The sequence below is a fragment of the Rhinolophus sinicus genome, chromosome 4, assembly GCF_057876585.1.
Source record: "Rhinolophus sinicus isolate RSI-liver-muscle chromosome 4, RSI-T2T, whole genome shotgun sequence".
NCBI classification, from domain to species: Eukaryota; Metazoa; Chordata; class Mammalia; order Chiroptera; family Rhinolophidae; genus Rhinolophus; species Rhinolophus sinicus.
The window spans coordinates 51,575,951-51,864,308 of NC_142504.1; the positions used below are offsets into that span (position 1 = coordinate 51,575,951).

Here is a 288,358-nt window from a genome sequence, read left to right on the forward strand (position 1 = left end):
TCAAGTACAAATGGGAACAAGGAGTGAAAACTGGTGCACTACACAACTGGGTGGATCTTTTGTTAGAGAGTGAAAAGAGCTAAAGAAACAGGAACGGGACATGGGAACATCCTTAGGTGCCAGGCTATGTAGTTTAAGAAAGAAGCTATGGCCAGAGTACACTTATGTACTGCTATGCAAGAGGGAAATAATCAGCCAAGAAAAAACAAGGGACAGAGAGTTAACTTCAGCTATAAAACAGGTGAACTGGATCATGTTGGGACAAATGACCTTATTTTATGATAGACGCATATATGTAAAATGCATTAAATATTACTTTGTGTGTATGAAATTTGGTTTGTTACAAAGAATACCCAGAAATATTCTAATTTCTAATTATCTGTACTTTTCTTTCATTTACAAGTCTTTTTAGTTGCATATGAATATGCAGTATTGGTTATCTGAAAGGATTATTTTACATTATCTTTAGAAATCATTGGTAGCTTCGTATTTAATTATGCTGCATCTAAAAAATGTAATTTTGACGTTAAAATCAATGTTTTTAGTCGTCTTACTAGCACTGATACTTGTGAAACACTCAAAACTGTGACTAGAATTATTTTTAGAGCACAGCAGGTTAGGTTAAATTTTGAGCTTTGAACTCTAGGGTCCTAGCTATTTCAGTAATCAGCAGCTCTGTAAGTGAAAAGGGGAGGCAGCTGTCAGTAGCTGCTGAGCAGTGGGAAGGCTCAAAGGGCGCGCCTCCATCCTACCACCAAAACAAAGTTGTAAGATCCTTTCTGTCCCCTCAGACTGCAGGCTGACTTTTTGTGACTTTCTTCGTGCTCAGATTCCTTGGATATCTACTTTCTCCTGGATAAAATGTGGTGTGGGAAGGAAGAAATGCTCCGTGTAATTGTAACCCAGGATGGGCTCTCTCCACCCCCTAGGGGAAATCCTACTCAGCCCATATGCCTCTAGGGACAACTCTTTCTGGGACACTATTTTTAACAGAATAGTAGCTGCAGCAAGAACAGACTAGAATATCACCAGTATATCATTTATTATAGAAATAAGAATTTTGAGACATCCAAGAAGGCCTGAACATCAAAACAATTTTTATTCTTTATATTTCTTATATAATTGATGAGTTGGAGAGTTTATTTCATTTTATTTCTAAAATAGACTATTCTTCCGTTTTGCTTTTGAAAAGAACAGGTATTTTATTGGTGTAGGTCTGACAATTCATTTTCACATTTCTTCCTGTCTTTCACTTGTACATTCGCAGAATTTATGTTTTAGGTTGCCATAAAGAAGAGCAAATAAGATCTTAGAGCTAGCTCTCCTCATTTTACAAATGAAACATCTGAAGCACGGAGAAGTTGTCCACCTTCCTCAAGGTCACAAACAGAAGGACTCTGCATCAGCACTGAGATAGCACCCATCTCAGCCGCCCTCAGCACTCTGAACCATACCTCCCTGCCTCTGAATCAACACTGCGAGAAGCAGTATGACAATCCAGGCAACAGGGGTTAACTTTAGTTTATATGTAGGACGCAAAGGGCACTTACCTCTTTTCATTTTTCTTGACAAATCTGAACATGATGTAAGGATTTAAAAGGCAGACAGATAACACAACAAAGATGAATTTGGTTGGCATAAACAATGATTCGAGTTGGTGTATACGTTATTAACCTCCGTGAAATCCAGACAAGTTAAAGGAGTTAATAGGTAAAAGAAGCCTAATTATTTTTTTAAGCATATAGTTGACAGGTATATTCAAATGTTACAAAGAGATGGGCAGCTACATTATGAACAATAAATAATTTTAAAATGACAGCCTTTTAACAATAGATTATTTCAATAGTTTATTTTGTTAATTACAGGGATATAGTCTCAGTAAATTCAAGTAATTAATTTTATAACAGCGAATGATAAGCTAGAGCTCGACAAGTTAACATACAGCATTATCTTGAAATTTCAAGGGAAAAAGTGATTGGTTAAAATTTCACCTTTTTGAACGAAACAATGTTGAAATAAACAAAGTTTGAATAGAAAACTGTACCTGGTTCTTTCATATTTCAAATGTAAAAGTCCTCCGATAGAGAAAAATTCAACTTTTCTGCATTTGTTTAAATGATATTACAGAAAAAGGCAACACTTGAATTTCAAAATGTAGCTCTTGAAAACATGTGATGTAAATTTAAGAAGAAATTAGCTTTTCCATATGGAAGAAAATCAATGATCAAATAAATTCAACATGATTACAGTGACAAAGCAAAAACACCTAGTCTAATATGATATTTTCAGTTCTTGTTTGGCACATATATTAATAAATTTTCAAAAATCAAACAATATAACACCAATATCTACTAAAACCAACAAGCACAATAAGATTCCTAAAGCACACTTAATTATTAACATCATAAAAACCTATGAATTCCCGTAAGAATTCCGTTATGAATTCTGTAACCTAGCATACCCTCTGTGCTGTGAAAACTGGTCCAAGCATGGTCTTTTTCAGGATTCCTTAGAATGTGTAAGTATTTTAAAGTTAACTCATGCTGAACCCTACAATTCCTTATTGAATTCGGTGGGTCTTCTGAACAGGCCTTCATCTCTGAGAACGTATGTATATATACACACACACACACACACACACACACACACACTCATCACAGTTTTGAGAAGAATGGAAGGCCTTCATACATGTCAGTTTTCAGTTTAATCCAATCATTAATTTTCTGCAGAGTTGTTTTTTCTTGACTTAATATTTTTGCAAGTTTTTTCATTTTTTCTTCATTTCTTTCTATGTACTTCAACCCTTCCAACTGCAGCTGGTCCAGCTTTTCATTTCGACTTTCATCTAGAGGTATGTTTTCACACATTACAGGATTGAATCTAAAATAGGTGTCAGGAGGTAACAGGCCATCAAGCATTATATGGACTTCTGTTAAAACAAACAAAGAGAGGATAGGGTGGATAAGAAAACTGAATTTTTCTGCAATGATCTAATTTTATCTTTATTTAAAATTATCTTCTTTTAGGGCAAATTACAAAGCCTTGCTTATTTCATCACTCCAGCTAATTAACAGTAGAAAGTAAGATATCCATAATAATGAGTGTAACTATAAAATAAAATACATCTCCCAGAATACTTCATATAATTCTGCTAAATTAGAATACTTGCTCCAGTGCTCTGTTCTCTCTGTTTTTGGTGACACTGAAACGCCTTTCTAACCTTTTTTAATTTTTTGGGATCATCTTTATTGAGGCATAATTTACAAGGTGTGATAAAAAAAATATGGTGAATGTTTAAATAAATAAAAAATTATTAAAAGACACACGCCATTAATCCTCCTCAAAATACTCCCCCTTGCTTCGAACACACTTATCCCATCATTCTTGCCACTTTCTGAAGCAGTTCTGGAAGTCCTCTTTCGTGAGTGTCTTTAGTTGCGCTGTCATGGCTGCCTCAATGTCCTGAATCATTTTGACTTTGGGGAAGAGCCAGAAGTCACATGTGCCAGATGTAGTGAATAAGGTGGATGAGGAAACACCGTACTGTTTTTTGACAGAAATTGTCATATACCAGAAGTGATGTGTGACATGGAGTGTTCTCATGATGGAGGATGATTTATGGCACACTTTAAAACACCCCTTCTCTCAACCATAGCTCATGTCCAACTGACTGCATCGAACAAGTTGAAACTTGTCACACAAATTTGACATGCCACTTCCTGTATGGAAGATCCCTACCTTTCCATCACATGTCACTCAGCAGCAACATTCACTGTATTTTTTGATCACACCGCTTACATACAAAATTCACCAATTTTAATCTGACAAGATTTGATAAATGTATACACTTATGTAACCACCGCAAAAATCACGACAGAATATTTCCATTACTCCAGAAAGTTCCTTCATGGCTCTTTATAGTTGGTCCACCCTTACCCATTGCATTTTTTAGAATTTCACATAAACAGAATCATAAGGATATAGCCCTTATGTCTAACTTTTACTTAGCAAAATGCTTTTCAAATTCATCCAAGTTGTAGTAGCATGTATGAATAGTTCCATCTTTTTTTCTGCTGAGTAGTATTCCATTGTACAACACAGCACAATTTGTTCTCTCTCGCTCTGGTTCTCTTCAGTTTTTAGTTATTAGGAATAATGCTGTTATAAACATTTGCACCTAAGTCTTTGTGGATATATGATTCCATTTCTCTTGGGTTAATACCCAGGGATAAAATTGCTGGATCATAAGATAGAAGTATGTCTATCTTTTTAAGAACCGTAACACTGTTTTCCAAACGGCTATACCATTTTGCATTCTACCCATTAGAGTTCTCACTACTCCACATCTTCACCAAAACTTGGTATTGTCAGTCTTAATTTTTGCCATTCTGGAGGACGTGTAGTGGTATCTTGTTGTTTTAATTTTCATTTCCCTAATGACTAATGATGTTGAGAAGTGTTTCATGTGCTTATTAGTCATTTGTATATCTTCTTCAATGGAGTATCTACTCAATTGTTTTGTCCATTTCTTTCGCTGAATTTGTTTTCTCCTTTACATATTCTTTATGTATATAATGTAAGAATTCTCTATATATTTTGGATCTGATTATATATTTGGTTCTGATAATGGGTCAGATACATGTTTCACTAACATTTTTATTTCAGTCTATAGCTTGTCTTTTTATTAAAAATGTCTTTTGAAGAGCAAAATTTGTAATTTGATGAAGTCTAATTTACCCATTTTTTCTTTTTTTTGGCTTACGCTTTTTTGTGTCCTATCTAAAAAATCTTTACCTAGCCCAAGGCCAGTAAGATTTTCTCCAGGGTATTCTTCTCGAAGTTTTATTATAGCTTTAGCTCTTAAATTTAGGTCCATGATCCATTTCAAGTAAATTTTTGTATATGGTGTGAAGGGTCAAGAATGGTAAGGGGACAATTAGATAACTATATTCAAAAAATTGAATAAATTTTTTTTAGTCAATTTGAGCAACTGTCCCAGTACTATTCATTGAAAAGAGTATCTTTTCCATACTAAGTTACCTTTGTCAAAAATCTGCTGAGCTTCTACAGATTAATTTCTGTACTCTCCATTATGTACCCATTGATTTATATGTCTATCCTTATTACATAGTCCCTTGCTTACTGTAGTTTCATAGTCTTGAAATCAAAACTTGTAAATCCCCCAACTTTGTTATTTTTCAAAATTGTTTTGGCTAATATAGGTCCTTCGCATAGCCATATAAATTCTTCATTAACCTAACATGAAGACAGTATTTCACGTTTCTCGAAAATTTCAAATGAGCCCATCATAGGGCTTGCACAAGATATATGTATAAGTATTAGTAAACTGGATAATTAAAGCTCTCTTTTTTTCTCAGAAGAGTGATTACAGTAAGGGTATTTTATTGCTTTGACAACAAAATTTTACACAGTGAAAAATCCAGTATATCAACTTTTCTTGGGTTATCATTTAACAGATAAAAGTCCTTAGTGGGGAGTTTAAGATACTCACATAGGTTAATGAGGTAGCTAATAACATGATTATATGGAAAAAATGAGGTTCAGAAGCAATAGCACTGTTAGGCAGTAACAACTCTTTTTTTAAATTTAGTAACTGATCTCATATAGGATTAAAAATAAAATAGTAAAATGAGATCTAGATCTCTAGGTCAAAACTAGAAATTCAACAAATACTCACCTACAAAGTGCTAGGCATTGAAGTTACCATAGTCAAATAGGTAAGTTCCTGCCTTATACTCTTGTAGGATAAAGAGATAATAAATAATTAAACAAGCAAATATGTTATAAACATATATATATTAAATATATAATTATATATATCAAATATTTAATTATATATTACATATATTATAAATGTATATATTTACACATAAATATATTATATACATATAATATATATATATATATATATATATATATATATATATATATATATATATTAATGTGTATGTGTGTGTATCTACAATGAGATAAATGCTCCAAGAAAACAACAACAAAGAAAGACACAGGATAAGGGGTCAGAGATGGTGAGGGAGTTGGAAAGTGGTCAGGAAAGGTCTCTCTGAGGAAATCACACGTGAGCAGACCTGAATGAAATAAGGGAGTGAATCAAGCATATATCTGGGAACAGAATTACAGAGAGAGAATATAGCAAGTGCACAGGCCCAGAGGCAGGAGACTTCTTAGCAAGTTTGAGGAACAGCAAGAATTAAAGTGTAGCTAGACACACTTTATACAGGGGATACATTCTGAGAAGGGGAGAAGAGATATATTCAAAGGCTACGTCTTATAGAGGATCCAAGATGGCAGAGGAGATAAACACTGTGTTTGCCTTCTCCTGTGACCATATTAAAATTAAAACTGAATTATAGAGCAATCAACCTGGAGAAACATCTGAAATCTAGTTGAACAGAAGTCCTGTAGCTAAGAATATAAAGGAGCAGCCATGTTGAGACTGGCTGAAAAGGTGGAGACATGAAACGGGCCGGCCCCATACCTATGTGTGGCAGCTGAGAATCAGGAGGGATCTCGGCAACAGAGGTTCCCCTGAAAAAGCAAGGGACCCCAGGCCCACACCAGGCTCCCCAGCCAGGAGGACCAATGCCAGGAGGAGGAGCCCCCACTATATCTGGCTATGAAGAACAGTGGGGACACTGACCATCTGGGTGGGAAAGAAACCTGCGGGAAACCCAGACATCCCTTTAAAGGGCCTACACACAGACTCACTCTCAGGCACTCACCCTGGGCTCCAGGGGAGGGGTACAGTGACTTGGAAGGAGTCAGAGACACAGAGAAAGAGACTGAGTTGTGGGGCTTCACGGTAAGGACTGGAGGGACAGTCGCCATTTTCCCTTGTAGAATCCTCCTGCCATGCAGCTGGGAGGTGGGTGCTATCTTTCCAGTGTTGAGCCTTCCCCCACATGGCCAAATTTGAATCTGCATTGGCCTGGTGAGCTCCACTCACTTCAACCTGGTGACTGCCTAAGAACCCGCCTCACCCATCTCGCATACCACATGAGGCTCTATCAGCAGCTGAACCATCTGGGAGCTGGCAGGTGGCAGCAGGCCTCAGGGTGTCCTGGGGTTTTTGCGAAGCTACCCCAGGACCAGAACTGATGGCAGCCCTCCTGAATTAGCAGCATGGCTTCTTCCAAGTGCCTCTAGGTCCAGCACAGGGAAAGACCAACTGCAAATTGCTTTATAGCTCCTACCAGGTAGTCTCCAGCTAGCCACAGGCTGTGGCTGACCTATGCCTATACTGGAGCCCCTCTCAAGAGGCCCTGGAGCCAACATATCTGAAGGTTGGCTTTAGAGCAATGAAGCGCAGGCACACCCAAAGGGTGGTCTCAGCAGGCACCAGAGCCCACTGGTAAGGACCGCTGCACAGCAGCCCAAAGCAGTGGACGTGGGAAAAACCCCATAGCCAGTCAGCCTGAGGGTCAATCCCACCCACTGACATGCCAAAAACAATCAACACTCAACTACAATAGGAGGGCACACACAACCCACACAAGAGATACTCCTGGAGCAGCTGGCACAGGTGACCAGGGAGACTGGGCCCCACAAGGAACCAACTACATGAGGCCACCTGGCCAGACTGTGGAGATACAGATTTACCTAATACACAGAAACAAACACAGAGAGGCAGCCAAAATGAGGAAACAAAGACATACATCCCAAATGGAAGAACAGAAGAAAACTCCAGGAAAAAAACTAACCAAAATGGAGGAAAGCATCCTACCAGATACAGAGTTCAAAACAATGATTATAAAGATGCTCATTGAACTTAGAAAAATAGATGAACTCAGTGAAAACTTCAACAAAGAAATAGTAAACACAAAAAAGGATAAAAATTCGTAAACAAGAATCAGAAATGACAAATACAATAACTGAAATGAAGAATACAATAGAAGGAATCATCATCAGACTAGAAGAAGTAGAGGATTGAATCAAAGATTTGGAATACAGGTAGCAGAAAACACCCAATAGAAAAAGGAGAGAGAAAAAAAAATCAAGAAAAATGCAGGTAAGTTTAAGACATCTCTGGGACAACATCAAGTGTAAAACCATTCCCACCACAGGGGTACCAGAAGGAAAAGAGAGAAAGCAAGGGGATGAGAATCTATTTGAAGAAATAACGACTGAAAACTTTCCTAACCTGGTGAAGGATACATACATACAAATCCATGAAGCACAGAGAGTCCCAAACAAGATGAATTCAAACATGCCCACACCAACACATATAATTAAAATGGCAAAAAGTTTAAAGACAAAGAGAGAATCCTAAAAGCAGTAAGACAAAGGCAACTAGTAACTTACAAGTGAGATGCCATAAGACTGTCAATTGATTTCTCAACAGAAACTTGGCAGGAAGGAAGAGACTGCCACAAAACAGTCAAAGTGATGAAAAGCAAGGACCTACAGGACTAATCTACCTAGCAAAGCTATCATTTAAAATTGAAAAAGAGATAAAGATCTTTCCAGACAAGAAAAAGCTAAAGGAGTTCATCACCATCAAACTAGCATTACTAGAAATGTTAAAGGGATTTCTTTAAGAAGAAGAAGGGGGGGAAGAGAACAAAAATATGAATAGTAAAATGTCAATAAATATGTATCTACCAATAATCACTTTAAATGTAAATAGAATAAATGCTCCAAACAAAAGACATAGGGTAGCTCAATGGATAACAAAACACGAGCCATAAACATGCTGTCTACAAGCAACCCACTTCAGACAGAAAGACACACAGAGATTGAAAGTAAAGGGATGGAAAAAGATATTTCACTCAAATGAAAATGAAAAAAAAAATAAAAAAAGGCTGAGCTTTCAATACTTATACTAGACAAAATAGACTTTAAAACAAAGACTATAATAACAGACAAAGAAGGACATTACATAATGATAAAAGAATCAAACCAACAAGAGAACAGACGCTTTTAAACACTTATGCAACCAACATAAGAGCACTTAAATATATGAAGCAAATATTGACCGACATAAAGGGACAGCTCGACAGTAACACAGTCATAGGAGGGGCCTTTCACACCCCACTGACACCAATGGACAGATCTCCCAGAGAGAAAATCACTAAGGAAACAGCAGCCTTAAATGATACACTAGACCACATTGATTTAATTAATATTTTTCAAGCATTTCATCCCAAAGCAGCAGTAAATACATTTTTTTTCAAGTGCACATGAAACATTTTCCAAAATAGACTATATGTTAGGTCGTAAAACAAGTCTCAATAAATTCAAGAAGACTGAAATCATATCAAGTGTTTTCTCTGACCTCAATGGTATGAAACTAGAAATCAATTACAAAAATAAAACTGAAAAACACACAAACACATGGAGGCTACATAACATGTTACTAAATAATGAATGGGTCAACAATGAGATCAAGGAAGAAATCAAAAGATATCTTGAAATAAATGAGAAGGAAAACACAATGACCCAAAATCTATGGGACACAATGAAAGTAGTCCTAGGAAGGTAATTCATAGCAATGCAGGTCTACCTCAAGAAACAAGAAAAATCTCAAACAAATAATCTAACCTTACATTTAAAGGAACTAGAAAAAGAATAGCAAATAAAGCCCAAAGTGAGTAGAAGGAAGGAAATAATAAACATCAGAGTGGAAATAAATGAAATACAGGCTAAAAGAAGCAATACAAAAAGCAATGAAACCAAGAGTTGGTTCTTTGAAAAGATAAACAAAACTGATCAACCTTTAATCAGTTTTTCTCATCAAGAAAAAAAGACCAAAATAAATAAAATCAGGAATGAAAGAGAAGTGACAACGGACACCACAGAAATACAAAGGATTACAAGAAAATATTACGAACAATTATATGCCAACAATTAGACAATCTGGAAGAAATGGATAAATTCCTAGAAACATACAATCTTCTAAGACAAAATAAAAAATGCACAGAAAATCTGAACCGACCGACTACTACTAACGAAATCGAATCAGTAATCAATAAGCTCCCAAAAGACAGGTGAATTTTACCAAACGAAGAATTAACAGATCCTTCTCAAACTATTCTAAAACATTCAAGGGAGGGAAAGTGCCCAAATGAGGCCACCACTACCCTGATTCCAAAGCCAGAGAAACATATTACAAAAAACGAAAACTACAAGCCGATATCTGTGATGAACATACATGCAAAAATCCTCAACAAAATACTAGCAAACCGAATTCAGCAATACATTAAAAACATCATACAGCATGATCAAGTGGGATTTATTCCTGGGATACAAGGTTGATTCAATATCCACAAATCAATGACGGTGATACACCATTTAAACAAAACGAAAGATAAAACCTCTGTAATCTCATCAACAGATGCAAAAAAAGAATTTGATAAAATCCAGCATCCATTTATAATAAAAACTCTCAGCAAAGCGGGAATAGAGGGAACATACCTCAACATAATAAAGGTCATATATGACAAACCCACAGAAACATAATAATCCATGGAGGAAAGTGAAAAGCGTTCTCCCTAAGATCAGGAACTAGACAACAATCCCACTTTTACCACATTTATTCAACATAATATTGAAATTCCTAGCCAAAGCAATCAGACAAGAAAAAGAAATAAAAGGCACCCAAATTGGAAAGAAGTAAAACTGTCATTATTTGCAGTTGACATTATACTATATAGAGAGAACCCTAAAGATTCCACCCAAAAGCTTAGAACTGATCAATGAATTCAGTAAAGACCTGTACTTGGAAAACTATAAGACACTGAAGAAACAAACTGAAGAAGATACAAATAAATGGAAGCATATACTGTGCTCATGGATAGGAAGAATAAACATCTTAAAATGTCCATACTACCCAAAGCAATGTATAGATTCAATGCAATCCCTATCAAAATACTGATGGCATTTTTCACAGAAGTAGAATAAATAATCTTAAAATTTATATGGAACCATAAAAAACTCCAAATAGCCACAAAGATCTTGAGAAAGAAAAACAAAATTGGAGGTATCACGCTACCTGATCTCAAACTATACAGCAAGGCTATAGATGTCAAAACAGCATGGTACTGGTATAAAAACAGACACATCGATCAATGGGACAGAGAATAGAGAGCCCAGAAATAAACCCACACCTATATGGTCATTTAATCTATAATAAAGAAGGCAAGAATATACAATAAGGTAAAGACATTCTATTCAACAAATGGTGCTGGGAAAACTGAACAGACACAGGCAAAAAATGAAAACGGACCATCTTCTTACACTATATATACGAATAAACTCAAAATGGATTAAAGACTTAAATGTAAGCCCCAAATCCATAAAACTTCTAGAAAAAAATATAGGCAGAACATTGTTTTTAGTAATATTTTTTCTGATCTACCTCCTCGGGCAAGGAAAACAAAAGAGAGAATAAACAAATGGGACTACATCTAACTAAAAAGTTTTTGCACAGCAAAGGAAACCACCAACAAAACGAATAGAGAGCCTATTGAATGGGTGAAGATATTTGTCAATGATACATCTGATATACCCAAAATTTATGAGGAACTCATACAACACCAAAAAAATAAACAAATTATAAAGTGGGCAGAGGATGTGAATAGACATTTCTCCAAAGAGGACATAGAGATGGCCAATAGACATATGAAAAGATGCTCAACGTCACTAATCATCAGAAAAATGCCAATTAAAACTACAATGAGATATCACCTCACACATGTCAGAAGAGCTATTATCAAAAAAAAATCAACGAACAACAAATGTTGGTAAGGATGTGAAAAAAAGGGAACCCTTGTGTACTGTTGGTGGGAATTCAAACTGGTGCAGCCACTATGGAAGATGGTTTGGAGGTTCCTCAAAAAATTAAAAATAGAACTACCTTATGAACCAGCAATCCCACTTCTGAGTATTTACCTGTAGAAATTCAAAACATTAATTTGGAAAGATATATGCACCCCTATGTTCACTGTGGTATTACTTACAATAGCAAAGATATGGAAGAAACCCAAGTGCCTATCAATAGACAATTAGATAAAGAAGATGTGGTACATATATACAATGGAATATTACTCTGCCATAATAAAGAATGAAATCTCACCATTTATGACAACTTGGATGGATGGAGTGAATATTATGCTAAGTGAAATATGTCACACTGAGAAAGACAAATACCATATGATCTCACTTATATATGGAATCTAAAGAATAAACTAAATGAACAAACAAAACAGAAACAGACTCATAGATACACATAACAAATTAATGGTTGCCAGAGCGGACGGATTTTGGGGAACCGGGTTAAAAAGGTAAAGGGATTAATAAATACGAATTGGTAGTTACAAAACAGTCACAGAGATGTAAAGTGCAGCACAGAGATTATAGTCAATAATGCTGCAACAACTATGTATAGTGCCAGCTGGGTACTAGACTAATGGGGGGGGGGGGTTACTGTATAAATTATATACATGTCTAACCATGTGTTGCACACCTGAAACTAATACAAAATAATATTGACTGTCAACTGTAACAAGAAAGTTAAGAAATAAATTAAAAAATAAAGGTTATATAACAAATAAATAAACCAAAGGCTATGTCTTAACAGGACTAATAAATTTCAGTGAATGAGACTTTTGGATTTTGTTCTAGGCATTATGGGAAGCTTAGAGGGTTCTGAGCAGGGTAATAGACATGGTTTTTGTTTTTAAAAAAATCACTTTAGTCTTTATGTGAGGACTAGATTATAAGGGTAGCAAGAGTAAAAGGCCATATTCTAATTCCAGTTTGCCTCCACATTACTAAATAATCTAATTCCATAGTACTCTAATTCTCTCACCGTTATGTATATATTTGAACCAACCTGACTCCTTTTCTTTTCCCTGTTGCTTAACTGGCTTAAGAGTCTCCAACTAGGCTTCTGTGCTAATCCAGCTTTAGATACTTCTCCAATTGTAAGTAGGCAAAGGCAGCACTAACTTCCGAAAGGAGAACAGTCTCTGTTCTAGGGTTACTTAGAAAAAATGGGTGAGGAGAAATGGAAATAACAGAAAACTTGTGCCCAGGTGTTTCCTAAGCCTATTATACAGACATAACATATTCTTTTGCAGGTAGCGTTAGCATATTCTACCAAAAGCTGCATTTTAGGAGGTAAAGAGCTCGAAGGTAGCAAACAACTCACCTTCTGTATCTGTAGCACTGTTGATAACATTCGACAGTTTGGTTTTCAAGCTTGTGTATGTCATAGTGTTTTTCACATCACTCTCAAAACGTCCAGTGCCTAGGGACACGATGCACTCTAAAGGGACATCTGGCCAAAGGCATTTACACTCATGCATTGCTAATGCTGATGGGTTATTCAGAAGCAAGCCTCCATCCTGCAAAATATAAGTCAAGAAAATAGAATACAGAACTCTTAGAAGTGAAATTCTATTTTATGAATATGAAAACAATTATATTTTAAACAGTTTGAAATTTACTCACAGGAAAAGCTGAACTACATAATAATAATAAATTCAACAACAAATTATTTAAAAACGAACAGTTCCTTCAAAGTAAATTTATATACTACAGCTGCAAAAAAAGTTATGCAAAAACTGGCCTCACTGGCCTTATTAAGCTTTTCTTTCCTATTATGAACTTCTTTGAGCTTCTTGGATTGCTTTGCATATTTTGCTCAAAACTACTGAAATGAACTGAATTACTTTTAAAAGATATATTATCCTTGTTTAGTGGTTAATATAGATTCTATATAAAACCTAACAAAACAATTGCAGTTCTACCAAACAATTAAAACAAGTTCATTCACAAGTCAAATATAACCAAATTAACTAATTTAAGCTGAAATTTTATTAACAATACAATTTAAAAGTATATTCATTATAATACAGATATAATCTAAACAAAGTAGGGAAACTTTGTATTCCTAAGTATTTACAATAATCAATATTATTTTGAAGAATTCAAAAGGAAGGGTAAAATATGCTGATAGAGCACTACCAAAACACAGGAGAAAAAAAGTAGATAACCAGTCTCATATCCCTGGGATAAACCTCCCTTGGGATTAGTGTATCCATTCAATTTTGGAAAGCTATAAACTGTTAGAAAATTGTTCCTTCTAACAAGCCAAAGTCTCTCTCCTTGTAACTTTTACCTGTTAATTCTAGATTTTGTACTTTGAAGTTACACAGAATTGGGCATCTCCTAATCCCACAGTCTAACCAGGAATTATTCGTGGTTTTCTGAATGAGCCCCATTCTCTAGCCTCATGCCTTGCATGTGTTGGCTCAACTACCCCCCTTGGCCCACAGTCCAGGAGTCATTCATTCTAGCAAGAACCTAACTGAAACAATCAAACATACTGAGTAGAAAACAGTCCATTTCTACTGGTAGATAAGACACTGCTGAATTATATACCAGTACATTAAAAAAGAATTTTGAAATAGCACCTTCCACAATGATAGGAAGAAAACTACCTTAAATTGTCATGCAATAATACACTTTAAATGAAGGTACCATAATTATAGTAATTCAAACATTCTTGGGTAAAGATATATAATCATTTCTTTTTTTAATGTATTAGTATGGTAAAATTATGGCAATCTAGGATCTTTGGCAAATGAACTGCTTTGTATAGCAGTTTTTAGAGCAGTTTGTGTGTATGTATAGGTGTGCATATGTGTGTGTGTGTGTGTCTGTTTAAATAAAACTCTTTCTGCAATACGTTATATACTTTTTTTTTAACTTTTATTTAAGTGTGTTTGTCCAGGACACATCAGCTCCAAATCAAGTAGTTGTTTCAATCTAGTTGTGGAGGGCACAGCTCACAGTGGCCCATGTGGGGATTGAACTAGCAACCTTGTCAAGAGCACCGCGCTCTAACCAAATTAGTTAACCGGCTGCCTCCAGCCATACTTTTTAAAAAAGAGTAATAGTATTTAAATTTTTTCTTGAGGATTCAGGATTGTGGGGGAGTAACACAGATTAGGACTACTAATACTTCTAATTCTAATCTCAGCTCTTCTTATTATTAGCTGTTTGGTTAATGTATCATGACTTTTAAAATAAAATCTGACCAGGTAATTTCTAAAGTCCATTCCAGTTCCAAAATTTTATGATTAGGTATTGGATTGAGTATAGACACACAACAATTTTAAATGGGCTCAATGACAATTCATTTTAGTACTGGCCCCAGAACTTTAAAAAGTTTTTGTTGACAACTTCCTTTTGAATAATTTGCAAGTTTCTGATAAAGGTAAAAAGAACTCGCAGCAACCCAACCTCTAGCGAGGTAATAATATGCCTGCCTTTTTACAAAATTAGTGAATCAAAAGGGTCAAAGAAACTTCTCCCAAGTGGTTTTCTTTCCTTGTGGAAAATCATCGACTCCCCACCTCCACTATTATTAGTCAATAATCAATATTATTTTGATTACCCAATATTCTCTGGCTTCAAGGCCCCACTAAAAATAAGATGCAGGATTTTGTGTACTAATGAAGTATATGTATATTATTGCTACTAAAATTTCTCATGGAATGTGAAGGAGAAACACTCCTCACCTTTTTGTGAATTTATGTTCAGGTACTATAGGAAGGTTAGTATTTATTTCATAACTCATAACGGTAACTCTTTATTTTAAACATTACCAAAACAACTTTTTCAAAATCACGTATTTCAAATAACACTGATTCGATCAGTGAGTTTACACTAGAAGGCAGCAATATAGAAATGCTCCAAAATGCTAACCACACTTTCCAGAGAAAGTTAATTGGCTCTTGAGTTATGGAATAGCCAATATGAGGTGCATGGTCCTTTATCATGGCATATGTCATCCATCCCCAATATGCAGCTTTATGACACTTTTGAGGTAACAAGGACACACAGGGCTGTGTGGATTCTCAGAAAAGCTGTTTTGTCATGTCTTCATTGCTTGCTCTGTATTCCGTTTTAGGATGGGATGCTTGCTGCCATTTCCAATCCAATCTCTACCTTCCGAGTTGCCAACCTCCACCACTCTCTAGAGCTCTTCAAAAGAATGTGTCTTATGTTTCCATATTTGTGACTTCCATGAGAAAATGCTGCCTTTTAAAAGACATCTCTTGTCAATGGGGGCACATTTATTCATAGGACCACCATATTTCTCATCTTTGGCTCTTTTCATATATGTCCCTTTGTGGCTGAGATGTCCTTAAGTTGGGATTGTCTCTGAAACCTAAAGATTACAGAAAGCTCGTCTGTGAATGGCCACAGGTCTGGGATAGGAAACAAAGGTGGTGCGCGGGAGGGTTGGGCTCCCCTCATTTGCCGCCTGACTGGCAGTAGGTGTCCTATGAACAGGGAAGCCTCCCTCCCTTGTCTTGGCTCAGGAGCAATGAGCCGACAGCAGTACACATGTTAGCATTATACTTACCTGTATTATGGACTCAATACACTTAATTTTCAGTGTAAATCTTAGTAACATAGTTAAATGGTATAATAATATACTTAAATCATTCCTAAACACAAGGGGGCATGGCAGAGAATATATACAAAAGATCAGAATCCCATACTCAACTTCTGATACCAAGTAGACTGCGTCAGTTCATTCACTAAAACTTAAATGTCCATCTAATCTATCCCAGGCCAAAAAGCACGAAGTGACTACAGTTTTGGGGAATGCCCTCCTTGTGTGGCTGAGTTAGAAGCAGATGAACTGAGACTCTACATGCTGGAGAGTGGGACAAGTTTTTACAGCCACTAGACCTGCTTTCCTTAGAGGCTAAACCCACGTCATTCTAAAACACTGTACCTTCGTTCCTGTAAGGACATTCAATTCTCTGAACTTCCTTGCCACGGACACAGTCCTCCACTCTTCCCCCCACATCCTAAACCCTTCCACTGTGCTCTATGAAACTGTTCCAGGGTGAAAACTCCCAGCGTAATCTCACCTCCCTCTGAAAGTGCTCTTTCTTCCTTGCCTGAATGGAAATACGGCTCTTCCCTGATATCATTTCCCAGGTAGTTGTTGATTGTTTCATATCTCACGTACTTTAGCGGTAAAGAGGGATTGGTATCTTAAATTTGTTCTTCAGTGTTCCTTCTAGACTATTTGTTCCAACGCACTTGGAAAAGTCATGTTCTTTAAAGGCTCTGCTCTTCAGCTATGCCACCATTTCCTCACCACTGCTGTCACCCATCAACCTCTAATCACTCCTCATTCAACAAACTCGTCAGCACCTGGCTCACAGACCCCCTGTCTACCCACGTAGAAAGGGGCAGAAACTTCATATTACCCCTTGTGGCTTACCCTCGGACTCCCAGATCCTCAATCCTCTTACCTACACAAACTATTCGCCCATCTACTCTCCAAGATCACACATTAGCTCTTGTTACCAAAATAAATGGAATCACACAGAACATATACAGTCTTTTGCATCTGGTTTCTTTCACCTAGAATAATGCTTCTGAGATCTGTCCATATCTCTGTACGTGAGTAATTCATTCCTTCTGATTGTTGAGTAATATTTCATTATCAGTTTGTTCATTCAGTTTGTTTATTCATTCGCCAGCTGAAAGAAACTATTTTTAAATTTAGCTATCTTTATATATCTGTTGAAAGTCATAAATTAGCTAAATATTTGTGTTGTTTAACTTTGTACAAATCTACTTGGATTCCTTAAATGTAGACAGAAATAATTAGGTTATTGCCTAAAGGCTTTCTCAAGCACAAATTTTAATTTAATCCTTTCAACTTTTTCCTTTGTTTTCAATTAATGGTACATTAGACTGCTACCCATTCCATTAATAGAGGTAACATTATTTCATTTCTAATTCAGCTAAAGTTATATACTTTATTAAATTATTTTTATCTTAAATCCTATAGTTATACTCTGTGCAACTCCTTATCATCTGGGTATTTTAGATGAAATACTGCTTCGTTATTATAAACACCTACAAAGAAGGATCAGAAAAGACAAAAAGGGGGAGAAAAGTTAAGGGGCAAACAAGGTTTAGCAAGAACGGATAACAGTAAGACCAATCCCAAATCATAAAGCTGCCAGATTTCCAATAGTTTCAACAGCCATGCTTCCAAGTAAGTTCCAGTTCCTTAAACTTTATCTGCTTTTCATCAGAAAAGTGCCGAAGTTTAGCTCTTGGTATTCACTCAACTCCAGTGGTGAGGCATATCCATCTCTTAGGTTCTGTTTACAGTTAGCCTAGTTTTGTCAGATGCCTCTGCTATCACTAAGTCATTAGGCAAATGTTATGTCTATGGTATTTCCTGTAGCCTTTCCATTCACTTAACTAGTCATATTCGCATTTCCTTATTTTCTGACTACTTGGTATTTGCCAGGCACACTGCTGGTTGCTGGGTAAACAGACTTGAAAACGAATTGATTATACAATTTGCTACTGATCTCTTAGAGGTACACATAGGATTGTGTTTTAAACTGCAATCCGTCGCGCATGTACTGAACAGCCTAAATTTTAGGTACTCCGCATTACTTTTATTGTATATTTAATCATTTCAAATCATCAGAGTATCAATAAACAACATAAATGTCCCATAATCATCTCAGCTTCTTTTATAAAAAGGTTTTTAAAAATGTTTTTTATTATGGTAAAATATATAACAGAAAATTGTTCTTCTAAACTATTTTAAGGTTACAATTCAGTGGCGTTAAGAATATTTTACAACCATTACCACTATCTATTTCCAAAATGTTCCCCCCCCAAAGAGAAAGTCTGTAACCATTAAACAACCACTCCCCATTCTCCCCTCCTCATCTGGTTTTTATCCTAATCAACTATTCATTCCTATACCTCAACTCAGATGAAATGTCTTTGTAAAGCCAATCCTGACAGAATAAATCACATCTATACCAGCTCTTAACCTTGTACATATTTTTATGATTTAATTTATCATCTCATTCTGTAACTGTGTTTATATTCCTCTAGTTTGAGCTATTTGAGGGTGGAATCCAGAAAAAACAAACAAGCCAGCAACTCCTAAGAACCTTTATGTTCCTCATGCCAACAAGGTGCCTGGCTCTGAGCAAGCACTCCCTCCATTGCTGACTAGTCAGCATGAACATGAGTGATCGTGGCCTACCACAGGCACAATTTGGCAGGTGCTAGGCAGGCGCTTTCTGCTAAAAACCCTCGCTATCTGAACATTTATGTGAAATATCCTAATTATTTTTAGGTAATGTATTCTGAGTTCTGAACATAACCTACTAAAATGTAAATAAGGCCCAAGAGAAATAATATATTAGAATCTGTCATCAAAGCCTTTAGTCCAAACCAATTTATCAGGCTTTTTCTCCAAAGACAGGAAATGAATGATTTCATTTTGGAGGTAGAGGTGGGAAAAGATGAGAGAAGGGATATGTGTATGTCCAAACTCATCAAATTGTATACATCAAATATGTCCAGTTATTTTATGTCAATTATATCTCAAAAAAAAAACCCACCACAAAAAACAACAACTATGATGCGATGTGTGTGCGTATGTGAGAGACAGTGAGAGAGGATTTTGTGCAAAAAGCACTATTTCAAGACAAATACGATGCTACTTGGGCTGGGGGAGAAAAGTAATATATTGGAAGCTACTTAAAAATAATTCTTCCCATTTTATAATTTTCTAGCACATGCAATAAACCTTGTTAATACTGTAATCTGTTCTCTTCCTAGTCAAAGGCAAATGAAATCAATCCATCTACCTGTGCGGAACATATGTGACTGCATCCTAAAACTAAGCTGCCATCTTGACATCTAGGGGAACCGGGATCCTTGAGCCTGTCCCCTCCCCTCTGGTGAGGTCTGGAATATATACACAGACCTATGGGCTGATCACAGGATTTCCACTAGTGCTCTCTCCGGGGTGAATAGCCCTTGATGTTGTCTATCTCTCCACTCACTCTGGCACTAGAACCTTCTGGCATCTTATCCCTTTGGTCACGCATGTATTCTCATGGCTTAGGCGATCGAAGCACACTGTCTGTAGGTGGAAGGTATGGGGATCCCTTTTGTCCTATGGCCACCCAGGACTGTGTTTCTGTATGTAAGTTCCTTATTAAACTCATTAACCTACAAGCTGGACTTGTCTGCCTCATTCTTTGGTCTCTCAGCTCCTTCAGTGTTTGGGGGCCACTTCTGCACATACAGCCCTCTTTCGAAACATACCTACTAATACCACTTAATTTTACCAGTACGGTCAATAACTGTTCAAATAGAATACTAATCTATAGTTTACATTCTACCCCATTCCAAAAAGGATATGAAGTAACTTACATTAAAACATTGGTCAGACATGACAGTTAAAGGGGCTTTAAACATGAGACTGGAAATCACTGAATATTCAAAGAACTTATCAGATAAGAGGAGTCTAATAACTACCACATTTTAGTTTTAAACTTGGCAATTTCTGAAGGGTTGGAAAGGAACTTTGCTTGAATGTTTTCTTTAAGCAAGCAAAATCATTCACACCTTAGAATATTCTAATTTTGTCTTTTGAAGAGAAAGCCATCCCATTTCTTCCTCAAGTATTGGAGGAGAATATGCAATAAGGACAATATTTACTTAAATAAGGTGTGTTTAGATTACAGATTCCATTAGAATATTCTTGTGGGTTTTTTTAAATTGGGGAATATTAGGGAACAGTGTATTTCTCCAGGGCCCTTCAGCTCCAAGTCACAGTCTTTCAATCTAGTTGTGGAGGGCGCAGCTCAGCTCCAAGTCCCGTTGCTGTTTTCAATCTTTAGTTGCAGGAGGGCGCAGCCCACCATCCCATGCGGGAATTGAACCGGCAACCTTGTTGTTAAGAGCTCACGCTCTAACCAACTGAGCCATCCGGCCACTCCTCTGGCAGCTCAGCAGCAGCTCCATGTCTTCAATCTAGTTCTGGAGGGTGCAGCTCACTGGCCCATGTGAGAATCGAACCAGCAACCCTGTTGTTCAGAGCTCGCGTTCTAACCAACTGAGCCATCCAGCTGCCCCAGAATATTCTTATTAAATTTGATGTGCTCAACTTTCTGAAGTCAAGTTATTGATTTACATGAAAGCATAGTCTCTGTACATGTAGTTATATACTTTATATAAATTTATATAAGGAGGTATTTTAATCTGCAGCTCAGCCTAAATTCAAAGATTATGGTCATCAAAATAAAGATGGCTAAGGATAAGAAGAAATATCACTGGTCTATCTGAAATGGAAACAGAACCACTAAATTACTTTGGTTTGTTATATGTATTCTATAGGACTGAATTAAACTTAGAACTACTTCCTAGATAAAGAATAAAAAAACAAATGAGATTACTTCTTTTGAAGTTGGGGAACATATGGTCCTGAAATGCAGTAATTTATCATGAGACTTTCACTAACACTTGGCATAACCGCAATTTTGTAGCATGATTACCATTTAAAACTTTTAAGTTATAAAGCTTAACTATTATATTTTGAATATACCAAGTTACTTCTCCATTTATGACATGGTGAGACTACTATAAGAATATGGAGAAATTGTTGTTAAAAACAGCAAGCTACATATTAAAATAAAAATTTTACTTTGATCACTAAGACCTGAAATCAATGTCAGAAAGAAACTACAGCTAGTCCTTTCTGTCCTAAGGAGGTGGAAGAAAGAAGAGAAAGGCAAGAAGGACATAATTCGACGACTGACTTGACAAATAAATAGTCTGGAACTGACTCCAAAGAGAAAAGGAATCCTATTTTAATCTCTTAATTTAACAAAGATTATGACATTACTTCTAGAAAGATAGAAAGAAATAAAATGGGATAGCTGACTGTAACATTTTAAAATATATCTAAGCTACTATATAAAAATATAGGAAAAAATAAAATTGATAAAAATGTTTCTTAGTATAACATTTACACATTTAAATTAAAATTATATAGTTGATATGCAGTTTTTATACATAAGATATATATATGAGCTTTTGAATAACACCTGAAAAACCTTGTCAAAATGTTAGTTTTTCTCTCAACATATATCTGAATGTGAAATAAGGAGCACACATACTTCAGTGACTAGTGAGGAAAGTTAAAGCTATTGACTCCATCAGATGAGATTGCTTTTAAGTGGAATAGCATATAAAAAATTAAGCATACATAAGATACCTATATTTGGGACGTATCAGCTTAAAAGCTTTATTGACTTTATCACTTAGTATAAATTATGAGTTAAGATTTCTATAAATAGTGGAAAAACTTGACAGAGGAAAAATTTATGATTAGTAAATGAGTCTATATAACAGAAAAAAAATAAATTATCAGAAATAATATTCAACTTTCTCTATCACTTAGCCAGAAATGTTAAAACCGTATAATTACAGATTAACATCCTATCTCTGTCTCTTAATAGCTGTGATCCTAAAAGTCAAACTTTCTTAAGATTCTAGTGTTTCACTTGTAAAATGGAAATAAATCTATCTACCTCATAAGCAGTCATGACTAAATGGGATAATGCATGCAAAGGACTATATAAGTGTCTGGCACATAGCTAATTTAATAAGTGTTTACTATTATCGTATTATATCCTCCCGTTCAAAATATGACCACCAAAACTGTCAGATTGGGTTTTGCATTTTCTGGGACTGTGTTTCATTTTGAATTTTTATCATATTTGGAAAGCCAATCATACATAGTACTTCATTTTTCCATCAATAAAATTATAATTGGCTACAAATCACATTACATAAAATACAAAAAATCTTTCCTACACTATGCTCTCTAGCCAGAAGATTTAATCTAAGGAAAACAAACACCAAATAAAAATATCCTGTACCACACATCTTCTGCCACATGAAGACATGAAGAAGTAAATCATGGTTGATCCCTCTGTGAGTTCAGGGACATTTACTAAGTGCCGATTCTTTTTAGTCACATAAAGTTGTAAAGGATGAGCCCCTCAGTCCACTTACCTGGTGAAGGTCACTTCCCAGTGCGTACTCTGCGAAGTAGCCTGGAGCAGCAGAGGAGGCTCTGATGGCCTGCCACATTTTGTACTGGCAGCCTCCCAAATAGTGAGAGTTGACTCCAGGAAAATGACCATAGTTTCTGAACACAAAAGCTTTTGGTGTTATCCCTCTGTTTACCACGGTACTTACTGCAGCTACCTAGTGAATTAAAAAGTGAACAACACCCACTGTAAAGAGCAGTATTTGGGATCTGTAAATTAAATATTATTTAGTAATATGAATAAACAATGTATAATACCACCCATCAAGATAAATTTATAACATAACTATAATGTTAAGCAAAGGGAACCCAATCTTTTTAAAAAGGTATTTCTTTATGGGGAAGTAGATATAAAGATTGAGATAATTTTGAGAAATTGTAAGAGAACAATAATAAAAGGTATGTTTGACTACCTGACTTGATAGCTATTTAAAAAGACATTCAAGAATGCACAAATTTGCAGACCTTTATAAATAACTGAAACAGCAATAGTAATGAATAAAAACTACTTGAAGATAAATACACTGTTTTCATAATATAATTTACAAATTAGTCTTTGTTTCTGTGCTCTTTGAAAGCATTATGACTTTAATACCTGAAACTCTAAGACAACACAAACTATCAAGATTTTCTGATCAGTTAATAACTGGCCTCTGGGTATTTTTATTTATTTATTTTAAAAACCTAACATTGATCCCCCTGCTCTCAGATTTTATCGATGCCAGCTGAATGTATGTAAAATGTGCTATATTAATGATTTCAAATATAATCCTCAGAAGCTGAAAGGTTACTGAAGAGGCCAAAGTTGTCAGGCTCCTGTGCTAAGGGGCCTGTTTGCACAACTATTTTATAAACCAAGGCCATATCCCAAGTGTGAGTCTAAGGCCACTGTGGGTGGCCTCAGGTGTCTAAGGCCACTAAGGAGGCCATACACTACAACCCGAAGGGTCTTTCTAGTAACTGGTAAACAGACAGGCTGAATAAAGAAACATGGGTGGCTGTGCCATTTACCATGAGTGAGTCACTTTTTGAGGCAGGTCAAGCTCCCCCACACCCACTTTATCCTTTTACTTAAAACGGGCAACTCCCGTGATTTAAAAACAAACAAACAAACAAAAAACTCTGAAGATACAGGGGAACAAATGAGGTGTGCAGTGTCCCCTATGGTCCCCATCTCGGTATCATGGCCTCTCAGGGACTGCACGGTCTGATACACCTACCACTCCAGCCACATTTCACATGCTGCCCTTGGGTCCATGTGCTCTAGTCTTCCGGAACTCTTCCACTTCCTGCATTTCTCCAGAACTCCTCCTGCACAGGTCATTCCCTTTGCCAGGAAAACTCCTACTCACCGGCCTTCACACTGAGATCTCAAATCTCATTTCCTTAGAATAGCCTTCCTCATGTCCCTGTAAATATATGCGTTCAGAGAACTGCTTTTGTGCTCACAGCACTTACTTCAGGGAAACGATCTCACTGTGTGATTATCTGATGAATGCCTGTATTGCCCTCCATGTCTACATTTACTCACTAACTATTCCAAGTGCCTCGTAGCACAGTACTGGCACAGGGGGTGCATAACTAATAGCTAAAGAATGAATGAAAGTATATAGGCAAGAGTGAAAGAGCAAGAGAGAGAACTGCGTTTGATTTTTAATGGTTACAGTTTGTTATCCAAGAATAAACAGAAGCTTCATGGGATTCCTAGGAGCAGAAATCCGATTTGTTCATCAAATAACAAGTATTATCAAAGAACACAGAAGTGAAGCAATACTCAGATCATTATGTTTCAAGTAAGAGAGAGAAAAGCCACGCTGAGACATATCCTATTAACAGTAACATTTTTTAAATTTGGATTCTATTTGTACATTTATATCTAAGAAGCATATAAAATTTATTTAAAAAAATCTAGGGGAGGAAATGCCACAATTATTCGATTAACCCTTACGATAAAAGAATTCTCCCTTGTTTTCAGTCTTACTCTTTCATATTCTTAAATTTTTCTTGTACTTTTACCGGATTAGAAAGAGCTAATGATCACATCCTATGTCTTAGGATGACTCAATATATAAGGAATCAATATAATCTATTAAAAGAGGTTCCTAAGAAATTTTTCCTTTAATAAAGGGCCTTCAGAATAAGTGCTTTCACCTGACCTTCAATTCCATCTAGGTGATATATTTATGAGACTCTAAACTTACCTTAGGACACGTGGGGTTTCTTGCTGTTTCAATCATTAGTGAAGATCCCATTCTATCCCTTTATTAGAGGAGAAGAAATAAATTATATCAAAACAATTTTATCTCTTAACACCAGGGAACATACACTTTGCTCATACTGTTTGCTCAAGGCTTTGTCAAAGCACTATGAGGGAGAAAGAAGTATCAGAATCTCCTCTAGGAGGCTTATAATCCAATAAATGCACATGAAACAATATATAGTTATTAATCTGATTCAAACTGCAAGTGTCTACAGTTCTGAGGTGGGACAATTAGTACAGGTTGTGGTGTGTGGGAAAGACGCATGGAGGTATAGCTTGAGAAGGACCAAAAGATGTCAAGGGAACACATTCCAAGCCAGGACAGATATATACACAGTAAAGGTGAAGGCAGAAAAAAGGTGTTTTCAGCATCCCACTGATAGGATAAAAGCTGTGCTGCGATAAGGCTGCAGAAGTGTGGGTAGGCTAGTTCCAGAGCAATCTAAAAACCAGATCAGAAGATTTACTTTAAACTTGCTTTAGCAATACAAAGCCAATGAATGTCACCCCCCAAAAATGTTTTTTCAATCGTCTGAGTTGGCATTTGAATTACTGCAACATCACAGAAATTTTCCTTGGGCAGCAATTTTTAAAATTCCATTACAAGGGAATTTATTTCAGTGCAGATTTTTTCCAAACTTAAAAATTATGTTTTTTCCCTGTATTGAACATAAAGACTTTTTCACCAACATGCCTCAGTAAGAAAAAAACATTTTTCTAATGACAATATTTTTCAAACAATACTTATGTTTCTTAACTAGAATGTCAGTGCATTCATATCAGGGTAGTATGCACAAATTAGGAAGTGATCTACCCTTTACAATCCTTAAAAAATATCAATGTAAAATACTTTCTAAAACAGACAAGATCTTTGTCTTTCCCAATCTGATCTACATGTTTCTTCTGTATGAAGAGCAATTCAATTTTATTCTTCTGTGGGTCTCTCACTTTATCTTTTCATAGACATTTACTGTAAAATTGGGACAGACGTCTTGGGAACATGCTGGTTTCAGACTTTAAGCAAAGTTCACATTACATTTTGTTTCAACTTTGAGTTTATTAACAGAACCAAAATGCTTTAATGAATTAAGTTATGAATATAAATTCAAAGAGAGCAGGAATATTAACTGCTCATTTCAGAGAGAAGTCAAAATACGAAAAAATTTTCAACATTCCTAGCTTCTACTGATGCTATAATTAAAAATAGTGTACCTAAAATTACAGAAAATCATTATCACCGAAAAAAAATTCTCTCACTAAAACGATGGGGAAACAACAACAAAAACCACAACCAGACAAAAAGGCCAGAGAGCAGGTGTGGTAGATTATACCAATAAAGGCTCCGAATGAGTCACACTTTCTGATATCTACATCCTTGTATATAATCCCTCCCCGCACAGACTCCAGGTTTAAATGGTTTTGGTCAATGGGATGTCAGCAAAAATGCCATTAAACTGAGGCTTCTAGATAAGAACTTATGCAATGGGGCTTGCCCTCTTGGAACTCTGAGACCACCATGATTGGATGAAGTCCAGGATGACAATGACCTTGGGGAGAGAGAGACCAGCTGTCCAGGTCATCTCAGCTGAGCTGCGGCTGCCAGTAGGTATGTGAGTTTAGACAAGAACAGAAGAAACACCCAGTTATGCAGAATCATAAGACTAAATTGTTGTTTTCAACTACTTAGTTTTGGAGTGGTTCGTTTTGTAGCAAAGGATACAGGAAAAGCAGGGAAAGGAAAAAACAACTGACCACACTTAGAAAGTTTATCAATGCTGTGATTAGAAATAAAGAAGCCTTTGAAGGATTATCAGTGAAATAGCAACATGCAAATACCTGAAGATACTTTAATGAGTAGCAAAAGGAAAAAAACGTTTCATAGCAGAGAGACTGGTCTTACAGTAAATTTTCAAATCTTCATTAAAAACTTACTAGTATTACGATTTTACAATTTCACGAGAATTCATACACAGTATTTTTTTAACAGACACAAGAGAAAACCCCAAAATAAGCAACACACAGTAATGAATGGGAAGACTGCTCATTTGGGAAGATACTATTATTCAACAAAATAACTGTTACATTTCTATCAAAATAGCAGTGGGACATTTTTTTTTTTAATGTAATAAGAGTAACCTAAGATTCACTTTGGACATTAGATGAAAATACTGAACAGATTTTTGAAAAAGAGTAAGGAGAAAAGACTTGCTAATCAATATAAAAACATTATGTAAAGAATTTAGACAAAAAATTTAAAAATCAATAGAAAAAACAAAAACTTAGACATAGACTCTTAATGTACATAAAATTTTAAATGTGATAATGGTGGTATTTCAAATCAGTGAAAAAAAGGAAAAAGTACTTGGTAAAAGGTACAGGGACACTTGAATTACAGGGAACATGCTGCTTTCAGACTTTAAGCAAAGTTCACATTACGTTTTGTTTCAACTTTGAGATTATTAACAGAACCAAAATACTTTAATGAATTAAGTTATGAATATAAATTCAAAGAGAGCAGGAACATTAATTGCTCATTTCAGAGAGAAGTCAAAATACGAAAAAATTCTCAACATTCCTAGATTCTACTGATGCTGTAATTAAAAATAGTGTCCCTAAAATCACACAAAATCATTATCACCAAAAAAAACCTCTCTCAATAAAACGATGGGGGGATAAAAAATAACAGTAAAAAATAAAGTTTGATCCCCTTACAATATACATCAAAATAAATTTCAGATGACTTAAGAATTTAAAATAATTAAACCTTAGGACTAGAAAATAATATAAAAATGTACCTGATTGCAAGATAGAAAAGACTTTCTAAACATGAAAGCAAAATTAAAATTAATGATTTGACTAAAGATTTGAAACTCCTCTACATTTAAAAAATTATTAACTAAAAACACATTTTTAACATATAATAAATGGTCAATATATTTAGAATATAGTGAGGAATACCTTGATAGGAAAATGAGAAAATATTATGTCCTTGAAATTCGCACAAAAAAATGCAATAAAGAAACATAACCAATGTTCAAACTCATCAACAATCAAAGTGATGGAAACTGGGAACACTATTATAAAAATCTCTGAAGCTGACATATATACATACGTGTGTGTGTGTGTGTGTGTGTGTGTGTGTGTGTGTGTGTATCACGGAAATGGAAATACAAATTGTTGTTGGTGAGTGGGTAAATTGGGACAACTATTTTGAAGAACAATTCAGATACACACACACATACACACACACACTTCATGATTTTTAAAACACGTATACTTTCTAACCCAAACTTTCAATCTAGAAATACACCTTAAAGATATAAACAGAGATTTAAGTAGAGATGTATGATGCCTATTTAAACTTCATTTTGAACTGTAAAAATATTTAAATTAGCCTCCTTTTCCCATAGGAAATTTGTTAAATAAAAAATAGTACATTCATAAAACAGGATAGTGAACAGCCTTTAAAATATGCCTCAAAGATATTTAATGACATAGGAAATCATTCATGATAAAATACTATGTGAAAATGCAGGATACAAAACTAAATGTGCATGATCATCCCAATCTGTGAAGGGGATAAACACACACACACACTCACAACCTTACACACATACACTTATTTATCTGTAAGAAATTCTAGAGAAAAGTACATCCTATGTTAATAGTGCTTTTTTCTTAGTGGGGTTACAAATTATTTTCATTGTTTTCTTTACATGTTCTCTATTTCATATAATCATATAAAGATATGATTATTTTTAAAAGACATCAACATTGGCCCAATAATTACGCTTCTTGTAAACTGTCCTACGGATATATTCTGAAATGTGTGGAGAAATGTAAATTTTCCAACCACAGCATGTTCACAATCACAAAAAAAATTAGGAATAACCGTCCTAAATGTATATGGTTAAGAAAATGTGATACCACTATACTGTGGAATGTGGTGGTCTTTAAAATTTTCTCGAGATATTAATAAAGTTGAAAAAAAGGGAAAGGATAAAAAGTTACAAGTACAATATACTTTCTGCTAAAAAGTATACGAAAATATATGGAGTCTAAAAAAAACTAGACAAAAATATACTGTGAGGTCTACAGCTCTGAATAAGATTGTGGATGATTTTTAGTTTCTACTTTATGTTTCTATTTTTGGAAAGTGAGTACAATGGCTTTGTAGTAACTTGAAAAAATGTTTAGAAATTAATGTTTTAGGAGAATACGTTTATGTCTGAGGAAGAATAATATGTTAAATGAAAACAGCAGGATGCAAACATGGTCTATATACAACATGGTCTCAATTTTTAAAAAGGCAATTGCAACTTTTACATGCTAATCTTACACATATGAACCCAAGAAAATAGTAACTAGAATATGATTCACCAAAATATTAACAGTAGTTATCTATAATTAGTAAGATGAAAATTTAATATTCTTCTTTACATTTTTTGGCATTTTACTAATTATAATATGCACATATTATCTATATAATCAAGACATTTAAAAAAAGGATAATTATAACTTACTTAAGAATATTTTCCCATGTTTGACTGTCATAAAATGCATGGCTCCAACTCATTTTGACTGTTCCAACAATGACATTTTGTGAAAACACATCTGTTCCTAATTTTCGATAAAGTTCCTCACATTCGTCCAGGGGCATATGAAACAATCCCAACATGAATGCTAATATAGCACCTGAAAGAAAGAATCCTTAGTTTCTGCCAGTGTTGACATTACAGTACTTATACAATCTCTTTAGCCATAGAGGAGGTTAAAATTCTGGCTTTGATACTTTCTAACTGTGTCACCTGGGACAAACTACTTAACCTCTCAGAGCCTCAATTTTTTCATCTATAAAGTAATTACAGCAACTGAAATGTACAAGGTCCTTATACTGGGGTAACACATGTAAAGGGCTTTACTAGGCCTCAGTAAAGATAAATAAATGCTAACCAATTATGATGATAATAACTTAAAGATATATAAAAATATGTTGTTTTACATTAAATAGCATATAAGGTACTGTGGTAGGTAGGTAGTGTCCTTTCTAACCTTAATAAATTCCTTAGTTTTAGTCACAGAATACAGTATATCTGACAACTTACCAAATTCATTAAAATAATGACTCCTTCAGGTTCATCCTGGGAACCAATGTGATTAAAGAAATTAGGTCTCTGGGATGTCCTTTTAAATAGCTGATTACATAGCCTAGCAGCAACTGGCAGGACACACTGCCACCTAGTGTATCTAATTGGCCTAACCCTGAATTAACAAGGAAAAGAGGAGGAGAAAGCTTTGGAGGATGGGGAAAGGGAGGGGATGAGGCAAAAACCTGTATAGCATCACTGCTTACTTTGAGATTGCAGAAAAAAAACAGGAAATCACTATCATAATGTACTTTAAATATTTTATATATTTTATTATACTTGGCCTTATTCTAATAAAAGAGATTATATTTTTAAATACATTGTATGGCATTACCATAAAACAGGAATCATTATTTTCAACTTCTAGAAAAGTTGTAATTAACACAATAAATTAATTTCCAAAAAATTAAGTTCCTTTCCTTTTAAGCAGAGCTACTATAGAGATGAGCAGATATTAAAAAACTGAACCTTGCTGAACTGGTAAGGACATTAACTTTAGTTTAAATATATATTTATCATATTTATAGAAATTATAAGTGAAATAAAATTTCTATATTATAATACATAGAAAGTAAAAAGAAATGAAAATTATAAGCAGTGTATTTATTATAAGTTAAGGTAAACATAAGCTAGAAGACACAATGGAAAAGATATAGTGTGATACACAAATGTACATATTACATAAGAAGATATTCTACTCCGTGGATAAATTTCTGTGCTTTAAGATTCTCTTTATTAAGCATCCACCTACTAAAAACAGTGCCAAAGTAAGTAGTTAGCTTGTAGATGTTTAAATGTTTGAATTGCTAGGACCATTCTAAAATTCAACACAAATGGTCAGGGTAATAGCTCCAAAGAAGAACTGGGAAATGCCTCTTTAAGAAAAGTTTCCGTAGTTAAATCAATTTGGGATATATACATATTACTTTCATATCCTGAGAATCACAATGCATTTGTAACATACTAAAGGATCTCAGAAGTCCCTCTGTAATGAAACCTGTTTAACTTCCTTTAACCAAAATTTTCCAAATTTGCTAACATCTTGAGGAATTAGTAGAACATCATAGGAATCACTGATTCCTTATGCTTTTGAATCATCCCTGCAATGGCTCTCATTTAGTTTTTACAATTGACATCAACTGACCTACCCTTTGGGAATATTTGTGATACTTAACACATACAATGCAGAGAAATCATTTGATTTTGTTGCTAGTAGTCTTTAGAACTACTATTGTAATTCAAAAAATGAGAAAAAGAAATAGAAGTAAAAATCGATGAAGATAAACTAATGGAAAGTGAGAAATTATCAGGTCAAACAGTACAATACACAGCAAGGATTTGCAATCTTAATACTGTGTTTCCCCGAAAATAAGACCTAGCCAGACAATCAACTCTAATGCGTCTTTTGGAGCAAAAATTAATATAAGACCCGGAATATTGTATTATATTACATTACATTATATTAAATCGGTCTTATATTATAGCAAAATAAGACTGGGTCTTACATTAATTTTTGCTCCAAAAGACGCATTAGAGCTGATTGCCCATCTAGGTCTTATTTTCGGGGAAACACGGTACTCCTTGAGTGTTACTTGGGAAGTAAGCGATAAGTAATAGCTATGGGTATCCTGAGAGACTTCACGGGGGGTGGTGAGAGAGCTGGTGTAAGGAAACAGAAAAACAAAACAAACAGAAAACAAAACAAATAATCACCTGATAGTGTCAGTGAAAACTAAGAAATTATTCAATCACAATCGTATTCTAAGTTGCCAATTTCTTCTACACAAACATGAAACTGTAATTTTAAATGTATATCAACTAGCAATATTAAAAATAGCCTTTCAAAAACATAGATTCTCACATTTATCAATTTAAATTTTGACTTCAAACAACCAGATTTTTAAAAAAAGGACAGAAGAAGCAATTTCCTCACAGAGGGACACATCTCACAAAAAAAGTAAAATCTTATCCATCTTTAATAGTCTATTGGCTCAAGTACAATTTGAGTACCTAGGTTCCTTCCATTTCATCACTTTCCTTAAGGTGACTGTACCAGAAAGCAATTAATTCATAATTTGTGTTTGTCACTGTGGCTTATTTAAAATGTATTAGAAAAGCACTTTAAAAACTTTTTCTATATTTTGTGAGGGGTGTAAATGTCTATTAAGTTGCTTTGTACACCTAAAACTAATTAAAAAACAAAACCATTTTCTGAATGTTAACATTCCCAATATTTTTAAAAGTACATTAAATGAACCAAAGGATTATTCATTATCAAAACATGAAATTAATATCCATCATTTCAGAGAATGACCATGCTCTTGAACGTAAGTGCTTAATCTTCTTTTTCATAATGCACTTATGACCACTTCCACAAATAATGATTACCTGTGCTTACACCACAAATGTAATCAAAGAGCTGATGAACTGGCTTCTGAGTAAGTTCAACTAATTTTCGCAGTGTCTGAAGAGCAACCAAACCCCTATAGAAAAGATAAAGGTAAAATGAGAATTTTTCTTTCAAGAAAAGTTAAGTTATTGAATAAAACAATCCTACATTTTTTGCCTTTCTAGCTTACATTCCAACATGAAAGTTAATAATATAAATTAGCATCTGTAAAAGTTACTTAAGTTCTGGGCAGCAGGTTAGCTCAGTTGGTTAGAGCGCGGTGCTCTTAACAACAAGGTTGTGGGTTCGATCCCCAAATAGGTCACTGTGAGCTGCGCGCTCCACAACTAGATTGAAACAACTACTTGACTTGGAGCTGATGGGTCCTGGAAAAACACATTTAATTAATAAAAGTTTTTAAAAAAAAGTTTCTTAAGTTTCAAAGACCACTTCTGAAAATCCAGTATCTAAATAATGGTATGAAATCTGTGCTATAGCAGCATGTTTTTAAATTTATAATAATACCTCTTTAGACTACAAAGACATCCAATGAAAGATTTTTTGTTGTTGTTTAAACACCTCAACCATGGAAAATACTTAAAACCTCCAATCACCAGTTTTGGGATGCCATATATTGGTTTCTTCTCTTACCAACATAGTTGGTCACCTATGCTTCTATACGTTTTTGTTCTATGTATTTCACTTGTCATATTTTTAAGCTTTCTTTTATTCATTTTTTAAAACTCTCAACAACCTTAGGACAATGCTCTGCATTAAGGATGTATTAATTTATGCTGTATTATTCATTTCTGGATCCTTGTCAAAGGCCACAAATAGTTTCATGATGAATGTGAAAGATGAATTCAGGGTGTAACACATGGACAATTCTTTCCTTTTAAATGTTTTAAAATTTTTCAATTACAGTTGATATACAATATTATACTAGTTTCTGGTGTACAGATAATTTATGAAGTGATCACCCGATAAGTCTAGTACCCATCTGACACCATACATAGTGATTACAATATTATCGACTATATTCCCTATGCTGTACCTTACATTCCTGTGACTATTTTTATAACTGGCAATTTGTACTTCTTCACCCAACCCCCAACCATTCGCCCATCTGGTCTTCATCAGGTTGTTCTCTGTATCTGAGTTTGTTTTGTTTGTTCATTTTTTTGTTTTTTAGATTCCACATGTAAGTGAAATCATATGGTACTTGTCTTTCTTCATCTGAGTTATTTCACTTAGCATAATACTCTCTAGGACACAGACGACTCTTAATACTGGGAGAATATACAGAAATAATGAAACATTCTAATCCCAATACAAGGTATGGGGCAGAGAAGTTCTGAAACACAATGACAGTCAGATACCACAAAACAAAATTTAGAGTGCCAAATTGTGCTTTGATACTGCTAACAGGAAGTCACCAGAAAATATTGTAAGTTGAAAGCAGAAAACAAAAGATGCTCAGTTGTGTGTGTGTTGTTTTTTTTTAATTACAAGAAGTAATGTGGATTTGAAGAGTGGTAAGAGAACATAAGATGGCTTATAAGAGAGACACATTATGAATTCAAGGTAAGACATGAAGAATTAAAGAAAATGTTGGATAATCTATATTTAACAATGTGACCTCCGTTACTTATAAAAAGAAAATAAAACATGAACATATATTCACATAGAAAAACAAAGATTAGAAGAAATACATCAAAACATTAAACATAATTTTGGAATTGTGAGCTATGATTTGTTTTGTTTTTCTTCATATTTTTCTTTTTTGTCCCGTTTTACTTGTATAATGAGGAAATAAACTAAAAGTGCTGTATTTATAAATTAACTCAGGATGAATTTAAAAATAAATATATTTGCCAGGTTGATTTTATATGCCTTATACTGTACCAGCCTACCTTATACAAAAGAAATAAAAGATATGGATTTTCTCATAAGCCCCCATAGCTTACTCCTTTCAACACAAATTTCCCATTCTGGCTACTTTCCCATATTCCCCTAAACCAACGTTTCTCAACAGCAGCACTACTGACATTTCAGGCTGGATAGTTCTTTTTGTATTGGGCTATCCTATGCACTGTAGATACTTAGCAGCGACTGTCGTCTTCTCACTAGATGCAGCGGCAGTCCCCTGTTCTAACCACCAAAAATGTCTCCAGACACAAATGTTTCCTAGGGGGCAAAGTCTCCTCTAGTGGAGAATCACTGATGTAAACCTACCTTCATCCTAACCCACCTCTAGGTTTTCCCGAACATCTTCAATTTCCTCCCTATACGACCATCAAAACTACCATTCTCAGGTCAAATACTTGTAGGTCACAAACCTCTTTTCACCATACCTCCCTCACTCTAAATAGACATTTGAATGTCCTTTAATGTTCTTCTTTCAGATCTCTACTCAAATGTTACTTCTTCAAAAAGCAGTCAGTCATGATCGCTCTTTAAAATAGCACTGTTACTTTCTATCCCTTTGCTTTTATTTTCTTCATAGCAGCCACTGCTACTCAATTTTTTGTTTTTTTCCTATTTGTTTCCTCTTTCTTCCTCTAGAATACTAGCACCATGAAAACTTGGATTTTTGTCTGTTTTGTTTACTGACCTAAATCAGTATTTAGGACATGGTAGGCACTCCAGCTGACTCAATGAATGACACCATCCCTCCCAACTCCCCTGAACTTAGGGGCAGGGAGGACTTGGCTTCTTCCTATTCCTCAGTGAAAATTCCTTACTCACTTAACTGCCACTTTCCCTACTTCTCATCACTTGGAACCAATTCTATGAATTAGAATGATTCTCTCCAGTTCATTACCACTTTATTACATGAATGACGTTCACTTTCTTGGATTATTTCACTTCCCTAAGAAATAAACGATCTTCTAAGACTTTTCTCTTAGTCAATTCCATCTTCAATTGCCAAGTGAGCACTTCGAAATGGAGTGTAAAACTTTATACTCAACATGTGCAAAACAGAACTCCTGCTCAATACCAAACACCTCCTCCCCTATCTATGCAATTCTGTCCTACTCATCTACAGGAGGGACACTTAGAGTGGTCTCGACCTGTTTTTATTACATCCAGTCCTCTTTTTTCTTCACAATTTTTTTGCATACTGTTCCTTCCTCTTGCTTCCAGCTTGCTACCATCCAAAGTTAGTGTTTTACTGTCCCCGCCTAGATTATTAAATAGACTCCTTCTCTCATCACTCACTCCTTCATATTGGTATCAAAATTTAAAGGACTACAGAATTTAACAAAAGTATAAGGGTAGTATTTTAACATACAGAAGAGCTGACTGGCAAAGCAGATATACCAACAGTGAAGTTGGAGAGGTAAATTTGGAGTAAAAGGTCCATAAAACTATGACAAAGAATTTAACCAACAAGTAGGAAGGAACTAGAAAAACTAAGAATAAGAAGCATGGATGGATTGCCAGTAGTAAAAATGGGGCTTGACGGCAAAACTAGCTCCTTCTGGGCTAAGAATGCATTTACTATTTCTTATAGCATAAGAACTGACATCTGCAAGTGAAGACACAGGAAGTCAGGAAGTTATTGATACAGAGTCCTTTTAAAACCATCACTTTACTAAATGACTCGTTGACTGATACATATGGGTAATACAGTAAAAGAAAGCTAACATTATAAAATATTGCCAAGATTTTAAGAGAATCTTGGTTGATAAACTGTTTTAAACAACTAAAAAGATCTGAAAAGACCAAACTAAAATATAAATACTAGGTCAAATTAAAATAAAAGTAAATTCAGATACATATTAAAGAAGCTCTTAGATTGATAAAGAAGTAAATTATGGAAAACTATTTCATGTTTTATTTCAAAATTTTGAAATTACACCAAATTAATTTAAAAAATACCTCCTATGGCTTAATCAGAGGTACAGTCATTAAAAATCGTTATTTCTAGCCTTACCTTGTTCCTCCACCATCAATTGTGAGAATTCGAATTCCTCTTCCTTTCACTGGATCCACATAGCCAATTAAAGCCAAAATTTCTCTAACTGCAGCCTGAAGAGTTTCATCTTTAATTTGTCTCAATCGCAATAAATATGGAATAATTTTTTCCTATATTGAGAAAAGATATTTTGTTGCTTTTGTCAAATCAAAAGTGAAAATTTTTTATTGTTTTTAACAAACATGTTAACCATCATATGCAATCAAGGTACCAGTGTTTATTACTTTCTCTGTAATCTTAAATGATACATTAGTGCTTGACATAGTAATGTTAATATCTAGAATATATCTGTCCTTATATCTAGGTAAAAAATTAACCTCTATCCAAGCATTTCCTTTAAAAGGTGCAATGCTTAAAAATTAAAGAAAATATAATTTGCTTAACACAAATTTACAAAAGATTAGCATTATAAATTGTACAATATTTTGTCTAAATCCTCAAGTTAAGAAGATGAAACTGCTTCATATGTAGTAATGACTGGAAACTAAACTTGTTACTAAAAGAAAAAAAACACCTTCTGTACATTGCACATGGGATACAAGGGTAGCTCATAGTGAAATACGAACAAATGTTAATAAATAAAACTACAGTAGAAGGCAAAAGCTGATCATTACAATTAATTAGTTTAAACAAAACTGAAACTTCAAGTTTCTAAGCGTTCAACTTCATATTGTTGATCAGAGGCAAGAGCTTAAACTCTAGGGTTCTATGCTGAGTTTATGAAAGACTCCCTAGGTTCTATACACAGAAGCATCTTATCTGGTCAAGAGCCCAGGTTTAAGGCTTAAGGGAATAGCTGAGTGGCAGCTATACTTTTGCTGTGAAACCTTCAGTAAATCAAGTAACTTCCCAATGCATCACTCATTTTTTAGGATAAATCAAATCTGAAATACTACTGTTCTAAATTTTTTCTCTCACCTCGCCTCACCTCGCCTAGCCTCTCCTCTCCTCTCTTCTCTTACTCTGGCTTAGTGTTTAGCTCCAAGGCCCCACTAGAGGAACCTGAGCAATGGTGGATCACGGAAATGTGAATTTCCATTTTTTATTAGGATAGAATGGTAGCTTTCCAAGAACAACTATAAAAGCTTAATAAAATACAAAGTGCCATCTTTTGTTTAAAAGCATCAGAGAGCTGCTGAAGAAATGAGAAGGGGGGGTGCACTAAGAACCTGGAAAGGGGATTAATTGCTGGGAAATGAGTTCATAAACTATATCTTTTCCTCCCTTGAGTCATTTGCTGAGTGGGAGAAGAAACAAAGTATTAAAAACCTGGGCTTGGTTCAGACAGAAAGCTATAAAATCAGGGACAGAGGAAACAGTTGATCATTTAGAGTCTCATAGGTTGAAATCACAAAAATGAAGACTTGAGGGGACTCAATCACAAGACTGGTTTCACCTCAAGATATTGGTGGAGTCTTTAACTACGAGGTACGATCAAAAGACACGTTGAATGTTTACATAAAAAAAAAATTATTACAGTAAAAGACACGTTGCCATTTATCCCCCTCAGAATACTCCCCCTCTCCTCCAACACACTTATCCCATCGTTCTTGCCACTTTATGAAGCAGTTCTGGAAGTCCTCTTTTGTGAGTGTCTTTAGTTGCGCTGTCATGGCTGCCTCCATATCCTGAATCATTTTGACTTTGGGGAAGAGCTAGAAATCTCATGGTGCCAGATCCGGTGAACACAAAGGCAGTACTCCTCAGAACAGCGCAACTGGACGGGACAAGTAAGTTTTGAGTAGAAGAAACCTGTGGTATTTTCTGCTGAAATACTCTTACCCTGATATAGCAATGACAAAGGAAGCCTCGTCTAGAGATACAGGGAACAGGATCAAAGTAGCCACCACATGGAAGTACACGGTCTTGGAGTCACCCAAACCTACAGCACACTTTGCATGAGTGACAAATTTCTTTTGTATTAAGCTGCTAAAATTTTGGTACTGTTTTGTTATTATTAGAGCTTAACTCAGCCTAATCTAATACAAATAGATACAAACACATTACAGTGGTAATCTTGGGGTAGTAAAAACATGTTATTTTTATTTTCTAATTTTTTCTTTTCCTTTTTTCTAATTTTCTACAATATCAATGTGCTGCCCGTTTTAAAAATAATAAAAGTTATTTTTTTATTTAACAAATAGTGAAAGGAAACCACCTTCACCACCAACAATGAAAAAATGATCAAAGACAATTTCCTAGATATGGCTGCCATAAATTCAATACATAAAATATATTATATAGACACAAAAGGAGAAACTAGGTTTTTTTAGAGCAGTCAATATCAAAGACAATTGCCTAGATAAAACTCATGTAGATGATTTATAACAAATAATTCCACCCTTTTTAAAAAGCTCAATTCTTACAGATGTGAGGTGGTATCTCACTGTGGTTTTGATCTGCATTTTCCTAATACCATGTTTCCCCAAAAATAAGACCTAGCCAGACAATCAGCTCTAATGCGTCTTTTAGAGCAAAAATTAATAAAAGACCTGGTCTTATTTCGCCATAAGACCACGTCTTTAATATAATAATATAATATAATATAATATAATATAATATAATATAATATAATATAATATAATATAAAATACAATATATTACTGGGTCTTATGTTAATTTGCTCCAAAAGATGCATTAGAGCTCATTGTCCAGCTAGGCCTTATTTTCGCGGAAACAGGGTAGCTAGTGAAGTTGAGCATTTTTTCATGTATCTGTGGCCATTTGTATGTCTTCTGAGAAGTGTTGGTTCAGGTCCTCTGCCCATTTTTTAATCAGATTTTTTGTTGTTGTTGTTGAGTTGTATGAGTTCTCTATATATTCTGGATATTAGCCCCTTATCACCTCAATAAATTTAATTTTTTAAAAAGCTCAATTCTTAATAATAAAAAATTTAGTTGGGAAAGTTCACATGACAGCATATATGCTAACATGTCTTATGCAATTTATCAGGTTCACTGTTAGTAAGATGTTTATAATTTAGGGGAAGAGTGAGAACTTCTTTCAGACTCTCTACATTTGCATTCATAACTGACCTGAATATACATTCTTACATCACATTTCTCCTTAGAATTGAAGGGTCCTTAGATTTGGGACCAGTTATGCAAAATAAGAGTCCTCAAAATTTCTGTTAGCAAGACTATTCATTCATAATAGACTAAAGCTGAAAACTACTCAGAAATCTATCAATAGTACAATGAATAAATAGTGATACATTCAAACCATTAAATATAAAAGCAACAAGAACGAAAGATCTACAAATTCCCAGAACAGTGTGAATGATTCCTACCAACATGTTGAATGAAAGAAGCCTATTATAACATTTTATATAATACACAAAATCGGGTAAAACCAATCTATGATTACTTTTTGGGGGAGATTGTGACTGGGGACACGAGGGATGCTTCTGAAGTGCTGGTAAAGTCTGTTCTTCAACTGGGTGCTGGTTACATGGACGTGTCCAGTTTCTGAAAATTCACTGAATTTTATACTTATAATTGTGCGTGTATTATATTTCAATAAAATTTTTTAAGAGGTCTTTAAAATATGTAATTCTATTTTAGGTCTCTGATTTCAGTATATTACTGAAATGTTAAATGGAGTTAAATGCATGTATCTATTTTGAAAATTTATCTTTTAGGTAAGAGATTACATATATATGAAAGATAATCCCAAATTTTATGAACATGAAATTCTAAAGTTTAGCCATTATAATGTATGTATTATACAATATAAAACTACAGAAGGGTACATTATTTAAAGAGTTAATTTCTCAGCAAGATGGTCGTCAAAAATTGAAAAAATGTGAACTAAGTTAACTTACAGTTTTCTGAATAGCAAATTAAAAATAAGCACTAATAAAATGTTAACATTATTTATGTCATATGGTATTTTTAAATTGTTCATTAAATATTACAAATCCTAGAAGTATAGATATAAAGAGACTCAGCCATATCATTCATATTTTATAGCATTTCTCTGAAAACAGTCCATTTAAAATGGGTCTAAATTATCTTCACTAATTTATATTTGAAAGAATTGAGGCCAAGAAAAGCCAATATACTGAGATTTAGCTTCATTTTAAAATGTTTAATCTCAAAGTATAGATATTAGTACTAACAGCATATTTTATATCACAGAATAAAAGGGAACATTTACCATAATGTACATCAGAGAATAAACAGGGCAATTACTGAATATATTACACATCACACATATGACAAAAACCACAAAAATATTTAAATAAAAAAATGAAAGCACTGCCTTCTCCATTTCAGAAGGTTTATTATTATTTTTATTCCGAGACAAAACCAAATTAAATAAATTAAAATTACCTTGACAGCCACTCCTTTTCCTTCAGGAAATTCTAGAAGATGAAAAGTCAGTTCTTCAACTCTATTAATGCAGAGTTTTGGGTCAGTTGTTCTTCTTAATGCCTGAACTAATGCCCGGGTTCTGTTATCAATACTCACTCTTGCAATAATCTAAGACATATTAAAACACGTATGATTAGAATATGAAGCTGCTCTAGTAATACTAACAAATGGTTAAAGTTTCTAAGGTCCCATTAGGAAATGAAACATAAATATGAGAAAAATTAAAACTTAAACCCACCCTGAATAACACTTGCCTTTTCTCGCTGAAGAGATAAACGCTTTTTCTCCTCTGCATTTTTGTCTTTGCTGACAGCATGCTCAGCTTTAGTAGTTTCTTCCTGTTCTTCTGACTGACTCTTTGACTCATACTTTAATTTGGGGACAAGTCCACCAATATAACCACCTACTAAAGCTTGCATACCTTCAGTGGGCCGAGAAAGAAAGTTAGCAATACTTTGTTTAGTAGAAACTGGAAGAGCCTCAGATGTCCCATTTTTCGGCTTGTCCACAGTACATAGAGAAGATTCTGAGTCTTGCTTTTTATCATGCAGAACACCAGGATCTGGAGAACTGGATTTCTCTTCTTCAACCTTTTTATCTTCAAGTTCTGATTTGTCCTGGAACTGTTTATTTTCCTTTTTCTGAGACATTTTTTCCTCACGTTTGAAGTATGAATTAATATGATTGGATAAAAAGTAGAATGACTCTCCAAATTTTGTGGTTATACTATTTGTGTCATGAAAAAGGCTTTGTTTACTGGTATCCTCGTCTTTATCTATAACGTGACTTTGCTTTTCGGGAAAAGAGCTCTCTTCTGCTGATTTTTCACTATATTTTTTCAGAGATTTGATGGTTTGTTTAATGTTTTCCTGTTTTAACCAATCATTATCTGATACTTTTCTTAATATTCGAGGACTTGGCATAAATTGAGCTAAACGTGAGATCATTTCATTCTGATTTCCAAAAACAGCCTTTGAAACAGAATTCAAAGTACTTTTAATACGGGACATACGAATGCTCACTTTTGTCAGTCCCTTAGGAGCAGAAGTGCTAAGTTTCAAAATCCCAATATGCAAACCATCATTGCTTGGAGTGTAGCAGTGCTTACTGCAAGAATGTGCTTCACTTTTGGTCCATTTGCATCTTATTTTGCTTGGATGGAAACCTCTTTGTAGATTGACGTGGCTTATCCTCCAGTGATGTTTAGGTGAGCACAAGATATGTAGTTGCTTGCTCTTCTGCTTCCCACAAAGACTTCGCGCATTACTAAGGAGGTAAATATATATATCTATAGTCAAACTAATAGACATAACTTAAAAATCACTTATTTTCTATATGTTTTGACTTTCACTTCATTCCTGAACACTTCATTTAAGAAACGCCATAATTCATGGCTTACCTGAAATGGGAAGGAAAAAAAAAATTAGTATTCAAGGTAAAATTGAAATTGAGTATACAAATAAAATACACTACTACTTAAAACTAAACTTGTTAACTTGTCTGAAAAAAAGACAGAATAATATATTTCCATTGTGGTTGACAGATTTCACTTTTAAGCTAACAAAAATATTCATCTTTCAGTACAGATGTCAATGAAAAAAGAAAGCAAATAGCAGGATGTTTTATGAGCACTAATTCAGAGAAGTTGCCAACTTCTAAACTTATCTAAGTTTCCCTACAACACATAATGAAATATACAATTTAGACACTAAATTGTTTTTCTTCCTTATTGATAAAGTCTTAACAAGTTTCTGTGACAGTAGGCTTTAAGTTCTTTGAAGCCAAGAGTCGGGTCTTATATTTAATTCACTGTAAACCATTTATAACCATTAATCTATAGTAAACATGTTGCTAGATGCAGACCACAAAGACAAACAGGATACTAAGGAACTTTCAATCTAGAGCTAGAGACAGCTGCATAAAGAAGATTTTACTATCTAGGAATAAGTGCTTATTAAATTGAGGAATTCAGACTAGAAGAAGCTATGTGCAACACCTAACAGACAAGGGGTTCATAACTACAACATAAAAAGAACACATAAGAAAGATTAACACAATAGAAAAATGGGCAACATAAACAGGACAGTCACAGAAGAATAAATATATGAAAACATTCTTCACATCAAAGAAAAATGCCCAAGAGATATTTTGTTCTTTCAATTGGTAAAAATGTAAATGATTGATAATATCCAGTACTGATAATGGGCTGGAGAAATGGGACACAGAGGGCTACTTGACAGTATCTAATGAAATATTAAATGCTATCTATCAAATTTAAAGGCACATATTATTTGATCAGCAATTCCCATATTAAGAATCTATACTACAGAAATACTTGCATAATATTGCAAAGGTATATACACATAATCCCAGCAGCATTGCTTGAAATAAGAAAACACTGAAAAATAATCCTACTAGCAAGGGATGTCTTCTAGCAAGGGATGGTTGAATAAATTACGGTACATACATACAGTGGATTTACCATAGCAGTTAAAGAGAACCAGATGATCTGCATATACCGACATATCCTTCATACAGAGTACAGTGAAAAAGGCAAGCTACAATGCTATATGTACTAGTCACACATTAAGACAGACCAATATAGATATTATGTAATAAAACATAAACCTACATAAGCACTTTAAATCTGCGCGCGCGCGCACACACGCACACAGAATGAGAGAGATTGAGAAAAGGTAAGGACCAGTTTATTTATTCTTGTGAACTGAAATGTGGATCAAAAGAGAATGAGGTGAAGGGCTTTTATTACTTTTGTAATCTCTGAATTTTTTACAATGAGTAGGTATTACTTTTGTAATCAGAAAAATCAGAGAGTTTAAAGCACTTTAACAGATGGTACCTTGTAAGACACAAGATAAGAGTAGATATCCAGGTAAGTCCAAAAAAAGACACTAAAAACTGGGCAAAGTAAAGAAGAAATTCATCATATGGTAAAGATAAGAAGGGAAGGAGAGAATTATGGGTAACGGGAAAAAGCATTTAAGAAAGCATATACAATATGAGCAAAAACTGCCAAGTAGTCCAGTTTTGCTCCAGGACCAGGAGAGAATAATGAGGGAAAATAGAAGATGATGTTGCAAAGATAGTTTGGATGAGATTATGAAGGGTCCTATAAATCTTGCCAAGGACATTAAAGATTAACTGTCAATAAAGTATTTTAAGCAAAGGGATGACATAGAAAGATTCTAGCAGATCTGACAGAATGGAGTAATGGGACAAGACTGAGAAAGACAGAAACCAAGAACCTATTGTGACTGCTCAGAAGACGGTAGTCTGAATTTAGTTCTTTCTAAATTGCATGTGAGCATATTATTTTAAAATACGCAGTTTTACAGAGGGGAGGAGAAAAAAGAAGCAACCTACCTGCCCTCCTGACTCTTCTGAACTCCTCAGGACTTCCAGTCAATGTAATAAGCTGAATTAACGTAAAAGCTCTACAATCCCCAACACAGAAATACTTGATAAAACACAATTAAAGTACTTGTGGATAAAAAGCCATGCTCTAAACCGAAATCGGGCTCCTACAACTCAACAACAAAAAACAAATAATCCAATTAAAAATGGGCAAAGGACTTGAACAGACATTTCTCCAAAGATGATATACAAATTGCCAACTAGCATATGAAAAGATGCTCAACATCACTGATCATCAGAGAAATTCAAATCTAAATCAAATGACAGATCACCTCATATTCAATATGATGACTACTATAACAACCGAAAAACCCAGAAGATAACAGGTGCTAGGATGTAGAGAAGCCACGACACTTGAACGCTGTTGGTGGGACAAGAATGGGGCGTCCGCTACGGAAAGAGTCCGGTGGCTCCTCAGAAAATTAAATACACTATCAGCAATCCTGTTTCTGGGTATACAACCAAAGGAACAGAAAGCAGGGTCTCAAAGAGATATTTGCACACATATATTCATAGCGGCACTATTCACAAGAGCAGCGATGGAAACAATCCATATGTCCATGGACACATGAACAAACAAAATGTGGTATATAAATGCAATGGAATATTATGCAGCCTTGAAAAGGAAGGAAATCCTGTCACATGCTACAAGGACAAACCTTTAGGACATTATTTTAAGTAAAGTAAGCCAGTCACAAAAGGACAAATGCTGGTTCTGTTTACATGGGGTATCGAGAGTTGTCAAATTCCTTGACAGAGAAAGCAGAGTGGTGGTTACAAGGGGCTGGGGGAAGAGGGCAAAGGGGAGTTGCTGTTGAATGATCACAGAGTTTTGGTTCTGCAAGATGAAGTGTTTTACAACAATGTGCATGTACTTAACGCCACTGCACTATACACTTAAAAATAATTAAGATGGTAAATTTTATGATATGTGTTTTTTAACAATAAAAAAAGAGAACAACAGTGGGAAGTCCACTGCTGAAGCATCACAGACCTGGATGTGCAGCCACACCACCCTGACGGCGCAGAGGCCCTAAGCAAAGGAGGCCGAGTCAGAGCTGGTGAATCCCGTGGGGCTTGAGCCAAGGCAACAGAAACTACCACTTAAGCGCATTTCCAAAGCTCAGGGCAAATGGAACTCCCACACTAAGCCACCACCAGTGAAACTGAACTCACAAAGATTACAAAACTTGTAAGGAAATGACCCATCACCTTGACAGAGAGGATCAGCAAATTTAGCCAATAGCAAAATGTGTAACCATGATTTAGAAATAACAGAAAAAGTTAAGCAGATTTACAATGTCAATGATATAACAGAGGGAACATAAATTAGGAGGCAAAAAAGGGATTTGTACAAAGAGTGAACAAGAAGAGCAAAATTTTAGAAATGAAAACTCCCGTTACATGCTAGTTACTAGACACACCTATAATATAATGACAAAGGACAATTGAAAACAAAGAATGTGGAAAACGATACATCACATCTATATTAATAACACAAGGTAAAAAACACTTTAACACAAATTTAAGGTAAAAGCATTAAATAAGGATAAAAGAGGGGTAGTATACAACAGTAAAAGGAGTAATCCATTTACTTACTTGTATTAAACCTCGGGTAGTACTCTAGGCCTTGGAGAAGAAGACAATTCACTAACAAGTAAGTAACGTAATGTATAATATCAGGTAGAGAAGTGCCATGAGGAAAAGTAAAGCTGGAGGTTGGGGAGGAAGGGCACAGAGACTGCTCTTTTAGTTGATTTGGTCAGGAGAAGAATTGAGTTGACATTTTACCGGCCACCCGAATGAAGTGAGGAAGAAAATTATTAAAAGTAGCTGAGAAAAAAGCATTCAAGGCAAAGGAAAAAGCAACCAAGGCTTTGGAGACTGGAATGGGCTTTGTCTATTCAGGAATAGCAAGAACAACAATGTGGTTAAAAGGAAGTAAGAAATGGGAAAAATTGAAGAGATGGGCCCAAGAGTCAAGCAGAAGACAGAGCTATATAAGCCTGGACTAAGGAGTCTGTATTGTTTCTTTTCAATAAAATATAACCGTTATGACTAATTATGAATACACCTATCAACTTAGCATTGAAATACACTATATATAAAGAAAAAAAAAGGAACAATTACAGGAAGACTAGACATTTTCATGATTATATTTTAATACACCTCTCTAGAAACTGTAATTATCAAGCAAAAATTACTAAACATAGACAGCTGTCAACAAAATCAACAAGATTAATTTAGCTGCTCCCACATCACATCACCATTAAATGCAGATAAGTGTTTTGAGAGTAAATTCAGCTGAACAGACATTATGTTGCAAAAGTATAAACAGAAGAATGTAAAATGGGAGGTGCTATCAACTGAGAAAAGATCAGGGAAGACTAGACTACCTATTTATAGGATAGTATAAACACAGCGTTGGTATAAATAGAAGAGAGGCTTAGACCAACCTCTAGGAAATGGAACTGAGTTCTAACTAGAGGAAATAAGGCAAGTGCTAGGTGGAGGCTCAACTGAGGATGGAAAGAATGAATTCACAGAGGACTTCACTTAGTTATTACAATAATGTAGGCATAAAGTGACAAGGGTTGAAATTAAGATAATAGTACTGTAAAGGAGGTTACTCTAAGCCACACTTTGAAAGTGGGGAAACAAAACACAGGACTTGGTGACAAGGAAGTATGGGGTAAGGAGAGGGAGGTGTCAATCCAACTTCAGGGTTTTTGATCAGAAACACAAGGAGAATGCCTTTTGTGAATATGAAATAACTGGGAAGGGGGCCAATTTAATATGAAAGAAAAATCTTTTGCATTTACAGGACGAAGTAACAGTGGAACACTCAAATGGAGATGTACCTACAGGAACATAGGAGTTATCAGCACAGTGATAGGTGAAACCATAAGACTGGCTTTATCAAAGAAAGATGTGTAGTAATTCTTGAGAATCTGGGGTTCATAGAATCTGATAAAAGCTCCTCTTCCTTGAAAAATGCTTATTTGAATATATACACTGTATTTTCCATGACATTTAAGGATATTCATGGACCTACTAAAGTATCTTTTGGGTTTTAAATTTCAAAACTGTTTTAAAAAGAACAAGGGTAGAGCTTTGCCTGCTATCCAGTTAGAAAGAGCAAGTTACCAAGGAAACAAAAAAGCATAGGAGAAATAACAGTCTGAAAAAAATCAGGGCAATGGAAACCAATACAATAGCAAGTTCTAAAAACCTGCTGAATGATGAACAAAGTAAAATATATGGCTCCTGAGGGAAAGATTAGAACTAAGACATGAAAGGATAAAAAGGTGTCCGGAGCTAATAGTTCTCTCTCTGACCTTCTCATAAATATACATTCCACAAGTGAGGCAATATGTACCCTTCAGCACAATTCCTCTGTCATTACTAAACCAAAAAAAACAACTCAAAGTACAAGCTGTACTTCTATCAACTTTGCATGTGAAGCAAGTAAATACATAAAATAGTGAAACTGATCCTTTCATTCAACATCTCTCATTAAAAGGATACTATTTTCCAGATTTTAATTTAGATCTCATATAGAAATAGAACAAGACGTACATTAAGAAAAAATTTGACGAAGTTACGAAATCAGAACATTTTCTTACAATGAAAGTACAACTAATTTGCACAAGCAATTTTAACAAAATAACTGCAATGAACTTGAAACTGCTTCCTAAGAGGCATAAACTCTCAGTTCACAGTTTAATGTACTTTTTAAAAATTCTCGGATTTTAAATTCTTAATATTTCACGTTTTGAACAGCATTTTCTTCATACACTGAAATAGTTTTGTCACTTCTGAAATATTAACAATCAGGACTGTGAAATCGGGATGCAACTATTACAGGCAGTAAAAGCAATACTTTAAATAGGACTGTATGACGGTCCCTTATGACACATCTCTTTTTTCTTGGAGTCACCACTTTTCTTTAACGTTATCCTTGCATTAAACATAGAAACCAAGTTCCTCCCAACATGAGGATAGAAATGACCATGGCCTGAAGCACTGCAACACAACGATTCATAGTTTCACCTTTCAAAAAGCACACACCTGAATTCACTTTAGCAACAGCAGACAGGGATAGACTTAAATGTGGGTGGGGTTAAAAAGAAATCGCTGACAAATAAAAATATGAAGCAATGGAATCACCTGGTGCACTGACATTCGAGAATGATGTAGAATAGGGAAACCGTTTTGACAGTCACCGGCGAACTGTTGGAAAACCCTAGAGTCCGGGGGCAGGAAAACAGACTCTGGGTAACTAGGCTAGGAGTCGTGGGGGTGGGACAGGAAGCGTGGGGCGGGACCAGAGAAACCAAAACAATTTGCACGTCTGGGCCAGCAAAACCCACGGCGGAGGCCGAGGGCACCGCGCACCAACCAGCCCCAGGACCCCCGGGCTCCTGCCAGGTCACCTTTTGGAGCCTCGGTCCTCGGGCCTCCCGCAAGCCGGACGTCAACCCGCCCTCTCACGCTGGAAGCGCCCTCGGAGCAGAGATAAGGAGACCCGGCGACCGGGACAAGCGCTCGGGGCTACCAGGCTGCCAGCTTCCCCGTCCTACCATCCCACGTCGGTACCCAAGCAGCCACTCACCCGGATGCAGGCCGCAACTACTTCGGCGGCAGTGGCGACGCGACTCTTCCCAGCACTGACGTCCACTCGGGTGGACCCGCATCAGCTGAGCTTCCAAAGCAAACCGAAGAGCAGCAGCCGGGAACCACCTCCTCCCCAGCTCCGCCCCGTCCCAGCGGAAGTGACGCGCACGCTGTCCGCGTCTACCCGCCGGCCCACGGGAGCTCCTCCGCTTCCTTCGGGCTCTGCCTCCGGGTCAGTCACCGCTCCTGCCCTGTCCCCGGACATGCGCAATAGAGAGTGACTGAGCGCCAGGCGGAAGGCGTGCCTGGGGGCACGCGCCTGCTTGTGCCGGAGAGGCGCTGCCTGGAGGCGGGCCTGAGGAGTTCGTTTTGCGTTGTGCTCTTGTTTGCGGGCCTCTATCCTTTGCAGCTGAGCTAAGCCTCGATCTCCACGTCCTTGAAAGCCCTGTCCACTCTCTGTCCGGGCTTAGGAGCTCGGTTCTGCGTTACTAACCTCCTGGGGAGTAGTGAGCACCCTCCATTCTGTCACCATCCCTGGAAATGGCCACCTGGACTAAATAGCACTAGAACGGGCTTGCAAGTATATCACATTGGAAGTTAGACTGTAGAGTTAATACATACCGCCCCAGGAAGGTCCCGCACGTAACACTTAATATTTTTCTAATTCTGACATTTTATGCATACCAGGTTAGCAAACTAGGGGCAAATATGGCTTACCACCTGTTTTTTGTACATCAGTAAACTAAGAATGGATTTTACATTTTTTCAGTGGTTAAAAAAAAAGTTTTTGGGACATATGACAGTGACATGAAATTCAAATTTCAGTGTCCATAAAAAAAAGTTTTATTAGAACATAGCCATGCCCATTGTTTTATATATCAAGCAGCTTTCATGCTGCAGAAGCTAATTTGAGTAGTTAAAACAGCTTCCTTTACTCACTTGAATTGACCTTGCAAATAAGTTGAGGTTAGGAAATGTAGAAAAGTAGTCATCACTAGACCTCAAACTGATTAGACAAAGAGTTAACAGGAGTGGGCAGGATGGGACAGTCAAAGAGTTAACAGGCGCAAGTTTGTAAACTGGCAGGAATGAGCTTAAACATTAACTGCTTGGCTCTGAATCCCCTGGCTAGCACTGCACCTGCATTCATCATAGATGGGAACAGAACCATTCCCAATAGCAACAGCAAACTGACATCCGTCAAATGGGAACAGAACAGTTTCCAGGAGAAGACAATTGTAATGGCAGCCCCACTGCAAGCTGACAAGCATCCTGCTTAGAAAAATATAAAACCCAAGCACTCCTCATTGGGGCAGCTGTCCCTATCGGACTCTGTCCTGGCAAAACTTCCCTTTGCCAGATCTGTCTCTCTCTGACTTTCAGTAAATCTTTTCTCACTATTGTAGAGTCTCGTAAATTACATTCTGTGAATGACCTGGGGTTAATTCTACACCAAGACAATTATCAAGACTGTCACTCTCGCCCCCTAGACCTACTATGAGTATTAATATTTTGCCTCCTATAAGATTATTGTCGTCTTTTAGGGGGAATTGTATGAGCTACCAAACATAGTGCTAGACTGATTTATTATTATTATTATTATTATTATTATTATTATTATTTTAAGGTGAGGAGCCAGCTTGCTTGTCTTTGGGGGCACAAATGGCTGGATTGTGCACATCATAATGCCTGGTAAACCCCTGCAGTACATAATCCAGACATATTATTGAGCTATATACAATAGCTAAAATACGTATGCACAAATTAAACTTTAGAGGCATATAGAAGTATCTTTAGTTCTGGAGAGATGCTTCTCCTTATTGTTAAAGGAAAAATTAGTCTTACACTTGAATCTAGTTGTGGAGGGCGCAGCTCGGCTCCAAGTCCAATAGCCGTTTTCAATCTTGGTTGCAGGGGGTGCAGCCCACCATCCCATGCGGGAATTGAACCAGCAACCTTATTGTTGAGAGCTGAGGCTCTAACCAACTGAGCTATCTGGCCGCCCCGAGCTTCATTTCTTTAGAGTGCATTCTGTTTTGATCCAAGCTAGCTTTGTTTAGCCTGACAGAACTGTGACTCCCTTGCATTCTTTCCCCAGATCCTCCTGTCTTTACATATACAGTATGTCCACTCCTTTTAATCATTAAGCCCTTAGGACATGAGGTTCTGGTCAGCATTAGACTCACTTAAGAATAAAGCTTCCAGTCTATCAACCATAAGCAGGATGTAATAACTAAATCTCAAATTAGAATAAGACTTTCGTCAAACAAAGATAACACCTTGGCCTCAGTTATGTTTCCACTCCAGACTCATGAAGGCAGAACAGCCCCACAAACCACATCCCGTGGAAACCAGACCAAACAGTGCCATGACTGACACCAGGACCTGAGGCCGTGATCGACTGCTCCCTGCCTTAGCCCCAACCAATCAGTAGAGTCCCCGGCCCCAACTCCCATAGTAACCATCATTAATGATTTTTCCCTTATGTAACCGAGCCACTAGAGGCCACCAAGGAGCCAAGTTTTTGAGAGCACAGGCTCTCCTGTGTCTCTGGGCTTGGCACAAGCTTCTTAAATAGACTTTTACTTTCTTTGCTGCAATTTCCTGTTCTATCTTTTTGGCTTGGATGCCCACAGGCAAGCGGACCCTTTGAGTCTAAGGTAACAAATGTCCCCTTCTGGTAGGGGATGTTGATAATGGGGGAGGTTATGTATGGGGCAGAGGGTACCTGGGAAATCTCTGTAGTTTCCTCTCAATTTTGCTGTGAACCAAAAGCCTCTCTAAAAATTGTCTTTAAAAAGAAATTTTTTTTTTAAAAGATAGCCTTATCTTACTACTTCATACAGTAAGTTATTCCTTCCATTTGTTCTTACTTCTCTTAGTGCCCTGGATGCATGATATTGTAATTTATTTTTTTATATGGCTATGAGTTTTCTGTAGGCGGGGAACATAGTTACAGTTGTATTTCCTGGACCTAGCATAAATACCCAGCAAATAGTAGACTCTCTACAATTCTGTAATGTTCAATTGATTTTTAATCTTATTCAGATTACTGGTTCATAAGTTAAAGATGGAAAATAAAATCCATTCATGATTCATTTGATGTTGGAAAAAGGTTTAAAAGAAAAGAGAGTTTCAGTTAATTTCAAACAAAATAAATTCAGTAGTGTGTAAAACATTATCTTTTTAATAGCAGACCAATAATACTTAACATTTACAAAACATCATACTTGGAATGATGTTAAATATAGGAATTATTATTTAGACTGAGTCCAAATTGTTCCAAGATTTGTGCTTGAGAAGCCATAAGCCCAAAGACGCCGCCAGGTAGTTGAATGTGGGCCATAGGTTTATTGAGACTTACAGACCAGGAAAGTCTCCGGTGGCAACCTGGAGGGATAGCACTCGGCACACAGGCAGAGAAGAAGCAAAGTTATATGGATACAACAAATAGAGAACATTCTGTGAGAGAAACCATCTGGCAGGCCCTGATGGCCTGCTCTCCTGCACACAGTGTCCCAAGAAGCTGGGGGACCTTGACTGCCGCCCAGCTTATATGACTGTGGGCCAGGTCCTTACAATGTTCAACCCTATATTCTTTTGCTGCTAAACAAAATAGACATCCACGTTGCTCCTGTATCATTTCCTTGCTGTCCTCATGCCGTTTAAAGGTTTGCTAGCTATCTGTTTTAGATCTTTCCCTTCTCTAAATCCATATTCAACCTCTCTTGCTATTAACTATTAAAGTGTGTAGCATAATACCTTTTCAAAGAGTCTCGAGTCTCTTTATTGTTAAAAAACAAAACAACGCTGTAGCCAAAATAAATTTGGCCATATTGCTATAAGATATTCCTTTAAATCATCTGAGTGAGAACTATGCCAGGAAATAAATCCAGAAGAACTACTGTAGTAGGCAGAATAATTACCTCCTAAAAAAATGCCCATGCTCTAATCCCTTGAACTTATGAATATGTTATGTTACATGGCAAAAGGGAATTTGCAGATGTAATTAAGAGTACAGGTTTTTAAAAATGGCAATTATCCTGAGTTATCCAGGTAGGCCCAACCTAATTGCATGAGCCCTTAAAAATGGAGAACTTTCTCAGGCAGAAGGGAAGTTGGAGATTCTCGTGAGTCGTAGAGGTGGCAGGGAGAAGTGCGGACAATGTGACAAGGAATACAGGAGATTTAGTTGCTAAGAGATGCTTCTGGCTGACAGCCAGCAAGGAAATGGAGACCTTAGCTCTATAGCTGCAAGGACCTGAATTATGCCAACAGCCTAAATAAACTTTAAAAGCATTTCCTCCCCAGAGCTACCAGATAAAAGCTTCGATCAATTGACATCTGGATTTTGACGTTGTGAGACCGGGAGCAAAGGAACCAGTTGACCCTACCTGGACTTCTGACCTACAGAATTGTGACATAACAAATCCGAGTTGTTTTAAGTTACTAAATGTGTGATCTTTTGTTTCAGCAGCAATAGAAAGTTAATATAATTACCTTTATATAGTTTGAAGAAATGAAGGCAAGGACTTTATCAGTTTTGATCCTTAACATCTAGGCCTGGCAGTTGATAGGTACACAGTAAATATTTGTTGAGTACATCTTGAATGAATTAGAGTCATTGATTCAACAGTTATTTACTGAGTGCCTGTTATGTGCCTGGCACCAAGCTATTTGATAAGAAAGAAAAAATGAAGGGTATTCATACAACTCATGGTATGAGTTTAGGTAATTATACTGCTAATGTGGAAAGAGCTCTAATAGGTATATGCACACGTTTTTATAAGAACTCAGAGCAGGGATACCCAGTCCAGCCCATGGAGTTAGGAAAGTCTTACTTGGAAAGGGGATTTCTGAACTGAGTCTTAAAAGATGAAGTTGTTAGCAAGACAGATGGCAGTAGTGGAGATGGCAAAGGTGTGGAAGAAGGGCCATAACTTTATAGAGAGAATAGACATCATGATCAAAGGCAATGAGATAAGAAACAACACAGTTACTAAGTGCTCACCATTATGCGTGAAAGGAACTGTGGTCTTTTCCATATTGCTGGTCCTGGAAATGTGATATACGAGTTGGCTGAGAGCTGAGGTTGAACTTGGACTTGATCTTGATCTTCGAGGTAATCAGAGTCATTGTTAGATTTTAAGGCAAAAGAATACTATGGTCAAATTTAAGTAGATTGCTTTTGGCATCATGAGAGGTCAAGCTTTGAAGATGTGGAGCTCTGTTCCTCTTATCTTGTTTTCCTACTTAACCTATTCTTTCTTTACCTCTAAAATTGCCTTAAAGATTTTGCCCATCTACATCTGCAGTCCAGACATCTCTGTCAACCTTGAGCCAGTTTATCCAACTGGGACATCCCCAGAGGAACTAAATCAGTTAATATAATTTTCTGGGTGAAAAAACATAGTTTTATTAATAGACAGTTTAATTCTCAGGTTTTAGCATAAGAGTAACAACATAAAATTAAAATCTTAAAGACACAAATAATTATATTTTCTTTAACTTGCTTTTGAATCTAAGTTACATTCTACCTTTTACCTAATACTTTTGTAGGTTATTCCTTGCTTTGATACTCATTTATAGGCCACCTTATCCAGTTAAAAATTTAGCAAAAATCTAAAGATGCTCTAACATTGAACTTTATTGTCAATTTCTTATAGGTAAGTATCAATATTTGTGATACTTAACTTCTGAGTTGAGACAGGATTGAAGCCTTATCCTTAACATTTACTGGTTGTGATACCTTGAGCAAATAACTTCTGCAAGCCTCCCTTTTTTCATCAGTAAAAATTCTCAGAATCCCAATTCAATCACCTGAAGTCATTCTGATCCATGGCCAGGCAGTCAGGTATGGTGATTGGATAGCATGGTCAGGCTACCTCAGACTCCTCAAAAGTACCCTAAGATGTGGGGTCTTTTAAGAAAACAGCAGCTCCCAGAACCACAGACTTTGTCTTGGGACAAAACTTTTTCCCTGAAGGAGGAGAGGAATACAGAGCAGAAAAACAAAAACCAGGTTCAACACAGCGAGCAGATAAACACTGATTGAAAGAATGAATGAATCAGTACCCATTTGCTTTTTACAATCCCTGAATGCTTAGGGATTTGTAGGGACTGACTAACACTGTTTGGGAAGTATAGCACTTGTGAAAAGCATGAGCTTTGGAGTTTGGCAGACTTAGATTCCTGTTCTAGCTTTGCCACTTACTTGAACAAATTACCTAACCTTAAAGTCTCAGTTCCCAGACTTGAAAAATATATTCATCTGTTTACAAGGACTTTTTCAACAACATTTGTATCCAGTCTGAGATAAAATGTCAGTTTTTAAAAGGTAGCAATACTTGATTGTATCATATCATAAAATCTTTAAAAGTGTGGGGTTCAGAAACATACAAAACAAAGTTATTATTTTGTCTTTCCAAACATGATGGTGGGCAAGTCTTGTAACCTCTTTTCTCATCAAAGATACCCTGAAGAAGATACTTTGTGTCCTCCTTGACACAGTCATCAGATACACTGTCAACCATATCTTGACTGAAGTGCCTCTGGATATGGAAGTACTGAGATAGTTATCATTTTAAAAAGCAGTTAAGTTTAATCGATTTATTTGAATTACATCTCATTTTTCAGCCTAGCAAGTGTCATGTGTTAGTAAAACCGCCAGTTCCTTTCTTATGTTTTGGGGGAAAATTATCTTCCTTTCATAAAAGAACAGAATAAAGCAGAGGGAAAAAAATAAACCACATTACACAGTAATCTCCAAAGAGATTACCTGCTTACCTGCTTTTTCTATACTGAAATCAAATTGGTACCCTATGGCACAAGAGATGACTCACTCAAAGCATTTAGAGATCTGAATTCAAGAAGATTGTAGGACATGCTTATGCTGATCACAATGTTTCCTCATCGATTGATTGAATATCTCCATGCTCTGGGGTACTTCCAAACTGGTAAGAGACACAGTCACCTAAAAAGGGGAGAAAACTCTTGGAATATGGTGAAGACATCATTGTAGTGGCCTGGGAGACGGCCTCCCTCACGTGGCAGAACAGGTCAAGAAAGGCAGGACGGGGGTGGCTGGTTGGCTCAGTTGGTTAGAGCGCAGTGCTCATAACACCCAGGTCACAGGTTCCATTCCCACCTGGGCCAGTGAGCTGCGCCCTCCACAACTAGATTGAAAGCAACGACTTGACTTAGAGCTGATGGGTCCTGGAAGAACACACTGTTCCCCAATATCTTCCCCCCCCCAAAAAAAGGCAGGGCATATGTGTGCCCTCAGTTCTTTCTCCTGTAAAATGATGTATTTGGATCCAATAGAGCATCTTTTAGATCAATTCTAGCTCTTACATTCAACCCTGGTCCCAGAAAACTTGTAAAAATGAAGTTAAAATGATTAAATAATTATCTTCAAAAGAAGGATCATTCCCAGACACTAATAAAAAATCGTGTACAGTCATTCAACAAACATTGAATTCATTCAACATGTATATGCCAGGCACTGTTCTGGGCACTGGGAAGTAACCATAAACAATACAGCTAAGTTCTGGTGAAATACTTACTTAGAAAGTGGTAAATAAATGAGCAACGGCTAAATCTCAAACCTGTTTACACTATCAAGTCATTGACCAAGACTTTGAAACGTCAGACAGGGTGCCCTGCTTAATCTAAAATTCCCAAAGTGAAGTGTATTGAGATACTGGAGGCAGTAGATCTCAGTAGACAAGAAGGCAGACAAAAAAAACCTGTGATGAACAATGAAGCAATAAAAATTCCTGGTGGAAAAATTATATGCCAAGAATTCAAACCGGGCAAGGAGATAGTCCCTGAGCAGTTGCCTGCCACTGTGGCAGTCAGAGAGGGCCCTCAAGGAGTGATCTCAGCACTGAGAAGCGAATGGTAAGAGGCAGCTGACACGTGGAAGTGAGATAAGCACTGCAGGCAAAGAGACCCGCGGATGCAAAAGGCACCACGCACAAACACCAGTGTGGCCTTGCAGAGCAAAGAGAAATCGGAGGCCTGGAGCGTGGCGTGGTGTGAACCAAAGCTAAGATTGTTAACGGACGGCTTTGTGGGCAACAAAAATCCCTCTCTGCCTTCCTAAAAGTTGTTTTTTCTTGACATCTAATCTCAATTTCTCTTGCTCTACTTAAAATCATGTATCGTTTTATCAGCTGTAGAGAACACATTGACAGGATGAAGCATACATTTATATATGTGAAGACTAATATCTATGGACTCAAGCACCAACTTTGGTTTCATTGTTTGAGACTGTATCAACACCAGAAAATAAATGCCAGAGAATATTTATTTTTTTAAAGAAATATGGGTTTCTTGCAACATGCTTGTGTGATGCTCTTTAGTTTACTTGGCACCTAAGATGCTCAGCAGTGCTGCCCTAGGTCACCTTCTAGGGGGAGGAGAGAGAGGGACAAGTGGTATTCCTGGGCCTCCATCTCCTACCTGTGAAATGGAGGGGAGACATGGGACGCTCTGTCTGGACTTTTCTGGCTTCAAATCTCATGTGTTCATAGAAGAAGGTTATGCTGTACCTGGAAGAAAGTGAGACAGAGTGAGACATGCACATAAACACAGAGAGAGAGAGAGAGAGAGAGAGAGAGAGAGAGAGAGAGAGAGAGAGAGAGAGAGAGAGAGAGAGATGAAGGGAGGGGCTGAAAATGCAGGTGCTTAGGGTGAAGGTTCCAGGTGCCGCCTCCAGTATCTATGCGTAAGTGGGCTCAGCCTCTGGACACTTTATATCAAATAGGGCATCAAATCTAGCATCAAGATCTTGGTTAATAACTCATGGGTGTAAACATGTTTGAGAATTAGCAGTTGCAGATTTTGTTACCACTTTCCTAAGGATATTTCATAGTAGCAATTTAACAGCGCTAGACTGACAAGCAGCTTGAACCCATTTTTTCAGGAGCTGAGATTGCCCGCCACTGGCCACCTTGAATGGCATCTCCCATGGAAGGGAAGAAGTGGGCAGAATGGTGGCATCTCCAGCAGCATCTGCTTTGGAAGTGTTCCTGTGGAGGACAGATTGACTTCATCTTCCGAAAACTTTTAGGCTAATCGCCAATATTAATGCCTTATTCTAACAGGTGTTTGTTTGTTTGTTGGTTGGTTGGTTGGTTTTGGAGTGGGGAGGTTTGCCTGTAACTGCTGAGGACATACTGGTTTCCTGCATCTTTATGTGTCCTAAACCGTTCCTTAAAATTATGTTTTGAGTTCTTAGCGCAGCTAAAGATGACAATAAAGTTAAGACAGGAAGAGAAAAGGTTGATGTAAGAAAATGAAAGACTTGAGAAAAATGAAATGGACCCTCTTGTTGAAGTCACATCACCAGAGGGTTAAGCTTTCAAAGGAACCATGTCCCCACAAGACATTTAATAAAAGAAGGGAGTCTTTGGAAATTGAAAAACAGGGATATACTATTTTGAGCTTACTGCTGAGAAAATGAAAGCCTCACAGGAAGTACCTCTCTAGGTCATTCTTACCCTGAATGTGAAACATTTTGGGTAAAACATACAAGTATGATAAAAAACAACATTTGAAAAAAACTGTAAGCTTTTCACATTAATAAAAATTCCTGAAGATAAGTCAATTATAGTGAAAATGAAAGTCTTGACTTAAAAGAATCATTTTGAATCTGTTTAACCACTAGCTCTAAAAATAAACATCCGTTCATGGCCCACACAGTTTATCTGGGTCCTCCATCTTGACTGTTTAACTTCAGAAGTCTTCAGTCTAAAGCTTTAGCTATTCCCCAGTTTGTCACTTATCCATGATCTCTCCTGACTGTTGTTATTAGTGGAGCCTGATCCCAGCAAACTGCTCTTCTTGCCTCCCCTGGTGTAAACCACCAGCAAATGGCAGAGAGCCTGGAGTCCTCTACCGGAAGCAAATCATAAGAGGGAAAGACCAAGTAAGTAGTTTGGGTAGTAATTTTTTTCTGCGTAGAAAACACATATAGAAATTTCAGTACTTAGTGTTAATGAGCCAAGAAATACCGAGAAATAACATGCTGTTGAAGAACAATGTTGGGTGGCAGTGGTCGTAATGGTAAGGGCCTGAGGGAAAAGCAAAGTGGTGATTCACCTCCTCCCTGTCCTGGGAGTGTATCACTGCGCATTCAAATATTTGTAGGACAATTCTGAGAAGTAACTAAAAAAGAATGGGACCTTGTGTTTATCAAAGATCTTGTGTATGTTATAAGGGGGAAGTGGCGTTGACAGTTTGATGACCTAGTTTATGTCCCGGACTCTGTTAGGTTTTTCATAGACACAAGCTAACTTATTTCTCACAACAGTCTTGCAAAATAGATCTTCTTGTTTCCATATTTACAGTCGGAGAGACAACCTCACAGTTACGTATTCATCTCATGATTAGCCAGCTAGTAAGTGGCACTGCAACCTGTCTATTTCCAAATGTCACATAGTCTTATTAGAGATACGTCCATTCAAATTGTGGATTTGATCAATAATTTAGGTTCCCAAGGCTTTGAAATAATTTTAAACCTAAATCTTGTCTGCTCAGACTTGAGGACTGCCAAAATTTAAAAACTATATTAGTATCATTATTTGTTGTTCATAAGTCATATAAAACGATTCTATTTGACACAGAAAGCATATAAGCCTTATACGTCTTACATATGTACTTTGTTAAAATGCGTAGTTCAGTACATAAAATTTAGGTTTTTATACAAGTTGTAATTATGTTTTTAAGTCATAATAAAATCTTACTTGAGGGTATTAAACATGCCAGGTCCAATATAATTTTTCACACAAAAAAATTTTAGTTATTCTAAGAGGATTCTGTAGTAGCAGAAGAAAAATTCTAAAATATTTAGACGTTAACTGGGAATAACTTCTTCCTCAGATACAAATGCTCAAACTGTGCTTCTGGCCAGCTGGGCAGAAAATACATGAGGAAAACGGACATAGATCCTTTCAGAGAGGAAAGTCTGACCTGTTGTCCACTCAGACAACTCTCTAATCAAAGGTCTGAAAAAGTTGTCTTTATTTTTTTATTTTTAGATATTTATTAAACACTTATTGATGCAACAACAATTTTATGGAACATAACTGTGTATCTGCCCCTACGTAGAGTGAAGAAAAAGAGGTAAATAATGTCCTTTTGTCTGGTTGTGTCACCTTAAGAATCATAACTTTTCTATGGCTTTTTTTTTTTCAGTTATAAAGCTGTCTCAGACACACAAGCTCATTTAATTTTCCAGTAACCCGTCAAAGTAGTGTGAGCTTTCCCATTTCCCAGCTAGAGCTCCACAGCACCCCCCCCCACAGACACCAAACGGTACAGTTGGCACTTATTTGCAGGACAGTAGGTTGCCGGTGCTCTTTCTGCTACACAATCATTGCCCCCTATGCATCCATACCTGAAAAACTTCAGTAAAAACTAAATATAACCTACCCTCAAACCCAAACTCTTCACCAAAATGTAGCACATCAGTCTAGGAAAAAATTCAAGGTTAGGAAGAAGAATGTAGTCAATATTATATGTACGAGTATATTATATGCTGCTCCTTGTTTCAAAACTGTTCACAGAAAATATTTTTAAATGTTGTGTTATACGTCTTCTTACAATAATTATACATGATTTATGCAGTCTTCTCTAAATTCTCTCAAATTGGATTTCCTGAAAATGGGAGGGACAACTTTTATAGGTCTGACATGCCGGTGCAGTCTGTGGATGTATACTAACTCTGCCTTTATTTAAAATTTTGTTCATGGTGAATTTTTTTCATTAATTCTGATTTTAAAAAATATTGCCTTAAAATATTATTAATTTTGATTACTGAATTTTGGGGTCTTCCTTAAATTTCATGCTAGAGGCTAATATGTCTCACGCGAATCCCAGAGTTGTTAACTTTAACTTGAACTTGGACATATTTGCTAATAGAATGCCTGAGTGTGCAGTTACAAATTTTATATTCAAACTCATTTTTGTGGTTTTGTTTTACTCAACTCTGTCTTTTCAATATATCTGAGTAATCAAGTGGAGTCTCTGACAATATTTATTGGGTATACAATTTTAGGTTTGTAAATAATTGGCGAGGATTGCAAAACTCAATGCTGTTAATGTGCAGTTGCTGTAAATTTCGATATATTCATTATAATTTTGTAAAATGTTTGATTTAAGGATTTATGGTCTTCTAAGCATTTTGCGGTGAAACATGGAGCTGATCAATAAAACCACTCTGCCAAACGCTTCAAACACAGATGTGGGCCACTGCAACACACACTGCCGGATGGTTCTGATGACACTCTATGGCGTGGTTTTGCTTGGAGGCATTACTGGAACAGCATGGATGTTGTGTTTGATGTTCAAAAGGAATAATCAGTCAATGATTGCCACAATTGTTCTCAATATCATGGTGCTACACACAATCCTTCTGTTCAGTCTTCCGTTTCGCCTTAGCTATTATGTCTTAAACGTCTGGGAGTTTGGACCGTTTACCTGCCGATTGGTTAGCAGCATAATATACTTTCATATGTACTTCACCTTTGTTTTCTATGTGGCCATTGTTGTACTCCGATTGCTCCTCTATTTTAAGAAACTCCAAATGCAAAAGCTACAAAAGTGCCATGTGGTAGTTTTTAGCATTATTATTTGGACAGTGGGTGGCCTCATTTTTTTGCCTTTTTTTTTTTTGCAATATGGTGTAGATCCAAGTTATTTAGAACAAGCCCGATGCTTTGAGTTCCACAAAGATTTAAACCACAGGAAATTCATTATCTTGAACTATTCTATTATTGTTATTATGATCACAACGGTCATGACTCTCTTTCTGATCCAGATGGGTGTCATTGTTCAATTGACAAAGGCTCTTTGGCCTGACATGTGGGCCCATCAAGAGTATAGGGCTCAAATCAAGAGCTTCTTCTTCCTCCTAGTGATAGTTGTCTGTTTTATACCCCACCACGCATTCCGGGTCCACTTTATTCAAAATTATTCAGAGATAGAAAATTCTGAGTTAGTTCTTTATAATGAAATTTTTATTGCTTTAACTACTGTCTGTTGTCTGGATATGCTGTGTTTTATAGGTGGAGTTATCCATTAAATACTCCTATGTCACTTGCTTTACAATTTTTCCACCATTATGACAAAATAGTGCCAATTGAATGGGTTCTACAATGATTTCAAAATTTCTCAAATTCTCTGCTCTTAATTATCATCAAAATTATTTATCCATGAAAAATGTACCGTGTTTCCCCAAAAATAAGACCTAGCCAGACAATCAACTCTAATACGTCTTTTGGAGCAAAAATTATATAAGACCCGGTCTTATTTTACTATAAGGTATAATAATAATACTGGGCATAATATAATATAATATAATATAATATAATATAATATAATATAATATAATATAATATAATATAATAATACTGGGTCTAATATAATATAATACCCGGACTTATATGATATAAGACCAGGTCTTATATTAATTTTTGTTCCAAAAGATGCATTGGAGCTGATGGTCTGGCTAGGTCTTATTTTCGGGGAAACACGGTATGAGGATTTATTGTTCCCCTCTTCTCAGAGAACCGTTATCTCTTCTCCATTAACTATACAATATAGTTCTAATATAGGGAAGGGGCATGAGGACTATTTTTACAAAAGAAGGAACTACCGTGTTTCCCTCAAAATAAGACCTAGCCAGACAATCAGCTCTAATGCATCTTTTGGAGCAAAAATTAATATAATACCGAGTCTTATTTTACTATAAGACCCAGTCTATAATACAATACAATACAATACAATACAATACAATACAATACAATACAATACAATACAATACAATACAATACCGGGTCTTATATTAATTTTTTCTCCAAAAGACGCATTAGAGCTGATTGTCTGGCTAGGTCTTATTTTCGGGGAAACAGGGTAGGAGGTTGGATTCCAAGCCTGCTATGTGCCACCAGACACAGAACTCAGGCAGAGTTAATGAATCACACAGAATAGACCATGTGAGTCCTGTAGAGCAAAGAGATGCCATTGCAACGGCCATTCCTATAATTAAAACTATTACAATCTAACCACAGGCTGTACCTTACAGAAGTTAAAGATAAAGTTACTGCTGTTCTTTCTTCTTCCTTTCCCCCATACCAAGAAAATTTCCATAGAAACCAGAAAACACATATAAAGCCTAGCCCGGGGGATGGACGGGGGTCTCTCTTCCACTAGCGATTGGAGACTGCGACTCTGTCCTTGGGTGGCCTTTTCTCACTTACTCTCTGCTAAATAAACTTACTTTCACTTTAAACTCTGTATCAGTTCCTGTTTGAATTTGTTCCTATGTGAAGCCAAGAAGCTTCTTGGCCCAGGGCTTAAGTCCCTTTTGCCCCAACAGCATCAGTTCAATTTCCTTAGCTCTATATAAGTTGACCCCAAATATCACTTCCAGACTTAACCTCTATCTCTCTTTTCATGCAATAATTACGTCTAATCACAGCTACTAGCTTTCCTTATATACCATCCAGGTTGTTCTTTTTGCATTTACTCTCACTGAGCTTTAACCTTAGAATGTTCTTTCCCTCCATCTCCAAATAATCTATTCTTTGAAGTCCAGAGAACCTCAAGATGGGGGATCTATAGGAGCCTTAACTTATTCAACTCAAGCTTAACTTGAGATAGCTGCCTCTTGAAAATGACGATATCCAGAAAAATCTATAGCTGCTGGCTGTGGTATTTGAAGGAAAGGAGTAGTTCAGATAGTCAAGAGACTTAGAGGAAACTCTTTAGGATTGAAGGGGCATTGATGTGGTTTGATTCTTACTAAGACATTGTAGGTACTCAGAGAGCTGAGACTGCCTCCTAGATCTACCTGCCCAGACATGGACCCATGAGCAAGAAAAGACATTTTAAAAGGTGAAAGACATCTGGATGTAGTCTAATCATGCTGGAAGATTTATTAGAGCCCAAAACTTTGAGACTGTGGACTGTTCTTAAGATTGTTCAAGGCACCGTGCAGTGTTACGTGACTAAAATCAACACTGTAACAGTTGAACTACATAAAAACAACCAAGGAAACCAACGTGGATGCTACTTATCTGATATAGAAATTGACATGCTCTTATGCTTTGCTTCTAATAATGCTACATTTGAGACTAAATTCGATGAATCAAATAATGATGCCGTTACTGGTTAGCAAGGCAGCATAGTTTACACACAGTTTTGGAGACATCTGGAGATCTTGGATTCAAAACTGTTTCATAACTATGGAATCTTGGGTGAGCTACTTATATTGTTTGAGCCTGTTTCCTATGTTACAGGGTTTTGGTAAAGCTGAAAGGAGATAACAACATGTATTAAGTAGTGGCATAGTGGCTGGCATATGGTATTCAGAATAAGATTACAGTTGGCCCTTGAACAATACAGGTTTGAACTATGAGGTTCCACTTATAGGTAGATGTTTTTCAATAAATACGTACAGTGTATGTGTTTTCTGTTTTGTATGATTTTCTTAATAGCATTTTCTTTTATCTAGGTTATTTTATTGTAAGAATACAGTATACAATACAGATAACATACAAAATATGTGTTATCAACTGTTTATGTCATTGGTAAGGTTTTTGGTCTAAAGTCAGTTATTAGTAGTTAAGTTTGTGCAAAGTCAAAAGTCGTATGTGGATTTTTGACTATATGAGGAATCAGCACTCCTAACCTCCATGTTGTTCAAAGGTCAACTGTACTACTTTTCCTAATTCAGAGACACTTTTCTGCAAGAAAATTTTAATATAGGTCCAAATGTTGATTCATATACAAGGTGTGATAACAAAAATATGATGAATGTTTAAATGAAAACATATTTATACAGTAAAAGACAAATTGCCATTAATCCCCCTCAAAATACGATTCCCTCTCACTTTTAACACACTTATTTCATCATTTTTGCCACTTTCTGAAGCAGTCCTGGAAGTCTTCTTTTGTGAGGGTCTTTAATTGTGCTGTTGTAGCTGCCTTGATGTCCTGAATCATTTTGATTTTTGGGAAGAGCCAGAAGTTGCATGGTGCCAGATCCGATGAGTAAGGTGGATGAGGACACACCGTAATATTTTTATTGGACAGAAATTGCCCCACCAGAAGTGATGTGTGACATGGAGCCTTTCTGTTGTGATCACATAATACAGTGAATGCTGCTGCCGAGTGCCATCCAACGGAAAGGCTAGGATCTTCAATACAGGAAGCTGTGCATCGAACCTTAGTAATAGTGTGTAACAAGTTTCAACTTGTTTGGTACAGTCAGTCATGTGTGAGCTATGGTTAGGAAAAGGTGTGTTTTAAAATGTGCAGTAAATCATCCTCCATCATGACAATGCTCCATGTCACACATCGCTTCTGGTATACGGCAATTTCTTCTGTCAAATAAAAATATTAGGTGTGTCCTCACCCACCTTATTCACTGGATCTGGCACTGTGCGACTTCTGCCTTTTCCCCAAAGTCAAAATGATTCAGGACATCGAGGCAGCCATGACAGCACAACTGACACTCATGAAACTGGACTTCCAGAACCGCTTCAAGAAGTGGCAAGAATAATGGAAGAAGTGTGTTCAAAGTGAGGGGGAGTATTTTGAAGGGGATTAATGGCAATATGTCTTTTACTGTAATAATTTTTTTAAATTTAAACATTCACTGTATTGTTTGATCATAACTTGTAGAAATATATTTTAGAGGATTAGATACAATTGGTCACTGTTGATCTCATGCTTCATGTTTCTATTAAATCAATAAATAGATGCGTATTCCTATTTTTGCCTATATTTTTGTCATTATGATTATTATTAATTATACTTTAAAATACAATAGTAGAACCATTATATAATCTCGCTGTCACAGAAAGAGATAAGTAGCAGTATACTTATACTGCATGTAATCACTTTTTTAGGGGATAAAGGGAAACAGAGTTTGCTACCCCAAAATATTGCTCATTGAGACATTGGTTATTTTAGGCTGGTTAATTTCAGAAAACAGCAAGTATGACAGAAGCTCTGAAAACCAAGTAGAAATTACCCTTTTTAAGGATATTTACATTTGTAAAGGAAATCTCCATTTGTGTCTCCCTCACTGTACCAGGCCTGCCTTCACTATCAAGGGAGAAGGTACACACTTAAGTCTACATAACAATGTTACCCCTGTTTACTGTGCTTTTCTTGGTAACCTCCCATAACGGACTCTCCACCCCCAAGATCTTTGTTTGTTTTTACCTGAAAGTGATATTTAAGGTGATGACTTCTGCAATTTTGACAAGTTACTCCATTTTCCTGGGTCTCTCCCATGTGTACAGGAGGTATACATGTTATTAAACTTTAATTTGTTTTTCATCTGCTAATCTGGCTCATGTTAATTTGATTATTAGTCCAGCCAGAAAAACACAGAAAGGTGGGAAGAAGATCATTTTTCCACCCTGACAGTTTGGGCAGGTCAGCTAGGAGAACTCACTGGCTGGGACGCTGCTTGCTCCCTAGAAACTGCTGCAGTGGAGAAATCTGACATCTAACAAAAAGCTGGCAAGGGGTAAGCATTCTTACCCTGTCAGCCTCCCTGATCTCTGTCCACGGATTTCAGTGGAAGTTAGAAGCGGTGTCCTAAATTTAGATTGGCAGGAGAAAATATTTGTGAAGCTAGTGACTCAGAGTTTTTTTATTCTTTCCTCCGAGAGATGGTCGCTGTTTTTGTCTATGTCATTTGTCTTTGTCTTGTCTTATGTTTTGAGAACTTGGTTTTGACCTTCTCTTTGGTCTCTGCCATCAGAAAAGTGCACGTATTGGCATACATTTGGCAGCCAATCAAATAAACTGGGGATTCCAGGCTGATGTATCCAGTTGGACAAATGCACAGGAATACTTGGATAGTGCAACTGGGAAGCTGTAGCTAGTTGACCAGCATCCTTTTACCTTTTGGTCTCAGGGGAATTTGTCATCAGGGGTCCCAGTCCACAAAGGACATTGCTTTACTGCCTGTAGAAACAACATAGGCTTTTAATGTCTTAGACTACTTTGGGAGTGAACTTTTAGATCTTGTGAGGGTTTCATCTTTTGCACTCTCTTGTGGTCACTCTTGCTTACTTAGGTAAGCCATAAAAAATTTATTGGTTTAAGTTGTTACTGGAGTAATCGCTCGGTCCTTTTGCCGATGCAGTGAAGAATTACAGATCATCAAACATGAGTAAGGAAAGTTTATTAGGATACATTCTAAGGGAAGAATGGGCTAAGTCAAGAGAGACAATGGCTTTGAAGGGTTTGGGGCTTGAGTTCATATTGTTGGCTCTGGGCCAGCTCTGCATGTGACGTGCAGACTTGGGTCATTTGATTAATATATATAGGTTATATAACCCATTTCTTTCTGTGCATGACTTTACCCGTAAGGCACACAGAAAAACCCACTGGGGGCATTAAACCTGCAATGCTAATTTATTGTAACTGTATTATAATGAGGTTAAGGTTAGACCAACGGCAAGCTTTAACATTCTGCTCAGGCGTCAAAAACCAGATGATTCTGGTTGGCTTTTTACTTCCCTCTTAGCAGCATATTCTAACCACAAAAATAGTCCCCGGGGGTTGGACCTGGGTGGTTGCTGGGGAGTGGACCTGGGCGGCACAAAGTGCAGGTTACATCATGGCCCAGCCCTCCTGCAGCTCATGCCTGCCTTCTGCCCAACAGTTTCTGGGACAGGAGTGGATCTCATGCAGATGTAAAAACTTCTTTCAGGTCATTGAACCAGTTATGCATATGGTCTGAAGTAAACAGAACCCTAGAAACTGATACGCATAGTAAACAGAACCACTGAAACTGGTATGCATCGTAAATGTATGGTAAAGAGAGTCACTAAGGTTTGGAGGGAGGAAAGAGAAGCAAAGAAAAGAAAAACTTTGAAAAAGTCCCAAGCTAAACTACACTGTTAAATTGAATTACCTGAGAAGTTTAAGTCTGAAAATAGAAGATATAGTGTCACTGTTACAGAGTCACTCTAGATCCTACTGTCAATGAGCAGACAATAAATCCTTTAAACTGGAAAAACTTTTAAACTAGAAAATTTTTAGAGCTCTCATTGTAAATAACTGTTTTATTAATAACTGTAGAAAGACCAAACTAAAAAGTGGTTCCAAAGAAATAAAATAGCTAGCCTACTTTATTTGAGTAAATGAAACTACGTAAAGGAATTTAGTAAGAAAAGATAATGTGGTTAGATAAGTATATGAATCGATGATATCATCTAGGCAAATTATTTGAGAAATTCAAAACAGTTGTCTTATTTTTTAAATTCTAATCTTTACAGGACTAAGGATGTGACTGCAAAAACAATTCAACGCTTACCAATCCTTTTACCATCCCCAAACTGCCCCTATTCATCCCAAGAGGCTTGTAAATATTGGCCTTAGGAAACCAATGTCCTTCTAGGAGGAGCTTGTACATCTTTCCCTGTGACTTTGAGATGTACCATGTTTCCCAGAAAACAAGACCTAGCCGGACAATCAGCTCTAATGCGTCTTTTGGAGCAAAAATTAATATAGGACCCAGTATTATATGATATGATATGATATGATATTATGTTATATGTATTATATTATATTAGACCTGGTCTTATATTGTAGTAAAATAAGACCAGGTCTTATATTAATTTTTGCTCCAAAAGACTCATTGGAGCTGATTGTCCAGGTAGGTCTTATTTTCGGGGAAACACGGTAAATACCTGGTCATGTCCAGTAACTGTTATCTAGGCTATCTTTTTAAAATGCAAATTTCAGGAAGGTAATTTTTTTTTTTTTTTTTTTTTTTTACTATGACCAATTTGGTTATAACTTTAATGTTATATACAGGGAGAGGAAAGCACATTTATCTACTCTGCCATCCTGGATCCTTTCTCTCACATATTTTTTTTTTTTTTTTTTTTTAATTAGTTTCAGGTGCACAAGACAAAGCAAAACTTAGACGTTTATCATTTATATCCCTCACACTGTGTGAACCCCCCTCCCCCCATCTGCTATCCCTCTGTACGTTCCCAAAACCTCCCACCTTCCCCTTATCCCCACCCCCCCGCCCCTCTAGCAACCCTCTGTTTTTCCTCCATGTTTCCAAAACTGTTTCTGATTAGTTCATTCACTTATTCTTTTCTTTAGATTCCGCATATAAGTGAGATCATATGGTATTTGTCTTTCTCTTTCTGACTTATTTCACTTAACATAATGTTCTCTAGGTCCATCCATGTTGTTGCAAATGGTAAGATTTCTTTCTTCTTTATGGCTGCGTAATACTCCATTGTATAAATGTACCACAGTTTCTTAATCCAGTCATCTACTGATGGGCATTTCGGTTGTTTCCAGGTCTTGGCTATTGTATATAGTGCTGCAATAAACATAGGAGTGCATAAAGATTTTTGAATTGGAGTTTTGGATTTCTCCGGATAGATACCTAGGAGTGGGATTGCTGGATCATAAGGTAGTTCCATTTTCAGATTTTTGAGATATCTCCAAACTGTTTTCCATAGTGGCTGCACCAATCTGCATTCCCACCAACAGAGCACCAGCGTTCCCTTTTCTCCGCATCCACGCCAGCACTTGTTGTTTGTTGATTTATTGATGATAGCCATCCTGACTGGGGTGAGGTGGTATCTCATTGTGGTTTTTATTTGCATTTCTCTAATGGTTAGTGAGGTTGAACATTTCTTCATATGTCTGTTTGCCATCTGTGTGTCCTTTTTAGAAAAATGTCTCTTCATGTCCTCTGCCCATTTTTTAATTGGGTTGTTTGTTTTTTTGGAGTTGAGTTGAGTGAGTTTTTTATAAATTTGTGATATTAACCCCTTATCAGATATATCATTGGCAAATATCTTTTCCCAATCAGTAGGATCCCTTTTTGTTTTATTGATGGTTTCCTTTGCTGTGAAAAAGCTTTTTAGTTTGATGTAATCCCACATGTTTATTTTTCCTCTTACTTCCCTCGCGCGAGGGGATATATCAGTAAAAATCTTACTCCGGGTAATGTCTGTGAAGTTTCTTCCTATATTTTCTTCTAGGAATTTTATGGTTTCAGATCTTACATTTAAATCTTTAAGCCATTTTGAATTTATTTTTGTATATGGTGTAAGGAGGTGATCCAGCTTCATCTTTTTGCATGTGTCTGTCCAAGTTTCCCAGCACCATTTATTGAATAGACTGTCTTTACCCCACCGTACATTCTTGCTTCCATTGTCATAGATTAAATGGCCATATAGGCATGGATTTATTTCTGGACTCTCTATTCTGTTCCATTGATCTATGGGTCTGTTTTTATGCCAGTACCATGCTGTTTTGATTACTGTAGCCTTGTAGTATAATTTGAAGTCAGGTATTGTTATACCTCCCACTTTGTTCTTATTTCTCAAGATTGTTGAAGATATCCGGGGTCTTTTGTTATCCCATATAAATTTTAGGATTATATGTTCTATTTCTGTGAAAAATGTCGTTGGTAGTTTGATAGGAATTGCGTTGAATATATATATTGCCTTAGGCAGTATGGACATTTTAACTATATTAATTCTTCCTATCCATGAACATGGTATGTGTTTCCATCTATTTGTATCTTCTTTCATTTCTTTCTTCAGTGTCTTATAATTTTCTGAGTACAGATCTTTTACTTCTTTGGTTAAATTTATTCCCAGGTATTTTATAGTTTTTGGAGCAATTGTAAATGGAATTGCTTTTTTAATTTCTCCTTCTGATGTTTTATTATTGGTATATACAAATGCAACTGATTTCTGAATATTAATTTTGTATCCTGCTACTTTACTAAATTCATCTATCAGCTCTAATAGTTTCTTGGTGGAGTCTTTAGGGTTCTCTAAATATAGTATCATATCATCTGCATATAATGACAGTTTTACTTCCTCCTTACCGATTTGGATGCCTTTTATTTCTTTTTCTTGTCTGATTGCTGTGGCTAGAACTTCCAGCACTATGTTGAATAGAAGTGGAGAAAGTGGGCAGCCTTGCCTTGTTCCTGATTTTAAGGGGAATGGTTTTAGTTTTTCCCCATTGAGTATGATGTTAGCTGTGGGTCTATCATATATGGCCTTTATTATGTTGAGATATGATCCCTCTATTCCCACTTTCTTAAGGGTTTTTATCATGAATGGCTGCTGAATTTTATCAAATGCTTTTTCTGCGTCAATTGATATGATCATATGATTTTTACTTTTCATTTTGTTAATGTGGTGTATCACATTAATTGATTTGTGGATGTTGAACCACCCTTGCATACCAGGGATGAATCCCACTTGATCATGGTGTATAATCTTTTTAATATATTGCTGAATTCTGTTTGCTAGTATTTTGTTGAGGATTTTTGCATCTATGTTCATTAGCGAAATCGGCCTGTAGTTTTCTTTTTTTGTGGTGTCTTTGTCTGATTTTGGGATCAGGGTGATAGTGGCTTCGTAAAAAGTGTTTGGGAGTCTTCCCTCCCTCTGGATTTTTTGGAAGAGTTTGAGGAGAATAGGTGACAATTCTTTTTTGAACGTTCTGTAAAATTCACCTGTAAAGCCATCTGGTCCAGGGCTTTTGTTTGTTGGGAGATTGTTTATTACTGATTCAATTTCCTTGGTGGTAATCAGTCTATTCAGGTTTTCTGTCTCCTCTTGAGTTAGCCTTGGGAGGTTGCATGCATCTAGGAAATTGTCCATTTCTTCCAGGTTGTCAAATTTGTTGGCATACAGTTGCTCATAGTAATTTCTTAGGATTTTTTGTATCTCTGCGGTGTCTGTTGTCACTTCTCCTCTTTCATTACTGATTTTATTAATTTGGGTCCTCTCTCTCTTTTTTTTAATGAGTCTGGCTAAAGGTTTGTCAATTTTGTTTATCTTCTCTAAGAACCAACTCTTGGATTCATTGATCTTTTGTATTGTTTTTCTGGTTTCTATTTCATTTATTTCTGCTCTGATCTTTATTATCTCCTTCCTTGTACTCCCTTTGGGCTTATTTTGTTGTTCTTTTTCCAGATCCCTTAAGTGTGAAGATAAACTGTTGATTAGTGATGCTTCTTGTTTCTTTAGGTAGGCCTGCAGTGCTATGAACTTCCCTCTTAGGACTGCTTTCGCGGCATCCCATAGATTTTGGGTCGTTGTATTTTCATTTTTGTTTGTCTCGAGATATCTTTTGATTTCTTCCTTGATCTCCTGTTTGACCCATTCATTATTTAGTAACATATTATTCAGCCTCCATGAATTTGTGTGTCTTCCAGTCTTTTTCCTGTAGTTCATTTCTAATTTCATAGCACTGTGGTCAGAGAAGACAATTGGTATGATTTCAATTTTCTTAAATTTATCCAGACTTGCTTTGTGGCCTAACATATGGTCTATCTTGGAGAATGTTCCATGTGCGCTTGAGAAGAACGTGTATTCTGCAGCATTGGGGTGGAATGCTCTGAAAATATCGGTTAAATCCAAGTGGTCCAATGTGTCATTTAAGGCTGTTGTTTCCGTATTGATTTTCTGTCTGGAAGACCTGTCCCTTGTTGTCAGAGGTGTGTTGAAGTCCCCTACTATGATAGTGTTACTGTTGATCTCCATCTTTATGTCAGTCAATATCTGTTTCATATATTTAGGTGCTCCTATGTTGGGTGCATAGATGTTTACTAGGGTTATATCCTCTTGTCGAATTGATCCCTTTATTATTATATAGTGTCCATCTTTGTCTTTTAATATTTTCTTCATTTTAAAGTCTATTTTGTCAGAGATAAGTATTGCAACTCCAGCTTTTTTCTCATTTCCATTTGCATGGAATATCTTACTCCAACCCTTCACTTTTAGCCTGTGTGTGTCTTTTGATCTGAGGTGAGTCTCTTGTATACAGCATATACAAGGGTCTTGCTTTCTTATCCATTCAGCCACCCTATGTCTCTTGATTGGAGCATTTAAACCATTTACATTTAAAGTGATTATTGATAAGTACATAGTTATTGCCATTTTTAAATTTGTGGATAGATTGTTTTCGTCTTTCTTCTATTTACAGAAGTCCTTTTAGTATTTCTTGCAATGCTGGCCTGGTGGTAATGAATTCCTTTAGCTTATTCTTTTCTGGGAAGCTCTTTATCTCCCCGTCAATTTTAAATGATAGCCTTGCTGGATAAAGCAACCTAGGTTGTAGGCCTTTGTTTTCCATCACTTTGAGTATCTCCTGCCACTCCCTCCTGGCCTTCAATGTTTCTGCAGAAAAGTCATTTGATAGTCTTATGGGAGTTCCCTTGTATGTAACCCTCTGTCTTTCTCTTGCTGCTTTTAGGATTCTCTCTTTGTCTTTAATCTTTGCCATTTTAACTATAATGTGTCTTGGAGTGGACCTGTTCGGGTTTATCCTGATTGGAACTCTCTGCACTTCCTGGACTTGTATGTTGGTTTCCTTCATCAGGTTAGGGAAATTTTCAGACATTATTACTTCAAATATGTTCTCAATCCCTTGTTTCTTCTCTTCACCTTCTGGTATTCCTATGATGCGCATGTTGTTGCGCTTGATGTTATCCCATAGGTCTCTTAAACCATCTTCATTGCTTTTTATTCTTTTTTCTTTCTGTTGTTCTGTTTGGGTGATCTCTGCTAACTTGTCTTCTAAGTCGCTGATTCGATCCTCTGCTTCATCTAACCTGCTGTTAATTCCTTCAAGTGAGTTCTTTATTTCGGTAACTGTGTTCTTTAGTTCTAACTGGTTGTTCGTTATGATTTCTACATCCTTCTTGATGTCCTCTCTAAGTTCCTTAAACATTCTTATCATCAGTATTCTGAACTCTGTCTCTGACAGTTTGGTTACCTCTGCTTCATTTAGTTCCATTTCTGAAGGTTTCTTCTGTTCTTTTATTTGGAATATGTTTCTTTGTTTCCTCATTCTGGCTGACTCTCTGTGTTTGCTTTGATGTATTAGGTAGATGCCCTGGAGTTCTTAGTTCTTGCTGGATTAGTATATGATAAATGTCCTTTATATTTGACTTGCACTACTTCGTTCTTCTCCCCTGCATGTGCTCTAAAAGTGACTCTTGTGTTGTGTATATTGTCCTGTTAAAGAAGATCCTTAATTGCTTTTCACTTGTGCGTAGGTGGAGTTAGCTCCTAGGCTGACTAGTTGTGAGACTTGGCTTTGCCCACGCAGGGTATTCTGCTGCGTGAGGGTTGACCGCTTAGATGTGGTTTGCCCTTTGGCCTCTATGTGCCTGTAAAGAATCCCCTCTGAGTGTGTCACTTGTAGGTCAAACCCGGTAGTACTCTGTCTTGGTCTGGAGTTGGCCGCTGGGTATGTTGAATCTTGTGCCTCTTAAGCTGGGCACTGGTAGGGCAATTACAGAACAAAGCAAATCACCAAGCACAACAATAACAACAAGGAAAAAGTCAAATACATTCACATGTAAAAAAACAATCGACAACCCCCACTCGACACAAGCAAAGATGTCAGAAATATAAAGACAAATCAAAACAGAACAAAAACAAACAAACAAAACAAAAAAAAATAGCGCCAGTTGTAGCTTAAGCCCACCAAGTAATCTCCAGGTTGTTCTCTGCTATAGCACAGAGTCCCCACTTGACACAGGCAAAGATGTCAGAAATATAAAGACAAATCAAAACAGAACAAAAACAAACAAACAAAAACAAACAAACAAACAAAAAACAAACAAACAAACAAACAAAAACCACAGCGCCAGTTGTGGCTTAAGCCCACCAAGTAATCTCCAGGTTGTTCTCTGCTATAGCACAGAGTCCCCACTCGACACAGGCAAAGATGTCAAAAATATAAAGACAAATCAAAACAGAACAAAAACAAACAAACAAAAAACAAACAAACAAACAACAAACAAAAAAACAAAAAAACACAGCGCCAGTTGTGGCTTAAGCCCACCAAGTAATCTCCAGGTTGTTCTCTGCTGTAGCACAGAGTCCTCACTAGACACAGGCAAAGATGTCAAAAATATAAAGACAAATCAACACAGAACAAAAAAAAGACAGCGCCAGTTGTGGCTTAAGCCCACCAAATAATCTCCAGGTTGTTCTCTGCTATAGCACAGAGTCCCCACTCGACACAGGCAAAGATGTCAAAAATATAAAGACAAATCAAAACAGAACAAAAACAAACAAACAAACAAACAAAAAAACAAACAAACAAACAAAACAAAAAAACACAGCGCCAGTTGTGGCTTAAGCCCACCAAGTAATCTCCAGGTTGTTCTCTGCTGTAGTACAGAGTCCTCACTCGACACAGGCAAAGATGTCAAAAATATAAAGACAAATCAACACAGAACAAAAAAAAAACAGCGCCAGTTGTGGCTTAAGCCCACCAAGTAATCTCCAGGTTGTTCTCTGCTGTAGTACAGAGTCCTCACTCGACACAGGCAAAGATGTCAAAAATATAAAGACAAATCAAAACAGAACAAAAAAAAAAAAAAGACAGCGCCAGTTGTGGCTTAAGCCCACCAAGTAATCCCCTGCGTATTGTGCAGGTAGAGCCGGTCACCTGATGCCCAGAGTGACTCTGAGGCTGCAGCTTTAGATGCGTGGGGCTGAGGGGTCTGGACAGTAGGTTTTACAAAGTCAGTGCAGTTTCTGCCCTTGCCGGCACATATGCACACCGAGAATAGCACCACCAGCCCTGTGTCCAGCTCTCCTGAGTGTTAGGGCACCTCTTCCCTGTGTGTGTGTGTGGCCAGCAGGGAATTCCTCAGCTGCTGAAAGCTGAGTGCTGTATCTGCCACTTACTGCTGATCCCTGGGAGTGCCTCCGCCGATGTAATTGCCCCGCCCTAGGCAGGCCAGAAAGGGTGGGGGCTGGGGATGGAAAGAGGGGTCTTCTCTTTCCCAGCCCAGCTGTGTCACACCCCACCCACAGGCCAGAAACGGTGGTATCTGGGGGTGGATGAGTCTTCTGTCTCCTAGTCCAGGGCAAACCACACTCTTCTCAGCCTCTTCCCTGGGCTAGAGCCAGCGGCCAGTCTTCCCTTAGCCCAAACCCCAAGGCTCCTCTGTAATCTGACACTGCTCTTCAGCTCAGGAGCCAGTTCAAGTCTCTGGAAGGGTGGGGGTAGGATTGGAAGAGCGGGGGGAGGGGCCCAGGTATGGAGTTTAATAGCCTCAAATGCTAGATATCCTCCCTCTGCGGGGGGCGGAGAGGTCTGCTGTGGGACGCAAAGTAGAGTCCGCCACCTGGCTTTTGTGTTCTCTCTTTTGTCCTGGGAACCCCTGCGTCTCTGCAGCTGGGGATGTGTTTGCCCCGCTCTAGGCTGGCTAGAAAGGGTGGGGGCTGGGGATGGAAGGAGGGGTCTTCTCTTTCCCAGCCCCGCTGTCTTAACACTCTTCCCGCAGGCCAGAAAAGGTGGTGGCTGGGGGCGGAAGATTCCCAGCTCCTAGCCTCCTCCCTGGGCCCGCCTGTCTTCCCGGAGCCGGGGCTCCAAGGCGCCTCTGTAATCTGCCGCTGCTCCTTAGTGCAGGGGCTAGATCAAGTCTCTAGAAAGGCGGGGGTAGGGTCGGAAAAGCGGGGGAAGGTGCCCAGGCACGGAGTCTGTGTTCCTTGTCCGGCCCAAGGACCAACTGAGGTTATTAGCTGAAGTTAATGCTGGATACGCTGCCCCTGCAGCGGGAGAGGTCCGCTGTGGGACGCAGGGCAAAACGCCCACCTCCTGGCTTCCGGGCTCTCCTCCGTCCTGGGATAACCTGCGTATCTGTAGCCGTGGGTGTGGGCTGGAATTTCACAGGCACAGGTGCGGAGCAGATTTCCACAACCCAAGGTTGGGGGCCGAATTTCTACCGCCACAGGTGTGGACCGCGATTCCAACCCGCGTCCCCACCGCCGCCGCAGGTGCGGCGCGTCTCCGCTCTGCTCCCTTCCTTCTTCCCCTGCTCGCCCAATTTTTCCCCACCTGCAAGAAATCCCTGCGCGAGTCTCTTCGCTGTTCTGCGTGATGAGCAGAGAGTCCTTTGATGGGTTATAAGCTTCCCGTTTCTGATAAGATCCGACGGAGAACTCAAAAAGTGCAGGAAGGTAATTCTTATCAAAAGAAAAAAAGGGTGTCTTTGGGAGGAAGGTCATTTGAATGTACTCCACTTCTTTTATGAAAGCCATAATGTCTCTCTATCTGTTTGTATGTTCATGTGTGTATATGTGTTATAGACATATGGTATTTTTCTACCTATGGATGATATTACTAATTTGTAAAATATCTTCATTTAATTGCTTTAAAAACAAACAAGCACTTATATTAATTAAGGATTGGGTATTCTGAAATTCTGAAAAATATAGAAACTAACCCAAATATGTTTCAGGTTCATGTGATTTAGGAAAAATATTCAGAAATAGAGCTAGTTTAAGTTTTTTGGTTTAATTAAAACAGACATGTTTTTAAAGTTGTCAGTATTAAAATATTTTTATTTTATTTGGTTTACAAAAATAAGTTCATGTTATCTCTGTCACAAAATTTGTCAGCAAGCAAAATAGCTTGGGATAATAATTGACTTTGATGTGTCATGGAGTTTACCTGAGTGACCTAAACATAATTGTTAAGCATTAATAAACTAAATAGATACAAGTAAAATAGACATTTAGATGTAACTTTTTAGCAATAATTATGTTATATATACTTAAAATGGTTTCCTTAAATCTTTTGGTAACTTGAAAACTTAGAGTTTTACAAAGTTAATGATGAAAATTATTGACTATCTAGATCATTTCTGATGAGACAAGTAAAGAGTTAACAGGAGTGAGCTTGTGAGCTAGTCAGAAGAAGCTTAAAAATTAACCACTTGGCTCTGAATCCTCAGGCTAGCACTGCACCTGAAGCTGACAAGCACCTTACATCCATCATAGGTGGGAACAGAACAGTTCCCAATGACAACAGCAACCCCCTGCAAGCTGACATCCATCACAGATGGGAACAGGACAGTTCCCAGGAGAAGACAATTGTAACGGCAGCCCGCCTACAAGCTGACAATCACCCTACATCCTGCTTAGAAAAATATATAACTTGAGCTGAACAGAAACCCGCCACAGCTGTCCCTATCTGGCTTTGACCTTGCTAAACTCCCTTTGCCAGTATTTTTCTTCCAAATAGAATTCTGTATTTTTCTCTGCCAAACTGTCTTTTTTTTTTTTTTTTAATTTATTGGGGTGACAATTGTTAGTAAAATTACATAGATTTCAGGTGTACAATTCTGTATTACATCATCTATAAATCCCATTGTGTGTTCACCACCCATCTGCCAAACTTTCAATAAACCTTTACTTGCTCTCCCACTTTGTAGTCTTGTGAATGGTTTCATGTTCTGCGAATCACCAGGGGTTAATTCTATGCCAATACAATTTCCAAATAAGATAAAATACTGAAACATTAATTGCTAAATAAGTCTAAATTTGCCTACTTTTGGTTTCTGATTTCAGACAAACTAAAAGATAAATTTGGATATTTAAATAATTATTGGTTGTACTTTATTGAGGAAGCATATGTTTCCAAAAATTATGATGTATATTTGCCAGTAAAAGAATGTATGTTTCTAGAGGTTAATAAATGAAGTCATAAATTGCCAACCTAAAAGAGTACTTATTGCTTATCTTTCAGTTTTAACTAGAAGTTAAGGTTTCCAAGGGTTAAGAATTCTGATTAACATGCAAGTTTTCAGTAACAAACAAACAAAAAAAAGTATAAGGAATGGAATGGAAATACATTTTGTTGAAGTAAAAGAACGTAATTGTTCCCTAAAGTGAGGCAAAGTGAAAAAGGACAAATAGGACAAAATCTGAATTGTAAAAAAGTTGTAGAAGGTTTATGAAAAGGAATCTTGAGAAAGGAAATTTTATGTCTTGTCAAGCTAAATAAGATTTAAATAAATGACTTTAAATATCAAAAGTAAGCTGATGCAAAATTGAGAGTTTGGTTCTCTACCTCTCTTTTAAAAGGACAAAGTTTTCTTGTACTGGTAGTGTGCTTCTGATAAGACATTGTGCAAGTTTTCTGACTAGAAAACAAGGATTCTGTGTTTTATCAAAAATAATTTTGTATGTTTTAGTTGTCTTAATTAGCCCTTGATTACTTAAGAAAACTGAATCTTCTTGTTGCTGAAAAATGGGTTCTTGTATCGCCCCAGGAAGGAATTCAAGGACACACCAAATAAGCCAAGCAAACAAAGCCATGAAAGTAGAGGACTTATTGAAAGACAGGAAGAGAGCACATTCCCAAAACAGTGGAAGTGGGCAGGCTAAGGGAAAAACAACAACCCCCAAAAACAAAGAGGCTTAGCATATTATTAGAATGAGGGCATATTCAAGATTCAGGGGTGGCATTATGGGCATTCCCCAGGTGGATCCTTACTGACTACTCCTTCCCATCAGGAAGTGGGATTCCCTTGTCCTTATTTGGCCCGTGTCAAAACTGTGATGGTGACACAAGGCGTGGAGATTTTTTTCCTGCCCATAATGCTAATAGTATTATAATCTATAACAGTTAGCTGAAGTTCCCCTTGAGAGGCAAGATGGCGTCCGGAGTCACCAAAATCTAGTTCTGGCCTGTCTGGTAGCTGCACCTTTTTTAAAGAATGATTTCATCTTCTCCCTCCTTTGTTTTCCAGCACTTCCTCCTTCCTTTCCTCTCCTCTCCTTCCCTGTGGCCCTATTCTTTCTGCCTATGGTAACAGTCTCAAGAGTAAGAGCTAAAATTTCACTAACAATTACGTGACTTTCTGTATTTGTCTTTGAAATCTATTCTCTCTTTGGTTAAATGGATGATAATGAAGTATTGTTTCATAATTATCTGTGATCTAAACCTTTTGATTTGACAAACTTTCCAAAATCCAAATTTTAAATAGTATTTTGTAACCTGAAATAACTTTCAGAATTTCCAAAAAGTGCCCTTGGAATATTGCAAAGAGTCTTTCTCCTTATAAAAGAGATTAAACTGATTAGGAGTATTTGGTATGTTAAATTGCATGGGAAACACTGTCAAATAAGTGATGATAAATTTCTAGGGTATATTGTGTGGCTAAACAACAGCTGTAAATTGAATGAATAGTTGGAGCTGTCGGAAACCCAAGATGCCTTCTTGGTTCTTTCCAGTTCCCTGGTAAACTCCATTTTTAGTTTTCGCATTCCTTCATCTACCATAGTGCATTTAAGCTGGACGTCATTCCATTGCCACTTAGTATGGGTTATCAGTATGTTCTTGTTGTTGTACATGGTCTGACAATTAAGTTCGCAAACTCATCCTAGAAAAAGTGCTACATACCTCATTGCTGAATATCACTATGGTCACCTTTGAAGTACTCCTTTTGGGAAACTATGCACTGATGCCAGTGTCTAGTCCATTCTTCAAAGCAATTTTGGAACTCGTTTTCTGGATTGACCATCTGTCATGCAGGAGACCCTGCTCGTTGCGCCATGTGTCATGCAGGAGATCCTGCCGACTACGCCATGTGTCATGCGGGGCGTCCGGTGGGGTCTCTGCTCCCACTCCCTACATAAGAACGCAGGACATGGTGAGGCCAAAAAGGAACACCCACGGAGCCATAGGTAGGGGAGTCATACCACTATCCTCTCGCTGGCAGCTGGGTTGGAGAAACAGGAAACAGGAGCCACACAATTCTCAACCCTCACTGCGCCGCTTGCAGGCTCAGCCACCATCTTCTTACTAGCCCCCCATTTTTTTTTGCTAGAGTAGCCACGGCAGTTATATTAGTGGCCAATGGCTCACTGGTTACAGCTGACGGCCAACTAGCCACAGCTGATGGTCATCCAATCACAGTCGATAGCCATTTTACTACCTGAGCCAGCACCTTTCTATGTGAGGCCGAGAGCCTGGAAACTGCTCTCTGGGGCTCTGTCCCCACACCATCAGCACTGTCGTATTACCCTTGATGTCCTGAATGTCATCAAAATGTCTTCTTTTCAATATTTCCTTTATCTTCAGGTAAAGAAAGAAGTCACTGGGGGCCAGATAAGGTGAGCAGGGAGGGTGTTCCAATGCAGTTATTTGTTTACTGGCTGAAAACTCCCTCACAGACAGTGCCATGTGAGCTAGTACATTGTTGTGATGTAAGAGCCATGAATTGCTGGCAAAAAGTTCAGGTCGTCTAACTTTTTCATGCAGCCTTTTCAGCACTTCCAAATAGTAAACTTGGTTAACTGTTTGTCCAGTTGGTACAAATTCATAATGAATAATCCCTCTGATATCAAAAAAGTTAGCAACATCATTGCAACAAGTTTGTGAAGTTAATTGTCAGACCTCACTATGTTTCAAACCTCAACATTCAAACTTTTTGCAATCAGTAGTAATAATTTTAAAAAACCTAATGTCACCTATTGCCTTGATGTCTTGATTATTAGTAAATGTTTCTGCTCATTTGAGAATTGATTGAAACTTTTTTTGTATCAGTGATGTCTCCTCTTAAATAGCAAAAACATTCATTATATGAACAATTTGTGTGAAACATGTGCATGAACATTTGTGGCACCTGCTAAACTCTCCCTGTAGGTACCTGCACAATCATTTTGGGTTAACAAGAAAAGTCTTGTTTAAAAAAGATTTCCAGCTGCTGCACATAGGTTAGGATATAGGAAGCAACTATAGGATCCTTTGTAGACAGGATCCCCATCCCCAGAGTGGACCAAACAGATAAGCAGAATTACCTGCAGGAGGATTTCTGACAGGAGCTTACCCTATCAAGGACGTTATGCAGGGCACATATTAAGCCTATACTTTGCCACCTGGTATTTTGAAAGGAATGTCATATATTTCCTATAACTGCTGTTCCCCCAAACTTAGGCTGTCAGTATATTGACCCTCGGGTTCAACCCAATAGTTGGCATTGAGAAAGTCTCCTAAAGAGGAAAGTCTGTGGCACCTATGTTGTCAACATGAGCCCAAAAGAAACTTTAGGTTACCCAGATGTTTATCAGATGGTTTTCAGGGGTGGGGTGGTTATAGGGAGGGAAATGATCACAGGGGAAGCATGGCTAAAATGAAAAGTCAGCAGGTTAATTTGTAATCAAAATGTTTGACTAAGCTACAGCAGAAAGATGCCCAGTCTAGTGTAAACAGGTGGAAATAGCGAATAAAATAACTCATAGATTTTTATTTCAGCAATTTTTAATTTAGCTGAAAACTAAGAGAAATAACTATCTAGAAAAGGAAAGCAAAACAGGAAGTTGAGGTCCTAGGTGTGAGCATGACTAAAGCAGAAAGGATTCATTGGAGTATTAGAATGGAGAATAAGACGTCATAGGTGGCGTTGGGATTGTGACATCCGCATATGTCCACACACTATGGGGTTGAGAATCAAGGATTAAACTTCCATATTATAGTTAGCTGCAACTACTTGTATACTGCTGGAAATAAAGATGGCTTATCTGATTTCTGAAATGGGACTATAAACATTTCCCCCTGTCCGAGTGGATAGAGTCCCAGGGGTAAGGGGACTCTAAGCAGCTGGAAGAAGATACATGGAGCTGAAGGCAAAGTTGACATGTTTTATTCACAGGCTTTCTGGACACAGCCAGGGGTTTCTCACTGCTGAACACAGCTGGACATTCTCAGGTTACAACCCACAGCCAGTGGCAGCAGCCTCATTCCTCATCAGCCCCCTTCCTCAGCAGCCCACAGTAGCCGCCCCCATGTCTTAGCAGCCAGCGTCATAAAATAGCCAGACCTTTTTATACCATGCCAAGACAAAGGTGGCTCACAGCCAAGGTGCTTACATAAGAATAGTTACAGTAACATCTTCAGGATGGACGGTGCCTGTGCAACATTCCATCTTATTGGAGTGGCGAGTCGCCGGTCAGGGCCACCAGATGGCTGGGGGGGAAGCCTGACAAACTTTATTGTCCCTACACCCCCTCAACTGACTTAGTGATAGGAGCAAAGATGCTTGCCACCTGTAGGAAGTCTATGTGGACAAAAAGTCATTGGTGAGTGACTCAGGTCCCAGAATGGTGCTGTTCTTGATACGGATTTAGATTTTCAGCTGTCTAACTGAAAATAGGAAATCTAAGCTGAGAAGTTAACATACAACTTGTCTGGTACCCTAATAACAGTGGGGCCAAGCAAAGGCATGTAGGACATCACCATGCAGGTATGTTTCCACAGTCTTATTCCAGGGACTCACACAAAAAGCAATCCCTGCTAAGGATTAGCTCACAGTCAAAAGTTACAAATACCAACAGAACAAGAATCATCAGGAAGGACAGTCAGTGGATTCAATAAATTGGGTGAACTGGTATCTTAAGACTAAAAGAAAGAAAGTAGAGCAAGCTAAAAAGGATGTTAAGTATAAAGGACAGAATTCATACCCCAAGAAAAGTTTGTGTTTTAAAAGTTACTTTAAAAAATGCCACTGGTATGAACTCTACAAATGACATAATAAAATACAAAAGAAATACACATCAAGGTTGTAAAAAACAGAGATAAAGTCCAGATGGGGGGAGACTAGGGAGACATGAAAACTACATAAATGCCATGTGGGACTCTGGATTGGATCCTGGACCAAAAAAAGGACATTCACGGGAAACTGAAAAGATCTGTATGAGGTCTATAGAGTGGTTAAGCATGGTATCAGTGCTAGCTTCCTGATTGCCAGGATAATTGTACTATGGTTATGAAAGATGCTAACCTTGAGGGAAGTTAAGGGAAAGGGTGTATGGGAGAGCTTGTGTACTATTTTCAGAAACTTCTTTCTAAGTCTAAAATTATTTCTAAACAGGAAGGAAGGAAAGAAGGAAGGAAGGAAGGACGGAAGGAAGGAAGGTTGGAGGGAAGGAAGAGAAGGAGGGAGGGAGGAAGGAAAGAAGAAAGGAAGAGAAGAAAGAAGGAAGGAAGGTTGGAGGGAAGGGAGGGAGGGAGGGAGGAAAGAAAGAAAGGAAAGAAGGGAGGGAGGGAGGAAGAGAGGAAGGGGAGAAAGTAAGAAGGAAGGAAAGAAGGAAGGGAGGGAGGGAGGAAGGAAGGAAAGAAGGAAGGGGCATGCAGAAGTTGGAGGGACTTTCGAGAGCCTTCGGCTCTCATCTGTGGGGTGTACATTTCATACTGTAAATCATGAGGAGCCCTGGAAGGAGTCCCGCCTGGGAGAGAGCTGATGAAATCCGCACTTAGGCGAGCCTAAGTGTTTCCCCCTGCGGCTTGGGGGACTGAGACAGGGAGGAGACAGCTGAAGGAGGAGGGGAAACAGACCTGCATTGCCCCTTCAGCGTAGGGGCAGGACAGGGGACTGTTTTCCAGCTGACTGCTCTGGTAACCGCTGTTGTAACAGCTGCCAGGTCTGCGCGCTGGGGGCGGGGAGCCTGGAGGGGCGGTCCCCACGTGGGGAGGGCCTGGGGGCAGGACACGTTGGCTCCTCCCCGTTCGGTGGCCATAACGGCCCGGATCCCCTGTACTCTAGCATGACCTGCGCCGGCGGAAAGGGCAGCAGGAGTCCGCCGCCCTCCGCCTTGCCTGCGGGGTGCCCAGGTATTCGGACTTGGCGGAGCTCAACACATAAAGGCCATCGACCTCGGCAGGAGGGCTGATTTAGATCCTGGGGAGTTGTTTTCTCCTAGTCTTTAAAGATCCCAATCTAGTTTAGAGGAGTCTCTGTTTTGTGTAGCTTGTTGGAAAACCCACACTTTGCTTGCCTGGTTGTTCGGAGTCACCCTTTGTTTCACACGAGTGTCTGGAGTGTCTGCTGTCACACACGCAGACCACACTTTCAACGTCCCTGAGGCCGTGGAATAGGGCATTTGGTCCTCACTGATTTAACACCTGTGGAAAATTTATGATGTGCTACAGAACACACTCGCGGCCTTGTTCTAGAAATTAAATCTCCTTGGAGAGGGACCCAAGAAAGATCCATGAGCATGTTCATAGGCAGTTAACGTGTGCGATGCAAATAGCACACTCCACAATACTCCAGAAAACAATCACAACTATTTTTAAGAAAGTGTAACTCCTAACATTCTTACCTTGCTTCAGGATTCTTGGGAGAGTAAGAAGTTTGGCTGTAAGCCCTTAGCCAAGCCCCGCATGAAGAGTCCCTTTGGTGACATTGGTGCCTCTCCAGTATAGGGCACAGTGCATAATCCAGTACTGCTGAAGGAACATTTCTACGGTACAGTAAGATGCTGCTTGAATGCATAAACAGAAAAACATTATTAAAATTTCCTCTGAAATGTTTTCTATTTTTCTTCCCTTTTTCATGTGATAGTGGATAAATGGCAGGCAAAAAGCGAGAAATCCAGTTACAGGTGGGCATGACATAGCAACAGTTCTTTACATGGTGCATTGGCATTTGAACAGCTTTTACAGCACCTTCCTTTTTCAGGCAGTCATCAATAACCAAAGCCTGTGGGATGAGATGTTGCAGAACAAAGGCCTAACAGGTACTGGGGCTCCCCTGTTGTCCAGCCAGCTGCAGTTTGGCCCAGGACACTTCATAGCACCCCAAAGCAGAGCACAGCTCCCCACTTCTAGCGTAATACCCTGCTATATCTTTGCCCTTGTCCCTGCCCCAGCACTGGGTCAAGCTGCTATTCTAGAACCTTTGACACTGCTCTTTCACAATATCTTCTTCTAGTGATCGATGTTTACCAAGCCTGGTGTGGACCATGCAAAGCCATGCAAACTTTATTCAGAAAATTGAAAAATGAGCTGAACGAAGACGAAATTCTGCATTTTGTTGTAGTAAGGATTTCATTTCTATTAAACTGTTGCTTTAAGTGTTGAAGTATTCTCTTTAAGGATGGTTTTAATTTAAACAACCTGTCAACTCTTCTAAATGGACAATATTTACTTGGTAGTTTTACTACATATTTAGTTTTACCTGGTCTGAGAATGATTGTGATTTTTATCCCATTCCTATTACGTTGAGTTGAGCGACCATGGTTGTGAATGTTAGAAAAGTATAAAAATAGAATCTATTGACACATTTCTTTTCACCTGACAATATAGTCAGTGTGTGTCTCTTAGAATAAGGGCTGCAAGTACTGTTTACTGGTGAGCATTGAGAAAGACTCTGGACATTTACCCAGTTTTCCAGTGGTAGTGATTTCCCTCACTTATTTGCCATGCAAATGTGACAGGGATTAAAATGTTACAGCCAAGCTCATTGGACCCCACTGTATTGTTTATTCAATTTTTCTGCATTAAGCTGTCAACTAGTTAGAGCTTTGTTATCCAATATGGTGGCCGCTAGGTACAAGTAGTTTTTGAGCACTGAAATGTGGCTGGTATGACTGAGGAACTGAATTTTGATTTTTAATTAATTTAAATTTAAAAACTGATTCTCAATTCAGTTATTATAAATTTTCTAAAGTTGTTTGAGAAAACTTGGGTATGTGAATCTACTTTTTTTACTGTAAATATTATGAACTCAAATTAGAGATCAATTATTTATGATTAAAATTTAGCCCACAAATTGAGATGTACTCTAAGTATAAAATGCATACTGGATTTTGAAGGCTTAGTATGAAAAAAAGTGAACTATCTTAATAATGTTTTCATTAATCACATGTTGAAATGATCATATTTTGGATATACTGAATTAAGGAAAATATATTATTACATTATTTTCACCTGTTACTTTGTTTTCATTTTTAAATGTGGTTATTATAAAATTTAAAAGTATAAGTGTGGCTCACATTTTGTTTTGATTGGACAGAAACATGTCCAAACCAGCTAGACCTAAGATGCAGAAGCAGATAAGTGATTACATATCTTTACTCCTTACCCCTAACATGCAGAACACGTGATGCAAATATGAAGCCTCAAGCTACTGCACGCTCTCAGGCCTTCCAGGATGCCTTCCAACCCAGACCTTGGGATGAAATTGCTTAGTGACCTTAACTTGTGTTTGACTGTCCATCCTTTTCCACAGACACATTGTTTACAGGACTTCTTTTCCTTAGTTCAACGTTACAAATAAGTAGTCTAAAGCTTAGAAACTTACCTCTTATTATTTTTTCTCTTCAAGAGAGTAGGTGGTAAAGAAAAAAATACCCAAAAACTAAAGAACCAACAAAGAAAAAAGTTTTTTTAAAAAAGAGACAGAGAGTAAATGGCTATCCACAATTGTTAACCTAATTTCAGAGGACAGAGAATGGGGCTTAAAGGGGATTGCCACATGCAATAGACAATGGGTAGGTGTAAGAAGTTAAAGGACATCAAAAGGATCTAACAGCTGGCAAATGGATCACAGACAATCAAGGATCATCAGAAAATTCTTATGAACCCTAGTGGCCGTCTGGACGTGGTAGGAGTGCAAGTTCATGGGCTAGTGGTCATGAGGAAACTCCAGTGTCTAAAAGGAAATTGAGGGTCAATCGGGAGAGACTGACAACAAGGCAGACCCCCTGCTCACCTGTCAGGCTAGCTGGAGGGGAACTTGAGCAGAGGAAGCCAAAGCAAGAAGTCCTTAGGTGATGAGAAAGTGTAACTTGATGCTGTGTTTCCAGGTGGTCTAGAGTCATCATATTTCTCCTTGTTTACAGGGCCTGAGTAGGAACCAACGTGGGGTATGTGTGGAGTGGGCAGGTGGTGGAGGCTGACAAGTGGGTATGGAAGGGAACAGACTACATAACTGTTGGGCTCCTATCTCAGCACCGTGCAGAGCTGTGTGAGGATAGGGTCTCAACAGTGCTTCCTCCCCAAACCCAGAGGCCTCTGTCTGTGTCCTCCCAGCACTACCTGCGCCACACAAAATTCCTCAGCCTACTTCATGAGGTATCAGGTCCACGACTGTGTCTATCCCACTGGGATGTATTAGTATTCTTTCCAAAATATGTCCAATCTATAATAACTAGCATCTGTTGAATTTAACAAAAAAATTTGTGTGTTGTCTCTGAATGGTTTCTCTTCTGCTATGTTTGAATGCCCCCAACAATAGTACATTCACATAGACAGATACTGTTTTTATGATATGACTTATTTATAAATGGGAAGAACGTTTATACTATGTATAGTTTCCAACCCTTCATTGTGAGCAACGGGTGCGGGCCCTCTACTGGCTATTTTGCTTTCTGCAGTTAGCTTAGGAAAGGGACCCTTTCTGAACTTGTAAATTTAAATCCAAAATTAAAACCTGTAAGATTGATTACCTATTTAAATCATCCTAAGCTGAATGGTCAGTATAAAAGTTTTCCTGTTATGTGCTCTTTTGAAAGACTTGAAGACCTGTGCTAACATTGAAACTATACGTATAAAAATTCAGTAAATATAATTTATTGCAGTTCTTTTATATTATTAAACGTTTTACTTGTTAGTACTTTATTATGATATAGGCATTGTAATGATGATACCTAGACTACTTTTAAATTTAATCTTTGACTTCTGTCCATTAATATTATAGATTTGTTTCTTTCAGCCCCTTCCTTTTTTCTTTTCTGAAAGCTTTACAATCTTCGAAGGAAGGAAGGAAGGAAGGAAGGAAGGAAGGAAGGAAGGAAGGAAGGAAGGAAGGAAAAAAGGAAGGAAGGAAGGAAAGAAAGAAGGAAATGATCTCAACTTCAATATGCTTTAAAAAAAAAATTATAACATCGGACTGAGGGGCCCTTTCCCCTTACCATCCTTGGCAGTGATTGAGGAACTTGCAGAAATCCCAGTTTGAAAACAGTTGCCTTAGGTTGCGAAAAACAGCTCTTATAGAAGCCCCTACCAATGACCTCCTCCTGACAGCTGGCCCAAGGGATGCTCTGTTAATATGGAGGAACACATTATTTAATACACAGTTTTTGTTTGTTTGTTTGTTTTTAAAAATCAATTTAGGACAACTTGAAATTTGTGAGAAAACTCTAAGAAAATTACAAACATAAAAATTAAAGACTTTGAGATTTGACCAACCAGTGTTTGGAAGTATTTAGTAAGCTCCTTTTTATGTATAACCCTATCACTGATGCCGGGGAGGGTGACATGCAAAGGTGAATATGACCTATCTGTGCGCACGGGTGTCCTTCTAACAAAGGCGATGAGATAGGCCCATGTGACAGTCGTACAGTACTGAAAGGGGCCATAGGTGACCTGAGAGAGGTGCAGTAAGTTCTGTCTGGAGTGGAGGTGATTGGCAACAGAAGGAAGAAAGATGACTTCTTAGAGAAAGGACACTTGAGCTGGGTTGGAAAAGAAGCAGGTAAGGAGTGAGGAAAGCCTGCGTGGTGTCTAGCAAACCACGAGGAGATGAGTTCAGCTGCAGGTTGGGTTCACCTTTATAGGTGAACAGTCAGACATCAGGTTTCAGCCAAATGACGCAGGCCTGACTTGCCAGGGTACGCAATTTGAGCCTTAAAACATGACTTACTAAGAGAATGTTGTAGTAAACGTAAAAATATAAAATATATGTATCTCTGTGCTTTTTGTACATAGTGTATCTAATGACTTGGACATAGTTTCACTTATTATTCTTTGAAATTGTTTTTTTCAGGCAGAAGCCGACAGCGTTGTGACTTTGCAGTCATTTAGAGACAAATGTGAACCAATTTTTCTCTTTAGTGTTGTAAGTACAATATTTATCATCTCAAATGTATTATCAGATTCTAATTTACAGTTAGAGAAAAGTAGCATTGTAAAATTGCCATGGAACTCCTCTGATGATAGTAACTATAGATTTTTTGGCTTATCTAGTAATAGATTTCATAACCTGACCTCTAGCAGCTGATAATGGATTGAGAGATTAGACCACCACACACTGAGTTGATCAGGGAAAAGAAAAACAAGATGGGTTTACCTTTCTTAGGAAATAATCAGAGAATTTGTATGATGAATTATTATTTACAGGAGTGAAAAGCTGGAAATTTCTTAGATTCCCAGTAGGAGAGAATTGATAAGTATTCATGTATATCAATACAAGGAAATATCTGTATGATCACTATTTTGTAATAATTATTGTGTTTACTTTGTATTTATAAATGCATAGAACAAAGACAGAAAATATATTCAACAAAATGTCAGTAGCAGTTTTTCATGTTTGGGGGAAGGATGCATAGTTTAAGTTTTCTTCTTTATACTTTTCTATATTTTCCCAATATTCTGTAATGAACACACAGAAAAACATAGTAAGTGCTTTTTCTAAAAGGAGAATTACAGTTAAGTGCTAGTCACAGAGAGTAGCTGCTCCAGAGCTGGAGAACTGGGATAGTAGGGAGAGGCTTCACAGAGAGGGCTAGGACTGCTCCTCTGCTGCTGGATAATTCTTTGTCATTTTGATATTAGAAATAGTGACTTAAAAACACTTCTTGGGTATAACTCTTTGCTTCTGTTGAATAATACTCTTGCAACTATTTCAAAGACCTGAATTACTGGGTTAATTGAATAAAAAAATTGCATTGTAGACCTGGACATGTAGGATTTGATGTCTTAGATGAGGGGTCATCCAGCTTTTTGAGTAAAAGCCAGAGAGTAAGTATTTCAGCTTTGCCAAAATATTGGCTCCGTGTTAGGTCATAGTGTGCTGACCCCTAGCCTAGAGGTAATGTAGGGAACCAGAATGAGCAATGGCACATGGCAGAAATGGGTTGATGGGACACTGAGGAGGCTGGCAGCAGTGGCAGCAGTTAGGAGCATGGGACTGAGGAAGAAAGTCTGGGGAGGTAGAGTCGAGCTCTAGGATAGCCGTCACCCTGCCAAATCAGTCAGGTCTCATCAGTACACACCCACCCTCCTTAAATGGACCATCCCATCGTATTCTCTTATCTGCAATCAATTCTCAAAGTGTAAGTCCACCCTTCCTCCCAGCCATGCAGGCTTCATGCTTCTAACCCTCAGAATTTTCTTTTTCTGACCCAGTCCTCAGTTCTCCCCCATCTCTCAAAGCCTTTCACTGTGTGACATCTGGAATTGATGTAAGCGATTGGTCAGTTTCCTAAGATCTTTCTTTACCTGTGGCTCTGAGCTTTTGTTCCACTTCCTTACTTTCCTTAAATCTGGCTCCTTACGTAAGGCATTTTCTCTGCTCCCCAGAAGTGGTGACTCTTTTCTCAGATTGTTTCTCAAGGCCAGGAGTAGAATTGAACTGATGTTTCCTTTACTTCTTACTCCAAAAACTTTCTTTGCTTTGCTTACTGGAGGTCCACACTATTTGACAAAACCTCCTCTCCCCCACTTTACTCCTATTTTTACTGGCCTTTGAATGAATTCTGTAGATGATTGAAGACTTTGGCACATGGCTTGAAGTCTTCCTTTCAAACCCAAGTCCTGCCATTACCCTGGGACTTCAGTATCCATATCTGTAACCCACCCACTATCCTGGCCTGGCCTCTCAATTCTTTTTTTTTTTTTTTTGTCACATAATATTTTATTTACTGACCTCTCTGAAACTTGTCAAAATTCATATGATTAATGGAACTTTCCATATTAAAATGTTGCTCAACACGACAAATTCCTAACAAAAAATATTTCAATGTAGGAATCAACGTGTGAGCATTACATTTAGGTGGTAATATTCAGGTTACAAATATAAGATAAATATCAAATAATATCATACTTTAGGTTTAACAGAAAACCTAAGTTGTGACAGTCATGCTTAACACCTTGGTGAAGCAGAGAGAAATGGACAGGGAGGTCAAAGAGGTATGCAAAGATTTAACAGTTCACATAATTCTGAGAAACTGTAGCTGGGAAATATGTGGCAAATATTTTTGTAATATGTTGGTTTCAGTCCATCAGTGATCATTCTGTTCATGCATTTAAGGTCACTGCAGTTGTTTTGACTGAAAACTAGATTCAAAGTAAGTCTGCTCAAAAAGCTAATAATACTATGAATCCTTTATGTTTAAAATTATAGTTTAAATTTAGAAAGTTTAAGGTAAAGCATACTTGTTTTCCCAATTCCTTTTGGATACAATCTGGAACTACACTACTGAACATAATCAGCTATATTGCTGTGCAGTTAATTCTAGTTACTGTATTTTGTATTTGTTGGTCATCAACAGTACAAATTTTATGCTCTAAAAGAAATCCATTAATCCAGCACAAATGGCTGTATTGAATTTTCTTTTAAAGATGGATAAACTAAACTTAAGGAAGTAGTATAGGCTTTTCTTGACATCTCATTTTCAATTACTAATACAAATTTACCAAAAGAAATAACTATATATTTTGCCCAACATCAAATAATCTGCAAAGTTTCCAAGATAGATGCATTTCTTGTCCAATTTCCAAAGATAAATAAAGGTTTTCTAACTGAAAGCATTTACATTCCTAGCTCTCTAAAGTAAACATTAAAAAACAAAGTGCAAGAAATGATCTCAGGGCTTCTGAATAGCCCACTCAGTTACATAATGTATTTTCTGTCCCAACACTTTCTCAAATTCAAAAGATATTTACTACCTAAGAATATGGCAAGCAGTCTTCATTTCAAACCGTTCAGTCTATTTCCATGGTGACACTGCCATGAGATTCCTTGGCTACCATACCTCACCATAGTTGACTCTGGGATTTCTCAATCTTTGCATCTTCAGCTTGGTCTGTTCCATACACCAAACCAACTAAATCATCTGTTACTTTAATACACAAACTTCCACCAGCATGCCTATATATGAGAACCACACGTGCCCTCATAGGGTCGGCGAGGTAGAGTTTCTGGGCCATGTGACTGAACTCCCAGGCCTGGTACTGCGGCCTCGAGGACCAGGGCCGAATGGGAGAGGGATGCACCATGGGACCAAGGCAGCACATCCAGGCCCACCCACCTACCTACCTGCTACCCCTGGCCTCTCAATTATTTTATATATATATATAATTAGTTTCAGGTGTACAAAGCAATATAATAGACATTTATACCCCTCACAAAGTGATAACTCCACTACCCCAATCTGCTATCCCTCTGATATCATATGTAGCTGTTCCAGTTCCACTGACTCTATTGCCTATGCTGTACTCCACGTCCTGTAACTATATATATATATATAACTATATATATAAAACTATATATATATATACATATATATAATATTATAGTCGACATTCAGTATTATTCAGCTTCAGCTTCAGGTGTACAGTGCAGTGGTCAGATACTTGACCTCCTAACTTCCAATGAGCTTTTCTCCCAGTGCACCTCCTCCGACTATTCCTGCAGTTATGCCTCAGACTTTATCACTTACTGCTTCATATCCATTATCATTCATGTAAGAATGATCTGTAACCACAAAGCCACCATCAAGCCCATTGCTTGTTTTTTCAAATATTCCCACAGTGGCTCTGTGTATTGGTCAGCATTCTTAGCTGACAACAATTTCATCCAGCAAGTTTCAGACAGGAAGGGCTTTTTCAAGGGACATTAGAAAGCTCACAGAATCGTTGGAAAGTTCCTTTTAGTGGGAAGTGGTAGAGAGTGTCAGGTTTCGTTTAAACCTTTCTCAACTGGATCCTTCTCATTGACCTTTGAACATGACTAAGTTTTTCCAAATAAAAAATAATAGTGTTTGATATCATGTTCCTCACCAGCTACCAACCATCTCTCTCCTTTACTTCACAGCTAAATTTCTCAAAGGAGATTTTACATTTATTTTTACCCCATTTTTTCTCATCACATTAACTTCACATCCATTCAGTCTAACTTTTGTCTGATTATTCCACCAAATTTGCTGTTGCCAGTTATAAACAATTACTATCCTTGTTAAATAAAATGGATATTTTAGGTCTTCACATACTGTGACTCTGAAATGTACTGAATAGAGAGACCATATCTTCCTCCTTTTTGAAACATTTGCTTCATTTGGCTTTTGTGTTGTCATATAGCACCCTAACCGTTTGTCCCTACCATCCTTTCCTTAAGGAAAGAGGGTTGCGGGGTTGTCCCTCTTAGGGGTTGAGTTTTATAGGTTTCCTCTCTTGGTCCCAGTATGCTGGGTCTGCGGTCAAAGACGAGTAAGATTCCTCAAGGGAGGAACGACTTAAGCCAGACGGGACCCCAGGGACCCCCATGAGCTAATGTGAAACTAGGAGGGATGCCCCTCCTCCAATGCTTTCTGGAAGCTGCTGACGCATGCTTCCGATGTCCGGCACCCTATTGTGCTAAGGAACATTAACTGAGCGAACTTATCTTGCTTCCAGCTTAGCTCATGAGGTAATTGCTCTGAGAAACCTACTCCCCCAGGGGTTGTACACACCACACCTTGATCATGTGGGGACAGCATGCACAGGTTGCTTTGGGACAATATGATTGGGTATTGGAAATATACTAATTGTATCAGTGGTGTGAGAGTCTTGCAGACCCTGCCCAGAATCATGTGATGCCTATTGTAAAACAACAATAAATACCCACGACTACCCGATTCGGGGCTCCAGTCCCTTGAGGCTGTGAGTCCCTTGGTCCTCTGTGGTTTCTTTGCATTCAGTGTCTCTTGTCTCTTTATTTCTATAATAGAATTTAGCCCTTGCCGCCTCCCTCACTTTCCCCACTGCTTGTGTTGTGCAGGACGCAACACTTTTGTATCTTGGTTTTTCTTTCGCTGTCCTAGATGCAGGTTCATCGTTCTTTATGCAGCTAGTAAACACTGACTTTATCATGCCATATACTTTCCTTAGAACATTTCCTCCACATACAGTTTCAGTAGTCACCTTTTATGTATCAATAACTCGTTTATATCTTCAGCTAAATCCTACTCTTTGAGCTCCAGATTTGTGTATCCAGATGGTGTCTTGACATTTTCTCTTGGTTTTCTCAAGGGCATCTCACAATGAGCTGGTCTAACAGCAGACCCCCACCCCCTATCCAGGAGATTGATTTTCTAGTGTTGCCTCATTTGGTGGATAACATCTTAATTTATCCAGTTTCTCAAGCCAGAACAAAAAAGTCATCTTAGCAACTTCTGTTTACATCATACCCAATCCACAACAGACCTTGAACCTATCAATTTTTCCACTTAAGTCTTTCTCACACTCATCTGCTTCTTTACATTCTTTCCAACTACATCACTACTGCCATAGACGGAGCAACCATCTCTCTCATCTTTACTTCTACAATAGTATTTAATTTGTATACAGACATCTTCTCCTGCTCCCCTGCTAACCCTTTCTCCACATGGTAGGTGAAATGACCATTATAAACAATGGTTCTAATCATAGTGACTGCCTCTGTTTTAACATTGCAAAGGCTTCCCACTGCACTCAGGATAAAGGCATCCTTCATGACTACTGAGCTCTGCACTCCTGGTCCCCCCCCCCCCCCAGCTATGGGCTTTATCTCAGACCAAGAACCCACCCCTCACGTTCTTGGCTGGCTTTCTCATTTGCCATATTCCTGTCTGTCCATAGAACCCTTGCATCTCTATTCCTTTTGCCTCGCTAGAATGCTCTTTCTTCTCTTTTTTGCCTAGTTATCTTTTACCCATCCTTCATATTTTAAACCAAGAATCACTTCCTGATATTGATAAGTTCCTTCGCCAATCTCCTTGATCAGGACAAATTCTTACAGATGCTCCCAGTTCTTTATTCCTCTCTTGATGCACCTATCATGGTTGTTATTTCACAAGTATTTTTGTTATCGTTGTTGTTGTTTAGGTAATATAATTAGGTCAGGTATTAATATTCCATACCAGCATGCATGTGCAGTGCTAGTAAACAGGTGTTTAATAAATATGTGTTGAAATACAGTCAAAAGGTACATAATGTCAAAAATAATTAGGAGGGTGATGTTGGTAGGCCTCAACAGAAACATCAAAATGTCACATAGAGAAGGCCTGTCTTTAGTTCTAGGAGGATAGACAGATTGGAAGCAGGACTCAAAGAGCTAGGTTTACCAAATTGAGACATACTTTCACATCATGAGATTATTTTAAAATGGCTAATTACAATTGCTAAAAAAAGGAAGGGTGTGGGTGTGGATATGGGGAGTGGTGACTTAGTCCAGTTGAAAGTGTTAGCTCTTGACTTATCCTGAAAATAAAAGTCTCCATTATACTTTGTTTTCTCTTATAGAATGGCAAAATTATTGCAAAGATTAATGGTGCAAATGCACCACTTGTTAGTAAAAAAATTATTAATTTGATCAATGAGGAGAGGAAAATTGCAGCAGGTGAACTGGTTCGCCCTCAGGTAACACTTTGGATTACTGTCTTATTTTTAAAAAATGCATTACGTCTCTTTTGTTGTTTTCCTAAAACATTTTCACTAATTTTAGAACTATCTGTCTAAGTGGTGCAGAGTTTCTGGGAAGTATTTTGTCAATATGAATCAGAGGCCTTAACAAGCACATGTGTCCTTTGAGCAATTATACTCCCAATAATTTTCCCTAAGAAGATAATGAGACAAATATAGAAAGGGATGCTTATTTCAGTGTTGTCTATGTTATTAAAAATTTGGAATCAACCCAAATGCTAACAACAGTGAATATATTACATAAGATGTCTGTAATTTATGTCATAAATTATACAAATCCAAGAGCAGAATATTATTTAGGGTATTCTAGCTCTGTATTATTGATATGGAAAGAGGGATTGATGAAAAAAAAAGAGTACATTTTAATAAGATATTGAGAATAAGATCCTATGTATGTGAAATGTATTACCTATGTAATAAGAAATAAAATATTTTAAAATCAAGAAATAAATCACAAAGGATGTAGAGATATGAACATAATAACATGAGAAAGTAAGCAAGCCACATAACAAAGTGATCAGAAATATAGGCAGATAAATAGAAGCGACTGGTGTTATTGAAACACACACACACACACCAAACAACAACAAACAAGGGAAAGTATGAATCTAAGAAACAAAAAGTAGAGATGAGCCAGGAAATATTGAAAAATAGAAATAATGAGATGGTAGAGACCCAAACTTGACAAGAATTTGCTGTAAAAAGTGTCAGTTTAAATCAAGGAAGGATCAACACTTCAATAAATAGACTTAGGAATATTGGGTTAACTGTTTGTATAAGAAAGTTGTATCATTTCCTCATATTCTATACATAAATAAGTTATAGATGAATTAAAGAGCTGAATATGAAGAAACAAAATGTAAAAGTTAGAAGAAAATATTGGCAAACATTGATATTACCATCGGTTGAGGAAGGCTTTGTAAGCATAACACAAAACAGAGATATCAAAAAAGGAAATATTGATAGATTTGATGATTTAAAACTTTGGTGGGCATCCTAAAATGTAAAAAGAAGGCAATAGACAGGGTAGAATGCTTGCACTATGTGTCACTGTGCTAATATTCATAGTGTATACAAAGTACTTTATGAGCACTACAGAAAAAAATGAACATTTTGATAAAAAATTGACAAAGACAAATGTAGGGAATTTATATTGTGATATAAATTTATAGTAATAAATTATAAAAAATTATTTATCACTATTTATAATAGTGAGGCAAGGACATTTTCTTTTTCAAGTTTTCTTGTTTTTCAGGAAATCTCCCATTTTCTCTGTCTGTCTGTCTGTCTCTTCCTTTCTCTCTCTTAACATCCCCCCCACTTCTTTTTAAATATTTAATAACTAGGAATTATTGAGGACATACTGTTTGCTAAGATTTGTAAATATTAATAGATCTCATTTAATCCTTACAGAAATCTTTTCACCCCCAGTTGTATTGAGATATAATTGACAAATAACATTGTATTAGTTTAAGATGTACAACATAATGTTTTGATATATGTGTATATTGCAAAATCATTATTTTACTAAGTTTAGTTAACATGTCAGCTCACATAATCACAACTTTTTTCTTCTGATGGAAACTTTTAAGATCTACTCTCTTAGCAACTTTCAAATACATAATATAGTATTAGTAACTATAGTCATCATGCTGTATATTATATCCAGAACTTATTTGTCTTATAACTGGAAGTTTGTACCTTTTGACCATCTTCACCCAATTCCCCCACACTCTCGCCTCTGCCTCTGGCAGCCACATTCTGTTCTCTGTATCTATGACTTCAGATATTTTTAAGAGTCTACATGTAAGTGAGATCATACAGTATTTGTCTTTCTCTGTCTGACTTATCTCACTTAGTATAATGCCTTCAAGGTCTATCCATGTGGTCACAAATGGCAAGATTTCCTCCTTTTTAATGGATGAATAATATTTCATTTTATGTATATTCCACATTTTCTTTATCCATTCATCATTTGATGGACACTTAGCTTTTTGACCCTTGAACAACATGGGGGTTAGGGGCATCGACCCCCATGCAGTTGAAAAATCCCTGTATAATTTTTGATGCCCCTCAAACTCAATCATCCCTCAGTATTGGCAGGTGATTGGTTCTAGGGCTCCCTGTGGATATAAAAATCCGCAGATGCTCAAGTTACTTATATAAAATAGTATAGAGTCAGCCCTTTGCATCAGTGGATTCCCAACAGTGGATCAAAAACAAGCTCTTAGTTTCATTGATTTTTTTCTGTTGTCCTTTTAGTCTCTATTTTATTTATTTGTGCTCTGATCTTTGTTATTTCCTTCATCTACTAACTTTGGCTTCACTTATTCTTTTTCTATTCTTCATTTCTTGAAGTATAAAGCTAGGTTATTTATTCGAGACCTTTCTTTTTTCTTAATATAGGCATTTATTTCTGTGAACTTCCCTCTTAGAACTCTTATTGCATCCTTTAAGTTTTGGTATGTTGTATTCTCATTTTTATTTGTCTCAAGGTGGTTTTTGATTTGTCCTTTGTTTTGATTTCTTCTTTGACCCTTTGGTTCTTCAGTAGCATGTAGTTTAATCACCACATATTTGAATTTTCCAGTTTCTTCTTGTAGTGGATTTCTGGTTTCATACCAGAAAAGATGCTTGATATAATTTCAATCCACTTAAATTTACGGAGACTTGTTTTGTGCCTAACATATGATCTATCCTAGAGAATTTTGCACACATACTTGAGAAAAATGTGTATTCTGCTGCTTTTGGATGCAATGTTCTATACAGATCTGTTAAGTTCATTTGGTCTAATGTGCAGTTTAAAGTTTAAGTCCAATGTTTACTATTGATTTTCTGTTTGGACGGTTTATCCATTGCTGGTTCTACTGAACCAAAAAACACCAGCCCTGCTGGGTGCCAGAGCCAGGCTTTCAAAGGATGTGCCCTCTGGGGAGCAGCTATAAAAGCTGAGGTAACAGATGTGCACTCATGTTATCTTCATGTAAATACCAGTGACCTGGAACAGAGCAGAAGGGGAGAGCAAAGAAGGGACCTGCCAGCCTTCCTGGTTTCTGGGGAATATTGCAGTTAGGCCCTAGATGTGTGTCATACTAAAAGCCTGACCCTCAGGCTGCAGTCCCCAAGACATGCAAATAGGATCCCTCAGAGAAATATTGGGAGTTGGGTCCCTCTGACAGCTGCCTTTTTGCTGTGCCCTGGGGAATAGCTGGTCAAGAACTATTTATTGTTTGCTACATTCCTGTGGGACGTGCAAATGCAAGCTCTGCTGACCACTAGAACCAAGTGAACAAGGGGTTTGTTCCCTGGGTAACAGCTGCAAAAGCCAGGGCACCAGACATGTGCACAGGCTCCCTCCAGGAAGACACCAGCAACCTGGAGTAGGGCAGACAGAGAGCACAAAAATGGCTTCTGCTGGCGTCCCAGGTGTCTGGAGAGAATTGCAGTCAGACCCTAAACCTTGTTAAATTAAGAGACTGACCCTCAGGCTACAGCTTTTAAGATTTCCAAATAGGCCTCTCAGGAAAAAAAACTGGGTGTGTCAGTCTGCCATCTCTGCACCCAGCCCTGGGAGTACAGACACAGTGAGTCCTCAGGAGTCTGTTAAGAGCTATTTACTGTATCTCATGGATCCTGTGGATCCAAGCCCCAGGTGGTTTTCAGAGCTAGGCTTTTTGAGGGCCCGTCTCTCTGTTGGAAGTCTTAAGATTTGGGGCACTAGATGTTGAGTCTAAACCCTTCCTGAGGAAAATGCTGGGAGTTGTGAGTTCCATCCTGATTGTATGTTGTTGTGCCAGGGGTGGAGTTTATGGTGAGACTGTGTCTTAACCTCTCCTACCCTTTTCAACATGGTGGGGTTTTTTGCTTTTTGTTTTGTCTGTTTTTCCGCATTTGCCTGATGTGTAGGAGGCACTCAGTTAGTTTCTGGATTTCTTTCAGAGGGAATTGTGCAACATGTAGCTGAAGATTGGGTGTGTCCCTGGGGGGAGGTGAGTTCAGGGGCCTCCTATGTGCCATTATGAACTGGAACCTCAAGAAATCTTACGAGATATTTACAAATTATAAGACCGTGCTTAAAAACATTAAGTCATTTCCCCAGAAACAGGCAATTAGTAGGCGGTAAAACCAGAATTTGAAGTCAGACAGAATGACCACTAAACATATTCTCCTAATGCTATATTCTATCCACTTTCTCTATGTGGACTGTTTTATGATTCTATTGTTCTCATTGTTCTTGCTGTTCTTACAGAATGACATCTGGTTTTAATTAATAACAGTGGGTATACAAGAAATTTATTAACGTTATGTTTATTTTACATTATTCCATTCTGTTGACTGCATCTGTATTTAGCTTTCTTATCTAATTGCCTTGTCTAACACAGCCCTGTCTGATAGTAATGAAATATAAGCCACGATGTGAGCTACATACATAATTTAAAATATTCTACTAGTCACGTTAGAAACAAGAATCAGGTGAAACTAATTTTAAAAGCCTCTTTTATTTAATCCAGTATATTAAAAAGATTCCCATTTAAAGATACACTCAATATAAAAAGTAAAATATTCTACATTCATATTTTTCATATTATTTTTTAAATTTAATTTTATTATTAGTTTCAGGTGTACAAAATAACATAATGGTTAGACATTTCCATCCCTTACAAAGTGGTAAACCCACCAAGTCTACTACCCCTCTGACACTGTACATAGCTATATATTGTACATAGCTGTACATTGCCTATATTCCCTATGCCTGTACTTTCCATCCTTTGACTGTATATACAGAGGGTGCCAAAAAAATGTATACACATTTTAAGAAAGGAAAAAACTGTATTAAAATTGTAATACTCAATCTATACCAATAACAAAAGATGAATACAAGTCAAATGTGACTTCTGCAATTAATAGAGGTGCTCAAGGTGGTTACCATCAGCATCCAGACACTTCTGATTACAGCAAACTACTGCTTGAGCAGCGTTGACCAAAGTGTCCACTTGTATACATTTTTTGGCACCCTGGGGCACACACACACACACACACACACACACACACACACACACACACACACATATATATATATGAGATCAGATAATTAAGTTCGCAAACTCATCCTAGAACAAGTGCTACATACCTCATTGCTGAATATCACTATGGTCACTTTCGAAGTACTCCCCTTGGGAAGCTATGCACTGACACCAGTGCCTAGTCCAACCTTCAAAACAATTTTGGAACTCTTTATCTGGAATGGCCGTCACAGTTGTCATTATATTACCCTTGATGTCCTAAAATGTCATCAAAATGTCTTCCTGTCTTCCTTTCAATATTTCCTTTCTCTTCGTTCGGGTAAAGAAAGAAGTCATTGGGGGCCAGATCAGGTGAGTAGGGAGAGTGTTCCAATACAGTTCTTTGTTTACTGGCTAAAATCTCCCTCACAGGCAGTGCTGTGTGAGCTGGTGCATTGTCGTGATGCAGGAGCCATGAATTGTTGGTGTAAAGTTCAGGTCATCTAACTTTTTCATGCAGCCTTTTCAGCACTTCCAAATGGTAAACTTGGTTAACTGTCCAGTTGGTACAAATTCATAATGAATAATCCCTCTGATATCAAAAAAAGGTTAGCAACATCGTTGCAACAAGTTCGTGAACTTTAGTTGTCAGAGCTCACGTGTGCGTGTGTGTGTAATTATTGTTTATATTCAATATTATTTTATGTTAGCTTCATGTGTACAGCACAGTGGTTAGGCATTTATGTAATCTATGAAGTGATCCCTCCAAAAAGTTCAGTACCCATCTTATACCCCACATAGTCTTTACAACATTATTTCCACATCCCTGTGACAATTTTGTGACTACCAATTTGTATGTTCTAATCCCTTCACCTTCTCATTCATCCCCCAACCGCCTCCCATTTAGTAACCATCAGTTTTTTCTCTGTATCTATGATTCCATTTCTGTTTTGTTTGCTTGTTTATTCTGTTCTTTAGATTCCGCATATAGGTGAGATCATATGGTATCTGTCTTTCTCAGTCTCACTAATTTCACTAAACATAGTACCCTCTGGGTCCACCCATGTTGTTGCAAATGATAAGATTTCATTCTTTTTAATGCAGAGTAATACTAAATTGTATACAATTGTACCACAATTTCTTTATTCAATTATCTATTGATGGGTACTTTGGTTGTTTACAAATCTTGACTATTGTGCATGGAGCTGCAGTAAACATAGTGGTGCATATATTTTTTTGAATTAGTGTTTTGGATTTCTTTGGATAAATACCCAGGAGTGGAATTGCTAGGTCATAAGGTAGTTCTATTTTTTGAGGTACCTCCATACTGTTTTCCATAGTGGCTGCACCAATTTTCAATCCCACCAACAATGCACAAGGGTTCCCTTTTCTCCACATCCTCACCAGCACTTTTTGTTTGTTCATTTATTGATGATAGACATTCTGACAGGAGTGAGGTTGGTATCTCATTGTGGTTTTTGTTTCCCTGATAATTAGTGAACTTGGGCATCTTTTCATATGTCTATTGGCCATGTATATGTCCTCTTTGGAGAAATGTCTATTCATGCCCCTGCCAATTTTTTAATTGGGTTGCTTGTTTTTCTGGTGTTGAGTTGTATGAGGTTTTTTTTCTTGTATATGTAAATTTTGGATATTAATTCTTTATCAGATGTATCATTGGCAGATAACTTCTCCCATTCAGTAGGATGTCTTTTTATTTTGTTGATGGTTTCCTTTGGTGTGAAAAAACTTTTTACTTTGATGTAGTCCCATTTGTTTATTTTTTTCCTTTGGTTTCCATTGCCCGAGGAGATATATCAGTAAAAATATTACTAAAAGTAATGTCTGAGAGGTTACTTCCTGTATTTTCTTTTAGGAGTTTTATGGTTTCATCTTACATTTAAGTCTTTAATTCATTTTGAGTTTATTCTTGTACATGTATAAGAAGGTGGTCCAATTTCACTCTTTTGCATGTATCTGTCCAGTTTTCCAAGCAGCTTTTGTTAGATAGACTGTCTTTACCCCAATGTAAATTTTTGCTTTCTTTGTCATAGATTAAATGACCACATAGGCATTAATTTATTTCTGGGCTCTCTATTCTGTTCCATTTATCTATGTGTCTGTTTTTACGCCAGTGTCATGCTGTTTTGATTATTTATAGTTTAATTTGATATCAAGTAATGTGATACCTCCAGCTTTGTTCTTATTTCTCAGGATTGCTGTGGCTAATGGGGGTCTTTTATGGCTCCATATAAATTTTAGGATTGTTTGTTCCAGTGTGTGAAAAATGCCATTTTTAAAAAAATAGCTATTATGTTAATCTATAGATTGCTTTTGGTAGTATGGAAAGTTTAACTATATTAATTATTCTTATCCATGAGGATGGTATGTTTCCATTTATTTGTGTCTTCTTTAATTTCTCTCTTCAATGTCTTATACTTTTCTGAGTACAGGTCTTTTACTTCCTTGATTAAATTTATTCCTAAGTATTTTGTTTTTTGATGCAATTGTAAATGGGATTGTTTTCTTATTTTCCCTTTCTAATAGTCTGTTTTTGGTGTCTAAAAATGCCAGTGATTTCTGAATATTAATTCTGTATCCTGTTACTTTACTAAATTCATTTATCAGTTGTAATAGTTTTTTGTGTGGAATCTTTGCGGTTCTCTATACATAGTATATTGTCATCTGCAAATAACGACAATTTACTTCTTCCTTTTCCATTTGGATGCCTTTTATCTCTTTTTTCTCCTCTGATTGTTGTGGCTCTCATTTTTTTCATATTAAATCTTAGGAATATGTGTGTTTTTCACTTATAGCACATCTTAATTTGGACTAACCTCATTTCAAGTGCTCAAATAGACTTATGTGGTTTAACAATTACATATATATATAAATGTTATATAAATAATGTTATATATATGTATAAATGTTATATATATATATATATATATATATATATATATATATATATATATATGTATAAATAAATGTTAAGGTGGTATCTTTCTGTTTCTAATTTCCAAATAGTAATGGTCAGGAATGGATCTTAAAACTTATCAAATGCACTTTTGATCTTTAACATGATAATTATATATTTATTGCTTTCTTACTTGTTAATCTCTGTTTCTTTCTTATTTTATTCCTTGTGCTTTTCTTAAGTTTCTAGCTGGTTTTTTTTTGTTGTTGTTGTTTTTGCTTTTAACCATTTCCATAGAGCATATATCCATTATTTGCGATAGTTCCCCTACCCCAACTGTTTTAAATATTCCTTATTTTCTTTTAGTGGAAAGCTTAAGAAAAGTAGTGTAGATTAATGTGGGCACATATCCACTTTATTTTCTATCCCTTGAATTATAAATATTTATTAGAAACAAACTTTCTAAAAACTCTTTCGCTATCATATTAAAATATAACTATTTTATTTGCATTTCTCTTCTGTAGTATCATGAAATTGCATTTGTAGATACAGAAGATGTTGGGGAAGCATCCCACAAAAATAATGGTAAGTAGATTTAAAGTAATGGTAAGGGATTGGTATACATGGATGTTCATTACAGCATCACTTGAAGCAGCAAAGAGCTGGTAGTGACATCAATATTAGTTGATAGGATAAATGATGATTTATGCAATATTAGAGTCAGCTGTTAAAAAGCAACCTCTTTGGCTTCTCTTTCCTTCCATTTTTTGTCTCTGTGCCTGGAGCCTTTCAAAGGTTACCCAGCAGGATCAGGGAAAACTAATCTAGACAACAGCTTCCTCTTATGTCATCCTTCATCATCTTCCAAAAACTTATGAAGATAATCTCTTTCTTGATGACGCATACTTCCAGTTTCCTTCACAGTTACTAATTTCTTGCATTTACTGGATTGCCTGTGTGGCTGTATGAGTGTGTGTTCATCCTGCAGAGGGAGCAGAAGCAAACACATCTAAGAATGTGTAGATAAATGTGGATAAATCCATAATGTGTGTAATGTTTGCTTGCATTTAAACTCCATTTACCAGTGATAGTGAGCTGGATAGATCACATGTGTGATTCTTATGTATGTGAATTGCATTAAAATAACAAGTGCCCATCTATTCATTTTTGGAGGGGAAAGGGGATGTTGACTACAAACTCTTGTGACTGTTTCTCCTGCTTGCAAACGTAGGAACTGCACTTTGGTTCTAAGTAGAAACTCTTTGGTAGTTGAAATACCACAACAAGAGCAAAGTTGTCAATGGACAAAAGTCTCTGCATGTTAGTAGTTTACAGTTTTAATTGCCAAATCCTTCATTATCTAGAGTTGGTGCCAATAAAATGAAATTCTTCTATTTATTTTTTCCTAGACAAACTATACAATATTGTTATTATCAAACCTGAGGCTGTGCTTACTGGAAAAAGTATAGAAATTAAAGAAAAAGTAAGTAATGTTTTGCAATAATAGTTTAAATTAATTATAAAATAAAAACCCCTTAATTGTCAATTTAGAGACAAGCTTATCATGTAGAGTAAAATAGAACATAATGAACTTCTGGTTTAGAACATTTCATTTTTATAAAGGCTAGACCTACTCAAGCAAACTTATTTAAATAATTCTGCCCAACCAGCATGCAGTATAATTGATAAAAACTATAGTTCTCATATTGGATTGTAGCAGACGTTCTTCATGTTGAGTTATTAGCAATGCAAAGTTACTATAATCTCACAACAGCTTGCTTTATTATCTGTATGTTGTCACAAATTTATGGTCCTTTTTAGATATGTTATAGCTTAAGGAAGCATTTACTGTTTTGCTTTAGAGCCAAAATAAATTTTTTTAGAGTAAAATTGCATTGTAATGCAAAGGTCAGCAGACATTTTCTATAAAGGGCCAGGTGGGAACTGTTTTCAGGTTTGTGGGGCATATGATCTCTGTCACAACTGCTTAACTTTGCCATCATATGGAGAAGGCAGCCCCAGACACTATGTAAACAAATGGGCATGGCTATGTTCCAATAAAGTTTATTTCCAAAAATAGGTGGTGGGCCAGAGTTTGACTGTGGGCTATAGTTTACTGAGCCCTGAACAATGACTTTATGTTGAAACAATAAAATTACGTTGAAATTTGAAGGAATGTTTCATGTGCAATTGAGGAGATCACATGGGGAGCGATGTCAGGAAGGGTTGGGTATCTCTTGATGAATTTCCTGTCATGCATTCTTTCTTTAGCTGTAACAGCATTGATTAAACTACATCAAAGTAGATGGTTCATGGTTCATTGTACGTATATTCTCTCTTCCAATTATGATTTGATTTGATTAATGTGACTCTCTAAGTATAGCCCTCTCCCCCTCTCGATTCTGGTGTATATTTGAGAGGAGGGGACACCAGATTGTACCCTAGACCCTCATATTTTGCTTATACTTTATAAAATTTTCAAAAATAATATTGCATACACATTATTTACTTTCCTTATTTTAATATGTTTTAATAGCTACAATAGTGAAGATTTTCAAAATTATATAGTTCTTTAGTTGTGGCAATACTATTAATATCAGTTTAAGTCATTTGAATTTTTTGTTTTAACATACTGAACAACATTTCAAAAATGTGAATTATTCCTCAATACCTCACTTCTATGGAATACAGTAAAAGGCTTCAGAACAAACAGGAAAGAAAAAAAATTTTAAATGTTTTGAAAAAAAGGAAAATGAACACACTGCATTTTTCAACCTACTAAAGGAGAAGTTATCAAGTTTAAATGTTCGTTGGATTTTACTTTCTTTTGTCAGACACTAAGTAACTTCATAGACATGATTTGAGTATTTAGAAATTGTTCAAATTGGAATTTCAGTTAGGAGAGGGGTCACTGAGTTGTAAGTACAGTAAGTACAGCTCTGCTGTATCAACTGAGCGTACGGAACCAGAACAGGGCTCGCTTTCACAACAGAAGTAGAGGTACTTGGTGCTAGGTACTCCCAAACCAAATTGAGCTCAAATTATTGGTATTGTTTAATGTAATTAATGAGTTGCTCAGGACCCAGATTACCCTTATATTTAACTGTTTAGTACCTGATTGCACTTGCATATTTATCTCAAAACTTATCTTTGTTATATTTTATTATACTTGAGTGACATGCAAACCGAATTTGTCATTAAATTAAAATTAAATTTTCTTCAAGACAAAGCATGGCTAAATCTTAATTATTGCTAAAAGAGCAAGATATAATAGATTATGACTTATAGCCTTAACAAAGTAAACCCTTACAAAAAGTTAAAACTATTTTGAAAATAGATGGTTAAGAAGTGCTTGTAAATTTATGTCTTTTTGAATGATTGAGAGAGCTATGATAGCTTTCCTTGGAATTCAAAAGTCTTTTTTCACATTTTGGGACAGTTCAATTATATAATAGAACTATTGTGAGGTCTCTAGTTTGAGCCATGGAAACATAAATAGTAGGAGGCATGAAAGGGCCTTCTTTGTTTATATGTTTTTGAGCCTCTTCAAACCTAGTGCCCTACGGATTGTGCTGAGGTCTTTACATGAAATGCATTGAAATCTGGCTGGTTTGTTAAGCATAGGCACCAAATGTCCTTGACTTGTTTTACATGTGGTCCCACAACACATCTGGATCTGACCTTACTCTCTAATTGAAGATTATCGGTGCAGGATATGCCATAGAAGCAGAGGATAAGAGAATGCTCACTGAAGAGCAAGTAAGGGATTTCTATAGTGGAATAGCATACCAGGTAAGAAAGTTAAAAAACAAAATAGCCACTATATTTTCAGATGTAGTAGATTCCTATAACTTTTACACCCTCGTTATAGAAAAGGAAATGAATAAGTGTGACCAACCAAATAAGCTCCCAGTGTCCCTGTTGGTGTCCACATTGTGGCGATGCCAAAGCTGCGACTCGGGAGCGGTCTCCAGGACAAGCAGTGGCAGCCGAGCAGAAGTAGATGTTCTGATGTGTTCTTTTGAAGAGAAGACCACTTTATGTTATGTCCTCTAAGATTCCCGGGAATAGCCAGGCCTTTCTTAATCGAGTTTTATACCAGGCTGAAGGCTCTTTGTCATACACTTCACAGGAAAGCTTTAATTCTTTCTGTACCCAGAGGCCTTTCTCTCAAGCTATTTTTTTAAATTCTCTCATGCCTGGGGGAATAGGATAAAGGCAGTGCTGTACGCTGGCTTGGGGTCAAGAGACATAGCTCCTACAGATGCACTGTCCAATAGGGTAGCCATTAGATACATGTGGCCATTTGAATTTAAATTCATTGAAATTAAATAAAAATTCAATGTCTCAGTTGCATTAGCCGCATTTCAAGTGCTCAGCAGCTGCTTATGGCCACATATGTTGGATAGCACAGAACATGTTTGTCATTACACAAAGTGCTGTTGCACCACACAAACCATCTCTTTTGGCCATTAGGAAGGGGTTGGATCAACTGTACCAAGACCTCTCGGGAGCTTTTGAGAAAATCCAATTCCTGGGCTCTTCCCTAAACCTACTGAATCATAAACTCTGGAATTGGACTCCAGAAACCTGTTTTAATAAGCAATTCCAAATGATTTAGACACATCCTAAAGTTTGAGAATAGTTATTAGACCATCTTTAAGATCAATCCCTGCTATCGTGTTTCCCCGAAAATAAGACCTAGCCAGACCATCAGCTCTAGTGCGTCTTTTGGAGCAAAAATTAATATAAGACCCAGTCTTATTTTACTATAATATAAGACCCGGTCTTTAATATACTGTAAGACCGGGTCTTATATTAATTTTTGCTCCAAAAGACGCATTAGAGGTGATGGTCTGGCAAGGTCTTATTTTTGGGAAAACAATGATGTGTTTGTTAATAGGAGCTTTATTTATAAGGATACCATTCCCTTGCCCATTGATCATGAAAGGGAAGATGCCACCTGACTTGGGTAGTGGCCGCCATGTTAGTCTATCCATTTCAGGAGCCTGAACAGTTTATCATTTTATTTTGTAGCCTGACTTTGAAGATTTTGTTTCTTTAATGACAAGTGGCCTAAGCTATGTTCTAATTACATCTGAAAGAGATGAACAAGAGCCTTCCTGGGAAGGAACTGTACCTAATCCTGAGACCGAATCTAAAGAACTATCTGAGGACCAACATGAGATGGCCACACCTACAGTGAAGAAGAGGCAGGACAGGTAGCTTGAGACCAGGAATTTATCATTTATAATGTCTTAGTAGGTAATGAAGTGTAATGTCCAAATATCTCAAAATGTAAAGACAAATGTTTTTATGTTGAAGCCACAATTATTTCTTCTAGTCAATCTAAAATACTGTATATTCAGCAAAGCTGGTGTTGTCCTGATGTTTCCATCAAGAGGATTAGCAAGGGAAGCATTTTCCAGTTGTCTTCCTACAGCTGGGCACACCAGTCTGGCCTCAATGGCTGGGGCTCCAGGGGTAGATTGGGATCATGCCTAATCCCTCCCAACCCTGTCTCCTTTCCCATCTCTCCACATTCCACATTCCTTCCCCGTGTCCTACCGACATCAAGTGTACTCTGCCCTTTCACTTAAGGCAGTTAGTGGTTATACATTGCTAGGAATTAAGTAGTTGTATGATTTTATTAATGAATTTTTAAATATTTGAAAAGCAACATAAGTAATTTAGAGAATGTCGGTTTTATGCACTGCTATTTGTGCCTTTTATTCCTCTGAGGACTCAGAAAATCCAGAGTTTAACACAAAGGTTTTCTGAGCTGTGCCTGAAAGAAAAGTGGGTGAACAGCAACACAGTGAGAGTGGCTGAGTCTTGAGGCTTCGTGATGTGTGTCTACTCATGCTGGGAAGCCCATCTCCATTGCATTTTTTGGCTGGGACTCTCCAGAACTTTCCTTGTTGTTTTATTAATTGCATGAATTGCATGGCTTTTCTTAAGTAGCTACATTTGCTGGTTCCTAGCAATGTCATGCTTTTCAGGTAGCAAGGAGACCCTAATATCATTTATTCCAAATTTTAAGTGGGATAAAGGGACTCATAAAATAAGTCATCTGCTGCCAGAGGCTTTGTAAACAGTTGTACTTACTTTCAGAGGTTTAAGGGAAAATGATAATTAGTGGTCAGAGGGGAGGTTTGGGTGGGCAGAATTTGGCTCAAAAAGATACCAGATTTCATACCAGAATTTTTGAGCCATTAAAAAAAGTGTTCTGTGAAACACTCATTAATGCAAGTGACATAAAGAAGTCAGTATTGCCTTGGTGCTATTGTTCAGTTAAGTCTCCATTATATCCAACTTTGAGAAGTTGTTGTCTCCAGTTGTTCAATACCCTCGTAATAGGAGGAACAATTTTAGGCAACTGGCAGGGTGGGTGTGGGGTGAGAGGTGTTACTCTTGTTTGGGCAAAGTCTTCAGCATTTTCTTTCTAAACTCAGAGATTCCCTTAGCCTTTGGCCGGTGTTTATCGTGAGCACTGGTCACAGCAGGCAGCACAGAGTGGTGGGGAGCCTGTGTCTGGGAATCAGTTTGCACAGCACTGGTTCTGAAGGCGGGCATTAACGGTGCTGCGCATGTCCGCCTGCCATCTTTTAAGTAGATCCTGAACCTAAAGGATCAAGGACAAAAACTCTCATGAATAATTTACACATTTGTTCACTTTTATTCTTTACTACCGCCCTTCCCCCACCTCAGAGCCTCCTCAGCTTCTTCTCTTGGTGGTGGGGAATGGGCAGAAGGCAAGTTAAAAAGCAGAGCAATTATGTTCCCCAAACTGTTTTTCATATCCCCATGGCAATATTGTGCCTACCAATTTGTGCTTTCTAATCCCCTCACCTGCTCCCTCATCCCCTGAAACTGAAGCTGGATAATATTGAATGTCAACTAAAATTTAATATATATATATATATATATATATATATATATATATATATATATATATGTATATATATGTATATATACATATATATGGTCACAGGATGTGGAGTACAGCACAGGGAATAGTCAATGGAATTGTGACAGCTATATATGATGTCAGAGGGGTAGTAGTTTGGGGGAGGGTGTTATCACTTTGTGAGGGGTGTAAATGTCTAACTATTATATTGTTTTGTATACCTGAAACTAATTAAAAAAAAACAACGTTAAATAAAACAATGAAATGCAAAACAAACAAACAAAAAACTCAAACAAAACAAAACAAAACAAAACAAAAAATCAGAGCAATTAGACTGGGAGTGATGGCTGGCTCCTTCTATGAACATGAGCTACTCACAGGGCAGCACAGTCCCAAGTCTTTGTCAGGTTGGTTATCCTGGCAGAGAAAGACAACTTACAGTTTGTAAACCTACATGGCATAGGAAAACTTCCTTCATGCCCACAATGGCCCACTTGATCCAATGGCTGGCTGGGTACGAGTGAGAGAGAACCAGGAAAACAGGACACAGGCACCCATGTTTTTCGCCTAGATGCCAAATTCATTCATGATGGCTTTTTATCACATTACTTATATTAATCTGTTTATATGCCTGTCTCCTTGATCAGCCTGTCTGTGTACTAAGAACTCAAAGGACAATGTTGTCCATCTTTGTTTTCTAGTCATTCTACAGAAGAGGAAGATATGGTTCCTTAGCGACATTCATAAAAGTAGTTTTGTTACTAGAAAGCAGGCCCTCCTTGATGCAGTGTCCAGGTTCTTAGCATCTCAAGCAAATAATTGAATAAGACACAGAAATAAAGTGGTGAAAGAACAGTTTATTAGAAGAAAAAGTACACTCCAAAGAGATAGGACTGGGCCTGAGCAGAAGGCAGTGGCTCAAGGGCGTCAGTATTAGAAGACAAAATACACTCCAAAGGTATAGGAACGAGCCTGAGCAAAGGCATGGCTCAAAAGATGCTGGCTGGCGAGGACTTGGTGGTTTTTCATTTTTTTCTTTTCTAGGATGGGCTCTTCCTCTCCGGGACCACTTGATTGACACCTGTGACTGACAAGAGGCTATTACCTCATCTTTTTAGACTGTGCATGTTCCTTCCCAGAATTCAGTCTGTTATAATGATATTAATGAACTTTGGGCATATGTATGATATTCTAATGATGGTATAATGAGGTCCAGAAGAAATGAAAGTCTTTGTGGACTTTACGGTGCAGGTGCAAGTGACAGGTCTAATCTAGTTGGGTATTTTGTACCTATTTGTTTCCTCATAGGGGTAGATAATTATAATGAAAAGGGGAAGTTTTGGACGGGGAGGGGAGGTCTTTTGGGCAGTCATATTCTGCGGGTTGTATTGGACATGCAGGAATGCAGATACCCAATGCCTGTCTCTAACTGCCTGCCTTGGTTTCCCCTGAGAGACATGATCCCCATAAAATCTCTATGGGAATTTGAGGGACAGGAGGGTTGGGCAGGGCTGTAGAGCTGTCCCTACCTATTGACCCATCTGATCTTTGATGAGAGGAAGGGGTCTTGAGATCCTCCTGGAAGACTGTACTGGCTTCTTTGGTTTTGACTGGCAATCTTGCTGGGGTATCATCTGTATCCCCAAGGCCCCTGAACGAGGAAAAATAGATTTTAATTAATAAATTTCTTAAAGGGCAGAACTCAAAGCAATTCATGCGGGGTGGGTATGTGATGGAAAATCCGTGAGCTCTTATGGAGCCTGTGGCCATTCAACTGGTCACTCAGGTGGCATCAGTTCTCCAGGAGCTGGGCCCAGAACAGGTTGGAGAGAACATTAGGCTTCAATGACTACAATCAACAAGTATAAATCACAAGTTCCAGGGTAATTATCTAAAGCAGGAAGTAAAAACACTTCTTATGATTCAGGCTAAAAACAATCTGTTGCCTAAGATTAAGAAACTGGTTAGCAAAATAATTAAAGAGCAGGGAGGTAGGAGCTAAGAAACTGGGGGAAAAGAAACTTAAGGAAAAGGCAACTTAAAATCCCTACAGGAAAGAAAACTTAAAGTTTTTCACTGGGAGGGGCTACTTGTTTGGCCCGTATCAGTTTCTGGCAGTCTTCATTCATTCATTCAGCCTTCATTCATTCATTCATTCATTCATTCTGTTATGCATCTTTTCATTCATCTAATATTTATTAAAGTCCTACTATGTGCCAAGTCCTGGGGATACAAAGATTGGGGGGGGGGAAATTAGATGATCTCTAACGTCCCGTTCAGCTTTAAATCTTTATGACTGAGTGAAGATAACAATTCCTACCTCCTATAATATATTGTGTTTCTCTCTCCATAGAAAATGTCTGTTCTATCTTTGGTATTTATTTATTTTTAATTTTTATTAAATTTATTGGACATTGATTAGTAAAATTATGTAGGTTTCAATCTATATATCACATTGTGTGTTCACCACCTAGAGTCAATTCTCCTCCAATCACCATATATTTGATCCCTTTTACCCTGTTCTACCACCCCCCTGCCCCCCTTACCCTCGGTAACAACTAAACTGTTGTTTGTGTCTATGAGTTTTTGGTTGTTTGTTTGTCTTATTTGTTGCTTTCAGTTTTATATCCCACATATGAGTGAAGTCGTATGGTTCTCAACTTTTTCTGTCTGACTGATTTCGCCTAGCGTCATAATCTCAAGATCTATACATGTTGTTGCAAATGGCAGTATTTCATCTTTTCTTATGACCGAGTAATATTCCACTGTATATATGTACCACATCATCTTTATCCAGTCATCTATCAAAGTACACTTCAGTTGTTTCTATGTCTTGGCTACTGTGAGTAATCTTCAATGAACATAGGGGTACATATATCTTTATGGATAAATGTTTTCAGACTTTTGGGGTAGATACCCAGAAGAGGTATTGCTGGGTCATATGGTAATTCTATTCTTAATTTTTTGAGGCACCTCCATACTGTTTGCCATAGTGGTTCTATCAATCTCTCCAACATTTATTATTGCTTGTCTTACTGATAATAGCCATTCTAACAGGTGTGAAGTGGTATCTCGTTGTGGTTTTGCATTTCCCTAAGAGCTAGTGAAATCAAGCATTTTTTTACATATCTGTTGGCTGTGTGTTTGTCTTCTTGGGAGAAGTGTCTGTTCGGGTCCTCTGCCCATTTTTTAAATTGGATTGCACTTTTTTTGTTTTGTTGTTGAGTTGTATGAGTTCTTTATATATTTTAGATATTTGCCCCTTATCAGAGGTATTGTTTGCAAATATCTTCTCCCATTTGGTTGGCTGCCTCTTCGTTTCATTGATAGTTTCTTTTGCTGTGCACAAGCTTTTTAGTTTGATATAGTCCTATTCATTTATCTTTGCTTTTACTTCCCTTGCCTTTGAGGTCAAATTAATAAAATCCTCTATGAACCCAAGGTCCATAAGTTTAGTACCTATGCTTGCTTCTATGCAATTTATTGTTTCAGGTCTTATATTTAGGTGTCTGGTCCATTTTGAGTTAATTTTGGTGTATGGTGACAGATAGCAGTCTAGTTTCATTCTTTTGCACAGGGCTTTCCAGTTTTCCCAGCACCATTTATTAAAGAGGCTTTCTTTTCTCCATGGTATGTTTTTGGCTCCTTTGTCAAAAATTATCTGCCTAAATACATGTGGATTTATTTCTGGGTTCTCAATTTTGTTCCATTGGTCTGTGTGTTTTTCTGCCAATAACATGCTGTTTTGATTGTTGTTGCTTTGTGGTATAATTTGAAGTCGGGAGTGTGATACTTCTGGTCTTGTTCTTTTTTCTCAGGATTGCTTTGGCTATTCAGGATCTTCTGTGATTCCATACAAATATGATGATTTTTTTTGGTTCTATTTCTTTAAAATAATGTCATTGGGATTTTCTTGGGGATTGCATTAAATCTATATTTTGCTTTGGGTAATAATATGTCCATTTTAACTGTGTTGATTCTTCCACTCTGTGAACATGGAATATCTTTCCATTTCTTTGTGTCTTCTTCAACTTCTTTTAAGAACATCTTGTAGTTTTCAGTGTATAAGTCCTGCATTAAGTTTATTCCTCGGTATTTTGTTCTTTTTGTTGCAATTAGAAAAAGAATTGTTTTTTTTGTTTGTTTGTTTCTTTTTCTGAAATTTTATTGTTAGTATGTAGGAATGCAGTGGATTTTTGTACATCGATTTTGTATCCTGCAGCTTTACTGTATAGTTTTTTAATGGAGACTTTAGGGTTTTCTGTATAAAGAATCATGTCATCTGCAAAAAGGGATGTCTTTTATTTCTTTCTCTTGTCTGATTACTCCAGCTATGGTAGGACTTTCAATACTATATTGAATAACAGTGGGGCGAGGGGGCATCCCTGTGTTTTTCCTGATCATAGAGGAAAAGCTTTCATCTTTTCACCATTAAGCATTATATTAACTGAGGGTTTGTTGTATATAGCCTTTATTATGTTCAAGTACTTTCCTTCTGTACCCATTTTATTAGGTGTTTTAATCATAAATGGATATTGCATATTGTCAGATGCTTTTACTGCATCTATTGATATATGATTTTTATCTTTTATTTTATTGATCATATTGATCAATTTGCATTACGTTGAGTCATTCTTGTGCCCCTGTAATGAATGCTACTGGATTGTGATATATAACCTTTTTAATATATTGTGTTCTATTTGCTAGTATTTTGTTTTTGCATCTGTAGTCATCATAGATATTGGTCTGTAGTTTTCTTTTTTTGTGTTATCCTTACCAGGTTTTGGTATGAGAGTCATGTTGGCCTCATAAAATGAGTTAGGAAGTATTGCCTCTTCTTCAGTTTTTGGAAGAGTTTGAGGAGGACAGGTATTAAATCCTCTTTGGATGTTTAATACAATTCACTCGTGAAGCCATCTGGTCCTGGATTTTTGCTTTTGGAGAGGTTTTAGATGATTGTTTCAGTTTCTTTACTGTTGATCGGTCTATTTAGATTTTCCAGTTCTTTGTGATTCAGTCTAGGAAGGTTATGTATTTCTAAAAACTTGTACATTTCTTCTAGGTTATTAAATTTGGTGATATATAGTCCTTTATAGTATTCTTTGCATTTCTTTGGTATCCATCATAACTTCTCCTCTTTCTGATTTTGTTTGTGTCTTTCTCTTTTTTTCCTTAGTGAGTCTAGCCAGGCGTTTGTCAATTTTATAAATCTTTTCAAAGAATGAACTCTTTGTTGCAGTAATTTTTTTCTTGTCTACTTCCTTTAATTCTGGTCTAATTTTTATTATTTCCTTCTTTCTGTTGACTTTGGGTTCCATTTGTTCTTTTTCTAGTTTTTTAAGATGTAATGTTAGGTTGTGTATTTGTGATTTTTTTAAAAAACATTTTTATTAAAATATAGCTAACATACAATATTGTATTAGTTTCAGGTGTACATGATAGTTACTCAATAGTACCCACTGGGCACTATACATAGTTATTACCATATTGTTGATTATATTCCTTGTGCTTTATGTTACATCCCCATGACTATTTTGTAACTACCAATTTGTACTGCTTAATCCCTTCCCCTTTTTCACCCAACCCCAAACCCCTCCATCAAAATGTTTCCTGTTTCTATGAGTTTGTTTCTGTTTTGTTTATTTATTTTGTTCTTTAGATTCCACTTATAAGTGAAATCACATGACTTTTGTCTTTTGCTGTCTGACTTACTACACCCAGTACAATACCCTCTACATCCATCCAAGTTGTTGCAGATGGAAAGGTTTCATTCTTTCTTATGGCTAAGTAATAGTCCATTATTACTTGGCTAAGTAATAGTCCATTATTACTTGGCTAAGTAATAGTCCATATGTACTACCTCTTCTTTACCCATTGAGGGACACCCAGTTTGCCTTCATATTTGGATATTGTAAATACTGCAATGAACATATGGATGAGCACATCCCCTTGAATTGTCGTTTTTGGGTTTCTTCATATAAATACCCAAAAGTGGGATTACTGGGTCCTTCTTTGTCCATTGTTATAGTCTTTGTTTTTAAGTCTATTTTTTCTGGTATAACTATTGCTACTCCAGATTTTTTTGTTGTTGTTTTTGTTTGTTTGTTTCCATTTTCATGAAATAGCTTTTTCCATCATTTTACTTTCAGTCTGTGTGTCTTTCAATCTGAAAGTCTCTTGTAGATAGCATATGTAAGGGTTTTGTTTTCTTATCCATTCAGCCCTGCTACCTTTTGATTGGAGCATTTAATCCATTTACATTGAAAGTAATTGTTGATAGATATGTAGTTATATACATATATAAGCATATTATTGATATGTAATCAACCATATTATTGAATATATATATATATATATATATATATATATATATATATATATATATATACCTTAAAGAAGTCCCTCTAAGATTCCTTGTAATACTGGTTTCATGGTGATGAATTCCTTTAGCTTGTCTGGGAAGCTCTTTATCTGTCCTTTGATTCTAAGTGTGATAGCTTTGCTCCGTAGAGTAATCTTGGTTGTAGGTCCTTGGTTTTCATCACTTTGAATATTTCATGCCAATCCCTTCTGGCCTGCTTTTCTCTTTCTGCTTTTAGGAGTCTCTCTTTGTCTTTAACCTTTGGCATTTTGATTATGATGTTTCTTGGTGTGGGCCTGTTTGGGTTCATCTTATTTGGGACTGTCTGCGTTTCCTGGGCTTGTGTGTCTATTTGCTTTGCCAGGTTAGGGAAGTTTTCTGTCATTATTTCTTCAAAGAGGTTTTCAATTCATTGCTCTCACTCTCCTCCTTCTGGTACCCCTATGATGTGAATGTTGGTACACTTGACGTTGTCCCAGAGGCCCCTTAAACTGTCCTCATTTTTTTGGATCCCTTTTTTCTTTTTACTGTTCTGATTGGATGTTTTCTGCTACCTTGACTTCCAAATCACTGATTTGATCATCTGTTTCATCTAGACTGCTGGTGATTTCTTCTAGTGCATTCTTCATTTCGGTTATTGTGTTATTCATTTCTGACTGGGTTTTTTTATGGTTTCTATGTCTTTTTTATGCTTGCTATCTCTCTGTTGAAATTCTCACTAAGTTCCTTTAGCATCCTTATAACCGTTGTTTTGAACTCTGTATTTGGTAAATTGCTTGCCTCCATTTTGTTTAGCTCTTTTTCAGGAGTTTTCTCCTATTCTTTCATTTGGGACATATTTCTTTGTTTCTTCATTTTGGCTGCCTCTCTGTTTTTGTTTCTATGTATTAGGTAGGGCTGCTATGTTGCCCAGGCTTGTCGGGTGGCCTTGCATAGTAGGAATCTGGTGGGGTCCAGTGGCACAGTCGCCCTGGTTACCTAAACCAGCTGCTCTAGGAGTGTCCATTTTGTGGGTTGTGTGTATTCTCCTGTTATAGTTGAGCCTCAACTGCTTTTGGTGTATTAGTGGGTCGCATTGAGCCTCAGGCTTACTGGCTGTGGGGTTTGCCCACATCCACAGCTTATGGGCTGCTGTACAGGGGAGCTTACTCCATGGAGCAGGATTCACCCCAATGAGCTCTGGTGCCTGTTGGAGACTGCCCTTTGAGTGTGCTGTTTGTGAGGGTAATTAGATTGTTCTCTGCTGGGGTCTGAAGCCAACCTCTAAGTATGTTGGTTCTGGGGCCTCTTGGGAGGGGCTCCAGTGCAGGCCCAGGTCACCCAATGCCTGTGACTGGCCAGGGAGTACCTGGTAGGAGCTACAAAGTGATCCACAGTTGGTTGCTGCCTGTGCTGTACCTGGAGGCACATGGGAGAGGCCACGCTGCAAACTGTGGATGACTACCTCCATTACTGGGTCTGGGGTAGCTCTGCACAAAGCTAGGATACTACGAGGCTTGCTCCACCTGCCAGCTCTGGTAAGGTTCAGCTGCTGATAAAGCCTCTGGTAGTACACAAGTTGGTTGAGGCAGGATCTCAGTGAGTCATCAGGGTGGAGCAATGGAGCTCACCAGACCAATCAGATTCAGGTTTGGCCTGTGGGGGTGGCTCAACATAGGAAAGATGGCACCTGCCTGCTGGCTGCATGGAAGAAGGGCCCCACATAGGGAAAATGGGGACTATCTGCCAGTCCTCACCCTGTAGTTACACACCTCAGTCTTTCCTCATACATCTCCAATGCCCCCAGAGTCATCGTCCTTCTGCTGGAGCACAGGCTGAGTGCCTGTACATGCCCTTTAAGGGGATGTCTAGGTTTCCCTCAGCCTTCTGTCCCACCTGGACGGTTGGAATCCTCAATGTTTTGCACAGCTGAATATTGTGGGGTCTCCTCTTCGTGGCACCAGTACTCTGGGCTGGGGAAGCTTTTGTGGGGCTGGGGTCCCTTGCTCCTCCATGGGGAACCTCTGTGGCTGAGATATCCCTCCCAATTTTCATGTGCCACATGGAGGTTTGGGGCCAGCTCGTTTCGCGTCTCCACCCCACCTACCAGTCTCCATATGGCTTCTTCTTTATATCCTTAGTTATAAAACTTCTCTGCATCTAGACTTCAGATGGATCTCCATGTTGATTGCTCTATAATTCTGTTGTAATTTTGATGTACTCCTGGGATGAGGCAAGCACAACATTTATTTATTCTGCCATCTTGGATCTCCAAGTTTCTGTATTCTTCATTTCTAACTGGTTCTTTTTCAAGGTTTTAATGTCCTATTTTAGTGCTTACATCTTTTTGTTGAAGAACTCACTAAGTTCCTTGATCATCCTTATAACCATTGTTTTTACCTTTGTTTCTGGTAGATTGCTTGCCTCTATTTTGTTTAGTTGCTTTCTGGAGTTTTATCCTGTTCTTTCATTTGGTACATGTTTATTTGTCTTCCCTTCCCCCCTTTTTTATGTCTGTCTCCCTCTGTTTCTATGTATTAAGTAGATGTGCTACATCCTCTAGTCTTGGCCTTATGTAGTAGGTGTCTTGTGGGGCCCAGTGGCACATCTTCCTAATCACTTGAACTGGGTGCTCTAAGAGTGTTCCTTGTTTGTGTTGTGTGTATTCTCCTATCGTGGTTGAGCTTTGATTGCTGTTAGAACATCAGTGGGTGGGATTGACCCTCAGGCTAACTAGCAGTAAGGATTGGCCATGACCAAAGTAGATGAGCTGCTGTGTGGTTCTGACCTCACGGAGCGGGATTCACCCCAGTGGGCTCTGGTACCTACTTAGACCATCCTTTGAGTGTACTGCTTGTGAGGCTAATTGGGTGGAGCTCTGTTGTGGTCTGAAGCTGGCCACTGGGTGTATTGTTTTTGGACTATTTGGGAAGGTCTCCTGTGGAGGCCAAGATCAGCTGCTGATTATGACAAGACAGTGGCCACCTGGTAGGAGCTACAAAGCAATTGTGGTTGGTCATTGCTTTTGCTTGGCCTGAAGATGCATGGGGAGAGGGCATGCTGTGAATCAAAGCCAGTTGCCACCAGTATCAGGCCTGGAGCAGCTCAGCAAAAATCCCAGGGCACTCTGAGGCCTGCCGCCCCCTGCAGGCTCTTGTAAGGCTCAGATGCCTGAAAGAACCTTGGGCAGTATGCAAGCTGGGTGGGGTGGGGTCCCAAGGAGTCATCAGGGTGGAGGGAGCAGAGTTCACTAGGCCAATGCAGATTCAGATTTCAAGATACAGCTTATCTTCATGTATAATTAATTTTTAATTTATTTTAGTAAACCCCAAATTATTTGTGAATATATTATCAGTTTTATTTTTCTTGCATGGGTTATTAAACTTCACTTCTAATAATCTTAAGTTATATTTTGTATTTCAACAGCTTACAAGAATATATGGAAAGACAACATCTATCTGAGTTTTGTGATATTGAAGAGAATAAAGTTAATGTTGATAAGTTTATTGATATCTTCTTCCCTGATTTTAAAAGTATGAAAAACATAAAATTAGAAAGGATAATGGCATTACTTCGACCAGATCTCTTTCACAAAAGAAAAGGTAATAAATAAAGTTTAAATTGTTTAAGTATTTCATACATGGGATTTAAATAAACCCTAGTATAATTATATTAAAAATATTATTTTTAAATTTATCTTTGAAGACAAAGTACCTGAAGTAAGAAATTTTGTTAATTTTAATTTACTATTTTCTCATTAATAATGAATAAAACATTTTTGTAAAGAGTTTACAAAGTATTTTATAACATATGAATTTGTTAGAGTAGATTTTAACATGGCAGGAATTATTACATAAAGATTAGAAGCTTTCCTGTGTGAAATGCCTTAATTCAAAATTTGGGTCAACCCCTTATTAATCGTGTGATTTGAAAAATATATTTTACCAAGTCTATTTCTTCATGTGTAAAATTCAAAAGAGTAAAATGAGAAGCATAAAGTGCCCGGCACTTAAAAGGTTTTTAACTTCATCCCATACATAGCAGAGTGAATATGGCAGAGTAAGAACACAAACCATAAATTCACAGCATTCATTCTTTCTCATACTTAGTGTATGAAAATAAAATGATATTTGTGTATTGACCTTGTATTCTTTGACTTGCTGAACTCACTTAGTTCTGGAAGCTTTGATATAGCCTCCTTGGAAATTTTTATATAGACCAGGGTTTCTCAACCTCAGACTGAGTTACATTTGGGGCTAGATAATTCTTTTTTGAGGAAGGTTGTGTCATAGGCATTGTAAAACGTTTACAACACCTTTGGCCTCTACTCATTAAATGCCAAGAGCATCCCCCCTACTCCCAGTTGTGACAACCAAAATGTCTTCAGACATTGTCAAAGGCACCCTTGGGGACAAAATCTCTAGCCAAGAACCAATGATATAGACAAAATATCATTGACAAATCAAGAAAGTTTTATCTCTTCCTTTCCAATTTGTATACCATTTAATTAATTAATTAATTAATTTTTGCTTGCCTCATTTGACTGACTAGCTAGAACTTCTTGTATGATGTTGAATAGGAGAGGTAAGAGTAGACGCATTTGCCTGTTCCTGACTTTATAGAGAAAGCATTCAGTGTTTTACAATTAAGTACAATGTTAGCTCTATACATTCTTTATCAAATTAAGGAAATTTCCACCTATTCATAGTTTGGTGCAGTTTTTGAATGGATGTTATATTTTCTCAAGTATTTTTTCTGTATCTACTGATACGTTTATTTTTTTGGTACAATTTGATAATACAGCAATTACATTGATATTTGAATGTTGAACCAGCCTTGCATTCTCTAGATAAACCACACTTAATTGTATGTTGTCCAATTTACATATTTCTGGATTTAATTTTTAAATAATTTGTTGAGGACTTTTATGCTTATATTCATGAAGGCTATTTGTTTTCTTTTATTGTAAAGTCTTTATCTTGTCTTGGTGTCAGTGTAATGCAGGCCTCATAAAACGAGATGGGAAGTAGTTACTCCTCTTCTATTTTCTATAAGACATAGTGCATAATTGATATTACATCTTTCTTAAATGGTTACCGGAATTTATCGGCAAAACCATCTGGGCCTTGAGTTTTCTTTTATGGAATGTTCTGTTTGCCTTTTAAAATCTTTTTTTAATATGTACCTGTTTTTTTAACTCAATAGGCTTTATAATTTAGAACAGTTGTAGATTTACAGAAAAATAAATACCGTGTTTCCCTGAAAATAAGACCTATCCCAAAAATAATCCCCAGTTAAGATCGTCAGCCAGATGGATGCATTTAGTATGTTATGACGATGTTCCAGAAGAAGATGACATGACTGTATTTGAATAAATGTAGATTGTTGTACATGAAAAAATAAGACATCCTCTGAAAATAAGCCCTAATTCGTCTTTTGGAGCAAAAATTAATATAAGACCCGGTCTTATTTTCAGGGAAACACAGTAAAGATAGCACAGAGTTCCCCTGTGCCTGCCTAACAGTTTCTCCCATTAACATCTTATATTATTGTGGTATATTTTTACAATTAATGAATCAATATTAATACATTTTTATTAACTGAAGTCCATAGTTTACATTAAGTTTCACTCTTAGTTTTGTAATTATGGTTTTTAACCAGTGCATAATGTTACATATCCCTTTTGTATTACCCTACAGAATAGAATCACTGCCCTAAAATAGTCAAAATAGTTTTTTACTATTATGAATAAAGCAGCTACTATAGGCATTCATATACAATGTTTATTTTTTTCCATGTGTAGACATAAGTTTTTCAATTCAATTGGTAAATGCCCAGGAGCATGAGTACTGGATCATATGGTAAAACTACGTTTAGCTTTGTAAGAAACTATCAAAATGCTTTCCAAAGTGGCTGTACCGTTTTCCATTCCACACAGCAATTAATGAGAGTTCCTTTTGCTCTACATCCTTGCCAACAAGTGGTTATTTAGATTTTCCCCCTATTCTAATAAGGATATAATGGTATCTCTTAGTTGTCTTAATTTACAATTCCTTAATGACAGATGATGCTGAGCATTTTTTCACATGCTAACTTCTCTTTCTTTGGTGAGGTGTCTCTTCAGATTTTTTTGCCCATTTCTTAATTGAGTTATTTTTTTAACTTATTGTTGAGTTATAGGAGTTCTTTGTATATTGTGAATACAAGTCCTTTGGTTTGCAAATATTTTTCCAGGTTTTTGGCTCTGTGTTTTTTAAACAGTGTCTTTCACAAAAAAGTTTTCATTTTTAATATAGTCCAACTTAGTGGTTTTTTTTTGTTTTTTTTAAATTGTTCTCTTAGTGTTTAAACTGAAAAAAATCATTGCCAAACACAGGGTCACCTAGAATTTCTACTTTTATCTTTGAAAGTTTATAGTTTGATATTTTACAATTAGATCTGTAATCCATTTGAGTTATATTTTATGAAAGGTATTAGATCTGTGTCTAGATTATTTTCTTCCATGTGTATGTCCAGTTGTTCCAGCACCATTTGTGGAAAAGGCTAGCATTTTCCCACAGTATTACCTTCACTTATTTGTCAGAGACCAATTGTTTGTATTCATGTGGGTCTATTTCTGGGTTCTCTATTCTGTTGCATTGTTACATGTGTCTTTTCTTTGCCTATCCCACACTGTCTTGATTACTGTAGTTTTTTAGTAAGTCTTGAAATGGGTAGTGTCAGTCCTCCAACATTGTTTTTCTCTTTCAATATTGAGTTGGCTATTCTGGGTTTTGCCTTTCCATATAAACTTTAGAATCTGTTTGACAATATCCATATTCACAAAGTAACTTGCTGGGCTTTTGATTGGGAGTGCGTAGAACCTAGAGTTCAAGTTGGGAAGAATTGGTATCTTAACAATTTTGAGTCTTCCCATCCATGAACAATGAATATGTTCCCATTTATTTAGATCTTTGATTCCTTTCACTAGAATTTTATAGTATTCCTCTTTTAGGTTCTGTACATATTTTGTTTGATTTCTACTCATGTATTTCATTTTTTGTGTGCTAATGTAAATGCTATTGTTTTAAATTTCAAATTCCAATGTTAATTGTTGGTATATAGGAAAGTCATTGACTTTTGTATGTTAATAGTAACCTGCAAGTATGCTATAATAGTCTCTTATTAGTTCCAGGAGTTTTGTTGTTGTTTCTTTGGGATTTTCTACATAGACAATCATGTCATTTGTGAACAAAGACAATTTGATTTGCTCCTTCCCATCGATAGACTCTTTATTTCCTTTTCTTGCATTATTTCACTTTCTAGGTTTTCCAGTATGATGTAGAATAGAAGTGGTGAGAGGGAATAGCCTTGCCTTGATTCCAATCTTAGAGACAAAGTATATAGTATAGAAAATGTTTGCTAATGAGATACCGCTGTGTGTTTGTTTGTGTGTGTATGTATGTATCTGTATGATTCTTATGACATGAAAAATTGGAAATAGCATCATAATTTGATATCTTAAGAATATTGTTCACCTTAAGTTAAAATCTAATGAGCTATTTTTGCAAATTTTAAAATTTCATATTAGAGTAAAATACATTACATGCCCCTTTGATAATACATTCTATATTGTATGTGTAACCAATAATCTAGCAGTTTAAAGTGTATTATGTGACTTTTATTTAGAGGATGTTTTGAATATTATTCAAGATGAAGGCTTTAAAATACTGATGCAAAGACAAATAGTATTATCAAAAGAGGAAGCTCAAACACTATGCAAAGAACATAAAAATGAAGATTATTTTGAAAAGCTTATAGAAAACATGACCAGGTAAATTTACACCAGTAGATTTTAGGTGTAGAAAGCACAGTCTGATTTATTTTTGAATCATTTAAATCTTCTGTTAACCCTTCTTTCTGTTCAAATTGCCAGTTCTCTCAATTCTGTAAACATGTGCTGAGTCTGCTTCTTTGCCAATCTCTCACCTTTGTCAACTCTCTGCTCAACTATCTGTCTTCTCTGGTCCTCCTGAAATGTTATTGGAACAATGGAAAGGTCCCAGGTGAAGTTGCTATAGTTCAGTTGAGTGGAATGCCAGAAATCCAGGGTGTGCAACATCGTCCAGTCCAAGCAGAGAACTGATTGACTCTCAAGGGCTTTGGTTATCCTAAAGATCACTAGTTCAATGAAAGGAATGAGATGCAAGAAATCTATCAGGTTTCTAGAAGAGTGAGTGAAATAGCAGCTGGGACAGAAATCTTGCAAGGGTATATAAATCAGCAGGAGCATGGGAACAATATAGGAACAACTCTTTCAGAACCAAGGTCCTTCTTTTCCTTTCATTTCTGTGCTTCCATCTTTTAACAGATATGCTCTTAAGAATACACCAATGGGAATTTATTTCAGACTCTGGATAAAAGAATTATTTTGACTTTTTGTAGTCTATTTAACATAGGCACTTGTATTACATATATATAAATAGCTATTGAGCCATAATTTTATTATCTTTGTTTTTTTCTTTTCTAACAGTGGTCCATCTCTAGCCCTTGTTTTATTAAGAGATAATGCTTTACAACACTGGAAAGCGTTAATTGGACCAAGTACTGTTGAAGAAGCTAAAGAATATCTTCCAGAGAGGTAGGATTCATATCATAGGTCGCAAACTGTTTTCATGGGAGCCATTATCATTTCTTTTTGGGTATGGGGTACAGGAAACAGCTCTAGTCCTGGGTCAGGAGTGGACTACCCAGTATCAGCCTGAATACAGCTAAGGATTTTCAAGAGAAGATTGTGGGTTGCTTGGTTTGGAGCTGGGAAGAAAGTGGTGGATACCCAGCCAATAGGCCATCTCTTGGCAGAAATACCTGCCCTATCCACATTGCAGAGAAATTCTCTTGAAAAAGGTATGAAGATGGCTGCAGGTTCTTTAGTTGGTCATCATAAGCATTTTAAGACGATGACTAATTTAATATTTAGTCTATAATTTGGGGGGAGCCATTTCTAAGTTAGTTTACTGATGAATCTTAGATATCACCTAAACTTTGTAATCAGCTCAAAACATGGTATGTTACCTGGCACATAGAGGGCACTCTAAATAATTTTTTATTTTAACCATCGGGCTTGCTATCACCTGGAAGAAGGGATACTATCTCCATTCTTGGGATATAATTGATGGAAACTAACCGAATTGCATTTCTCTTGAATTCTTCATGCCAATTGCAGGATGGGATTCAACTCAGGGGAAGAAAGGCCTTCCTTTCAAGTGAGCAAGAATAGAGATGCTGTATCAGGCAGAGCAAACTTGACACAAGTTTACACAATGAACAATACTTACACAACATCACTCATATAAAAGTTGAAATGGTTTCTGTTCGGTGAGATACCTTGAATATGACTTATCCTGAATGGACACATTCTATCCCTTATTTAGCCAGAAAATAACTATCAAGGATAATGTTGATTGGACACTGTAAATGATGTCAGCCGAGTGCCACAGAGCCTCTTAATGAAATGTAGCATAGAATGGAAAGCATAGCATGCGAGAGAGATGAATGCCTATCAACACAAGGCCTATGCCTATAGGCACACTCTTCTAGAAATTGTGGCTCCAAGTATGCAGGTAGTGTACCTGCACAGAGCCATGTTCTCTAGGGGAAGACACTGAGTCCCCTCCACCCCACTGTGATAGAAAGGATTCGCCTCCAGAGCCCTTATGAGCTCTCTGTTTCCAAGTTCACGACTAATCCTGAATGTTACTTTTTACTGGTCCCCACTTTTCCAGTTTTCTTGGCCCCTCCTGGGTCTTTCAGGTTCTTTTAGAAAACTTTCAACAAATCTCTGTCCCTCTTCTGCACTTGGGTATGAGATTCTTCACTCTGCATTGCTTAATCTGAAATACAGGCACCTGCATAACAGATATATAGAAACTCCTCTGTCACACACACACACACACACACACACACACACACACGCATGGACACACAAATTTTTTCCAATAATCATGTCTAAAAGCATAACAGAGGGGCTGAATATAGTTCTCTGCATTGAATGCAGTAAGTGCTGTGGTTTAGGCTGTGTTCATCATTCGGTGTGCATATCCTCCATCCCTGGCAAGCACAGGTTCCAAGGGTTTAGGCTGCAAGTATGTCAAAATTACAGGTGTGAGAACAGCCAAGGCCTGAGTGGGAAGGTCGGGTTGGGTATGGTAAAAAGCAAATCTGAATGGATTACTTAAAGCAGAGAGGCAAGAAGGTGTTGAAGCTGAGGACAGAAGCCAAATTTCCAGTGATGTTGCTCTCTTAACAGGAAGGGACATTATTCACCATGGCTGGATTTTGGGAGTTGGGTGCTCAGGACTCTGTGTAATGGGCAGAAAATGCAATGAGCAGTGAGCATCTCCTCTATTAAAATATGCATAGATAGAAAAAAAGGAAACTAAAAAATTATTAAGGAACAATTTATATATATATATATATATATATATATATATATATATATATGCATACATATATAAATAGAATATAGAAATAGAACCAGAATACATTGTCTAACCTGACATGGATTGTCCAGCACCATCAACATCACTTCTGTCCCTTTAGTGTCCTGTAGGCTCCTCTTCTGTTGCTTCCCTGCTTATGGGGAGTGGGGGGTTGGTGGGGTTCTACTGTAGTGTCTCGTGGATTTAATGTTTATAGTTTGGTATAGAGTCAAGTGTCATTTCTAGTGCTTGATATTCAGTGGTGAAAGGAGGGACAAGAATATTTATTGAGAGCTTAATATGTACCATATATTTCAAATACATCAGCTGATTACATTCTCAACAGCACCTTCCAAAATGGGTTTTATTGTCTTATTCATATTTGCGACAACTAAAGCACAGATAAATTAAGTAATTGCTCAATGTCACATAGCTAGCAAGCAGTGCAGCCAGGATTCTATAGTCTGTGCTTTGTCTCTGCACGAGGCCATCCACTCCTTCATTCAGTTATCCTTCATTCAGGCAGCATCCAATATCAGAATTATTTAAATATTCCTAATGACTGTGATGTCCTTGGAAGGAAGCAGCATGCCCGGCGGCTGTGTAACAGCATCCTTTGCACAATGCCTAGATCAGGGTGACTTGCTGTTGCGTGATAACTTTTGAACACTTATATGGTGTTACATTGTGTTATGTTATATTATGTTACATTATGCTATAACAATTTTTAACTTGATTTCTTTTCCAAAGTTTATGTGTACAATTTGCAATGGAAAGTTTACCCATCAACCAGTTGTATGGAAGTGTTTCGTTAGAAGCTGCAGAAAAGGAAATAGAGTATTTCTTTCCACCTCAAAATGTTTTAGGACTGATTAAACCTCATGTAACACATGAACAAAGAGGTAAATATTTAAAAGTAAAACCCAATGTATACAGTTTCTCCTAATTTAATGAAAAATTTCAAATTACAGAAAAGTTGAAAGAATAATGCAATGAAAACCTTCAAATCCAGGATGTAGCCATCAATGTTTAGGCTGCTGGTGAGATTTTGACAAGATTTATTTTATTTAATTCCCTCAATGGTGCCCTGCTACTTCAGGAAGAAGAGTTCATATTGGCTCTCCCCATCAGTCCATATCTAGAATGATGTTCCTTGGCATTTGTAGCACAGAGATGAAAACATATCTTCACTTTTAGCATAGGAGCCACTTTTAAAGTCTAGTAGATGTTTCCAGTGGTTTCTGGAAAGATGGATCTCAGAGCTCGAACATCTACATTAACATATTAAAGTTCTTCTGAATGTCAGTCTGGTACTTTTTAAGTTCAGTTTACTTTAGCATGGTTTTGGTATTAAATCACAATATGCAAGTAAAACTATTACTTTCCTTCGTTATTTCAAGCTACTTGATAATGGAGCAAAAGTGAAGGCAATCTGTATGATTAGCAAATATCTGTTTTCTCTAGAGGAGATCTTCCACCTTATTAAAGAGAATGGATTTGAAATAACACAGATGAAAGAATTGCTGCTAAATAAAGAGCAAGCAGATGCAATCTATTTTAAAATAAAACAAAAACATTTTTACAAAGATATATTGGAAATGTTATCTGAGTAAGTTTCTCACATATAGTTCTTTGTATTATAAAGTAATAAATGTTCATTGTAGAAACTTTGAAAAATACAAAAATTAATTAAAACATTCCATGTAACTCCATTCATGAAGACACACCCTGTTCATATGTGGGGTTCATTTCTTTTCTACCTCCTTTCTCTCCTCCTTCCCTCCTTTCCTCGCTTCCTTCTCTCCTTCCTCTGTTTCTTTAGGTCTTCTCATTAGATATAGAGGTTATCTGGGTTTAAATCCCTGCTTACCAACATAGTTTATCTGTACGATAGTTTCCTTATCTGTAAAATGAGGATAATAATAGTACCTACCTCATAGGCTTGTTGTGAGGACTAAATACTTGAGACTTTGAAAGTACTGGGAACAGTGTTTGGCATATATCCCTACAATTACACTACAGCATTTTTCTAGCACAGAAAAGCCTGTTGGAAGAGGAGGAAATTAAGGGAAAAAAGCAAGCACAAAATCTCACTGATAAGGACAAAGAATAAAGACAAGCTCTCTGGTTCAAACTGTTGCATTCTTTAGCCATGTATGGAATGTGTACAGTTGTAAATAGCCCAAGTCTTCTGAAAACATTGTTATTTGCAGGGCTCCATCCTTGGTCATGGTTCTGACGAAGTGGAATGCTATTTCAGACTGGAGACGATTGATGGGTCCCACAGACCCAGATGAAGCAAAACTATTGTCCCCAGACTCTATCCGAGCCAGATTTGGACAAAGTATTTTGAAAAATGCTGTCCATGGATCATCTAATCTCTACGAGGCAACTGAGACCATTAATAGAATGTTTGTTCCTGAGAATCCTGAAGAAAACTAAAGGACAGTACCTTTTTAATTATTTCCTTTTCTGTAGTTGTTACAGTGACTGGGTTTAGGACATGTTTGTTCTGAAAAGACCAGAACTTTACCCATATTCCTGAATTAAACTTTATTTCCTGACAGACACACTATATTGTTCCATAGCAGCCTTGAAACGTCAAAGACAAGCCTTGCAGATACCAGAGACCTGGGAGACAGTGAGACAAGCCCGATGCCCTCTGGTTTGCAAGCATCGGTCTCATGCCGTTTGTGCCCTCTGCCATGACAGTCTCATGCAGTCCCTCTCCTTGACTCCCCTCCATTTCTCCACTTTGAATTGCCGAGGTGTCATTCAGCAGCCTTAACTATATTCGCTAAGTATTTGGAAACTTGGAACCTACTAACTACTGTGGGTTACATATGGTAATATAATATGATACTATCATGTTTCCCTGAAAATAAGACCTAGCCGGTCCATCAGCTCTAAGGTGTCTTTTGGAACAAAAATTAATATAAGACCCGGTATTATATTATAATATAATATAATATAATATTATATTATATTATATACCCGTTCTTATAATAAAATAAGACCGGTCTTATATAAATTTTTGCTCCACAAGAAACATTAGCGCTGATGGCCCAACTAGGTCTTATTTTCGAGGAAACACAGTACAAATCACAGAGCAAAAAGCATCATTTCTATTCCTTGGCAAAGAAGTACTTATTGGGGGAGAGGTAGCTACATAATATGTATGTGGATTTAGTGTGCTTAGTTGTTGATAGAAAGCTTGAAAATTTTTCTATCCTGGGCAATGTGGGAGATGGAGTGTAAGATATGTGACTTTTCCCATTAAATCTACATTCCTTCTTTCTTTTCTTTTTTTTTTTTAAATTAAAGTTTATTGGGGTGACAATTATTAATAAACTTACATAGATTTCAGGTATACAATTCTGTATTACATCATGTATAAATCCCACTGTGTGTTCACCACCCAGAATCAGTCCTCTTTCTAGCAACATATATTTGATCCCTTTACCCTCATCTACCACCCCTCTCCCCCCTTACCCTCTGGAGAGGCTGTAGAGAAAAAGGAACCCTCATACACTGTTGGTGAATGCAGATTGGTGCAGCCGCTATGGAAGGCAGTGTGGAGGTTCCTCAAAAAATTGCGAATAGAATTACCATATGACCCAGCAATCCCTCTCCTGGCTATCTACCCCCAAAATCTGAAAACATTTATACATAGACAAGTGTGCTCCAATGTTCATTCCTTGTTGATTTTCAAAGACCAGGTTCACAAATGTACACATGTGTGGCTCTGGATGCTGACTTGCATATGACTATACAGACTCTTCACATGTGGAGTGGTATCCTCAGCTGGATGCACCAAATTAAGAATCCATCTCCCAAGCATAATAAGAAAGCGATGTGAAATGGAAAAGCCCCTCCACACCCATCCAGGTTCCTCAGGGGGAGATGAGTACATTGCTCCCTTAATATTGTCACTTAGGCTACATTTCTCCAGGTATAATAACATTGTATTAAAACATTCAGTGCAAAAATAAAAGCAAATTCATAGTACAGCTCATCCCGTAAGTCTTAGTTATAGACCAAGGCATGGTAGCACAACCCATAAAAACATTTATGTTGGGAAAATATGTACTGCACGTCTGCTTGAACTGTGGGTTCTGGTTAATAAAAAAAAAAAAAACTGGTTGAATGAAGCTTGTTACCTTCAGCAAAATGTAGCTCTAATGGGTAGATAAAACTCACTAAAACAATATCTAATTATAACCACCATAAGATAATACGTTATTAAGCATGTGAGTGATGAATAACTGAGACTGGGGAGGTGAGTGGAACTACATTCGGTTTATAGCATCTGTAAGCAATATGGTATGTATCTACGCTCACATTTGCATATTCATCCCTTTTTGATGAGGGGAGCATTATGAGTTATACCAGATATTTCACATTAGAGTACAATTCAGTGCCAAATTGACAGGTATTTGATAGGTTGGAGCTGGAGATAGTAAGGATTGAAATAGATCTTTTTTTTTTTAATTAAAGTTTATTGGGGTGACAATTGTTAGTAAAGATACATAGATTTCAGGTGTACAATTCTGTAATACATCATCTATAAATCCCACTGTGTGTTCACCACCCAGAGTCAGTCCTCTTTCTATCAACATATATTTGATCCCCTTTACCCTCGTCTACCACCCTCCTCCCCCTTACACTCTGGTAACCACTAAACCATTGTCTGTGTCTATGAGTTTTTGTTTCTCATTTGTTTGTCTTGTTCTTTTGTTGTTTTTGGTTTATATATCACACATTAGTGAAATAATATGGTTCTCTGCTTTTTTGTCTGACTTATTTCGCTTAGCATTATAATCTCGAGATCCATCCATGTCCTATTTCATCTTTTCTTACCACTGAATAGTATTCCATTGTGTATAGATACCACAACTTCTTTATCCATTCATCTATCGAAGGACATTTCGTTTTTTTCCATGTCTTGGCCACCGTAAATAAAGCTGCAATGAACATTGGAGCACAGGTGTCTTTATGTATAAGTGTTCTCAGATTTTTTGTGTAGATACCCAGGAGAGGGATTGCTGGGTCATATGGTAATTCTATTCGTAATTTTTTGAGGGACCTCCACACTGCCTTCCATAGCGGCTGCACCAGTCTGCATTCCCACCAACAGTGTATGAGGGTTCCTTTTTCTCCACAGCCTCTCCAACACTTGTTACTATTTGTCTTGTTGATGATAGCCATTCTGACTGGGGTGAGGTGATATCTCATTGTGATTTTGATTTGCATTTCTCTGATGATTAGTGCTATTGAGCATTTTTTCATATGTCTATTTGCCATTTGTACGTCCTCTTTGGAGAAATGTCTCTTCAGGTCCTCTGCCCATTTTTTCAATTGGGTTGTTTGTTTTTTTGTTGTTGAGTTGCATGAGTTCCTTGTATATTTTGGATATTAGCCCCTCATCAGAGGCACTGTTTGCAAAAATCTTCTCCCATTCAGTTGGTTGCTTCTTTATTTTGTCAATGGTTTCTTTTGCTGTGCAGAAGCTTTAAAGTTTGATATAGTCCCATTCATTTATTTTAGCTTTCACTTCCCTTGCCTTTGGAGACTAATTCATGAAATGCTCTTTGAACCCAAGGTCCATAAGTTTAGTACCTATGTTTTCTTCTATGAAGTTTATTGTTTCAGGACTTATGCTTATGTCTTTGATCCATTTTGAATTAATTTTGGTACATGGTGACAGATAGCAGTCCAGTTTCATTCTTTTGCACATGGCTTTCCAATTCTGCCAGCACCATTTATTGAAGAGGCTGTCTTTTCTCCATTGTATGTTTTCTTCTTCTTTGTCAAAAATTATCTGTCCATGTTTATGTGGTTTTTTATCTGAGTTCTCAATTCTATTCCATGGGTCTACGTGTCTGTTTTTCTGCCAATACCATGCTGTTTTGATTATTGTTGCCTTGTACTACAAGCTAAAGTCAGGGAGTGTGATACCTCCAGTATTGTTCTTTTTTCTTAAGATTGCTTTGGCTATTTGGGGTCTTTTGTGGTTCCAAACAAATCTGATGATTTTTTGTTCTATTTCTTTAAAAAATGTCATTGGGATTTTGATAGGGATTACGTTAAATCTGTATATTGCTTTGGGTAATATAGCCATTTTAAATATTTTGGTTCTTCCAATCCAGTAGTTTTCTTTTTTTGTGTTGTCCTTACCAGGTTTTGGTATCAGGGTAATGGTGGCCTCGTAAAATGAGTTAGGGAGTACTGTCTCTTCTTCAATTTTTTGGAAGAGTTTGAGGAGGATTGGTATTAGATTCACTAGTGAAGCCATCTGGTCTCGGACTTTTGCTTTTGGGAAGGTTTTGGATGACTGATTCAATTTCATTACTGGTGATCAGTCTGTTTAGATTTTCCAGTTCTTCATGGTTTATCTTAGGAAGGCTATATGTTTCTAAAAACTTGTCCATTTCTTCTAGGTTATTGAATTTGGTGGCATATAGTCCTCCATAGTATTCTTGGATGATCTTTTGTATTTCTGTGGCATTTGTGATAACTTCCCCCTTTTCATTTCTAATTTTGTTTATTAGTGTCTTCTCTCTTTTTATCTTAGTGAGTCTAACCAAGGGTTTGTCAATTTTGTTAATCTTTTCAAAGAACCAGATCTTTGTCACATTAATATTTTCTATTGTCTTTTTGTTCTCTATTTCATTTAGTTCTGCTCCGATTTTTATTATTTCCTTTCTTCTGCTGACCTTAGGTTTCATTTGTTCTTCTTTTTCTAGTTCTTTAAGGTGTAATGTGAGGTTATTTATCTGGGATTTTTCTTGTTTCTTTAGATAGGCCTGTAATGATATAAATTTCCCTCTTAACACTGCTTTCGCTGCATCCCAAATATTTTGGTAGGATGTATTTTCATTGTCGTTTGTTTCTATGTATCTTTTGATCTCTCCTCTAATTTCTTCTTTGACCCCATCGTTCTTTAAAAGTATGTTGTTTCATCTCCATGTATTTGTGGTTTTCCCTGCTTTCTTTTAGCAGTTGATATCCAATTTCAAAGCTTTGTGATCAGAGAATATGCTTGGTATGATTTCAATCTTCTTAAATTTACTGAGGCTAGTTTTATGTCCCAATATATGTTCTATCCTTGAGAATGTTCCATGGACACTAGAAAAAAATGTATAGTCTGATGTTTTAGGATGAAGTGCTCTATAAATATCAATTATGTCCATTTCCTCTAATGTGTCATTTAGGGCTGCTATTTCGTTATTTATTTTCTGTTTGGATGATTTATCCATAGCTGTCAATGATGTATTTAGGTCCCCTAGTATAATTGTGTTTTGGTCAATTTCTCCCTTTAGTTCTGTTAGTAGTTACTTGGTATATTTCGGTGCTCCCTGGTTGGGGGCATAAATATTGATGACTGTTATGTCTTCTAGTTGTATAGTCCCCTTTACCATTATGAAATGTCCATCTTTGTCTCTTGTTACCTTTTTCACACTGAGGTCTGTTTCATCTGATATCAGTATGGCTACACCTGATTTTCTCTGGATACAGTTTGCTTGGAGTGTCAATTTGCACCCTTTCACTTTGAGTCTACACTTGTCCTTGTAGCTGAGATGTGTCTGTTGGAGACAGCATATGGTTGCGTTTAGTTATTGATCCAATCTGCTACTCTGTGCCTTTATATTCGTGAGTTCAGTCCATTTACATTTAGGGTGATTATGGACATGTGAGAGTTTCCTAGCATTCTATGTTCAGTTTTCTGGTAAGGCTGTGTCTCCATTGTTTCTTTGCCATTTTGTTGTTGTCTATTATTTCTGTGTGGTGGTATTCTATGATTTTCCCCTCTGTTTCTTCTTTTATTATAGTATATATTTCAGTTCTGCAATTTTTTTTTGAGTGGTTACCATTAAGTTTATGTAAAAGAATGTTTGATATTTAGAGCATTCCATTTTCTTCAGCATGCTTACTTTCTCCATTCCCGTATTCCGGTTCAGGCCTTTAGTCTCCCCCTTTTTATGTTTTGGTTGCCACTAATTGTCCCTGTTGATAGTGGTCGAATAGCCTCCTTTAGTATTTCTTGTAGTGCAGGTCGTGTATTAGAAAATTCCCTCAGCTTCTGTATGTCTGGAAAGGTCTTTATTCCTCCTTCATATCTAAAGGATATCTTTGCTGGGTATATTATTCTTGGCTCATAATTTCTCTCTTTCAATAGTTTGAATATTTGGTTCCACTCCCTCCTGGCTTGTAGAGTATCTGTTGAAAAATCTGATGATAATCTAATGGGTTCTCCTTTGTAGGTTACCGTCTTCTTTTCCCCGGCTGCCTTGAGGACTTTTTCTTTGTCGTTGATTTTAGACAGCTTCAATACAATGTGCCTTGGAGAAGGCCTGTTGTGATTGAGGTAATTAGGTGTTCTATTTGCTTCTTGGATTCAAGGATCCAGTTCTGTCCACAAGTTTGGGAAGTTCTCATCGACTATTTGTTTGAATATACTCTCTGTTCCCTTCTCTCTTTCTTCTCCTTCTGGTATGCCCATTATTTTTATATTGCTCTTTTTGATGGAGTGAGAAAGTTCTTGTAGAGTTCTTTCATTTCTTTTAAGTCTCAAGTCTCTTTCTTCTTTCGTCCGTGTCATTTCTAGGTTTCTATCTTCAATGTCACTGATTCTTTCCTCCATCTGGTCAACTCTACTACCTAAGCTGGCTATTTCATTCTTTATTTCTTCTACTGAGTTCTTAATCTCCAGGAATTCTATTTGGTTCTTTTTAAATTTCAATCTCTTTGGTAAAATGTTCATGTTGTTCTTTGATTGTGTTTCTGAGCTCATTAAACTGCCTTTCGATGTTTTCTTGAATCTCGTTGAGTTTTTTCAGAACTGCAATCTTGAATTCTCTGTCATTTAAGTCACATATTTCCATATCTTTAAGTTCATTTTCTGGAGGCTTTTCACTTTCTTCTGAGCTGTCTTGTTGCCTTGGTTATTCATGGCAATTAATGATTTATTATTTCTCTTCCTAGACATCTACAGGAGTGGGTTCTGAACAGGTTAAAGTGATAGGAAGGGGTCTTTCTTTTGTTTTCCAGTATGTGTTGGTAGAATGTTTTATTTTCTCTCCAACTGCAGCCTTGTTTTCTCTCGCACACTGTAGTGTTATGTTTTCTCTGCACTATTCCAGCTTCTCACACAATGGGGGAGTCCCTGGAAGATGGGCTTCTCCTCTGTTAACAGTTCGCCTGAGTCATAGGGTGCCGCATCTGTGTGGGGATGTGGAGAGCTTTTGATGTTCCAAATCTCTTCCTGCTTTGGAACAGAGACTGTGTTTTAGCAGCACTGTCTACTCCTGCAGGGATCCGCCCAGATAGGTGGATAGAGAGGCAGGGTGGGTTGTGAGACGTGGCCCAATGAAATGGTGGTGACCACCACAACAGCCAGTCCTGTTTCCACAGCTCCCTCCCCTTTGCCAGAACTAGTTGGTCTGCGAGTCCCTGTCTGTGGACCACAGTTCTCAGAACTGCAAATATTCTGTTCTTTTGATCTGACACTGCTACTGTTCCGCTTCTAGCACTGGGCAGGTGGGGGCGGGGTGAGCTCTGGGAGGGTGGAGAGGGGCCGGCTAGTCTCAGTGCCTAAGGCTTCCATTCTCTGCGGCAGTGAGGGCTTAAACCACCATTTTCAGCCTTCTTCTCCCAGCCTTGCTCCGAGGTCTCTGCCGTGAGCATTGGGTTCAGCCATGTTATATGTTGACCCCTCAGGAGGGACTGTGGTCCATAAGCAGAGCCCTAGCAGTCCGAGTTCTTCCCTCTCCTGCAGCTCGTTAGTTCCAGATGCAGCGAGCTAGAAGCACTGAGCTAAGTCTGTGTCCTGCACCTGGGCGGCTCCATTTCTGCACTTCTCCCTTCCCTTCTCCCCTGCTCACGTGATTCGCCCACCTTTACGTGAATTTTGCAGTGAGCCTCTTCGTCTTGCCTGTCTACTGTGCAGGGAGTCCTTTGTGGAGTTATGGTTGTTCGGTTTGTTGTAAATTCCAGGGGAGGTTTCCAGAGGCTCACCTCACGCCACCATTTTGATGACATCTCCTGAAATAGATCTTGAATAAAGGGTAGGATTTTCAAAATCAGAGGTAAGGAAGCAAGAAAGTGAATTCAGTTTTAAAAGTTTCTAAATAGTTATAACTATATAACTATATAACTCTATAGCTATATAACTCTATACAACTATATATAACTAGAACTATATATAAAACATATATATATATATATGATACATACCATGTTTTCCCCAAATAAGACATAGCCGGACAATCAGCTCTAATCAGTCTTTTGGAGCAAAAATTAATATAAGACCCAATCTTATTTTACTATAAAATAAGACCCGGTCCTATATACTATACTATACTATACTATACTATACTATACTATACTATACTATACTATATTTAATATATAATATTTATTCTTATATATAAGGATATTTTGCTTGTTGCTCTTACTTTGCCTATTATACTATATCATCATTCTGAGGGCTAGTATTGTGGGTCTGTTTCAGACATTCAAGAATTATTTGTTCATCTTTTGCTATATGTTGGACACTGTTGCAGGGCTAAATACACACAGTCCTTGCCCTAAAGGAGATTAGGCTCTAAAAGCAGGAGATAAATAATAAACCTATGTTCTAGGGTTCTTCAGGGTAAGCATAGGTTGCTTTGAGCAGATGCATATAGGAGATAGAGAGGGAAAATGAGATGCAAGCTATCCAGGCAGGAGACATTGCAATAATCAAAGTGGAAGATGATAGCAACCTTAACTAATGTAGAAATGGTGAGTTAGTGATAAAGGAATGATCAGAAAACTCTTAGAAGGCTGCATTGCATCCACAGGACTTGATGACTGACTACTACTCTAACAAATAAATGGGAAAGGGTAAAGCTTCCTGGCTTGAGTAACTGAAGAAATGGTCAAACCATTTCCAGACAGGGAACCCAGAAGAAAGAAGTTAGTTAGAAGGAAATATCTGAAATATATGGTGATGGAAGGAGAACTGACTCTGGGTGGTGAACACACAATGTGATATATAGATGATGTAATACAGAATTGTACACCTGAAACCTATGTAACTTTACTAACCATTGTCATCCCAGTAAAAAAGGTTATAGGCTGCTGTGCGGGGATCTTACCCCATGGAGCAGGATTCACCCCAGTAGGCTCTGGTGCCTGTTGAACCTGCCCTTTGGGTGTGCCATTTGTGGGGCTAATTGGGCTGTGCTCTGCTATGGTCTGAAACCAACCTCTAAGGATGTTAGTTCTGGGGCCTCTTGGAAGGGACTCTGGTGCAGCCCCAAGTCACCCACTGCCGGGGACTGCCTGGTAAAAACTACAAAGTGATCAATGGTTGTTTGCTGCCTGTGCTAACCCTGGAGGCATGTCGGAGAGGCCGCTTTGCTAACCAAGGATGTCTGCCACCAGTTCTTTGCCTGGGCTAGCTCTGCAAAATGCCATGACACCCTGAGCCTGCTCCCACCTGCCGGCTCCCTTAAGGTTCAGCCCCTGCTAAAGCCTTGTGCAGTATGCAAGTTGGATGAGGCAGGGTCTCAGGGAGTCAGTAGAGTGGGAAGAGTTGTGGTCACCAGGTTAAATGTAGACTCTGGTTTGGTGCCAGTGCTGATTCTGAAGCTACTCAGCAAAAGTCTCAGAGCACTTGGAGGCCAGTCACCACCCACCTGGGGTCTGTCAGACTCTGATAATTTTCCAGGAAAGAGTGTAATACCAGTGGGGCTAGCTGCTCTTGGAGAAAGTGCTTCTAGCATTGGGGGAGTTGGGTGGGGTGGGGTCTCAGTGAGTCAGCAGGGCAGAACTGCAGAGCTCACTAAAACAATCAGATTCAGATTTGGCCATAAGTGTAGGGGGAGGGCTCTACACAGGAAAGATGGCATCAGCCTGCTGCCTGCACAGGAGGAAGACCCCTTACAGGGAAAATGCCAAATGTCCTCCAGCCTTTGTCTCAAAGCCACACAACCCAGTCTGCCCCCTGTATGTTTCTGACACCCCCTGAGTTACTGTCCTTTTGCTAGAGCACAAGGTGAGTGAGTGCCTGGGAGTGAAAAAGTCAGTGCACAGGCCCTTTAAGAGGACACCTGGATTTGCTGCCGCCTTCCATCCCACTCAGATGGTCCGAATCCTCACTGATTTTCACAGACAGATATTGTGGGGGCTCCTCTTTTCAGCACCAGTACTCTGGGCTGGAGTGGCTGGTGTGGGGGTGGAGTCCCTTGCTCTTCTGGGGGGAATCTCCACAGCTGAGATATCCCTCCCAGTTCTCAACAGCCACACAGAGGTTTGGGGTTAGCAAGTTTCGTGTCTCTCTCCCTCCTACCAGTCCTAATGTGGCTTCTTTATATCCTTAGTCATAAAACTTCTGTTTAGCCAGACCTCAGATGGTTCTCCAGGTTGATTGTTCTATAATTTAGTTATAATTTTAATTTGTTCATGGAAGGAAGCAGGCACAGAGTTTATCTGCTCTGCCATCTTGGATCTCCCCCAGAATTTCATTCTTTTTAAAGGCTGAATTGTATTTCATTATATTTATATACTACATTTTCTTCATCCATTCATTACCACTGGACACTTAGGTTATTTCCACATTTTAGCTATTGCTGTAATAATTATTGCTGTAATGAACATGGGAATGTTAATATCTCTTTAAGATCCTGATTTTAATTCTATTGGATATATGACCAGACGTGGGATCCTTGGATAATATATGTTAAGTTCTACTGAAAGTGAAGTGTTGAAATCTATTATTATATTTCTATTTTTCCTTTCAGTTTTGTCAATGTATACTTTGTATATTTAAGTGCTCTGATGTGGGGTGCATATACATGGTTTCTGACTTAAAGTCTATTTTGTGTGATTAAAGTATAGCCACTTCTGCCCATTTTTAGTTAACATTTGCTTATAATATCTTCTTAAAATAATTTTTTATATTTTGAATACTGACATACAATATATTAACAATATTATATTAGCTGACATACAATAGTATATTGATTTCAAGTGTACAACATAATATTTAGAAATTTACAGAACTTACAAAGTGATCACCCCAATATGTCTAGTACTCATCTGACACTATACATAATTATTACAGTATTATTGACTATGAATATATTCCTTATGTTGTGCTTTACATCCCATGACTGTTTTTATAACTGGCAATTTGCACACTTTAAGTCCTTCCCCTTTTTTATTCTTTCCCCCAACGCTTCTCCGTCTGGAAACCATCGGAATGTTTTTTGTATCTGTGAGTTTATTTTTGTTTTATTCATTTATTTCAATTTTTTAGATTCCACATATAATAATATCATATGGTATTTGTCTTTCTCTGTCTGACTTATTTCATTTAGCATAATACCCTCGAGGTCCATCTATGTTGTTGCAAATGGCAAGATTTCATTCCTTTTTATGGCTGAGTAATATTCCATTGTATATATATACCACCTCTACTTTATCCATTCATCTATTGATGGACACTTAGATTGCTTACATATCTTGGCTATTGTAAACAATGCTGCAATGAACAAAAGGAAGCATATATCTTTTCAAATTAGTTTTTGGGTTTCTTCCCCCAAAATATCCAGGTGTGGAATTGCTGGGTCCTTCTTTGTGTCTTGTTGTAACCTTTCTTTTGAAGTCTATTTTGTCTGATATAAGTATTGCTATGCCAGCTTTCTTTTTTTTGTTTGCATTTTCACGAAATATCTTTACTTTCAGTCTGTTTGTGTTCTTAGATCTGAAGTGGGCCTCTTGTAGACAGCATATGTATGGGTTTTGTTTTCTTATCTATTTGGCCACCTTATCTTTTTGATTGGAACATTTTATTCTTTTATATTTAAAGTAATTATTGATAGATATGTAGTTATTACCATTTTATTATTCATATTTTTTTACCTTTTTTTCTTCTTCTTAAAGAAATCCGTTTAACATTTCTTGTAATACTGGTTTGGTATTGATGAACTCCTTTAGCTTTTTCTTGTTTTGGAAGCCTTTCATCTGTCCTTAGATTCTAAATGACAGCTTTGCTGGGTAGAGTAATCTTGGTTGTAGATTCTTGCTATTTATCACTTTGAATATTTTGTGCCAATCCCTTCTGGCCTGCAAAGTTTATGTTGAGAAATCAGCTGACAGTTTTATAGAGCTCCCTTGTAGGTAACTAATTGTTTTTCTCTTGCTGCTTTTAAGATTCTCTCTTTGTCTTTAACCTTTGGAATTTTAATTATGATATGTCTTGGTGTTGGCCTCTTTGGGTTCATTTTGTTTGGCTGAAATTTTATGTCTATTTCCTTGATCAGGTTAGGAAAGTTCCATCATTATTTCTTCAAATAGGTTTTCAAATCCTTGCTCTCTTTCTTCTCCTTGTGTTACCCATGTAATATGAATGTTTGTACAATTGATATTGTCCCAGAGCCCCCTTAAACTATTCTCATTTTTAAAATTCTATTTTATTTTTTCTCTTCTGTGTGGGTGTCTTCTGCTCCCTTGTCTTCCAAATCATCAATTCGATCCTCTGCTTCTTCTAATCTACTGTTTATGCCTGTTCATTTCAGTTGTTGTATTCTTCATTTCTGATTCTTTTTTATGGATTTTTGTCCTTTTTTATGCTTACTATGTTTTTATTGAAGTTCTAAGTTCTTGAGCATCCTTACAACTAGTGTTTTGAACTCTTCAATTGGTAGATTGCTTGCCTCCATTTCATTTAGTTCTTTTTCTGGACTTTCCTCCTATTCTTTCATTTGGAACATATTTCTTTGACTCCTTATTTTGGCTAATGCCCTGTGTTTGTTTCTATGTAATAGGTAGATCTGCTATGTCTCCCAGTTTTAGTAGAGTAGCCTTATGTAGTAGGTGTCCTGGGGGGCTGAGTAGTGCAGTCTTCCTGGTCACCAGAGCCAGGTGTTTCAAGGATGTCCTTTGTGTGGGTTGTGTGTGCCCTCCTGTTGTAGATGAGCCTTGATTGCTGTTGGCACTTTAATGGGAGGTTTTGACCCTCAGGCCGATTGGCTGTAAGGAATGTACATGAGTACAGCAGATATGCTATTGTGCAGGGGCTTACCCCACAGAGCAAAATTTGCTTTTGCAGGGCTCTGGTGCCAGCTGAGTCTACCCTTTGGGTGAGTCATTTGTGAAAGGACTTAGCATGTGCTCTGCTGTAGTCTGAAGCTGGCTACTTGGTGTGTTGGGTCTGGGGCCTCTTGGGAGAGGCTCTGGTGCACACTAAGCTCAGCCACTGCTTGTGCCGTGCTCAGGGCCACGTGGCCTGAGCTACAAAGTGATCTTTAGAAGGTTAGTACTTGTGCTAGGCTTGAAGGTGCCTGGGAGAGGCTAACCTGGGAACCGAGGCTGGCTGCCACTAGTGCTCGGCTTGGGGCTGCTTAGCAAGAGGTATGTGGTATACTGTTTGTTTGGGGCTTGTGAACCTTTGAGAGATTTTAGGAAAGTCTGCAGCATGAGCCAAGACAGGAAGTTTGTATGGAAAAGCCACTGGAAGCAGCTTGGGTAGGCCCAAAAGTTGGGTGAGGTGTGGTCTCAGGGAGTCACCAGAGCAGGGAGAACAGTGTCATCCAGGTTGATGGAGACTCAGCCTTGGCATCCATCTGTGCCTGTAGGCTGGGTGGCAGGAGGGCTCAACAAAGGAACAGTGGTTTCTGCCAGCATTTTTGTCTAGGAGAAAGCTGCCCCGCCAACCCTGGCCTTGAAGCTAGACAATTCTTTCCTTCCCCATGTGTCCCTGGTGCCTTTCGAGCTGCTGCCCCAGTGCTAGAGCTCAAAGTAAGTGAGTCCATCAGTAAATAAGTCCATATGCAAGTAAGGCCCTTTAAGAGTAGCATCTGGAACTTAATTAGCTGTCCATTTCACTCGGCACAATCTCTGCTGGTTTTCACAGCCAGGAGTTGTGGGGACTTCTCTCCCTGGCACTGGAAACCTTCTGGGGATCCTGGTGTGGGGCTGGGACTCCTTGTTCCTCACAGGACATCTCTTTGGCCAAGATATCCCTCCTGATTTTTCACCACTACACATGGGTGTGGGACCAACCCGTTTTGCATCTCCTCCCCTCTTACCAGTCTTGACATGGCTTCTTTTGCATATCCTCAGTTATAGGACTTTGGTTCAACTAAACTTTAGGAGATTCTCAATGATGGTTGTTCTGTAGTTTAGTTGTAATTTTGATGTGGTCATGAGAGGAGATAAGCACAGCATTACCCTACTCTGCCACCTTGACTGGAAAATCCCATTATTTTCTCTAATTAGCTATCTGGTCCATTTTTTCTCTCTTCTCCCTAGGATTCCTATAATTTTTTTGTTTTTATTCTACCATCTTTCCCTGAAAATAAGACCTAACCAGAAAATAAACTCTAGCATGATTTTTCAGGATAACATCCCCTGGACATAAGCCCTAATGCGTCTTTTGGAGCAAAAATTAATATAAGACCCGATCGTATTTTCAGGGAAACACAGTACATGATGGTATTTCATGAGTCTCTTACTCTTTCTGCACTTTTAAAATTCTTTTTTCTTTTTGTGAATCATTTTTAAAGACTTGTCTTCAAGTTTGCTTATACGTCGTATGTTATTCTGATGGTCTAGTCAGTTGTTAAACTCCTCTAGTGAACTGTTCTGTTCAATTACTGAATTATTCTGCTCCCTAATATTTGTTTGATATTTTCAAATGTTTTCTATGTCTCTGTTGAAATTCTCACTTTGTTCATGCGTTGTTCTCTTGACCTCAGTGCATATGACAGTTATTATGAATCCCGTCAGGTAAATATAAGTCCATTTCAGTAGGGTCAGTTTCTTGAGATTTATCTTCTTCCTTTATTTGGAAAATCTTTATCTAATTTTTAATTTTCCTTGACTGTCTGTGTCAATGTCTGTGAATTAGACAAAGCAGGCACCTCTCCTGGTCTTCATAGACTGGCCTCGTACAGGATGTGACCCCCAAATTAGCTTGGCCAGAGATTCAGGACTTCTACCAACTTTTTACTTCCTCAGGGAGAAGTATGCAGCTGTGTTTTTTGGCAGTTCACTCTGTGGTTAGCCAGAAGGGACAGTTATCATGGGTACAAATCAAACCTGCTATTTCCATTTTCCCGCAGGCTTCAAGTATGTGGTGGAGCCATCGAAGTTCTAAGATTGGCAAGACCAAGGTCAGTCATCTGTAAAGCCTCTTTGGAGAAGTTGGGGTGCTATACAAGCAGCTCTACTCTTTCCCTCCCCAAGAGGAAGCTGAGTACTCAACTTTTTCTTTTATTATGGCCATGCTGTCCATCTGGGAGGGATGCAGTCCTTCTCTTATAACCTAGCCTCTCATTTGCAGACTCCCTGGTATAGCTGGGCAGGCATGGCTTCTGAGATTCAACAAGATCTGCTTTCAGGGAAATAGGCTCCTTTGTTTTGGAATCGTCTGGTTCTTGGCAGAGTGGTGTGGCCCCCAGGTACACGCACCCATGACCCAGTCTCTGCCTAAACAGCCCAGACATGGAGATAGGCACATGTGTCCTCTGGGTGCTGAGGAATGCACAATGTGTCCATGTGCAGTTTGCAATCCGCACTCAGTCTTAGATATTCATGCCCTCTAGGCCAGTGTGGCCAGGGCCTGCCCCTGCCCATCTAGCCCCCTGCCTGAAAAAAAGTGGGTGTCCACATTGTGTTCCCGAAGCAGAGTCTGGATGCATTGTTAGAGCTAGACCCCATATGGCCCTGCTGCCTGTATGTGATGTGGGGCCTCTCTCCAGATCTCTGTTTTTTTTTCCATTTGCTTTATCTTTACTGGGAAAAAGAGGAAGCTATGGTGTTTGCCATTCCAAGCTGCCATCTCTGTTCTCCTCCAGGCTGTTAGGCTGTGGTGGATCCATCCAATTCTAAGACTGACAAGACAGAAGTTGGTCCTCTGAGATTCTCTCAGAAACTTGGGGCACTGGAGGTGTGAAGAAACTCCTTCACTCCCCCGGGAGGAGCCAAGAGTTAGGGGATCTTTTTCTGATTGTTTAGTGCTGTACTGGGGGCAGGGACTCCAGCCAGAAGATGTCCCAAATCTCCCTACCAGCTTCATTGAGTCCAGTTTCATGTTCATCTAGAGTGTAGGAACACGTCACTTAGTTTCTAGATTTCTCACGAAGAGAATTTGTTCATGAATTGTTTCTGAGTTCATGAGTTTGTGAGGGGAGGATGGTCCAACACTTCCTACTCTGCCATCTTGCTGACATCACCTCTTGATCATTTAGTATTAGTAACACATTACTCACGTCTAAACTCTACTATTCCAACACTATAAGAAGCACACCTGTGGACATTCATCTGAATTGTGAAATATACAAAAGCTAGTTACATGTGAATTATCAGTAAGGATGTCTTTCAATTTTTCTTCAGAATGAATTTTTAAATACTAAGGTAAATTAAATATTGGCTTTCTTTGGATTGTGTAGAGAAATAAGTATAGTGAAATCTTCACCATTCTAACTTCCTTCACATTCCCCATTCCTTCAAATCAAACTTTTATCTGCTGCTTTACATGCCTGGTAATATTTAGGTATACATATAATTGTGTTGAATGGTCCAGAACTTCAAAAGCATTAAAACAGCACTCTAAAAATTAATAACATACTTCACCAGCAGATGGCATGCTTCACTCAGTTGTCTATATATATGTGTATATATATATATATATGTGTGTGTGTGTGTGTGTGTGTGTGTGTGTGTGTACATATCTCTACAAAGATTTTATAAGCAAAATATAAAGAAAGGCTACTTCTTTCAGATTATAGAATTAGTCTTGAGGTTATTTGTCAGAAGTATAATAATCAATGTACAAAGAGATATAGTCAATTAAACTTTAGTTTGTGTTGAGGTTAGTTTTGAGAGAATGAAATTTAGTGAGTGTGACACTACAGCAAAAAGCAGGAATATGCGGCCTGGGGTTAGTAGTACTGGGAATATCTTCTTGCCCCTGGGAAGAAAGGTGAGAAAAGGCTAGAAGTTGTCAGGGCTCCAGCTAAATGGGCTGATGTTGAATCTCAGCTGGCCGTTAGGCAGAAAACACATGTTCTGGGCCGTTTTGGCCAAGGCAATTGAGGACTGCAAATCTCTGGGCTGAGATATGCAAGCATGATGAGAAGCACATGATGGTGAGGAGATGGGTCCAAATACAAGGACTGGCTCAGAAAGTAGGCAGTGGTATGCCTGTGAGGGAAGTGCCTCTATCCCAACAGCCAAACAGAGCTGGGATGAGGTCTGTTTCTTCATGAATTGCACCATACAGAATGGTCCCATTCTTTAGCACTGGCTTAGTAATGCACCTTGACGCCGAAGCCAGAGATCCTTTGATGGCCTTACTTAGCACCTGTAGCATCCTTTCAAGACAGGAGACCTGAAGCTCTTGATCAGAGCCTGATACTTTCCAACATCCCTTCCCTGGATCCTGTTTACTGTAAGCAGATGCTCTGTAGAAAATGGACAAATTTTCTAAAACATGCTCTGCTCTATTTTATGGTCCTCTCCTTGGACTCTCCTGATGCCCTTTCTTTTCAATGGAGTGCCCCACTGAGTCTGATGCTTGCACAAACTGTGTCTGAACTTGCTTACCCTTGGAGGCTACTTTGGATGACCTCCCAAGCCAGTTTTTCAAATGCTTTCAATAAAGGAAGAAAGTTTACTAGGTAATTTCCCACATGCTATTCAGCTGCTAAAATATTTCAATGACATAATAAATATTTGAAATTGTTAGGGGACTAAAAATGATAATGAATTTGAAAAATCCATCTGTTTGATTTAGCAACAGCATTTTAGATATTTCTTAGTACCATCATGGAATTTTATTCATAAAACAGTTTTTTGCTTAATGTCAGTTCTTTACACCTTGTTGTATTATTCATGTTATTACAATTTTGTGAGATTTTGGTTCAGCCCTCTGGTTATAAGTTTGCTGTTAGCTAAATTTAATTGTTTAAAAAAGTATGCTCTTTTTATCTCTCAAAGTGTATCACTAATGTGATTCAAACTTGCCATTATAAAGAGGTTCTCATCGAGATATTATAGCTACATATTTTAGGGTTATTGAATTATAAAACTGTTCTCATACAAATATAGCAGCTAGGTATATTAGGCTTATGCTTATGCTGTCTGAACAGGTAAAGGCAAAATTACACAACGCAGTTTCTTATTGTCATTAATTACCTCTAAAAAATGTTTCCTTACAGTCTAGTATAAAGAGACTGTTCTTTTTTTTTAATTAAATTTGTTGGGGTGACAATTGTTAGTAAAATTACATAGATTTCAGGTGTACAATTCTGTATTACATCATCTATAGATCCCATTGTGTGTTCATCACCCAGAGTCAGTTCTCCTTCCATCACCATATATTTGATCCCCCTTACCTTCATCTCCCACCCCCCACCCCCCGTACCCTCTGGTAACCACTAAACTATTGTCTATGAAGAGACTGTTCTTAGGTAGAAGAATAAATACGAAAGAACTGCAGCTGTAATCAACACATTTTCTTTTCAATAAATTTGAAACAAAACATAAAAGGTGTAAAAAGGACATGAATACATAAGAGTTTTTGAGATTTAGGGATTCAAATAGTGTATTGATGGCAATTACGGAAGTTGGACAGAGACGCTTTGTTGCCTGGCACCACCACTTTATAGATCATGCTGAAAACATAGTGGCAACATCTCAATGTTTTTCTAATGCTCGTATTGTGATGTCCATTGGGATGTGAGTCATAGACTCCAACTACAGGGACCAAAAGTAACCAGGTATCCAGACACCACAGTCTGAAATCTATTGCTACTTTTGTATCCAAACAGGGCTGTCCATGGGTTGCTTCCAGTCAGTGACTGAGTGCAGCAGGATGAAGACAGAGCTGTTCTTAGGAGATGAGGGGCTCCTGATGCTTGGCTCACAGCTCCCCGGTAACCTTGCCAAACCTTCCTTAGACACAGAGGCAGTCTAAAACGCGTCCCCCGACGTTCTTTCCCTCTGCCCTATTCATTTCTCTTCTTATTCTCTCTCACAGGTGTTTCCTCTAATAGAATCCTTTCACTTTTAATTTAATTCCCTTTCGGTGTCTGCTCCTCTGAGGACACAGACTAACAAACATAATCAATGAAATAATTTTCATGTTCATATGTCTCTGTGGCTTAAATCCATCTCTCTCTCTCTCTCTCCCCCGCCCTCATATTTCTGTAATATCTTCTAGTGTAAAAGTAACACATGTTCATTAAAAAATGCAAAAACACCCCATTTATGCCCCATTCTGGTCTTGAGAATTCAATAATAGTGGAAAAATATTTGTGTCACAAAAAAATCTGTCTTACCCTAGCATGCCTTGGGAACCACATTTAAAAGTCCATTCTCACAGTTATTGTCAAAATAAACTCTGATACATTCATGCTATACATCTGTGAAGAAATAAAAATTCAGTTGTATTTCTTGCAGGGAAAAATGTTCATGTGCCATTAAATTTATACATGCAAACAGAGAAAGTCTGAAAAGATCCATACTAAAATGCTAATTTAACATTAGGGGTAGTTATTTCGACATTTTTAGGTGCTTTTGTTTTCATTTTTTCTGTTTGCTTATCTCTGTTGTCTGGATAGTAAAAAGGGGAGCTATTTCCTTGCCCTCCTACTGTCATGCACCTCCTTGGGGGTACCAATTTTAAGGCAGATACTCTATTTCAGGTACTCTATTGATCTGGAGAACACAGCATTGATTGCTTATCAGTTAAGTCACAAAGGTAACAACTAAAAGTTTTGGTTGGCATAATGTAAATATAACATGACATATCTCAGTATAAAATGCATTTTTCAAAAAATATTTTCCTGTTAGGAAATATGGTCTGTATTAGCACATATCAGACTAGAACCAGAAGTATTCCTTCTAATAGCATGATTTTCTGTTCCCAAAACATCAGTACACTTCAGTCTGGTATGCTAAAATTGAGTGAGTCTGGGGACCCAGACGTTTCATTAGCTAGATGTGAGACATCAGACAAGCCCTGACACAGCCTTTCTTCAGCAAGCTAGATGATGACTTAAAAGGTCCCATTCAACGTTTTTTTATTCCATGCTTTCAAATAACCATTTTTGCTATTTGAATTGGTGATAACAGCAGGTAGAGACTTGTGGTAAAATGTTCCCATCCTTTTTATTTGGGACTGGTTCCATCAAGCAGAAGCACCCTTGCACTAGCTGAAGTAAAGGAGTTTTATTCTAAGTTTGCAGTGCACAATTTTGTAAGCATCCAAGGACAAAAACCAGAATGCATTGGTTTAGAACTGGAAAGAAATTAAGGTCATTTATCTAAATTCTCATGTATCTTAAAAGAAAGCTGGAAAGAGAAAAAAAATCTATTGGCACTTCTGCTGAATCCTAATTCTTTGGTTTCTCTAGCTGATGAGAGGTATATTATTAAATTTGATTCATTAAACAAATTGAGAAGGTTGCATTGGTTTTCTCCAGAAATCAAGAAATCTATATATTCATGTATGTATGTATAGATGTATGTATGTAGGTAGGTAGGTAGGTATTAGCTATCATCTATGTATTATCTATCTATCTATTTATCTATCATCTATCATCTATTTATCTATCTATCATCTATCTATCACCTATCTATCATCTACTATACATCCCTCCAGAAGCTCAATCATTCATTTCCCAGCTGCCTAGAGGCTGGGAGTGCTGACAATGTTGTCAGTTTATGACTCACGGATGAAGAGTAGCTTCACCCAGGATGACATCCAGTTCCCATTTAAAGCTTATAACAACTATGGGAAGGAGGAAACAATCTTAGTGAGGATTTGGAAAGTCAGGACTTTGATCGATCTAAGGTCCAAGCATACTGGAGGATAATTGACAGTATGACCAAAAACTTTCCTTTAAGGACACATTCCACAGCCTAGCGATGCTACTTAAACATCCCAAAGAACTAACTAAGAATGTGCACAGATACTAGCTATCAAGATATTTATTCAGTTATTCAGTATGTTCAGTTAAGAAACAAAGTAAATCCCTAATAACACAACAGCTTGCTGTGTAACGCATACCATGGAATATAACACAGCGTTATAAATGGGTAGCATTAGCTATATTGACATGAGAATGATCTCAGTAAAGAGCTGAGTGAAGAAGGCAGGTTATGAAAGAGTATGTATAATAGGCTCCTAGTTTTATGTTTTCGAATCATTATATAAATGCATAGGAAATAACTGGAAAATTACATACAAAAATACTGAAAGTGATTACCTCATTGTGGTGAATGTGATTAGGTAGGATTTTAATTCCACTATTTCTTATTTTGTGCATTTATTGAATGCTTTATAGAAAATACATATTTACTGTATTATTGAAAGACCAACAAAATAATTTTCAAAATAAATGCCTTCAGTTGTTCTCTATCATAAAATGTGTTGATAAACATATTGCAAAATAAGTTTTTTGATGAGAGTAACACAACTCTCAAATAATTCCCATTTCAGAGATAGAACCTCAGTTTTCCTTTCCATATATTTATATTTACCTCCTCTCACACATATTTAGGTGGAGAAATCTTTAAGTGAGAAAAATAAATTTTTAGCTCTCACACAAAGTCCACTTCCATATTTGTTATATTATGCTTAGTGTGGGCTGATGTTCAGTTTCATAAACCAAACGGTGGCCTGGTTAATCCTTTATTGATTCATCAAACTGATAAATGTGCTGATTAAGTTTTTGTTTAATAATCAGTATATGACTTCAGTTAAATCTTCAAAGTAAACAGTGTTTAAATTTGTGAAGTCATCTCCAAATTCTTATTACATTGTTTTGCACTTTAAAAAATAGGTTTCACATAAGCATTTTTTCTCCTTTTCCATAGAGTTCCATTTCTAACTTCCCTCCTCCACAGAATTCCTATTATGCTAAGGAGGTAGACTAGGCTAGCAGTACCTTTTAGTGGCTTTTCCTAGTTACTTTAGTTTAGATCTATGCTAAACTCTTTAAGGGCCAAAGAGGTTTGTCTTTCCTACAACAGAAGCACACCCTGCAGATTTTATTGATACCCTTGTGTGGGTGGATCTAACGGATTCCTTTCTCTGCTGCCCTGGGGTAGCAGTGCAGGCAGACACACTTTCAGGGGGAAATGGGTGCCCGTACCAGAATTCTCATTAGTTCTATTCTTCCATTCTCCCCTGGCTTACCTATACACATTACTTCTGTGTCCCCATGGCTCCAGAGATGAAATTGAATTATGTGCTTAATTATCTGGATGAATGCCACATGGATCTCACCCCTTCTCTGAGAAGCAGGAACTATAGTATAGCGAAAGGAGATTTAACTCTTACACCCACATTACTGAATGGTGGGTGGACGAGTGACCACAGTTGCCTTTTCCAGGTGCAGAGATTGTGTGTGGCACCAGTGCATTAGCAGGTAGAGAACCAGCTGCTTGGGTCCTTCCTGACCCTGCCTCCTCAGACCCGTGGCCCCCTTCTAAGCACCACCAGCCAGCAGAGAGGCTTGGCCTCAGAATCCCTCAGAAGCCCTGGGAAGTGAGCCGAGTACCACACCCACAGGTGTAAAATAGTTGGTGCTGACTAATTTGTACCTAATTGGTCATAACAGGAGAAAGAAACTGTTTCTGTTGCTGCTTAAAGGGCCCTGATGAGAAGCACCATGGCACGGTAACCAGAAAACAAAGATCCAGACATTGCCTGTCTTTCCCTTTTATTTATTTATCATTATTATGATTTAAGTTTTTAGAGTTTCTAGCTAAAAACAGAGCAGAAAGTCTTCACTGTAAAAAAGAACTCATTAAAATTTTCCATATCCTACTTTTCTAGATTGTTCAAAAGTCCCCCTTCATCACAAAAATTCTTCTGCAAACAGTAAACATATAAAAATCTTTTAAACATTCATTCCTTTTGCTTACCTTCTTAGAAGCATTATATTTTCAATCACATTTTTAAAAACCACTAAGATTCTAACAACAGAAGTCAAACTGAAATAAAACATATTGTGCAAAAATTAGGTGTTTTATTTGTAATATGGCATTTATTTTACAGTGCACACATTAGGTCAAATTGTAAGAACAAAAGCATATTTCCCCACATGGAGCTCTCACAGAGTATGCACATAGGCCACTGAATACGGTAAACTTTTTTGGACCAGCGTTCATATACCTTCCATACCAAAGGGAATACCTACCACTATGGCTTGTCGTGGCTTAAAAAGAAAAACTGAAGCATATCATTAGGAAAAATGCTGCAAGATGTATCTATGAAGAATGCTGTAGGTGTTAAGGCAAGGGCATGCGCCATCCACAAGCTGTCGGGGCAGCGCCTGGCCTCACCCTGAGAGGAAGTCTCTGTTTTGGAAAGCAGTTAGCTCACACTTGTTTGGGGTTTGTTCTCTTTTGGGCACTCCTAGTTTTAATGTTCTTCTTGGGACTGGCTGGCTTGGGAGCAGGGGGTTTCCCCTTTGGTTTCGGAGGATTACTACGACTGGTGCGCCCGCTTGTTTGCTTCTTGTCCTGGATTGTCCTCTGCTGTTCGCGTAGTCTCTCTTCCCACTGCTGGGAGGCAATTTGTAAACATGACTGTCCAGTACATCTCACCCCTGTATGCTATCAAGCTAATATCAGAATTAATGAAACTGTTTTCACTGTAACATACTAATCATGATAACAATTATAATAGCTTCCCTAAGTGCTGAGTATATAATGGAGTCTTGACATGCATTCGTTTCATTGAAACTCACAACAGCCCTTCTAGGTGGACACCAGACTCATGACCAGGGAACAAGCTCACTGAGGCTATTTGCAAAAGGTCACACAGCTGGTAAATATCAGAACTAGAATTCAAGTTCACTAGTCAGACTCCAAGGCCCTAACCCATGCAGTTTTTCCTATTCCTACATAACAGTCCTACACAGCAAAGCCCTCTTAAAAGGGTTGACATGGCTAAAAGAAATTTATCCAGTCCCACTGAAAATCAGAGGCCTCTTACCACACTTAGGAATTCACTTAATTCTGTTACATCCAATGGAAGACAGAAGCCCCACCTACATCTAGTAATCCACTCAAGTGTTAGCTTCCCAGAAAGGATGGGAAATGCATCATTCTGGACAGTTAAGTTTCCTTGATAGAAAACAATTTACTATTTATAATATAAATAAATACTATTTATTTAAACAGTTGCATGTAAAAAAAAAAATGAGAGTGATTCCACTTGAACAGATATTGTTTTTTATTATAACACACATCCCCACTTGTTAGAGTATATTTCAATCAACAAAGAGTTTGAGCATTGTTCTAGGCATGAGAAATACAATGAAATAAAAAAGCCGGTCCCCACCCTCCTAGGGTAGTCTAAAAAAATAAACTCATTACTGCTATTGTATGGTGATATCTTCAGATATGTATTGAAATATATTGTAATATTTTCTGCTAAAGTGAATGGTCCAAACAGCTGTGACTCTTGAAAGCTTTCTTTCCCCTCAGACCCCTATGGCACTTCTAATCTACTGTAGTCTTGGAAACCAGATAACTAATGCAGCCAGAATTTTCTGTCTAGTAAGACTAAGTGTGCTCCTGAGTAGCTCGAGTTTTTAGCTCAGATGTAATAGTAGTGTTTGGATCTTTTATTCAGAAATGCACTGAGTAGGAAAGGCTGTGTTGAAACTATGTTCTCCATAAGTCAGTATTAATATATATGCTCCCCTAACTAAGAATTTTTATTCATGCAAACCAAGAAATCATAGGCAGTAGCAGTACCTTTGTGAACTTGAAAACACAAATTCTCCTGAATGTATTTAAACATATTTTCAGGAGAGGAGATGCTTTAAAGATTTCAAACTAATGCCCTTATTTCTTTAGTTGTGGTATGACTTCACATCTCTGGGCAAAAAAATTATTCTAACTCCTGTAACCGAATTACCAATATTTCTATGATGTTACCACTAAAATTACAGATGTACAAAATAGAAAATCATTACTTTTCGTATATAGTTTACTTTGATAAAAGTTTAAAATTATTTTAAATACAGAGGAAAGGTTCTGCTTTGTACAGCGATGAGTTTTAGAAATAGGTATTCACACCCCTACACGTACATGTCTGTTTTAATCCCTCTGGATACTACTTCTGCCCAAGTACCTGACTGTTTGCTAAAACAATTAAATACAATACAATAAAGAAACCAAAAGAAAAACAAAAACAAATTTAATATGAAAATAACCAATAGGTCAGTATTGAATGCAACCAAATTGGTCTTTGAAGTTGAAGACAGATTTACAATAAAAATACTCATAACTACTTATTTGAAAGACAAATACTGCTGCTACTGATGGCTCCTATGATAGCCTGGAGATGAAAGAATGAGAAAAATACCCAAATTCTACAGAATTTCTTTACATGCACTTACATCTATATTCCTGGTATTGCTAATTATACTTACTATGGATCTTTTACTAAGTTGATCTCTCCATTTTTCAACTAAACAATTTTCAAGAAGCATCATCCTGAAAAAGAGTAATTTATCTTAATAAGCAACTTCTGGTTATGAAAGTAAAGTTTAGAAATACAAAAATTAAAAAAAAAATTCTTCAATAGACAGTAACCCTACAATCCGCCATTTATACTTTATGGGTATATCCTTTCATTTTTCCTTTTATGTACCTATATATTTATTTTTAGATCACACTGTATATTTAGCTAATATCATACATTTCCTTTTATCATTGTATTATATGCATTTTCTGATGTAATTAGAATAATTCAAAAATATAAATTTAATAACCAAATAATATTACAACTATGGAGATCCATAATATATTTTATTATTTATTTACTCTTGAACCTCTATCTTTTGCTTAGCTATTATTGCCAGTGTTGCATTGAATATCCTTGTATATATTGTGCACTGGCTTATTATTTCCTTTGGACAGATTTCTGAAAGTAGAATTACTGGGTCAAAGAGTTTATATATATATATATATATATATATATATATATATATATATATATATATATCACACTTCGTATATTAAGGTTTTCAATGTATACTGCCACATTGTTTTCAAAATGATTGAACTTTCATTCAATTCACTAATATTAAGACTAGGTGAAAATTGAATCTTAATTTTATTTGGATTGAGGAATTAAGGAGATAAAATTTTCAATGTTTTATTTACTATTTGTATTTCTTCTTCTTGATCTGGTCTGTATAGATTTATGTACATATATTTCTATATTGCAGTCTTACTGTTTTAAATAGTAACTTTACTCTTGAGAGAGTATTTTCTCAATTTTTATGTCTTTTTATTTTTATTTGTGATTTTTATATATATGCTAATATGTGGTCCGATTTATGTACTGACATTTTCCCTTGGAATTTCTTACATTACTTTTATGTTTACAAAGTATCGTGCCATTCATATAACATATATTTATTTACCTAATTTTATCCCCTTTGATTAAGTTTTAAAAATATTTATCTCTTTAATCCATTTGAGATTTATAGTATAAAGTGAAAATATGTAGTATTTTTCCAAATAAAAATATTTGCAACTTTCACTAAGTAATATTTTCATTTCCTATTGATTTGTGATATTTCTTACATTATGTAAGTATTTTTTATGTATTAGAATCTGTTTCAAGACTTTTTTCTCTGCGTTGTTTATCTTTATGTCTACTCTTGCACCACATTGTTTTAAGAAGTGTAGCATTGTACTGATTTTGCATGTCTCATAAGGCAGATTTCCTCTCATCCGTTTTATTTTCAAAATCTCATTTACATGCCCTTACTAGTTTATTCTTCCAAATGATCATTGCGTCATTTGTGAAGACATAAATCCCAATTGTCCACAAAATTTTTTACTGGGATTTTGATCAGAATTACATTAAATTTACAAAACTTGGGAAAGATGACATGAAAGCTATTATTTAATTCATTTTTAATCCATTCTTCTGTCTAAGTAGAATTTAATCCCTAGCAACCTGGTTTATCCCCAGATCTCCACCTAGTACGGTAGCAGATAGAAACACCATGCAAGAGACAAGCCCAGAAATTCATTCAACATTCATCTATTCAGCTTCTTTAGAGAGGCAAGATATAAGTAGAACAGCTTTAAAACCAAGAGCACAAGGTGGTGTATGTGGTATGAGGAGGGTACCCAAGTACTGATAGAACACAGAAACTTTGCAGGGGAGGTGAGTTTCAAAAGGTTTTTTTTTGTTTGTTTTTTTTTGTTTGTTTTTTAGAAATAAAGTTTTGAGCTGTATCTAGAAGAAACAAACATATAACCATTAGTGGCAGAGAATCAAAGGGAAGACTTGTTAAATAAAAATAAGTAATTTTGCTGGATAAGTATATTGTAGCAAGTTATGGGGCTCATCCTGGAACCTGTGCTGTAGTTTTTTATTTTTACAATATAAGGAATGTACTAATATATAAAAAAAGATGCTAAAGAAAGAGATGTGGGGAGACACACACAGCTGGAGATATGAGCATATATGAGTGATTATGCGTGTACGTGTGTGTATGTAATACTATAGCAAATAAATATGCAAACTAAATGTATGTAAAGGAAATGTGGAGAACTGTAGTCTCAAATGGTATTTACTTGATCTGTAAGTTACTAAACAGCCCTTAAAAAATTCAATATTTGCCACACTAAGATGGATTTGAATAATTTGAAAAGAATTGGTTTTACTCAAAGTAATTTATCTGCCTATAAATTTTTGAAATCATTTAAGGAATTATGAAATTTATTTTTAAAGATTCCATTCAAAAACTCACATTTCTATATTTCCTTAATTCTATGAAGAATTAATTGATACTTAGGATATATGGACATCCCAACAAACGTATCTATTAAAACTGTTTTTCAAAAAAGCTGGTGCCGTTTTGGTTTTCGTCTTTTAAACCATGACTGCTAAATGGGATTTATGTTTTCGTAAGCTGTGTGTAGTTTCTCCTGCCCACCATGCCTACCGTGAGCGCCACTCGTAACACATGATGAGAACGTCCTGATGGGGCAGTATGTGAGGACACTGGCAGGAAGAGTTCGTAATGAGTGGGACTTGAGTTCGCGGGATGGGTGATGAGGACTTGAAGATCTCTTTCACATCTACCACTGTCGTTACTTCATTACAGCCACTTCTCTGCACAGCTTTTATTTTGGCATGAATGACTGCAATTTAAAAATCAATATAAATGTTGTTGAAGCCTTTGGAGAAAAATAGGGATGGTGCATTCATGCCAACTCCTGAACCTCTCTTAAGGAATCACTCCTGTAATTATGGTCATGTCTGAGCTGCCCAAATGCAGGCAGAAAGCCCACACAATCATATGGTAAATGTAAGGCCTCCCATATTGTCAACATTGTCTTCGAAGTTCTGACTCACGCTGCAAGACGTAAAAGTAAATTGACAGCAGGCTTAGCCTAGCTTCTGCCTTTGAGTCAGCGACAGCTCCTCACTGGGCTACAGACAGGGTTTGATTAGAGAATTCTACAGATCCTTCTCAGCCCTAAAATTCTATAATTCTAAAATTAGCTTCCCCCCACCCCCCAAAATGTATCAGGAAATTTAGTTACACAGAATGTCAATAAAAATTTCATAGAAACAAATATTTGTTTATACTCTGTTTTGTGATGATTTGAAATGAGAATTATACACTCTGATTCAGAAGCAACTTTAAAGTTTGTGGTTTAATCACCCATCTGAGGCTTGAACTTCCTCTGTCCCAGAGGAAGTTATTAGAGCAATAACACTTTAGACTGGAAGGAGTCTCTGAAGATCACTGTTCTCAATCCTTTAATTTCCAAGACTGTCAAAGTGAGGTCTGTGGTTAGTGGATATAGAACTGTTATTACAGATGGCTGTGAATGTCACTGTGTCTGATCACACTTTACATTCTGGCTCTTTTGGTCCCTTGCTATTACTGCCTGTCATGGAGTTGTAATCAGTCTAGTAAGGATCTGTCTTGGATTCCATCCTAGGAAGCTGGTTTATGAAGGAGCCAAAGGATTTATATAGAAATGGTTTCATCATCAAAGTAGTTTTGAGGCTATGACACCCCAGAGAACAGCGTGAGAGTAAAACTCAGATTAGTAAGAAGGATGGATAGTGTCAGATGAGGGACTAAGTAGATCAGGTTAAGATACCATATCTACATAGAATGGTTTTAAATAACAGAAAGCTACTAGAAAAGAACGTATATATATATTTTTTGGTTGAATTACCCATATTGGCTAAGTATGATTCTCAAATCTGACAACCTAAAGAAAAGATTATTTTTTCAGACTTTTATATTGTCATGATCTTCTTACTTTCATGTGTGTATATAATATAAAGGTTCTTATGATATAAAATTTCAGTTTGAAATATGGAAAACTAAGTAAATAAAATGAACATTTCCCCCCACTTTTAGTTATTTCAGCAGAAATAATTTAAGAAATGAAATGAATCATAAAATGGCCCAAATAGATATTTTAAAAGAACATATTTTAATTAAGTTTACTTTCAAGTGATGATAGTACGATTAAATTTACTCAAAACATTCAAAATAGAATGATTGACTTATTTTTTGAAGAAAGTGCTGACTGTTTTTTTCCCCAATAAGAGTGAAGAGGCATTTAAACTGTTAACACTTATAGCCATAGTGTCTTGTGATTAACACATTCCCATCATTTCTTTAAGATGTTAAATACTCACAGCTATTTATAAGTATAAAGATACAGGGGCAGGTCTTAATTCCTGGGCCTCTGGGTCTCAGATAATGATTCCATGGATCACTCACCCATCCTTCCCGCAGCAATGAAATCTTAGTAAGAGAACAGGTGAGCTGTGCTGTCCTGGCAGAGCAGCACCTCTCACCTAGGCAAGTAAGATCATGTCAGATGTGCAATGGGAGCCACCTCACTGTCCTCACCTGGGGAATTTACTTTGTGTTTATTTGATTTACCCAGAAAAGCAAGAAATTGTACAGTTGTTATTGTGCCATCTGAAACACATATAGTTAACTAGAAAAATCACCAACCCTCTTCTTTACTTTATGACCAGCAGACCTGGCTTTGTAATGTGCCAGGTCCCAAAGTGAATGGTCTCATTAGACGACTTACCATAACTGTAGTTTTTGCTCAGATATGTTGCCAGAGTTGGCTTCACCTTTTTACACTTGCACCGGTCTACAGAAGACAAAAGAAAGACAAAAAGTTGGAAAAGGGTTCAGAAATCACTCTGGGGAGAAGGAAACAGAGGCTTGAAGACCAACTCACCAGGGCTAAGGCGTTTACAGTCAACATCAAGAGGCCTTTCCTGTACCATCATGTCTGGTGTGATGTCGACCCACTTGGCATCTGAAACACACACAGGGCCACATGGGTGTGGTCAGTGATTTGGTCTGTTTACCCAGCTAGAATAAGGAACCATCTGGAGACATAAACTAACAGCATCATGAAAGAGAATACTAAATAGTGAAAATGGATCGTGATTGTTGACTACTTCTTTCATATGGAAATCCCTGGGCTTAGGAAAGAAGACTTTCAGGTCAGGCTGCCTATCCAGCACAAACTGATGTTAACCAGCCAATTGGGACAAATTATGTCGTTCCTTCTCAAATCCATTGTAAAATGTTGATTTTCTGAGTTGACAATTTACACTAATCAAAATAAGCAGAATTTTTTCAAATCCCACCTCACATCTTGTAGTGCAGAAACAGTCCACAGCTACATAATCCAAAACAAGCACAACCCTTTATCATTTATATTATTTAAGCAACAAATAGGTTTTTCTAGAACTCTGAACTAGAGAGGCGTTTCGATCTTTTCCTGATCTCTTCCTTCATGTTTTGGGCAATGCTCTGAGGTAGACCTTGAGAAACTACTAAAGCAACACCGTAATCTCTTTAAATGTGCAGCAACCAGGGTCAGGGATAAAAGGATGCAAAAATATTCTTAGGTTTCATTTCACCAAGTGGATTTAAAGCTTCTCCTTCTTCCCAGAAAAGCAGCAAAATGACCAAAGAGCAAAGAAGGAAATGGAAGATGAGATCCAGGTAACTAAGATGTCACAGATGTTGACTCCTGGTCAAAGACCATGAAATACATTACAATTTTCCAGGGTGACTAAATTTACAAACTGGGCTCCCGGTGGGGAGTGATGACTGGAACTGCTTTTTCAGAAAGAGCTTTCAAGAGCAAACACTAAATGAAGAATCCTGGTGGGATTGTTTCAAGCATTAAATGGTATGTGTAAAGTGTTTACCTCTAGCTCCCACTCACCATAAGCCCTACACACCTCTTTGCTACTGTTGCTATTACCATTCCGTTATGACTGTAAATGAAAACGTCCCCACTGGCTCCCATTGTAAGCACCACCACCACCACCACCCCTTATGGGACTTGGGGTTCTTCAGCTCCTGAAATTCCTGTAGAGAAACGAGACCTTTCCGGAAGTAAAGTCACCAGCCCTTCCCAATTCCTCTAACCCTCGGAAGTGGGATGGGACGCTGACCGACCACCCGCTGGCAGCTGTGAGTGCAGCCTCTGGGTTCTCATGGGGCAGCGACAGCCAACAATGCCTCATCACCACCCCTCTGTCCTTCCCCTGGCCTCACCCTCTGGGAGGTCAGTGACGATGGCCTCCGGCGAGATGCACACGCCGCGGTCGTACACAGGCAGGTCGTCGCAGGCCAGGCTCTCAGGCCAGCTGTGGTTGTACATCTTCATGAGGGGCTCGCAGTCGTCGCGCGCGCGCTGGCACACGGACTTGCAAGGCTTGATGGGGTCGTGCAGGAACTCCAGGGTGCAGATGGGCGCGTACATGGCGCAGAGGAAGAAGCGCAGCACCGCGCTGCAGTTCACGTCCACCAGCTCCTCGTACTGCTCTATGGCCAGGATGGCGTTCTCTTGCGTGCTGTGGTGCAGGTGGTTGGGCATCCGCGTGATGTTCCAGGGCATGTGCCTGCACATGGGGATGCGCACCGCCTCGCACGGCGCGCCGCGCACGCCCAGCGCCAGGCGCAGCCACAGGCACAACGCGGCCAGGATGGAGAGGAGCATGGCACTGTCCTGCACCGCGACCCCGACAGGCGGAAAGGGCCCTTCTCTTCCCGCCCCTCCAGTCTTTCGCTATCCCTTCTCCGAGGAGGAAGTCCTTTAGGGCTCAGGACTCCCCAAACTCCCGTCGGCAGCGACGCGGGGCCGCTGGGGCTGGCCGGGGATATCAGCAGTCTGGAGCACGGAGCACAAGCGGCGTCAGCCCTCAGCCTCCGGGGCGCGAACTCACCCTGGCAGCTCCAGTCCCAGACCCGGCAGCTCCCAGCGCAGCCAGCCACGGCCATTGCGGGAGCCTATTTATCCCGATACCTCCCCTGACGTGAGCTCAGAACGCTCCCTTGGCAGCTGAAGGCGCGGCGCGGGCTCCCCCTCGGCCGCTCCACCCCCAGCCCTCTCTTCGCAGAAGCGGTGACATCATCTCCAACGGGCCACAGCCCAGGGCTGGAATCCTGCATTCCCCCAAAGTCCCTCCTTTTTAGTCTGGCCAGTCCTTTCTCTTTGGACCAAGAAAAAGAGCCGCTGGCAATCGTTTTCGACACCGGATCCAAGAGGGTGCAAGAAAGGATTTCAAGAGAGAAAAAGACGCCCTTTTGAGTCAGAGTTGAACTTTGCAGCCTTCTGCCTTACAGGTTCCCCAAGTACAGAGTTCGAGGGAAATGGGAACATCTGCTGCCCTTTATTTCTGAAACATACTTGATTTCTCCAGTAGGGGGCATGAGACGAGCTGAGTAATGAGACAGTCGTGTGGGACCGGGAGAAGTTGTTGGCAGAGGATGGACACATTATAAAACAAACCACCCCACCCCTGCCTCACGTTTTATGGACTTTGTTGTTATCGTCATGGCTAGTACGCATTAGTTTGGGCTCAAGTTTTCCCAGAATGACGTTTGGTCTGTACCTGCACCAGGAACAGAACTGCCTGAATGTGCAATAGCATCTTCTAGTTTGAGAAATGTCTTCCATCTACCAACTCTCCTCCTTCTTCTAACTCCCCATTCCTCTCTTCAACATGAATGAAACCCAGAAGAAAACAGAGAAAACTTCGGACACCACAGTCTGAAAGCCTTTCCCCCTCCATGCCAAATGATTTCCAGCCCAGCAGCCTAAAATCTTCATTTTTGAGGTGCTTGGAAACTGTTATTTAAATTGAGTAAGTAGCTGTAGCATGGAAAGCAAGTGTGTATGTTCTGTTTTCTCTTTTCTCTTATTTTTATTAGGAAGAGGTAGTGAAAACAACCGCTGGTTCAGCTATCCATAGAAAAGGGTGGCTCTATTGTTGCGAGGATACATGTCTTCAGGCAGTAAGATTGCTGGTATATGGTATTTTCTTAGGGCAGTAGAATATGAAAACATGTTCTCTGAATGTTAATATTTAAAATTACAGTTTCATTGGCAATCTGAAGTTAAGGCAGACAGGTTTTTCTCTCTTAAGGCATTACCACCAGTAAAATCTGATGATACTAAACCCCTGGCTTAGTGAAAAAGATTTTCAGTCTGAGTTACTATGAGGGAAGAAGATACAGTTTTGAGAAAGAGTCAAAGTGCCTGCCCTTTTCCTGTGAATTGGTTGAGTAGAGAAAACTTGGAGAGGGCTCATCGGTCTGCAGCCAGTTTGAACCTGTTGCAAGTACCAAGTCACACATCAGGTGCTTCCCTAATGTTTTCCATGGCATGTCCTTCAAGAGGGTGAGAAGTTAAAAGCCCTTCTCTGTAAAGCTTTTTGCTTACCCCATTAAGTCCATTGGTAGTCTACCCCTAGTATTTAGGGAAGTGGGGTTGCAGCAGTGAGGGATTCATCAGGAGATTCTGTCAGCCCACCTCCCTCTTCATGTCCTGCTTTAGCACTCAATCTATTACCCCATACTTGACACTGACTTGCCAAAAACTCCTGTAACTGAGGAAGTTGCCCTGGGTCAGTGACTTCCCTGTGGTGATTCATTTTCAATCTCAAGTGGCTGATTCTCTGCCCATCCTTTAAATGTCTGGAGTTCTCTGGGGCTCCACCCTCAGCCCTCTTCTCTCTCTCTGCACTCCCTGCTACTCCAGGTTTTCCCAGCTTCAGTATTATTGACATTGAGGTTGGATAATTCTTTATTGGGAGGGGGAGGGGGCTGTGTTGTGCATTATAGGTTATAGCATCTCTGGCCTCCTCCCACTAGATGCCACTGGCAGCTTACCCCCCACCCTGTTGTGACAATCAAAGATGTCTCCAGATATTGGCAACTGTTCCCTGGGGGACAAAGTCGCCCTGGGTGGAGAACCATTATTCTATTCTTTGACTTCAGTGACCACCTAGGTGCCAGTGACTTCCACATCCAGACCACTAGCCATGCTGGTCTCTGGAAGTGCTTATCCACCTGTTCCTGGGGTGTTTCCACCTGCATGTCCCACAGTCATCTCAAAACCAGTCAATCCTAAACTGAATTTATTTTCTCTAGCTCAGGACTGAATTCCTAGTGGTCCAAACCAGAAACCTCTCTAAGTCTAAATCTTTCTTTACAGTTACCCACTCTGTTCCACCCACTACCACTGCCTTAGCTCTGACAGTCTTATCTCTTATCTGGATTATGACAGCATCTTCCTCTGTCTTCTCCCAGCCTTCTGCCTTGCCCTACGTATTCTCCACACTGACACCTGAGTGAGCTCCCGAAGGCATATACACCTGTTCATGCCTCTCCCTATCTTTGAATTTATCCATGGCTCCAACCATCCTCTGTGTTAATACCTAATCCTTAAAATGTCTTTCAATGCCCTGAGTGATCTGGCTCCAGAGTACCCTCTGCCTCATACTTGAACCTTCTGCCTCATACTTGAAGCAACATTACACTCATTTTCTCTTGTCCCCATGTCTTTCATCCAGGAATGTTCTCTCTTTCACCTGACTCACTCGTCCTCATCCTTTCAACACAAATCAAATGAAAAGGAGCCATACACTTGAAAGCAAAGGTCTTCTTTTTAAGTTGCTCCTTTTTTTTCTTGCTTTAAGTTGCTTCTTCCATGTTATAGATCCCAGCATTACATAACATAAACCAGAAACCCAATTAACTTTGTCCTTGAAGATGGTAAACTCCCAGACCCACACTCCTCTAGGCTTGTGATATTGTGAGATGATGGGTGTGGGGAGCAGTGTCACTGCAAGTGTGGCATGGAGGCAACGCCCGGAGTCCTCAGCCCAGGGCAAGGGCCTATCCTGTAGTCCCCCAGGCTCTATACTGGGAGCGGAGCCCAGAAACTGAGAAATGATTATGATGAGTGGTTGGTATCATTTCCTCAGGAAGGGACCCTTCTTTCCATTTTTAATTTGGAGGAAGAAGGTGGCAATTTTAGAAAAGGGGCAAGGTGTGTGGAGCATAGCAAGTGCAGGAGCACTGCTTTCCTGACTGATTTTGTCCCCTCGTGTTTGGTTACCTGCTGAACACTTAGTGGAGAAACATCACTTCTCATCACCTCTCCTCCCCCCATTTAAAACGTGGATGCCCTTCAGGATGTTAGTGGCACCACTGCCACTGCATTTCCTGTTGGCAGCAGAGAGCAAATGAAAACAGAAGCTGCAGCGGGCAGCGACCCAGGCAGAAATAGCTCCTGCGCGGTTCACCGGAGCCTTCCCAGGCCCCTGGACTCGGCTCCCGGCCGCGCGTCCTGATCCCAATAGCTGTAGAAGCCGTCGCGTGGACCCGCAGCAACTTCGCCTAGATCACACTCGGGTACAGTGCCGGAGAGCCACGCGCCGCTGCCCGTGCCTGGGCTGCACTGCGACCCGGCTGCTCAGCGCCCGCTTGGGCTCGGGCTAGCCCTTGCGGGGCAGCGGGCGTAACGGACCGCGATGCCAGGGTGCGCTCCCCTCCGTGGGGCCCTGGGGACCCTGGGCGCCTGGCTGCTGGGCGGCTTCTGGGTTTGGGCGCTGGGCAGCCTCTGCGGCCTAGGGGCGGCGGTGCCGCCAGCGGGAACTTGGGGCAACCCCGCGGCGCCGCGCCCGTGCCAGGCGCCGCAGCAGTGGGAGGGGCGGCAGGTGCTGTACCGGCAGAGCAGCGGGCGCAACAGCCGCGCCTTGCTCTCGTACGACGGTCTCAACCAGCGCGTGCGGGTGCTGGACGAAAGGAAGGCGTTGATCCCTTGCAAGAGGTACGCTCGGCGCGGGGTGGGCGGTCGCGGAGGCCGGATCTGGGGAGGCCTCGGGGGCTGCGCCGGGGCGCTGGATTCCAGTTGCTCGCGGCGCCCCCCTCCTGCTAAAGAGAAACTTCACAGGGAGGATCCCTTGGGCATAGACAGCACAGTAGAGGGTCGGTGGAGGGCTGGACCCACCGAGGGCAGCCTGTCGGCGGGCCCTCACTGAGACCCAGTGGGGCGTTGGCCCATAAAGAAGGAGCCGGTAGGGGCGGGATTACACTGCAGGACGCCCAGGGGCCCAGGCCCCAGGCTCTTGGAGCCCCCTTTAGCGCAGGGCATGCCTCTGCACTATCTCATCTCTTCCAGGAGCCATCTGCCAGGGAGGCACCAGAACATACAGTTTGTTAAAAAAATAAGTCTTTACATTTCAAGGGAATACGACAGCTCTACAAAAGGTGTGGGGAATCCACCAAAGAAAAATGTCACCCTCAAATTCATAAGTGTTACAACTATTAAAATTTCGGTCTACTCCCTTAAATCTTTTTAAAGCAAGCTTGACATACTGTAATCAAAAAACATATTGTTTGTATCTTTTTTATGTAAAATGATCTCTTATGTGTTCTTATTTGCCTTTTTATTAGTTGGACTCCTACCTATTTTTAATGGCTGCACAGTATTCCATTGAGGGGCTATGCTGTAATTTTTATAAACCACTGGTCTGATAATTCACCTTTCCGCATCTGTTGTGACAAAGGACATACTCTTTCTGAGACCTCATGTTGCTTCTGACCCCTTTAAGACTTGATTTCTATTTTGGGATCACCACCTGTCAATTCCACCGCCTTCCTGTTTCTCTGTGTGTGTTCCTCTCAGAGTTATGCTGGTTTCTCTGTATGGCATTTGCACCATTAGGAGATGCCACGTGAATGTCCATGAGTTAAGGCTCCAGTGGGGAGTAAGATCTGCAGCAAATCTTGATAGCATTTCACCTAAAGCATTTGTTTGAGCATTAGGCATCTTGGAGAAGGTATGGAAGTGACAGATTCTGTCAAAGAAGTACATTCAAGAATGCAAGATAATGCATTATAAAATGTAAAACATGCGTACTGAGGAGGCTGGTAATGGCTGAGTCATCATGGGCTCTGGAAATATCTGTGAGATACTCGAGAACCTGAATGGTTCAGTTAGGTCTCCAAAGACATACTAATAATAGCAACAACCAACATTTGAGCACTTATTATGTACCAAGAATGGTGCTGAGCACTTTCCACATATTACATGATTTAGTTTAAATCTCACAAGAACTTGACAGTGTAAGGTTTAGGATCTCTATTTTACAGACAGAGAATCTGAGGTCTAGGAACATGAAACAACTTTCTCAAGATCACACAGCTGGGACTTGAGGAAGCTGGTGGAGTCTGACACCTGTGATATACCAGTCTCTTATTTGTTCGTTCATTCATTCATTCATTCCACATACCTGTGTGTGTGTGAGTGTGTGTGTGTGCGCGCTCACGTGCGCACGCGAGTGCAGCACTGTATGTAAACAGAGTGGGTCCTGGGATTCAGGGAGATCATCGTCTGTGGGTGGAGTCACATAAATAAAAATTTCCCCTACAGTGAGCTGAGGGATGGGTTGAATGTGATGAGACCCCTCAGATGGGTACCTAATCCAGGCTTCCTGGAGGACGTGAAACATGAGCAAGTCCCAGAACCCTTGTGTGAGCTGACTAGAGGAGGTGTGGAGGGAAGAATGGTCCAGGGGATGTGAGTGTATTCCAGGCTTGGCTTGTGTGCCATCCTGGAGCAGATGTGGCTGAGTACATTCCAAGAACTGTAGGCCACTCACTACTAGGACTGAAGTACAGAGTATGATGAGAGGTTGGGGGTCCACTGAAGGGCTTTATACAGTGGAATAGCATGATTGGATAATATAGAGATCACTAGACACATGGTTGAGAATGTAGAAGAGCAAGAGTGGAAGCAAGAACATGCCTTAGGAGACTTGTAGAGGTCCAGGTGAAGGACAGGTAGTAGCAATGGTGACAGTGAGAAGCGGACACATTAGGGAAGTATTGAAGATGTTTACTGAAGGCTGTGCAGGTGATTAGCCGGCATGTGGATGGGGCGGTGATGGAGAAGGAAGTGTCATTTTTGGCTTCTGAAGCTGCCCATCTGATTGCATGGAGTAGATGGTGATGATGGTGCTGCTCACAGAGACAGGCATTGGCTTTCTGCACTTCTGCTGAAGGGTTGGTTGCTTCGCTTTATTTGTGTTGATGTGAAGGCTGGCACAGTAGTGGTATGTTGATGAATAGTTGTGTTGAAGGTGGACTGGATGGCCCAAAGCACACTGTGGAAGCAGAGGAGTGTGGACAGGAGAAGGATGGGTTCATCCTCCAGAGGTAGTATTTTCAAAATTTAAGAAATTAAGCTTTGGAATCAGACAGACCTGGGTCTGATTCCAGATTCCTAATGTGGGACTTTGGGTAAGTTCCTAAAGCTTTCTGAGGCTCAGATTCCTCATTTACAAAGAGGAAATACTAATAATGCCTACTTGATTGGATTGCTGTGGGGATTAAGTGAGCTCAAGCGTGTAAAGCACATGGGGCAGTGTCTGACACACAGAGGGTGCTCAGCACATGGCCACACTTGGCACTGTCACCACCATCATTGTCATCACCCTGGTGAATTTACCATGGTACAGAGACTCGCTGCCAGCCCTGTGGGCTCAGAAACTTGATCCCTCAGTGAACTCAAAGACCCTTCTTTTGGGAGCTGAATTGGAGTAAACAAACTCAAACGCTAAACTGCATATTTCCATGAGTGCTATAGCTGGCATGGGGGCCAGAATTCTCAAATCCACAAGAGTAGGTCATTCTCTCCCTGTAGGCAGAACTGTGTGAGAGCCAAATTATAATCAGGAGATTGTAAGCCGAGTTGGAGCAAATTCATTGAATCTAATGATTGCCTGCTCTAGGCTAGGCTGTATGCTCAATATTCAGCTTTCCATCATGAATAACAGGCCAGCCCAGGCTAATCAGTCTAAGATAAAGTGATACGTTCATGTTCACCATAGAGATGCCTTGTCACTAGCTCACTGCCAGTCTTGATTCCCCCCACTGTGTACAGAGTCTTGGTGGGTATTACTCAGGTCTGCCTTAGCAACCCTTCTTTTATGAATCCATTGATATGGTCTTTAGATGTGTGTAGTATATCTTTAGTGGGATCACAGCCAAATCTTGCGGGCCTAGAAGCTTTTTTGTCCCATGCGGTGATTTCTCATTTCCCTGCCCTGATCCATCAAGTGTTGATTTCACAGTTTAAACTTTTAGAAGACAATTTTATTCCTTTCTTTCTAATTTCTTGGCAAGGTTTTGTCTCACAGTCCTGTCTCTGGCTGTAAGTCACATGTAGAAAAGAATGTTTAATGCATAAATGTGTTTAACAGCTCTTTAAATGTAGATTTGTTGGAACAAACTCAGAAACTTTTTCAGGTATTAGTAGTCTGGCCAAGAAACCAGATGTTATTTGAAGAAAATGTGGATGGGTTGTCTCTGTATATTTATTAGTAAGTTGAGAAGTAAGTTTTACAATTGGATCAACTTCTTAAGATTTTTATTTTGCATCAAGATAGTTATGGAAAATCAAACTGATAGTTACCATGGAATGACTAGGATTTTCCAGACTCTCTTTACCCTGAGATTATGGAAAAGATTAAACAATTTTACATATTTCAGATAAGACAAGCTTTAGCAGAGAATGGGAAATGTTAGTAATTGATACTATTTTGTTTTCTGGCTCAACTGTCTTTCCAGACTCTTTGATTAAACTCACACGTATTACATTTGGAAGACTGGAGGAAAAGCAAGAAGATTATTTTCATAATCAGTGAACATGTTGAATTTTGTGGAAGAAATGATGTCAACACTGAATGAATTTTGTTAGGCCACCAGTAACTGACTGCTCCCACTTACAAAACAGTGGCTTGGGTATTGCAATTAATGAAGCTACTCATGTAGAGTGAGCAGAGAGGCATTAAGAAAATATGCGTCAGTAAGTCAGGGATATAGCTTTAGGAGATTATTCAACAACAATCCTAAAATGGGCAGAGGACCTGAATAGACATTTCTCCAAAGAGGATGTACAGATGGCCAATAGATACATGAAAAGATGCACAATGTCACTAATCATCAGGGAAATGCAAATTAAAACCACAATGAGATACCAACCTCACTCCTGTCAGAATGGCCATCATCAGTAAATCAATAAGCAACAAGTGTTGGTGAGGATGTGCAGAAAAGAGAACCCTTGTGCACTGTTGGTGGGATTGCAAATGGGTGCACCTGCTATGGAAAACAGTATGGAGGTTAAAATAATTAAGAATAGAACTACCTTGTGACCCAGCAATCCCACTTCTGGGTATTTATCTGAAGAAATCCAAACACTAATTCAAGAAGATATGTGCATCCCTATGTTCACTGCAGCATTATTTATAATAGCCAAGATATGGAAGCAACCTAACTGCCATCAATAGACAACTGGGTAAAGAAATTGTGGTACAGATATACAATGGAATATTTCCCTGCCATAAAAAACAATGACATCTTACCATTTGTGACAACATGGATGGACCTATAGGGTATCATGCTAAATGAAAAAGTCAGACAGAGAAAGACAAATACCATATATTTCAGTTTTATGTGGAATCTAAAAAACAAAATAAATGAACAAACAAAATAGAAACAAACTCATAGATACAGAGAACAACCTAATGGTTGCCAGATGGGAGTGGAGGTTTGGGGGTCTGGATAAAAAAGGTGAAGGGATTAAGAAGTAGAAATGAATAGTTACAAAACAGTCATTGGGATGTTAAGTACAGCACAGGGGATATAGTCAATAATGTTGTAATAACTAGGTATGGTGTCAGGTGGTTACTAGGCTTATTGGGGATCACTTTGTAAATTATATAAATGTCTAACTACTATGCTGTACACCTGAAACTAATATAATATTGTAGGTCAACTGTAATTAAGATAATTTTAAAAATTAAAAAAAACAAAACAGCAAGCAATCCTACCTGTTTGGGGATTTTGTGTGTGTGTGTGTGTGTGTGTGTGTGTGTGTGTGTGTGTGAAAGATGAAAAGAAAAACGTCTTAAATAGATTGGCAAGTGGGTTTTTTATTCAAATTCTGATCAGTCCATGCATGTCTCAGCTTTCTCAGAGCATTTTATTTCTTGGAGAACATAATATTATTTGTCTTCTCCATTTTTTCAGAAAACAACCTAGTGTCATGGAGAGAGCATGGGCATCCTTAGATAGCCATGGGATGCCAAACATCGCTTCTAATTCTGGCTTCACCACAAGGTCCTTACCTTCTCAGAACATCAGTGTTTTTCATCTTTTAATTTAATAATATCTACAATGTTGATACTAAATAATACTTAGGCCTTCTTCCTTAAGTTAGGTACAGATAAGATTAAATGAAACCAAGAGATCACTAATTGTGCTTTTCTTTTCTTTTTTTTTTTAAATTTTTATTGGGGAACAGTGTGTTTTTCCAGGACCCATCAGCTCCAAGGCAAATCATTGTTGTTGTTTTTTTCAATCTAGTTGTGGAGGGTGCAGCTCACTGGCCAATGTGGGAATCAAACCGGCGACCTGGGTATTATGAGCACTGCACTCTGACCAACTGAGCAAACCAGCTGCCCCTAATCATGCTTTTCTTATATCAGGCTGATTTCTGTTTTTACCATGATGCAATGGACTTGACATAGATTCTAAAATTTTACTCTACTTGTCCCTTTATGCAGGTAAATTCAGAGGAGTTATTTTTATTCCTTCTCCTTTTCACCTAAGCTGCTGTTCATGTATAAAGAAAAGAGGTTACCCTCAAATGCTTTGGACCCAAACTCAGAAGGCTCTCCTCTGTCTATGAAGTCTCCTGTGTACCCAATGGAACTGAATGGAACTGCTCACAGAAGTGTTCATCCAAGTACCTGATGGGGCAGATTCATTCTAAGGGATGTTGTTATCACACTGGGTAACTTTAATGATCACATGTGTTTGAAAATCACGATAAGAGTCTTTTTTCTCCAAATATGTAATTTTATTTTATTTTTTTTTAATTTATTGGGGTGACAATTGTTAGTGAAATTACATAGATTTCAGGTGTACAATTCTGTATTCCATCATCTATAAATCACTTTGTGTGTTCACCATCCAGAGTGAATTCTCCTTCCATCACCATATATTTGATCCCTTTTACCCTCATCTACCACCCCTCTCCCCCCTTACCCTCTGGAGAGGCTGTAGAGAAAAACGAATCCTCATACACTGTTGGTGGCAATGCAGATTGGTGCAGCGGCTATGGAAGGCAGTGTGGAGGTCCCTCAAAAAATTACGAATAGAATTACCATATGACCCAGCAATCCCTCTCCTGGCTATCTACCCCAAAAATCTGAAAACATTTATACATAAAGACAAGTGTGCTCCAATGTTCATTCCTTGTTGATTTTCAAAGACCAGGTTCACAAATGTACACATGTGTGGCTCTGGATGCTGACTTGATTATGACAATACAGACTCTTCACATGTGGAGTGGTATCCTCACCTGGATGCGCCAAATTAAGAATCCATCTCCCAAGCATAATAAGAAAGTGATGTGAAATGGAAAAGCCCCTCCACACCCATCCAGGTTCCTCAGGGGGAGATGAGTACATTGCTTCCTTAATATTGTCACTTAGGCTACATTTCTCCAGGTATAATAACATTGTATTAAAACATTCAGTGCAAAAATAAAAGCAAGTTCATAGCACAGCTCATCCCATAAGTCTTAGTTATAGACCAAGGCATGGTAGCACAACCCATAAAAACATTTATGTTGGGAAAATATGTACTGCACGTCTGCTTGAACTGTGGGTTCTTGGTTAATAAAAAACAAACAAACAAACAAAAAACTGGTTGAATGAAGCTTGTTACCTTCAGCAAAATGTAGCTCTAATGGGTAGATAAAACTCACTAAAACAATATCTAATTATAACCACCATAAGATAATACGTTATTAAGCATGTGAGTGATGAATAACTGAGACTGGGGAGGTGAGTGGAACTACATTCGGTTTATAGCATCTGTAAGCAATATGGTATGTATCTACGCTCACATTTGCATATTCATCCCTTTTTGATGAGGGGAGCATTATGAATTATACCAGATATTTCACATTAGAGTACAATTCAGTGCCAAATTGACAGGTATTTGATAGGTTGGAGCTGGAGATAGTAAGGATTGAAATAGATCTTTTTTTTTTTAATTAAAGTTTATTGGGGTGACAATTGTTAGTAAAGATACATAGATTTCAGGTGTACAATTCTGTAATACATCATCTATAAATCCCACTGTGTGTTCACCACCCAGAGTCAGTCCTCTTTCTATCAACATATATTTGATCCCCTTTACCCTCGTCTACCACCCTCCTCCCCCTTACACTCTGGTAACCACTAAACCATTGTCTGTGTCTATGAGTTTTTGTTTCTCATTTGTTTGTCTTGTTCTTTTGTTGTTTTTGGTTTATATATCACACATTAGTGAAATAATATGGTTCTCTGCTTTTTTGTCTGACTTATTTCGCTTAGCATTATAATCTCAAGATCCATCCATGTCCTATTTCATCTTTTCTTACCACTGAATAGTATTCCATTGTGTATAGATACCACAACTTCTTTATCCATTCATCTATCGAAGGACATTTCGTTTTTTTCCATGTCTTGGCCACCGTAAATAAAGCTGCAATGAACATTGGAGCACAGGTGTCTTTATGTATAAGTGTTCTCAGATTTTTTGTGTAGATACCCAGGAGAGGGATTGCTGGGTCATATGGTAATTCTATTCGTAATTTTTTGAGGGACCTCCACACTGCCTTCCATAGCGGCTGCACCAGTCTGCATTCCCACCAACAGTGTATGAGGGTTCCTTTTTCTCCACAGCCTCTCCAACACTTGTTACTATTTGTCTTGTTGATGATAGCCATTCTGACTGGGGTGAGGTGATATCTCATTGTGATTTTGATTTGCATTTCTCTGATGATTAGTGCTGTTGAGCATTTTTTCATATGTCTATTTGCCATTTGTACGTCCTCTTTGGAGAAATGTCTCTTCAGGTCCTCTGCCCATTTTTTCAATTGGGTTGTTGGTTTTTTTGTTGTTGAGTTGCATGAGTTCCTTGTATATTTTGGATATTAGCCCCTCATCAGAGGCACTGTTTGCAAAAATCTTCTCCCATTCAGTTGGTTGCTTCTTTATTTTGTCAATGGTTTCTTTTGCTGTGCAGAAGCTTTAAAGTTTGATATAGTCCCATTCATTTATTTTAGCTTTCACTTCCCTTGCCTTTGGAGACTAATTCATGAAATGCTCTTTGAACCCAAGGTCCATAAGTTTAGTACCTATGTTTTCTTCTATGAAGTTTATTGTTTCAGGACTTACGCTATGTCTTTGATCCATTTTGAATTAATTTTGGTACTTGGTGACAGATAGCAGTCCAGTTTCATTCTTTTGCACATGGCTTTCCAATTCTGCCAGCACCATTTATTGAAGAGGCTGTCTTTTCTCCATTGTATGTTTTCTTCTTCTTTGTCAAAAATTATCTGTCCATGTTTACGTGGTTTTTTATCTGAGTTCTCAATTCTATTCCATGGGTCTACGTGTCTGTTTTTCTGCCAATACCATGCTGTTTTGATTATTGTTGCCTTGTACTACAAGCTAAAGTCAGGGAGTGTGATACCTCCAGTATTGTTCTTTTTTCTTAAGATTGCTTTGGCTATTTGGGGTCTTTTGTGGTTCCAAACAAATCTGAGTATTTTTTGTTCTATTTCTTTAAAAAATGTCATTGGGATTTTGATAGGGATTACATTAAATCTGTATATTGCTTTGGGTAATATAGCCATTTTAAATATGTTGGTTCTTCCAATACAGTAGTTTTCTTTTTTTGTGTTGTCCTTACCAGGTTTTGGTATCAGGGTAATGGTGGCCTCGTAAAATGAGTTAGGGAGTACTGTCTCTTCTTCAATTTTTTGGAAGAGTTTGAGCAGGATTGGTATTAGATCCTCTTTGAAGGTTTGGTAGAATTCACTAGTGAAGCCATCTGGTCCCGGACTTTTGCTTTTGGGAAGGTTTTGGATGACTGATTCAATTTCATTACTGGTGATCAGTCTGTTTAGACTTTCCAGTTCTTCATGGTTTATCTTAGGAAGGCTATATGGTTCTAAAAACTTGTCCATTTCTTCTAGGTTATTGAATTTGGTGGCATATAGTCCTTCATAGTATTCTTGGATGATCTTTTGTATTTCTGTGGCATTTGTGATAACTTCCCCCTTTTCATTTCTAATTTTGTTTATTAGTGTCTTCTCTCTTTTTATCTTAGTGAGTCTAGCCAAGGGTTTGTCAATTTTGTTAATCTTTTCAAAGAACCAGATCTTTGTCACATTAATATTTTCTATTGTCTTTTTGTTCTCTATTTCATTTAGTTCTGCTCTGATTTTTATTATTTCCTTTCTTCTGCTGACCTTGGGTTTCATTTGTTCTTCTTTTTCTAGTTCTTTAAGGTGTAATGTGAGGTTATTTATCTGGGATTTTTCTTGTTTCTTGAGATAGGCCTGTAATGATATAAATTTCCCTCTTAACACTGCTTTCGCTGCATCCCAAATATTTTGGTAGGATGTATTTTCATTGTCGTTTGTTTCTATGTATCTTTTGATCTCTCCTCTAATTTCTTCTTTGACCCCATCATTCTTTAAAAGTATGTTGTTTCATCTCCATGTATTTGTGGTTTTCCCTGCTTTCTTTTAGCAGTTGATATCCAATTTCAAAGCTTTGTGATCAGAGAATATGCTTGGTATGATTTCAATCTTCTTAAATTTACTGAGGCTAGTTTTATGTCCCAATATATGTTCTATCCTTGAGAATGTTCCATGGACACTAGAAAAAAATGTGTAGTCTGATGTTTTAGGATGAAGTGCTCTATAAATATCGATTATGTCCATTTCCTCTAATGTGTCATTTAGGGCTGCTATTTCGTTATTTATTTTCTGTTTGGATGATTTATCCATAGCTGTCAATGATGTATTTAGGTCCCCTAGTATAATTGTGTTTTGGTCAATTTCTCCCTTTAGTTCTGTTAGTAGTTACTTGGTATATTTCGGTGCTCCCTGATTGGGGGCATAAATATTGATGACTGTTATGTCTTCTAGTTGTATAGTCCCCTTTACCATTATGAAATGTCCATCTTTGTCTCTTGTTACCTTTTTCACACTGAGGTCTGTTTCATCTGATATCAGTATGGCTACACCTGATTTTCTCTGGATACAGTTTGCTTGGAGTGTCAATTTGCACCCTTTCACTTTGAGTCTACACTTGTCCTTGTAGCTGAGATGTGTCTGTTGGAGACAGCATATGGTTGCGTTTAGTTATTGATCCAATCTGCTACTCTGTGCCTTTATATTCGTGAGTTCAGTCCATTTACATTTAGGGTGATTATGGATATGTGAGGATTTCCTGTCATTCTATCTTTAGTTTTCTGGTAAGGCTGTGTCTCCATTGTTTCTTTGCCTTTTTATTGTTGTCTATTATTTCTGTATGGTGGTATTCTATGATGTTTCCCTCTGTTTCTTCTTTTATTATAGTATATATTTCAGTTCTGGATTTTTTTTTTTTTTTGAGTGGTTACCATTAAGTTTATGTAAAAGAAAGTTTGATATTTAGAGTATTCCATTTTCTTCAGCACGCGTACTTTCTCCATTCCCGTATTCCGGTTCAGGCCTTTAGTCTCCCCCTTTTTATGTTTTGGTTGTCACAAATTGTCCCTGTTTATGGTGATCGAATAGCCTCCTTTAGTATTTCTTGTAGTGCAGGTCGTGTATTAGAAAATTCCCTCAGCTTCTGTATGTCTGGAAAGGTCTTTATTCCTCCTTCATATCTTAAGGATATCTTTGCTGGATATATTACTCTTGGCTTATAATTTCTCTCTTTCAATAGTTTGAATGTTTGTTTCCTCTCCCTCCTGGCTTGTAGAGTTTCTGCTGAAAAATCTGATGATAATCTAATGGGCTTTCCTTTGTAGGTTACCATTTTGTTTTCCCCGGCTGCCTTGAGGATTCTTTCTTTGTCGTTGATTTTAGACAGCTTCAATACAATGTGCCTTGGAGAAGGCCTGTTGTGATTGAGGTAATTAGGTGTTCTATTTGCTTCTTGGATTCGAGGATCCAGTTCTGTCCACAAGTTTGGGAAGTTCTCATTGACAATTTGTTTGAATATATTCTCTGTTCCTTTCTCTCTTTCTTCTCCTTCTAGTAGGCCCATTATTCTTATATTGCTCTTTCTGATGGAGTGAGAAAGTTCTTGTAGAGTTCTTTCATTTCTTTTATGTCTCAAGTTTCTTTCTTCTTCCATCTGTGTAATTTCCAGGTTTCTATCTTCAATGTCACTGATTCTTTCCTCCATCTGGTCAACTCTACTACCTAAGCCGGTTATTTCATTTTTAATATCTTCTATTGAGTTCTTAATCTCCAGAAATTCTATTTTTTTCTTTTCTAAAATTTCAAACTCTTTCGTAAAATGCTCATGTTGTTCTTTGATTGTGTTTCTGAGTTCATTAAACTGCCTTTCTGTGTTTTCTCGCATCTCGTTGAGTTTTTTCAGAACTGCAATCTTGAATTCTTTGTCATTTAAGTCACATATTTCCATATCTTTAAGTTCCTTTTCTGGAGACTTTTCACTTTCTTTCTGAGCTGTCTTGTTGCCTTGGTTATTCATGGCAATTAATGATTTATTATTTCTCTTCCTAGACATCTACAGGAGTGGCTTCTGCAACAGGTTGTTAGGAAGAGGTCTTTCTTTTGTTTTCCAGTACTTGTTGGTAGAATGTTTTATTTTCTCTCTGACTGCAGCCTTTTTTTTTCTCTCTCACATGGTAGTGCTATGTTTTCTCTGCACTATTCCAGCTTCTCACACAATGGGGGGATTTCCTGGGAGACGGGCTTCTCCTCTGTTAATAGTTCACCTGGGTCACAGAGCTCAGTGTCTGTGTGGGTATGCAGAGAGCTTTTGAAGTTCCAAAGCTCTTCCTGCACCAGATTCAGAGCCTGTATGTTTCAGCAGTTCTGTTTACTCCTGCAGGGATCCGCCCAGATATGTGGGGCCAAAGGCGGGGTGAGTTGTGAGAGGTGGCCCAGAGCAATGGCGGTGACCGCCACCACAGCAGGTCGTGCTTCCACAGCTCCCTCCCCGTTGCTGGAACTAGTTGGGCTGTGAATCTTTGTCTGCGGTCCACAGTTCTCAGAAGAGCAAATACTCTGCTATTCTGATCTGACACCGCCACTGTTCTGCCTCCAGCACTGGGCTGGTGGGGGCAGGGCAAGCTCTGGGAGGGTAGGGAGCAGGAGGCTAGTCTGAGTGCCTAAGGTTTCTGTTCTCTGCTCAGCAGTGAAGGCTTAAACCACGGTTTTCAGCCTTCTTCCTTCAGTGTTTTCTCCGAGGTCTCTGCTGTGAGCGTTGCGTTCAGCCGTGTTATATGCTGCCCCCTCAGCCCTGTGGGCCATAAGCGGAGCCCTAGCAGTCCGACTTCTTCCTTCTCCCACAGCTGCAGTAGCTCCGGGATGCAGCGAGCTCGGAGCACTGAGCTAGGTCTGCGTCCTACACCCACTGGCTCCATCACCACACTTCTCCCTTCCCTCCTTCTCCGCTTGCGCGATTCGCCCACCTTTAGGTGAATTCAGTAGTCGGCCTCTTCGTCTTGCCTGTGTGCTGTGCAGGGAGTCCTTTGTGGAGTTATTGTTGTTCGATTAGTTATAAATTCCAGGGTTGCTTTACAGAGGCTCACCTCACACCGCCATTTTGATCCGGATTCCGTAATTTTATTTTATTTTGAAACTATTTCACACTTACAGAAAAATTGCAGTTATAGTCCACAACCACCATTTTCCCCCCTGAAACATTTGAGAGTGAGTTGCCAACTTAATATCTCCACAACCCCCAAATTCTTCAGTAAGCATTTTCTACCAACAAGGACACTCTCCTGCAACACAACCATCAAAAAAAAAAAAAAAAAAAAAAAAAAAAAAGTGACATGGTTTTATTTCTACCATTTCAAATTTCAGGTCTTATTCAAGTTTTGCCAGTTGTTCTTTTTATGTTCTTTATAGCAAAAGAATCCAGTTTATATTCAAGCATTGCATTTAGGTGTTGTGTCTTTTTGGTCTCTTTCTGTCTGGAGCAGTATCTCAGTCTTTCTTTCACTTCGATACTTTTGAAGATTATAGGCCAATTTTTTAGCAGGATGTTCCTCAATTTGGGTTTGCTTGATGTTTCCTCATAATTTAGATTCAAGTTGTTTACCTATGGTAGGAATATTACCGAGGTAATATTCTTTTTACGTCCTGGTGTTACTTAGATCACTTGATTAAATCATGTCTGCAAAATTTGTTTAGTGTGAAGTGACACTTTTTACTTTGTAGATGGTAAGTATTTTGTTGGGAGATATTTTTAAACTATGTACAGATCCCATTCTTCATTACATTTTCAATTTATCCTTTTATATCAGCATGGACTCAAGGATTCTCATTGTATTTCATTTGCTCTCATTGCTTATTTTGATGTTCAAATTGTCTGAGATTTAGCCAGTGGGACCCTCTTCAAGTTGGCTTCCATGTTTTTTTGACATGTCTCTCTTATTCTTTGAGCACTTCCTTGCTTTCTGGCACCACAAGATATTTCAAGATTATCTGTGTTTCCCCTGCCACAGTGTTTGAATAATCCATTTCTCAAGAAGCTCTAGTTACTGTTACTGGAAGATAACATTTGGAAGCCAAGATCTCTGCTCTAGTTGTGCTCATAGCTATTGGGTGGGGCTGCTCCCAGGCCCTCTCAGTGGACAAAGCAAGGGGATATAGGTTTGCATTCTCTCTCTCTCTCTCTCTCTCTCTCTCTCTCTCTCTCTCTCTCTCTCTCTCACACACACACACATATACACACACTAACATCTACACTTCCAATTCTCATTCATAGAGGTGTTTATACCAATACCTCCAATTCGAATCTACCATCACATGGTTCATTCTAGTTTTCTCCTGTTCATTCTTGTAAGTCCCTGCTCAGAGTAAAAGAGCTCCCATAATTCAGTTGCAGTAGGTAACCACTTGTGCTTCGCCATAATGCCCCTCCCTGTAGGGAAGTCCTCCTGTCCCCCCTTGGACTCTGTGCCCCAGGCACAGGCATGCAGATGCCTACCTCACTTGGCCCTATCTAATGGCTCTAAATTATTCAATGAGAGGAAGGGGGAGATAATGTTATTTCTTCTGTATGTTTGTTTCCTTTTGGATTTTTCAGAGTAACATCATTGTAAATGCTCAGAATGTGTCTGTGGCAGAGGGAGGTAAATTAGTATGAAGGGTTCAACAAATGTATTTGATCACAAACCCTGTTCTGCATGGATTGGGCTTTCATTTTATGAAATCAAAATTTTCGGAATTTCAGGAGAATGACTCCCTTTGACTTTATTCCCTCCCCTTGATCCCTGGTGGCTGGAGCCAGCATTTTCTATTAGTTCAGATGTATGACTGCTTGTGGCCTTTTGATTCTAGAAAAATAAACCATGCTGATTTGCAATACTGAGTTTTTCTTCAAGAAAAAGATTTTCTTGGAAGCACATAAAGTTTACTTTAACAGACTTATTTCGATGGGTCTACTGACCCTGGATTTCAGAGGATTGATGCTGGGATATGGAAGGAGAAGCAGATAGTGAGGAACAAGAAGTTCCAAGGAAGATAAGCCCAGCAGAGTAAAGGACCAGCCAGTATAAGACCAACTTATAAACAGAAAACAGAGGTGATTGCCATGCTTCTCTGAAAAGATCTTTACTTCTCTCCATTAACCTTGAGCTCTTGAGCTCTTTCTTCCTGATTCTGACCTCAGATATGATGGTCAGGGGCAAAGTGCCCAAAGATCTGAAAATATTCCACCAATTAGTGGTTTGTTTTTCCTGGAATAAATGTGATATTTTTATATTTCTCCAATTCCAGTAAAAATCTTCTATTTTCCTTTATAATTTTTTTTTATTTTACCCATCTTTAAAGACAAAAAGTCTTCTCTTGATCCTACTAGCTGAAACTCCATTCTCCCCTTCTATAGATTTAAAGCGAATCTCATGCCAACTCCAATTTCTTTCTTCCCTTGCTCTCTTGAAACAACCCCCCACCCCACACACACACACAAATCACACTTTCACCATCACAACTCTACTGAAACCGCTCTAGTCAAGAGCAACGTGCTCCACATTACTAATCAAGTGACCTCTTATCAGTTCTCATTTTACTGTTGGTCATTTCTTCCATCTTGATATACTTTCTTCGCGTGGCTTTCAGGAGACTGCACTCTTCTAGTTTCCTCTTCTACCTCATTTCCTCTCCATTTCAGTCTCCTTTACTCTTCCTTCTCTTCTCTTATAGCATTAATAATGGTAGAATGTCCCAGGGCACAGGCTTTCCAGCCCTTTACCTTTTGTCTATCCTCCGCTGTTGATCTCATGTAGGTCATGGCTTTAAATGCCATCTTTACGTGGTGGACTCTCACATGTATATCTCTAGCTGATAGCTCTCTCCTGAACGCTACACTCAGATATCCAAATGCTTTGTTGCATTCATTTGAATCTCTAGTGGTCCTCTCAAACTCAGCATGTCCAAAACTGATGCCTCCCCTGCAAACAAACAAACAAAAGTTTTCCTCTTGAAGTTTTCTTTATCTCAGCCGATACCAACTCCAGTTCCTTAAGATCAACCCTTGGAGGCATCATTGATTTCTTTTTCTCCCCTCGCCACAAGTAATCTGTAAACTAACCCTATTGACTCTAATTTTGATCTATACCCAGAATCTGAACACAGCTTCACTATCATCGTGGTCCAAACCTTCATCATTGTTGCCTAGATTTTTTGTGGTAGCCCCTTAATGAGTTACTCTACTTTTGCCCCTGCTTCCTTTGGTCTGTTCTCAACACAGGAGCCCAAGTGTTACTGCTAAAAAATGTATCATGTCACTTGTCTGCTCAAAATCCTCCAATGCCTTCCTTTCTCTCAGAGTAAATATCCTTATGAGGACCTGATCACCCTATGGGATCTGCTCCCCTCCCCTCTCCTGCCTTGTCTCTGACCTCATCACTCCGCCATCCATCCATTATCACATCAGCAGCTCACCCACCCCAGCCCATGGCCTCAGCATGCTTACCCCTTTGACATTTATGTTGTTGTTCTTTCTGCTTAGAAAGGCTTTTCCCTAAAAAGCTGCATCGCCCACTCCCAAATTAAACTGTCTCTCCTCTCCACATTCTTGCATACCACGCCTGACTGCCTTATGTGTTCAAGATACGTACCACTATCTAACATACTATTTAATATTTTTTTAGTCTGCTCCCTCATCTCCCCTGCCTCTCCTGGCCCAAAGTAAGGCTCCGTAAGTCAAGGACTTTGGTCTGGTTGTTGTATCCCCAGAGCCATAGAACAGAGCTGGATTACATTTCTTTTTTAAATAAGTGAATGAGGGAATGAGTAATAATGGTAACATATTTATTGTAGAAGGACATCTGAAATACAGATATACAAAGAATAAAGTAAAAATGGTCCATAACAGCCCAACTAATATGACTACTTTTGACAAGTTTTAATAGCCTAGGTAATTTTTAAATGCACAGTATACAAACTACAACACATACTGGCTCATAATGTTTTTTTTGTTGTTTGTTTGTTTTTCCACTTAACAAAACATTCTGTAAACTCATCCATACAGATTACTTGATTTCTGTCATCTTCGAACTCTTGGCTTCTCCTCATTCAGGTCTCAGCTTGTCATCTTCTCAGACAGGCCTTCTGTGGCCATCCAACAAAGTTCTTCTCACAAGTCATTCTCCATCATATCTCATTCTGTTTTCCTCAGGACACTACCACTGTGTGACATTGTCTTGTCAGTTTACTAGTCTGGTGTTTATTGTCTGTCTCTCTTCTCCATAATGGGAGAATGTTACCAATCTGGTTTACAAGCAAATCCCCAGCACCTAGATGTTCTTGGCACATAGAAAATGTCAATAAATGTGTATTGAGTGAAGAAATTCAATTTTTTGTATTTTTAAATTTTTATTTTTCAATTGCAGTTGACATTCAATATTGTATTAGTTTCAGGTGTACAGCATAGTGGTTGGACATTCATATAACTTGCAAAGTGATCCCCCAGTAAGTCTTGCACCCACCTGACATCATGTCCAGTTATATTATTGATTATATTCCCCAAGCTCTACTGTATATCCTCCCCGTGATTATTTTGTAACTGTCAATTTGTACTTAATCCCTTCATCTTTTACACTCAGCCCCCGAACCCACCCCCCAAAAAAATCTGGCAACCAACAGTTTGTTTTCTGTATCTATGAGACTGTTTCTGTTTTGTTTGTTTGTTTATTTTGTTCTTTAGATTCCACATATAAGTGAAATCATATTGTATTTACCTTTCTTTGTTCAACCGATTTCACTTAGTACAATACCTTCTAGGTCTATCCTTGTTGTCACAAATAGTTAGACTTCATGCTTTTTACAGCTGAGTAATGTTCCATTCTATATATGTACAATTTATGTCTTTTGATTAGAGCATTTAATCCATTTACGTTTAAAGTAATTATTGATAAGGGTATAGTTATTGCCATTTTATTGTTTTCTAATTGTTTTTGTAGTTCTTTTCGTTCCTTTTTTTATTCTCTTGCTCTCTTCCCTTGTATGTTCATGACTTTCTATAGTGTTGTGTTTGCATTCTTCTCTTTATTTCTTATATATTTTTGATTAGTGGTTACCATGCACTTCATATGTACCAAGCTATCTTTGCAGTAGTCTATGTTAGGGTGATGTTCACTTAAGTTTGAACACATTCTATAATCACTACCATTTTTATTCACCCCCTCTTCGCTTATGATTTTGTCATTATATTTTACTTCTTTTCTGCGTGTTTGTGTGTATCCCTTAATTTACCTTTGTAATTACACATGATCATCCTACATTTGCCTTTTAACTTTTGTACTAGATTTAGTGTTGGCTGATCCACTGCTTTTATTATGCATTTGCCTTTGTCAATGAGAATATTTTTCTTTGTGATATTTTCTTATTCATATTTTTTTATTTTTTCCTTCCTCTTAAAGAAGGCCCTTTAATATTTCTTGTAATACATGTTTGATAGTGATGAACTCCTGCAACTTTTTCTTGTTTGGGAAGACCTTTATCTCTCCTTTGTTTCTAAATGATAGCCTTGGTTGTAGGTCCTTACTTTTCATCACTTTGAATATTTTGTGCCAATCCCTCCTGGTTTGCAAAGTTACTGTTGAGATATCAGCTGACAGTCTTATAGGAGCTTCCTTATAGGTAAATAACTGCTTTTCTATTGCTGCTTTTAAGATTCTCTCTTTGTCTTTAACCTTCGGCATTTAAATTATCATGTGTTTTGGTGTGGGACTCTTTGGGTGCATCCTGTTTGGGACTCTGTGCTGTCTGGGATTGTATGTCTATTTCCTTTGCCAGGTTAGGGAAGTTTTCTGTCATTATTTCTTGAAATAGGATCCTAATCCCTAGCTCTCTCTCTTCTTCTGGTTCCCCTATGATGCAAGTGTTGTTATGCTTGATGTTGTCCCAGAGGCCCCTTAAACTCTCCTCATTTGTTTGGATTCTTTTTTCTCTTTGGTGTTCTGTTGTGGGTGTTTTCTGCTACGTTGTCTTCCAAATCATTGATTCAATCTTCAGCTTTACCTGATCTGCTGTTGATTCTGTCTAATGTATTCTTCATTTCAATTATTGTAGTCTTCATTCCTGATTGGTTCTTTTTGTGTTTTCTATCTCCTTTTTCTATGTTTTCTATCTCTTTTTTGAAGTTCTCACTGAAATAATCTGTTCTTCCCCTCAAGTTCATTGAGCGTGTCCTTTAAACCAGTGTTTTGAACTCTTTATTTGTTAGATTGCTTACTTCCATTTTGTTTAGTTTTTTTTTTTTTTTTTTTTTTTTTTTTTTTTTTCCTGGAGTTTTGTCCTGTTCTTTCATTTAGGACATATTTCTTTGTTTCCTCATTTTGGCTGCCTCCCTGGTTGTGCTTCTATGTACTAGGTAGATCTGCTACATCTCCCAGTCTTGGCAGAGAGGCCTTATGTAGCAGATGTCCTATGGGGCCCAGTGGTACAGTATCCCTGTTCAGCTGTGCTGGGTGATCCAGGAGTGTCTTTTGTGTGGGTTGTGTGTGCTCTCCTGTTGTGGTTGAGCCTTAATTGCCCTTGGCATGTCAGTGGGTAGGATTGAGTCTCAAGCTGACTGGTTGTGAGGACGGGCCATAACTTCAGTGGGATTTGCTTTAGTGGGGCTCAGGTGCTTGCCATGTGCACCCTTTTGGTGTGTAATTTGTGATGCTAATTGAGTGGTGCTCTGGTATGGTCTGAAGCTGGCCACCTGGTGTTGGTTCTGGGGCCTCTTGAGAGGGACTCCAGTGCAGGCCAAGCTTGCTGTCTGATAGGACCTATGAAATGATCTTTGGCTGGTAGCTGCCTGTGCTGCGCTTGTAGGCACCTGGGAGTAGTTATGCTGTGAACCGAGACAAGATGCCACTAGTGCCAGCATTGGGGTTGCTTTGCAAGTGGTACAGGGCATGCTAAGGCCAGCTGCTGCTTGTTTGAGGCTTGTGGACCTTTGAAAGATTTTAGGAAAGTCCACAGTATGGCTCAGGCTTGCCCCTTGTATGGGTTAGCCTCTGAAAGAGACTCCTGCCATATGCTTGAATTGGGTGGTGCAGGGGCTCAGAGAATCATCAGGGTGGGGCAAGAGTGGTATTAGCTCGGTAAATGGATACTCAGACTTGGCACCTGCCTCCACTTGCCAGCTATGTGGAGGGAGATCTCAACAAAGGAGCAAGGCTGTCAGCTGGCACTGGAGAAAGCTGCCCCTCCAGACCTTGCCCTAAAGCCAGACAATTCAGTTCCACCTGGTATGTTGCTGGTGGTTTTTGAGCTGCTGTCCCTTCTCGGGAGCTTAGGGTGAGTGTGAGCGAGTGAGTCTGTGCTCAGGTCCTTTAAAAGGATGACAGACCGAGTCCCTGCTGATATTCCCAGCCAGGTATTCTGAGTACTTCTCTTCTCAGCACTGATGCTCTGGGCTGGGGAGCCCAGTGTGGGGCTGGGACCCCTCACTCTTCAGTGGGGACCTCTGCAACCAAGAAATCCCTCCGGATTCTTAACCTCCACACGTGAGTATGAGGCCAGCCCATTCTGTGTCTCCACCCTTTCTACCAGTCTCCAGGTGGCTTATTCTATATATCCTTAGTTATAGGAGTTCTGTTTGGCTAGTCTTCAGGTAGTTCCCAAGAGTGGTTCTATGATTTCATTGTAATTTTGATGTAGTCATGGAAGGAAGTAAGCACAGCATTTACCTACTCCATCATCTTGACTGAGAGTTAAATAAATTCCATTTTTATCATTATGTATAATTTTTTAATAGTCTGCTATCATTTTACTTAAGATTTGTTTTTAATCCACAATTTAGCTTAATTTTTATTTTTATGCTTTATATATTTTAGTGTCATGTTTTTATAACTTTGTAAAATAATTGGCAAGCTCTCTATATTTCTCTATGCTCTAAAGCCTGGAGGTTGGAAAAGACTAATTGGTGAAACCATATGGACACAATGGTTTTAAAGAAGTAACTTTTGAAGAGGTAACTCTTTGATCTATTTTTAAGTTCAAAGATCAAAGATGAAAGAGCTCGTTAGGACATTGTAAGGATTTTTCCTCTGGTTATTTATCCACTTAACTTTCTGCTTCATTCTGAGTCATTTTATTTATTCACATTTTCCTAGGAAATCTTCCATTTCATCAAGATTCTATTTATTATGTTTGTACATAATATTTTATTCACTCTTAAACAACTCCACCATCTCTATATTGATACCCTGTTTTCTTCCTAATATTCTATATTTGCATTTTCTTTTTTCCTCATAGTTACATTTTTAACTATACACTCATGGATTTGTGCAATGGTGTTTTATTCATTTATATTTTACATTATATTTCCTTTATTAAGAATAATTTTTGACATCAAATTACACTGCCTACCCATATTTTCAAATATTTTTAAGTGGGGTTGTAGTGGAGCTCCCTCATGGGATGGTATATCAAAACCTCCAGAAGTGGATCTGCCAAGTTCCTTTCTTTTTTAAATTAATATTTTTCATTTTTTATTAGTTTTATGTGTACAATACAATAGTGATTAGACATTTATGTACCTTGCAAAGTAATAATCCCAATAAGTCTATTACCCATCTGACACTGTACATAATTATTACAATATTATTAATTATATTTCCTATACTGTACTTTACATGCCCGAGACTCTTATGTAACTACTGATTTGTACTTCTTAATCCTTTCCCCTTTCTCACCCATCCCCCACACCACCCTCCCGTCTAGTAAGCATCAGTTTGTTCTCTGTATCTATGGGTCTGTTTCTATTTTGTTTGTTTGTTTGTTTTATTCTTTAGATTCCACATGTAAGTGAGATCATATGATGTTTGTATTTCTCACTCTGACTTATTGCACTTAGCATAATAACCTCTAGGTCCATCCATGTTGTCACAAATGGTAAGATTTGATTATTTTTTATGTCAGGATAATAATATTCCATTGTATATATGTACCACAATTTCTTTAGCCAGTCATCTATTGATGGGCATTTTCTGTTGTTTCCTATCTTGGCTATTGTAAATAGCACTGCAGTGAACATAGGGATGCATATATCTTTTTGAATTAGTGTTTTGGATTTATTTGGATAAATACCCAGGAGTGGAATTTCTGGGTCATAAGGTAGTTTTACTTTTAATTTTTTGAGGAACCTCCATATTGTTTTCCACAGTGGCTGCACCAATTTGGAATTCCTCTAACAGTGAATGAGGGTTCCCTTTTTCCCACATCCTTGCCAACACTTGTTGTTTGTTGATTTATTGATGATAGCCATTCTGACAGGTGTGAGGTGATATCTCATTGTGGTTTTAGTTTGCATTTCTCTGATGATGAGTGATGTTGAGCATTTTTTCATACGTCTATTGGCCATCTGTACGTCCTCTTTGGAGAAATGTCTATTCAGGTCTTCTGCCTGTTTTTAAACTGGATACTTTATGATTTTTTTGGTGTTGAGTTGTATCAGTTTTTTAAACAAATTTTGGATGTTAAACCCTTTTCAGATGTATCATTGGTGAATATCTTTTCACTTTGTTGATGGTTTCCTTTGCTGTGCAAAAACTTTTTTCATTTGATGTATTTCCATTTGTTTACTTTTTCTTTTGTTTCCCTTGCCCAAGGAGATGTATCAGTAAAAATATTGCTAAGGGTATGGTTGAGAGTTTACTGCCTATGTTTTCTTCTAGGAGTTTTATGGTTTTCGGTCTTACATTGAAGTCTTTAATCCATTTTAAGTTTATTCTTGTATACTGCATAAGAAGGTGGTTCAGTTTCATTTTTTTTTTTTTTGCATGTATCTGTCCCGTTTTCCCATCGTCATTTATTGAATAGACTGTATTTACCCAATGTATATTCTTGCTTCCTTTGTCATAGATTAAATGACCTGATAGGCATGGATTCATTTCTGGGTTCTCTATTCTCTTACATTGATCTATGTGTCTTTGTGTGTGTGTGTGTGTGTGTGTGTGTGTGTGTGTGTGTGTCAGTACCATGCTATTTTGATTACTATGGGCGATAGTACACTTTGATATCAGGTAGCATGATACCTCCAGCTTTGATCTTCTTTCTCAAGATTGCCATGGCTATTTGGGGTCTCTGTACATTTTAGGATTACTTGTTCTAGTTCTGTGGAAAATGCCATGGTATTTTGATAGAAATTGCATTGAATCTATAGATTGCTTTGTGTAGTATGAACATTTTAACTATATTAATTCTTCCTATCCATGAGCATGATTTATGCTTCCATTTATTTGTATCTTCTTTAATTTCTCTCTTCAATGTCTTATAATTTTCTGAGTACAGGTTTTTTTACTTCCTTCGTTAAATTTATTCTTAGGTATTTTACTGTTTTTGATGCAATTATTTTCTTAATTTCTCTTTCTGATAGTTTATTTTTGGTGCATAAAAATGCAACCAATTTCTGAATATTGTTTTTGTATCCTGCTACTCTACTAAATTTATTAATCAGTTCCAATAGTTTTTTGGTGGAATCTTTGATGTTCTCTCTATATAGTATTATGTCATCTCCAAATAATGACAGTTTTACTTCTTTCTTTTCAATTTTGATGCCTTTTATTTCTTTCTCTCTTCTGATTTCTGTGGCTAGGACTTTCAATACTATGCTGAATAAAAGCAGTGAAGTAGACATCCTTGTCTTGTTCCTGATTGTAAAGAAAATGCTTTAGCTTTTTCCCATTGAGTATGTTATTAACTGTGGTTTTGTCATATATGGCCTTTATTATTTTGAGATATGTTCCCTCTATTCCCACTTTGCTGAGAGTTTTTACCATAAATGGATGCTGGATTTTGTCAAACACTTTTTCTGCATCCATTGATATAATCATATAATTTTTATTTTCTTTATGTGGTGTATCACCTTAATTGATTTGCAGATATTGAACCAACCTTGCATACCAGGAATGAATCCCACTTGATCATGGTTTATGATATTTTTAATGTATTGCTGAATTTAGTTTGCTAATATTTTGTTGAAGATTTTTGTATCTATCAGGGATATTGGCCAATAGTTTTCTTCCTTCCTTCCTTCCTTCCTTCCTTCCTTCCTTCCTTCCTTCCTTTCTTTCTTTCTTTTATTTTTAATAATGTCTTTGGTTTTAGAATCAGGGTAATGGTGGCCTCATAGAATGAGCTTAAGAGCCTTCTTTCCTCTTGAATTTTTAGGAATAGTTTGAGAAGAATAGGTATTAATTCTTTGAATGTTTGGTAAAATTCACCTGTGAAGCCATTGGTTAAGGACTTTTGTTTGTTGTGAACTTGTTGATTATTGATTCAATTTCATTAGTAATAATCGGGTCAGTTCAGATTTTCTGTTTCTTCTTGATTCAGCCTTGGAAGATTGTATGTTTCTAGGAATTTATCCATTTCTTCCATATTGTTCAATTTGCTGGCATATAATTGCTCATAGTATTTTCTTAAAATTTTTTGTATTTGTGTGGTGTCCGTTGTCACTTCTCTTTCATTTCTGATTTCATTTATTTGGGCTCTCTCTCTCTCTCTCTCTCTCTCTCTCTCTCTCTCTCTCTCTCTCTTTCTCTGTCTCTCTCTCTCTTTTTATGAGTCTGGTTAAAGGTTTATCAATTTTGTTTATCTTTTAAAAAAACAGCTCTTGTTTTCATTGATCTTGTGTATTGTTGTTTTAGCCTCTATTTTGTTTATTTTCTCTCTGACCTTTATTATTTCCTTCTTCCTACTCACTTCAGGGTTTGTTTGCTGTTCTTTTTTCAGTTCCCTTAAATGTAAGGGTAAATTGTTTATTTGAGATTTTTCTTATTTCTTGAGGTAGGCCTGCATTGCAATGAATTTCTCTCTTAGAACTGCTTTCACTGTGTCCTATAGTTTCTGAGTCATTTTGTTTTATTTTCATTTGTCTCAGGTGTCTTTGATACATTCCTTGGTCTCACTGTTCACCCATTCATTGTTTAGTAGCGTGTTATTTAGCCTTCATGTGTTTGTGTATTTTTCATTTTTTTCCTTGTAATTGGTTTCTAGTTTCATACCATTTTGTTCTGAGAAGACATTTGATATGATTTCAGACTTCTTAAACTTATTGAGAACTGCTTTGTGGCCTAACATGTGATCTATGTTGGAAAATGTTCCATGTGCACTTGAAAAGAATGTATATTCTACTGCTTTAGGGTGAAATGCTCTAAAAACATCAATTAAATCTCTCTGGTCTAGTGTGTCACTTAAGGCCACTGATTTCTTGTTGCTTTTTTGTCTGGAAAATTGTCTACTGGTGTCAAAGGGGTGTTAAATTCCCCTAGTATGATTGTATTACTGTCGATTGCTCCTTTTATATTGCTCAATATTTGCTATATATATATATATATATATATATATATATATATATATATATGCTCCTATGGTGGGTACATACATATTTAGTAGGGTTATACCCTCTTCTTGGATCGATTCCTTTATAATCATGTAATGTGCTTCTTTGTCTCTTATTATTGTCTTCATTTTAATGTCTCTTTTATCTGATACAAGTATTGCTACCCCAGCTTATTTTCGTTTGCATTTGAGTGAAATATCTCTTTCTATCCCTTTACTTTCAGTCTATAGGTGTCTTTAGATCTGAGGTGGATCTTTGTAGGCAGCAAATGTATGGGTCTTGCTTTCTTATTCATTCAGCTATCCTATGACTTTTGATTGGAACATTTAATCCATCTACATTTAAAATGATTATTGATAGGTACATAGTTATTGCCATTTTATTATTCATATTTTGTATCTTCTTTAGTTAGTTTGTTTCCCCCTTTTAAAAAAAATGTTTCTTATAATACTGGCTTGGTTGTAATTAATTCCTTTAACTTTTTCTTGTCTGGAAAGCCCTTTATCTCTCCTTCAGTTTTAAGTGATAGCCGTGCTGGGTTGTAGGCCCTTGTTCTTCATCACTTTAGGGAAATATATATATATATATATATATATATATATATATATATATATATATATATATATAGCAAATATGTATTTTTATGTATAAATTTTACATACCATGTTCCTCCGAAAATAAGACTTAGCAGGACAATCAGCTCTAATGCATCTTTTGGAACAAAAATTAATATAAGACCCGGTATTATATTATATTATATTATTATATACCTGGTCTTATATTATAGTAAAATAAGAGTGGGTCTTATATTAATTTTTGCTCCAAAACACGCATTAGAGTTGATTGTCTGGCTAGGTCTTATTTTCGGGCAAACATGGTATATATATTATTGTAGAAGTATTTTATTTAGGTCCCTCTCGGTGTGTTGAAAAGTATCTTAAGTGCTTAAGTGCTTGGGTGGTTTCTAGTTTTCCCTTCTTTCATCTTGCTGAGTCAGACCTCTAAAAGGTCAACTTCTTGTTAAAACACAGATTTTTATAGTGTTTGTGTTTGTACAAACTTCTACGTAGTTTTACCACAAAGTCTTCTATTAAAAAAGAAATATATATTATTCTACTCATGTTGTTATTCACTGCAATTTCTTTTATACTAATATTCTTATTTACCTGAATCCTTTATTTTGATTTATGTTTTAGTCAGCTAAAAAATGTATTCAATGAATTTTCTTGAGAGAGGTTACTATTACAGTGGTGTACTTTCAGAGACTTTGAATATCTGAGAACATCTACTTATTGCTGTCTTACATAATGATGGCTTTGGGGGCATTCAATTCATTGGGTAATAATATAATTTTTGCTTAAAATTTTTATGGCATTTAGAGCTTTAGAAGAGAAGTCTGGTAACTAAAGTTATTTTGATTTAGTTTCAATAATTTTTTTCAACTCAAGTTTTTGCAGGTTGCTTTCATTATCTTTGAACTTTATTAATTAATGTCTCCAGGTTATGTCTAGCTATAAGGAAATTTTATCTACTATTTCTGGAAGTTTGATATCCTATCTTCTCTCTTTGTTCCTTGTAGAATATTTCTCTACTTACATATATTGGTTCTCTTACATCTGTCCTCAAATTTCTTATCTTTTCATTACCCTTTTCATCACTTTACGTGTTTTTTTCTCTCCTGAGTTCTAGAATAATACCTTTAAATTCACTGCTTCTGTTTTTTTGTTTGTTTTCCATAGACAGTGTGTTCTACACTGCCTCCACTGCATTTTCTATTTTGATAATCGTATTTTCACTAGAAAGCTATTCTTTTTTTTCTTAAATGCAGCATCACCCCAAATTCCAGTGAATCAAAAAAATGAGATTTATATTTTAGTTGTACTAACTATTAGCTGGAAGAGACTATGTGTGTTTATGTTCCAACATGGAGGGAAATGATATATTTCTACTAAAAATGATATATTTCTCCTGAAAAGCATAGTGCTGATTCTATGAATATGACTCTTCTTGTACCCTCCTCACCTCATTAACACTTCCTGATACATGGTTGTAGACATCACTGAGTACCATGGCAACATGGGTATCTCAGAATTAATGTGGCTGTTTCTTTTAGTGGTGGTGAAAAAATATTCATCTTGAACTATTGTCTCATGAGCAGTTTTTTATTATCTTCCATCAGATGAAAGAATATATGCCTACATATTGCCACTATTCATCCAGATAAATTTTTGGGGAAAAAAAATCTCTTCAATATTTCTTGAGCACCATTTTCCTCTTTTGAACTAGAATCCAAGTAGTGGAGGTCCATCACCTTACAGTTTCTTAAATTGCACACATAATCATTCTTTGATTTTGCTTTTCTTAGGGTTGCATTCTCAAGTAATTTAATTTTCCTTTTGTTGTATGTGGCTGGCATCAGCCTGCACAATGAGTTTGGGTCTAACACAACAATTTCAAAATAGTGTTTTCCTTTTATGTCTCATAATTACTGTAGGGTGTAACTCAGGCTTGGTATGTGCCAGAATGGCAAGAGGCTGCAGCTCAAGTCTTCCTGCTAAGAGTCAGAAAGCCAGTATGCATTACTAATCTATCATATTGCATATTACACAAATCCAAAGTTTGTCCAATTTCTTCTACAAAGTCAAAATCCTTTTGTAATCACAATATAATATTTGTCTACTCCCTTTTTTTGTAATGTAATATATCTTGGAGGGCCAAGCAGTTCTACATGCATGGGAAGATTCAGTCCTTCCCATGTGGAAGGAGGGCAGGAGCATAGTGTTAGTGAATTAGAATGAGTCTGGTTGGAAATCAGACTTTGGGTCAAATCCTGGCACCATTATTAACTCTTAAGTTATGCTATGAGCCTCCTATTTTCTCACCTGTTGAAAGAAAGAAAGAAAGAAAGAAAGAAAGAAAGAAAGAAAGAAAGAAAGAAAGAAAGAAAGAGAGAGAAAGATAATGTCAGTCAGCTGAATTTTCTAGTTCTTAGACTCTTTTTGCTTATTTGTTTGTTTTTTTCCTTACTACCCTAACTCAGGACAGAAAAAACAATTGTTTATTGGCTATAAAGGAAGTAACTATTCAGAGTCATCTCTGCCCTGACCAGGCTCTGGTATTTGGGTTCCAGGATTAGCCAAATCTTGGGTTCTGCTCATTCTGGAAGGGAAGGCTCTCAGGGACTTGTTACAAAGAACCCAACAGGTAATACATTGTAAAGCAGTGGTTTTTACTCATTTCAGTTAAGGTGCTTCTAGCTGCAGCAAATCTGACTATCAGAGGCTTAAACTATAAGGATGTTTGTTTTTTATCTCAGAATTCTGGTGATACATGTTTCTAGGTTTTGACTCAATAGTTTCATTAAGGCCCCAGATTCTTCTCCATCTATCTACTCTGCTATTCTTAGAATGTTGGCTCTTAGTTGCAAGATGCCATGCTGACTTGTTGCTTCATTGCTTCAAGGTGGTTACCTCCACTACAAGCGTTACATCCTTACCCAGCTATGTTCAAAGACAGGAAATAAAGGACGTGGAATAGGACAGAGATTGTCTTCCCTTTTATTGCATCAAATTTTTTTAATTGAATTTTTAAATTAAATGTATTGGGGTAACATTGGTTAATAACATTACATAAATTTCAGGTGTTCAACTTTATAACACAATATCTGTACACCCCATTGTGTGCTCATCACCCTAGGTCTAGTTTCCTTTCATCACCATATGTTTGACTCCCTCTACCATCTTTGTCCTCCCCCCACCCCCCTTCTCCTTTGGAATCACCATTCTGTTGTCTGTATCTATGAGTTTGTTTGTTTTATTTGTTAGTTCGCTGCTTTCTGTTTTATATCCCACATATGAGTGAACTCATATGATTCCTGTCCTTTTCTGTCTGATGTATTTCACTTCGTGTGATACTCTCAAGATCCATTCTTTTTGTCACAAATGGCAATGTTTCATGATTTCTGTGGCTGAATAGTATTCCACTGTATATATGTACCACATGCTCTTTATTCTCCTTTTCTTTTTTGAAAGAAGAGAAATTTCCAAAGGATTCCCTCTCCCCACAGACTTTTCTTTAGGTGTTCAATGCTAGAACCAATTATACCCTTAGCTACAAAGGAGACTAGAAAACGAGTATATGATGATACTATCTCAGTCATTATACTGAGAAGCAGGAAAGGGAGAAGGGGAGGGAATCCCTCTAGGTCTTGTACAAAAGGATCCACTATAGCACTCAGGAATTTACTCTCCTTATCTCTCTATCTCACCTGGATGAATTAACCCTTCTTTGTTCCATAGTAGATCAAGAATTATGTGTACAAGTTAAGTGAGTAGTTTCCTTTTAAAATACTGATTATAATAAGCACAACTATAAACAGACTTTCCTACAAGACTGTAATCCTTGCATTTGTATAACAATTTTGTGCTCACGTCAGCAGCAATATACTAAGATATATAACAATTATATATCCATCATCTCAAATGATCTTCAAAATAATGCTGTAAGCTTCAAAATTTTATCTCTCTTTACATATGAGAAATAGGGGGATTAAAATTATGATCATACAGCTCACCAGTGGTATACTGGGAACCTTGGTTTTTCTATCTGAGTTTTTTCACAGTGCTTTTCATGATGTCTATAAACTTCATCCTGAAGTAAGAAAATGACACAGAAATATTTTCTCCTGCCTTATCACAGTAAGGTAAACTTTTGGCATCTTTTCTAGTAGAAATAAATTGATGAAATTCTGCATCCAGTTAAAAATTCCACTGGTCCTTTGTGAGAAACAGTAGTATCTAGTAAAATATAAAATGGGAATTTCCTTTGACCCAGCCATACCAGTCTATAAATTTTCTATTTAAAGTGAAACAAGGAAGGCAAAAGGGTTTATCTCCAGTTTATATTCAAGATTGTTAATATCAATGAATTTTATATAATAATAAGTGGTCATGAATAGGGACTACTGAAGAAAATAGACACAGAAACCCAGGAAGTGCAGAGTCTCAAACAAGATGAACCCAAAGAGGCCCACACCAAAACACATAATAATTACAATGCCAAAGGGTAAAGACAAAAAGGGAATCTTAAAAGCAGCAAGAAAAAAGCAGCTAGTTACCTACAAGGGAGCTCCTACAAGACTGTCAGTTGATTTCTCAACAGAAACATTACAGGCCAGAAGGGATTGGCACAAAATATTCAAAGTGATGAAAACCAAGGACCTACAGTTAAAGGTATTCTACCCAGCAAACCTATAATTTAGAATTGAAGGAGAATTAAAGAGCTTCCCAGACAAGAAAAAGCTAAAGGAGTTCAATACACCAAACCAATATTACAAGAAATGTTAAAAGGACTTCTTTAAGAAGAATTAAAAAAAGATAAAAATTGTGAATAATGAAGTGACAATAACTACATAGCTACTATCAACAATTACTTTAAATGTAAATGGATTAAATGCTCCAATGAAAAGACATAGGGTTGCTAAATGGATCAGAAAACAAGACCCTTACTAATGCTACCTACAGGAGACTCACCTCAGATCGAAAGACACACACAGACTGAAAGTAAATGGATGGAAAAAGGTATTTCATGAAAATGGAAACAAAACAAAACAAAAAATCTGGAGTAGCAATACTTATACCAGACAAAATAGACCTTAATAATAAGAGACAAAGAAAGACCCAGTAATCCCACTTCTCGGTATTTTTCTGAAGAATCCCAAAACACTACTTTGAAGGGACATGTACACCCACATGTTTATTAAAGCATTATTTACAATAGCCAAGATATGAAGGCAACCTGGGTTTTCATCAATGGATAAAGAAAAGGTGGTATATATATATGTATACAATGGAATATTACTCAGCCTTAAAAAAGAATGGAATCTTACCATCTGCAGCAGCATGGATGGACCTACAGGGTATTATACTGAGTGGAGTAAGTCAGACAAAGAAAAACAAATATTGTATGACTTCACTTATAAATGGAATCTAAAGAACAAAATAAATAAACAAAACAGAAACAAATTCATAGATACAGGGAACATTTTGATGGTGGCCAGATGGGAAGGGGGTTGGAGGATGGGTGAAAAAGGTGAAGGGGTTAAGAAGTACAAATTGGTAGCTACAAAATAGTGATGGGGATATAAAGTATAGCATAAGGTATTTAGTCAATAATATTGTAATAACTGTGTATGGTGTCAGATGGGTACTAGATTTATCGAGGTGATCACTTTGTAATTTATATAAATGTCTAATCACTAAGATTAGTTGTACTCCTGAAACTAATATATCATTGCATGTCAACTGTAATTGAAAAATGAAAAGTTATTAAAAAACAAAAATTCCCAAATTTTATTCAGCAAACTGAATCTAACAGCACATTAAAAACAAAGACTACATTATGATCAAGTGAGGCTTATTCAGGAATGCAAGGATAATTCAATTTTAGGGAATCCATAAACATCTACGAAAATAAACACATTATCATCTCCTTAGTCTCCAGATAATATTCAATAAACTTTTTATACAAAACATTCAATAGGAATTGATGGATGGTTCCTTAATATGATAAAATCTGTACAGTTCTTAATTTACTTAATATTGAAACCATAGTCTCTTTCCCCTACTAAACCCAGGAAAGAGGCAAATATATCCATTATGTTTATTTTATTTGATATTGTGTTGATTTATTGGCCAAAATAATCAGACAGATAAAATAATTAGGGGTACAAGAATTAGAAAAGAAGAAATAAACACTGTCTCTGTCAATGATATGGATGCAGTGTACTTGGAAAATACAAAATATCTAAAAAATAAAAATGATTCAAACAAGATAATTTAGTAAGGTAGCTGTATATAAAATTAACATGAAAAGTCAATAGCCTTAATAGATACAAACAATAATCTGTTAGAAATTGCAATGGAAGAGAAGGTTTTATTTTAAAAAACAACAACAGCAACAACAGAAGATAAACTACTTAGGAATAAATTTAAAGGAAATGTGCAAAATATAGGAAAATTTTTAAACACTCCTGAAATATACAAAAAGACACAAGATGAGATTTTTAAAAATGGAAAGAGTTTTTTTTTTTTTTTTTTTGGTAGTGATTGGGTGACTCAAAATCATAAAGATATCCAATCTTCCTACATTAATATATAAATTTAACTCAATTTCCTTCAACTGCAAAAATGTTTGGGTTTTTTTTGGAGCTAAATAAGTCGGTTCTAAACTTTGTATGGAAAAATCAAAATGCCCAAATATCTAGGAAAACCTAGAATGGAAGGAGTAGTTCATTCTACCAGATTATGAAAAATACTATTAAGTCTCTGTAATTAAAGCAGCGAGACTCATGTGCATGGCTAGATAGACTACCCAATGGAGTAAAGTGGAATCCTGAAGTAGACCCACATACATCTTGAATTGGTGTAGGATAATGTGTCATCATAAATCACTGGGAAAAAAGGTAGACTTTTTAATCAATGGTGTTAGAATAATTGATAAAAGATAAAATTGCATCCATATCTCACACCATGCACCATACACAAGAATAAACTCCAAATGGTTAAAGATCTAAATGTTAACAAAATAAAGCCATATGGGGATAATATAAAACATGCGTGAATTAATTTGTAACCTGGGAATATGGGAAGTTTTTTCTAAATATCACAAAATCGATAAAGCAATTTGAAAAAAATGCAAAATACTCTGCATTGTAGAAAAAAATTGTAAAGAAAGTCAACAAATGACAGAGAAAAAGTATCTACAACTTATATCAGACACAAAAGACTATTTAATGAGCTGTAGAAAGCTGAGAAGAAAAAAAAGTCATGTGTGCAGAAATGTAAAGTTATTTCACAGCAAAAGAAAGTCAAATGATTTTTAAACATATGAAAAGATGCTCAACAGACTCTAATAGGTGAAGGCACGTTAGAACCACACTGCTGCAAGAGGGGGAGGCTTCTGGAGTGCCTCCCAGGTGTTCACTCTAAAATTGCTCAAGCTCTACACTTTAGATTTTTGCAGTCTATTGTTTGTAGGTTACACTTACCAACAACAACAACAAAAAAAAAGGTTCTTAAAAAAAATACCTGACATAACATTTTGTACTTATCAGATTGGCACAAATCCAAATCTGACAACATACTCTGTTGGAAAGAGTAAAGAAGACAAGTACTGTCGCTTAGCATAGTCATCTCAAGATACATTTATGTTGTCGCAAATAGCACTGTTTCATCTTTTCTTATGGTAAAATAGTATTCCATTGTATATATATATGCCACAACTTCTTTATCCAATCAATCATCTATCGAAGGACACTTTGGTTGTTTCCATGTCTTGGCCACCGTAAATAAAACCACAATGAACAACCCAATAAACTTTAATTAAAAAAAAAAAAAAAAGAAGACAGGCACTCTTATATATTACTAATGGGAGTGCAAAATGTGCAACCCTAGGGAGAGAAATCTGATAATATTTAACAAAATACCTTCTGACCTAGTTGTGTCACATCTCGTAATTCACACCTCCAAAACAGCACAAGGTTATATTTACTGTGGCTTTTTGGGCAATCTCATGGGAAGAGAAACAAACCAATGTTCACTAGTAGGAGACTGACTAAATAAGCAATGGTACTTACACACAATAAACTATTATACTGACATAAAGAACGATAAGGACAGCCTCTAATGGGGAAGTAGCAAGGTGTAGAGAAGTGTATATAGCATTCTACCTTTTCAGTAAAGAAGAGAGGGAAATAAGAATGTGTACGTGTATTTGTTTCTTTTGTGTCAAAAGACATGCAAGAAAATAACATGGAAGCCAGTGAAGAGTGTTATTCAGAGGGAGAATGAGGGATTGGGGAGGGGATTGGAATAGGAGCGAGACTTCCCTGAATATGCCTTTTTATATTTTTTGAGTTTGAAACATTAATAGCTTTACATATTTAAATAATACACAAATCAAAAAGGAAACGTGTCAAATCCCTGAATTAAGAAAACACAAAAAAATGAACCTAACAATATATTAAACATGACCACACAAAGAATAGCCTATTCCAAGTAAATTTTTAACATAGTACTGACTCTACATCTTAGTGAGTTATATTCTAAGGACAGAAAGTGCTGCAGTGAAATCTTAAACTTTACTCAGCAGTTCTATTTTTTACAATAGTTTTGAAATTATTATTTCATTACTATTGTAGCATAAGGCAAATAAGTAAATTTGTCAAAGTTTTTAGGAAGCATGATTTTTATTTTAGGAGAAGAAAGATACAAATATAAAAACAAAAACAGTAGGGGAAAATCTATAATGTTAAGTTTAAATTGGAAATAGCAATATAAATTGATGATTTTATTTTAATCTAGGAAACTGACCATAGCTAGGTCCTCAAAACAATGACATCCCAATGACTATAAGCAAACTCCCAGCCCTGACATCAGTTTCTAAGTTGTTTACCACTAAGCTCCAAGGTTCCTAGAGAAATGGCTGATAGCAGATTTGGTGCAGGCAGATTCTAAGGTGAGCCTGAGACTTCTTGTATCACAGAAAGCCAGGAAGCACTCAAAGACTAATGGGATTATGTCAGAAGCCACAAACACCAGTTGGAAGGAACTTCCAGTGACTGAACTTACAACTATTTGAGCATCATAAGGAATAATTACTTTAATTGTTTGTCTTACATTGAATAAATAAAAACACAAGAGTACAGAGTTGTACCCAGATAGATAGATAGATAGATAGATAGATAGATACATACATACATACATACATACATACATACATACATACACACATGCATACATGCATACATATAGATACATAGATAGCTAGATGTCATTTGCTATAACATTGGTACTGTTATGCCAATCTCCAGTGAAATAATTGATTCAGAAAATGCTTTTATCTGAAACCATTAGGTGACAATGATAAGGTAACAGAATATCCCCAGCATCGCAAAGTATCACCCACAGCTTACTGGGGAATTGCCAAATGAAACACCTTTATGAGAGACACATCTGGAGTAACCACATAACTTGACGATCAAAGTTAATAGCATTAATAGTGGGGTGGGACATACCTGTCTTCTTTTTTTTATTAAAATTTATTGGGTGACAATGGTTAGTAAAATTACATAGATTTCAAGTGTACAATTATGTAATACATCATCTATATATCACATGGTGTGTTCACCACCCAGAGTCAGTTATCCTTCCATCACATATATTTGACCCCATTTACCCCCATCTTACCACTCCCCCTCCCACTTACCTTCTAGTAACCACTAAACTATTGTCTGTCTTCTGATGTGATGCAACACGAAGTACACAGCCTTACCAATGACATATTTCTTCCAAAAATCTTTAACACACCTCTAAACAAGCCCTTCGATCTCATGTCTAATTTGTAGGAGTAACAGAAGCTAGAGGAACAAGTTAAGTGACATCATGAGGAAACTACCAAAGAAATGTAGACTGTGGAATATCTGCAAACATTGAATCTTCAAAAAGTCAGTGCCATGTTAAAAATAAAAATAGATAGTAGTAGTGTTCCAGATTTTTTAAAAGAGGAAAGACATAACAACCAAATATAATGCTTGAATGTTGATTGGATTTTGATGTAAGAAATCAGCTTTAAGATATATTTTGGGGACAATTTAATATGAACCAAATATTAGCTGGTATTTGGGAATAAATTTTATTTTTTTTAATTAAAATTTATTGGGGGTGACAATGGTTAGTAAAGTTACATAAGTTTCAGGTGTACAATTCTGTAATACATCATCTATATTGTGAGCTCAACACCCAGAGTCAGTTCTCCTTCCATCACCATATATTTGATATTTTAATTTCTTAAGTGTGATAATGGTATCATGGCCACAAGGCAGAAAGTCCTTGTTTCTAAGAAATATTTAGAAAATAGGCATAACAAATATGACAAAATGCAACAATTTTTGAATATAGGTGGTATATATAAAGGTAATTATTTACTAAGCCTTTAGCTCTTCTGCATATTTAGAATAGTTCATAATAAATTAGGGAAAAAAATGATTCCATAGAGCTGCGTGTGACTTGGAAGGATATCAAGGACAAATTGTTGAATTTAAAATGCAGGTTAGAAAACAAATAAATAATATTCACTCATTTTTGTAAAATGTGTGTAGTACACATGAAAAATCAATATGATATTTGCATACTCATATTCATAGCAGCATTATACACAATGGCCAAAAGTTGGAAACAACTCAGTGTCCATCTATGGATGAATGGATAAAAAATGTAATATATACATTCAATAGAATATTACTGAGCCTTAAAAAGGAATGAAATTCTGACACATGCTACAACATGGATGAACCTTGAGGATATTATGCTAAATGAAATAAGCCAGTCACAAAGGACAACTACTGTATGATTCCTCTTATATGAGGTACCTGGAGTAGTCAAATTCATAGACAAAGAAAGTAGAATGGTGGTTGCTAGGAGTTTGGGGGAGCGGAAATGGGGAGTTGTTTAATGGGTATAGAGTTTCAGTTTTGCAAGGTAAAGAGTTATGGAGATCATTTGCACAACTTAGCACTATTGAACTGTACACTTAAAAATGGTTACGATGGGAAATTTTATGTTCTATGTATTTTACAACAATTAAAACTAAAAATTTATATTAAATAAATCAACGTATATTTAGACATATGCACAGAGTTATTTCTGTAAGTTAGAGTTTCTGGGCAATTTTTATTTCCTTTTCCTTATTGTTTGCATTTTTTACACTAAACGTGAATCAGTTTTATAAAATCCAGAAACCTATTTTCAAAATAAACAGAACTTCTGCAAGTTTTCAATGTTTTGGAAAACACGGGGATGGTAGAGCTTAATCTTTAGGAAAACAGATTTTCAGGAAATAATATAAATTGTCAATGCAGTCTGAGAATTTTGTCAAAAGCAATAGGAATTCATTGTCCCAGAGGTGAGAAGCAAAATGGGGCTCTGGGCACCTCCTTTGCACTGAGATTGCCGGGGACAGCCCGGCCTGCTGACCCTTGATCACACCTGAGGCCTGGAGGTGGGGCCCTCCCCGTAACTGAGCTTTGCTTGGTGTCTGGCCAGCAAGGAGGAGTTTACAGGCTGTTGTTGACTCAGGCTGGCCTGCCTGGCTTGTCCTCCACATCCATTCCAGCACCTCACCGTGCTTGACTGCACCCCAGGGGTATGGTTTGTGACAACTTCCCTTCACTTCAGAGCCAGGCTTTGATCTCACCTCCCAGGATCCAGTTGCTGTTGAAACCCCTCAGTACTTTGGGTTTACAGTTATTACCCGCACAGTGTCCCAGGCCGATGACTCATTTCAACCCTGGCTGACCTCTGCATTCTGACCTTCTGGCTCTGTCGGGCTACAGGCTCTGTATCCTATTTTCAATGGAGAGCCTTACATGATAACTTCACATAAACATACACACCACTACAGCATCATGAAAAACTTCTTTTCCAAAACTTTGTACAGAGCAGTATTCACATTGGTATCCACAGGGTATTTTGAAAAACAAATTATTACAGTTCTATTTTGTTTCTCATTAAATTAATGTTTTCTGTTTTACTTAAGGTACTGTCAACAGAGCTCCATATCAGACTATGCCGTCATTTAAAAAAATATTTTGAAAACAGAAAAGAACACCATAGCAAACACCTGTGCTCAGACCACCCAGAATTAACAAACGTTAGCATTTTGTAATGGTTGTTTCAAGTCTAGAATTCTTATTTTAAAATTAAATTGCACTTCTTTGTATGGGCAGAACTGGCCTCAGGAAAACAGTGAAGGTGGCCGAACTCCTCTCTTGCTGTCCCCTGCCCTTCCCTGGCAGGTGACTTACCGGGCGCTGGTGGCCCTTGGTTCCGCAGGGGGTTATGTTGTGCATCTCCCAGAACAGCTGCACTAGCAGCTATTACCCAGGCTCTAGATGGAACAGTGAGTGGAGTCTTCAACTCTATTAGAAACGAGTCCTGGTTATGAGTCACACAAAAAGTTCCAAGCAGAAAAGGAAAGTTTATTAGAACAAAGGAAACATATCATAACTTTGCAAGGGGATCTCAGGCACTTGACCTCAGAAAAGAAATGCATCCAGGAACTCAACAGCTGTTGGAATCCTAGCTTGCTTGTGCTTTTCTCTGCTTCATTCTTTGCTCTTACTCAATTCACATGTTGGAAAATAGCATCCTACAGCTTCTGTGTTTATGTATGACACATCCAGCCACATGAAGTGATGGACTGGCAGAACTTCTGTCATAATTCCAAATACCTGAGGGAGAGAAGCTGATTGTTCTACCCTGGGTCAGATGTCCATCTCTGGTCCAGCAAGCTCTGTGGAGCATGACCAAGTCATGTACACAAACATGGCTGCCAGGCTCTCACTTCTGTGATCTTGTGATTCACAGGGCTGAGGGCTATTTTCAAGAAGGAACCTCCCTCTCCTGAACATGGCTGCATATTTTCCAGGGGACACTCATGGCAGTTTGAGAAGCACACAACTGGAGTTTCAGCAAAAGCTAGGAATGATTCTCTAGGCTAACCATCTTAAACTTGGGAAAGCACAAGAGGATAATGCTGATGGTGAGGAGAAGAATAATGTAGACCAGCCCTGAGGGCAGAGTACAGGTGTTTTTTTGGGGGGCCTTCTGTCACTAAAGGGACCAGTGCTCCTCCAGTGCTCAGAGGCAGTCAGTGTCCAGTATTTTATCAGAAGAGTTCTTAAAGCTGCTGCCCCTTGTCAACCCCCTCAGCCACCATCCAGGTGCAGGCTGTAACAGTACGTATTTGTGTATGCACAGAGATTCCTGTGTTTACGAATGGACTATGCTTTAAAGATGATGCTGTTTCTATAGCCCTTCCGTGAATATTTAGACTCTGATGTACCAGGGACATACTGAGAAAACAGTGACAGTCTAACCCCAAACTCCTCCAAAGGACTTATAGTTTGATGTGAACTTCGCATGTATACTCGCATATAGCTGACTCCATTTTTGAGCAATATGGCATAACAGGAACACTACCTGTTCTGTCTACATACTCTCTCACGTCTAAAGGTCTGTGCTTGGTTTTGGCCTTGTAAGCCATTTCCAATATTTTCTGGAATAAACAGCATCAATATATCTAAATATATATACGAGTATAATGAGATCATGTATATATTTCTATACCAGCTTATAAAAACGGAAGCTTAATCCTAACAGTAATACTATTTTGACCATATAGACAATGATAATTTATAATACTTTTACCTGAAGAAAATAATCGTTAAACTCAGACTTGGAATGGAGAAACAGTCATCCTCCATGGGGGCTCTGGAGTGGAGTATCACAGATAATTTATGTTGGCTATCTTTATTTGCTCAGGAAAAGCCACTTCTCTAGGCTCTTCCACCCTCAGGTGCTGTGTGTTTTACTTTTTGAGGCCCGGGCTGCAACCTCACTCTGCTCAACCAGCAGCATGGCCTGAGTTTTGGAGTGACAGTCAAATGCATAGAAACACAGCGGCTTCACCCAACCCCAAGATGGCTTAGCTTTAAGAGTGACACAGTACTGTTAACAGCACAGCTTGCAACGTAATCATGGGCAGTCTGAGGACCCCAGGCACAGCCTGGGAATAGGGTGTGCATGTAGGCATGAGACAAGAGGCAGAGAACATGTAGACAGACTGCACGGGGAGCCGTTCACTCTGGGGTCCCCTCTGCTTTTGTCCTTCTTCGTCTCAGCTTCCTCCCTGTATGTGAGGGTCATCCATTCTCAGGGCAGATATGCCTCCTCACCAAAGCCGTTTACTCATGACTGATGGTTGAGACATTGGGGCACAGGTGCCTGGTCTATCCTCAGCAAGTTCTTGTCCTACATACAGTATATGTACCCCCATAATTCCTCGTCCCGCTCTCCGGATGCGTACCCCGTAACTCCTTGTCCTGCATTCAGTATTCGTACCCCGGTAATTCCTTGACTTACTGCTGCAAGGAGAACTCAGCCAAGCCAAGGGTCAAATCCTCCTTTGTCCCTATTTCTGAAAGATAGGTTACAAGCCATCTGTTAACTCAGGGCCGTGTCTTCCTGTTTGTATCCCAAGCACAATGTCTGGCATTTGGTACTTGATAAGTAATTGTCCAGTGAATATTCAGTTTTGAGCTCTGAACTTTAATTATTTCATATTCAGGTGGTTCATATAATTGAGTGTTTATAAATAAGCAAATGATTGCCTGCAAACAAAACTATTAATTTTCCATTTTAAGAGTAATTTGTATCAAAGGCTTTTGGCCTTTGTGCTAATAAAAGGCATGATGAATGTAACTTAAAGTCCTTAGCTATTCTCTTTTAATCTGTCTTTCAGATTATTTGAATATATTTTGCTCTATAAAGATGGAGTGATGTTTCAGATTGAACAAGCCACCAAGCAGTGCTCCAAGATCACTCTGATGGACCCTTGGGACCCTCTTGACATCCCTCAGAACTCCACCTTTGAGGACCAGTACTCCATAGGGGGGCCTCAGGAGCAGATCATGGTCCAGGAGTGGTCTGACAGAAAGTCAGCTAGATCGTGTAAGGGTTCAAAAAAGTATGGGAGGGTTGCAACTCAGGAAGCATGATGGGGAAAAAATGTTTAAGTCCATAAGGAGGGTAGTTGTTAAGGAAGTTTATAAGCTTAATTGAATTGTTTAACCTCCCCCCACACACACACCCATTGAAGACCTCACATGTACTCTGCTAGCTGTGTAGCACCAGGAGCTAAGCATCATATTTGAAACACCTCAGCCTTCTAACACCACCTGTATCTTTCTGCCACATTAGTTCTTATGGACTTAGCCTTGACTCTGACATTTAATGATCCCCCTCCTCCCCTAAGACCAGTGGACATGGAAGGGTGCCTCCTTTTCCTCCCCCTGCATCACTTCCTAAAGTCACAGTGACCAGATTTACTCCCATTATTTTGAATGTCTGCTTTTATACATACTAGATGTGAAGCTCTGCTCTGCTCTGGTCTGCTGCCAACACACCTACCCCAAACTGTGTCAAAAACACAGGCCTTTATGCTGCAAGAAACAGTATGGCAGTTCACCAAAAAATTAAGCATAGAATTACCATATGACCCAACAATTCCTCTTCTGCGCATATACCCCCCAAAATTGAAAGCAAGGATTCAGATGTTCGAACGTCATAACAGAATTATTCATAATCATTGGAAGGAGGAAACACCCCAAGTGCCCATCAGCAGAGGAATGGATAGACAAAATGTGGTGTATTAAAACAATGGAATAATATTCAGGTTAAAACGGAAGGACATTCTGGCAGTGTGGGTTAACCTAGAGGACATTACGCTAGTAAAATAAGCCAGTCACTAAAGGACAGATATTATATAATTCCACTGATATGAGGTAATGGAGTAGTCGAGTTCATAGAGACAGAAAGTAGTAGTAATTGCCAGGGGTTGGGGGCTGGGGTGGGGATGGGGGGCGGGCTTAACAGGTACAGAGTTTCAATTGGGGAAGGTGAGAAAGTTCTGGAGAGGGTGGTGGTGATGGTCACACGACAATGTGAATGTACTTAATGCTACAGGAATGTGCTTAAACATTGTTAAAATGGTAAGCTATACATATTTTACCACAATAAAAAAAATATAGGTGTTTTGCCTGTTTTCTATATTAAAAAGTCAACTCCCTTTCCTCTTATAGATGAAACCTGGATTGGCATTTATACAGTCAAGGATTGTTATCCCGTCCAGGAAACCTTCACCAAAAATTATAGTGTGATATTGTCCACGCGGTTTTTCGACATCCAGCTGGGTATCAAAGACCCCACGGTGTTTATTCCCCCGAGCACGTGCCAAACGGCCCAGCAGGAGAGGATGAGTGAGGACTGCTCCTGGTAAGCCTGCCAACACGGAAGTGTCAGCACACGACATCAGACGCCACGGCCGCCGCTCAGAACGGATCTGAGGCTTGAGAGATGAGAATCTTCTTTGGAGACTTACCATCTTTTAGGAAGATAAACATTGATGTGGGATTTTGGTACATATGATGTTGACTACTCACGCTGTGTTTAAAAGAGGGAATAGGATGGAGACTGGTGATAGGAACTGAAGAGATGAACATGGGGGCTTTGTGTAACCTCTCTGGGGCTGTGCTATCTGCAAGTGCAGGTCTGTATGAAGTTCTGTGGCTTACACGGGGCTGGGAGTCAGCCGGAGCAGTCTGCCTCAGCAGGGAGGAATGTTTCGTTACTGACATTACCGAAAATTGCCAGATTGCACCTGGTGATAGTAAAAAGCAGAACAATTTTGGTCAGTTTTATTATGCATTTTGAAGTTCTCTACAGATAATGAGCCCTGGATTGCCTGCACCAGGGTAGTGACTGCTCTGTCTGCCCCACCCCCACCATGCTCCCTTGGCTACTGACTGAAAAAGTGATCCCTTAAAGTCCCTTCCAGACTTAACAGCTTCATGGCATGAGCCAATTGATGTAAACAATTTGGGAGGAAATGAAAGGCTATAAATCAAAGTAGTTATTCCTCTCAAGAGACATTTTAAACAAAAGAGTTTGGAAATCTTAATGCCTATCCCTGGGTAAGCATGAGCCACGTATGCTTCCTTTTTTCTATGCAAGAGTATTGATGCTTGTGCTGAATCATCACAGACTTGTCAGGAGACCTACAGAGACAGGTGGTATTTCCAAAAACAGCATCGACCTGGGAGTCAGAAGACTACGGCCTCCAAAGCCCAGGACTAGCATCTCCTGTACTCGAACTCCTTCGATTAGCTAAATGCACTATGCTTTCCCTCACCTTAGCCTTCCTGGGACATTGCTTCACAGCCTCCTTGTCTAGGTGACTTCTGCTCATCCTTCCCAGGTCAGCTCACACTTGACCTTCAGAGAGCTGCTCCCAAGCCTAGACTGAGTGCACCTTGCAGCTTAAGCCTGCTGTTCTCACAGCACGTATTTATGCTGTGAGTTCATTTCCTGCATACAGGACACTATCATACGCTAGCCTGTCTATGAGCTCCTTGAGTATAGGTTCCTTTACTTTTATATGCCCAGCACCAAGTAAGTGCCTGGCACATGGTCAGTGCCCTACAGGTTTGTAGAACGGAGAATGCCAGCCTCTCTGGTCCTTAGATTCCTCATCTGTTAATGGGGTTGAATTTGCTGATCCCTAGAGAGACTCCTAGTCATAAAATTTATTATTCTAAATTATTCTACAACTGTGTTTCTTCTGCACATCTATTTATCACCCATTAGAAGGCAAAATGTGTGACACCTATATTATGCTGAAAACGATCTGTATTACTCACAGTTTACATTATTTCAATAAACAAATTTAATTGCATTTTGAAGTATTCTTTGATATCTTTGCTTTTGTAATAAATATGAATTATCTTGGTTATGAGGGAGTTAAAACTCCTCTCTAATGAATAAAGTGCTGCATGTGATCTAAACCACATTTATTTTCCTCTCTCAAAATCTTGCTCTTCCACTTCAAGTCCATTTGCCTCAGTCAGAAGCCTTTAGGTCATTCTTGACCTACTTTTCTCCTCCAGTGCTCACAGGCCGTCAGTGTCCAGCATCCTATCAGAAGAGTTCTTAAAGCTGCTGCCCCTTGTCCACCCCCTCAGCCACCATCCAGGTGCAGGCTCTTTACACTGCGGGCCTGCACAAGATCTTCATACTCTCTGTCCTTGCCCTGGTCTTTTCTTCTAGATACCCTCCTCTGCTCATTCATTCACTGATTCATAAGCCAACCCTGAGCCCTGTTATCTCCAGTGCCATGCTGTTCTTAGAGTCACAGAGCAGAGTGAAACCCCACTAAGGAATGAATAGACAGGGGACTGTCACAAAGGCCTTCGAGGTGGGCCAGCCTGATAACGCCTTTGTGACAGTGTTTGCCCTACTTCCTGTCTCTGCACCCACAGGATGGCCTGCTGCTCTCCAGACCGCACATCTCCCTTAGCTGTGGATCTCTGTCTGTGCCCGTGCCAATGGGCACTCAAAGGAGAGAGGAAAGGAACTCCTTCTATTTTATTCAAGGATATGCAAAGTGGATGCCTTTTCATTTTTCAGTTGGCCTGTTTTAGTAGTTAAGCCGTTTCACAGAAACAAATAAAAAGTCCCCCTTCCAGAAGGATTCTATATCTGGTGGGACCTCTATACACACCTGGTGGTGCCCAGCTCCTGTGGTTCTCTACTGTCTAAAGTGAAGCAGAGGTTTCTTAGCACAGTATCCAAGGCCCCTTAGATCAGCCCCTTTTCCAGATCAGCCCCTTTTGATTCCTTTTTCAGTCTCGGCACTCAGTGCTGCTCTTTCCCAACTGCCGCAGAGCCTGAGAAGTGAGGCCTGTGTCACCTGTGGGTAGCAGGAGGGTTTCCTTAGTCACCAATCTTATGTAAAACTCGCTAGTGGCCATCCTCGTGAAAAAGAAGAGGGCTCCTAAAAAAGGTAGGGACTGCCCCTATTGATGGAGAGGGACATGCAGTGTCTCACCTGCAGCCATAGTCTTCCTGACAATAGGCCTGAACTAGGCTTGGGTGCCACTCTGTGGATACCCTGCCTCATGTGTCTCTGAGCCTTTACGCTACATCACAACAACTTACTTCCACTTCTCCCAAGGCAAATAGACAGGATCCCTGCAAGCACTGAGGTGTTCACTATCCTCTGCCTTCAATTCTGAAGACACAGCCCTGGGACAGCCATCCTCCCCTCTCTCCCACTGATGCATGTGAGTCAAAGGGGCCTGGCCTTTCTGCCCCTGTTGCTCTATCAGCAGGAAGACTTTCTTACAAGAAGCTTTGTTAACAAAGATCATGCTGCATTTCTCAAAATTGGAACACATTTTAAAATTATTTAAATATTTTTAAAAGGCCAAAAAGTTTAGGTCTCTGAGGAAATATCCCATGAAATACACTTAATTTCCTACGAAGCTAAATTCCACACCATTTGAAAACCCAACACTCACATCTTGCTCATCTTGCTGGATTTTCTTTACAAATTCCATCTTTCCAATATTCCCTCTGTTATTTTAAATCATTTTCCCTATGTATTCACCTGTACAACATGAGGGCATTTTTTTCAGTTTTTCCAAGAATGTAGATCTTATCTTCCACCATCTAAGCAAAACACTTCAAATGCAGGAAAGGTGTCCTTGCCACACTTGTTGAGTCAAAATGACTACAATTCGAGGAGAGAATGAGCCTCCTCAGCTAAAGTCTTGTGAATAATTTATGAGATATAAAGGCCTTGTAAATAAACATCTCTTTAAAAGACAAACTTAACTTTCCATATTGATATTCTAGTGTAAATATTTTCTTTTAAGAACTATGCTAGGATAATTACAATTGAAATATATTTTTATTTGTTGTAAAGCAGAATTTTTAACTCAGCTACATGTGTAAAAATATATGGAGCCTCTAAATTGTTGCATATTTTATTCAGGGAGAGTGATGCTTACTTTTATGATATCCCAAATTAAAAATTCATATTGTTTTCATTGGAACAAAAATTAACTCAGTATCATTACAATATCATTTTCATAAAGGTAGAAAATGTAATGTAGCCTCAGCAATCAATGACTTGGCTATCATTAATCTATCATTTAGGAACATTTGCAGTGAATACCACATACAGAGCATTTAGGTAATCTGAGTATATTTCTGTGTTCTATGCTACAGTGGCAGCTATATCATTCGCAGTGGTACACTGTATAATTATTTTAATGTACATTTGTTCAAATCCCACAGCCCAGTCTTCTTTTGCTTTATCAGGAGAATTTTTGATGGCAAAATATATACTCTTCTTACTAAACCATGATGGCTAACATTGTAATTTTAGTTGAGTGTTAATAAAGAAAATTATCAAAAAACACAAATAAGTCAAAGGGTTACCTTGTGAAGACAAGTTTACCATTAAATTCCATTATAAAATGTGGAATTCTCTTCACAGAAAATAAAGTTGTATAGAAACAAAATTGAAAACATTTTTTTTTTACAGATTTTTATTAAAAATTTAGCTAACATAAACATACAATATTATATTAGTTTCAGGGGTACACTATAGTTATTCAACATTTTTGTACCTAAAGAAGTGATCAACACCATGAGTCCAGCAACCATATGACACTGTACCTACATGTGATCACAATATTATTTACTATATTCCCTGTGCTGTACATTACATCCCATGACTTGTTTGTTTTATCCCTGGAAATTAGACCCTCTTATTCCCCTTCATCTTTTCTCCCCTTTTTAAATTTTTTCAATTACAGTGACATTTAGTATTATTTTCAGGTATACAGTATAGTGGTGAGACATTTATATAATTAAAGAAGTGATCCCCCTGGTTAATCTAGTACCCACCTGGCACTATACATAGTTATTACCATATTATATTCCCTGTGCTTTATTGTACATCCTGATGACTCTTTTGCAACTACCAATTTGTACTTCTTTTTTTTTTTTTTTAAAGATTTTATTGGGGAAGGGGAACAGGACTTTATTGGGGAACAGTGTGTACTTCAGGACTTTTTTTTTTTAAGTCAAGTTGTTGTCCTTTCAATCTTAGTTATGGAGGGTTCTGTTCAGCTTCAAGTTGTTGTCCTTTCAGTCTTAGTTGTGGAGGGCGCAGCTCAGCTCCAGGTCCAGTTGCTGTTGCTAGTTGCAGGGGGCACAGCCCACCATCCCTTGCGGGAGTCAAGGAATTGAACTGGTAATCTTGTGGTTGAGAGGGCATGCTCCAACCAACTGAGCCATCTGGGAGCTCAGCAACAGCTCAGCTCAAGGTGCCATGTTCAATTTTAGTTGCAGGGGGCGCTGCCCACCATCCCTTGCGGGAGTCAAGGAATTGAACTGGCAACCTTGTGGTTGAGAGCCCGGGCTCCAACCAACAACTGAGCCATCTGGGAGGCAGCTCAGCTCAAGGTGCCGTGTTCAATCTTAGTTGCAGGGGGCAGAGCCCACCATCCCTTGTGGGATGCGAGGAATTGAACTGGCAACCTTGTGGTTGAGAGCCCACTGGCCCATGTGGGAATCGAACCGATAGCCTTCAGAGTTACGAGCACGGAGCTCTAACAGCCTGAGCGACCTGGCCGGCCCCACCAATTTGTACTTCTTGATCCCTTCATCTTTTTCACCCTGTCCCCCAACCCTCTGTCATCTATCACCCCAACACATCTAGCACTCATCTGACACCATATATAGTTATTACACTATTATTAACTATATTTTTTATGCTATGCCCTACATTCCATAACTACTTTGTAACAACCAATTTGTACTTCTTAATCCCTTCATCTTTTTTTCACTTGCACCCCTAACTCCCCACCCATTATGACAACTATCAAAATGTTCTTTATATCTATGAGTTTGTTTCTGTTTGGTTTGTTAATTTTGTTCTTAGATTCCACATATAACGAAATCACATTATATATGTCTTTCTCTGTCTGATAAACTCTACTCAGCACAACAACCGCCAGGTCCATCCATGCCACTACAGATGGCAAGAACACATTCCCTTTCCTGGCCAACCAATATTCCATTGTGTATATGTACCACCTCCTCTTTATCCATTCATCCATTGATGGACACCCAGGCTGCCTCTGCATCTTGGCCATTGTAAACAATGCTGCAATGAACATATGGATGCACAGGTTCCCTTGGCGTAGCATTTTGGGTTTCCTCAGATAAGTACCCTGAAGTGGGATTGCTGGGTCCTTCATTTTCTCTTGTTATATATAGCCTTTGTTTTAAAGCCTATTTTGTCTAACATAAGTATTGCTACGCCAGATTTTGTTTGTTCGTTTGTTTCCATTTTCATGAAATATCTTTTTCCATCCTTTTAATTTCTGTCTGTGTGTGTCTTTCAATCTGAAGTGAGTCTCTTGTAGGCAGGGTTTGGTTTTCTTATCCATTCATCCCTCCTATGTCTTTTCATTGCTGTATTTAATCCCTTTACATTGAAAATAATTGTTGATAGATATGTAGTTATTGCCATTTTATTATTCATATTTTTGGATTTTTATTCCATCTTAAAGAAGTCCCTGTAAGATTCCTTGCAATACTGGTTTGGTGATGATAAATTCCTTTAGCTTTTTCTTGTCTGGGAAAATCTTTATCTGTCCAATTTTAAATGCTAGCATTGCTGGGTAGAGTACCCTTGGTTGTAGGTCCTTGCTTTTCATCACATTGAATATTTTGTGTCAATACCTTTTGGCCTGCAAAGTTTCTATTGAGAAATCAGCTGACAATCTTATGGGAGCTCCTTTATAAATTACTAGTTGCCTTTCTCCTGCTCCTTTTAGGATTCTCTGTTTGTCTCAACCTTTGCCATTTTAATTATAATGTGTCTAGGTGTGGACCTGTTTGGGTTCATCTCATTTGGGACTCTGCACTTTCTGGGCCTGTATGTCTATTTGCTTTGCCAGGTTAGGAAATATTTCAGTCGTTATTTCTTCAAGTAAGTTCTCAATCCCTTGCATCTCTCTTCTCCTTCTGGGACTCTTGTGACGCAAAAGTTGTTATGCTTGATGTTGTCCCAGAGGTCTCTCAAACGCTCCTCATTTTTTTGGATTCTTTTTTCTTTTTGCTGTTCTGCTTAGGTGTTTTCTTCTACCTTGTCTTCCAAATTGCTGATTTGATCCTCTGCTTCATCTTGTCTGCTGGTGATTCCTTCTAGTGCATTCTTTATTTCAGTTACTGTATTCTTTACTTCTTATTGGTTCCTTTTATGGTTTCTATGTATTTTTTGTTGCTTGCTATGTCTTTATTGGAACAAAAATTAACTCAGTATCATTACAATATCATTTTCATAAAGGTTCCTTGAGCATCTTTATAACCATTGCTTTGAACTCTGTCTCTGGCAGATTGATTGCCTCCATATTGTTTAGTTCCTTTTCTGGAATTGTCTCCTGTTCTTTTATTTGGGATATATTTCTTTGTTTCCCATTTTGGCTGTCTGTTTGTGTTTGTTTGTAGGTATTGCATAGATCTGCTATGTCTCCCAGTCTTGGCTGGGGGAGTCTTATGTAGTAGGTGCCCTGTGGGGTCCAGTGGCACAGTCTCCCTGATCACCTGCTCTGGGTGCTCCAGGAGTGTCCCTTGTGTAGGTTGTGTGTGCCCTCCTGTTATAGTTGAGCCTTGATTTCTACTGCATGTCAGTAGGTGGGACTGACCCTTAGGCTGACTGGCTGTAGGGTTTGGCCCCATACACAGCTTATGGGCTGCTGTGTGGGGGGCTTATCTCATTAAATGGGATTTGCCCCAGTGGGCTCTTGTGCCTGTTGAGACCAATCTTTGTGTGTGCCACTTGTGGGGCTAATTGGGCAGTGTTCTGCTGTGGTCTGAAGCCAAACTCTAAGTACGTCAGTTCTGGGGCCTCTTGTGAGGGACCCCAATGCAGGCTCAGGTCATCCACTGCCTGTGACCAGCTGGGGACTACCTGGTAGGAGCTACAAAGCAATTGACCTACAAATTGAACCTTGGAGAGCATATTTTAGCTTAATTTTGTACGGAAATTACACTATTATGTACATAATCTTTGGATAATAATAGGTTTCCATGTGATTTTGAAAACTTGCTAGTCTATCTTACTCTTCCTAAACCCCTTACTTCCCAGTTCAGTCATGAGAACTTTGTATTTCCTGGGTCAACGGTTAGAAAAAGGGAGAAATAATTTTTTTCAGATAATTCAGATAGTTCAGTTAATACAAGAATGATAGAATTTATTATAATGTTTACAGTGGATGCTCCTGGAAGGGAGATAAATTTTTCCTCAGATTCTTGCAATATATAAACATTCAGTACACCAGTCTATTAAAAAATAACTTTGTCAATAAATTTTCAATTTAGATGAATCCATGTGTTTCCAGAAAAGTGTTAGTAACAAATTTTCTTCATCAAGAGGACCCCTCACATTGCCATATTTCTGATGTCACAAATTTACTTGATGAAGTCAGACGTAAATGGGCTAAACTTAGTTGCCCCAAACTTGGAAATAAGGTTAAGCTCTATGACTGAAAGATTAGGAACATTACATAATGAATGGATAAATGAGCTATTTAGGTATTTAAACCATAGAAAGAGAAGGTTGCACATTCAGGGCAAAAAAGTGGCAAAATCATGAAGACCTAATAAGGTGAGATTGTCACTGGAATGCCATCTCATCATGGTGCTGTCAGAATGGGGCTGATATGAAAGAACACTGGAATATTATTGTTTTGTCTGAAGGACAAAACGTTTTAGCAGAAAGAGGTTGGTTTACATGGAATTTAGACAGGGAATCTAAGACTAAGGATTTGGCAATATTCATTTAACAATGTCCAGGAGAGAAAATTACAGAATTGGCAGATAGAGAATGTAGAGGATAATTTTAAGATTAACATTATTTGTTGATACTTTGGCCAAGATCCAGGAATACCAAGATTTTACTTTCCTCTTTCTGTCAAGCATCCATAAAGGAGCAAGCTCAGAAAACAGAGCCAAGCCAACCATCACCATATTTAGCTGAACATTTGGCTGCAGGTACTTCAGTAGAACTCTGGTGAACAAGGCTTGACCACGTGGAGGAAATAGGGGCCAAAGTAGCCACAGGCCAGCACAGGCTGAGTTACTAGGTCTATCCATTCTACTATGAATCCCAACTCCAGTAGATCTTATTACTTCCAGCTCAGCAAACTGGCTGGCTGCAGAGGAAAGGACCAAGGTCACAGGAAGAAAGATGTCACCTCAGTGTCTTATGTTGCCTTCCCTATATCTTAGCTGGTCAGCACAATAGCCAATCTACACGAAGAAGAATGCTCAAAACCAAAAGAAAGATTTGGCTAGGCCTATGGGTCAGTCAGAACTCAATATACCCCGTAGCCTGGAAGCATTATTCCTCCAGACTAGGTTGATTACCTTCTGATAAGGAATTTTGCTTCTCAAGTGATTTATCACAGGTGAATGTTTTAAATGGCAGATTTCAGTATTCCACTCTCTGGAAAGGTTAAAAACACCATTGTAAAACAATGCATTGTCATTCTGGTTTATATACCAGTCTCTTATCAAAGTTGTTTAGCATACGAGTATGTCAGTTTCTGAGGGAGGCTATGCAGTGCAATAGAAAGGACAAGTGTTTGAAATTATACATACCTGAGGTCAAATGCAGATTAGGTTACTTACTACCTTGGACAAGTTATTAGAACAATCTATGAGCCTAAGTTTTCTCTACTTCCGACTTTAAAAGGTTTTGATAGGATTAAATGAAATAGCATTCATATAGTATGTAGCAGATGGCTTTTGCAAGTAATAGGCACCAAAAATATTAGATACTTCCTACCTTTACTGTCTTTCCTAAGAGAACCTGACCAATCCACCATGGGCCGACAAAATCAAACTTTTTATGACTGTAAATATGCTAAGGATTAGTTGGACCCTGGAAGGCAGTGCACTCTGTGAGCTCCCCTTGGCCCATAGCTAGCCTGCCCTCTGAGATGTTTTCCATTGCTTCACACCCAAAGGCAGAAATGTGTACTTAGCCCTAGCCACAATCAGGTACTATCGGGGATAATATAAGCTTAATTTTTAAAGTAACAGTGACTTGCTCTTCATAAATATGGATCTTATGGTTCTTGCCATTTTGCACACAACATCTTAAGGATAGAGAAAATAAAATAATATCAGCCTCAATCTTAGAGAATATTAAGCAGCATTTACTTTGTGTCAAGGTGTTATTCAGAGTTTTATGCTGATTATTTCATTTAATCTCTACAACAACATTTAAGCTAGATACTATTATTATTAGTCCATCTTACAAATGAGAAGAGTGAAGTTTATATCAAATGCCCGTGACTTGAGAGGATAATTGATAACGATTCTCAACTATTATTTTACCTTCTAAGTATATGCTATTAGGATGTTACTTATAAGAGTCACATTTATTAAATGAAAAAAAATGGCTAATGAATATATTAAAACACAATTCTCTACAGCCAATTTTGAAAATGGACTGAATATAAAACTATTGTTAAAATCACCCTTGTGACGGCAGTGCTTGGTGGACTTCTGGGTCGTGGTGGCACCTTCTTATCTTTTCCCAAACTTCATGGTGAAATGCACATTTAAACAAACAAACAAACAAACAAACAAACAAACAAAGAAAAGATATAAAGTCACAGTAGTGCTGGAAACAAGAAGTAACCATCTGCAGTTTGCCAATATGTGCAACAGTTGTCACTAACTAGCCATCAGAGTGGTCAGCTGAGCAGGGGCCACAGCTAGGTTTTGAAAAGCACCACAGCAAGCAGGAATAAGGTACAAAGATGTTCCCATACGTTGTTACCACTTTTGCTAAAGGATTGGGCTGAGCAGTCAGAAAGCCAGCTTGTACCTTTCCTACTGGGAGAGAGAATTTCTGGCACAGCTGAAGCCATCTCTTCACCCTCTATTTTCACCCTACTCCTCAATACCATCACTTTACAAATAAATTCCGGGTAATCCTATTTCTAGCAGCAGCCATAGGACAGGGAGTATTCTATTGTTCACAGTATATGAAGTTCCCCACAGAGAGAAAAGAATCCTGGGAATTGTAGTTTTCAGGCTGAAGAAGCACTATCACCTGTCCAAATGATCAGGAACCCACTCATTCATTAAGCTTTGTGAGCCCCTCCTGTGTGTGAGACTCTCTTCTAAGCACTGAAATACAGTGGCAGACAAAACAGGAAAGGTCCTGCCCTCAGGGAGCTTCCATTCTGGTGTGTGTGTGTGTGGGGGCAGACAACAGATAGACCCTTTCAAAAACCAGAGAGCGACCAGAACTAAACAGAATAAAAGAGGGTGATAGAGTAGCGTGAATAAATAACTGCTTTAGATGGAGATGGTCAGGGAAGGCCTTTCTGAAGAGGTGCTCTTTAACTAGACATCTCAACATCAAGAAGCAGCTAGTTGTTAAAAGGTCCAGCATCAGTATGCAATGAGTTCATCTTGTTTGAGGAAATGTACAGGCCCAAGTGGAAGGAGCTTTGTTGTCAAGACCTTCAAAAAGAGTGATTCCAGATGAGATGAAGAGGCTGACATGGTTGGATCCCAAGTGCTGGGGCACCAGAGCGAGGAGTCCGGACTTTATTTTAAGGACAATGTGGAGCTGATGAAAAGTTTTCAGCAGAGGAATCACAAAATCTGACTTATAATTTAGAAAGAGCCTCTGTCTGCTATGTGGAAATGGATTTTAGGGGAGTGGGAGGGAAAGCAAAAACAATGGCTGCTACTGCCATTGCCCAGGGAGAGATGATGGCAGCTTGCATGAGGGTGGCAGCGGAGGGCTGGGAAGAAGGGGAAAAGTCAAGATATGTTCAGAAGTAGAGTCAGAGGGATGCGTTGATGTATTAGATGTGGAAAGTGAGGAGGAAGGAGGAGTCAAGGAAATCCCAGTCAGTGTAAATCACGATTAAATCTACCTCAGATTCAGAGAATTAGATAATGGCAGCACAAGAAAATCTTCCCTCAGTGTAATATCTAGGTGTGTGTGTGTATCTGTGTACTATTAGAACTATAGAGACCATTTTATTATTTATGAATAATGTGCACATATTCATGACCATGTCTGTGATGCTATGTAATAGGATATCAATTAGAATTTTTCCTATTTCCATGGAATCACGTTAATGCTAAAAGCTGAGGACGAAGTTCAGAGAGCCACCAACAATTGAGACCAGACACCTCCTTCTTTTCCTAATGAAGAATTGGCCTGCTTCTCTTACTAATGAAGATTAAATGTTTGCTTCCCTCCTCTCAAATTCATATGTGGAAATCCTAACCCACAGGTGACGGTATTAGGAGGTGGGCCTTTGGGAGGTGATTAGGTCATGAGGCTGAAGCCCTCGTGAATGGGATTGTGCCTTTGTAAAAGTGCCTGGAGAAAGCCCCTTTACCCCTCTTGTCATGTGAGGACACAGTGAGAAGACTGCTGTCCGTAAACCAGGAAACAGCCTCTCACCAGACTCCAGCCGTTCCTTGAGCTTGGACTTGCCATCCTCTAGAGTTGTGAGAAGTCAATTTCTGTTTGTAAGCTCCCCAATGTGTGGTATTTTGTTACAGCAGTGCAAAGGGACTAAGACAACCCCCTCCTGCCACTAACTCGTCACATAAGATGAGGACCGTGTTCAACAGTGCTGTGGGGAGGGCACAACTTCTGCCTGGAGGCGCGGCCTCCCTGCCCACACCTCCCATAAGCATGGACATGTCTGACCGCTGGGGAGACAGGCCTCTTGTTATTCAGCTGAACAACTGTTTAGATAGAAGACATTTTAATGGGAAATGTTTTAAAAATACCAGTCATAAGCAGAAATAAAATGAAAACAAAAACTATATACACACTAGCATCAGAAAAACAAAGACCCTTACAAGAAATCTGTGGAACTTATAGTCTAAAGAATGTAAATAAACAAACATAAACTTCATAAATGTACGTCAGTATATAATGATTTTTAAAATCAACTTCTGAATTTACCTACTAAATCATTTTTCCCACTTAATATAACACTCCAAATATCTAATTCCTGTCCCAAAAGGATTTCCTTTGCAATTTGACAAAACAATTTAGAAGCTTATCTGGAAAACAAACAACTGGACTAGAGATGAAAAGAAAGTATATTTGTGGACTCTATGAGATGTCAGTTATAAAACGAACTGCTAAATAAACTGTTGGGCAGAATTCAGAGTTCACAGATAATTCATTGGGTACATAGTCTTGAAACAGAACATAAATTTAACATTTCATAATAAAGCATCATAAATCCACATAAGGGATGGGTTTTCTTACCAAAAAGTGTTTGGAAAATCATCAATTTCTTTTAGAAACCAAATCTATTTGTAGTTTTACCCAGATCATGCAGTGAAATAAATTGTACTACATTAAAGAGATAGATGTAAAAACAGTTGAAAACCATTCCAGGATTTTTTTTAACGCTGCTAAAATAAAACACAGGAAAATGTATCCTGATTTTGGATTGAAAAAATTTAAGAAAAAAAAAAAAACCTTTGAAAGAAACCACACAGAAGAAACAGAACTGACTATATAAAGTTGTCTATATAAAATATATATGAAATATACATAATATCACATATGTGAAATATATGATATATAATATCACATTATATAATATCATACTATCATATATATAATATAAAGAAGATTAAAAGACAATTGACAACCGGAGGAAAACATTTTACAATGTACTTCCTACATAATGACATTTTATTAATCAATATTTATAGTTCATTAGAAAATAAGCAAAGGACACAACTTCAGTGGTAATTAAAGATATGAAAGTTAAATAACAAATAATGCCATTTTCACCTTCTTTGACTTGCAAGTATTGAAAAGTTTACAATACCCAGTGATGTTGATGATGAAATAAGTACTTTCATCGAAAGCTGCTGATTTGTACTTTGGAGTATTTCTGGAAAATGTTTTGGTAATATGGAATTAAGAGCCTTATAAAATTTCTATGTCACCAACAAGCACTCCCACCCCCACCTCACCCCGAAGACTGAAATAAGCATTTAGCATCATCAACTTTAAACGTAATTCCAGCTACATTCTTGCAGTCTGGGAGTGTGCTGTAGAACTTTTAAGTTTTAATGAATCATTTGACCATTTCTTGGCATAAGCTCCACACGATTTTTTAAAGAAAATATTGGTACTCTCTCAATTCATCTTTGAGACTTGGGGCAATTTTGTATCCATCAGTTTTCTATTTTGTATCAAAGGGTGTTAATTCAACCTGATGGGCTATTAAAATCTTGGGGTCTTCCAATTATTGGCCATAGAATCTTTGGATCCTCCATTCTCCAAAACACACATATTCAGGCCAAACACCTGTGTCCTCCACAGCCCTTTAACCCAATTTGGGGCAGGGGATTAGAGTAAAATTCTTAGAGCAATGGTGCTCAAATTGTAGCAAGAATTGGAATCATTGGAAAGAGTTGATAAAACAGATTGTTGGTCCCCACCCCCAGAGTTTCAGATTCGCTAGAGCTGGGGTCAGGCCTGAGAATGTGCATTTCTAACATGTTTCCAAGTGATGCTGATGCTGTTGGAGAACCACTGGCCTAGGAAAGTATTCCTAAGGTGAGCAAGACACATGATCATCTGATGTATTGGGGGAGGGATCGGGGGCAACATTATGAGTTAAAGAAATGAAATTATGATGGGATAGTTTCAATCATGCTTCAGCCAGTGTCTGGGAGATGTTTTGGTACCATCCTACTATCCCAGCCAGATTCCAAGGGTCACTTAACTTTTAGTGTAAGATTGGTTCATGATTTCCCAGCTAGATTTTATTTTCCTCAAGAACAAGACCCCATCTTCAACTTTTCTTGAACTCCCCATTGTTATTTGCACAGTGATCAATAATTTGCTGACTGAACTGGATTCATAAACCACCAAACTCTGAGAAGAAAGAGCCTATAGAAAGTTCTGGGCCTATAACCACAGCTACAATTTAGGATTCATGCTTAGGCCCATTAAGGAAAGTCACAAAATCCCTATCTTCCTATTATCCCACTTGTAGTTGAGGATAAGCTGAATAAACTTTGAGGTTGAAGATTTTAATGACGGTAAGGCTCCTCTAAAATTCCCTGGATGGGTTCTACTTGCCAATGCCAATAATAATGGTAGATAATCACGGGACAAAGACGGTATTATTCAGTTCATCCAGATCCTTAATGAAGTTGAGGGGAAACTGGAGGGGATATAAGAGATGTAAATAAAGGAATTAGCTCTTACTGGAAAATAATTTTTAAAAACCAGCATTTCTCATGTATCTGCTCTAGAGGTTTCTTTTCTATTTTTTTTTTTTTTTAATAGGGAAGGTTTCTTGGAATGAGCTGTTGAGTTTGGTATTGAATGCTCTTTTTAAATATATTTATTTGGTTATAGATGTATTTATTTCTATCCCAGAGACCTTGGGCAATATTCTATTTTGTCCTGCTCTTTCCACTTGTAATAATAGTAATGGATAACTTGTTTATAACACTGGGCACCATCCTGGGTATTTCACAAGTTCTAATTCATCTAACTGCTAATGGTCTTATTAGATGAATATTTTCATTACCTATTTTATAGTTGAGGAATTGGAAGCATAGCAAGATAGATAGCTTTTCCAAGGTCATGGTGCCAGGTGGTGATGCAGCTGGGATTCACACAGGTCAGGTTCTAATTGTAATGGAGTACAGAGAACCCACAGGCTTTTGAGTCAAACCAGTTAGGTGAAATTCTGGTCTGATCTACAGATCTTTCTGGGCCGTACTTTCCATACCCATAAAAATGAGAATCCTAATAATTGCTTCACAAGTTTAATAGAGTAAAAGATAATGTTTTAGCAATGCCAAAATAGTTCCCTGAGCATGGTGGGTACTCAGCATATATGAGATTCTATCTTTAATAAGAAGAAATCCTCACAACAGAGAGAGTCTGCTTTCTCTGGTACTCAAATTTCTATGGGTTCTGTCCTCAACCTCAGAGGCCCGGTGGCTGGTGATTAGAACAGTGTGAAATAAACCTTAACATTTGTATCCCGTGGCACTGCATGTTTGGAAGAGCTGTCACTCACACCCACACATAATTTGATCAAGTCACTAAAATTGCACATTAAGGAGACAAGAGGGAAGCGTTCAACTGAACTGAATTTTCTGGAAGTTTTCTATGGTGGTGAAGCAGAGTGATATTTTTAAGTATGACCTCTCCCAGGTCTCACTGAAGCAAAACCAAAAACCTTTTAACCTTTCTCAAAGCTGTAAAAGTATATGGCATACTGGTTCTGATGCATGTCTCCAGTCTGCCGTCCCACAGCAACCCTGAATGAGACAAGCCTTGGTGAGCTCTAAGCTGAGACAGAGTGTGGGCTCCCAGGGCCCCTGGCTGACAGTGCACCGTTGAATACCCCCCGCCATGGACCATGCCTACTGCCCCTCCCACATGCAGTGTCTGTGGACAGCCAGGCTTTGACAGACAGACCTGGAGACGTGCAGACCTTGCCTGACCATGGTGGAAGGAGAAACCTCACACTCTGATCCAGGTGGAATAGGACAAATCTGTTGGAAGCTTGTGGATGATCCAAGGGGGCTGTAGGCAAGTGTCACTACTGCACTAACCACAAAGGAGTCCTTCTCAGGAGACACGTGGGATGAAGGTATGGTGTTTAGAATACTGCCCCTGATACTAGTAACACAGGCCTCTGCCATGTCTGCATGCATTTCTGTTATACTGTAAGAGCTGATGATGCCCGGGGCACTGTTCTAAGAGTATTGCATGAAATGATTCATTTTGTCTTCACAACGGCCTTTATTATCTCACTATGAGGCAACTAAGACTCAGAGAGATCAATTCACTTGCTTGATTCCCACAGCCAGACCTCCTCTCTCCCGTCCTCCCTCCTCTGTTGCCCGTCTTTAAGTCTCCCCACTGCTCCTCAGAGGAAACTCAGTCTCTATCACACAGCTACCTGCGCGGCCCTTCATGGGGCAGCTCCTGCACACCTCTCTTGAGCCATCACCTTCCCCATTCCACGCTCAGGTTGTGAAGACTGCACTCCGGCCTTCAAGTGTATTATATTCTCGGTTGCGTCAGGGTCTTTGCATATGTTTCCTCTGCCTGGAACAATCCCTCTCTCACCCCTGGTGCCAAGATAGTCACTACTCAGACTTCAGTAAACTTAGACACAACCTTCTCCCCAACTAGAAGTGGGTAGTTACCCCCACTATTGCTATACTGTATACTATTTTTTGGTTATCATACAACATTCTACTTTATTGTATTGACTGATATAATTTGATTTCCTCCTCTGGACTCAGTGTTTTGTGTGGCCAGACTTTGTCCACAGAACATGGAGCTTCCCATCAAGTCAAGGACCAATCAATGTTTTTTGATGAATGAGAGATTGACTTTCCTTTGCTTTGCTGTCTCATCCATACTACTCTCGATCCCTAAAAACTCCTAAAATTCTATTGACAATTATCATCAGTATAATCTAATTAATCCTTTGTTGTCTCTATCCTTGCTTAGCAAAAGCAAAAATCCTTCTATACCAAAATCCTTATTCAAAAGAAATTATAATGCCAAACAATGAAAGGAAAGCAGTCAAAAGAAATGGCCTTTCTTTAACTTTATTCTAACTTTAAAAAAAAAGCTATTCTCCTATTTCCCTCGAAGCCACTGACACATGCATAACCCTGGTCTCTCTGTAACCTCACAGCTCCGGAAACCACACATCATGTGCTTCGCATCTCACATATCACTCATGCATAGAAGCAGTGTAAGAATGGAAAAAGCATTGGTTTCAGGGTAAAACAAACTCAGGCCACGTTCCCAGCACAACCACTCTCTAGATGTATGAATTTGTGTACTATGTTAAATCTCTCAGGGTCTCGATTTCCTCCACTTGAAATGGGGATGCTACTATTTACTAATGGAGTGGTTATGAGGACTCAACAAAATAATGAATGTCAAGTATGTAGCCAAGGTCAGACAGGTAGCAAACAGTTGCTGGTGCCCGTTTTCTTTTCTCTCTTCTTTCTTTGCCCTTATCCCACGGGATATTAGTCCAGGAATTTTATAGCATCTGTTCAGGAATTATTCACCTGGCTTTAGTGGATCTGTGAACACCTTAAATTACATGCAGAGTTGTGTATGTCCATAAGGGCTTTTATTTCTAGATAGAGTTACTGTATTAGTTTCCTGGGGCTGCCTTAACATGGTGCCACAAACTTAGTGGCTCATACTGTAGACACGTATTGTCTCACAGACCTGAAGGCTAGACATCTGAAATCAAGGTGTCGGCAGGGTTGGTTCCTTCTGTGGCCTATGAGGGAGAATCTGTTCCAAGCTTTTCTCTTAGCTTCTGGTAGCCTCAGGCATTCTTTGGCTTATAGATGGCATTCTTGCTGTGTCTTCATATTGTCTCCCTCTGTACATGTCTGTCTCTGTGTCCAGATTTCCCCTTTATATAAGGACATTGGTTATACTGTGTTAGGCCCCATCCTAATGACCTCATCTTAAGCTTCGTGATCATCAAAGACCCTATTTCCAAATGAGATCACAGGTACTGGGGCTTAGGATTCCAATATATCTTTCTGGAGGGGACACAACTCAATCCATAACAACATTCATAGCTTTCACTGGACTCTTAAAGGAGTCTGTAGCCCTTCCAAAGATTAAGAACTAATAGCTAGAACGCCTGCTTTATGGCTTATCTTATATCAGCCTAACTAGCAAGTTTATAGGCTTGAAATGTGCCAGGGTACGAGTATATCTTGAGTGCCAAATCATGGAGAAACACCAAGGTGCTTTTGTTGTTTAGACATGTACTAATGGGCAGAGAGGACAAAAAGTCTCTTTTCACACCAGACTTGATCCTGGTTGGCAACCACTGCTGTTTGGTTAAAATCCTAATGGCTACGTTAAGAATTTCTTGAGTCCCACTCTTAAAGTTTACTGTCCAGTGAGTGAGGCATTTTTATGAAATAATATACGTGAACATATAATTATAAATTGAGATTAATGCAGGATAGAAAGAAACATGATTCTATAAAAGCATAAAATTCAGGAATTTGACTTGGCCTGGATCAGTCAGGAAAGTCTTCAATGAGGAAATGATACTTCATCTGCGATCAGAAAGACAAATAAGGTGCACTTAAGGGGAAGTGTAATTCAGACAGAAGAAGAGTATATACCGAGGCCTTGTGGTAGGAGGGAACAAGGTATATTTGAGGAACTAAAAGAAAGCCAGTGAGGCTGGAGCAGAGATTTGGAATTGGGAGAATGAGAGAATGGTGTAAGATGAGGCTGAAGGGCATTTGTGCATTGTGAAGAATTTGGGATCTTATCCTGGCAAAATGGGAAACGATTGGAAGGCTTCTGCATCTTACTCAACCTGTCATCAATCCCTACTTTTCTTGATGTCTTGAAACTCTTAGCTTTGATACTTTAGAGATACTACTGTATTCTGGTGCATTCCTATTGCTATGGCTATGCCTTTTCAATGTCATTTTTCTCAGTCTGCTCATTAAATGCTGCTTTCCACTGTCTCCCTGAGTGATGTCATTCTGTTGCATGGTTTCAGCTACCACCCTTTTGCAGATGCCTCCAAAATGTTTTCCCTGGACTGCAGTTGCCTTTTCCATCTGCTGACAAAATAAATACTGCACAGTTTGGGTCACATGAATATCAATATGGTCTGCTTGAACCCTGTTTTGTAACTCTATGGGTAACTTCTTTTTAGAGGATGCTACCAAACCCATACTATTTGGACTACTAACATGGATTTGCCAAAGGACAAAGGAGAATGAATAACCTTTAGGGAGGCTTGAACAGTAACTGCTGGGATGTTCCCAACAAGGCCTCCCCAGGCAGCAGTGGAAATAGTTGACAGCTACTTTGCCCTTGTGCTTGCTCCTCATATATAAAACACATGCTTTGAGTTTGCTGAGGTTTCTGCTCATCTTCCCTGAGGGACCCTGACTCAGGGTTGCAATCACCCTCTGCTTACGTCCGTGTGGGCATACAGCATCACCCTAGCTGAAATGGCGTGGGAGGAAGCAAGCAGATTAAGGCATTTGAAGGTCACTGTGGCAAGGTCTACGTGAGTACTGAGAAACAGACTTAATCGGAAGTCTTGGTGGGTTTGACAGTCGGGGAGTGATGCTTGTAAGGTATCCACTGGGGAACATAAACAGGAGAAAGAGAGGAACAAAGGGAGAGAGAGGGAAGAAGGGAGGGAGGGAGAAAAAGGTTGAAACTAGTACTTATTGAACACTGCAGGCTTTACTTTCACAGACCTACTTTATTTGATCCTCATAAACAGCCTGGCAAGGTGAGTATTTGGGTTGGGAATCAATTATTTTTCTTTTGTAGTTGATGTTCTTTCAAGGGTATCACAAAGCCTAGGTCATGCATATGGTGAATTAACCAGAATGTTGACTCATACTGTTTTCTGCCCCTCCCATGAGGACTCAGTTACCATTGATTTCTCAGAGCTCTTTCTTACATACACCTTCTCCTGAACCTATACAAGTATTGAAGTTGGATCAGCTCAGCCGAAACCTAAACCACATGGCTGACAGCAAGTACTGGCAAGCCAGGGATCCAGCAATTCCATGGGACAACCACCTCTGTCCTATGCCCTACATCTCTCCCATTTTTGGCAGTTTTTTCCTGACTTTTAGTCTCGGTTTTTCCTCCTGATTTGGCTCACTTCATACTCTTTGACACTTGACCTTGTTTCTAACTGGCTTTAACTCAGTACTAATTGAGGATTTGCCTCCTGGGCCCCTCGCTGGTCATACTGGACTTATTTTAGATCCTTAAATGCTTGATGGCTCTATCTGGGAGCAGAATTCTTACGCTTGTCTACCTGGATGATGCTCTGCATATTCCAGTGATGAACCCTCTAGGGCAGGAGAGAGCCCAGGGAAGACTATGCAGGGAAGACTCTGACTATAAGAAGGGCCTTTGGGCACTTCCAACAACAGCCTCCTTTAACAGGTTTTATCCTCCCTGCCCACCAGGGCAGGACTATTATGTTAAGGAATTTGAAGGGAAGTTTGTCCAGCAAGAACTATCTGTTCTAGTCATCATTAATGGAATACATTTGGCAAGGGCTCATTCAACAAATCCCCAGTACATTGGGCAAATTCCTTTCTGTTTAATTCATTTAGTCGTTTTATCCTTGGGGACTCCAAACAGTTTTGTACAACCCCACATTAGCATAGACAGTAATCACTCTGCAACAGTGAGTTCCTCTGTTGGGTAATTCAAATATATGTGTCTCTACTTCTGGATTTTTCCCCCTTCAAAGCCCAGAATTTTGTGCATTGTGAATTGTTCTTGGAGGGGCTTGTATTCTCATAGTCACCTCCAGCTGTGATTTCCAGATGTTGCTAAATCATTCCTCATACTTGCTGTTATTCTTTTTCATCTACATTTTGGCATTGATTGAGGCATGGATCCAAACCTTTTCCATTATTTCCACAAAGAAATTATCCCGGGTCTTTACTGCAGTTTTAGGCAGATAGAAGGAGTTTAGAGACAGAGAATGCATCCTAAGACTGAACACAAAACTCCTTAAGAGGCTCTTGGAAATTGGCCCATGTTGCTTTGCCATCTCTTTCACCAGTCGCCTCTTTTCTCCTCTCCCCAGTTCCCGTATCCCTGTCCTTTTCTAGTTAAGAGTGGTTGGGCTCTTCCTTTTATTTCCTTTTCTTTCCTACCCAATGTTCTTGGTGACTCGCTCTCCCAAGGGGTTTGTTCAGGTATTTTGCTAAATTCAGGCAGTTGTTTCCGTAAGAGCCAGCAACTAAGATGTTAACTGTTTCTAACAGACATAAACACAGAGCACCTCTTGTTACTAGAGGAATGGTAGACCCTTGTGGATGTAAACATAAACCTACCAACTGGCATCTCTGTTTTACTCAAACACCCAGCTCTGCAAGTATTTTTGACTTTTTTTTTTTTAAAAAGAGATATACTCCAGTCTGTGTATTTAGTCTCCTTAGTGTCAATATAGTTAAATCACTCCATATCTCCCTCTAGGCAGCATGAGAAGGAGAAGAATTGGGCAAATGAGCAACCCCAGAACACAGACTCTGGATTCAGTAATGAATTGGAAAATGTCCCCGTCGACAAAACTTCAGTGTCATCCTGGACTTTAAAGGTTGGGCAGAGATGTAGATAAATCCCTTTGCCTGATAAGCAGAACTAAGCCAACCGGTTATTAAGATAATTTTTTTTTAACTCTCTACACCAACATTCAAACAACTCTGTGTTGGGCTAGGGTGCTCAGTGGAACCTAGTCAGAGGAAGTCATGAACTTGGAAGACTGTAAGTTGGAGGAGCATGGATATTTTTTTTTTTATTAGTTTCAGGTGCACAAGACAAAGCAATACTTAGATGTTTATCATTTATTTCCCTCACACTGTGTGAACCCCCCTTCCCCCGTCCACTATCCCTCTGACATCGCACGGAGCCAGTATATTATTTTGGTCATTGCAAGTAATAAAACTATGCAGACTTTAGTAGGCTTACATGTTACTTGAGACACCTACCTGGCTTATGCCTTTCAGTGTTTAAATTGCTCAACTTTAAATTTTTCTCTTGAGTGTTTTGAGATATTTGACCTTTATGATTAATGAGAGGCAGCTGTATCTTTCTGAATTATAATTATTTCCAAGTATACCCTACTCTGTACTCTGGGGTTCTTTAAAATGCTAATAAATGTAGATTGAATGAATGAATAAACAAATGTGAGAAAGAAGGAAAAAAGGGGGAAGAAAAGGTAGAAGGAAATAGGGATACAGGCATGAAAGAGAGAAAGAGTTAGTCTGAGTAATTCTTTTATTTAGAACAACATTATCTAGAGTAATCAGTATCACCTATTAAGAATGTGGTATTCAAAGGGAACACTCAACTTGTCAATAAAGAAAAATAGCTATTAAATTCAGGATAATACATCATATCATAAAATAGTTCACTATATCTTTATTTACTTTTATTTTTTACTTACTTATTTTCAATTATGTAATATTATTTTATATTAGTTCCAGGTGTACAGCATATTGGTTAGACATTTATATATTATAATTTACGAAGTGATCCCCCCGATTAGTCTAATACCTACCTGGCATTATACATAGTTATTACAATATTATTGACTATATTCTGTCTGCTGTACTTTACATCTCCATGACTATTTTGTAACTACCAATGTGTACTTCTTAATCTCTTCACCTTTTTCACTCAGGCACCCAACCCCCCTGCCATTTGGCAACCATCAGTTTGTTGTCTATATCTGTGAGTCTTTTTCTGTTTTGTTTGTTCATTTATTTTGTTCTTTAGATTCCATATATAAGTGAGCTCACATGTCATTTGTTTTTCTCTGTTTGACTTATTTCACTTAGCATAATACCTTCCAAGTCCAATTCATGTCATCACAAATGGTAAAATTTCATTCTTTTTTATGGCTGAGTAATATTGCATTGCATATATGTACCACTTCTTTATCCAATCATCTGTTGATGGGCATTTAGGTCGCTTCCATATCTTGGATATTATAAATAATACTGCAATGAACATGGGGTGCATATATCTTTTCAAATTAGTGTTTTAGGCTTTTTTGGATAAGCACTGAAGTGGGATTGTTGGGTCATAAGGCAGTTCTATTTTTATTTTTTTGAAGAAACTCTATACTGTTTTCTATAGTGACTACACCAATTTGCAATCCCACCAACAGTGCACCAGGGTTCCCTTTTCTCCGCATCCTCTCCAACATTTGTTATTTGTTGATGATGTGCATTTTGACAGTGTGAGGTGATATCTCATTGTATTTTTAATTTGCATTTTCCTGATGAGTAGTGATGTTGAGCATCTTTTCATATGTTTGTTGGCCATCTGTATGTCCTCTTTGACGAAATGTCTATTCAAGTCCTCTGCCCATTTTTAAATTAGATTGTTAGTTTTTTTGGTGTTGAGTTGTGTGAGTTCTTTATAAATTTGGATATTAACCACTTATTGGCTATATTATCAGCAAATATATTTTCCCATTCAGTAGGCTGTCTTTTAATATATCTTATTAAGGTCATTGATAACTAATAGATGCAGCTTTTCTGGATAAATCTCAGGAAAATCATGAGGACACTCTTTTGGAAACAAATATCAATATTTGCTGTACATTCAAGACCTGTGCCCAGATGTATTACTTTGCAGGAAACAGGAAAAATGATTCTGGATCATTTCCCACTTCCATCATTTCCATGACAAGACCCCCTCAAAGATCTCGCAGTACAGAAATATTGTTTTAAACATCCATTGATAAAGTACTGTTTTATCTAAACTAAACTAGAAAATACTTAAGGAGAAAAAAGCCAACTCGTGGTTTTATCCTCATCATTTTCTTTTTCTTCTTTTCCCCTCCTTTCTTCAACAGTACCAATCAGCTTAAGTACAAAAGAACCATAAGTTAACCACAGGCTTTAATTCAAGGAGGAAAGAAATTTTAGCTCATAAACCCCAAAATGATGAAGCCAATGATTCAATAAAGAAAAAGAAAATAATGTTCTCGTGGAAAAAAGTTGCCTTCTTATGCAGAATCAATCTTCAGTTGAAGCTACCCTGAAGTTTTGATAGTGGCCAAGATGACTGATTTCCCAGGTATTTTCCAGAAGAGAGCTGCTGGGCACTTTCTCATTTTTCTTCCTCTGAAGTTGTATCTGGTGTGGTCACAACCAAGCAGAGGCCTGTGGCTGGTTTGGAGCTCTTTGAGCCAAAACAAGAACTGAGGGGCATGGCTGAGGCCTCTCCATGCAAGTCACATCGGTAACTGATTGTCATGTGTGGGGCTCTCTTTCTGGTTCTGTCTTAGGCAAATTTTAGGACAAATAAGAAGCGGTATTTAGGATGTCAGAGGACAACTAAAGGATGCAGATTGTCAAGTCTTATAGACACGTATTATTAAACTTTGATTTCTGAATGAAATGTGGTGACAGCAACAATTTCAGCAGCAAGTACCATTTTTGGAACTTTTACTTTGATGCAGATATTTGGCAAGCATCTTACATGCACCATTATATTCAGTGATCCTCACTATATAAGGAAAACACCATCATTATCACATTCTGTTATATGGAAGTGGATCTTGAGCCTTATGTAGGTAAATTCATATGCCCAAGTTCAATAGGGCATAGCTGTGGCAGAGCTGTGGTGTGGAGTCAGGCTGTCTGCTTAAAAAGCCTGCATTTTTAACTGCTGTACAATATTATGTATTTATTAAAGAGGAATAGTTTGAAACATCAGGCACACACATAGAAATCTGAGGTCTGTAGCACTAAGAGTTTTGCCCATAGCATGTTGAGTTGTGCTCTGGCCCAGATTCCCCAGCCAAGGATGGCCCTCAGTGTGGGCTGTGCCACATATACTCACCTTCTGCTGACAAATCGGGTTACATGGCTGAGCCCCACAGCAGTGCAGCATGAATGTTTATCCCTTTCACTAGAGGCTGCCAGTCAAATTGAAGAGAGTGGGGATACAGAACTCTCTTAAGAGAAGGCCAAGTGAGTAGTTGTTAAGGGTTATACAGTCTGCCAAAGCGACTCAGAGATTATAACATGTGTGATGTTTATTTCTAATTGTTACTGATGGAATTATGTCCCCTCAGAATTCATATGTTAACGTGTTCACCCCCAGTACCTACCTACGAATGTGACTGTATTTTGAGATAGTGTATTTAAAGAGGTAATTAAGGTTAAATGAGTCTATTGAGTAGATCCTAATTCAATATGACTGGTGTCCTTATAAGAAGAGGAGATTAGGACACAGACACACACAGAAGACACAGAGAAGGCCATCTACAAGCTGACGAAAGAGGCTTTAGAATAAAACCAACCTTTCCAATGCCTTGATCTTAGATAGCTAGCCTCCAGAATTGTGAGAAAATAAATTTCTTTTGTTTAAGCCACTCATACTGTGGTACCTTGTTATAGTATACCCAACAAATTAATGCACTGATGAACACATTAGCAGATTTTATGATGTTGGTATTTCCACTCCTTATTTTACTCAATTAACACCTGTAATCATAATAATCCATACCAGATATTAAGCATTTACAATGTGTTAAGTACATCTGTAGGCATTCTACACACATTATCTATCTATTTTATTCTCTCAAGATAATTCTGTGACATAGGTTATTAATATTACTCACTTTTTTGTATGTTAGAAAACATTATATATATGGCTTGTAGGATTTGACAAACTTGCACAAGTGGAGAGCTGTGATCTGATCCTAGGCCATCTGATTATAGAACTAGCTTCCTGCTACCACCATCAAGGGACATTCAGATGTTTCACAGTATTTATTAATCTCAAGAAAGTTAAGGGAATACAAAAATGAGTGAAACATGAGGCTCTCTTGAGGAATTCACAATCCAGTTAACAAAACAAGAAATAACTGTATATATATAATCCTAAGGAGGATAAAATAATGTCATATAAAAGGTCCTGTCCAGAATAGTTATTTATAACATAGATAAAAAAATTGATTGCATGATAATAAATGTTGCTGATGACGCAGCTGGGAGGGGCAGCACATACCTTGGGTAATAAACACAAAAACTTAAAAAGAAGATAATATATCATCTTTTCTTTTCTTATATCATCTTTTCTTACCGCCGAATAGTATTCCATTGTGTGTATAGGAACATTTGTGACAACATGGATGGATCTTGAGAGTGTAATGCTGAGTGAAATAAGTCAGACAGAAAAAGCAGAGAACCATGTGATTTCACTGATATGTGGTATATAAACCAAAAGCAACAAAAGAACAAGACAAACAAATGAGAAACAGAAACTCATAGACACAGACAATGGTTTGGTGGTTGCCAGAGGGTAAGGGGGGCGGGGGGTGGGGGGTGGGAGATGAGGGTAAGGGGGATCGAATATATGGTGATAGAAGGAGAACTGACTCTGGGTGATGAACACACAATGGGATTTATAGATGATGTAATACAGAATTGTACACCTGAAATCTATGTAATTTTACTAACAATTGTTACCCCAATAAATTTAATAAAATAAAATTTAAAAAAATAAAAAATAAAAAGAAGATAATAGAAAACCATCCTGTCAGGGCAAAATGATAGGCCAAATCTAAAGAAATTATGTACAAAGAATAAATGAACTCCTGCATTCAAAACCCAGCTGTATCAGAACAACAAAAAAATGAATGTAGACTATTATGTGGAAAAAGGACATTTTAGTTTTATTAGTCAGCCTCATCACTTATTATAGGTAAGTCATTCAACAAACATTTATGGAGTGTCTCCTTTGCTTCAGGCACTGTGCTTGGAGCCAGAGACCGAAAGCTGTGAAAGTGAAAGTCCACAGTCTCAAGGAGAGATAGAGACATAAGTATATCATTATAAAATGAACTGATAGATGCTTTAAATGAGACTGAATGAAGCACTTTTGGGTATACAGAAGAGAGTCAATAACTTTTCATAGGATCAGAGGGGGAAGGTAGGGAAGACATAGGAAGGTGAGATGGGAAGAAGGAGCTTGCAGGAAGGGGAGTTCATGACAATCTAAGAGGAAGGACAAGTCAGGGAAAATTCAACAATATGTCTGGAGTGGCTGCAACATAGGTTTAATCATGGGCAGAGGCATATGATGAGGCTGAAAAATTGGACTGGGCTGGGTTTGGAAGGACAATGCAGTCAATGACACAAAACTTGACCTTTCTCTAGTGTGTAACAACAGGATCATTACAATTTCTACACTAGCAACATGACATTTGAATTTTTGAAATATAATTGTTAGAAATGTAGAAAAAAAAAGACTGGAGGGTGGAGAAAATAGTCCAGAGAGATCAGTGGTGATTATATCCTCCAAGTAAGAAAAGTTGGAACTGACCGAATCATGTTCTAGTAATATTCATACTAATATATAACAGGAGTGGGTCTCTCCACCATCCTGGCTCAAAGTAAAATTTTGAGCTGTTTTGTTCTTTTTCCCAATTCTACACAAGTTCAGATGCTGGTTCCTACCACACCACAATCCGTTCAAATGTCCAAGCCTCCACCCTCTTTTAAGAGGCCTTGAATGTTCTAGGCTACTAAAAAGAGTTTAAATGGGTGGAATACAATCTCAGCATATACTTGGGTGACACACGTGGGTCAGCGGGTGAGGTGCAAGCAGCTCTCAATAGAAGATGTTCATGCTAGTAATGCTTCTGGGTAGGACGACATCTAGTGCTCCATTGAATGTTGATGGGCAGCTGTCGGCATTGGCTTGGCTCCATCACCTGTCCTTGCATTGGCCATAATGGTGTTCTTTTGGGCAGAGACTGGCTTCTTTCTGAATATGATCTCTGTTCATCTCGATGTGATCCTTCCAGGTCACCCTGACCTCCATCCTTGTTCTCTAGCTTCCTATCCACTCCCTGGAAAACTGCAGTCTTAATTTATTATTTATAGGCTAATTTTGTAACTTGATTTGTCAAATATTTGCCTTTTGGTTTTCAAAAATTATTCTCTCAAAAAGCTTGGTTCTTATAAATTAAGAGCTTTCAAAACTATCATCTTCGATATGGATTTCAAAAAATCTGACTTTTTTTAGTGTTCGAGGTAATTTAATTTTAAATTCTCCTCCTCTTACTCTCATCAAATGAAAGGGTATCTCTAACAGTCTTCATCCCTATATAGGGACATATACGATCAGGCAGGAATGGGAAAAAAACACATATGAATTAATTTTTTTCCAAATATATTTTTATTAAAATAATTGTTTTTTTTAAATCTAGTTTAAAATGTCTGACATCCTAGAAAAGTAAAAATTCCTACAATTGACTCAAGATAAAACAGAACATAGAATAGACTAATAATTATAGGGGAAAAATAAAAAAGGATGTCAAAGTACTAACCTCACAAGAAAGATGCCTAGTTCTATGTGTGATGCTGTCGACTCACATATGATTCCTATAGTTAAAAAAAAATGCTCTGAAGCATTGGTTTTCAAAATATCTAGACACAAAAGGAGCTTAGTAAACATATAGACTTCTGTCTCCCCACCCTCATCTTCTCTCTGAGACTTTGATGCAGCACTTATGGGATGGGACCCCGGAATTCGAATTTCAAACATGCTTGGAGAACCATGATGTTCTTTGAGGAAACTGTTTAAAGCCACGGTCTTTAATATGAAGTTGGCATGCAAAATCAAATAGGGTGAGGGAAAGAAATAGAATTTTTATGTTTGTTTGTTTTTTCCTTATTAGGAAAGAAATGTCACTTTAGTAGTATTTGTTTTACTGATTGATCGGTTCACTCTCGGAGTCTGTATATCAGGTGGCCAAGCCACATACATGTCCCAGCTGAGAAAGATCTTGGGAGAAAATTATGGATGCCACGGGGTCCCCTCACAGTCACATTTGCCCTTCCACACTGCACTGCAATTTTCCTGGGTTATGTCATACAGTTGTCACTAAATGAATCCCCACAAAATGGACAAGTGGCAAAATTGTATCCCTGAATAGAAGCCACAGATTGAAGACAGCACTACTGAGATGATACTTTTCAAATGCATAGTTCAAAGAAAAGGCTTCATCAATCACATTATGAGGCAAAAACAGATTATCTGCTCAGATATAAAAACCATTAGTCCAAATAATGTTAAGTGATCAAAAATGTTCCTGGAAACTAGGGACCTACACACAGTACCAACAACAAACTTTATTTCAAGTCTACATTATGCCTTGTGTATTAATTAATAAAAGGATAAGATCATTCAAATATAGGGTATTTAAAATAGAAACATCCAGAATATTATTATTATATAAATGTAATTTATAAATAAAAATTCTTATATTGTGGTTATATTTTCACATCAATTTTTGCTGATAGGTGTGCATCATCAAAAATATTAGAATTGCCAAAGCAGAACTATGAAAGTGTGGTCCATGTGTGGGCACCAGTAATGAACAACTGTTGCAGGTCCAGGACAAATGCAGTAATTGAAAGTCAATGTTTAGAAACTTTTATAGTAATCTGAAACAGTGATTGTCTGTCTATTAAAACTAACAATGAAGAAATTTAACTTGTATTTTGATTATCTGTGATTTTTATTTCTTTTTTCTTTTCTTTTTTTTAGTAATTCCTTTTTATTTTGTTTTAACAAAAATAGCAGTGCATGGTGGATTGGAAATTTTTTAAAAAGTTTTTTACAGATCATTTGAAAAACACTGCTGAGTATAAAAGAACATGTAAACTCTTCTGATTTATTTTGTAAAGCTAGTATGGTCCTGATACTAAAACTTGACAAATATCCTACAAAAAGAAATCTATATTATAAGTGAAATATTACCAAATAAATTGAGCTTTAAATTAAAATACAAATATGCCAAGACCAAGTAAAATTTTGTTTTTTCCTTTACCTTTTGAACTATATATTTCAACATAGAAAACCAATTAATATATGCTATTATGTTAATAGTTTAAGAGAGATAATAGCAATTATCCCAATACTCATACAAATTATTTTATCATCCACAAAGCAGGCTATTAAACAGTCATGAGTACAATTTTTATAATTACATACTTAAGCATTTATTTATATGAATGAGTAGAAAAACACCTGGAACATTATAAACCAAAACGTTTACAGTGGTTGTTTTTGTTTTCATTCACATTTTCTTCTTTTTACCCCCAGCTTTATTGAGATATAACTGACATATAACATGTGGAAGTTGAAGGTGAACAACATGACTTGATATCTGTGTATATTGTGAAATGATTCCCACAATAAGGTTATTTACCTCACCCATCACATCACACAGTAAATTTTTATCATATGTGTGTGTTTGGTGAGAATGGTTTAAGATCAACTCTCTTAGCAACATTTAAGTACACAATACAGATGGCTAACTATAGTCACCTTGCCGTATATTAGATCCTTAGAGTTTATTTATCTTATAACTGGAAGTTTGTACCCTTTGGCCCAAATCTCCCCATTTCCCCCACCCGAGTCCCTGGCAACCAACAATCAATTATGTTTCTATGAGTTCAGCTTTTTTAGATTCCACATATAAGTGTGATCATACAGTAGTTGTCCTTCTCTGTCTGACTTGTTACACTTAGCATAATTGTAAGTTGTTCAGGTTGTAAATGGTAGGATTTCTTTCATTTTTGTGGCTGCATGATAATCCATTGTACATAGTATATCGCATGTTTTTATCTATTCATCAGTTGATGTATACTTACGTTGTTCCAATGTCTTGTCTGTTATGAATAATGCTACAATGAACATGGGATGCAGCTATCTCTTAGAGATACTGATTACATTTCCTTCAAATGTATATCCATAAATGGGATTGCTGGATCATATAATAGCTCTATTTTTAATATTTTTGGAATCTCCATACTGCTTTCCAAAGTAGCTGTAATAATTTACATGTCACCAACAGTGCACAAGGGTTCCCTTTCTCCACATCTCCACCAGCATTTATTGTCTCTTGTCTTTATGATAATAGCCATCCTAAGAGTATAAGATGACATCTCTTTACAGTTTTGTTTTGTATTTCCCTTGTGACGTTGAGAACATTTTAATGTATATTTCTTCTTTGGAGAACTGTTCAGGTCCTTTGCCCAGTTTTAAATTGGATTATCATTATTAATTATTATTATTATTTGCTATTGAATTGTATGAGTTCCTGATATATTTTGGATATTAATCCCTTATCTGATACACGGTGTGCAAATATTTTCTCCCATTCTGTAAATTGCCTTTTCATTTTGTTGATGGTTTCTGTTGCTGTGCAGAAGCCTTTTAGTTTGATGTAGTCCCACTTATTTATTTTGCTTTGTTGCTTGTGTTTTGTTGTTAAATCCAAAAATATCATTGTAAAGACTAATGTCATGGGGATTTTCCCCTATGTTTTCTTCTAGAAGTTTTACAGTTTCAGATTTTACATTTAAGTCTTTAAGCCATTTCAAGTTAGGTTTTTTTGCATGGTATAAGATAAGGGTCTAGTTTTATTCTTTTGCATGTGAATATCCAGTGTTCCCAACATCATTTATTGAAGAGACTGTTTTTCCCCCATTGTATGTTCTTGCCTCCTTTATCACGTTAATTGACCATGTATGCCTGGGTTTAATTCGGGCTATCTGTTCGGTTCCATTGGTCTATGTGTCTGTTTTTATCAGTACCATACTATTTTGATCACGATAGCTTTGTATTATAGTTTGGAATCAGGAAGCATAATGCTTCCAACTTTGTTATTTTTCTCAAGATTGCTTTGGCTATTCAAGGTCTTCTGTGATTCCATACAAACCTTAGGGTTTTTTTTCTATTTCTGTGAAAAATGCAGCCATTCTTCTTTTCCCAGGTAAAAGGGTGCAGCAGGGCCAGTCCGCCACCTTTGAAATTGGAAGTTTGGTAAGGATTGCACTGAATCTACAGATGGCTTTGGGTATTATGGACATATTCACAATATTAATTCTTCTGTTCCATGAACATGGCATACCTTTTTATTTGTTTGTGTCTTTTTCAATTTCTTTCATCAAAGTTGTATAGTTTTTAGTGTACAGATCTTTTACCTCCTTGGTTAAATTTATTCTGAAGTATTTTATTGTTTTTGTTGCTATTGTGAATGGGATTTTTTTTCTTTATTTCATTTTCAGATTGTTCATTGCTGCTGTATAGAAATGCAACCGATGTTTGTATGTTGATTTTGTATCCTGCAACTTTATTGAATTCATTTATTAATTCTAACAGTTTTTAGGATTTTTCTACATATAAGATTGTGTCATCTGCAACCAGAGGAAATTTTACTTCTTCCTTTCTGATTTGGATGCCTTTTATTTCTTTTTCTTCCTTAATTGCTGTGGCTAGAACGTTCAGGAATATTATATATCAAAACGTTTATAGTGCTTACTTTTGTTTTGATTCACATTCTTTCTTTTTTATAGCTATTTTAAAACTTTCTATAATAAGTATAATTATATGTAAAAGTAAAAAAAACAGTTATTATAAACATATAGCTTTGCATGTGTATGTAGTTTATGTTCCTATAAAATATATAAAAAATAATATTATTTACTTAGAGGCTTATACATTTCCCACCAGCTTGTTTTAGAAGTAATTTGATCAATGGTTTACTTGAGTTTCATTTTCAGGAATGAGCAATTTTGTATCTGACAAAGAAAAGTAATAAGAAAACCCTTTAGTGTCTCTCAAACTACTATGATTTAAATGTATTCACATAGCAAGGACTGACTTTTTGTTCTCTGAAATATATCAAGTCTTTTACCTCCCCATTCTGTAGCCATTCTTATTTTCCCAGGTAAAGGGGTGCAGCAGGGCCAGTCTTCCACCTTTAAAATTTCCTTCCCCCAGTCCCTTCTCCATACCAGCTCATTTCTGTCTGGTACCTTTGCTTAGGGGATTGCTCTAAATTTGCTGTTGGTTCTTTGACACCTACCTACCAAATGCTTTTCCTATCAGCTCTAGTCATCACTAAACACTTTTATCTTTTCTTGACCTATGAAACCAAACAATAGTATTATTTATTATAAAATCACTAATACTCTCTACATATCTTACTTAAGCAATTTACTTCAGTAGTGCCTTTACTTTCATGTATATTTATATTAGATTCCCCAAAGAAACCATCATTTCCTTTAGAAAAATACTTCAGTCAAATAAAAGGAAAACCAAAAGCTGTTGTGTTATGTGAAAAGAACAAGCTGAGAAATTGTGAGTATTGACTCTTCATTCATTCTTTTACAAAAATATTTATTGAGTGCCTACTATGTGCCAGTCACTGGTCTAACAGTTGGTGATATTTCAATAAACATAAAACATGGGATCTTTGCCATCAAGGAACATATATACGTGCATAAGTACATATATGTAATAAAACATCAGTGCAATAAGAAGAAATAACAGAGTAAGAGGATAGAGGGTGTCTTGATCCTTCTTCATGTATCTTTATAGATGTACTCTCTATCCCTTTTTGCTTGACTCCCCCAGTCTCCTGTTTTCCAGTGGTCATGAGGATATACGAATATCACTGTGCCCCTGCATGGCCAGACAGGAAGGCAGATCCCATACTTTGTACTGCAGCACTTCATCTGAATCCAGAAGTGAGTGGAGATGTGGAACTGATAGGATTATTGCAGATTCCTGTCAGCTCTGGGCCTTAACAAAGACAGTATGGCTTGGCACAGTCCAGGAGATGGGTGGCAGCTTCAGAACAAAGGAAATTCGGGTTGAAATCGGATGCAGAGAGAAGAGGATAAAAATGAACACCGAGTGTGAACAACTTTTACAAGTACTTTTCCTGTGAATGGGAAAGCTTAATACTGGGCAGGAGCTGAGAAAGATATGGGTTGTCTAAAATGGAAATATTATGGTATATTTTTCCCTTGGCAATGCCCCATTAAAGAAGAAGGGGAGAAATGGTAAGGCAGGGGTGGAAATAATTACAGGAGCAAAGTCCCGAGGAGGAGATGGGAATGGGATGCTGTGCAAAGTGAAGAGTTTGTCCTAGGAGCAGACAGAGGGGCAGAGTGCCTGCGACAATGCCTGTGCTGGTGTATTTTGCAGGAAGATCTGTTCTGATTGCTTCTGTATGAGTTAAAGTCTTTAGCTGAGAATAGGAAGCACAGAGAGGATGTTGCGGTTTGAGGAAGAAGGGAGTGGTAAATGGTCTTCCAAGTGGATGGTCAAGTGAAAGGGCTAGACCTGGCAGCACTGAGGGCCACCAAAGGACTTAGCTATGTGAAAGGCACACAGGCAGTAAAGACAGTTGTAGTTTTCTCATTCCCCAAATTTTCCCCAGTAGGCGTACATTACTTCCATAATTAGCTTTTTAAAGTGTAGGGAGGGGTGAAAAGCAGGACATGTAATGTATGAGACAGGTGCTTGTGATTTATGGGAGGTGAATGGGGAATCAGAGAGACAGCAGAGATATCATTCTGGTCAACTCTGTGAGCAATGCTTGCACAATACATGAAGAGCAGCCCAATTTTCTGCAGAAATGAAGAACAAGACAACATATCTTTGACCCTTGCCTAGGCCATCGCATTTACTCCTTTTGTAGACCTGGGCTTGCGATTGTGTTTCACAGCTGAGTTTGATTGGCCAAAAGGTGGAAACTTGCCTGGGCATTCTGGCACAAGGTTGGCTGCCATTCTTGGTATTTCAGTGGTGATGTGTGCTCTTATCCCTGCCTGTGTCTTCAGGGGTGTTTTAGTGGGAAGCTGGGTGTCGTTCTGTCAGGAACTAACCAGACATCTCTTACACCAGACACTTACTAAGATTTTTAAAGTTTTTTGCTTGTTTGTTAAAATGGTTAAAAATAAATGTGTTTCCTCAGAGTGAGTGTCCTTCATCACTCACTATTTATGTCTTGCTAATAGTTTTGTCTTCTATTCTTAAAATTTTCAAATCAAGGTCATTGTTCCAAAAGATATTTCAGGGATAACACATTGTTAGGAAGGGATTGTTACTAACTTAAAACATTTTCACCCTGTTAGACCCTATAATATTAGCTCGTATGTGCTTTTATTTTAACCCATGATAGATGGGGTAGTGAGTGGGGAATTTCAGGGCAACATTTTAAAGTTCCTCTGAGCAATTTATCCTCATCTTCCTGTTGAAATCTTTATGGGGATCATAAATCTCAGCTCTCAGAACAAGATGTGGGAATTAGATTCTATGATTGCTAAAACACCCCATGGAGCTCAGCTGTGTGGGCTCAGAGGCCGTAACTCTGCATGGGGTGCGAGATAGGGTGTGTGTTTGGAGCCCTGAGAGTGGTGAGTTGAAGATTTCAGAGCCAAGGGCAGCTGAGGAAGCCAAGACCAGAATTTTACATTAGGAGAAGGAGGAAGGGGCGCGGACATTTCTCTTGTGGTAGAAATAATATTTAACAATATGTATTTGGAATATGTCACTCTTTCTTCATGAAATGTACAAACTCACTGATGAATGCTTTTCATCATTAAACTTTTTCATAATGAATTTCTTACATAGTAAATCTGATAAGTTGATTTATTATTTGTATTCATACATGCAGGTAAATTCTTAAAAGGACAGCACAGTTATTTTAATATTAGTATATATATAAACATATATATATATATAAGTTTATATATATTAGTATATATAAGTTTATATATACTAATTATATATTAGTATAAGTTTATATATAAACATATATATGTATAAATATATATATATATATATATATATATATATATATATATATATTGCTATTGAGAACAAAGACAAGTAGATGAAGAGCAATGAATCTAATTTGAAAAACAAAATTTGGAAATGTGGGTGATGTTAATGGAACTATCTACAAATTAATTGAAGGGAATTATCTGCAGCTAGGCATTTCTTTTCCTGAAGGAATGTCTGTGATATCTTACTTTAGATGGGCTGAAGTGGGGAGGTGAGAGCTGTATTTATTGTGGTGAAAAGCTCAGGATACGCTTAAAAGCAAATTTTTTAGGATTTCATGAGGAAGGGCTCAAAGAACAGCAAGATCAGTAACTGTCTATACAATGATTAAGTTGCTTTGGAAGGTGAGCAAAAGATAGGGAGATTTCCTTAAGGAAACTGATTCTTTATTGCCTGGAACTCTTGGCAGTTAGGCAAGTTTAAGTCAGAATTTTTGAGAAAGTCATTAAGTCTCATGTATCATGTTTGTGCAATGAAATAATACCTACATTATAGATGGTGGGATTTAAATAAGAAAATATTACATGCACACACATACACACCCTGGATAAAGTACAAATTTAAAACATTATAGTTTATTATGAGGTTCCTGAGAGATGGCATCTATGGCAAAATGATCACCAAAGCTAGCTGACCCTTTAGAGGCCCTTTAGAGAACAAGCCTAACTTTGGGGACACCATGTGAGTCCAAGCACCTGCAGTATCTGTACACCTGTCCTCTCCCTTTTCTCTGGAGGCAAAACTGGGATTGCATTGTGATTGAAAGACTCGTCTCTGTACCTAGAATCCTACGTGCTTTGGGACACCCGCATGGAAGCAGCAGATTATTTTTTTCAATCCTGATAGACTAAATGACTATTGTTACCTCTCCTTTTTTTAGTGGAGAGGGCTGATCTCAGGGCATTCTGGGAGGAGGAGGTGAGCCTCATCTGAGATGAGCCTACATAAGTCATAGAAGACCTTGCCAGCTTGGGTGGATGACTGCAAGCTCTGTGTGGCTGGTCAGGGAGTCAGCTGCTGGCTCTCCTTCAGCCATCCAGGGGTTTGGCAGTTGAGGAGGCTCACAGGGTGATCTGATAGAGAACACAGAAGGGGAGGATCAAGTAAACCTATTCCAGACTTATTACAGGCCCCTAAAGCATTAATGACCTTTTTGCTTAATACTGATACAAGGAAAATTTTAGTTCATTGACCTTACAAATGATTATGGCTTTTTGGGAAGCTTTTGTTCATGGAAACTTGAGGCACTTCCAAACACTTTAATGATGTTTATTATTCTAATAGCACCTGTCCTTCCCCCTGCCTGCATACTCCAAAAAAAATTAACTGAAAAAGGGAATGAGTCATTTTATATCCTGATATTTTCTCATGACCGCAGCTGTGGTCACTTCAGTGTCCAGCAAAGTATTTCTTTGGCGAGTGATTTTAGGGAGTGGTGGAAAGTGGAATGGAAGAGGTTTCTGGAAAGTCTTTGTTACTGGGGCGTACTCTCTCCCTATTTGACTCTAAGGAATTCCCACTCATGGATTCTTGCCTATCATAAAGAATTATTTTTCTCTGTACTTGATTCAACTTAATACATCATGTCAACCAACTGTGGTGAATGAGGACTGTTCTTCATAATACAGAATGACAGCATTCCTAGTGAAATTCTGGAAGGGCGGGGATCTCAGCCCAGTTCCTTCCTGCTGGGTAGACATAGCTGTCTACCTCAGCCGGCTGGGTCCTGCTGTTCATAACTCCTCCACCAGAAGAAGGAAACCCAAGTTGAACTGACCCTCTAGGACACTGATGTACATTCCTCCTCTAACTGCCTCTGTCTGTCTTAATTCTGAAATAACATGTCTCTAAGATGCAGAAAGGTGACATTTGACATCAGAGGCAAATCCTCAATGAGGACAACTTGTCTTTAAAAAAAAAAAAAGTCATGCTGAAACTAGCCAAATTTAGGAAATGCAGATGCTCTTCTGCCTTTTTTTTTTTTTAGGGGAACAAGACTTTATTGGGGAACAATGGTCAAATTGTTGTCCTTTCAGTCTTAGTTGTGGAGGGTTCTGTTCAGCTTCAAGTTGTTGTCCTTTCAGTCTTAGTTGTGGAGGGCGCAGCTCAGCTCCAGGTCCAGTTGCCATTGCTAGTTGCAGGGGGCGCAGCCCACCATCCCTTGCGGGAGTCGAACCGGCAACCTTGTGGTTGAGAGGATGCGCTCCAACCAACTGAGCCATCTGGGAGCTCAGCGGCAGCTCAGCTCAAGGTGCCGTGTTCAATTTTAGTTGCAGGGGGCGCTGCCCACCATCCCTTGCGGGACTCGAGGAGTTGAACTGGCAACCTTGTGGTTGAGAGCCCACTGGCCCATGTGGGAATCGAACCAGCAGCCTTCGGAGTCAGGAGCACGGAGCTCTAACTGCCTGAGCCACCGGGCCGGCCCTCTTCTGCCTTTTTTGAAGGCAGACTTTAAAAAATAAATTTGTCCCACTAAACAAATGGTGACTAGTGTATGAAATGGTATGAGAATGAGAAGTATTCCCTTTACGTGTATCAGCAATAGTTTGTGTGCATGTCCCCCAACTGTATCACGAATTGTCAAATTTTGGTGCACTGTCACATCCGATATGTCCCACATATCTGAATCTTTCCTAAATAATCATACTGTTTCCAAAGGTCATGACTCTCTTTTTCTAAACCAAACTTCTCCTGGAGTCTGTCTTCGCAAAAAGATTCTCTTGTCGATTTTTTTCTGCTAATAACGTGTGTTTGCTCTCTGCTAAGCACATCCACGATAATCTCCAACCTCCTTCACAACTCAGTCATGGTCCTTGCAGTTTTGCTTTATTTCATATCTACAATTTCATATCCTTTCCCACTGAGACCACCTCAGTTCAGATAATGCAGGCAGTCCTTGTTTCATGGTAGTGAGAGACCATAGGAATGACTGTGCAAACAAAAACCATGCAGAGCCATCTCATTAATTAAAGGGGGAAATTGCGGTTGTTCTGGGACCTTTAAAAATTTTTTGTCAACACATTAAAAACTCTTTAACTGTAAGTTATGAACATATAGGGAAATGTAAAAAGAGTACGTCTAATATTAGTTTAGTACACTGAAATTTCAAACACTGGAAATGCTGAACAGTACAGTTTTTTTCTCTGTAGAAATCTCATTGAGTACTGTTAGGGGGCAGTGCTGTCCCTCTCTATTACTTACAGCATGGAAGGAGCAACTTTACTATGCCTTGGTGAACTGTCATACTCCTTTCTAAATTTGCATCAGCTCCTGACTATCCATTGTGCTTTAAATGTTATGAAATACCTTCTAGATTTTCTTTAATATGAGGGTGTTTGTGCCAATGTGTCTTCTTCTAAGACACCTACATTCTTTCATCACAACCATGTTCTTCATTTGTGTCACTAACTGTGCCTTCACTGAGCTCTTCTGGCTACACATCTACAGTCTCTCAGGCAGTGACAGAGTCTGCAGTCCCCCAGACAGCTATTACCTCCACAACTCCGTGTGTGTTCAATCTGAATTTCACTTACAGCCTTGTCAGTTTGTGTTTCTTTGTCGCACTTGATCTCTCAGCCATTTTTCTTCGTTGACTATCCATTTGTCAAATGTTATGTTAGATTATCAGTGGAAAACAAGAGGCAGCACAACTACATGTCTGTGTGTGAGATGAATCACAGATGCAAGGTGGCCAGTCACTGATAGACTTTGAAGGAAGTGATGCCATTGGTCACTATCGTGATGTGCATATGTAGTGATTTGTGGATTGAAGGTCTGACAGTGAGATTTCTGCTTTATGTAATTGTTCACAACTAATATATTGTGGTAACTGAAATCCAAACTGTGTTGCTGGAGGACTGGTGGCATTTAACTAACGTGTGGTAACTGAAATCTGTGTATAGTTGGAACTGTGCGAAGCAAGGATGGCCTGATTATTACTAGGACACTTTTCTGGCTTCTCTTTCTGCTTTAGCATCGTTTCTAGTCCATCAGACATTCACCGGTCCAGAGTTTCCTCTAGGATGACTATTGCCTTACACTTCATTTAACCTCTCAAGAACCTCATGGATTCTTACATGCAGCTTTCACCCTGGGTGTAACGTATTTACAACCATCTTCCTGGTTGGCCTAAGCACCTGTATTTACATTTGGAGGGTTCATCTTTATTAAGCCCGGGGGTAACAGCTGTTCCTGAACCTTGCTGCAGGATTAGAGGACTGAGGCTGCTCTGTCGCTGCTGCTGTCATTGCTGCTGCTTGTGATGACTTCTATAGGAAGTGAGTTAGATGTCTCTGGGCCTTCATTAAACCTGGACTTGCTAGGTGTCACGTCTGAGTGATGTCCTCAGGATCTTGAAGCATTGTACCTTCTGTTCCTTGACCTTCTCCACAAGACTTGCTCTCCAAACACCCCCCAAGACTGTGACAGTAACTGCTGTGATCCCAAGTGGGAAATACATGAGTAGACTTCTTAAACTTGTTGCTTTGTAGGTGACAGAGAGCAGCAGAGGCATTTCTACCTGGTGTTCTGTCTGCTATCCGAATATGGAAACAGCAATCTTGCCTTAGTTATTTACTCAGGTGTACCTACCCCTCTCTGGTACTGCTGTAGTGAGATGTCAATGCCTCCTTCGCAGTCTCTCTTGTGGTTCCTAGGAATTAGGACAATATCCCTGAAGTTTTCTTTGTATATATCCCGAAACATCCTCTAAAGCAGGGGTGTCAAAACTGCGACCTGCGGGCCAACTGCGGTCCGCAATCCATTGTTAATTGGACCGCAGCAAATTCCAAAAATATATTTAGTTTACTTAAATAAACCAGGTGAGGCAATACATACTTCACCTCGAGTGAGTGGCCCGGCTGTCTGTGAATTTTACCGCATATGGCCTTAGTAAAAAACGTTGAAAAAAGTTTGGACACACCTGCTCTAAAGAATAAGAAGTAAATAGGAATAGGCTTTGACTGTCTTCTGGTTCTGAGCCCCCAAAGAAAAACTTATAGAGCCAAGATGGGCAGACCTCTGTAACTATCTCAGCCAGTAGAGTATAATGGAAGAGATGCCACCTGCCTCCTGAGGCTAGATAATAAGAATACCTTATACTTCTGTCTTGTCTTTTTAGGACCCTTATTCTTAGAGGAAGCCCACATTAGCCCACAGGCAAGGGGTCATGCATAGGAGATTAGGCCCGTAGCCCAGCTGAGGTCCTAGCCAACAACTGGCATCAACTGGCAGGTATGTGAGTGCAGATGCGTCCAGATGATTCCCTTCCTCACCTGTGGTCACGTCAGTCTCTGAGTCTTCCTGGCTAATTCCCCAGACATGGTAGCCCAGCCATAAGCAGCCCACCTGTGTTTAGACTAAATTCTTGACCCCCCAAAGTCTGTGAATACAATTGTTCTTATGTTTAATACAATTGTATACCACTAAATATGGGCTTGTTTGTTGTGTAGCAATAGTCACTGGAACAGAAACACACGACTCTATAAAGACATTTAAAATTGTCTGAGTGGTGAGATAAGTGAAATTATCTTTTATTATGTATACTTTCTATCATTTGCACAGTGCACATGGGTAACTTGTGTGCCAATTAAGACATAGAGAAGTGGCTGAGTAGATGTGGATGGGGGAGGGAAGGGTCTGAGATGCCACCTAGGTTTCATGTCCTTGGATGCCAGTGAGAAGAGGCTGTTCTGCCTAGTTTTCCCCCTTATCTCATCCATATTAAGGACACTGGTAGCACATTACTTCTTATTAAAGTGTTACATTAAGTGACTTTTTAGAAGTAGCCCCAAAACTGTAATAAAATGTGATGTGGTCATTTCCCACCCTCACCTAATACTTCCAACATGTAAAAATCTTATCTCTTGTAGCAAGATGGTTTTCCTGGGAGCGGCCCATCTGAATTCTTTACCCCATCAACATTCCAACTATGGACCATCTTTCATTTTTCCCATCTCATCTCCTGATTTTGTGCTTCAACTAATACACTTCCAGTTTTAGCATTTTTAACACAAAAGTCAAATAAGCCAGCTAGTTGGTCATGACACTGAGAAGAATAACAGACAGTCTGAATAATACAGATCAGTTTGATTACTGGTTCACCAAACAAAGCCAAAACATTAGCATTGGTTGGTGGCATAAGTGCCTGTGCTGGGAATCACTTCTTTCAAATAACTAAATTCAATACATCATTGCAACCAGGCAATTCAAAGTACTTCATTTATCCTTAGCAAGACTCTCTCATCTTCTGGGGAAGGGGAATGTTTACCATCTGTGGAATGGATTGATCTGGGTTGGGAGGGGGACCCCACACCATCAGCAGACAGTAAATTCTATAGGCAAGTCTTTGAGATTGTATTCTGGTGGTACTTTTTAGGAAAGAGAAAAAGGTAAAATTTCACCTATGGAATAAATTAGAGGTCAAGTCGTTTCTTCCCATCTTCTTATAATCTTAAAGGATCTGAAAAAAAATTTCTATCTTGACCAATTTGGGATAGAATAGTTGGAGATTGAAGTGAGGAATGACCACAAAGCCCTTGGAGGGATAAAAAATGAAAATAACCAAAATTACATCTTTGTTACATGAGTGGCCAAAAACAGAAAGCTTCATACAAGGATTTTTGTCTTGGCAGCAAGTATTGTCCTTACACCATCGAATGTCATTGCGATCATGTGGTATCAATAACAAATGAATTATAGCCAGAATGTCTATGGTCTGTTCTTGCAGACTTTAGATCTGAATTCTTCTCACAAATTTCAAAAGCATATTCGTCTGAACTCTGGCCAGTTTTCTGACCTTTCTGCTGACCTGAAGGGGTTATGTAGCTGAGGTAAGACTTAAACTAATGCCTGGAACGTCACTCAGAGTGGCCAAATATTTTCTTTATGACTGTGAGGCAATTTTCAAATCACATTGCTTTCTGTTGAAGAGTTTTCTAGACTATTGAGTTCTATAGTATATCCCAGTATTATCTTTTCCAATTTCAGTCTCAAAACTTGGGTTAGGCTTTTAAAAGATGGCCTAAACACTCTACCAATTGATAACATTATGCTGGATCCACTGAATTAGATTTTGGTCCCAGAGGCCAACGTAGGAGCCTGTGTCTGGTTTATTTTTATTTTATTTTTTTAATTAGTTTTAGGTATACAACCATCCTGTGAATATATATATATATATATATATATATATATATATATACACACACACAGACACATATATACATATATATGTATATATATAAATTTTAATTATATATATATATATATATATATATATATATATATATATATATATAATTTAATTATAGTTGAAATTCAGTATTATTCAGTTTGAGCTTCAGATGTACAGTGCAATGGTCAGAAATCTATATAGTCCATGAAGTGGTCTCCCTAATAAGACAAGTGCCCATCTGACCCCCTACAAAATCTTTACAACATTATTGATTATATTCCCCAAAGTGTATTTTGTATCCCCCTGGCTGTATTGTGGCTACTAATTTGTACTTTCTAATCCCTTTACCTTCTTCCCAATCCCCATCCCCTCCCACCTAGCAAAGAGAAATGCAAATAAACACCACAATGAGATACCACCTCACCTGGGTCAAAATGTCTATGTCAAATTTCTACACCACTTTGTGGTCAGCATGGTCAGGACATAAAAATTTAAATAAGGTGGTAGGAATGGAGAAAATAAAATAATGAAAGAACTTGAGGACATTCTGAATTGTAGGGGGAAAGTAAACAAAGTTGACTAAGTCTTCTGAGTAACTGAGCTAAAATAACTCCTGATGTAATGCTGATAATTTAGTTTTGGGTGGTCTCATGCTGAAATAGAAAATAATGTATTGTTAACATGCTTCAGACAGATCATAGGTTTATTTTAAAAACATCCTTCATATAGTAAGACTATTATCAAACAATGTTGTAGTCTAAACACCCCCTCCCAAAACAGAGACATTAAATTGTATAAGGGGTGTACATTCCAGAATCATTCCCCACTGGATTTTAAAACTAAAGCATCTCAAAAGTAGGTCACTCACCAAGCATTCTAAAACTCAGAGCCAATGAAAATTTCCTCACTTTCAGGTTTTGCAAAGGTCTCTTGTCTTACTTAGCAATCTCTTGTGTAATAAATTCTGTTACAATTAAAGACAAACCACTTTTTATTTATATGAAAAAATAATGTATTAATGTGAGACTAAATTCTTTTAGACTTTATCTTAATATTGTTTAAAAATTATTAGAAACCAACTTTAAAATGCATACTTAATGGTAAATTACTAAAGGGATTTACACTGGTAAGAGATAAAGTATGACTACTTTGACTGATATTATTCAATATTGTTCTAGTTCTATTCCCATGCAATATGACAAGAAAAAAAATAGAATTAAACCTAAGTTATTTGTCACTGTATGATTTTCAGAAAATGAAAAAACAGTAAGTTCAGAGGCAGATAAAAGATCATACAAAATTTAGTTTTATAACAAGGAAACAAAAGAATTTGTAACTATGTGTGGTAATGAATGCATTGTATGGTGAAAATAATGCATGTGGCAATAATATAAGCACACAGTGTAAGCTCATGATGGAAAGTTCCCGAACTTAATTGTTTGACCTTTGTGCACGTGCGTGTATGCGTGTGTGTATTCATTATGTTGTATACCTAAAATGAATACAATGTTATCTGTCAATTTTATGTCAATTTTAGAAAGTATTTTAAAATAATATAATATAAAACTCAACAGCATTATCATGAATCAGGCTTAATCAAACTGAAATTGTAAACGTAAAAAGTTCCAATTCATATTGATACCTCTAAAATATCTTGGTATATACTTAGAAAAAGTGAATATAACCCACATCTATAAATCTCCCAAATGTTACTTAGATGACAAGATTTAACCAAATGGAAAGAAACCATCTGGCTAAATGAGAATATCCAGTATCATTTTATGTTGATTATCCCAGTCTCCTGCAACCTAAACATGTTCAATAAAATTTTAATCAAATTATCAGCTTCATGTTTTTGGAAGTTGAATACTTGACTCCAAATTTCTTCTGGAAGAGAAACGTGTAGTAGTATCTCAAATTTTGTAAAAATGATGAAAGATTTGTCCTAGAACATACCAAAAAATATACAGCTAACCCAAACAAAATTAAAAGAAAAACTATATGTAAATATTGGTTAAAATAATTATTAAAAGCTTATAAATTGGAAAAGTGGGCAAAGCATTTAAAAAGACAAGTTACAAAATAAGAAAAAAAGTAGATTCTTTAAATGAAAATTTGTTCAACTTCCCTCAATAAAGACATGAAAAGGAAAATTAAAATTTGGTCATTGGCTCTTTTGTTTTGTCTGAGTGTTTCTTGTTTTAACATAAGAGCAAATTGACACCCAATATACTTAGGGAGGAAATGTCACACATATGTAAGTGGTAATGTAATTGATACAACATTTTGGAAAGACATTCAGCAGCATCTACATTTTAAAATATTTTTAATTTTGACTTAACAATTCCATCTACGGTAATTATTTTTCTGAAAAATAGACATAATAATATAAAGATATACAGAAAGATGTTTGCTTCCATATGGTGTGAAACAAAAATTGGACACCACCTTGTATATGTTGTAATCAATTTTAGTTATAAATGTCAGAAAAACAATTGCAGCTCAAATAAAATGGATATTCATTTTTCTCTCATGTGAAAATCCAGGTAAGCAGTCCAGGGTGGGTATGAGACTTGATCATATCACAGCCCAGGCTTATGTCTTGTGGCTCCACCTTGCGAGATTCAAGATCATGATACAGGATGGCAGCATGGCTTATAGTCAGCAGGATGGAGGAATGGAGGTAGAAAGGCAGAGGAGTAGGCATCCTATCTCTTAGGAAGTATCCCTGAATATTCTATGTGATTCGTCTCCCTACATTTTATTGCCCAGAACTTAATCACATGGCTACACCTGGCTGCAAGGGAGATTGGACAATATTGTCTCTATTCTGGGCAGCCATTGCCTAGCTAAAAATGGGGAAGGACTATTATCATAGACGAAAGGGAGAATGGATTTCAAGGAACAACTAGCAGTCTCTGCCATGTGACTGAATACCCAACAATAGGGAAATATGTCCTAGAACATCATACAGTGGAATACAATGCCGTTGTAACAAAATAAGGAAGCTCCACATGGATTGACATGGGAAGTTGTTCCACAACAGGATGTTTATTCAACAGTTTCAAAAAAGTAAGTTTGAGAAATGCCTGTTCATCAAATGACGTTACAATGTTCATTTCTGCATTATTTAAGATAGCCCCAACTGAAAATGCCACAAATGTCCACTGACAGAATGGATGAGCAAAGTGTGGCATATTTATTTAGTGAAATGCTATAGGTAATAGGAATAAACAAACTGTTGCTATATGCAACAATATGGGTGATTCTTAAAACATAATGTTGCACAAAAGAAGTCAGGCACAGAACACATAATGTATATCCACATTTTTTAAAGTTCAAAAACAGACAAAAATAACCTATAGAAAGCAGAGTAAAGTTACCTTTAAGGAAAGATAGTGACAGGAAAGGAGCATGAGGGAGACTTCTAAGGTTCTAGTAATCTTCTATTTCTTGAACTGGGTGCTAGTTATTTGGTTATTTCCACTTTGTGGAAATTCATCAAACTGTACAATTACATTTGTGCAGTTTAGTACGCATGTTACATTTCTTTAAGATTTTTTTAAAAGCATTTGTACATACGTAGAAACTCTGGAAGTGAATATGCCCCCATTAAATCAGGAGTCAGCAAACTTTTTCTATAAAGGTCCAGATGGTATATATTTCAGGTTTTACTGGCCATGCAGTCTCTATCACAACTACTCAGCTTCACTGTTGTAGTGCAAAAGCAGCCCTTGACAATACAGAAATGAATGCCTGTGGCTGTGTTCCCATAAAATTTATTTACAAAAACAGGTGACAAGCTTTAGTTTGTCAGCCCTTGTGCCAAATTGTTCATAGTAGTTACCCCTGGGGCGGGGTTGAGGGGAAGGCTGCTTTCAACTCTTCACATGTTTCTATAATATCTAATATTTTACAATTAGCATTTTATTTAAAGCACCTACTTTTGTTAAAAGCTCACTGTTACAAATGTTTTCCTGGAAGAAAACTGGATCTCAGTGCAATCAGGGGAGACCTCAAGGTAACAATATAAATCGGATGTAAATCAGGCAGCAAACTATTCAGCATATTGTCTGTCACCTAAAATGCCTACAAGAACACAGCAGATTTTATTGCCAATTACTAACAGAGGATTAACATCTGTTAATAATGAAAAATCTATTAATCAAGATTCTTTATCTATGCTTGTAATTTTCCATTCAAACAAATTAGCATGACACCCATAGTGCCAACTTTGTATGTTATAACAAGAAAATTGTTGCTTTCTCTTTGCACACAGAGCATGTGTTTTGATCAACATATAAGCATACCATAGCATAAATGTGGATATGCAAAGAAAAACTATGATTCATGAGCTACAAAAATATTCACAAGTAGGCTGGCAATGGCTTTTAGACTTCGTGAAGATAAATTTAATCTGTTTTGCCTTATTAATAGGAACATAAATGTAAGCCAGTGCCTATAGCTTCTAAGGATTTAAAAGCCACTTGTAGACCCAAGATACACATAGACAATAGATAATTAACCTTAGACATTCTGTACCTCTTCTTTTGGTATTTGCAAGTGCTATAAAAAAAATATATAAAAAATATTGTGATCCAGTGTAGAGGAAGCCAAGTATTCAAAGAAGCAGAATGGAGAAGATTTGGAGAAGGGTAGAGGAAAACCAGATTCAAGGGGATAGGGGAACAGCAAGAGAAACAGAACAAAGTTCCAAATGAACATGACCTGCTCAAGGGCAGGGAAACCAGTTTGCTTTGGGGGAAAGCCAGTTTAAAGACCACAGGCTTTCTCCAGGGTTCAGTGGGAGACTGAGCAAGCAATCGATGAGTTCTTAAGAAGACCAATTTTGAGACTATGTGTACAGCCATGACCTTCTTCCTCACTTCCTTCCAAATAGCCAGCCCTCCAACTGCCAAAATCCAGGCCAGGATCTAAAGACTGGCCCAGGAGACTGGAGACTCCAATCAGGGTAATGACCTACAAACAGCTAAATAAGACAGGTTTCCTTCCCACGTCTGAATGGCTAAGGCTTTTAGCAAAACTGTCCTTGAAAAAAGACAATAGTCCATGCTAATGGTGTTTGTTTGTTTTGAGGTTAGCCTTTTGTCTCCATGATTTCTACCAATATCTGACAAAATTTCATTGGAGCTCACATCTTAAGAACTCCTAATAAAAGTCCAGATCTCTAGCAAAACCATTTCTTAAGTACCAGTTTCTTGATAGCGGCCATTCTTTTCTCCCCAGTAAACCTAGACTCTCTGTCTCCAGGCTTCTAGACCTTGAGACTGGTGTCAGAGCTAGACATAATCTTGCTGAGGCTTCTCTCCTCCTCCCAAGGAGACTGCCTTTGTATTTGGTTCCTAATGCCTTCAGGAATAGTTGCCCTGTGAGAGTAGGAGAAGGTTAACACAGTTGTTATCTACACTGTTTTTCTACCTTGAACTACTTAAAACGTCTTTCATTCCTAACATCTGGAGTCAGGCAAGACCTAGGTCAAGATATTTGGGGGAGGAAGAAGAGAAGGATGTAAGAGGATCCTGTTATCTCTCAATAATACAAAGTAGCCTTTCTCCATGGAAGGTAGTGGTACAAGTGTGAGAGTGAAAAATAGGACCCAGAATCTATACTGAGGGGAATGGAGTCAAGTATGGCAACAACTAACTTCAAAAAAGAGTCAGCCTCTGCAAAAGCAGCCCGTGTTAAAATAAAGTGCCTTTGGCAAACAGACACGATAGGCTTCAGGATGGCTGGAATGAAAGAGGCTGGGTGTAGTAGTGTTTTTTTCCCCCATGGATATCCTAGCTTTTCAAATGTTGAAAAAAGGAACACTGTTTAATCCTTAAGGAGGAAGTGTTTTGGAAAGATGAGATGGTGGGAATGAAGTCCAAATTGGTTTCCTTTCTTGAGCAATCATGGCTAAACCATCTACCTCAGCCAGCTTCCAGCCTCACATGACCATGTAATTCCACCATGTAGATTAACCACTTATTGGGGTGACAATGGTTAGTAAAATTACATAGGTTTCAAGTGTACAATTCTATAATACATCATTTATATATCACTTTGTGTGTTCACCACCCAGAATCAGATCTCCTTCCATCTAGGGAAAAAAAAAAAAAAAAAAAGAAAGAAAGAAAGAAAGAAAGAAAAGAAAAGAAAAGAAAAGAAAAGAAAAGAAAAGAAAAGAAAAGAAAAGAAAAGAAAAGAAAAGAAAAGAAAAGAAAAGAAAAGAAAAGAAAAGAAAAGAAAAGAAAAGAAAAGAAAAGAAAAAAGAAGATATAATTATCTCATTGGTGGAATCCTGAACAAATTCAAAACACTGTAGGCAAGGGAGTCTAGGAAGTATACCTCCCAGGCTTCTGGCCCTGGCAGTATAAGAAAAGACCTGAAAAGGATGTGAAGAATATTGAGTGCCAGCAGTTAGTATTTAGTGAACTAATAATGTTTCATTCCAATGGGGAAAAAAACCCAAAAAGCATTTTTCATCTGGAAAGTCAGGCCTTGGATGGTGGTCATCTTTGTGAAGTTTCATTAGTCACAACACATTCAGTAATCGTATAGTTACAGTGTTAAGCTTTGATTTTGCACATGGTCTGAGGCTAGTGAAAACAAATAATGGACTGATTCAATCAAAATTAATGTTCGGTGTAAAAAAATTAATGACCCTCAATGCTAAGGATTTTTGTTTTTGTTTTTGTTTTTTTCCTAAGAAGGGAGGCAGCATTTTGTTGATGGTGTTGAATGGTCTGTCTGCTATAAATTGTGGTGGAGAAAACCCTTAAGACACAAGAGTCTATACTTGGAATGAAATTTCTGGAAAACATTGAGAAACATCTGAATTCACGGCAAGTTGAGTTAATGCTGATATTTGTGATATTCTTATTTAAAATTGGTTAAAGAATAGAATGTACCCAGAATTCAAAGAAAATACACTTATTGTAGAATTATCATAAAGATAACATGAAGCATTTTTTCTTTTTTTGCAGGGGGTAATTTTAAAAATCTGAGCAAAAATAAAGAAAAATATTTTAACTTACGAGTATTTTATTTCTACAGATGTACACAAACTCCAATGGCTTTGTTTTGAGTAGCACTCATTTCATATTTGAATTTAACCACTTAAAAGTATCATTAAATTTAAAATAATTTTAGAGGGCTCAAAATGAATATTTAGATACTTACTCAGTCTTCCAAAGTAAGATAATACCTCATTTATTATTATATGAGAAAATTTCTGAAATATTTAATACACAGTGGAAGAACTATGTAAAAAACAACAACAACCAAACAAAACCCATTCAGATGAAGCATTTAAAAGTTAAAATTAAAGTTAACATTCCTTTCAGAGGAACGTTAATGCTGAAAATATGATGGAGTAATTTCACTTACTTCATTAGAACAATATAAAATAATATTTACAAAGAGTGGATAGCATATTACTAAATGTGTATGTATATTGATTTTTAAAAGTCATTATAGCAAAGTGAAATATGATCTATGTCTCTATAAAGCAAAGCAAACTAGGCAATGGCCAAATGTGTAAAAATTTTAAATTTGATGCAAATGTGGTCCTAGACTTTAATTTTAATAAAACTACACAAAGCTTGATGCTATTTATTATGTGTTAACTTAATTGATCTTGGCAGTTTGTTTATTCAACCTGATCCTTACAGTAAAATTGCTTAATATCTTAGAGGCATTTCATATTGTTTGCCCTGGCCACTCTACAGCAAGTGTTGATTGATCATTTTCTATTCTGCATTGTTAAAAGACCAGATGCACTGTACCTTGAGTAAAGATGACCATTAAATAGAAATTGTTACCTAAGCCACAGAGGCCTCCAGGATCCAGTGTATCAACCAAGACAGTACTAATTAAACCCGCTCTATAAAAATTTTCTTCTTAAGTAAGTATCTCATATTATATGTTTTGAACTTTGGCTTAAGCTTCTTAAATTTTGCTACTGTGATTAGAGTTTGGAAATGAGTTTGCTGATTTGGAAATAGTTGCTAAGATGGGAAAACAAATATTAATGTTAATGTATGAAAATAGTCTCATATTCAAAATAGAATTTTTTGGATATACTTAACTGGAACTATTCCAAGCTTCATGCTTCTTTAGTATTCTCTATGAAGAGGTCTACTGACGACATAGCCACATAACATGTGTTCTGCCTATACTTCTCAATTGCAGTGGATAATAAGGACTTACCAGGGTTTCAGAGCATGAAATTCAGAATTGAAAGGGTTGGATCCTGAAGCTAAAAGTCCTTACACATATATACCACTCCAATAAATGATGGTAGTCATTATCATTATGCCTCTAAGATTTGTTGAACCTTATGGAAAAAAAATCTAGCATGGGCCCAACCTGTGTTTGGCTGTCATTGTATCCACCTATACAAAATCATTTTGCCTTTTGATTTATTGCTGAAACCAAATATCTTCCTCCTTAATTTGTAGATCTTTGTTCATCCAGGTAGGCAGAGCCCCTGTGGCCTTATACTGTAGCCTCAGTAGTCCCAGCTCTGACTCAGGCCTAGCATATGATTGAAAAGCATTGGTGGTGACAAAGGATAAAACATTTCAGCTGAAAAGCATCCTGGTTTTTTTTTTTTTTTTTTTTCCCCCCCAGAAATATTAGCATATGGGGTTTCAGTTAGAGGAGCTTTTTCTTCCTATTTGTTACTAGAAATTTTGTGAGGCAGATATTAGCCTGTCTGACAACTCATCTGAGAAAGGGGTATAATTTACTTATCCAACATTAGACAACAAATAAGGAATGGTCTTGAACCCAGAGCTCCTAACCAAAGATCTCAAGATCTGTCCACTATGGATAGTAGTTCTCAAACCTTTTTTCCATTTGGTTGACATCTTATATTTAAATCTATGGAAAGGGGCACTGGGATTTTATGATTCTACTCTCAAAAATTCTCCTAAGACTTTCAAGCATCCATGAAAACTATCTACAAGTAGTCACAACTTTAATAAAGAATGTTTTTCTATCACATGGGGATGGCTATAATGTTCCCAATAGGGCCTGGGGAGTGTCTGGAATGTGTGTTTAAAGCCAACTATCATGGAATGACTGAGGCTAGCCTCTCACTCTTGACACATGAAGACCTCCCACTTTATTCTGTAAATAGCACTTTGCTAAATTCCTGAGTGTTCTGAGAACGCTCTCACCCTTTCCCTTTGTACTTTTAGAAAGCCCTGGAGAGGTCACAGAATTTGCTTCAATGAAAATAGAGCTCCTCAGCAACAATGTAATTACATAATCAGAAGGAGTTGACATTTGTAGGTGGTTACCTTCTAATGCCACCTTCACAGTGATTAAGAATCCATGAGCTCTTCTGTATTTCCAGACCAAAATTAAGCTGTGGTCATGGGCTGCATTTGTATCTTGTTCTTCCCTTTAGGGGGAATGCATCCAATGTTTTATTGTTAAGGGTGATATTCCATGTTGATTGGCTTAAGAATGGTTCTTTATCATGTTAAGGAATGAGCTCTCCATTCCTAGTTTATGAAGTTTATAAAAGAAATGGATATTTTATCAAAGATCTTTTAGACTCTTGATTGACTAACACTTTCTGCTGATTTCCTGATTTTTTTTTAAATTAAAGTTTATTGGGTGACAATTGTTAGTAAAGTTACATAGATTTCAGGTTTTCAATTCTGTATTACATCATCTATAAATCCCATTGTGTGTTCATCACCCAGAGTCAGTTCTCCTTCCATCACCATATATTTGATCCCCTTTATCCTCATCTCCTACCCCGTACCCCATTAACCTCTGGTAACCACTAAACTATTGCCTGTGTCTATGAGTTTTTGTTTCTCATTTGTTTGTCTTGTTCTTATGTTGTTTTTGGTTTATATACCACATATCAGTGAAATCATATGGTTCTCTGCTTTTTCTGTCTGACTTATTTTGCTTAGCATTATAATCTCAAGAACCATCCATGTTGTCACAAATGGTCCTATATCATCTTTTCTTACCACCTAATAGTATTCCATTGTGTATATATACCACAACTTCTTTATCCATTCATCTATTGAAGGACATTTTGGTTGTTTCCATGTCTTGGCCACCGTAAATAAAGCTGCAATGAACATTGGAGCACACGAGTCTTTATGTATAAATGTTTTCAGATTTTTTGGGTAGATACCCAGGAGAGGGATTGCTGGGTCATACAGTAATTCTATTCATAATTTTTTGAGGAACCTCCACACTGCCTTCCATAGAGGCTGCACCAATCTGCATTCCCACCAACAGTGTGATTTCCTAATTTTAAACCATCCTTGCATTCTGGTTATAAATCCTTACATGACCATAGTTTCATTCTTTAATATCCAGTTTCATTTCTGTCCATCTTGAAATAAATAGGAAAATTTCATATTTTTATATTCTGAGACATTTTTAACATTGGAATTATTATACAAATGTTATAAAAAATTCATCACTCAGTCTAACCTTGGTATATTGGACATGTTTTTTTTTGGTAGTAGTTGTCCAATTTATATTTTCATTCTTGCTTATTGTTCTCCCATCTTTCCTGCCTGATTCCCTGAACATTTTTGTTTTCTAAACCTTTTATTTATGCCTTAGTCTCAAGTTTTTCTGGGAAGAATCCAAGCTAAAACAGTGTCTTTCAACTTAGCAGGAAATTGAATATTTATTCTTTGGAAAGAATGAACCAGATAGGTTTTGAATCTGTGGACCCAAGGCACAGTGGAGAGATTTTTTTTTTTCTGTTTTCTTTTTATTTTTCAATTACCATTGAGATGAAAGGGAGTTTCTATACAGAAAATGGGAACTTTAAATGAAAGTCAACATAAGTGGAGAAACCCACAGGTCTTCTTGACTAGATGCCAGAATTTATTATCTGGCTTATACGCTGTGCACAAAGGAATGAAGGATTTATTTGTAGGGAGGATTCCTTTCTGACTAGAAAAATTAAAAATTCTTACAGATATTGACATTGTAGATGCCCTAAAACACTGGTAAAATCTTGCTCAGTCACCCTACAGTGAAATCCACTAGTTAACAAATCCAACCCTTGCACACAGCTTTCAATTACTTTTTAACTAAAATTATTAAGTATAAATGGACATAAATAAACTGCCAAGTAGCACCAGAAGGCATCTAATGTGAAAAACATACATTCAAACCAAAAAGGAAATGGAAAAAATAAATATGGCATAGCATAGGCAAAATAGAATGCCCATGGGGAAAAAACTCCAAATAACATTGTAATATCCTCAAAGATAAGACTATATTGCATCTATAAAACAAACCATAGATGCTATATGTATTTTTAGAGATATCAAAACAACTAAGATATTTTGGATATAAAAGCATAATACATATTTTCTTATGGCAGAATAGTATTCCATTGTGTATATATACCACATCTCCTTTATTCAATCATCTATCGAAGGACACTTTGGTTGTTTCCATGTCTTGGCCACTGTAAATAAAGCTGCAATGAACATCGGAGCACATATATCTTTATGGATAAATGTTTTCAGATTTTTTGGGTAGATACCCAGGAGAGGGATTGCTGGGTCATATGGTAATTCTATTCGTAATTTTTTGAGGAATCTCCACACTGTCTTCCATAACAGCTGCACCAGTCTGCATTCCCACCAACAGTGTATGAGGGTTCCTTTTTCTCCACAGCCTCTCCAACACTTGTTATTATTTGTCTTGTTGATGATAGCCATTCTGACTGGGGTGAGGTAATATCTCATTGTGGTTTTTATGACTCTGGGTGGTGAACACACAAAGAGATATATAAATGATGTATTACAGAATTATACACCTGAAATCTATGTAACTTTACTAGCAATTGTGACCCCAATAAACTTTAATTTAAAAAAAAGCATAATACAGAGAAAAAGCAATATAGAAAGTGTGAATAGAGAGTAGAATGGAAGTAGGGATGGGGAGAGAGAGAATAATAAAAGGGGAGTCAGGTACAGAGAAACATAGAAGGGGAGACAGAGAATACAGTTGGGGGGGGAGAGAGAAAGAGAGAATGAGGGTATATATCTAGTGGGAAGAGAAGAGATAAATCAAGTAAAGTAGAGAAATTGAAAGAGGAAGGGAGACAGAGACAGATGGAGGAGGAGCAACAGATATGGGAACGAAAAAAAGGAGAAGAAAAAGAGTGATGGGAGAAAAAGAGAAAGGGAAATGGAAGAAACAGAACAAAAACAAAGGGAGAAACAGGAAGAAGGGCAGAAACAAAGAACAAAAGAAGTAGGAAGCAAAATCAGAGAATAAAAAGAAAATCATTAAAAAGAAAAAGGCATGGATAAAACAAAAAAAGGGAGGTGGAATCAAAGAAAGGGGATGAAAATGAGCAAAGAAAAGAAAAAGAGAGGGAAAAAGAGGGAAAAACAGAGTGAGAAAGAGAATGGAATGAGGAAGAAAGTTTTACATATAAATACACACATATGCATTAGATTATGTGTGTATATATATATATATATATATATATATATATATATATATTAGCAGGTTATATATATATTATATATCCTTCCATGTTTATATTTACATAATTTCCAGTAATACACTAGAATATCACTTTTTTTAATTAACAGAGGGTTGGAAGATGAAGCTGAGGAAATTGCACAGAATGTACAACAAAAAGACAAAGAGAAGGAAAACAAAGACAATTCAGATTACAAGAGCAACCCAGGAAGTGCAACATCAGAATAATGGAGTTCCAGAAGAATAAATGGACAAAGGAGAGAGTGAGATGGAATATCAAAGAAATGATAGAAGATAGAAGCTATGGAAGATATTGTGCCATAATTGAAATACATGAATTTCCAGATTTAGAGGGTCATTCAAGTACCTGTTACAATAAATGAAAAACGACTCACAAGCAGGAGTGGATAAAATAGATCCCTAAATCTTCTAATGAGCTAAAGGAGGTAAAATTCAAAGGATCCAGAATTAGGATGATTTCAAAGTTCTTAGCTGCAACTTTGGAAGTATGAACACAAGGGACAAATGCTGGTAAAATTGTAACAAGTGATATCCAACCTAGGATTCTATACATATCCACATGACCAATCAAGGGTAAGTGTAGAATAATGATATTTTGAAACATGCACATTTTGAAACATTTACTGTCCTTCACTTTTCATCAGAAATGTATTGGGCAATAAAATCCAACAAGGTGAGGGTATAAACTAGGATAGAGGAAGGACACAGGATCCAGGACACAGGGAATCCAACACAGGAAGTGGGTGTAGGGACTTTCCAGGATTTGAACAAAAGGAACCCCCAGCACAAGAGCTGTATACTTGGGTTCTGGTATTTAAATAGGCTTTTCTTTTCTTAGAATACTTTTAGACTTACAGAAAAAATAATCACAGAATACAGAGGGTTCCCTATATACCCTCCAACCAGTTTTACCTATTATTAACATTTTGCGTGAGGGTGGTATATTTGTTGCAATTAAGGAACAAATATTGATACATTCTTATTAAGTAATGTCTGTAGTGTATTCAGGTTTCCTTAATTTATATGTATGTCTTTTTTCTCTTCCAGGGTCCCATCCAGGATAGTGCATTGCATTTAGTTGTCATGTCTCCTTAGGCATCTCTTGGCTGTGGCAGTTTCTCAGATTTTTCTGTTTTTGATAATTTGGAATTTTGAGGCATACTGCTCAAGTATTATATTTTGTAGGATACCCACAACAGGAATGTATCTGATGTTTTTCTCATATTGGGAGGAAAACATCAGAGGTAGTGTTATTTTCATCACATCATATGGAAGGTGCTTATTATCAGTATGATTTATGGCTATTGATGTTGACCTTGATCTGGCTGAGGTAGCGTTTGTCAGCCTGCACTGTAGTTACTCCCTTCCCCCCTTTTCATACTATCCTCCTTGGAAGGCAGTTTCTATGCACAGCCCAGACCTAAGGAGTGGGAAGATATACTCTTCTTCCTTGAGGGTGGAGTACCTTCATATATTATTTGGAATTCTTTTGAATGGGAGATTTGTCTCTTCTCCCACATTTATTTCATCATGTATTTGTATCAGTTTGGACTCATTTTTTTTATACTTTGGGTTATAATACAATACTACTTTTTAACGTTGTTGCTCAAATTGTTACAATTTTGGCCGTTGGTAACTCTTTCAGTTGGCTCGTGTACACCTTTGACATTAATGTGTGTGTTTTGGGTTTTTTTTTTCTCTTCTCTTCTCTTCTCTTCTCTTCTCTTCTCTTCTCTTCTCTTCTCTTCTCTTCTCTTCTCTTCTCTTCTCTTCTCTTCTCTTCTCTTCTCTTCTCTTCTCTTCTTCCTACCTTTTTCTTTCTTGCTTGCTTTCTTTCTTTCCTGCTTGCTTGCTTGCTTTTTTTTTCTTGGTTCTTTTTTTTAGCATTTCTTTTCTTTCTGCCTCTACAAAATGCTTCAAGCTCATCTTGTATACTTCCTTTCCCAGTCCAAGATTCAGTCATTTCTCTAACAAGCCCTGCTTCCTTTTATTGGAAAATGGTATTAGAAACCAAGATCTGGTCATTAGGTGTCCTTGTTGATAGTGGGTTATTATTTCTTTTGGGGCCTCTCAGCTAAAAGAGTACAGATATATATGTATGTGTACTAACCTGTGTATCTATATCAATACATATCTGTAAGTGTTTCTATATGTAACTATCTGTATTTATACTAAGTTAAACGTGAGTTTATTCTGATGTCTCCAACTCTAATCCATTATCACATGGATCACGCAGATCCTCTAATTACTTATCTGTGAACGCCCATTCCAACTGTGAAAAATCTGGCTCCTACCGTCTGCCATCCATTTACTCAATAGTTAAATTCCAGTATATATGGGTACCAGTATCAGAATTGTTAATTCAAAACCCAGTGGGAAATAACTTTATCAACTAAAATAGTCTTATGTCTGGTTCCTTTTGCCTTGAGTCTTACAGAATCCACTTAGTACTGAAGTTACTTAGATCAGTACATTTCCGCTCTACCCATGCAGTGAGGTATTTTTGTTCTGTTTTTTCTTATTTTAATACAGTCAGATGCTTATGTCATAGTCTGAATTTCTTCCTGGTATTCCCAAACCTCCTAAATATTTTTAAAACATTTCATATATTAATGTTCACTCTTTGTGCTATAAAGTTCCATGGATTTTGATAAATGCATAGTCATATATACGTTATAATAGTATCACACAAAACAGTTTTATTGCCCTAAAAAATCCTCTCGCCTTACCCTATCCCAGAACCTTTGGCAATTACTGATCATTTACTGCCTCTACAGTTACGCCTTTTCCAGAATGTCATACAATGGCTTGATAGCTTACTTCTTTTTATTGCTGAATAATATTAATATTTAATTGTATAGATGTACCACAGTTTATTTATCCATTCATCTATTGAAGGATATCTTGCAACTTTTGATAATTATTAATAAGATTGCAATAAACACAAACAGGCAAGTTTATGTAGAAATAAGTTTTCAACTAAACTGGATATGATCTAAATAAATACCTAGGAGCATGATTGCTGGACTGGATTGTAAGACTACGTTTCGCATTGCATAAAACTGCCAAACTGTCTTCCAAAATATGTGTACCATTTTCCATTTCCAATAGGAAGAAAGGAGAATTTCTTTTGTTCTGCATTCTCATAAATATTGTTGGAATTTGGTATTGCTCATTTGTTTAAATTTTAGCTTCTAATAGGTATGTAGTGATATTTCATTGTTGTTTTCACTTGCAATTTCTTAATCACATATGATGTTGAAAATATTTTCATATGTTTATTTGCCATTTGTATGTCTTCTTTGATGAGGTGTTTGTTCAGATCCTTTGCCCATTTCTTAATTGGGATTTTGTTTTCTTATTGTTGAGTTTTAAGAGTTCTTTGTGTATTTTGGAAACAAGTCCTTTATCAGATATGTGTTTTCAAATATTTTCTTCCAGTCTGTGGCTTTTCTTTTGATTATTTTAAAATTGTCTTTCACAGAACAGAAGTTTTAAATTTTAATAAAGACAGCATTTTCTTTCATGGATTGAGGTTTTTGTGCTGTATCTAAAAACTCATCACCAAGCCCAAGGTCTCTGAAATTTTCTCCTCTGTTTTCTTCTAGAAGTTTTATGTATTGTGATTTATATTTAGATTTACAATACATTTTTAGTTAATTTTCAGTGAAAGATGCAAGGTCTGTGTCTATAAATACTTATTTTTGCATATAGATGTTCAATTGTTTTAGCACATTTTGTTGAAAAGAGTATCCTTTTTTTTATTCAATTGTCTGCTTTTTTTGTCAAAGGTCAGTTGACTATTTCCATGTTGGCTTATTTCTGGTCTCTTTATATTTTACTAGTGATTTGTATGTCCATTCTTTCGTCAGTACAATGCTGACTTAATTACTTTAGCTTTGTAATAACTCTTAGGTTAGATAGTGACTTTGTTCTTCTCCAGTATTATGTTGACCAGTCTGGGTCTTTTGCTTTTCCATATAAACTTTAGAAACAGATTGTCTATATCCACAAAATAGCTTGATGGGATTTTGATTGCAATTACAATGAATACCATATTTTGCTGTGTATAATGCACTCCCCTGTACAATGCACACCCACATTTTTGGCCCAAACTTTCATGGGAAAAAATATTTCATTTTAATTTTTTAATTCAAAATTTTATTTGTTTACATTTAGGTACTTGTTTTTTTATTGTAAAGGAATTTTAGCATTTATTTTTTAATATATTATGGTACAAGAAATTTTATGTATCAGATAATTACAAAACATAAGAACAGATACAATTTACCAGGAAATTTATGTACCAGTAACAAATTTATGATATTTATATATATTTTTTATGAATCACAGAAGGTCAAGAACTCTTCGTCATTGCAAGTTTATCGTAAGTTCAACAAAATCAATTATTGCATTCCATGTGGATATCATTATTGATTTCTAGAGTTACACTTTTAACTCGTAACCATAAATAAAATAATTAAAAATATTTATATAGATAAAAACTAGTACTACCCATGTATAATGTGCATCCTTATTTTTCCCTCACAAATTTGGGCAATAAAGTGAGCATTATTGTTATGCAGGAGACCCTGCTTGCTGTGCCATTTGTCATGCAGGGTGACAGGCAGGGTCTCTTCTGGGATTTCTAGTCCCGCTCCCCACAAAAGAACGAAGTACATGGTGAGGCCAAAAAGGAACACCCACGGAGCCATAGATAGGGGAGTCATACCACTATACTGTTGCTGGCAGCTGGGTTGGAGACACAGGAAGTAGGAGCCACACTGTTCGCAACCCTCACTGCACCGCTTGCAGGCTCAGCCACCATCTTCTCGCTAGCCCCCATTTTTCTGCTAGCGTAGCCACAGCAGTTATATTAGTGGCCAATGGCTCACTGGTTACAGCTGACGTTCATCTAGCCACAGCTGATGGCCATCCAATCATAGTTGATGGCTATTTACTACCTGAGCCAGCACCTTCCCACGTGAGGCCGAGAGCCTGGAAACTGCACTCCTGGCTCTGTCCCCACAATTATACATGGCAAAATCCAGTATATAAGCTGAGCTGGTAAGAACTGACATCTTAACAATATTGAATCTTTCTGTCCATAGCTATATTTCCATTTATTTAAATCATCTTTGATTTCTTTCATTAGAGTTTTATAACATTTTTGTTTAGAGATTCTGTACATATTTTCTGAGTTTTACATGTAAGGGTTTCAATTTTGGGGGTATTATTGTAAATGGTATTGTGTTATTAATTTCAAATTACAATTGTTCTTTGCTATTATATAAGAACTTAAATGAGGTGATGGATGTGTTAATTAGATGGCTGGAATCTTTTCACAATGTATACATATATCAAATCACTACAATGCATGCTTTAAATATTTGTAATTTTATATATCAATATACCTCAATAAAGCTGAAATTTAAAAGATAGGGGAAAAAAGCAGAGAATTTGCAATTATAATGCTTTTTGGAAATATTAAGGAAGAGGTCCCAAAATTAGTGTAAAGGATTCATAGATATTCACAATTGTAAAGGAATTCTATCAGTAGCCATGACAGTGTCGTTAGTCAGTCCTTTGTCTCCATGACTTTCCCCTCTGGAGCTGACCAGAGCTGATCATCGTGACCTGGGGGTATAATTGTGATGGTTCTTGGACTATAGCGCAGTGAAAATTATACTGTTTTGAATAAGCAGTGAGGAAAACACCAGAGAACCAAGAAACACATGTTTGCTCAGGCTCCAACCTCTGGAGAATCCTCCTAAGTTTATAATGTGATGATCATTCTAAATAAACACCCTAACATGCTGAAACTTCTGCCTAAAGTGGCTAGAGGCACATAGTTCGCAAATCTTGATAAGGTTCCTAGAAATCTGAAGTTGTGATCATATTATTTAACTCACCCCAATGTTAAGATCTTTTCCTGTCATACCTTTTTTATCTAAAAATATACTTGCTGTATTTTCAGCTCATTTCCCCTCTCTTTGTGTTACCCAGAGTCTAATACATTTTTATCTTTTTTGTTTGTTTGTTTGTTTCAAAAATTCTACTCTTCTAGCTACATTATTCTGTTTCTCTTTCTTTTTCTTTTTTAAATTAAATTTATTGGGGGTGACAATGGTTAGTAAAATCACATAGGTTTCAAGTGTACAATTCTATAATATATCATCTGTATAACACATTGTGTGGTCACCACCCACAGTCAGTTCTCCTTCCGTCACCATATATTTGACCCCTTTACCCTCTTCTACCATCCCTCCTCCCCCCTTACCCTCTGGTAACTACTAAAGTGTTGTCTGTGTCTACGAGTTTTTGTTTCTTTATTGGTTTGTCTTGTTCCTTTGTTGCTTTCAGTTTTATATCCCACATATGAATGAAGGCATATGGTTTTCTGTCTGACTTATTTCACTTAGCATAGTAATATCGAGATCCATCCATGTTGTGGCAAATAGCATTATTTCATCTTTTCTTATGGCAGAGTAGTATTCCATTGTATATATACCTATATCACGTCTTCTTTATCCCATTATTTATCGAAGGATACTTTGGTTGTTTTCATGTCTTAGTCACTGTAAACAAACCTGCAATGAACATTGAAGTACATACATTTTACAGATACATGTTTTCAGATTTTTTTGGGTAGATACCCAGGGGCATAAGGATGGTTCAACATACACAAATCAATCAATGTGGTACACCACATAAACAAAATAAAAGATAAAAATCACACGATTATATCAATAGGTGCAGAAAAAGCATTTGACAAGATACAACATCCATTTATGATTAAAACACTTAATAAAATGGGTATAGAAGGAAAATACCTTAACATAGTAAAGGCCATATATGACAAACCCTCAGCTAATATCATAATTAACAGTGAAAAACTGAAGCCTTTCACTCTACATTTGGGAAAAAGACAGGGTTGTCCCCTACTACCACTGCTATTCAACATAGTATTGGAAGTCCTTGCCAGAGCAATCAGGTAAGAGAAAGAAATAAAAGGCATTCAAATTGGGAATGAAGAAATTAAATTGTCACTTTTTGCAGATAACATGATTCTTTATTTAGAAAACTCTAAAGACTCCACCAAAAAGCTATTAGAAACAATAAATGAATACAGTAAAGTTGCTGGCTATGAAATCAATGTAGAAAAATCCACTGCATTTTTATATACTAGCGATGAAATTTCAGAAAAAGAAGTGAGTGAAAAAAACAATTCCTTGTGCAATTGCAGTAAAAAGAATAAAATACCTAGGAATAAACTTAGCAAAGGGTGTGAAGGACCTATACACATTTTTTAAAGAAATAGAACAAAAATTCAGCAGATTTGTAGAGAATCGCAAAAGACCCCAAATAGCCAAAGCAATCCTAAGAAAAAAGAACAAGACCAGAGGTATCAAACTCCCTGACTTCAGCTTGTACTACAAAGTGACAATAATCAAAACAGTATGGTATTGGCAGAAAAAGACACATTGGTATTGGCAGACCAATGGAATAGAATTGAAAACCCAGAAATAAACCCACATAAACATGGACAGATAAGTTTTGACAATGGATCCAAAAACATACAATAGAGAAAAGAAAGCCTCTTCAATAAATGGTGCAGGGAAAACAGGAACACCATGTGCAAAAGAATGAAACTAGACTGCTATCTACCTTAGGCTTAATCATGTAAGTTAAAGAAGTTACAGTAAATCTCTACACATTGATGCTTTCCCAATATAAAAATTCCATACAGCACTATGCACTGTCTTAAGTTAAGAAACTTAACCAATCCAGTCTCCCATCCATTCTCCCCAAGACCTTAATTCATCTCACATATTAATCCCTGAAGACTTGAGTAAAGGCCTTATAGTTTGAGGTAAAACTTGCATTTTGTTCATTCATTTTGCAGCCTCTACATCTTATCCTAATGAACTAACTCTGGGAGTTTGATGAGATAAATTTTAAAGAATCCCAAATACTATCCTGTCACATTCTTTTAGTATACCTACAAGGTGTGGTTGTAAAATGCAGCAAATGTTTAAATTTAAAAAAAATCACAGTAAAAGACACATTGCTATTAGTTCCCCTAAAAATACTCCCCCTCATTTCAACACACTTATCCCATCATTCTTGCCACTTTCTGAAACAGTTCTGGAAGCCCTCTTTCGTGAGTGTCTTTGGTTGCGCTGCGGTGGCTGCCTAGATATCCTTGAATCGATTCAAAACACTTACTTTTCATGGTCATTTTGACTTTGGGGAAAAGTTAGAAGTAACATGGTGCCAGATCCAGTGAAGAAGGTTGATGAGGACACACTGTAATGATTTTATTTGACAGAAATTGCCATGCCAGAAGCGATGTGTGACACGGAGTCTTTCCATTGTGATCACCAAATACAGTGAATGCTGCTGCCGAGTGCCATCCAACAGAAAAGCAGGGATCTTCAATACAGGAAGTGGCACATCGAACCTTAGTAACAGTGTGTGACAAGTTTGTGACAACTTGTGTGTGACAACAGTGTGTGACAACTTGTTTGGTGCAGTCAGTCAGGTGTGAGCTACAGTTGAGAGAAGGTGTATTTTAAAGTGTGCCATAAATCATTTTCCATCATGACAATGCGCCATGCCACACATCGCTTCTGGTATATGGCAATTTGTCAAATAAAAACATTATGGTGTGTCCTCATCCACCTTATTCACTGAATCTGGTACTGTGCGACTTCTGGCTCTTCCCCAAAGTCAAAATGATTCAGGACATTGAGGCAGCAACGACAGCGCAACTAAAGACACTCATGAAAGAGGACTTACAGAACTGCTTCAGAAAGTGGCAAGAATGATGGAATAAGTGTGTTTGAAGTGAGGGGGAGTATTTTGAGGGGAATTAATGGAAATATATCGTTTACTGTAATATGTATATTTTTTAATTTTCACATTCACTGTATTGTTTGATCACACCTCATAGACAAATGCTTATTCTGTACTATCTATAGTAAAGAAGGTGGACAATTTTTCCAACAGAGAAGATTTGACATTATGTCCATTTATCTTCTTTGTTCTCTTCCAAAAAACTCCTAAGTCAGTGATTCACACATCTCTTCTTTTGGAAAGGAGAGTTATGGTACAAGGCAAGAAGACTGTAAAGACTTTCAGACTACTGTTTAATTTCTTTCCTCAGGATTTGATGTTTCATAGGCTGTCTGGCTCAATATTCACAATACTTTGTCAGTGTCTCAAGTTATGTTTGGAAAATGACTTGTCTAGATTCTCTATTTCACCTCCACTTAATGTAACTGCTGGTAGCATGGAAATTCTCTTCAAGGAAAACATGAAGAAACCCTAAGGCGATAATACCTGCCCTTCAGTTGGAGTAATTACCTGGACTTTACTAATTGTAGACTTCTGGGTGTTGATAGGAACCATTCGGCAGGTTCTTTTTAAAAATAGGTAATGATCCTTTAAAGGATGAAACCCCACTTCCTAACATGCAATTTTGTTAACCACTCTGTTTAGAAAACTGGGCTCCTTCTGGTTTCCCAGCGCTGGTAGCTCTGCTTGACGCATGAGGTTGGGGCTGCGTCGGTCATGCCACTTTAGATTACTGGATCTCACAGGATGCTGTGAGGCAGACACACCCCAGGCTGACTCACTGAGTGGGAAGTTTAAAAAGATGGTTTTCCTCAGCCATCAATTAGATAAACCACATTTTCCAGGAGAAAAACAGCATCTTGAAAAGTTCTTTACAAACAAAACTCTCTTGCTCATAATGCTTTCAGTCGTGTTTTCTAGTGAAAAGGAAGTATGACTTTAACCTTAATTGCACTTATAAATTAGCAATAAAATACAATGCCACCCTTTCCCCCTTCCTTCTTTCCTTCTTTCCTTCCTTCCTTTCTTTTTTTTTTCCACTCAAAAGGAGATACTTTCATGATTTTAGCTCTGGTAAAATTAGAGCATTCTTCCTCTTTGCCTCTTCCCTCAAAGCTGTGGTTTTGACAACCACGTGGTGAGTAAGTTAGAGATGCAGGCCTGAGTTCTGTGTCTTCTGCCTGGTTACTCTTCCTTATACATTTTCTATCTTTTACTGCTACCTCCTTGAAAATATACTGCAGGAAGGACATTGGTAGAGTGTGCCTTTTTAAAAAATGGCAACTTAGATTTAAGATGTATGTCAGGAGGAACCAAGCACTGAATAGTAATTTAAACCTCCTTACCTCATGTTTTTCCAGAGCTGGCTGCATGTTTGGAAAGAGATGGGTACGTGTCTCCCACTGTATTGCAAGATTCCCAAGGACAAAGGACGTGTTTGTGGTTTCTATCTCCTGGTGTACAATGTACCTAGTACACATTGAGGAGCAGCATGTCCAGAAGCAGACCTTAATCGTATAAAAGAATAAATAAGAGAAAAACCATACAATCAAATATTTTGCACAAAGTATTTTGTACAAAAATCTCATTTCCTTATTCATACAAAACTTGAGACCAAGGTGATAATCGTTGTGGGTTGAGGTTACACACAGATATTCTGGGCCTGAGGACCCCTTATGCATATTTTTAACATAGATGTCTGGATCTGAGACCCGTAGTTTATTATAACTGCTCCCTTTCTGCACTCCTCTTGTGAGGAAAAGCCACTCTTGAGTGTGTGAATAGGAGGGATCCAGGAACACAAAAGAATCCCCCTGCTTGATGGTCTGTTAGAATTTTGTCTCCACTGGAGTCAATTTACAGCCATTCAAAGTAATATGTGTTCAATAAATTCGGATGAAAGTAATGCTAACAGATAAAAATGATGTAACCGGGCTTTTGTGTGGTTATACATGTGGGCGTGTGTATATCCTAGCCCATTTCATTGTCAAAATAATTGAGGAAGGTATTATCTCCACTTCACCAGTGAGAAAACAGAGGTTCAGATGAGTAGTTGGCTGAAAGTCAGAAAACTGAAATTGTTGATTCTGGCTTCCAGATGTGTGTGCTTAAATATTAAGTAATGTTGCATCTATCAAATTATATTTCCACTCTGATATTAGATATTCTGTATTCTTTCCCATTTCATTTCCATTAGCTATTTTTTTTGAGAGTTAATTCACAACAGAATGGTAGGAAAACAGATATCAGAGAGATAAAAGTCTGTAACGTTTAATGGCGATTTAATTATGATTCCTTTGTCATGATCCAAGGTTCACCACTGCTTGTCCTGCCAACTGTGGTGATGCAGCAGGTAGAAAGCAGATACAGTTCTTAAGATGGATCTGAATAATAACATTAAAGTCTTTCCATATCACCACTGCCTGCTTGGGTGTCCTGGGCCCATCCTCTATTTTAAGGGGCTGCGGAGTACCCTGGGCTTATGGGGAGTTGCCTACATAGGGTAACTTAGAGATACCCACAGTCCTAGGACACGGCAGGGCACTCTCCTGTTGGACATTACTGGGCCATACAGGTACCTACAACAGATGCTCAACTGGGGGGCACCTGGGCACCTCTGGCTCAGCTCACTAAGGCTCCACTGTACTGCATGATGCCCACAGAGCAAAGGTTCCTCTCTTCCAAATCCAGAATTCTCCATTTTATCTGCCTCCATCCTTCTCTACCTCCCAGCCTAGGTATTCCATCCATTTCTTCTGATTACGTGTTATGCTCTTTCAGGCAGCTTTAGGATCACGTTTCAGAAGTCAGCACTGAGCACTGTTTTCTATGAATATTTCATCACATCCTAATGTTCTCCTAATGAACGGAATGAACGGAATAGGGGAAGTTCATAAATAAGGAAAAGTGAGGGAAAAGAAGAAAATCACATTAGTATGTTTCAAAATATCATATTGCCCTTAACACTTCAGAGGCTTTTACACAAACCTTTCCTAATGTAGTTGAAGGATTTTGAGTAACCCCATGTTAGCATCATGTTTTCAAATGTTGCTTTTCAAAAAATGAAGTTACTAAACGTTAAAATCAGTAATTTTTGTCACATTAAACTTACGTCATCTTCTATATTGTAATTTGTGGATTGTATGCTCTGTTGGTCCCTGTAAGTCTGAACTTCAGCCCTTTGACAAGGCATTTGGGAAACTCTTTCTGAGTGATCGCTCCTATCACTGTGCCCAAGGATAACTACAGATGAGTAAGTAAGAGGACTATTAATGAGTTTAATTCAGCTTAGAGACAAGTTTCTGGGGCTGCTTAATAGATATCAAAATCTGAATAAAGTTAGTAAGGGTATGTTAATCCAATTTTGGTGTGAAATTGGAATAGATAATGTCAAATGTCCATGGAATGGACAATGTCAAGGGGAGAGCTGAGGAAGCTTTAACTGTGGCTGATTATTAACGAGCGTTAGTGTTCATGAAGCACAGCTAAATGGAAGATACTGCACCTGGGTTAAGAAAGAACTGTATAAAAAATGTAGGGTCTGGCTTAAGAGCACCTCACATATGAATAAAACAACACAATGTCAAAAGCTGCTCCTCTGAGTCACCATTAGAGTGACCACACAAATTCAATGCAATATTAGAATGACAAATTTATCTAAGAGGTAGGCTTTTTAGTGTTGCAGGTGTAGGTGGCAGAGGCTAAGATGTCCTTTAGGGTCCTTATTTCCCTTAGTGATCCCTGTTGTATTTGAGTTTCTGTAGAGACTCCTTCTTAAATACGGTCTGAGCTTTGCAGGTCTTCTAGCTATGATTTACTGCTATTATGCAGGAGCCCTACTGATGTGGTGGCAAGTTGTGGAGGGAGGGTCATCACTCTAGTACTGTGATTAGATGTTAGCTTTTCAGTGAGCCGGTGCTTCTAAACTTTTCAGTCATCGCACCTTTGCTCTGTCCTTAGGTGAGACAGGGAGGGAGAAGGGGGCAGAGTGACACATTTCCTTTCCCCCAGTTCAGTCAGGCTATGGTAAATAGTTTCCCTTGAAGGCTGGCCTTTGTTAAGGAGAGAGGAGAGCTCTAGATGTATTTCAAAACGATTACTTTCCCCTCCCTCTGCCAAAAGTGATAGGGGATTTTCCTCTGATCTTCACCCCGTGAATCTGGTGGGTCTCCTAGAGGTAAAAACCTACAAAAATATGAAGTTTATCTACACCGAGCCTCCAGCAATTTGTCAAATATAGTTTAAGTAGAATACTGGTAACTGTGTCCAGCTGTAGGCTTCTACACCTGGGCTTCTGCTCCCACAGCTGTGATTCTCATTGTCTGCCTCTCTCTAGTTTTTGTGGCGGTGGTTTGCCCTGTGACCTCACTTATCAGATAGCTCTAAGAAAAGTTGTTGAGTTCTCAGTTTGTTCAGCTTTTTTCTTGTTGTGAAAACAAAAGTAGTGATTTCCAAACTCTTAACATGTCAGACCAGAAACCAGAAGTCAAAATGATAGCTCTATATCTAAACCTAGTTCTGCTATAGTTTAACTACGTTCAAGAAATGGAGTTCAGCTGTAGTTACCTCATGTGAAAGAACATATCCAAAGAATAAATAAGAATGATTTCAAAATCTGAAAATTGGTCTGATTCAGCATAAATGCCACACTAATTTTGCCATTCAGCAAATTAATCTTCTATTTTATTGTCACTACTTTCCAAATCTAGACTGATAAAATATATAGACAACACTGATAATTTTTTTGTTACTTCACATAAATTGTGAAGTGATTTCTAACAAGAAAGCAGGAATTCTGCCATAGAAACATAAATACTTAGTAATCTCCAGCTACTGTCGTTAGAAGTTCAGTAAGTATATTCTTTCTCATAGATAATGATGCTGGTATAATTTGGTAAAGTAAAAGTACTATGATTCACCTGCCAGGGAATTGGTGTCTCAGAAAATACCAAGAAATACATATTTTCCTTGAGTAAAGATGATTCAAAGTCAGTAAAAATTTTTCCACAAAGAAAACATCAGACCCAGACAACTTTACAGAGTAGTTCTACCACACATTCAAGGAAAGAAAAAAAAAAATTCAGTTTTTCATAAGACTCTTCCAAGAAAATAGAGGAGAGACTACATCCAATCTCATTTTATGAGTCTAGCATTTTGATGTTCAAACCTGACCAGAATAGTCAAATAAATAAAAATTACATAACAACCACACTCTTGAACAAAAATGCAAATTATTAGTAATTAAATAAAATACTAGCCACGTGTACACATAAATATATAAGAAGTTAATATATCATGAGTAAGGTAAGTTTGTCCCAGAAATGCACTGTTGGTTTCATAATAGAAAATTAATTAATACAATTTGTCACATTATTAAAGGGAGAAAGGCAGATGATTATCTTCATAGATACAGGAAAACATTTTTAAAAATTCAATATCCATACATGATTTAAAAAAAAATGTTTTAGCAAATTAGGAAAAGCATATAAATTCATGAATTTTATAAAAGTCAAATAAAAACTCACAAACAAAAAAATGTACAGCAAACACAAAACTTAAAAATGTCATGTTGAAGGCATTTTCTTTAAGAGCAGGTGAAAGATAAGAATGCCTGCTACCATGACTTCTATTCAGCCATTACCTGTGGGATCTAGCTAGTGCAATGAAGTAGAAAAAGAAAGAAAGAAATACAATACGGAAGGAAAACAAGAGCCAAACATCTCATTTTTGCAGATGTAATTTTCATCATAATGTAGAAAATCTAAACTAAATTATATAAAAATAAAGACATTTAATAAATTTGGCAAGTTTTATGATACAAAAATCAATACATAAAAGTCAGTTGTATTTCTACATCAGGAACAAGCAGTTTCAAAAGGGATGTTTTCAGTGTGACCAAAAAAATAAAAATACCTAGGGATACTCCTATCAAAGGGCATGCAAACCTTTAATGGGGCAAATCATAAAATTCTGATAGAAACCATCAAGGATGACTTAAAGAAATGGAGAGAAAGAAGCCTTTCTTGTAGAGACTCAGTTTTGCCTACATTAAGCTACAGAGTCAGTGAACTTCCAACAGAATCCCCAAGGTGGCTGTGGAAGGCAGTGTGCAGCTATCCGGTCTAGTCAACAGGAGGTGGTAGAGTACACAGAGCTGGATTCTGAAGGTACTGGGTCAGTGGGTCAGATCATAAAACTGGATAAGAGACTGCTTTTTGATTAGGGAGCACATTTCTACCTTACATGTTTAATCCTTTAGCAAGGACCCCAGGAAACAATGTTAATGTACTGCTACTAGGATAACTCTCAGATGGCTGTAAAAACCAATAGCACCCATTAAGTGAAGCAGAGGTGCCAGAATTCTCGCAAGGATTGGAGGAAGTGATCAAATAGTTCACAGAAGTGGGCATTTAAATGTGGTTATACGGTAGTATATCAGGCCCCCAAACCTACCAACTGATTATATTCTACAGGAGGGCCGGAGGACACTCCATTTGTTAGAGCAATAAAGAATGTGCTGGTGACCAGAGGGTAAGGGGGGTGGGGGGTGGGGGGTGGGAGATGAGGGTAAGGGGGATCGAATATATGGTGATGGAAGGAGAGCTGACTCTGGGTGATGAACACACAATGGGATTTATAGATGATGTAATACAGAATTGTACACCTGAAATCTATGTAATTTTACTAACAATTGTCACCTCAATAAATTTAATTTAAAAAAAAAAAAAAAAAAAAAAAGAATGTGCTGGTGAAACAGGCACCAGAATCACTGAGAAACTCTTTTCTGTATGCTTGGAACTGTCATTCCAGAATGGCTCTCATCAATAGCAATGGGGATGATCCCAAAATAATAGAGGCCAGGAGGTTTGTCTTCACCCTCAGAATGGAGGTGAACACAGCTATCACAAGCAAAGGCAGGTTAGAGCGGCAGCCAGGAGCAGTTATGGAAATATTTAACTGAATACAATCCTCCAAGGAGCCCAAGAGAAGGACACTTTTCTGACCTAGATCCTTTGGGCTTAAGCATAGGCTGGGTGACTAGGAGATAGGATAGTACAACATCATAGCATTCCAATGATTTTCCCAGCCCTTCTTCAAAGAAAGTAAAAGCCATTTACCAGTGGGGGAAAGGAAAACCCAACACATTGAGGATTGTTGAGCGTGAGTTGATCTGAAGTAGCAAATGGCCCTCCTTTTAGGATGAGGATGTGTATAAGTAAAGTAATACAAGAAATCTTAACCTAAGTTCAGTTCACAGAGTGTCCACTGAGTCTGTGAAACCAGTCAGTGGCTGTGTGGACAGAGCCAGGAGAGCAGTTTCCAGGTTCTCAGCCTTACGTGGAAAGGTGCTGGCTCTGGTAGTAAATGGCCATCAACTGTGATTGGCTGGCCATCAGCTGTGGCTAGTTGGCCGTCAGCTGTAACCAGTGAGCCATTGACCACTAATATAACTGCCGTGGCTACGCCAGCAGCAAATGGGGGCTAGCAAGGGCGGATTGTGGATTGCAGAGAGGCGGATGCTGCCAGTGAGACTGTAGTGGTGTGACTCCCCTATCTGTGGCTCCGTGGGTGTTCCTTTTTGGCCTAGCCATATCCTGAGTTCTTGTGTGGGGAGCGGGAGCTGAGACCCTGCGTGACACCATGCATGACAGTGGCTATTTCTCTCAGCCCTGAATTTAAAATTGAAACAGTATACTTGATATTTGGCATAATCATCGCTTTCATTTCTTGATCTGTAGAATAAATCCTGTCTCAGTGGGGAAAGCCAGGTTGGTCTTTGAAAGTTCTCTCCTTCCTCCAGCCCAAATAGTAAATTATGAACAATACTGGACCTTGGAGTTGAGGGATAGATGCCAGATATGAGTGATACCTGTAGAGTCCTAAAGTGTGCAGAAGCAACGGTCTCCACCATGTACCCATTTAATTTATCTGTGGGGCTTCCACAAAAATGATATGAATCCTGGTGGATGGCAGTGGTACACTACAAACTCAACTACAGGGTCCCCCCAGTCACAGTTGCTGTGTTGGATGAGGTTATCTTTGCTGGAGCACATTAACACAGCCTAAGTTACATAGTATCTTTAAGTCACATGATAACACCCATCAGTGAGCATTCATCACATAAGAAAGTCTAAACAGCCAATAGACAGAATGGTGTAAATAACGGACTTAAGCCAGGCTCTGCCATTGTTCACCTTGATGCTAGCACAATGGGCTCAAGACTAAGGTAGTTGTGGTGACAGTGATGGAGGTTGTGCATGGGTCCAACCACAATTGTTCCCAAGCACCAAGCCTAATAGAGCTACTGCAACTATCAGATCTCCAACCTTCCAGCAACAGAGCAATCCTGAATGCCCCCCCGAGACTGCCACCACCTCTGCCCAATTCAGCATATTCCTCAAGGAGAACAAGCAGCCACTTACAGGGGACCTGTTGTGGGTTGAATTGTATTCTCCAAAAAAGATATGATGAAATCCTAACACTTGGTATTTGTGACTGTGACTTTGTTTAGAAATAGGATCTTTGGACATATAATTAAGATGTATGAGATTGGACAATTAAGTTCGTGAACTCATCCTAGAAAAACTGCTACATATCTCATTGCTGAATATCACTACGTTCACATTCAAAGTACTCCCCTTGGGAAGCTATGCACTGACGCCAGTGCCTAGTCCACCCTTCAAAGCAATTTTGGAACTTTTTTTCTGGAATGGCCATCGGAGCTGTTGTCGTATTACCCTTCATGTCCTGAATGTGATCAAAATGTCTCCCTTTCAGTATTTCCTTTATCTTCGGGCAAAGAAAGAAGTCATTGGGGGCCAGACCAAGTGAGTAGAGGGAGCTGTTCCAATACAGTTATTTGTTTACTGGCTAAAAACTGCCCACAGACAGTGCTATGTGAGCTGGTACATTGTCGTGATGCAAGAGCCATGAATTGTTGGAGAAAAGTTCAGGTCGTTTTCATCTAACTTTTTCATGCAGCCTTTTCAGCACTACCAAAGAGTAAACTTGGTTAACTCTTTATCCAGTTGGTACAAATTCATAATGAATAATGCATCTAATATCAAAAAAGATTAGCAAAATCATAGCAACAAATTCATGAGCTTAATTGTCCGACCTCATAAGTTGAGAAGACTTGGAGTGCAGTGGGACCTTAGTCCATATGACTGGTATCCTCATGAGAAGAGCAGAAGAGATACAGAGACAGACACACAGAGAGGAGAATGCCTTGTGAAGACATGGACGCATGGGAATAAGGCAGCCATGTGACACAGAGGCAAACATGGGAGTCATAAATTAAACTAAAGAACACAAAGGATTGCTGACAACCACAAGAAGTGAGGAGAGAGAACATGGCCTTGCCAACATCTTGATTCTAGACTTCTAGCCTAAAGAATTGTGAGAGAATAATTTGTTGTTTTAAGCTACCCAGTTTGTGGTAGTTTTTTACTGTAACTCTAGGAAACTAATTAGGACCACTTTTACCCTCTGCAGGACAGTGATTTGTCTCATCTAGAACTGATGCATATTATGGGGATAGTTTGCATGCAGGACCTTTGCCAGCATAACTGAAGGCTCAGTGTTTCAACAACACAGAACATGGAATAGTACTTAACAATGTCCTGACCAAGGGCCCCACTTTACAGCAAAGATGGTACCGCAATCAATACATGTCCACGGGATCCATGGGTCCTATCATAAAATACACTATTCAGAATATACAGACCTAATAGAGCTATTGAATGACCCTTTGAAGGTACAGCTGAAGCATCAATTTAAAGACGATACCTTAAAAAAATGGGATGCCATCCTCCAGGATATATCTCTGAAACCTATAGGTCTAGAGCTCCTGGTTCCCAGAGGGGGAGTGTTTCCACTAAGAAAACAGAGTTTGATTGAACTTTAAACGATGGCTACTGCCCAGTCCCTGAAAATCTCTTGTGTCAAGACAAAAACAGACAAAGAGAGGGGATAATTGATTCTGATCATCTTCGGGAGGAGGTAGGGCTGCTGTTATAAAATGCTGACAAGGAAGAACAAGTTTGACACCTAGGTGAACCACTATCTCATCTCTTACAGCTCCCTTGCACAATTTTGACAGTAAGTGGATAAGTGCAGGAACCATGTCTCGAGAAGGCCATGATAATCAGAGTCTCAGATCTTTAGGGATAAGGGGCTGGGTCATGCCTTCTGTAAGTCACCTAGACTAGCAGAGGGGCTAGTGGAGGGGAAGGGGGATCTAGAAAAGGTGGAGAAGGGGAATTATGAGTCACATCCTTGAGTAACCTGAGCAGTTACTTGAGTAATTACCACAATCTATAGTTAATTCCACTAGCCTTCCTCTTGTGAACTTTCCCAGAAAAGAGAATAAGTAGAATTCTAAAGGAGCTCAATTCTAGTGGATGAGCTCAATTCTAGTAGTGCACCCCCCAAATCCACCATGGCTCTCATTCTCCACGCTGCCTGGAGTATTGCCTGCTGGCAGTTTACATTTGAATCTCTCTGTAAGAATTAGTTTTGGCTGAAGTGAACTGCCTTACCCGATGTTATTCCCTTTGCATTAGTCCACATGCAACATTTGGTAGATGTTAGGGTTACAATGCCTGGTCCCTTTAACTCAATTTGGGGCATCTCTGAACAGCCCACCAGCTCCAGAGCTCCTTTTGATATACACTGAGGCCTCTGTTGAACCTGTACCACAGTTTAACTTCTTGCTCTACCCCATCCTGCTCATCTCACTTCTTCTTAGATATTGATTGCAAATGCATGAACCACTGCACATGAATCTTCATCTCAGAGTCTGTTTCCCAGGGAACTTAAGCCAAGACAAGGTTTATTGTGGAATTTGAGAAACTGATCCTAAAATTTATATGAAACTGCAAAATCCAAGAGTAGTCAAGAAACTCCTAAAGAAGATCAAAGTTGGGAAATGGATGATGGTGTTTGGGGTGACTGCCCTATAGCTGTCAAAACTTATTATAAAGATATGAGAAATAAGACAGTATAATTTTGCTGCAGAAATAGATAAATAAGTAATAGAGAAGAATAGAGAACTGGACACAGACGTAAACACATGAAAACTTGAATCATAAGATTGGGTCTCCGAGATCACTGAAGGGAAAATGGACTTTTTAGTAATTGTGTTGTGAGAATTCACCATTTCACACTATATACAAAAATAAAATCCAATGCAGTAATGATTTAAACATAGGAGACAAAACTGTAAAAGTTTTAGATGACAATATAGGAGAATTTTTATGACATCAAGGTAAGGAAGGATATCCTAAATGAGACACATAAAAGAACCATAAACCATAAACCATAGGAAATTATTAATAAATTTTACTATATTAAAATTAAGAACTTTTTGCCATCAAACGTCACCATAAACAAAATTTAAAAAGTAATTCACAAACTATAAAAATATATTTGAATTCATATAACTACAACAGATCCACAATATATAAAGAAATCCTACAAAGGAATAAGAAAAACTAAAATGTCCATTTTTTTTGAAACAGACATGAGTAGGTATCTTTTACAACATGAATATGAATCTTCTAAAAACAATGTGTCTAAAAATTCATCCCACCCAGACATATACAAATTTAGCAAGGAAAGGTATTTGTTGGTGTTCAGGCTCTGAATGTAGACTACCATTTATGCATTTTGTTCATCTATGTAAATTTCTTTATATTTTCCCAGTGATTTCAGTCCTCACTAAAATGCCATCTTAAAATATATTCATAATATATTATTTAACTACTAAGCAAAATTTGCTTTCATTTCAACTAAATTTTCTAGCACAATTCTTAAAAAATTAAAATTAATTAAAATTCTTAGTCTTTAATTATAATCCTTAAAATTATTTTTTCACTGTGCTTAAGAAGCATATATATGTATATATATACATATATATGGGTATATATATATATATATATATATATATATATATATATACCCATATATATATATACATATATATGATAGCTGTGAAAGTGCATTTTTATATGTTTATACACTATAAATGTTAGAATTTTTTTTTTTTAACATCAGCCCACAGGGGATTTCTGATTCAGTGGATTCAAAGTACGGTATAAATTACCCAGGAAATATCAACTAGAAATGGAGCATTTAACCATACCCTTCTCACCTCCCACTAGTCTAGAAATGTCAAATATGGTACACATGTCCTGCCTCTCCACTCACCCTTAATCCTCGGCAGTTATTACTAACACTAAGCATCTTTTCTAGCAGGGTCCCAGCTCTCTATCCTAATTGTTCTCCATGGGGTGCTCCTGGGCTCCTGGCAATCACTATCAATTCTTCAGAGGTAGTGAAATAAATGAAACTTACTTTCCATCTCTACTCTAGACCAAGTGACATGATAAAAATGACACTTTTCATTTTGCCTTTCAGGAACATTCTGTTCTTACAAATAACAGGCACAAAGTATTTTCTGTCCTCTATGAGCACTCTTACTTGCAACCCTTAGCACCAAAACTGGAATCAGGACTCTGAATGAACACTGCCATCTTCTAACACTAGAAGAGTTTATTTTTGTAAAAGCCAATCTTATTTTTATTCTAGTCACTTTAGTCACTGTAACCAAAATTAGGTAAACTTTCTAAATAGACTAAATATTCTAAAAATACAGTAAAACACCAGCCTCCACACCAACCAAGTCACAATATGGGTGTCTGACCTAAACCCACAAAGTGAGACTGATGGGTATGTCACTTATCACATTCCACTGACCACAATATGCCCCCATCGCTGTGTCAAAACCAAAGGCAACCAAAATGCCGTTACTCAGAAGGATTCCATTATCTTTGGGAAGGCATTTCATCTCTGTATGTATGTAAATGTTTATCATATTAGGCTTACAATTTAGTCCAGAAGTGAATACAAAAAGAAAATATGTTAAATATTACAGCAATGTCTAAATCCCCACCTCTGCCTTTGTTGATTAGAAATGAGTTTTCATTGGTGAAATGAGTGGTAATCAAGATATGTGTTTAGCAAGGAAGATTAGTTTGGGCTCCTCCACTCTTTCACAAATAGGGTATAAGAATATGGTAAGCCCAATATCCTAACATTTGTACAGCAAATAAAGCCCTAGGACTATAACTACATATCCCACCACAGCCCACTCCTGAGCTACAACCACGTAATGGAGGATTTTATCATCTTTCTTGATTGACAAACAAGAGATCTTTTTGCCAGCAATTTTCTTGCATTTCCCTTGAGCTAAACCTTTAATTTAAAGCAAGACGTTCTCAGAGTGTGGTAAGGACATAGAGTGAGGACTTTAGACAGCTTAGAGGAACAACTCAACTGTTTTAGTGATTTCTTGTTAATTAATAATACACATGTGAAGAATTCAGTTCACAATTTGCTTTAATTATAACAGATTGATGTGAGGTTTGGAGGAAGGGGTCATAGTTCTCTCTCATCTCTAGTTGTTAAAGGCTACTGATATTTATCAAAGAACCAGATATTGCCTTATAACCATTCTCAATGACATGTATATGACTATAACAATATAAAATGAGTGATGATATCTATTGATGGCATGGATGTGGTGGAAATGTAAATGGGTACCACCATTTTAGCAAACAACTGACAATATCTTTTAAAATCAGGAATTTGCATATATTTTAGCCCAACCATCTAGCTTTTGGGACTCTATCTCATGGGTGTAAGAACATCAGAATATATAAAGGGAAATATATAAAAAATAAAATTATTGCAGCATTGTTTAAAGTAGCAAAAAATAAAGTGTAAGCAAGATGAATGTCTACCAAATGGAAATGGTTAAATAAATTATACATGGATATTATGCAATATTAACAATTATTACTAAACAATAATGAAACTATGTGAACTGACTTGGGACTTGGGGGTATGCCAAAAAGTGTTGAATGAGGAGACTGACCTGTAGGGAAGAGTATTTAATATTACAGTTTTGTAAACAATGACAGTGTATAAAACGTGTATTACATAAAATTACAAAAGGATATATACTAGGGGAACTAAGGGCAATGACAACAAAGACTAGAGTGAGAAAGTGTGGTAAGTAGAAAATCCACATTAGGAGAAGATTACCAATAAAGATACATAATAAATACTATGATTTGATTTTTATGAAATTATATGTGCATATGTATGCTTACAGAAATTAGAAGAACAGGATAGATCTCTACCTTCTGACTTATAGGAATGTCCATGTGCATTAAATTAAAAAAGGTAAGTATTTAGTATCTTATGATTCTATTTCAGGATAAAGGGACTAAACCACATCTCTATACAGATATATACAGAGGATGCAAAAAAATGTATTCACATTTTAAGAAAGGAAAATTATTAAAATTGTAATACTCAATATATACTGATAACAAAAGATGAATACAAGTCACATTTGACTTCTGCAGTTACAAGAGGTGCTCAAAGTGGTTACCCTCAGCGTCCAGACACTTCTGATTAAGGCGAACTACTGCTTGAGCAATGTTGACCAAAGTGTCCACTTGTATACATTTTTTGGCACCCACAGTATATAACTATATGTGTAGCTATATGTATGTATTGGTGGAAGCAATATCAATATCTTAATATGCAGATGACAACATGGCAGCAAGTAGCAATGATTTGAAATGAATTCTGATGAAAGTGAAAGAAGAAAGTGCCAAAGCAGGACTGCGTTTGAACATAAGACAAAAATTATGACTACAGAAGAAATACACTACTTTAACACAGACAACAAAGACATTGAAATTATTAAAAATTTTGCTTACCTTGTTTCATTCATCAATTCAAATGAAGACTGCTAAGAATTCAAGAGAAGGTTGAGGTTTGGAAGGGCAGCATTGGAAGAATTAGGAAAGATGGCCAAGAGCAAAGATGTGTCATTAGAGACCAAGGCTAAGATCATCCACACCCCCGGATTCCTGGTTACAATGTATAAGTGCAAAAGTTGGATAGTGAAGAAGGCTGATAAGAAAAAAAAAAATTCATTTAAAATATAGTATTAGAGGAGAGCTCTGAGGATTCCCTGGGCTGACAGAAAAATGAACAAGTGGGTCCTGGAGCAAATGAAACCTGAAACATTGTGGGAGGCAAAAATGACAAAACTGAAGTTGTCCTACTTTGGGCACATCATAAGAAGGTGGAGCTCTTTGGAAAAGACAATAATTCTGGGAAAAATAGAAGACAGTGGGAAAAGAGAAATACCAAATATGAGATGGATTGACTCCATAAAAGAAACCCTAGGCTTGTGTCTACAGGAGCTGGGCTGGACTGTGAGGACATTGTGACATCACTCAGTCATAGTGTCACCAGCAGTGGGCATATAACACACATGTGTTTGTATGAGCAAAAATAAGGGCGTGGAAAGATACACAGTAGGACCTGCAGAGACTGACCTCAGGGAGGGGTGGGATAATAGGGTTTGGGCTGCTGGGGTATGTGGTTGTTAGCTTTACCCATTTTTGAACTGCATTAGTTTGTTTCACTTATTACAACACAAGTGTATTACTTTTGAAATTTGAAAAGAAGCAAAACATGCAAATTATAGATTCTGGATATTTGTACAGTTTTCTAACTAGTTCTTGGGGAAAAAAAAGACTTCTTAAATATTTTTGAATACATTTTTATTTAAATAATTTATTTTAAACCATTGAAGCTTCATTAAATTCATCAATGTACTGAATCTTTATTAAAAATCCTTAAACTCCTTATTTTGTCCAAATACATAGTCCTTAAAGTTAATTCAAATATAGTACTGAAATTCTTAAGCAACTATTTAACTAAAGCTGTGGAAGTGAATCATGTTCATTGTTATTTAACCATGC

At 37.7% G+C, this 288,358-nt stretch overlaps 4 protein-coding genes, 1 long non-coding RNA gene and 1 pseudogene across 17 annotated transcripts; 3 read left to right on the forward strand and 3 right to left on the reverse strand.

The window, feature by feature from the left end:
- Positions 1–1,834: 1,834 nt before the first annotated feature.
- Positions 1,835–49,312, reverse strand: PNPLA8 (patatin like domain 8, phospholipase A2). Of its 6 annotated transcripts, none has more exons than XM_074340542.2 (10): positions 49,171–49,312; positions 41,375–42,386; positions 41,079–41,228; positions 36,703–36,854; positions 32,762–32,856; positions 29,750–29,921; positions 25,168–25,225; positions 22,930–23,124; positions 13,190–13,385; positions 1,835–2,929 (listed from the first exon to the last, which is right to left on the reverse strand). In XM_074340542.2, the coding sequence occupies exons 2-10, from the start codon at positions 42,128–42,130 to the stop codon at positions 2,655–2,657; spliced, it is 2,049 nt and encodes a 682-aa protein (XP_074196643.1). In that variant the 5' UTR covers positions 42,131–42,386; positions 49,171–49,312; the 3' UTR covers positions 1,835–2,654. The 6 variants fall into 6 exon arrangements, with proteins under 6 accessions (XP_074196643.1, XP_019565797.2, XP_074196644.1 ...); XM_019710238.3 differs by having other exon boundaries at positions 41,375–42,519; positions 49,171–49,308; XM_074340543.2 differs by lacking the exon at positions 49,171–49,312 and adding an exon at positions 48,992–49,133.
- LOC109433756 (uncharacterized) lies at positions 49,175–78,442 on the forward strand. Of its 7 annotated transcripts, XR_016021094.1 has the most exons (5): positions 49,403–51,832; positions 58,102–58,282; positions 60,218–60,302; positions 61,341–68,958; positions 77,195–77,271. It is a non-coding gene; the product is annotated as an uncharacterized LOC109433756 (long non-coding RNA). The 7 variants fall into 7 exon arrangements; XR_016021090.1 differs by lacking the exons at positions 61,341–68,958; positions 77,195–77,271 and adding an exon at positions 77,971–78,442 and having other exon boundaries at positions 49,175–51,832; positions 58,102–59,106; XR_016021091.1 differs by lacking the exons at positions 61,341–68,958; positions 77,195–77,271 and adding an exon at positions 77,971–78,442 and having other exon boundaries at positions 49,175–51,832.
- Positions 78,443–84,543: 6,101 nt separating this feature from the next.
- NME8 (NME/NM23 family member 8) lies at positions 84,544–130,800 on the forward strand. The gene is made up of 17 exons (XM_019710257.3): positions 84,544–84,632; positions 85,134–85,269; positions 85,366–85,405; positions 85,483–85,540; positions 85,735–85,841; positions 89,572–89,643; positions 96,066–96,182; positions 104,690–104,750; positions 105,575–105,648; positions 107,865–107,957; positions 109,203–109,387; positions 120,842–121,017; positions 125,084–125,228; positions 125,928–126,035; positions 128,626–128,777; positions 129,340–129,484; positions 130,089–130,800. Exons 3-17 carry the CDS (start codon positions 85,373–85,375, stop codon positions 130,315–130,317), a joined length of 1,755 nt encoding a protein of 584 aa, XP_019565816.2. The 5' UTR covers positions 84,544–84,632; positions 85,134–85,269; positions 85,366–85,372; the 3' UTR covers positions 130,318–130,800.
- Positions 92,511–92,804, reverse strand: LOC109433732 (signal recognition particle 9 kDa protein pseudogene; annotated as a pseudogene).
- A 22,089-nt stretch (positions 130,801–152,889) lies between the features above and the next one.
- Positions 152,890–162,206, reverse strand: SFRP4 (secreted frizzled related protein 4). The gene is made up of 6 exons (XM_019710216.3): positions 161,493–162,206; positions 160,153–160,233; positions 159,997–160,062; positions 157,866–158,064; positions 155,328–155,391; positions 152,890–153,447 (listed from the first exon to the last, which is right to left on the reverse strand). Exons 1-6 carry the CDS (start codon positions 161,935–161,937, stop codon positions 153,262–153,264), a joined length of 1,041 nt encoding a protein of 346 aa, XP_019565775.2. The 5' UTR covers positions 161,938–162,206; the 3' UTR covers positions 152,890–153,261.
- A 3,287-nt stretch (positions 162,207–165,493) lies between these two features.
- EPDR1 (ependymin related 1) lies at positions 165,494–209,527 on the forward strand. Of its 2 annotated transcripts, none has more exons than XM_019710248.3 (3): positions 165,494–166,056; positions 206,537–206,745; positions 207,876–209,527. In XM_019710248.3, exons 1-3 carry the CDS (start codon positions 165,758–165,760, stop codon positions 208,070–208,072), a joined length of 705 nt encoding a protein of 234 aa, XP_019565807.2. In that variant the 5' UTR covers positions 165,494–165,757; the 3' UTR covers positions 208,073–209,527. The 2 variants fall into 2 exon arrangements, with proteins under 2 accessions (XP_019565807.2, XP_019565808.1); XM_019710249.3 differs by having other exon boundaries at positions 165,494–165,765.
- Positions 209,528–288,358: the final 78,831 nt, after the last annotated feature.

What these genes read in the sequence shown, in the direction of transcription:
- PNPLA8 (XM_019710238.3), bottom strand. Translation starts at nt 42,430, where the DNA reads ATGTCTATTAGTTTGACTATAGATATATATATTTACCTCCTTAGTAAT. An exon ending in TATCTCTTCAGCGAGAAAAG is followed by an intron (nt 41,229 to 41,374) that starts GCAAGTGTTATT and finishes AATATGTCTTAG; the next exon opens with ATTATTGCAAGAGTGAGTAT. An exon ending in CATTTGTGGTGTAAGCACAG is followed by an intron (nt 29,922 to 32,761) that starts GTAATCATTATT and finishes TCTTTCTTTCAG; the next exon opens with GTGCTATATTAGCATTCATG.
- NME8 (XM_019710257.3), top strand. Translation starts at nt 85,373, where the DNA reads ATGGCAGGCAAAAAGCGAGAAATCCAGTTACAG. An exon ending in AAATTCTGCATTTTGTTGTA is followed by an intron (nt 85,842 to 89,571) that starts GTAAGGATTTCA and finishes TGTTTTTTTCAG; the next exon opens with GCAGAAGCCGACAGCGTTGT. An exon ending in TGTAACACATGAACAAAGAG is followed by an intron (nt 128,778 to 129,339) that starts GTAAATATTTAA and finishes TGTTTTCTCTAG; the next exon opens with AGGAGATCTTCCACCTTATT.
- SFRP4 (XM_019710216.3), bottom strand. Translation starts at nt 161,937, where the DNA reads ATGCTCCTCTCCATCCTGGCCGCGTTGTGCCTGTGGCTGCGCCTGGCG. An exon ending in GAGCAAAAACTACAGTTATG is followed by an intron (nt 158,065 to 159,996) that starts GTAAGTCGTCTA and finishes TTTAAATTGCAG; the next exon opens with TCATTCATGCCAAAATAAAA. An exon ending in TGTTACGAGTGGCGCTCACG is followed by an intron (nt 155,392 to 157,865) that starts GTAGGCATGGTG and finishes ACTCTTTTTCAG; the next exon opens with GATGATGCTTCTTGAAAATT.
- EPDR1 (XM_019710248.3), top strand. Translation starts at nt 165,758, where the DNA reads ATGCCAGGGTGCGCTCCCCTCCGTGGGGCCCTGGGGACCCTGGGCGCC. An exon ending in GCGTTGATCCCTTGCAAGAG is followed by an intron (nt 166,057 to 206,536) that starts GTACGCTCGGCG and finishes TCTGTCTTTCAG; the next exon opens with ATTATTTGAATATATTTTGC. An exon ending in CAGAAAGTCAGCTAGATCGT is followed by an intron (nt 206,746 to 207,875) that starts GTAAGGGTTCAA and finishes TTCCTCTTATAG; the next exon opens with ATGAAACCTGGATTGGCATT.